Source organism: Falco biarmicus, chromosome 16, assembly GCF_023638135.1.
Source record: "Falco biarmicus isolate bFalBia1 chromosome 16, bFalBia1.pri, whole genome shotgun sequence".
NCBI classification, from domain to species: Eukaryota; Metazoa; Chordata; class Aves; order Falconiformes; family Falconidae; genus Falco; species Falco biarmicus.
In genome coordinates, this window is record NC_079303.1 from 2,358,662 (window position 1) to 2,632,972 (window position 274,311).

A 274,311-nucleotide genomic window follows, 5' to 3' on the forward strand; every position below is an offset into this window, starting at 1 on the left:
ACGTTATCTAATGGAGGAGGAGGAGGAGGGTGGATTAAGCCAAACCCACAGCAGCAGCTTTCAATTAAACCAAACGAATTTACGGCTTCTCCTGACACAGTAAACACACGCTCTGAGCAGCCAACGGGGTCCCGACCCGGAATTTTGCCTCTGTGCCCTGGCAGAAGGGAGCAGCATCCCACGGGGGCTTGCCCTGTGGCAGCAAGAAGCCCTCTGGGCTTTGCATCATTTATTGCCACACAAAGTGATGGGAAATGTGGGTGATGCCGTGGTGGGCACTGCGCCCCAGAGCTGTCCCACCTCGGGGACCTGGGCTGCAGGAACAGGGAAGGGATGGGGGGAGAGATGGAGACCTGGGAGAAGAAATGCCCCAGCAGCATCCACTGGATGGGAGAGATTCAGATGGCACCAGGGCTTCAGGTAATGCAGCAGCACCCTGGGATGGAGGGTGCTGTGGTCCGACGGGTGGGTGATGCTTGGTGCAGGCAGCCCTGGTGCCAGTCTCAGCCCTCCCTGGCTGCCCAATGGCCTCCCCCAGCACCTCCCCTCCCCATCCCTGTATCAGTCCTGCACATCCTGGTGCCTCAGTTTCCCCCTTGGAGCAGGGAAGGGTGCAGACTGTCTGGGTGTGGCTGGAGAAGGGCGAGCCGCATGAGCCAAGACAGCATCTCGCAACCGGGGCTGGGAGCATCCCGCCGGCATTGCGGACCAGGGCTGGGTGTGAGGTGCACCCACACGTGTGCCAGGGCATGCCCAGCACCCGCCGCCAGCAGCCTGGCCCTGCCCACCTGCCTCCTGTGCCCAACATGGGGGAGGCAGCAGCAGCCCCCTGCCCCACAGCAAAGTGGTCCGGCGGGGCCAGGACGATGCATCCTGCCATCCTGGCCCCAGCGCTGCTGGGCAGCCACGGCTCCCCAAGCCCTTTTGGGCATGGCAGAGGTGACCTGGGCATCACGCTAATCCCTGGCTATGGGAGGTGGGGCCACGGTACCCAGGTCGGTGGCACGGAGAGCAGCGCAGCCTGGCCATGCCGCAGCAGCACCCGCACCCCAGATATGGGCACTTGGCCAGGAAGGTGATGGAGGAGCCCAGCAAGGCTGCTGGGGTGACGTCCCAGCACCACTGCTGACGTCCGATGGAAGGGAAAGCCCTCCCTAGAGCAAATAAGCATCCAGGCTGTGCAAACCCGGCTCGGTGGGTGTCTCTGGGCAGGTATCTGGGTCCCATCTGGCCGCTGTTTACCTGCCCGCTGGAATCCACCCTGCAAACTTCCTCCTCGCACAGCCCAGATAAGGCGAAGGAGCCACGCTTGGTGCACCGGCCTCGCAGGGAGGACCCCAGCACCCCTGGCCACCGACCCTCAGCTGGGTGTCCCAGGGAATGGCGATCCCCTGGGGATGCCTTGCTCTTTGCACGGAGCAGGGCTGCGGGCAATGGAGTGGATCCCAACGGGGTTTTGGGTGATCTGACCACCCAGCCCCCAACCCTTGCTGGGTCCTCAAGCCCAAGGGCTGAACCCTGTTAACACCAGCCTGGCTCCAAGCAGCCCCAGGAGCTGCAAACCAGTGCTTAGCGCGCAGCCAGGGCTGCTGGGTCCCCTGCCAGCAGGATTCAGGATCCTCTTGCTGCCTCAGTTTCCCCCTCAGCCAGGCTCGCCTGTCCCTCCCTGACCTGCGGCAGTGGCTTCTGCGGCGTGCAGGGACCTGCCGCCACGCAGGGAGGGGACCGCAGCAGGTACGCACCCGGGCTTTACGCTGCCTGACTCAGGCAGGACCCTGCCTGCCATTTCCCCCGCCGGGATTGCTCAGCCCCTCGGTGCAAACAAGGGCCACCAGCTGCTCTGTCCTGGGCACAAGGGGACCAAGGCGTCCCCGGTCCATTCTGGTGCCATCTTGCACTGAGGTCCTACGTTTGCCTTGTGGGACAGGGGGCCAGTGTGGTTCAGCATCCCTGGCCCCACCAGCCCTTTCTTGGGAGATGCAGGACCCCCGCTTCTCCTTGCTCCTCCGCTCCAGGTTTTGCAAAGGGGAGTTTCCAGCCCAGCCCTCGCTACTGAGGTGGCTGGATGGAGGGGGAGTGAGGCTGAGACCCAACGCACTTTGTTGCACCTCACAGTGAAACATATCCACGCTCTGCTCTCACCCTTCTTGTAAGCAGCTGGGGTTTGCAGCACTTGGGGCTGTGGTTCCACCTCTACGGAGAGGGGAAACTGAGGCAGGGCAAGCAGGTGCCCAGGGAGCGATGCAAGGCAGGCAGGAAGGACAGCGGCGGAGCGGGGAGTGAACCCGGCCCCGCGCTTGCTGGTGTGTTGTGAAAGCAGCCGGTTATCGGAGCACGAGCGTCATGCTTGGAGCAAGTGGCTTCCAGGAAAGGAAGGAAGTGTGGGGTCACCCAGCCCCGCTGCCGCCCTTTTCCAGCAAACAGCCCCGGCGTGCTGATAATGGGGCTGTGCCGCTGGCCGCGCAGGAATTTGGGGCCACCAGCCACACGTGTCACCCAAAACGTGAGATTCCCCCCCTTTTCCTCTCCCATTAAAGCTGGCTGCAGTGCTGGGGCAGCGGCGGCCGGTGCTGACGCCGCCTGGCTCTCGTGCAGGGTGCGGAGTGGCATCACACATTGGCAACTCCCCAGTTCCACCCCAATGCCCTTTACTGGTGGGAACTGGGAGTCACTGGGCTGGGTTTGCTCCTGGGCTTGGGAGGGTGCTCAGGGACGTGTTTCCTGCTGGGTTGCCTGGGCACAAGGCGGGTAACCCCGGTGTGAGGTCAAACCGGGACGCGGCGGAGCAAGGGGGTGCGATGGGGAGCTGCTGCTCCCACACACCGGGGGCCTCTCCCACCACCTCCTGCCAGACACGGTCCTGGAGGCCTGCACACCAGCAGGACACTGGGCAGTCTCTGGAACTAACAGGGCCCCAGAGCAGCATCAGGGCAGGATCCGACCCCCTGCCACCATCCCACATGCAAAGTGGCCCAGGAGGGAGCAGCCTGGAGCCTGCTCCACCCCGATACTGAGAATATTTACATGATTATGCGATTTGGAAGCAAAGTGGAGATTAATCTCTGATCTCGTTAGTCTGTGTTTTACCATCTGCTTTGTACAGGCAGGAGAAGCCCTCACCCCGCAGCGCAGCCAGGGAGAGGTGATGGAAAACCCTGGGGAGAGCCGGAGTCCCATGAAGCAGCAGGACCTGGGCGCATCAGGACCTGGATGCAAGGTTTTTGCAGGAAAAAATGCATGCGTTTTCCTAAAAGGAAATGGGTGCATCAGGACCCAAGCACATTAGGACAAGTGGGTGCCACCCAAGGCACCAGCTGTCACCCACAGCCACCTGCCCCAGCCCCGATTCCTGGAAACCAGGCTGGATCCGGCTCGGCGTGGGGCAGGGTTGCACTGGGACTCCTCCTTTGACCAACAAGCGCAGGCGAGGACAGGCCAGCACTCCTCCGGGGGTGCTGGGAGGGTGATGCTGGGGTTCAAGCACAGGGAGGGGTTTATTATAGTCCAGGTGGGATAACGAGATGGAGGGATCAGATCGAGGGCATACAGGGGGTCTGTGGCAGAGGAGGGGATGGCCCCACATCTCCTGGGCTCCTCAGGGGTTACCCCATCTCCTCCACTCAGGATTTTTTTGCCAAGCAGACAGGGAGGGTGAGATCTGCCTTTATTATGCTCTTGCCAAGAGACCTGTGCCTGTCCTGGCAGCCCAGGTGCAGCATCAGGCCCAGCCTTTGCACCAGGGCTGCTCCGAACCTCTGCACCCAGTGAGGGAAGAGTCCAGTCTGCAGGCTGCTGCCCTCACTGGTACGGGGCTGGGTTTCCACCGGGATTTCTCCAGGCTGTGAGCAGCACTCTGGCCCAGCTCCGTCTGGCAGCCAGAACCCCCTGGGCTGATGATGGGGCAGTGACTGGTACCCAGGAACCATCGCGTCCCCAGTGGGGCTGAGCCACCAGCACCAATAGCCAGTCCCTGCATGCTGTGGCCATCGTGGGGGACAGTGCCCCTTCGTCCCCATCGCCCTGGCATGTGGGAGGTCCCCTGCGCACAGGGATGAAGGCCAAACCTAATTGCCCATCACCTATCCTAGGGGTCACCGCTGTGACCCATCCGTGCCATCTCTGCACTGTCCACCCCACGCGGCGACTCAGCCTCCTCCAGCTTGGAAACAGCATCCAGCTTCCTGGGAGCCTTCCCTTTTCCAGGCGCAGACAAAACCCTCTCCTGCTCGCTCCACGCGCTCCTCGGCCGCGTGTCGGCTAAAGGCCCGGGAAAAGATGAAAGGGATTTCCCGGCTGACCTCCTCACCCCACACTATTTGCACCTCCTTTCCCGCACGCAGACAGACATTTTTCCCATGCTCAGGGGGTCAGCGCCCTCCCTGCACTCCCGGGGCTGGAGCAATGCCAGGAATGTACCTGGGAATAGGCAGGGCTTTGCAGGGCGGAGGGGGAAGAGGAGAGCCAGACACCCTCGGGTCCCCCATCAGCCACCAAAATCATTTTTATAACCTTTAAAAAGTGCTTTTCTCATGCAAACGCTCTGCAGAAAGAAACCTGTGATGCTAGCCCAGGCTGGGGGTGTGCAGTCAGCCTGAGCTTTGCATATAGGTATATTTTGTCTCCCCAAGCGATGCCAGCCCATGGTGCTGGTCCCCAGGCCAGATCCTGTGTCCCCAGGCACGGTCAGGTGCCTGCCTGGGTGCAGTGTCTCCCCCGGCACAGCCAACGGTGCAGGTGCACCCGCTCACGAGCAGCACTTGGGCTGATCCCATCTGCACCTTCCCTGGTTTGCAAACCAGTTTTTGCCTTTTCATCCCCTTTTTGGGGCAGAATAAGCCCACCTCCCCCCTCCAGCCTCACAGGGGCTCCATAGCCTGCTCGTGCCTCAGTTTCCCTGGGCTAAATCAGGGAGGACAGCCTGTCCCTAGCGCACACTCCCTGGAAGTGAAGCCTGGTTGCCCACAGCATGTGCCGGCATCTCTGCCATCCCAGGGTGGGCAGCCAGGTTGGATCCTGCAGCATCCCTTGGCCCAGCCTGGGGGCTGCATTTGCACCCTGTGATGGTCCTTTCCCAGCTGTCCTATCAGAGATGGGGGATAACAGGGAATAACGCAGGAGAAATGCATTTCCTTCCCCACCTCCTCACCTTGACCTTGCATCACCTGAAACAGCAATAAAGGGGAAATGAAAATGAGGTGTTTTGGGGCAGAACCTGGACTTCGGCTCAGGAGGTGGTGGGATGATGCCAGGAGATGCCCAGGTCTGGAGGCCCCCCGCACAGAGCCCTGTCTCTCCGGCTGCCCCCTTCCCGCTGCTTGTGCCCCCTCTCCCTGTCCCTTTCCCAGGGCAGCCCAGCAGGTAGCACAAACGCTCTTGGAAAAGCGGATTTTCCTGCCTATGCACAGGGATGATCCAGGGACCTCACTGCAGAGGGGCTGTCAGGGAGGAAACCAGCCAAGGGCCGGGGGCAGCCGCCCCGCTGCGCCCACCGGGGAAGGGATGCGGGCGATGCGTGGCCCAGGGTCCCCACCGTCACCCCGAGGTATCCCTCTTTCCCCTCTTGCAGAGCAAAAGGGTTTGCTTGTAAACAGCAGCCCCTGGGTAACACTTTTAATCCCTCGCCTCTTGGCTATTATTCAGCCCCGGCTAACCTTAAAGCCTCCCCCTTTTTCTCGGCGAGGCACCCCCAGAGCAGAGGAAATTCCTCAGCCCTGACGTGATGTGAAACACGAGCGGCTCGGCCCCAGCCGCCCCCTTCCCTGCCCCAACCTAGCCGGGCCATTTCCCAACCCAGGTTTCCCTGTAGCATCCCATTCCCCACCCACCCCCCGCCCGCCCTCCTTTTTTTTTTTTTTTTTTTTTTTTTTTTTCCCCGACCACCCTTTTCTGCTTTAGACATTGTAACCCGAGAGGCTGGAAATGCAGCTCCTTTCATCTTCCATTTCCCACATCCTGAGAGTCTGGGGAGAAGGAGCCCACCCAGATGAAGGAATCCCAAATATGTGGCTCCCTCCACCTCCCCGATCCCCTCGGCCGCCCCCCGTGTGGCTCCATTCACAAAGCAGATTAGCCATGCTGCCGCCTCCGCGCACACCTCTCCCAAAAGCCCGCGCTAAAAGCCAGCGTACAACAAAAAAAATAAATAAAATATTCAAATTCATAAGAAGAAATCCCCACATCTGCTCCTCCCAGGGAGCAGGATGGGTCCCTGCATCTCCTGCCCCGTTTGCGGGCCCCATCACCTTCCTGAGCTGGCAGGGATTGGCACCCAAAGGCCAGGGTGCTGGTTTAGAGGGGTTTTGGGGTGCTCCAGCACACCAGCAAGGATCTTTCTCCTCCCTGTCCTCGGGTGACTCCAGCACCAGCGTGGGATGTGCGTTCCCAAGCTGTCACCGCTGCCTTGGGGTCTCACCTGGGTCTGGGGGGACCCCTGGGACCCAGAGGATGGGGCGGGAGGGGAAGCAGCACCCAGCCAGCACCCTGTGGCTGCACTGGCTCTTGGCACCCATGATCCCAACCCACAGCTGCAGGCAGAGCCCAGCCCCTCCGCAGCCCCCCAGGAGCCTCTGTGCACCCCAGAACTGGCTGCATCCTGCAGCGCAATGCCCATCACCTGCACCGCAGTGATGCTGGGGGAGACACAGACATTTATCGCACTTCCAAAGTCACCAGTGAGACACGAGGGCACCTCCTCGCTGGTGTAGAGGTGACTTCGAGCAGGCGATGGCACGTTGGGGGTGTCCCTACCGCAGCACCCACTGCCTGGCCGAGGGCAGCGCCTGCTTCCTCGCCGGTGTGGCTGAGGATTGCTCACTGCGCGTAGGCGGGAGCATCTTTGCTGGCCTGACTGAGGAAGGTTTCACGCTTTCCCCAAGGACCAGCAGGTCTGTGCCACTGCTTCGCCCCACGCCCTGGGCCAGCCGGTTCTGCGGGCAACTGAGCCCAAGCGGAGGGAGCCACGGGCAGACGCAGCCAAGGTCACGCAATGACTCAAAGCTCATGCTAGGAAAACCACGGCCTTTCTGTGTCACGGCTTTAATCGCCCCACAGTCCTCCCCTCCCTCCTCCAGGGATGCTGTCCCCTCCGGAAGGGGGACGCTCGTGGAGCTGATATGGGGTTGCACTCCTGGTTTGGCATTGACCTTGCTATTTTGTCTGCAAGACACCGGTGGAAACCTCAGTTTTAACCCTCCACTGGCTACAAATCTGCTGCCTCTCCACCCCAGGGACCCCTGAGCAGCAAGTCCCCCCTCTCTCCCCCTTGGGTATCAGCTTGGCCCTCCCCATTTTCACCTATTTGCTAATTGTGCTGGCAGGGAAGGCGAGGGGGAGGAAATACAAAAAGTAAACTGCGAAAGCAACACTGCAGCTCCAAGGGCCCAGCACAGCAATCAAGCGATAAAGCAGTAATTAAGCCTGATTATCATGCAAGGCAGCCCCGGTTAGACTGGAATGCCGCTGAAGAGCCCGAAAGCTGCCGGGATTGTTTGCAGGGCTGAGAGCTGATCTTTCGATGTCTGCTGGGAGCTCCTCTCTCACAGACCTGCCACCAGTTCCATGTGCCACCCTGGGGTCCTGCATCTCTCCAGGCATGGTTCTGCTTGGGTTTTTCCTCTTTGCAAGCCCTGTGCAATCTCCTCTGAGCTGCAAACCGCTTCCCCAGGGGCTCACATCAAGCATTGGGTTTGACCCAGGGGTGGAAAGAGGCAGCCTGGGCCAGGGATGTTGCCGCCTGGTTGGGGCAGGACCCGCAGTCCCGCTTGGACATCCATGTGTCCGTGGAAGCGCAAGGTGTGCTAGAAAAGGTGGGCTGCTTTCCTGCCCCTGCCATCCTCGGCGGCTTTCATCCCGCAGGAAGAGGGCTGGGAAAAGCAGTGATGCCTACAGACGAGGGTGAAGTGGGTAGCAAGCAGGATGGGGTTTGTTTCATGTTAGCTTGAATGTCTGACACATGCCAATGGCCTCGCCCGGGCTGGCAGGGGAAAGGTGAGTACGTGGGATGGGCCTGGGGGGAAAAGGTGGCTCCTAGTCCTGGTTTGGGGTCATCTGGGGAACAGGGATGCACCCGGGTGGGTTATTCTGGGAAGAGATGGATACAGCCGGGAAACAGGGTCACATCCCTGCTCTGCACAGCCAGGGCATGGAGAAATGTCTCCCCATCGCCTCCAAGATGGGGGGGTTTCCCCAACCCAGAGGGGATACAACCCCTTCACGCTGGCAGGAAGAGGCAGCCGCTGACTCAGTCCCCTGGGGAAATTAGCAGTTGGACAGGTTTACGCACAAGGATGATTTGGCCCCAGATCATCCGAGTTGCAAGACACGCTGCTCCCTTCGACACTAATTAGCAGGTTTGGGCAGAGTGAGGAAGGAGGCTGCACCTCCCACGGAGGTCAGGGGAAGGCAGCCCCCAGGAAAGCCCTGCCACTCCCGGGGTGAGCTTTGTTTGTCAATAAAGAGCCAGGGTTTCCAGGGCAGCCCCTCCGGTACCTTTCATCATCCCGGCAAAGCATTTGATAATGAGTTTGGGGCCAGATGCTAAGTCACCTCGTCCCACGGCTGAGCACCGACTGGCAGAACCAGTTGTCCCGAATATGCCCAGGCGTCGGGTGGCAATAAGGCAGGAGAAAGGCGCTGCCTGCCCCTCTCCTCCACCCTCAGCTTGCATCACTCCAAATAACAACAATAATATATTAAAAAAAAAAAAAAGGCACAAAAAAAAAAAAGCATGAAGCCTGCTGCGTCAAGTTCTCCACACTTTTCCTCAAATAAAAAATGTCATCTTCTGGGTAAAAATCTGTGTAGGTTTTCCAGGTTTTAGCTGTCTCAGCCCCTGAAAAAGGATGTGCCATGTTCTCCGTAAATATAACAGAGGCAACAGTGGAGGTGAACCCCTTCCCGGTGGTGCTGAACCCTTCCCGGTGATGCTGAACCCTTCCCGGTGGTGCTGAACCCTTCCCGGCCGGCACGACAGCTGAGCCACAACTCTGTAGTCCACTTTGGGGGTTGCATTTTGGGTTATGTTTTATTATTTTTATATATAAAAAAAAAGAAATACTAAAGGAGCCGGGAGCTCACCAGCATTTCCAGTAAGCCCCATTCGATTTCAAGCAATTCATCCCACAAGTATGTGTGGGATGCTGGGAACTCCTCGGTCTCACTCGGGAGCCCAGATGGGCTTCGTCTGGAATAATTCAGCTCCTGGTGGCTGGAGCTCTTTGCTCTAAATGCTAATAGACTGAGTAATCAGAGACCTCCATCCAGTAAATTATTTATCTTATCTCTGGAACTCGGGAAAGCATCTCAGCCAGCGACTTCTGCGGAAAAAAGAAAGAGTCGGGGGGGGTGGGGGTGGATTTTTTTCAAAAAAGGGTTGTTGGTCAAGAGTCCTCAGCTGGAATTGCTGCTTTGACTAGAAAAGGGAAAAGTTCAGACACCGGTTTGGCCGTGATGAAGTAACGGCAGCACGGGGCGAGATGGGGTCTGGGGGGTGCCGAGCACCGCCAGGAAGTTGTGAGGCTGCAGGAAAAATTAAAGTGAAGACGAAGTTTAAGACCGTTGGGGTTTTCGCGGGGCTGCAGGAGGAGGAAGAGCTCCGCCGCTCCCACCCGGCTGGGATGCGCCGGCCCGGCCGCGGGGACGCTGCGGCCGCCCCGGGAGAGCGTTCAGGCGGCCCCGGCCCGGCGAGCCGACCCCGCTGCGGTCGGGCCGAGCCCCACGCAGCCCCTCACAACGCGTTTTCGGGTGGGCGTTACCCCCCGCCATTCTTGCGCGCGCTTAACGAACAAGCGCGAGTTCCACCGATGCCGTGGCAACCGGGGAACGCGGCGGGACGCGCGCTCAGAACCGGGTAACCGGTGGCAGCGCGAGTCGCAGCTGCAGCTCTAGGCGCGCCGCTCGCTCTTCGCGTCCCTGCTCTCGCCGGGGGGATGCCGCCCCACGCCCCCCGGGCGCCTTTGGCGCCTTTTCCTTCCCGCCACGTCGTGGCGCGGCGCGGGCAGCCCCCCGCCCGCCTCTCGTACTATTGGCTGTGGCGGCGCTGGGCGGGCCGGTGCGGCTGGGCCTGCTGCCTCAGCGCCGCCCCCTGGCTCCACCGGACCCGCCTCCGGCTGCTGCTACTCCCGGGGCCGGCGCGGGGCGGCCGCGCCATACGGGAGCCCGGCAGAGCGCGGAGCAGCCGCGCCGCGGCCGCTCCCCACCCGCCCAGCTGCCGGCAAACCGCCGCCTGCTTCCCGGGCTCCCCCGCCCGCCCGCCGCTGCTCGGCAGCCCGGGAGCCGGCCCCGAGCCGCCGGTGCCCGGTCCGGCTCGGGAGGTGCCGGGACCGGCCCCGATACCGGGCGCGGGGGCCGGGATGCTGCTCTCGAAAATTAACTCGTTGGCCCATTTACGTTCGGGGCCCGGCGGGGAGCTGCACGCCGCCAAACTACAGCCAGGTAGGAGAGCTACGGCCCGGTTCGGCTCGGCGCGGTTCGGTTGGGGGACGGTTGGGGCCCCGGGCGGAGCGTTGACGGCCGGGTCTCGTCCGCAGGAAAGGAGAAGGAGCCGTTAGAGAAGCTCTACCAGGTGGGCCCGCTGCTGGGGAGCGGCGGCTTCGGCTCGGTGTACTCGGGTATCCGCCTTTCAGACAGCACCCCGGTAAGTGGCGGGGCTGGCGGCGGGGCGGAGGAGGAGGAGGAGGGGAGCCGGCGCGGCGGGCGGCGTGCTCAGCCCGCCGCTCCCCTTGGCTTGCAGGTGGCCATCAAACACGTGGCCCGGGAACGCATCTCCCAGTGGGGCGAGCTGGTGAGTGACCGGGGCCACCGGGAGAAACCGGGACATCACGGGCGGGGGGGATAAACCGAGGCCCGGGAGGGTGGAAACCGGGACATGGCGCGGGGGCAACGGTTGTGGGGTTATTGGGACGCGGAGCATCACGCGCGGGGGGATGCCCTGGGGCCGGGCGGGGGGCACCGGAGCGTCCCCTGGGCAGGGGGGATGCCCTGGGGCCGGGCGGGGGGCACCGGAGCGTCCCCTGGGCAGGGGGGATGCCCGGGCACCGGTGGGGCCGGGCAGGGGGTTGCCCAGGCACCAGTGGGGCCGGGCAGTGGGGCATAGGAGCATCCCTTGGGCAGGAGGGATGCTCAAGCGCTGGTGGGGCTGGGCAGGGGGCACCGGAGCGTCCCCTGGGCGGAGGGGATGCCCAGGTGCTGGTGGGGCCAAGCAGGGGTGCATCGGAGCATCCCCTGGGCGGGGGGATGCCCAGTACCTGGTGGGGCTGGGCAGGTGGGTTGCCCAGGCACTGGTGGGGCTGGGCAGGGGGGCACCGGAGTATCCCCTGAGCAGGGGGCATGCCCTGTACCGGTGGAGCTGGGCAGGGGGGTTGCCCAGGCTCTGGTGGGGCTGGGCAGTGGGGTACTGGAGCATCCCCTTGGCAGGGGGGATGTCCAGGCACTGGTGGGGCCGGGCAGGGGGACATTGGAACGTCCCCTTGGCAGGGGGGGATGCCCAGGCTCCAGTGGGGCCGGGCAGTGGGTCACTGGAGCACCTCAGGCAGGGGGTACCAGACCCCAGGCGCAGCATCAGCCCCACTGACTGCATTGTGGTCCCTCCACAGCCCAACGGCACTCGTGTGCCACTGGAGATCGTGCTGCTGAACAAGGTGGGCTCCGGGTTCCGCGGCGTCATCCACCTCCTGGACTGGTTTGAGCTGCCCGACAGCTTTGTGCTGGTCCTGGAGCGGCCGGAGGTGTCCCAGGACCTCTTCGATTTCATCACCGAGAGGGGGTCCTTGTCCGAGGAGCTGGCGCGGGGGCTTTTCCGCCAGGTGCTGGAGGCCGTGCGGCACTGCCACAGCTGCGGTGTCCTGCACCGTGACATCAAGGACGAGAACATCATCGTCGACCTCTCCACCGGCGAGCTCAAGCTCATCGACTTTGGTTCCGGCACCTTCCTCAAGGACACGGTCTACACCGAATTTGACGGTGAGCCCACACCCGGGGGGATGCTCCTGGTACCGGGCATTGCACAGCCCAGCCTGGCCAGGCACTTGGAGGATCCCCCCTTTGCTGGGGGTGTGTGTGTGGATTAATTATTGAGCTGCTGCCAAGTTGCTTTTTGGCTGGGGCGGATGTTGTGAAACGGGAGCCGACTCCTGGCCCTGCCACAGCCTCAGCCACCCACCCTGCCCCGGGCTGGGGTGGGGGGGAGCCAGGCAGACAAAAACAAACACCCATGGGGGTAGCGGGATGGGGCGGGGTGGGGGGCTTGCAAAACCCGTGCGCTGGCTGGTTTGGTTGCCGGCACGGAAAGGCTTGGGCTGCTCTGCTCCCCTTGTTTGCCTTGGCTTATTTTTTTAAATTATTATTATTATTATTATTGGGTTTTTTTGGCCAAGACGGGGAGGGGGGTAGGCGTGGTTTTTCCCCACCCGTGGGGTTTTCTTTTTTTTTTTTTTTTTGCATGTAACGGTCGGCCTTTCCCGGCCCCGTGCTGCCCTCTTCCGGCACCGTTGGCTTTATTTCACAACCCAAAGTTTGTAAACAAGAGTCACGTGCTGGCGAGGGGGCGGCGGGTCACACCGTGTGTCCGTCCCCCCCCCCCAGTGCTGCCCCTGCATCCCTGGGGATGCTCAGGCGAGGGTTTGGGAGCAGGCAGCATCTGCCTGATGAGCTCTGCCTGTATCCCATAGGAACACGGGTGTACAGTCCGCCGGAGTGGGTCCGCTACCACCGCTACCACGGCCGCCCGGCGACGATCTGGTCCCTGGGCGTTCTGCTCTACGACATGGTCTGTGGGGACGTCCCCTTTGAGCAGGACGAGGACATCATCCGGGGCCAGCTCTTTTTCCGGCGGCGGATCTCTCTGGGTGAGTACCTTGCTTCGCAGTGCAGGGGCGATAACAGGTTTTGGGAGATGGCACCAGGCACGTGAGCATCCCGCTCTTACGGTATGGGGGAGGTTCGTCTCCATGGTTAGCTGGAGGAGGTGGCGCAAGGAGCTTGATTTTCCCTCCCATGGTTAGCTGGAGGAGGTGGCACATGTCCTGCCATCCTCTGCTCCATAATGGATGACCGATGGGGAGGTTTGGGTGCAGCCCTGAGCACACCCAGCATGGCCTGGGCTCTGCAGACAGCGGTACAAGGTGGACAGGAGCCTTCTGTGACCAGTGGTTTCTGTTTTCTCTTCCCCCAGAGTGCCAACATCTCATCCGGTGGTGCTTGTCCATGCGCCCCTCGGACCGGCCGTCTTTAGAAGACATTTTCAACCATTCCTGGCTGCAAGACATCCACCTGGCCCAGGAGACGGCAGAGATCCACCTGCACAGTTTGATCCAGGAGCCTGGCAAGTAACAGCTCCACGCATCTCCTGGCCACAAGAAGCAAAGAACACCGGGCTTCTCCTCATGACCGCAGCACTGAGCCGGAGAGCATCGAATGGGGACACGCACACCTTGTCCTGGAGTTGGGCTGGAAACCCAGTCTTGCAAGCGCTGGTGGCCACCATCCAACCCAGCTGTCCTGGACTTCCATCTGAATGACCCTGTCTCATTTGATGCTTTGCCAGTAAAGTTTTTTGTTGTTTTGGTTCTGTATTCGGAGGCTTCCAAGTGTCTTTTGGGACTGCGAGAAGATCGGAGACCTTATTGTGAGAAAAGCTTCAACGGGGGAAAACTTACTTGGGGGGAGGGCAGGTGCTGTGGCCAAATGGCTGTGTCTTCTCTGCTGTCACCGTGCTCGAGTGCCTTCAGTTACAATCTGGGCTGTGCTGGAGGAAATACTTGAATTTTCCTACATTGCTGCTTTTCCAAGACTCGCCTGGGTATATAGTTCCCTTTCCCTTTTCAAAAAGAAAACAGGTCAGAAGACACCTGGGAGCCAAGCAGGCGATGCCTTGCCTCCTGTGCCTCCATCTCGCGTGGATTTTCTGGGGTTCTTTGCTTCCTTGTGCCCTCACGAATGCACAAACAATGCAAACCAACAGAGCTGTAAATGTGTACAAAGTTATATAGGAGCAAAGCTTGATGTACAGTTGTTAATAGTTATAACATTTTACCTTTTTTTTTCTTCCAGTTTTTTGTTTTTAATTTATTTTTCATGAATTTGTTCTTGTTTTTTAAAGGAAGAGTTCTAGCCGGTAGGATAACTTATTTATTTATTTATAATAATTCATGTGGGTTTGCAACCCACGCCTTGCTTCTACAGCTGCTGATCCCCCCCCCCGCCCCAGTTTTCTATTCGGGTCTTCCCTCCGTGTCTGTCCTGTGTCCGTCCCTGGGCCCGTAGTGTTTCTGTCGGATGTCTGGCGGAGGTGAGGAGTGGCTGCCTGCTCCCCAGCTGTCTGTGTACATACTTCTGGTTGCTGTTGTTTCCTTGCCACGTGCAGATCTCAGTTTGCAGATGAGTTTTGGTTTTCCTCACGGGTGTCTTGTTTGGGGCTGGGGAGGGGGGAGCTGGCCCAGGCTGTCCGCGCTGTCGTGTCTTTACATGTAACCAAGTGTGTAGCCGGCGGGTTTTTTGTTAATAGTTAATATTGTACAGGGGAATTCAGAAATCTTATTTTTTTTATGCGGTTTTAAATAAAAATGAACTACTTGATGTGATGGAGATGTCCCTTTATTGTGGGGTGGGATGAAGGATGCTCTGAGGGTGCGGGATAGCGGTGACCACACCATGGCTACTGCGGGGATTGCTGGTTTGTCCCCAGCTGAGACTAACTCCAAAGGTGCTACCCAAAGGCTTGCCAAACAGCACTAACCAGGACCAGCCAGCCGAAAGCACCAGAGGGAAGGCTGGACCTGTCCCTCCGTAGGGTGTTTCCAGCACCGACTGCTCCTAGCAGGTCTCCTGGGAGAGATCAAAGGGGTGTGGAGGAGCCCTTTTCTTTTCCATTCATCCGCAGGCTGGTGCCGAGCATGTGCTGGGGATGGCGAGTAAACAAACATCAAAGCAACCTTACAAAACACCGGATGTTGTCAGCCAAATTAAATTTTGGTAAGGCAGATCCTGTTGCTCCAGCTCTTGGTACAGAGTGGGTGTTGCATGCTGGGTGCTAGTGGGTGAAGAAAGCCACCGGTGGGCTGTCCCCACCTCCAGCTCCGCTGCAGCTAACGCGGAGTGAGAGGAAGTCGATCTTCGGATTACGAGAAGTTGGTCGCTATCAGTCAGCAGCGGTAACGCTTTGCTTGAGCTTTTACCCTCCAAACTGTCAAACTCCACTTCCCAGCTCTGCAGTGCTTCGGCTTCGGGGGTGGTGGGTTTGGATTTTTTTGTTTGCTTGGGTTTTTGTTTTTTGTTTTTTTTTAATTAGTGTGATGAATTTTGAAGTCCTGTTCCTGCTTGACCTCACAGAGCACCTGCTGCTGTGTGTACACTAGGACTGTGCCTGCTCTAAGGAAGGGGCATGTTTCCCTCTCCGCAGGTTACTTTGCACGTCCCTCTGTCAGATCTGACACAGCAGGACCATCCTTGCCTTGCCTTGCCCTAGGCTTTTCTTGTTTAAAACCCCCATACCTGGGAAATGTTCCCTTTCCCCAGTTCATCCCGGGCTTGCCAGCACTGCTCTCCGAGCTGTGGGGTTGCTGTCCAAGGGAACAGGGGCCCTGGAGCCATGTCCCAGCCTCGTGTTGTGATCTGGTGTGCTGTGTCACCACAGCTTCTGCCTTCAGCAGAAAGTGTTAACTCTGTTTGTTTTGCTTTTTTCTTTTTTTCTTTTTTTTTTTTTTAACTCAGCTGCATCTTTGGTCTCTTCCTCAGGCTGCTAGAAGCAGGAAGCGCAGCTCCAAACGCCTTCAAAGTTTAGGCCTATTTTGAGATGTGGTTTGTATTTAACCTCCTCTCTCACTTTTTCCCCGGACCATCCGGGAAGCTGCTCTTACACGAAAGCAAACCTCCCCGTCACGCTGCCTGCTAACACAAGAAGCCCGAGCCCCTCAGGCAGCCACCGTAGTGTCCCCCCCCCCGCCCCCAGCACCATCGCAACACTATCGCGGCTGTCCCGGCTGCAGGCTGAGTTTGGCCCACCCTTCCCGTAAACACTTGCAACTGCTGCGGTGTTTCTTAGAAAACTCGCCACAGAAAGGCCGTCCAGGTCCAGCATGGGGGCTGGCTTGCTGATAGTCACTTTGCTTCCGCCTGTTGTTGATGATTTTGTACCCACTGGGCTTGTGCTGCAAGGGGGGAACAGTGCCATTAGTGTCCCCCGGCAAGATCCCGCTGCCCAGGTACCATCTTGCCCTGCCAGGGTAACTGGATGCATCTTAAGTTTGGGTGTTGGAAAAGGATCGGTGCGTGTTTGATCACTGTGCACCAGCCTTCCTGGGCAGTAAAACCTTCACGAGGCCAAGAGCCACCAGATTCATGTCCAAAAGCTCTGTCACAGGGAAAGGACCGCAGTAGACACGATGGGAGACTTGAAGATGAGCAGCCACAGCATCGGCTGCACGTTGCTCCACTCCATGCTATCTCCATTGTGTTGTGGCACAGGGACTGGCGGAAAAGAAAAGGCCTTTTCACTTCTTGTTTCTCCTTAATGGGGGGGGGGGAATGTTCACGGCCCTTTGGGGCTGTCAGCTATGATAGGATGAAGACACAGGAGTTATCCAGTGGAAGCGAATCAGAGCCAGCATTGCTCTCCCACCTCCCTTCCACAACTGTTTGGTGTCAACAGGGGAAGCACCTGCAATTCAGAAAGCAGAAAAAAATGATGAAGCAGGACCAGGTTGAGATTTCAGGCCATTGGACCTCCTGTTCTGGAAGCACTAGAGACTTGCAAAGGGCTGGCACTCATCACGCCTGCTGCTTCCTGTACACATCCATCCCTGACTAAGGTGCTTGGTGATGCAGAAGGGACTGGCCAGGGGAGACCAGAACCACAGCAAAAGGGACATTTATATTTTCCACGGCCCTTTCTGGGAATGGGAGATGAGCAACAGCCAAATGCCTGCCACAGTTGGAAAAACGCAGAGGAGCACCAAGGAGAAAAGCCACCTGGGGAGCAGGGGCCAGGCTCACTGCAGGGACCTGAAGAGCTGGAGACTTGGAGGTGGCATCTTGCCCTGTGTCCCTTCGCAAGGAAAACATCCAGCTGCCCCTGAGGCGGTGCCTGAAACCCTTGGGCCCTTCTCGGCACAGTGAGTCACAGGAGCTATTTTAAACACCTGCCTTAGGACGAGGTGAATTATCAGCAAACCAGGTGTCCCATGGCTCCAGCTCCCCAGTGGAAGTCAGTCTCCAAGCACTTTGCCGACAGCCTGTGTGGCAATAGCATTATCTCCACGGGGCATGTGGGGAAACTGAGGCACAGTGACCCAACTCGCTGGAGATCTTTTGTGGTGGAGCTTAAGCTTGCCTGCCTTTCCCTGCCTCATCCCTCCTTGGGCTGGGACTGGCCACAGAGGAGCTCCTAGCTTCAAACCCCAGATGCCCCCATGTTCCCCAGGCAGGGGATGGGGTTCTCCAGAAACCAAGACCGAAGCCTTACGTCCCTCTCAGAGTGAACTTGGGGTGAAACAAACTTCTGAAATCACACCCCATGCTGCGCTGCAGCAGCAAGGGGGCCAGGTGGTGGTTTCAGGCACCTGGAGACCTGCTCAAGACCAGTCTCATGTTTTGGGGTTTACACCGATCTTCCTGAGGGCAGGATCTGCGCTCACCCTGCCTCCGTGACACATCGAAACTGCATCACTCACCCTGAGAGTTGGTGGGGGTTTTTATGAGGAAAAAACCACTTTATTCACTGTAAAAAAACAACCGCAAAACCTTTCCAGTGTGTAAAGTTGAGTCAAATTTAGCAGCTTCAGCTAAAGAAACATATTTTTAAAAGGGGTAATCAGGGTGTTTCTTTCATCCTTTTCCAAGCTTTTGGTCCTCTTCCTCCAGGGTAATATTTTTGTGTCCTTAATCACAGTGTTTATTACAGTTAGGAGGGGGTTAAGCAACCCCAAAAATGAAACAACAGCTCCTGTTTCAAATTGAAGCAGCCACTTCAGTTAACCTGAAATGACACACAGGCACGCGTGTGCATTTGAAGGGCGAGCAGGTTGCAGGGACGGAGATCTCACCCCACTGCAAAAGCTGTGAGAAAAACAGAAGCGGCAAAATGTCACTTCAGGTCAAGCCTCACTGAAACTTCATCTTCCCTCCCCGAAACGGGCAGGCAGGGCTGGGCCCCCCGGCACACGCGTGGGGCCTCCTCAGCCGTCGGTACCGACCCCAACGGAAACCACCCCCGCGCTGCCAACCGTGCCACGGCAGCCGTAATCTCAGTGCCAGGCTACTACTCGTAGTAGTAGATCGCTCACTGTAGCATCCCTGCATGTGCGCATGGGTGTAGATCCCCCCAAGCACACAGATTTGGTTCAGTTTAGCCCTCTTGGGCTCCTGCTGCTGCCAGCTGAGACCTGAGGGCAATCAGGGTGCCAAGGACTTGGATTTCAGCCCTTTCCCCCATCCTGAGGGGGGGTGTTGGTTCTTTTCTTTTGGGGAGAGGAGCAGGATGTGGGCAGAGCAGAGACAATGAGCCACCCTCCCTTGCCAGGGTGGAGGGGTTACTCTCCTGTTGCTTTAGCAGGGTGTTTCCAAACAAAGTCTTTGATAAAGCCAATAAAATGAAGCATAGGGAGATGATGTGTGAATTGCCATGGAAAAGCGGGAGGAAAAACTCTGAGGAGGATCTATGCCTCAGGCTGAGAGGGAACAGCAAAGCCAGGCCACCCTGCCTAGACGGAGGGGACAGCAGGCATCCAAAGGAGGCTTTGCAGGGATGCTCCGATGCCAAGAGTGGCCAGACGTCCAAGAGTGTCCAAGAGAGGACAGACGGACAGATTCTCTGGTGCGCTCAGCCTCACGCTGACACCCAGGGCTCCCGCTTCGATGTGGGATGCTTTCCATTTCGTGGAGTTTGCAGTCATGTTATGGGATGAAGTGATCTGCGATAACCCTGTTTGTTGCACCTTGTAGCCCACAGGTTTCTAATTCTGGGTGGAAGGAGCGTTTTTTTCACCCTGGATGGACCAGCAACTTTCTGGAAACTTTGCTAGTCCAACACAGTACCTCCTGACCAGGAGGGCTGTGATCTCCCTGCAGCTGGCTACCTCAAAAATACTCTATTTTTCCCAGCTCTTAAGTTTCCTTTCTCCGCTTCAGCTTCAGGGTGGGAAAAGGAACTGATTCTTCTCTCTCGGCTTTCGTTCTCGTTCAGAATTGAAAGCTGTCAGAGATCCTGGGCTCACTGCCAGAGGTACTAGGCGCGCTACCACGGTCCTGGGCTCGCTCTGCCCCCCAAAATATCTCCCTGTACTTGGAGAGCAGCTGCTGGAGAGGGAAGGAGCAGTAACAGGTTGTGTCAAGACAAAGCACCCAGGTGCCAGGCCAGGCCCTGCCGTGAGGCACCAGTGTCGGGCCTGTGCCGCCCTCTGCCGTCAGCCCTGTCCTCCCAAACCAGCCTGGTTTGACAGAAACGTGCCTGCTTTTTATTTTTTCTTCCTTTTTTTTGGAGTGCTCCCAACCCTCCCGCCTCCAGAAAGGCTCTCCAAGCCTCTCCTCAAGTGCTTGGCAGAAGCCATGATCCCGCCAAGCCGGGACCTGACCCTGAGGGGATGGCGAGAGCCGCATGTCCACCCTGGCCGGGAGGCTGAGCTGGGGGTGATAATTATCCCTTTTCCGATGACCCCAATGCCTGAGACACCCCGAGGGACACTTGGCTCCCTCCTGCCATTGCCCTGCCCTTTGCAAACAGGGGAAACTGAGGCGCCGAACTGACTCGTGGGGCACAGCCCTGCCGGCGGCCTGACTCTGAGAGGCGGCTGCTAATTCACCGAGGCCATCGCACGTTACCCCCAGGAGCAGGAGGTCACCATGTCCCCACAGCGCGGGGACGCTGGTGACAGCAGGCCCTGTCCCTCTGTGCCCATTCCCGCCGCCATCGAGGCCCTGTCACTGCTGGCCACCCCTGCGATGGCGTTTCTTCTCAGGGCATGAGAGGAATGGCAGTGCTCTGAGGGCTGGCAGGGTCCCACGTCACCAGGGAAGTTTTTGTTTTTTTGATATTTGTGAAGTTTTTCCTCAGTTTATTCCCGTGGTGACCACCTGCGCCTCACGGTATGCCCCATAACGGCAGCTTCTCCCTCACCCCGGGTGTCGTTATGAGGGGACACCTGGCACCAGGGCTCGGCTGGGAGCTGGAAATGGCCCCAAATGGCTTTACATTCTTGAGGGGACCATGACAGCCATGGGTGCCAGCAGAGCCACCCCGGGGTGCCACGGGGACCCCGCTGGGCCCCGTCACCAGCCAGTGTGTCCCTCCCGCCCCGCGCACGACTCCGTCCACCAGCTCCCCCCCGCGGCCCTGTGGGTGGTTTAACCCCCTTCCCCCCCCGCCCTCTCCCGATGGTTTCACCCAGGTACTTGCTGGGCGTGTCTCCCCCCCGCAGCGTGAATGGTCTCTCCCCTTCCCCAGGGCGGTGTTTAACTCCACCCGCCCTCCCCAATTCAGGGCTCCCCCGGCCCATCCCCCGGCCCACGCAGGCACCGCCGCCTTCGCGCCCCACTCCACGCCCCACGGTGCTAGTGGTTTGCTCCGCCCGGGGCGCGACGGTTAATCCCTTCCTCCCCCCCTCAGATGGTCTCTCCCGCCTCACACAGCCCCGCCTCGAGCCCCGCAAACCCCGCCTCCTCATACGTCACTCCCTCCTCCCGCTCACGATTGGCCGAACCGCAATGCCTTGCCCGAAGCGGCCAATGGCGGCGTTCTCCCTGCCCGGAGCCAAGATGGCGCCGCCGGGGGTTGCGGGCGGGCGGCGGTGAGGCGGCCTGCGGGGGGGCCGCCGCCTTCCTCCGCGTTCCGCCGCTGCGCCGCGGGGCCGGCCGGCCGGTGGGCTCGCTCGCTCGCTGGCTGGCCGGCCGGGCCCACCCCTCCCCTCCGCCATGGCGGCCGAGAGCGGCAGGCAGTTCTGGAAGCGGAGTGCCAAGCTGCCGGGCAGGTGAGCGCGGGCCTGGCCCGGCCGGTACCGGCCCCCCACCGTCCCGCTCCCCGGGGAGGGGGTGCAAGGGCCGCAGCCCCCCCTCCTCAGCTGGGGGCCTTTGGCAGGGGAGCTGGAGCAGCTCCTCTGCCTTGGGAAGGGGTTGTCAGGGGCACCACCCCCCCAACGGGGCTAGGGGGCGCGGGGTTCCCCCCCGCAAAGGTTGGGGGGTGCTAGGGGTGTGCAGGAGAGCTGGCTGGGGCTCCTGGGGTTCCCCCCTGCAAGGCTCGGGGGGTGCCAGTCGTGTCTGTCTCGGCTGTGGGGCAGGAGAGCTGGCTGGGGGCTGGGGTTCCCCCTGCAAGGGTAGGTGGGTGCCAGGGGTATCTACCCTGGCTGGGGGTCCTGGGGTTCCCCCCTGCAAGGGTGGGGGGGTGCCGGGGGTATCTACCCTGGCTGGGGGTCCTGGGGTTCCCCCCTGCAAGGGTGGGGGGGTGCCGGGGGTATCTACCCTGGCTGGGGGTCCTGGGGTTCCCCCCTGCAAGGGTGGGGGGGTGCCGGGGGTATCTACCCTGGCTGGGGGTCCTGGGGTTCCCCCCTGCAAGGGTGGGGGGGTGCCGGGGGTATCTACCCTGGCTGGGGGTCCTGGGGTTCCCCCCTGCAAGGGTGGGGGGGTGCCAGGGGTATCTACCCTGGCTGTGGGGCAGGAGAGCTGGCTGGGGGGTCCTGGGGTTCCCCCCTGCAATAGGGCAGATGCCAGAGGCACCCTGCAGGGGAATCTTGCAGGAGGAAAGCCCCCTGTGTAAGGGACAGGGGTAGTGTCAGGGTTGCCCCCTCACCTATAGGGCAGGGCAAGGCTGTGTGGGGGCTGCGGGGACCCCCTGTGTGCATCCTCTGCCCCGTGGGAAGCAGGGTGGAGGGGATCAGGACCTTGCAGACTCCCCTGGGAGCCAGGGTTGTACCGTCCTCCTTTCCAGAGATACTGAAGAAACCTCATCCCTTCCCAAAGCCCTTAGAGGTGTCACCTTGGGTGGCAGCAGCTCTGTCCCAAATAGGTGCCCCTGCCAGCGCACGTGCCCCCCCATTATCCTTTTCTGTGCTGGGTGTCACCCCTGTTCCACATCTGCTCGGATCAAGGGTCTGTGGGGGCTCTCTGTGTGCACCTCCCCTGCTTTGGTTCCTCTGGCTGGCATGTCCTGGTTCCTGCTGAGGCACTCACACTCACCCAGGGATGGAAGAAGCAAGTAAAATGTCTGAATCGAGCGGGGTTTAGGAAGAAGAGGCTGGTGGTGATGAAGGAGGTGCTCTCTACTTCTCCCATGGGGAGAGGGCACCCACCTCTCTGCGACGAAGGCTTTCACAAGTGCTGTTCCCGTTTGGTGTGCCTCACGTTTGTCTCATTTGCCTTATCTGAACCCTGCCCTTCCCCTCCTGGTGCGTGGACGAAGTCTGAAATGCTTAGTTGGCTTTAAATCCTGCTAGGCCAGTTAAATCTCTTTCTAATGTGCTTTCACTCGGTTCTTTGTTGCCGCGCTGGCTCCCTCAGGTTGGTGGGACAATCCAGGTCTGTGGCAAGCAAAGGGAAAGCAGTGAGCACTATGGGTTCCTCGCCTTCTGCTCATGGGGGAAGAAAGTGCTCTGCTCGCCCTGGGTCATTTTGTCTCCTGCTTGCTCCCATCCCTTACCCGGTGGTCACAGCCACGCTTCCAGCTGGTGGGCTTAAGACAGCATCTCTCTCCTCTGCAGCGGGTGACTTGGAGCTTTGGCTTGGAAAACTCAAACCAGGTGAACCGGTCTGGGAGGCAGCCAGTCCTGCCTAGACAATACACTCCAACGTCAAGTTTTTGGCAAAGTTCTCCCCTGCTCCTAGCTGGCTGCTTGGCAAATATCTTGCTGTCCAGGAGCCTTGTTACGACCTTTAAATACCCTGCGTGCTGGTCCTTTCCAGGGACGGTTACTGACAGGTCTTTGGCAGCACATCCACGAAAGGTGGAGGTGGGACGTGCTGCATCCATGGTCGCTAGATCCCTTTCTTCTTTTTTTGCCTGACCTTTGAGAGATCTTCCCGTACAGATTCTTGGCTCCCTCCTTTCTTTGCCCTGACAAGCTGGCAGAGGGAGGCTTTGTAAAGATTTGGAGACTGTTAGCTTCCTTTTCTGTGACGCTTTGTGCATTTGGTCGCTTAGTTGTATTAGCTTTTAGTTGGTGCTTTTGCCCTGTAGATTTAAGGTGGCACAACGAGTAAATGTTTCGTGTTTCCAATACTATTCTGTGGTTTTTGCATTGCGAATTCTCAACCCAGTAATTTTCTGGGGATGCGTTGGCCGCTTGGTCTAGTATGGTATCCTGTGCGATGGGTTGTTTATTTCCTGCTCTTCAGGGAGGTGGGCAGCCAGGCTCCAGGGGAAGGTAATTTAAATGCTGTTTTAAAAGGAAAGAAACAGAATCTGCTAGGAGTAAATACGTTCTGTGTGGCACTGAGGTTTCACGGATGTGCTTTCTGCTGCAGTGTCAATAACACACCCCCTGCAATGATCTCCTCAGGAGCAGCGTAACGCAGATACTGCAGCCGTTGTCCCAGGCACTGAACATAGGAGTAACAAGAAATGCCTGTCCCAAAGAGCTTAAACTGGGACAGGACAGGCAACTCATCCAGTCAGTTTGGGAGCACAGCATCAGCTTAGTTCTCGGCTCCTGACGCGGTGGTGTGTTTGCTGAGAGGCAGTGCCTGCCCTGAGCTTTCTGTCCCAGTAAAAGTCAGGCAAAGACAGCTTCAGATGGGGAGTTAAGCTTGGAGACAGCAGATTCATCTAGCTAAGCTGCATCAGTGCGTGTGAGTAAGTGCAGTTACTGAACATCACTTGGTGGTATCGCTCCCCTGCCTCGGTTTTCTCAGTGGGATGTGCTAATGCAGCTTCGTGGGGAGCCGTAGGATCTGCTGGGAGTCAGCTGCAGGGACGTGAGCTGGAGGAGCGGGATCACACATCGAGGTTACCACAGACACTACGGCACAAACCTGTCATCTGCAGTTGTGCATATGCTCGTGGATCTTAGAAGTCACCTGTTGCGCTCCTCCTGCCCAGCCTGTTGCACCCTCTGCATGGGTAGATAGGGCAGAGAGTCGGTGAAGATGGGACAGACCTGGGGAGAAGAACCTGCTTCACGCAGCAAACCTTCAAGCTCGCCGATGCAGGATGGTGGTATTCAGCCCTGCCTCTGTAGCCTGCTGGAAAGGAGACTGTCATCTGCATCTGTTTGTGTGGGAGCACAGGCTGATGGGCTGTGCAATTAGATCAGCTCAGGATGCTTTCTTTGGAGCGAGGAGCCTGGGTTCAAATTCTTTAAAAAATGCTGCTTGGGTGGTGGGACCTTCTGCCCTTGTATCAGCCATTAGCCAGTGAAGACCTCGGCTGATTGCTTCAGAGCCCCAGGAAAGGGTTTCCTCACCCGGAGCTGGCTGCCACATCCCCTCCTCTGTGTCTAACACACATCGTCCCTTTGGCTGGTAAAGTTCAGGCCTTTGCATGTGGGTCCCTGTGCAGAGAGGAGCAGCGCTGCGACTGCCGTCACGAGACAGTGCGAGCCCGGTGCTGGCTATCGGAGAGGCTCTGCCGGCTCCTGTGAGGAGCTGCCATGAGTCATTGGGAAGCAGCGATGATCTGGAGGGGTTGTTTTTCTTACTCCTGATAATCTGCTTGCTATGCCCACCCACGGGGGTGCCTCTGCTTAATAGCTGTCCTGACTCCTAGATGCTAATTAGTCAGCAAACTCTTTCCTAGGCTTGATCGCTGGTGGGTAAACACAGTGAGCCTTTTCAGCGCTTCCAGCCACGAGGGACGGCTGCTGCTGCGGCGAGCCCACCCCTCGCCAGGCTTCACCACCAGGATCTCTCTGTGCTGTAGTTGTTTCCAGCCTCTGCCCTGGATCTCTGCATCTCTCCCCTGCCAGCTGGGCCTGTTGCTGCCACCTCCCCAGCATCAACTGGTTCCCAGCGCACTTCCCAGCTGCATCAGGCTGCCATTCCCCTCCTACACGGCTGGGCTCTGCTCGTTTTACTGCTGGGCACCATCTGCAGCTCCTGGAAACCAAGCCAGCTCTGTTGACCCAAGGGGAGCCTGTTCCTTGTGTGACAGCTCTGAATGGGCCCTTGTCTCCGCCGTGGGATGCGGGACTGTGCCACGTACCAGGGGATGGGGAGGACTTGCTTTCTGGCGATGGTTTTTCAGGGTGGGGTGCCTGTGAATGGTTACCCAAGCGGAGATGATAACTCAGGATCCCTGTCTCGCATCCAGAGCCTGTAAAACTAGTGATGAGCACTCATCTAGTAGCTCCTCTCTGAGGTAATGCTTCCCATGTAGTGCCTGCAGCCCTTGGGCTCCCTGTCCCACTCCTGAAACATGGTGACTCATGTCAGGCCACATAGGAAGTAGTTAATTAAACTGGGATTTGGACTTGAGTCAAACTGTGTACCCTACCAGATGCTGCTTCGCCGTGGCATTTGCCACGAGCCTGAGAGCCAGCGTGGGGTTCAAACCCTCAAGTGTGCTGCAGAGGAGCCCCAGTGTCACAGGCTGGAGTCCCCCCGTGTCCCTCAGGGCTCAGAAGGGTGAATTCCCAAACCTGGAAATCCCCTTGGTGGAGAAGAGAATGAACATCAGTGTATGAGGCAGGGGGACTGAGACATGTGGTCGCTTGGAGTAAATCGGTGGTACAGAAAAGAGTGGATCTCAAATCCCAGCTCAGGCTGGAGAGAGCCTAAGAGTTTAAACAAGGCTTCTTTTTGCTTTGCAAAGCGCAAATCTTCAACTGAATGTGGCACTTTGGCTCTAAGGCTTTGAAGACAGAAGGTTATTGAAGTTGCGTTTGGTTTGGATTTAGCTCCTGACAGCAGGCAAGAGGCGTGACCCCAGTCTAGGCTGAGGGGATTATTCGTGGGTGCTCTGTGGCCTTTTGCATCGTCGTCTTTCTTTTCTTTCCCCTTCCTGCAGCATTCAACCTGTCTATGGAGCACAACATCCTCCGCTGGATCCCCGGCTCACCAAAAAGTAAGTGTTTATCTCCTGGAGACGCAGGCCGCGAGGCTTTGCAGGTTTTTGGCTCGGTCCTGCACTGGGTGGAGATCTCCAGCATCCCTCCCCACTGTGATGTTCCAGCAGAGGAGGACAGCAGTGGGGTGCAGCGCTGGCTGGAGCTCTGCGAAAGCTGGCAGGGAAAGCGTATCTGCTGGTGCCCTTTGTGGCCCGAAATCCAGATCGGCCCAGCCACATCAAAGGAGACGGGCACGTTTTTTAGCAGTGACGCCTGAGCCTTCTGCTGCCCTTCAGGGACAGAGGAATTTAAGGAAGGGTCGGTGACCTGCCTGGCAGCTGCGAGGCTGGAGAACCGCAGCACCCTTCCCGGCAGGAAAAAGCAGAGCTGCTCTGAACTGCCTCCTTGTCCCTGTCTCGTGCTGTGTGGCCGTGAAGGCTTTCCCCCTTTTCTGTGACGCTTCAGGTGGTGGACTTTGACTCCTGTAGCTTAAGGGAAAGTGCAAAGGCTCCTCCTGTGCCTGAAAAAAAGAACCGGGCTGATCGGTCTGAGAGCGATCACTGCTGTACCAGGAGTGCCCACGAGCCCGGAGCAGCTCTGTCTACCCTCTGACATGCCTCTCCCCAGGTTGCAGGACTGTTTGGGTGTTGATTTACCTGTTTTCTGTAGGGTAAGGGGAGGTGGAGCCGGAGAAATGGTACATCTCTCCCCCTTTGCCCTTCTGAACCGGGAAGCCTGGCGCCTCTCCAGCTGTCTGTGGCCTCCATGCCCGGCCATCTCACCAGCTCAGGCTCTGCCTCCTGGCAGCCCAGAGAGGCGTAACATATTCCTTGGGTTTGGGAGGAGGAACAGGGAAATTGGAAAAAGGGACTGGCTGATTGGAGTGAGGACATAGGGAAGGAAAGAAAATGGACCCGTCTAACAGCATAACTCCGCCACTGTTTTTTCTCTGGCTTCCAGCTTCATCAAGGACCGCTCCAAGGCCAACGCGCTGCCTATGAAAAGCAAGAAGGCCTCCAGCTTTCATGAGTTTGCGCGCAATACCAGTGATGCCTGGGACATCGGTGATGATGAAGATGAGGACTTCTCTTCCTCCTCTTCTTCTCTGCAAACTCTGAACTCTAAAGTGGCCAAGGCCACGGCAGCCCAGGTTCTGGAGAACCACAGCAAGCTGCGGGCAAAACCTGAGAGAACCCAGTCTGCTCTCAGCGACATGCCCACCAACTGCAAGGTCATCAAGTCCAGCAGCGAGGCCCAGCTCTCCAGGACGTCTGGTAAGAGCTGTCTTCAGGAGCAGCCTCTTGCTCCGCTGCTCTCCTTGTTGACCGCTGAACTCAGCCGCTTGCTGCTACTCACATGTTATGGGCGAGCAGCTATGGCACAGCCCGTAAGCTCAACAGGGGCTTTCACCTCCTTGTAGTATGCTGTACTCCAAGGAGCCATTTTTGGAGGGTTGGCCTTAACGCTTCACTGTCCTCTGCTGCTCAATATACTGCATACAGGCACGTCTGTCCCAGAGGATCCCGTGTTCTGGGTGCTAACAGATTTTGGACATCTGTTAAGCTCTTGCTCAGGGTTGCTCACTGTCTGCGTCCTTGGTGGCCCAGTGTGCTGCTCTTAGTGAAGGTCTGGACAAGGTCCTGTTGGCCCCAGGTGGGTGCAGCTTGGGCAGGGAATTGGGCAGCGTCATTCCCTGCTCACTGTGCCTTGTCGCAGGCTGTGGAAGTAACCCAGCTGGTCCCTGCTGCCAGCGGGTGGCATTGGCAGCTCAGCGCCTCCTCGCTGTGCTCGCAGTTGGCTTGATCACTATTTAGATCAGTGGCGAGCAGAGCAGATCTGAAGGTCAGTTCTGGGATTCCCACAGCTCTTCCTGCCTCATCTCCTGTGTCCTTCTGCCCATGGCCTCCCATGTGAAGAGGGGAGTCTGGATGCAGGAGGAAGGAAGGAGAAATGATGGAAGAGCCGCAGCAGGTGCTGTGAAGCAGCTGATCCATCAGAGTGGGCCAGTGATGCTCTGTTTGCTGGGGAGGAGAGGGGTGAAATCTGCGGTGGCAGGTCTCTTGACAGCAGCCAGAGGAGCGGGGTAGGGTTGGAGAGGTGCGGTGGTCTTCCCCACCTAACTGCAGCATCTGCTCCTTGCAGAGGAGGCCTGTGTGCGGACCCCCCTCCAGAAGCAGCAGTCCCTTCCCCTTCGACCTGTCATTCCGCTTGTCGCCCGAATCTCTGACCAAAATGCTTCGGGTGCTCCCCCCATGACAGTGAGGGAGAAAACCCGCCTGGAGAAGTTTCGGCAGCTCCTTTCCAGCCACAACACAGACCTGGGTGAGTGTGACAAAACGGGGGTGCCTGCGGGTGGGAAGGGGAAGGCAGAGGGGCCTGCTGCCTGCTTCAGGTTGTAAACGGGTCTGCTCCAGGGTGGAAAAAATTACTACCTGCAGTGGCACCAAGTGAGACGGTTGCACAAACCGCTCTGTCGGCAGACGGTAACGTCCTCCACCAGCTCCCTGTTTGTTCCCAGCCTTTCTGCATCTCGCAGATGATGGTTGTCATCACTGGGGGCTGCTGGGCTCTGGATGAGAACTGAGGTTGCAGCACACTGGAGCCCCTGCAGCCACCAGTTCTGTGCCCAGGCTGAGCTGAAATCATCTCTACTCCCCTTGCCGCAGCCCCACATCCCCAGTTATCGCTAATGTGGAGCTTTCCTGGAGGCTCAGTGTCTCCAGAGCCTGCAGGAGCAGACTGGGCTTTCCTCTCCTTCTAGGTGTAGTGGTGCCTGGACGTGCCTAGGATCTAATCCATTGCCACCACTGTCCGTTTGCAGATGAGCTGAGGAAATGCAGCTGGCCTGGCGTGCCCAGGGAGGTCCGGCCTGTGACGTGGCGTCTCCTCTCAGTGAGTACTCGGAGCTGTGACGCAGGAATCGGGGGGGAATGTGCCGAGCCAGGGACGTGCAGCTCTTAGACCTTCATGTTAGCCCGTAACCACGTTTGCTCTCGTTGTACCTGTGCCTAGCCTATGGGTGAGCTGTAGCGGTGGGTTTTTTGTTCTTTGGTTTTTTTTTTTTTTTGGGGGGGGGTTTTGGGGTTTTTTTGATCAGGAAATGTAATTGGAACATCTTTGAGCACAAAGCCCATCCTGGTGCTGGGAACGTGTGGTTCACTCTGTTTTGGGAAACCGGGTCCCCTGAAGTTGGGTCGCTCCAAGATTAGTAAAGGCATCAGGGGCTGGGAAAGCCAAATCCCGGGAAAGCTCTTTCCCCAGCTCCTGTGTCTCTGTGCCTGATGTTTCTGGGTGCACAGCCGACCGGCAGGATTTCAGAGGATGGTTTGTGGTGAGGGAAGAGGGTCTGCCTTGATGTGGGTTTTCCTGCTACAGGGTTATCTCCCCGCAAACATGGAGCGGCGAAAGCTGACTTTGCAACGCAAGCGGGAGGAGTACTTTGGTTTCATCCAGCAGTATTACGATTCCCGGAATGAGGAGCACCATCAAGACACCTACCGACAGGTACAAGCCCTCTGCTTGTCGCCTGGATTCCTCCCTCGGTTACATCCCTTTCCTCCCTCGGTTACATCCCTTTCCTCCCTCGGTTACATCCCTTTCCTCCCTCGGTTACATCCCTTTCCTCCCTCGGTTACATCCCTTTCCTCCCTCGGTTACATCCCTTTCCTCCCTCTTGCTGCTACTTGTCCCTGCAGCTGGGGTCATGCTGGGGCTTCCTCTAGCTGTAACTAGTAGGAGTCTCCTTGGGGACAGGGTACCACGTTTCTGTCCATCTTCTTATGGGTATTAGTTGAAGTCTTCTCTAAATTAATGTCATAACTAGATTTCAGACCCCAAATCTTTCCCAGCTCTGGCCACCTGCCCACACCTGAGCAGAAGAGACTGGAGATGAAACTGTAGATGATTTTCTCGGTGCAGCTGTCATCTGTAGCCCTTGCTTGAGGAGACACTGAGGGGTGGATTCTTCTCTGGTAGCCTGTGATGAGTTATTGTGGCCCCGGAAAGCATGGCTGGTGTATATAACCCACCTTCTCTTCTAGATCCACATTGACATTCCAAGGACCAACCCGCTCATCCCCCTCTTCCAGCAGCCACTCGTCCAGGAGGTAAGGGGGAGCGAAGCTCCTGCCCCACATTTGCCGTGGGGTGTGTGGGGGGGTTAGATCTCACTGCCTAGACATCCCTAGCTTTGCAGGGAAACTTCCCTGGCTGGCAGCTCCAGATGCAAATACCTGCTGAAACTGTCTGGTCTTGTCCCACGTTTCTGAAAGACATCAGATTTGGAGCTCAGGGGTTAGGAGATCAGCTCTTTCGTGGCGAGATGTAGCCAATGGTTGATAAAAGACCTGAAGTTTTTTGTTTGTGTGGGGTTTTTTTTTTTTGTTTGGTTTTTTTTGAGACAAATTCAAGGCATCTGAACCAGAACAGAAGATCAGTTCTGTGTTGCTACGAAATCTCCTTTGTGCAAAGCAGTATGTGAGAAACCCAGGCAGGGATGGGTTTGAGAGGTGGCCAGGAGGCGTGGGCATCTGTCCTCTTTGGAAATAAGCTCAGCATGTGTATGTGATATGTCAGAGCGTTGTGTCCTGGCACTGGGACAGTCTGGAAATAACACATCGATTGCAGGGGGGAGGCTGCTCTGTGGGGAGCTATCCCAATCTGTGATGTGAGTACCCTGCTGATAACAGCCTTGGCTTCCCAGGTGATCGGCCAGGCGTGCTGCTTTGCTGATGGGCAGCCCTGGCCTGGGGGTGGAAGGGGTCTCAAACCACCCGCATCTTGAAAAGTTGGGTCTGCGTTTCTTTGATGAGGAGCCTGGGCTGCCTCGTTCTGTGAAATCTGGCCTGTCTGTGGGATCTGTGGATCGTACGGAGTCTCTCCGAGGACCTGTACGCTTCATATCTTACTCGTATTGCTGCAGAAAAGCCTGTCAGCGCATGATCTCTGCTCCCTGAGCTTAGCAGTTACACTTTTCTGCCTTTCCTTTGTGCACGGCTAACGCAGGTACCTGCTTTCCCTCATTCTTCCCTAGATCTTTGAAAGAATCCTGTTTATCTGGGCCATTCGACACCCGGCCAGCGGCTACGTACAGGGAATCAATGACCTGGTCACTCCGTTCTTTGTTGTGTTCCTCTCGGAGTATGTTGGTAAGTGACATTTGCCGCTCGAAGCACGGTGCTGCCTCTTGACCACGGTGTTTGAAATGGCGTGAAGTGCTGGCAGCAGCAAAGCTTGCCTTGCTGGAGGGGCGATGTGTTCTTCCTTCAGTGCCTGTGCCAGGCTCGAGGTGCGTCTTGACCTCTTCTTGTGTCTTTGCTGCCTGGTTGAATTGACTTCAGTTTCCTCATCTTGCTGAGCTCTGCAGAAGCTGAAGCGCGAAGGGTGGATTTCCATTGGAATGCGTTTCACATCCTTACAGCTTGGAGGAAAGTGGGGTCTTTTGGGTGCTGAGGGAGTTCAGGCAAAGCCCTGATACGCAGCTGGGGAGGGGAGGCTCTCTCAAAGCTTGAGCTTGGAGCTAGTCCTTGCTCTAGGAAGAATGAATGAAGTACAAAGAGACCCTGCTGAGAATGTAAAATAAAACTATTGAAATAAAAATTCCTGTCCCGTGCTGCTAGTACAGGCGTGTTTCTCAAGCTGAGGGTTTGAGAAGGCAAATTGACTTCTCCCTGCTGCTTTTGCCTTTCTTGTCAGGCAGTTGCTTTTAGCTGGAGCTCAAGGCATTTCCACCCGTAGCAGATTTATTCTTTCTCCAGCTCTAGCTGTGGTTTGGGGTTGACGTTAACGCTGGGATGCCGTAATCCCTATGCCTAAAGGCTCTTAACTTTCACTGTAAACAGAAGGACAAAGGAATTTATAAGACGCTACTAGCGACAGAAATCCTGTTGAACAAATATTTTTAAGGTCTGATCCAAAGCTTATTGATGCCACTGGAAGCCTTCCACTATCCAGCTAAGGCTTCCTCTTCTGAGGACGTTACAGAGAAATAAGCCATCTCGCTTTCTACCGTAGCCGCCTGTGTGGTCAGGATTGATCCCTGGGAAGTGCTGTTGCTCCTCACAGCCTGAAGGAGAAGGCACAAGATGTGGCTCTGCTGCCAGCTGGAGTGAATTCCCTTTCCTGGAAGGTCAAGAGCCTGTTGAGTCGGGTCTGAGTAGGTTCCCTTTGAGTGGTTTTTCCTGTGCCTTATCTCCTGAGTAGCACTGGTGGCACTTCGTCTTGGTGCAGGCTGGTTGCTCAGGATTAATTCACTGGGTTGGAAGCACTGCTGTGCACAGGGAGTTACCTGTGCCAGAAGGGAGCTGGCGTGAAGCATCAGAGCTGCCTGTGGGTACCTGGTGTGACTTCTTGCAGTCCTGTACCGTCTTGGTGTTGGGGCTCAGCGCTCTCTGCATGTGGCTGCAGAGGCTGTGCTGCATTGTGCCTGTCCACCTGCTGCTGGTCGTGCTTCTCGCCACCTTCCAGGGCAGTTTTCACCCCACACTGATGCTTCCTCTCCTCCGAATGCCGCCTCCCTGTTTCCAGCTAGCTCTGAAACTTGTGTTGGATGAAAAAAACCCTCCGTGTGAGACACGTTGAGTTGAATTTGGCCAAGCGACATCGTGCGTCCCCTTCTGTCCCCAGAGCCTGGGATTCAAAGCCAGCCTTTAGGTCACGGGCTGGCTCGGTGGCCACCTGCTCCCTGGTCTGTAGCCTTCAGAAGTTCAGGATAAGATCACTAATTGCCTGGAATGTAGGTGGGAAAGGACTAGCTGCGCTCGGTGTGACGTAACCCCTTGTGCAACAGGACTGCGGTCGCTGGTTTGAGCGTTGCCTGTTCTCTACAGCTGCCTTTGCTGACAGGGCCCTGGAGAATGGTGCTGGGCAGGGCAGGTCTGGAGGTTCTCCGTGTTGGATCACCAATTCCCAGGATCCCGGGATTAGCCAAATCTGTGCTGCTCCCCAGCCCGTGCAGCAGGAGAGCTAAAAGAAGCCTTGCACAGTGCGGTAACCCTTGCGCAGCACGTGCCAAGGGGCAACTTGCCGTTCGGTGGCAATTCTCTTGCTCAGAGGAAATCCTGCTGCTGTTTCCCCAGCTGTATCCCCTTGGGAAGGGGGATGATCTGTATGGCTCGGGCAGCCCCTGCGCACGGAGCTGCTGAGGGCCGGCATACCTGTGTGTCAGCTGAGGGTATTTCCACGTTCCACGGTGTGCGTACAACCGGCCTGGAAAAGTTTCCCTTGCCTTTCCTTGAAAGCCAGCTCTGGGAAGTTGGCACCAGCACTGGCTCCATCCTCAAACCTCTTGCGCTTGCTGCCCCTGCTCTCCTTTCAGAGCGGGTGGTTTGTTGACGACAGGATGCTAGAAGGACCCGCTGTGCTGCCAGCTGGCTCCTGCGCTCGCCGCCTTCCCGGGGACGGTTGTGTCGGAGCTTTCGGAGGGCTGTCTCCCGCAGCGGCTGACTCAGCAGGACCCTGCAGCTCTCCAGGGGCTGCGGTGTGGTTCAGAGCTCACGGGGGGAGGCGGGGGGGTTCACAGGCTGTTGGCTTTGGTTAGGTGTTCAGCGCAAGGCCAGGCTGACGCCCTGGTCTCCTACTGCTCAGCCTAGTGGCTTCTTATAAAGCAGTCGCGCCGCCGGTAACAGGGTGATCCCCAGCTCCCAGTTCACTGTAGGCCTCTAACCCATCATCCCATGCTTTGGGCAGGCATTGCATTTGCAGACGACAAATCAATTTTTCCTGCAAATCCAGTTAAAACCTCTCCTTGGTGCTCTTCAGCTGATTAATGTGTCTGGCCGATAGCATCTCCGCTATACATCAGCTACTAGACCAAGGTCTAAAACATCCCTCAGAGGGCTTGTCTGGCTTCCACCAAGGGCTAGAACGTGTCCATGGGGACACCTTTGGGCAGGGGGATGGTTTGTAGCTTATCGAGCACATTCTGTAGCTTTTCAGGCACGTTCGAGGAACAATTTGGCAGCTTCCTTTTGTTGGAGTTGACACGAGCAACAAACCAACAGTCAGCATTAACCCAGCAAACTCCCAAGCCCTTGTGCACGGAGGGAGTAAACACAGCTTGCTTGGGGGAATAGTTAGAGCCGTTCGGCTGGCCGTGCTGCTGTGTCTTTGACTTGATGCCTTTCCGTCCTCACCACAGAAGCTGTGGGGAGGAGGGGTGTACGCCCCTCCGGGTCCTGAAGGAGGTAATGGGACCAGTGAGTGAAAAATGTTTGCAGGAAGCGGTTTCTTCTGCCTGCCCTGGGATGCTTTGGCAACTGGATGACCCCTGCCTCTCCCTAGCCTGACTGAAAGGGTCCTGCTGCTGATGTTTCCCTCTTTCTGGGCAATGCCTGGAGTCCAGCGTCTGTGCCCCTTTGACCAACTTCAGAAAATACCAGCTAGGCTGAAGCAGCAGGGAGAAGCAGCTCTTCCCCAGAGCTCCCAGTCCCCGCTTCTGAGCCTCCCCTGCCTCCTCCTCCAGTGCCAGCTGGACAAGTTGCTTTTTCTGTGCACCCAGTCTGGATGCAAAATTCGTGCTCCTTCCAGGTGCTGGGCAGACTGCTGTGAGCCCTTGGCAGACGGGGTAGCAAAAACTGCTGCGTTTCCCCCTTTCCCCCAGCGCGGCAAGCTGGCTCACCTTCTGTGATGCTCTACCTGCCTCCTGCGCGAAGACGGCTGCCTTCAGCTACTTGGCAGCAAGCACGGGCGCTTTGGGCCCCTGCCACTGCCAGATCCGTAGCTGGAGCGATTCCTCCTCCCGTCTGCTCGGTGGCTTCTGCCCCAGATTGCTGAGCAGCGCTTGTTTTCAGCTGGTGCTGCCATGAGGAAGAGCTCGAGGGAGGTGCTGAGGCTGCAGGGGCAGCTGAGCCTGCTGTTGCTGCCCTCGGGGTAGGACGGGCGCAGGCTGCCAGCGCTGCTGGGGCGGTGAGGATGGAGAGAGGCAGTCTGGCGTGCGAGGAACCGGGGCAGGGATGGCACCTTGGCACCTGCCGGGGAAACCATATGCCCCTTTTTCCAGAGAGGACCCAGCAAGCACAGGGATGCTGAGCTGTTGGTCCTGCCAAAACTGCCTCCCAGCTCGGGTCCGCAGCCTGTCCTGCTGCAGAGTCACTCCCAGCTTTCAGGGCTTGCGTCTGCGTTTCAAATGGCAGTGACAGACCTCAGAAAGGAGCTCAGCATCCCCAGGTAGTGTCCGGGCCGGCCCCTGCACCCTCTCCCAGCGCTCTGTGCCCATCTCGGTGTATGACACCGCCTCCATCCCCCGTTCAAAGCCTTGTATGAGGGGTTGTCCCGGCTTGGGGACCTGTTTGGCATTTCACTGAGTCTGCGGAGGGGAGCAGTGCCATGGGAAGTATTGATCTTGCTCACTCCTAGCTGGCTTTGTTAGAATATATGTATATATAAATACTAATCGTGGTTAAATTAAGACTCTGTTTCCATCTGAGCAGACGTGGAGCTTGGGTGAAGGGACAGGGAGCCTCGTAGTCACACCGCAGCCAGCCCAGCCCAGGCTGCCACATCAGCCTTGTTCTGAACTCCAGTTTTGCCCTGGACGTGTCGCTCGCTGCACGTGGGGCAGACTCGCCCCTGACTCTGCAGAGCTGCGAGCCGAGACCGGGCTGCGCTGTTCTCCGCGTGCCTCGTCCTGCGCTGAGCCCCGGCTGCCAGAATACGGGGAGCCCTCGGAGCTCCCCTGTGGGAAGCCGGGGGGGGGGAGGCTGGAGCCCTGGCTCCTCGGCTCTGCTCCAACCTGTGCCCCGCCTGGCATTTGAGGCAGGGGTTCAAGTGGGACTGTGATGTCCCTCTCCTCTGCCCACCCTGAGCCCTGTCGAAATGTCGCTCGCAGGAACTTTGCTCTCCCCGAGCCCCAGCTGCCCTTGGGCACCCTGTGACGCCGCCAGCAGTGTCCCGACTGCTGTCACCGTGCCGCTGGCTGCCTTTCAGTCCCCGTCAGAGCCATATGTTGAGTATCTCCCTCCTTTCCATGTGGCCTCTTTAATGATGCTGCCGAGCAGATGTTTATGCTGAGCCACGCACTCCAGAGACCTGGGTGTTTTTTTTCCAAAGCTTCTTGCAACGTGTGCGTCGGCTCATGCTGGGGATCTCCTGCCACTCTTCTGCTTTGACATTGGCGTGCTGGCAGTTGCTCCTCTTGTCCCCATGCCAGCGCAAGCAGTGGGGTGTTCCCCGTCACCCGGGCAGGTCACCACGTCCCCTTCTCCATCACTGCCCTCATGCCTGGAGCTCCGTGGGGGAGGCCTTCTGCACGTGGCCCCGTCCTGTTCCTTTGCCTGCCTGTCCTCCTGTCTCTGGGGGGGGGAATTATGTGGGGAAAATGGGTATTAAACAGATTTTGCCTGCCTGTCTCGTTACCTGGAACGTTTGCGAGTGGCTGCAGCGAAGCCAGCAGAAGTGTGCTAGTTTGGGATGATGACCTGCAGCTGGAAAACAGCTTTGCTGCCCTTTCTGCAGTACAAGGTTGCCAGCTTAATGCAGGGTTAAACCCTTGCTTGTCCCTAAAGCTCCTGGTGGCAGTTTGCCGTGGGTCTGAGCTCTGCCCTGGAGGAGGAGCAGAGGTGAGAGCAGCGTCAGCCACTGGCTCTGACCTTCCCATCCTGCAGCCCATCTGTTGGTGCCAGCGTTCACAACGCTGCCAGCCTGCGACAGCTGCCCTGCGGCGTGTCTGAGCCAGGAGGGTGGCCCGGCTCCATCCCCAAGCCCCGTCTTCCTCTCTTGCTCTTTTCCAAAGAAGATCAAAGACACTTGTTAGGATTTCCAAGCCTCTGGGTTTGGAAAGGGGCCAGTTCAGCCCTGGCATCTGTTGATCTGATCTAGTGGCACGACCGCAGCAGGACGGGTGCTTTCCTCCTGAGGAGGAAAGGGAGGGAGCTGGCAGGTCAGGAGGACCAGATCTGTGTCTCCTGCCTGTCCTCCCAACCTTCCACTGCCTTCCCGTGCCTGTTGCCCTCTGCAGCCTCCGGGTTAAGGTGAGCCTGGCCCAGAGCCGGTGATCTCTGCTCCAAGCTCAGCTAGCATCGCTGCTGTCCCACCCTTGAGGCACTTGATCTCTCCCTTGCCCTTCCTGGGGGTGGTTCGTAAGCCCATGTAAAAGCAAGGGCAGCCTTTTGCACTCCGTGAGTACCCTTTGGGGACAGAGCTGCCACTAACCCTTGTCCTGGCAGGCCCTCAGGTCACTGGGTTTGAAAAACAAGCTTGCACAGATCTCAGCAACGGGGCTGCTTCTGCCGGCTGGAGCTCTCCGGTCGGCTGGGCTCGAGGAGGAGGAGGAGGAGGAGGAGGAGGACGAGCAGCTCTCTGAAGCTGAGCACTCTCCCTGCTCTCAGGCTCTGCGCTGGATTTAACTCGGAGCCTTTTTGCTTTCCAGGAAGATGTTCACGTGCTTTTGCGTCCTTGCAACTGTGCCCGAGAGTCCTGCTCTCCTGTAGAGGTTTCTGAGGCTTTGGCAGTTCTTCTTCGTGGGTTCTCAGAGCTGGCAGCCACTTTTTGGGCACCTCTGTTGGGCTGCAGTCCTGGGATGATGCTGAATCTGACTGGGAGGGGGAACCGAGCTCCCTTGTGCTGCCCCAGGCCAAGGGCAGCGTTTCCTTCCCTGGTTTCTGGCTGCAGCCAGGGATTCGCTTCTCCCCGTGGTGCTGCCAGCAGGCAGAGACCTGCCGTCACCCACGGGGGGATGCGCTCCAGCTAGAGGGGTCCCACGTGCTGGGAGCTTGGTGCACGCACAGCCCTCGTCCCAGAGGGACCACAACAGCGGCAGCGCTGTGGGATCCCTCCCACGGGGAGCTGGGCTGGGTTCAGGTCACCGGCGCTGAGATTTTGGGGGTCCTTTAACCCCCTGGGTTAGTTATCCTGCGTCAGTAGGTCAGCGCGTGGGTGCTGTGCGCCAGGCAGGTCGCTCACGTTGCGCAGGGAGCCTTGTAGTTATTCTTGCCCTGCCTTGGCTTGATGAAGCCCCTCAGTGTCCCCCATCCTCCTAATGCTCTTCTCTGTGTTTTGCAGAGGAGGACGTGGAGAACTTTGACGTGACGAACCTGTCACAGGATGTGTTGCGGAGTATCGAAGCTGATAGCTTCTGGTGCATGAGCAAGCTGCTAGACGGGATACAGGTGAGCCTCTGGGGCCAGGGAGGTTTTTCTCCCCTTGCTGGGGTAGCAGTGCAGGCATCTCTCTGTGTCTATTACACATATAAAGCGCCTATCACCATATTGATAAACATTCTTTGGAACCACTCTTGGCGGCAGAGGTAAGAACAGGAGGCAGTCTGTTAGTACCTCAGCACTCCTGTTTCCAACCGATTTAAAAAAACCAAAAAAAAGCCACAAGACTTTGCTGCCAGCTTGCCTGCCTGGTGTTTAATACTGCCGCCCCACCAGGGTTGATGTCCCAGCATCAGGGAGATTTTGCTGGTTTACTGAGGTAAATCTGTGGGTAAAATCCTGGAGGAATAAGATGCTGCGGCTGGTGGGTGGGTGCTGCCCTGACTAGGGATTTCATGGCAGGCAGATGATCCTGGTGCTCAGGAGCCATGTCTCCTTGGCTCATGGTGATCTTGGCTCCCTGTGGAGCTGGGGATCTGATTTTGGTCATTTCTAGCTGTTGTGAGAGCTGCTGCTTCTGACTCCTGGCCTCTCCCTGCAGGATAATTACACCTTTGCACAGCCAGGGATCCAGAAGAAAGTCAAAGCCCTGGAGGAGCTGGTCAGCCGGATCGATGGTAGGTGACAGGGGGATCTGAGGAGGTTGGAGTCACCTTTGCAAGCAGTGTGCTCAGGGCAGGGGTAGACCCTTGGCTGCAAGACGTAAGGAAGCAGGGCAGGGTAGGGTCAGCAGAAACCTCCTGGGGATGGGCTTTGGCTGGCCCGGTGGCCCGGGGTGGCAGGTGGAGGTGTTTGGGAGAGCAAGGTCTCAGCCTGAACGTGCATGAACGCGTGTGTTGAGGGCAGTGCCGTGCGCGGGAGCTGGGGCACCGTGGTCCCCAGGTGTGTAAGTGAAATGTGCTGTTTCAGAGCAGGTACATAACCACTTTAGGAAGTACGAGGTGGAATACCTGCAGTTTGCCTTTCGCTGGATGAACAATCTGCTGATGAGGGAGCTGCCTCTTCGCTGCACCATCCGCCTCTGGGACACCTACCAGGTACGCAGGCTCCCGCTGCCTTCCCTGCCTGGCTGGTGACGGGGGGGCCGGTTCCCTGCACCTGGGGGACGGGGGTCTTGCGGCAGCGCTGCGCAGCTGGGGGGATGAGGGAAGCAGAGCAGTGTGGCCCTGGGACATTCGCAGCCGGTTGGGTGATGGGTGGCCCAGCAGGACATCTGTGTCCAGGGAAGACGTGCTCCAGCTGAGCTGCAGGAGCTGACCCGGCGTTTTGCTGTCCGCAGTCGGAGCCGGAAGGATTCTCCCATTTCCACCTGTACGTCTGCGCCGCCTTCTTGATCAAGTGGCGGAAGGAGATCCTAGATGAGGAAGACTTCCAGGTAAGACCCTGCAGTTGGGGGTAATTCCCTGGGGGGTAGAGGGGAGGGAATTGCTCTGGCTGGGAGCTCAGCATGGACACGTCTCAAGGCTGGCTCCGACATCATCCAGCCCCGGGGGCTTTGTCTAAAATTAACGGCTGAGCCTCAGCGCTCAGGACAGAGCGCTGCTGGAGGTCCGGACATCACATCCCACCTCTTCCCCGGGCTCTGCCCACGGTAAATCCCTTGTGTTTGCCTTCTGCTGTCTGGCTGTACCGCTGGGGTGGCAGCAGCCTTTATCTCAAGCGGTTTGGAGGCATCTGAGGCGCTTCACTGATGCAGCTCCAGACGCGAGCACATCTCAGCGCTGCCTCGGAGCCTTTCAGACCTGTGAGTGTGGGGGGCAAGAGTTAGTGCCGCTGCCTCCGAGCCTGCTCCGGAGCTGGGCTCTGCCTTCAGCCTCCCCAGCCATCGCGCCTTCCCCTCTTTCAGGGCCTCCTGATGTTGTTACAAAACCTGCCCACGATACACTGGGGTAACGAAGAAATCGGGCTCCTGCTGGCCGAAGCCTACAGACTCAAATACATGTTTGCGGATGCCCCCAATCATTACCGCCGATAGGTGCCGGGACTCGACTCCCTCCTCTCCCCCGTGCCCACCCCCTCGTCCTGGCCCGATCTGATCACTGTGGCATTTTTGTCGTCCCAAGTCCTCGGACACTCCGGCCGGGAGCTGCTCCTCGCTGTACAAAGCTCACATCGACTCTTGTCTTAACTTTTAACGTGTGCCTGTCTGCCACTCCATGCGCCTGGATGTGCCACTCCACTGACCGTCAGTATTTCACGCTGTGCCGGTGGCTCGAGCCAGGGAGAGAGGCTCGAAGGGGCTGGGGGAGGACGGGGGGGGGGGGGGGCAGCTTTACAGATGAACTGAGCCGAGGATGAAGCCCTCCTGTCCTCTCCACCCCCGGCCCTGGGCTTGTCCGGCTGGGACCACCTTGGCTTCGCTGCCTCGTGTTAACCTGCCACCGCGCGCACTGCTCCGGCTGCTCCGGCTGACACCGCTCGCTCCAACTCCCAGAGGAAAATGCCTTATCAGAGACCCGCCTGGCCGGAGACGCCTCCCCCCGAGGGCAGCAGGGCAAGAAGTTTCTCTCAGGGGCCGGCTTCGCTCCAGGGGGCCGGAGACCCCAAGCACTTTGTGGGGTCGCGAGGGAGCCCCTCATGCCTGCCCTCTCTCCTCTTCCCCATCCTCCTCGCCTCCCTCTCCCCCAGGGCAGCGGGGTGGGCACGGCGGGGGGGGGGGGACACAACCACTCCTTTGAGGGGACTTTTGGTGACTGATGTGCCGTCGGTACAGCCCCCTCCAGCACGGGGGGAGGCGCGGGGGGCCGGTAGGGGAGCAGCATCTCCTGAAACCCCCTTGCGAAGCCCCCGTTCCTCCGAGGCGTTCTGTGTATATTGTGTTCTTGTGTATATGGGTCAAAGATGTACAATATACGTCTTCTGTTTGTAGCAGATAATGATTTTATATTTATAACGTGCACCCCTTGTTCTCCCCATCCTCTCCTCGCCTGGGAAGGATGCCTGGGTACGGCCTCTGGGGCTTTGGACCCCTCCAGAGGTGGGGGGGGGCACTTTGAGCCGCAGGTAATTTCTGCCCTAACGTGTTTTTTTGCAGTGTTGGGTCTGCCGGGAAGAGGTGGGATAGAAACGTGTATCCCAAGGCTTCCCCTGCAAGGGGGATTTGGGCATTTAGAGGAGAGGGGAGCGCCCAGCGGGAATCAGGGTATCCGGGCTCGGCGGCTCCGAGCGGGGCGAGGGCAGAGCCCTACCAGTGCTGCTGGTGGGACCCTCCAGGGAGGAACGATCCGGGACCCGGCGCTGGCTGCCCCCAGCGCTCCCTGGCCCTGCCGGGGCTTCTCCCTGGGGGAGGTGGCAGGGGCTGGGCTGCCCTCACCGCCGGCTGCTGCGAGATCAAACCAGCGGGGAAGGTTTTATTCCCGTGGGGAGGGAATAGACAACCGGCCGCGTGTGCCAAGGGCTGGGTGCAGGGGACCGATCCGGGCCAGCCCGGGTTTCTCCCGTGGGACCACCTGGGCTATCTCGGTGGGGTGCGGAGGCTCCCGGTCCCTCCGCTTTCCACTGCTGTTCTCGGTGGGAAAAGGCAGCGGGCCACGAGCCGGGACCAAGCATGTGAAAGGCAGAGCCTTGTTGCCAATAAAACTCCGAACAGTGTCTCAAGAAATGGCTTTCCTAACCTGGCGTTGTTTTTCTCAGGCATTTGGACTTTTTCCTTTATTTTTGTGCGTGCCTTTTGTTGTTTTCTCCGAGAGACAGACCTGGTTGCTTGTGATTAATTTAAAAAAAAAAAAAAAAAAAAAAAAGGAAACCCAACAAAATCCAAAGCCAACAACCGAACCTTGTGGTCTGGCAAGGGTTTGCGGTGGGGGTGGGGGCGGCGAGTCCTTGCTTGGCCTCCTGAGGGGCTTCAGGCAAGCCCCCCACCCCTGCGTGTGCCTCAGTTTCCCCACCTGAAACACGAGGGGGGTGGGGGGTGGGTGTTCTCCTCTTGGTGTCTTGCTGGGGGGACTCGGTGGTGTCCGAGTTTGCTGTCGCCCAGAGGAACAAACCTCCCTCTGCTGCTGCGGACAAACCTTTAACCTCCCCCCCCCCAGTCGCTTTCCATCCCCTATTAATTACTTTACAAAGTTCAACCGAGTGGAACAAATATAATTACTTCTGGGTGAGTCTAATTACCTGTGTTTGCTGCCCAGGCTTTGTCGCCGTTGATTGCGCGGGGCTGGCTCTCCAGCTCCGGCCCCTGGGTCCCACTGGGGCCACACAAGCCCTGTCCCCACGCAGGGTTTGGGGACACCTCGGCTGTGTCCCCAGCACGCAGCTGGCCCCGCACGCCCCGCTTCGGGTTGGATTGGGGAGCATTTAGTCCGGGGCGGGGGGAGTCCATCACCGTTGTTTCGGGGCTCAACGCTGGCAAGAGCTGCTCCGGGTGTTGGACTGTCTTCCCTGCCCGGGCCGGATCCTGCTGCAGGCTCAGCACCTTTTTCAGAATGTGCCCCCTGTTGTCCTTTGGAAACGGAGGCTGTCACACCCTGGGGTGACCGTACCCCCGATCCTGCGAGGTGCTGAGCACCCCTGTCCCAGGGCAACCCAGGATGAGACCCCAACCCACCTGAGCGGGATTCCTCCTCCCAGCCTGGAAGCAGCGGCGCGGCCCTGGGTCCCTGCGGCTGGTGGCACTGGAGGGTGGCATCAGCAGCGGCACAGCACCACCTCCAGCCCCGGGGACCAGGCACCCACCAGCAGCCGGGGTTTCATCCTGTCTAGGATGGAGCAAAAGAGGCAGGAGCCCACAACAGGGACTTTATTAACTGCAGGGCTCATTAGTTCTCCTTTAATTATCACCGTTAACGCAGCACCACGGGCTCAGCACCGCAGCTGCGTGTGATCCAGCGATGGAAATACAACTGCCACGGTCGTGGGCTGCAGATGAGCAGAACCAGCATCGCTGGGCCTGGCGGGGAGGGAGCGGGTCCCCGGGGCCACCCACTGCTGCAGTGACAAGGTCCAGGTCGGTGCCCGTGTCCTGGTTTGTCCCTACCAGTGGGGACCTTCCCAGCTCACCTGTGTCCCAGCGTGGTGCAGCCCCTCTCCTGTCACCCGGATTCCAGCCCAGTCTCGTGAAATAAAACACTTCCAAGTGTCAATGGGAGCAAATTCTCCGGTCCCGGGGGTGGCGGCAGCGACTTTTCTCCACAGGGAAGCCGGGATGTTCCAGGGCTGTGGGCACCACCAACCCCAGAGTCAATTTTTGGTGGTTTTTCCTCTCCCAAATGAAATTTTTTATGGAATCCCCAGGGGAAATGACATTACGTACCTGGCTGTCTGTGGCAATAAAAGGTGACGCTATCCGCCAGCGTGTTTCTGTTGGGTGCCACCAGGGTTTTAGTGGAGCGTGGAAGCCTGAGGGGACGGAGGGAGTTGGGGACAGGGATGGGATGGGGACGGAGGGAGCTGGGGAGAGGGATGGGGATGGAGCAAGATGGGGAGAGGGTGGGGATGGGGATAGAGGGAGCTGGGGAGAGGAATGGGCATCAGGATGGGGATGGAGGGAGCTGGGAACAGGGATGGGGATGAGGCCAGTGATGGGGACGCTGGGGACAGAGAGGGGCTGCAGACTGAGCTAGGGACAAGGCAGGACCCTCACCCGGGGCAGCGTGGGACCCCCGGCTCCAGGGGCTGCTGCTTGCGGACACATCCTGCAACGCACAGCGCAGCGAGCCAGGGCTGTTCTGGGAGGCTGCAGCAGGAGAGGATCAATCCTCAGCACGGTGGCACTGTTCGGTTTTGTCACCGGCCATCACCACCTGCCCCTAAGGAGCTGCCCCCACGCCGCTCCTTCCCTCCCCTCGCTTCTCCTCACACAGAAAAGCCGGAGGCCAAACCCGCGCACAGCACCCGCTGCAACCCGCCCTGTCCTCACCAAAGGGGACTTGGACCCCCACCCCCCGGGGTCTGGCTGCGTCACACGCGGAGCAGAAAGCTGCCCCCCTTTTCTCCTGGAGCACGTTCGCATGGCATAGGTACGCTCTGTCTATATAGAAAATGCTGATTACACTTACAATGGTAATGAGGGTGCAGAGAGCTGTCCCCTGGACGTACCTGTGGCTGTGGGGGTGTAAGTCAGTACTTACAATCGGAAAATCACATCCTCTGTGGCTGAGGAAGCAGCACTTGCCCTAAGGAGACCCCTCCCACAAATAAATGCACGTGTGAGCACCCACCTGTGGGTGCCCAGGGCTGGCCGTGGCCCCTGCACCCCCTGCAGCGGCTGGAGGGGCACCGAGCATCCTGCGCTTGCATTTCGGTCTCCTCTTGATGCTTTCTGAAGGGCATGTCCACCAGCAAGACCCTCCTCTGGGTCTGGGACACGACTGGTTCTTGGCCGTTACCTGCCATTGCCGTGCCCAGCACCTTGGCAAACACCCAAAATTCAGTAAATTAGGAATGGCTGCAGAAATCCCACAAAATTCCCTTTCCCTTGATCAAAATCTGCTGGCCTTCAGCATCGCCTCAACGCCGGATAAAGAGCCGTGTCCTTACCCAGCAGAGTGCCACGCCAGGGGATCTTGCCTTCACTGATCCTGTTCCTTCTATTTTGTGACTGAAAAGAAGCAAAAAGAGAAACGAAGAAGCTCTTGCCAACCCCAAGCAACACGCATCACATAATAAAAGGGAAATTAAACTTCTCTGCCAGGAAGTTTTGCTTGCAATGCTGCAAATTAACTACTGGTGTCCGACAACGATGCCATCGGCGGTGGAAATGCTGTTGCACCAGCTCCGGTGGGATGGTGGATCTCAGCAGCTCCTGAGGATGCTGCTGCCAGGGCCGGATCCAGGCAGGACAAACCCAGCTTTGCAAACAGGCAGACTTGCCTTGCCTTCAACTTAAAGGCAGAAGCATCCAAAAGGAAAAACTTATTAAAGGCAGAAGCATCTGAAAGGAAAAACCTGTTAGGAGGAAAACAGGAATTTAATTACTCAGTATTCCGGTATCAGTTGGAGATGAGGGTCAGGGACTACGACAGCGCAGCGGCTGCTGGAGATGGGAGATTATTGGAAAATGGGGCTTTTCGTGGCTCAGGCTGACAATTGCCTGAGCACAGGAGGCAGAGGAGCATGAGCCAGGATGAGGCCTCAAGGCAGGTGACCGCATCAGTCTCCTGCCAAATTTGTGGTGCTGGGGCTGACAATGGGATGCGGGGAAGGGAAAAGCATCCCCTGGCTGCCGCCGGGTTTTGCATCACGGCAGTGGACCTGCACCTCTGGCCCCAGAAGGGCTTCGTGCTCGCGGTGGATGGGAGCGATACCTGCGCCCTCGGGGAGCAGCAGCCTCCAAAACACGGGGTCTGCACAGAGGGGCTTGGGTCCTGACGGTGCACCGCTGCCTGCCGCAACGTGAGCCTGTGCAGGGAGGGAAAACACACCTCAGGGAAGAGAGAGAAGGCAAGAGCCCTGCTGAGAGGAGAAACCCTCCCCAGCCAGGAGCCAGGGACCAGCCCCGCGGCCGCTGCCATCGCCCAGCTCCCACCTCCGTCCAGCTGGCAAGTCCCACTGCCCGTGGCCCGTCACTGCAGGAGCATCACCAGGAGATGGGATTCAAACCCCAAATTCCCAATTCCCATGCCCCGGGGGCTCCTAGCCACCCCCCCGGGCAGAGGGCTGCCATGCAGGGGGCCGGGTGGGACCCCCTCCTGCAGCACCCAGCCCCGCTGCCCACCGCACGGGGAACACTCACCTCCAGGAGATGTTCAAGGCGGCACAAGAAATCCCTCTGCGTGCCCCTTCCTCCCCATCGTTGCTCTTTGCAACAATCTGGGATGACTGGGATGAATAGAAACCATCACGGTAAGCGATGTCCTGAACCCCAGGACAATGCTAGCAAGGAAAGACTCTTTTGGCTTGTTTTGGGGTTTTTTTTATACATTAGAACATTTATTTCTCAGAGAGAAAATATAGTCTCAGACAGTCAGGTTATAGTAGGTAAAATTAGCATTTTTTTTTCTTTACAAGCATAGATTTTCTTATTACCTCTCTTATACCATCTGATATAAACAATTCTAGAAAGCAAATAAACTCACTTTCTACAATAAATAGAGCGATCTGTGCTTTACAGCAGACTGACAGTAACGTTTAGGTCCCGTAGCAACAGCAGGATATTAGCCAATTCAAATTCTAAAATGTCATTTAAAAAACAAACAAAACAAAAACCAAAACCCCAAAAAAACCCCAAAATCCCAAGATCTTAAAACATGTTACACAGGTCACAAGTCCACAGCTGAGCTACCACCTGGAAAAGTGTATGTTCCTTTAAATAAATTACACTGTGTGCATATAAAAGACCCAGCAACACAACTGAGGACTTCAAGAATGGTGACAATAGGTCTAAATAATTTAGAACAATATTTTACAACTATATACACAACATCCTTCCCTAGCCACACTCCATTAGGCATTATTATTATTATTATTATTATTATTATTTTTACAAAATCCTATGCCCCATCTCTATATGTTACAGGAATCTTCCTTAAAGTGTGGTTCCATGTCCCAATGTATAAGAAGTGGTATTTTAAAAAAGTAGACCAAGTAGAAATGGCAGTGATTACTCCCCACTATTCATTATTATTATTATTATTATTATTATGACCCAACATTCTCTTCAGTATGAAAAAGTTAAAATAATAAAAAAATATTGAGTTAAAAAGCGAAATGATGATATTCAATCTACAATCTTGCTCTGCACCTTTGGTTCTTAAAATGGGAAAGCAAAAAGGGATACACAACAGAAGAGATCAGAGAAATCATAAAGTCCTTGGCTAATAGAAAAGGTTTTGTCATCAGGTTTCCAACCATCGGCTGTCCCCGTTTTTTTGCAACGCAACCCCCCCAAAAAACCAGGGATTGTCTGCAGAGCTGGGTTTACTTGGGATTTAATGGATGACAACGCTGGAGACCCCCACACCAGGGCAAGGATATGCGTGTGTGGGAGAAGGCGAAAAGGCAAAATGGTTGTGTGCTCTAGTTAGTGCTGTGTTCCAACCCAAACCGAGTCAGAGGAAAACCTTAGAGAGACAGAAAAAAAGGGAAGAAAGGAAGAGGAGCCGTACACCAAATGTGCATAAACCAACACAAAAGATGTATCTCCCTCCAACCCTGATCAACCTCAGTGCCTGCAAAGCTGCTCCAGCTCATTAGACACCTCCAAAATTAGTTTTGCTTCTAAAAAAAGGAAGTTATCTTTGCTTAGACTCAGTACTGTGCTAAACCATGATATGAGATGTTACTGGAACAAGCACAGTCACGGAAGTAAGAATTTAAATGTCAAACTACCAAATAAATTTCTAGGACGTAATACACACACACAAACAAAAAAATCAGGTAATTTGCTTTTCATATTTAAAGCTCTGTGCATCTGTGCATGTAAGTGTGTGCAGCAGAGGGGAAGGTTACCAAAATATCTCAAGCTTTTCTCAATGCAACGAGAGAAAATTTAACATGAAAACACTATGTGTGTAGGCAGGAAAATCGTAACACCAACTCCCAGCTACGATTTCTTTTTTTTAATGTGATGGGACAACCAATGTCATTTAAAAAAAAAATAAATAAATGAAAAGGCCAATGACGGTTAGGGTAAATTTGGCACAAGAAAGTCCAGTTGAGATTTCCGTAAAGGATCCTGGTTCAGTTACAGTGGTGACGGGTTCCTGGGAATTACTCGGGGCTGGCCGACGACTTCAAAACCCCGGTGGCACGAGGGAAGCAGGGCCGAGGGAGGGTGCACGAGGTCCGAACATCCGAACGCTGCGCTCTGCTCACTGCATCAGCTCACCCTGGCTCCCGTCACCTGGCAGCTTTCCCCAACCACCTTACTCCTGGCCCTGTAGACTAGAGATTTCATCTGCCAGCTCTTCAGCGAGACACATTCAGAAAGAAGCTGGACAGGCTTTTTGGCACGTTTCAGGGTACTTTGAGGAGTGCTGACAGCTGCTGGGAACGGCATCCCTGGCTGGGCAGTGCACGAGAGTCCGCTCTGCCGACGCAGCGAGCGTGGGGTCTGGAGAAAAAGGAGGACCGGCCACCCCGACCCCTTACAGGTAACTGGAGGTCACGAAGGGATGATCTCCCCGCACGCGGCTCATGTGGATCATGGCTCGGTCATACGCCACCTGCACAGACTTGCGGATGCTGGTTTTTCGTCCTTCCATCATCTTTAACTTGTCCACTGTGTCGTCCACGCCGAGGGGATAGACTTTGTCACGCGGAAGCCACTGCCTGCAACAGAGCGCAAAGCCTTGTCACCGAGGGCATCGGCAGGGAGACGGGAAGGAAGAGCAAACGCCCGGAGCCTCCTGCCCTCGCAGAGGCCTGAGCTCTCACAGCAGGCTGACTGCTCCCGTGTGCCTGGCTCTCACACCCACTGCACGGCTGCTCCAGGCCACGGAGTTTGTCCCAGGAATTTCCAAGACACGGGCTAACACAAGCTCCACAAGCGTTCCTCACACACCTCAGCAGCAACTACTCACTGGTTGTCATCTCCTCCCCAGGAGCAGCTACACTCGTGTGATCTATCTGTTTACAATTAACACTCCACCATGATGCTACCGATGTTTAGAGACCTGCATTTGACATAGTGAACCCCCCACCTGTAGCCAAAATACCTTCCTGCACGAGCAGTTTTCTCCTTCCTTGGAGTCCTCCCTCAAGGCTTTCAATGCTCCCTGGAGCTCCAGGGGAAACTTGGAAATTCCTGTGCTCCACAGAGCAGCAAATACAGGGACTTCCATGGTGGAAAGTTAAGTTTTTATCTCCGAGAAAGCTCTGCCTTGTCCCAAGACACTGTAAGCATCAGCGTTTGGGTGGGTATAACTACCCGAGTATCATCCAGAAACAGGCAGCTTCCAGTAGACACGTCCCAAGCCCAGGCTGACTCCAAGTGGTGACTTAAATTGCAAGTGCCTTATCTGTGGCAAGTTTTTATTGGGCAATCATTAGCCCAGGTTAACTAGCACACTCAGGTACATGCCATCCATCTTTCCTAACAAAGCCCAGCCCCTAGGAGTTCAACCTCAGCTGCTGCTTGCACAGGGCAATGCATCTCCCAGCCAGCCAATGTGGGCAACACGGGGCAGCTCAGCTCATCTTCACCACAAAGACGAGGGACCGATTTTCAGCCTTCGTGATCCTTCTGCGGCACCACTGAAGTCAGCAGAATTCGGATCTGGCACCAAGAAGGGGTTTTATGACTTTTCTGAGGCACCTTAGCTTCCCACAAACTGCAAACAAGGCTCTAAGCGGCCACTTGAGAGTGTAAACACCCACCAGAGCTTGTCTTCAACAAGAGCAGGGCAAAGCCGAAATGCTGATTTTTATTGGGAAGGTAGTTTCAATTCCAAGTCTGGATTTAGATTTTTCAAAACCAATGAGTACAGCAACAGCAAGCATAGCACTGCCATTGATTTTCCACTAAAAATCATTAGTACCTCTTTGAAGAACGTGCCCTGTATCAAGTGGTTCTGGTAATCAGGGGCAGTGAAACAATGCCGCGTGCTAATAAAAAGCCTCAGGAGTGTGTCCCTTGGCCCCTCTTTTCCCCAGAGGACACAACCATACTCATCAGGTGATGCAAACGTGATCCCCTTCTCAGTTTCCCAAGAAGACAGCACGTACTTTTCCTTTGCCTCTGTTGCACCTTGCTTCCATCTCTTTGGACTGCATAAAACACCGTAGCAGCCCCAAATGTAGGGGCAACAGTCCCCCTTGCTGCTGTACCCCGCTGGGGGACTGGCTCTGCTTTTTCCCCGTGATGTACCCTCCCTCCAGCTGTGACACAGCCTCCGGGAAACGTTCACCTCCTTCCTCCAGCACCTCGCCCTCCCCTGACCTCATGGTTCCCTGCTCTCCCAGGGATGCCTGCAAAGACCTTCCTCAGAAGACTAAGGAGGAGAAGGGCTGTTGAATACCCCCAGGCTCATTTTAAATGCTTGGAGAAGAGCTGTTGAATACCACCAGGCTCCTTTTTAAATGCTTGGTATGTTATTTCATAGAGGCAGCAGCAGAAGAGGCAAGCTTGTTCTCTCCTCCGCTCCCATGGGCACCCCAATGGCCCAGCATCTGCCTTGTCCACAGTATAAACTCCCTGGATCCCAGGGGATCCCAGCTGCACACAGGTGTCACCTCCTGCCTGACAATTTATTCGCTTGGTTCATGTCCCACATGTGGCATCTGCTGGTTAAATAATCCAGTGGGTTCAGCACGCAGCTGCCTGACATCTTCCAGGATAGTTCTCCAGTTTTCCAAGTTTCCAATTGTTTCATACACGGATTTCAAAGCCTTATTGCTTATTTTTAAGGCATGTCACTGGTTTGTGACATATTATATCTGGCTGGGATATTGTTGACACGTGAGCGTGGTCAGCCAACGATACTAAAATCAGCAGATTCAGTCTGCCTGAGACAGAACAGTAAAAAGCCTTGAGATATTTCACTCGCCCCGATCCAGGTGCTTACACCTACATTTTCCATCTTAAACAAATAACTTGATTTGAAAGCTGCAGGCACTTGTCACCTCTGAAAAAGCAGGCAAGTCTAAATATGGAATAAACCCAGCATTTTGCAAATGTTACCGTGGAGATTTTTGGCAAATCTTTTGCGCAGCAGTGGAACTGGCTGCTCAGTCTGCTGGTGTTTTAGAGTCAAATGCTCTTTCTAATTTGCTGCAGATTTAGACTACTAAATTGGCTCTTCACGTGCCTCAGTATTTTTGTGGTGATGCGACCCCTGGGTGAAGGATGCTGGGCTGCTCACCGTGGAAGTGCAGCAGTAAGGTGTTGTGCTCTTGGGCCAGGAAAAGCAGGCTGGCTTCCTTAGTCAGACTTTTCTTGAGTGCTGCATGTTTAAATTTTGCCCATTTCCATGTAACATGATCAGCATCATCCCTGTATGCTCCCATATATCAAAGATTATGTTAAATCTTCTCTCTCGGCACCCGCCTGTCTGCACACACTCACCAGGTTCTCTTGTTGTCAAAGAAAAGGACAAGGAAGAGCTTCTCTCCTGCCTCTGTCTGCCTCTGCTCCCCCAGCTTCAACACATCCATGGGTGGGACTGGGATGGGGACTCCATTGTGGAGCAAACCCTCACGCGGCATCTCGGGATCGATTATCTAGGGACACAGGGAAAGGATATTTAAGCACAAAACCCTTCAAGTACTGCAGAGAATGCATTTCCCCACCCCTGCCCTGTTCTTTCAGTCTATCCAAGTTAAGAGAATTAAAATCTACTTAGGATGGGTAAGCAAAATTGCTTGTTCTGTCTCAGAGGCTCTTTTAAAAAAATTTTCCTGTCCTCAAGGCTTCCTTTGTGGAAGGGAAGCCAATCCATCCAAAAGCCAAGCACCTGACCTTAAAAAAGAAGGACATGAAGTATGTGGTTCTGTGTGGAGGTAGATGCATTTACATTAACTGGCAATTTCGTACAAACTCAGCATTGTTGTATTCAGCGAAGGATTTCCCTCCCTCCCTCCCTCCCTCCAAACTCACACAATAAATGTAACACCGCTTCCACACTCTGCCAGCACCCTGCGATATCACAACAGCTTCATTCTGCTGCAATCCGGTTGACTTCAGCGGCACTGCTCGGATTTATACTGCTATTAGATCAGAATCAGGCCCGATATTTTGAAAAAGCTGACGAGCAGTGCCAGCTTTATCAGGCTAAGGGAACACAGACTACAGTAATTTTGGAGAGAAGTAACAGATGCCTCGATTCTCCCCACATAAAGCAGAAATGTCAGCATCCAACATTTGTGCTATGTGATCACAGGAGGAGAATGAACAGCAAAGGGTGGATGCAGTACGTGGTCTACTCTTCTTCATCTCCTGATCTCAGCTCCTAAGGGCTTGAAAAAGCAGCTTGGCTTTGATATTGGCCCACTGTAAGAATTTATTAAGACATTTTACCACCACAACAGACTGCTATAAAAAAACCCGCCTTTTTTGGGGGCAATCCCAGTGTTTAAATCCACGCTAAAGCACAGTTTAACTTTGGCTGTAGCCATGCAGAGATCTAAAAATGCTTTGGCTGGCAGATACACAGCTGTTCCCTCCTCTGGGCTCCCACTGAAGAGTAAGCGCAGGGATGAGGGTCACGCTTTTAGCAAAATCTGCCCTTTTTGACGGCATCAGACCTGTGCTCAGCTATGGCCTGGCATACACGCTGCGTCAGCTTACGCCTGGTTTCACAGCTCTGCTGCTTGGATGTAGAGACTCGTGTAATTTCCGTGATGACTACACTTGCTTTCACCCCCTACAATTTCTCATCAGTCGCAAGGCACAGTCTGTCCTAGCGATCCCAACCATAAGGGTACTTCAGGGGATGGCTGCAGCCATGCAGAAATTACACGGAGCAGAGACGGCACAAGAGCCACGGCTCAACGGATATATTTAAAAGTAGTAGAAACAACAAACTGTAGTCAGCCTATCTCACATTCCTACTGATATACCCACTTCAGCAACTTCGGTTGGTAAGTTAACAAGCACTGCAAAGCCTGCAGTGGTACTGGCACTTCCTAGCACGGGCTGCACGTCACGGCTTGCTTTGGAACAGAGTGCGGTGCTCACTGAAGCCAGGTTTATGGATTTCACCTTAATAGTCAAATACCCAAAGATGGATAAATATGAAGGAAATATTGTTTGAAGGACTAGGTGCAAACACGTGCATATATTCTCATATTTAAATCAAACATATGGTTATTGCAAGAGGATATACACATCACAAGGCCAGCTGGGCACCTACATATGGAGTTGTACTCACTACAGATAGGAAAATGTGTGGGCAGTTAAGACACCAGTGGATCCTGGTGCCTGCCTTTATAAAATTTACATCTTCTCATGCCAACAGGACTGATGACTTTCCCCATAACTGCAGAGTGAACAGCAAAGGAGAAGAAAGATCTCCTCCTATCCCTGGCATTGAGAGACCAATGTTTTATGAGTCCTCTGCAATGCTGTGAAACAATGAGCAGAGGGAAAACTAACTGTGCGAAGGGGAAAGGAAAAAAAAGAAAAAAAAGCACATATTGCATGACTTTGGGAAGTTTTCCTTTTCTGTCTGGTTACACTGCATGCTAGCACTGTGTCCTGGGCTGCCTGCGCTGTGGGTACAGGCTGGGAGAGAGCAGCAGGGTACTTACCAAGGCAGGGTAGGAGGGATAGCCACGGCACTTGGCCCACACAAGCTCCAAGGGCTCCAGCTCAGCCTGATTTTCAAAGGACATGAGGAGAGCCCTGCCTAAGGGACAGAAGGAAACATGGTTTAGCAGGGCAATTGCAAGCAAGGGGGTTGGATAACACAAAAAACCACACTGCTGTTTAACCCAGGCATGACAGCTTGCATTGCCTCACCAGCAACCAGCTAGAAAAGATGAGCTACTATTGTGCTTAAAACATACTGACAAGGTTTCTGTTTTAATTTTTCAACCTATTGGCTTCCGCAGCAAGCAGAAAGCTGGAATTTCACCTTTTTTTCATAATAAACCTATCGTTCAGCTATTCGTCACGCAAGAGCACACATTTAATCATCACTGCATGCACATATGCGTAATTCCAAACCATTTCTCTTCATCAAGAACTAGAGGAAAATGGAAAGCCACTTATCATTTGTCCCTATAGGCACTGGGTAGCCAAACCAGAGGTGGTAAGACACACATCTCATCTCCATTAAGTTTAGGATAAAATTTAATGTGCAGTGAGACCCAGCCTGGCCATGGTGAATGTCCAGCCTTCTTTATCCTCTGTCACTACAGTAATGTTCCACGTTAAGACAAAGCCACAGTCTCCTAAATCATGAGTCTAAGTCTGTGCATGCACATAGCTTCACATGAACTCTTCAATATGGAAATAGCAATCAAATTCAGCTCTGGAGTGAATAGCTGCTATATCGCTGAAATCAAATGGGTATACAAGCGATGAATTTGGTCCATTAGGCTCCACCAAGCCAAATCCACCCTCAATGGCGTTGATGAAGCTTTACCTGAGATTAATTTGGACCAGTGTTCAGAGAGCTCCTTTTTATTCCTCCTAAATACAGATATCTAGACTATTCTGATGCCAGATACCTTGGGGCTATTTGATCTCTGCAGGAAGTGCCTGGTTCTAGCTGACAGAAGCCTATTAGCTATGAATTTTTTTTCAAACTGATGTCAGAAGTATTGCAAAAGATCCATTCCAGACATGAATAACTAATCTGCCAGCTCCTGGTCCCCAAAAAGGAGTCGTCTTCGTTAATGTGAATTTTACAGCAAGTAGTGTTTGCTCTGGGGGGGGGGATGGTCAAACACTGCCTTTACCAGAAGTCAAACTGCATCTAGAAAATGCAGAGCACAACCCAAATGAGCACCCTGCCAAGACGACCTGATGTGCTCCTCCACTATTGCATTCCAGATGTATTCCTCCATTAATGAAATTAGGTACAAAACCACAGAATTGTCCCACTGAGTCTAATTCTGCCGGTACTAGCCCCGCTCCGTAAGTTTATTTCCAGAGTGGATTGCTGAGCGCACAGGGTCCAGGATAATAACGGTTCCCAGGGAGCCAGGAGCCGTACAGGGCACAGGCGTGCCAGGGAGTCAAAGCTGAATTCTGATTTCAGTATAAACCTGCAATAACTCTGTCATTGATAGACTGTAAGACAAGAGTCTGGTCGTGTGAGCGCTGGAAGAGTGGCGTAGTGCCTTGGGTGGTATTAGAGGAGCGTGGCGCAGTTTTACAGATGTATAGCACGGTCTGACAACGACAACTTGACAAAAACAAGACACAGACCTTGAAAGCAATGATAGCAACACAAGAAGGAACAGCTACGAAGTCATCTCCAGAGAAACCCCTCCTATAATTATGATTTACTGTTTATATCGCAGCATCATGAAAGAGAACTAGTCCCAAACCAGGAGAAGACAGTGCCAGGCATATTACACACACCAGACCTACGGAAAGCACCCACCTGAGGAGAACACAGAGCACAGGCAATCAGCAAAAGCGAAAGCAGGAAAAACCTTTAATGCACTAACCGAAATTTGTAACAAAGCAAGTTAATAATGCCCAGGTGTCAGCAGCCTGGTTGTACAACCTGGGTAGCTCGTGCAGGACTGGTTCCTGGCACACGTGGAGACCTGCGACCCCCGGTCCAGAGGCTGCCAGCCCTACGGCGCGGTGGGACCGCAGCAGGGCGTGCTGTGCAGCCATTCTCACCTGAGCTGCTGTAATCAGAGTCTCCGTTCACACCTTCCAAGAAGGGCACCCGAGAAAGAGCTGGCTTCCCTCGACTTCGCTTGGGAGGCATCAAACCACTGGTAGAAAGATAGGAGAAAACAGGTGACCCCTGAACACAAAGCCCAGTAAATGGATTCCCCAGCTCTGTTTAAAATACTGGAAAATTACTGTACTGGGGCATCACTGACATGAAAAGAACACCGAATACTTGAGCAAGATGTCACCAACACACCTCTTCTGGTGCAAGTACGCTGGACATCATCCCGGCTTTGCCATGAGTGATGAAAGGGGCCCAACAGAAACGGAGCTATGAACATGAGGAGGAAATTCAGCAAAGGCTTCACACCGCCGAGCTGACGCGGCGACGCCTGGAGCCTGCCTGAGCTCACCCAGTTGTGCACGGACTTCAGAGATGACAGAGCAGCCCCCCAGCACCACTCCAATACATGTACAACTGCACTCTTATCAGCCCACGTCCTGAATGTCCTTTCACCTCACTAGTACAAACATTTCAGAAAATGGACTATCTCCACCTCAAGCAATCGCATTTTTTCACTTACTGTAATTATTTTTTTTTTTCTTTTATGATTTTCTAATAAGCAACCCATTCTGAGTGAATTTGGCGCTCAAAAAGAAAGACTGGGGAAAAAGCAGTAAACAGAGCTGTTCCTAAATAGAATAATTGTACAAGTTATCCATGAGACATCAGCTTGGTTTTAATTCCTTGTTTTGTGGGTGTCACACAGCTCTAATGTAATTTTTGCTCTGTGAATTGCTTGCAATTATTGTAATAAGCACTTAGATCACACTTTTCATCTTCAAAGTACTATACAAACATCAACTAACAAATCCCCACGCTCCCCTGTGAATTCAGATTTGTCTCCCTCACCGACAGGTGGGGAAACAGAGGCAAGCATGGTGGGGCCATACAGACAAGACATGGTTTGAAAGGGAACTTTTGGCTCCTGGTCCTGTTCTGACAGCATCCTCTCCCCACAAAGGATTTCTGCATGACGCAAGGGCCCTCATTTAAATGACACTGCAACTATGCTCGAATTCAGGTCCCTCCTTTTTGTTCCCTTTGACGCAGCTCCTTGCTTTATGAGAGCTGATTGCAAGAGCTTCTTGTGAGATCTGCACGGAGGTCATGGTGGGATCCAGCTTACAGAAGAGGCAATGACTGACCTGAAGATCTGGGCACACAGCCCAGAGGAGAGGGGAGAGATGAAGAGGTGGGTGGGTGTCCCATCCCAGAGAAGAGCTGGAGGTCCTATGCCTCCAAGGGGCTCAGCATGTGCTAAGAGATTAATTTATCGGGGCACCACGTGCTTCTCTCAGGCTGCCCAGCATCTGACTGTGGAGATGGGATCACCCTGCCACAGGGAAAAGCCCTGGCACTAAAATTGCTTCTCTAAATCCAGGGCCTTGCCCCTCATCATGGGCACAAAAGCTTCTGCAAACTGATTTCTAAAGGAAACACTCATCAAACCTTAGCTACAAAACTATACAACTCTTTTGGCAGCTAACATTTACGATCACTCTGCACAGCAGAGTGAAGTTTTCATTCGAAAAATGCTCCTGGGATTCAGCCCCGCTGCAGAATAATTTGTTATGCAGCTGATTAACAGTTTTAAACTGTAGCTTCAGTCCTGAGAACGGGTGTGCATGGGGAGCTTTATAATTTCAAGCGTCCAACTGACATTGCAAGCTTGAAGTCTTACAGGACTAACTGAGCACCTGCATTGGAAGCATTAAATGTCTGAACATATTTCTCAAGTGACAGGTCATCACCCCAAGGGTCACCAAAGACAAGCAGAGGGCAACGACACGTTCAAGGCACTGAAAATATTACTAAGAATATCAACTAAGAAAGCCTTGCTTCTGCCTGTTCTGGATGATCTTACCCATCAAGGTCAAACGTCCCCAGCCTGTCACTCTCAACACACACAAACGTGATTCTGGCATAATACAGGTTTTACTGTGCAGTGAAAGGGCTGTGAAATTACTTGAGTCAGTGTTCAGAGGGCTGGACAGGTAGATAAGACCAGAAAAACGATATGGTACCCACAGGTGCCTACTGCATCGGGCCAAAAGATGACAGATGTTTACTTTAAGTCTGTTCAGTCCTGTTTGAAGTGCCCAGTTCTGCTTTTAAACCTCTGAGAGGAAGAGAGCAGCACTTCAGTAGGTGGCAGAAGTTCAGCTTCACCGGCAGTGATGATCTGGACATTAGAGTTCACGGTTTTTCTAGCTTTGGCTCTCAAGAACCGCAAGGAGGTATGCATCAGCAGGGAGGATGTGTATGCATTGAGGAACAGAAGTGGAACAGATAGCCATTTGCTTGAAAAATCACGCACCGCTTTTGAGACCTATAGCTTAAGAGGACAGAACAGAACCTCAGCAGCTTTTATCTTTTAGGGTGAATGCACAAAAGAACTAACAGTTCGGCTGGGTTTGAAACAAAGAAGTTGAATAAAACTAGGTAGATTAATTCAGACACACAAGGTGTTCTAGGGGACAGTTTCACAGGGGGCACTTACCTGCAGGCTTCAAACACCAGCCCACCGCCCAGGCCAGAGCTGCACTCGGAGTCAGAGCCACTTTCCATGTGCTTTGCAAAGCCGTTAGTCACTCCTGCCCAGGAGACAAACGGGAGTCAGCCCAAAGAATCACAGAATGATGGAATGATTTGAGTTGGACATGACCTTAAAGATCATCTGGCTTCAACAACCCTGCCAGGGGCAGGGACAGCTGCCACCAGCCCAGGTGGCTCCAAGCCCCGTCCAGCCTGGCCTTGAACTGTGCCAGGGCACCCACAGCTGCTCTGGGCACCCTGTGCCAGCGCCTCTCCACCCTCACAGCAAAGAATTTCTTCCCAATATCTCATTTAAATCTCCTCTCTTTCAGTTGACAACCGTTACCCCTTGTCCTGTTGCTACATGCCCCTGTAACAAGTCCCTCTCCAGCTTTCCTACTGGTCCCGTAAGGTCTCCCCGGAGCCTTCTCTTTTCCAGGCTGAACAACCCCAGCTCTCCCAGCCTGTCCCTAAGAAAGGTGTCCCAGCCCTCTTATCATCTTTGTGGCCTCCTCTGGACTTACTCCAACAGATCCTATGTTGGGGGCCTCAGAGCTGAATGCAGAAGCAGCAGCAACACATAAAGATGCTACCAAGGCTCAGGTAGGGTCACTGTCCCACGACTCACAGACACAAAGATGCTGAATACTTCAACCAGAGAGGGGAAATCCTGCACAGAGATCCCCAGACTCAGCTGCAACCAGGCGGGGACTAATAAAAGGTATTTTTACCCCCAGCACACAAAAAATTAGGCTGTCTCTGAAGAAGCAAGTGGTGGAGAAGTGCCCAGGGATGGTAGAAGAAAGCTTTACGCAGCACCTAGCTCGCCAGGGAAGCCTGGAGGCCAGAAAATGAACCACCTGCTCATCTGGCTTCAGCTGTCGTTGGGAAAAGACATGGAGGTTTCACGCCGACGGCCACAGACTTCTCCCTGCCTCTCCCCAGGCCTGGCTGCCGGGCTGGTCCCTCCCTGGGGAGCAGGGATATAAAACCAGAGCTCATTTGGTTACAGGTTCCTTGCTGAAAGAAAACCGCTCTGGGAAAAACTCACTGCTTCGGTTTCTGGAAATGAGATTTTCCAGTGAACGGAGCAGACACTGAGGAAGCAAATTCCCCCTGGGTAGAAGAAGGTTTCCCACCACCTTCCTCTCTGGCTGGCACGAATGTCACTGTAGCTGTAAGCGGAGTATTTCACTTCTTTGCCCCAGATACTGACAGTGCTGGAAACCTTCTCTTCACTGCCAGGTTTACTGCTCCGTGCACTGGAGGGACACCTACACAGAAAGCTGGGCTCACCTCCAAGTTTAGACAAGATCCTACAACCAGGGACAGGCAGAGGTGGACAGGGAACGAGCCCCGAGTGTATCCCCAAGCCCAGAGCAGGCTGAAGAAGCCAGATGACCATGGCCTTCCCCCCCCCAGGGACCCACCACCCCCAAGTTCCCCACCGAAAGCCTGTCAACCATACAATGGGCAAATTCATGCCAAAGCCACTAGTGGTTTTTTCGAGCTGTAAATACGGCACTGCCACAAGAGGCACATTTCTGGGAATCACCCTGTTCCAACAGTCCCGATCACACTGACCTGCTCCTGCAGTAACACAGACTTGGCAGGCCAGAAACTCCCTCCAGTTAGGAGAAATTGTGTTTGAGACAGTGGAAGGAGCTGAATCACAAAAGCAGCGCTGCAACTCATAGGAAAAAGCCAGCAGTGCTGCTTCAGCAGAGGGAAGATGTCACTGCCTAGTCATCAGTGATTTTCCAGCATCCTGCCTTTATTTTCCCTTTTTTAATTGCAGCCTCTCATTCTGACCTGTATCCACTGTGGGCAATTCCTCTCTGCTTTAATTACTGGTAGATGACGATGGTGAGTCCCTCAACTCTTTGGAGAAACTGTCTATGTGTTTCCTTTAACCTGTCCTGGTAAGTCAGTGCCCACATTCATCCGCTTTCCTCCTCCTCTCGATTTGCTAGCAGCCTTCTGACAGCCAAATAACTTTAAGATAATATCTGAGGTGTGGGCTAAGTCAAGTACAGATGGGAACTGTCCCACAACGGCTGTTAACACAACTAAAAAGAAATCACATTGTTGTTACTCGGATGTTCCCGGCATCTTTCTAAATTTCATCTCAGCTGCTTATTCTCATTTGCAGATCTAATCTGAAAAGGAACCTGCTTGGTATTCCCACTAGTTTTGTTTAAACTCCAGAACTGAGGGTACACATGTTTAACACCTCATCTTTCTTACACGGGTGCTGTGTTACTGGTCCACTGCACACTTCCAACCAACTGCACCATTTCTGCTGCAGGGAACTCTTACTCCTAAGAGTGGCCGAGCCAACACAAACCCTTCCACAAGGGCAGGAATGCCAGCACCTCTCAGCCCTTACTGGAGAGTCTGGAGTCTCCAGTCAGGCCATTCAACAGCTCTGGAAGAGGCTGGGCACGTTGGCTTTACGCAACAAAAAATGGCAAACCCTCTCTCACAGCAGCCCTGCGGACTGGCAAAGAGAAGAATTACTTGTGACCCCCTGGGCTTCATCTTGGTACCTTTAAATGTCTAAAACGGAGGCGTCTAGAGCTGAACAAAGTTGCCAGAAACTCATTATGGACATGTTTTGTCTGCCCTATTTTAGAAATGTGTGGAAGAGACAATGCTTTTGTCGCACACGTCTGCTTACGGCGACTGTATTTCCCCCCAAGCATAAAATGAGTTTCAGGTGAGTAGTTTGGATGCAGATGTCTCGGCCCCAGGATTTCCACTCCCTCAGCCCCATCTCGCAGTTTCCAAGTGTTCAGAAGGAAGAGAGATCCCAAGGAATTACCTCTCTGCCCTGCCTGCCTGGGTGACTTCTCTCCATCGCTCTCGCTGCAGGTCCTGCTCTGGGGCCGCTTCCGAGCTTGTCGCTCCCCATCCAGGCGGGAGGGTGACAGCTGCCTGCTCTGCCTGTGGTCCTCCCCGTTCTCCAGGGAGCAGTCCAGGCCTCTCTGCAGCTTCACCCCGTTCTTAGCTTTTTTAAAAAGGACAGATGTCCGCCGGCCCACGCCGCTGAAGGGGGGGCTGGCAGGGGTATCCGCAGGTGGCAAGGCCAGTCCGTTCAGGCCATTGTCGCTGAGCAGGCGCTGGAAGGCTTGGCTCTCCCGCTGCAGAGCCTTCTTGTCAAAGAGCTCCCTGTCCGGCCTCACCCTCTTCTGCAGCTGATTCAAGGACTTGCTGTCACTGATGGGTTTGAGCGTTGGAGGGTCCTGCAGAGAGTCCAGCTCCGAGAGGGAGGGTGCGGGTCCTGTGGGCTCCAGGGTTGGAGGGTGCGGGGGCTTGCCATCATCTGTTAAAGGAATAAAGAATCTGCTCTAACATTTCAGAAAGAGTTATTCCCAAAACCAACAACAGCCGTTCCTGTCTTTCACTAGGGCCACAGACAGGAGAAACAGCAAGCCTTGACTGTCGATATGCACTAGAAAGCTGGAGCTAAAATCCTGCTGAAACCTCTCACCTTTCTCCCCTTCCTCGTCCCCTCCCCTTGATGTTTTATCCGGCCCCTCTTCCCGTGGCACAGGCTCCCCGTTGGGCATGCTCTTGTTCTGCTGCTGGGCCAGCTTCTGCCGAATGGAGTTGATCTCCCGTCTCAGGAGCCGGATGCGTCGCGTCCGGGCACCACTGGACCGCATGGTGCTCACCATGTCCAGCTTCTCCAGCAGCTCCTTCAGCTGGGCCTCCAAGGAAAGGTGAGCCCGGTTCTCCGGCAGGAGGATGTTATCCACTGCATCAAAAGAGATTGAACCAGTGAAGGGAAGGAGTAAGGCTTCCTGAAGAAGTATTTGGGACCACTGCCATGCCTCATTCTCTTTGATGCTATTCAGGAACCAATTGCTTTAGTTTGGGGATTTGGCAACTGCTGACCTTGGAGCTCGGTCTTCCTTCCTTTGGGTAAAGCGCAGTTGAATTAATTTGCACTGCCCTCCAGCTCCTGCTACTGTCCCAGGGGCAACAGTGAAAGGACATGTGTCTGCACCCAAGGCAGCTCACAGTCCAGGTCCATGCCAGAAACCTATTTCACTGCCAGGTTAAATGACAAAAATCATACCACAAACAGAACTGGCCAAAACAAAACACGTTTGCCATTCTCCTGGCTCTGTTGAAGGGCTGGCATCCACAGGAGCATGGCAGACAGCTGAGAGACATGCTATCCTACACCAACACCAATTTTGTTAACAGACTGTCCACGTGCATCCAAGAAGGCTGCAACATTTAGGAACTGGACAGCAGACTGCAGGCTCGGCGTGCTGGATGGCAGCGGTACCCTGTACTAAGTTTAGCCAAGTTATTCAACCAGTGCCTTGGGGCTGCATCTCAAGACGGCTGTGGGAATGGAAGTGGTCATGTTGTGAACGGAAAGCCTCAGCTAGGACTGCCTGGGTCCCAGTACCCGAACCCCACATCACCCGCTCCCAGGCCTCAGGGCTCCACGTAACCCAGTTGCTCTGTACCTTGCCAACTGCCGATGAAATGAATGAGCTTTCCTCAGAGCAAAAGATTCTACAGCCACCTTCGCACTGTTCTTGTAAAATACCAACAAATCAAACAGCACGGGCAGTTACAAGGCTCTTCAGAGCCAGACATGCACTAGGAGAGCTGGAGCTAAGCTGCACCTAGCTCAGAGTGCCCCACTCACCTGAAATCCTGCCCTTTGAGGCTCTAAAGGACTTAGATATGTGCTAATGTAAATACATCGATAGGAAAATTCTTGTATGCTGAACAATGGTTGTGATTTCCATGCAGGCTGAGTGACATGCTCAGAACAAAGAACACAGTTACGACCTGCCTGTAAAAAAAAAAAAGGTTAATAATAAAGACTCACCATCCTCCCAAGAAAAGCGGTAAAAGTCCTCGGTTTTGGGCGACTCAGGCAGGTGAATCCCCACATCAGTGTCAAAGCCGATGTTTTCAGCCTGCCGCCGTGCATGACGCAATATCGCTCCTCCGAGGTCTCTGAGCCGGACAGCTGCTCGGTGGAAAATCGTGTCTTTAGCATTATACCTCATGCAGTTGGTAACTATAAGGTTAAAGTCTTCCTCAAACTCATCCAATGTTCGGTACAGGTGGGACTCCAGCTTCCGCCTCATGGTGGAAAAATCCATTGGGTTGGAAATGAATTCCAGGTAATCTGGAACCTAAACATATAAAACCTGTACAATTACAAAAACCATTTACTAGCCAACTAGAGCGTATCCATCATAAGCACTCTTAATGCCCTTTCCACCAGCAAGGGGCAGCGCCAGCGGGTCATTTTTGTGTCACCCAGTCAAGGCAGACACATCCTGGCTCTGCAAAACATTACTTGTCTGAGACGTGCTGAAGCTTCCAGAAAACAATACCCTTTTTTGGCCCGGAAGGATACCCACATTGGGAGTCCTCTTTGAGACATTCCACCAGCAGCTTGGGACAAGGTGGTTTGTGCTTCCAGGATTATGACAGCACATGAGCTTCTGCCCAGCGATAGCTCATCTACAACCCGTTAAGACACCTCTAGGAAAGAGACTTGCCTCGTTCAGGTTAACAGGCTCTGCGAAGATCTGGGCAGCATCCTTCTCCTGCAGCAGGTCCAGTGTTGTGCGCAGAAGTACGTTGAAAGGGGTCAGCTGTAGCTCCAGAGCAGCCTGCTGAACCTTGACCTGGGAACGGGAATACACAAATGAGCACAGTTATCGAGGACAGGACATAGGAGTGGCGTCTCCCTCCGGTTTCTCCCAAATCATCACCCAAGCTCTACTCAGTGGTGGAAATCTCAGGTCATCACAGCACTAGCCTGGTAGACTCATTGCCGAAGAATTTCTGGGAAACACCTTGTCCCCTCCATGTGCAGGATGCACGTGAGACAGCACTTTGCAGAGTCTAACTGCACAGTCCAGTCCTCTCGTAAGGGGAACTCCTGTTTATCCCATCTCATAAAGCCAAACCAAGAGGAAACCACAGAAAATTAAAAGATAATACAACCGAAAATGAAAACAGGAAGAAGCTATTCATGCCCGGTAAATTATCCTGTAGGACTCCCTCCCTCAAGATATTATTATGCCAATTAGCAACACTATATAAAAGTTAAAAGCATGTAGGCGTTTACATGAACAACACCCATAATTAGGCTAGAGAGCATAAACAAAGTTTAAGATATAAGCTCTCACACTTCAAGGCAGAAGCCAAACAACAGTGGTTAGATGTCTGCAAATTCCTCATACGGTTTCTTACATCCTTTATGAAGTCTCTAACACTGATTTCAAGCAAACAAGTTGTAGCACTGGTTTGATCTCTCACATGAAACTCTATTCAAAGGAGACTGGAAACAGAATAGAAGTATTTATTTCTCCTTTAACGTTTCAATGTCTTTGATCTTATAATCCCTCATTATGTCATTAAAGCAACCACGTCAGTAGGAAAGGAAAGCAAGTCTGTTTACATAAAGCAAACTGTTGCTTAGCACATCAAATACAAGACAGCATCAATAAGACAATGAATGAAGATGGATATAAAGACCACTCTCTCCCCCACAAAACGGGAAAGAAGCCGAACAAGGATTCAGGACTCTAGAGCATCCTTCTCCACTCACCTAAAAGCTGGACTAGGATAGAGCTCCAACTAGATACACTCTTCCGTGATATCTTATCCTTTCATAAAGCACATCATTGTTTTAACAAGCTTTTATGGATTTAGCCAACTGTGATAGGGATATATCAAGATACCAAAAGCAAACAAAGCCCAAGAGTGATTTTTTTTTTTATCCTCCTATCTAAAATATGTCCACACAGCAAGCAGGTCTGAGCAACTGCTGTAAATCAAGGACAACGCAGCAAATGAACCAGTGCTGGCATCAAAAGGACTCCAGAAAAGCTGTGGGCAGTTTCTGGCCACAAAAAACCAGCTTGCACAGAGGAGCTGCGATCACAGAGGATGCCGCTTTCCCTCTGCCTGGCTTCCTGCAGCCAGCCTGAGAACACCCAGGGAATGCCTGAGGCCACATGTACCTGCTCACTCTATGCAGGGCGAGTCTTTCATGAAGCTGGCCTTGAAGATACTCATGCCAGACAGCACAGTTGTGGCTGCAGTGACAAACCAGGTACAGCACGCAAAGACCCTCAAGAGACAAAGCTAGCAAGCAGGGGAAGCAACCTCAGCTGGTGCAACTTTGGAGAACTGCACACAGATCAAAATGGAAATTGGAAAATTTAGTAAATGGTCTCCATCGTAAAGCTTTTTCTTCTAAAAAAAAGTACTTAGAGGGAAAACCAGGAATTTTCAGCTTTAGAAATGAAGAGCAGAACTCCTATTTAGATGTCTTTTTGGAGTAGGTGTTATCAAACTCCTGAAATAATCATTAAAGGAGATCTAATTTCTACTCTGCAAAACACCCAGTCCATGCCCAGAAACAGAAGGGGTGCTGCAGGGCAGGAATCAGTTTTGCTACCAGTTATGCAAATACATCTTCCCAGCACCCTGCAGCCCAATCCTGGTTCTGAGTAATGAAAGGAGAGTCCATCCAACAGTCAGACTCTATGGAAAGGCGACAAAACTCAAGAAAAACTGCTTCTGCCTCCTGCAGCACAGAGAGCTTGCACGGGACCGAAGCCAAGTGCAGCAACTCAAAGCCAGAACTCCCTACCTGCTCCCGTTTGAGTTTTTCCCTCTTACGGATCAGCTCGATGAGCAGCCGTGCCCGCTCCAAGTCATGCCGCAGTTTCTGCCAGTACTTCAGCTCTTCCTTCACGGCACTGGTCTTCTCATCCTGCTCCTTCTGTAAGACACAGCAGTGGGGTGAGATGAAACACACGAGTGGCTTCCCCCCCCGTCTCAGCGTCTCTGGCAAATAGCTCTGATAATCTTCCTCCTGTCTACTTGTCTCTTGCTCAGGCTACTTCCCCTCCTTCCTCAGCACTTAGCTGTCTCACAAACACAACACCAGCCTTTCAGGATTTCACGTTATTTGTGAAGTTAGGACTAAATTGTGCTGTAGCTACACCCTGGGAACACACCTCAGTGCATGCTCCTTCACTCCCTCCCTGCTTTTATATCCAAGTTCATTACAGAGCCTGGAAATTTTTCTGTTGGCTGCTGTGCATTGAAGAGGCGGCCCAAAGCATTTGCAGTATAAAGGCAAGGCGAGCGAAAGCATGGGAGAAAAGCGCTGTTGTTACCCTCTTTGTAACCAATAAGAGTGTCACGGAAAGAGATTTACCAAAACAGAGGAGCAGCCACTGCGGGGAGATGAGCTCACACCTTTCAAGGCACAGTTCAGTGGCTTCGCAATGCAATCATCCTTCCTCTCCTAAATCTGTAGCTTTTTACACGGTTTGGAGGATATACCTGAAGTGTACACACTTTTGCATGATTGCCAAGAGAGGACAATTGCTTCACAAGATCTTGATGGTTTATATTGATAGGACATTGGTTTTCAAGAACTTACTTCTGGTAAATGCCAACTTAGTACGTGAAGGAAATGCTGTGCTTCCCCAAGCTCCAGACCGATGAGCGGGAAGTATTTTTTTTATTAATCACCCAGAGCAGTCTTCACACAAACCGAAAGCCTATAAATTCCTCCAACTACATTAAAAATATACGTGCACGCACACCACCTGCTGACAGGCTATGTTGGAGGGTAGAGTCCGACTGCTTGATTGCTTCACCAACTACTTCTCGTGCCAAAAGCAGTACTGTTTAACAGCATCGAGATCGAGTGACTCTGGATGCCAGCTCAGAGGAGGAAGCAAAGGAGTCCAGAGCTGGTGATTATGTCTAAACTTCCATATGAATCTGCATGGGAGGGTCAGAAATTGAAGCTGCAGGGAGAATGACCCAAACTGGAAGATGGCCAGGACTCTGGAGCTAACACCCATTCTGTTGGGGAGGGGATCTTTAATCACTCGTGAGGAACGTGGGTTTATGATGCATCTAAGAGATCAGTGCACCAAGGGCCCATCACACCCTTGCACAATTTTGGGTCTCCTGACTCAGGGGAAAAACTCTTACCAGCTGCTTCATCCACAGCAATTCTAGCACAAGGGATATCCCACTGATATGCTAACGCAGCTCTTCACGCATGAGCGTACCAAGAGGAGACCAAAAGAGACTTAAATCTGGTCACCCTCTGGTCCTTCCACCCTCATTCCCCTTCCCAGCCATGCATCAAGCGCATCTCCCCCTGGAATACAAGCTCTCCATCCTCCCACACAGGTTCAGCTGGGGACCAGTACCTGCTCCGCGGTCCTCTGGGACTGGAGGTGCGAGTGCAGGCGCCGGATCAGCGGCACCCCGTTCCTCGCCTGCCGCTTCAGCAGCCAGTAGTTGTGGAGCCTCTGCATGAACTGGTTCTTCCTCTGGAGGGGGAGGCCACTGCAGATTTTGTTCAACCTGAAGGAAGCAAAGAGGTGTCAGGGAGCCAACCGCAAAGCAATCGTGACTCTGCGGACCCTGTGATACCATCAGGTTTCCCGACGAAGCTCTGCAGTGTCGTGTCAATGCACCCTCTGAACTACACATGCAACTGGTACAATGTGGGATCTCCCCACCGTGAAGTCACACGTGCCTAATTTTCCCAATATATCCCTACGTTAGTAGCAGCTCAGCTGGAGGTTCTCACCAAGCACTTGGCACAGCACGGTCAAAGTACGCAATCGCCTACTTGCCTCCAAGCCTTAATTTCAAAACTACTTTCAGTGTCAAGAACTTTCCTGGGGGTCAATTAAGCCTGGTGTTAGTAAGCTGGAGCCCGGGAAACTAACTTGGCAGGAGTCCAAGAATAATATCTCACCTATTCCAACCTTTTCGAACCATTCATTAGATTATATGCAGTGCCTTATCAGCAGTTCTCCAGAGCTTTATCTGTTAAAATACCAGCGACGCACCATTACACTTCCTAAGGCACCGAACAAAAATTCAGCACTACCTAGTTCTGCATGAGAGAGAGCTGGGAGAAAAAAAAACCAACCCAGCCAAATTCAAAGCTGCTTGCAATATGGACAGGTTTGACATGCTGCGTAATAAAAGGAGGAATTAAGAAACTATGAAATGAGGAGATTAAAAAAAATATGTAATACTGGGATGACCCCTATCTGTCTGCCAACCTGCAATGCCTGAAGTATTTGAAAAACACCTTCACAGCCATCTGTCTGAATTCAGGTGCTCGGTGGGTGTTTGCTGTTAGGGGTTAGGGACCACCATGGGTTCTGCGTTACACAACAGTTTGGGGTGGCTGCTCGGCAAAGCAGGGAACCACCATGCACCAGCGACACTCCCACGGAAGAACACTGGTCAGGAATGACTCTGAACACAGTTATTGCTAGGTCTTGACTGAAGATTCAGTGTTTCCAAGGGAGGACCTTGGAAGGGTCCCCCAAGAGGGACCGAGTCCTCAGAAAAGACCCTGTCCAGCTCCAGCTGTCCAGCTCCTTCCCCAAACTTGCAACACTCACCTGTAAGAGGGGATTTGTGCAACGGTCACCATGGGCACAGACGAATGCCCGTTGGTCACACCACCAGGCTTCTTTTTGATCTTCTGCTTCAATTTCACTCGGTTCTTTTTCAGAGACCCTTTGGGAGGGCCAGAATCGGCTTCCTCCTCTCCCTGCTCCTTCACAGTGTCCTCCTGCCCCCCGCCGCTAGCAGCTGAAGACCCTTTTTTCACCATCCCAGGCGGGGAATGACTCTCACAATAGGCAGTCTTGCGCACGGTGAACGTCGTGCCGTTGATGCTGGTCTCCCTCATGGGTTCGATCTTCATGAAGAGACCAGCCCGCTGGGCACAGGTGACGTGGAAGGCAGTGTAACAGTTCATCTTGTGGCACTGGATGGCAGCTCCCATGCCCTTCTGCTTGCAGATACAGCATGTGAGCTTCCACCGAGCCGGGGGGATGTTATTTATCCCTTCAATGGGCTCCAGGAACACAGTGTTTGCAAAGCAGACCTCGGGGATCCAGATGGCACAAACCACGTGAGCCCAGCGGCCATCGCTAGTCTGCTTGAAGGCTCCACCTTTGTTTGGGCAAAGGACACAATCCACAGGGCGAGAAGGGGACTGTAAGCAGCAGCGGCAAAGCCACTGCCCCTCGGGGATATAGGGCACGCCATAACACTCCTGGTGCACGGCCAGATTGCAGATATCACAGAACAGGATGACGTTGCTGTTGTGACACTCATCGTCCATGCAGACGCAGCAGAAGGCGTCCTCATCGACGAGGGACTGCTGAGCCCCATTGTTGCGGCTCTCAAGGTACGACTCCTTTTCCAACCGATCCACCAGCAGCTCAAAAGTGTCTGGGGAAACTGTCCCATAACCATCGTCCCTTCTCTTCTCGTTGATCATGTCCAGCCACGCCAGATCCTCCTCATCCATGTCATACTCCACCTCTACATCAAGGTCCTCGGGAGGCTTTTCAATGTACCGGTAGTAGGCAGCAGGGAGAGGAGGGGCGTCTGGCTGGCTGAAGGAGTCCACCACACGGAAGTTGGGCTGGGGTAAGTGTAAAGATGTCCCTGGTGCATGTTTGGAGCAGGACTCCTTCTTCTTGCCTTTGGAAGGTGTTTTCTTAGATTTGGAAGGGAAAAGGGGCTGCTCGCTGTTTTCCTTGTTGCTGTTGCACTCTGTGATGTCCTGGGCTGTCAGCTCGTCCTCCGTGATGATTTTTAAGGGATCGTAGATGCTGATGCGATGAAGCCGCCCATCGATGTCTACCTCCACGATCCGCTGGGCCTGAGCATAAGTCAGTGTCTCCCGAGTCGGTGAGCACTTGAGGCTGTAGGGCGAGGGAGAGCGCCTCCCCTCCAAGTTCTGCCGGGACCTCCTCCGAGGCTTCCTCATCGCTGCAGTTCAGAGACCCTGTACCAAAACAGGACAGAGGATAGCATAAGCCCAGGAGACAAGCAAGGAGCAGCACAGATTCAAAAACTCACTCGGTGTTTCAACAAAGCAACATTTCTACTAGAGACTCCAGCAGTTTCAGGCTTGCTGACACTTTACACCGCCTTAGATACAAGCAGGTAATGGATATATCAACCACTTCTTGTAATGTGTGTCAGAGCAACGCACAGCACCCTCCAACCATCTCCATCTACATGTCAGGACATGTACAGACCCCCATAGCGCCAGATGAGAAGAGCTCAAATTAATTTTACAGCATAGCATCCCAACACTCTGCTGTGCGTTCAGCTCAGCAAACCGTTCAGATCCTCTGAAATTCAAACAGTACTTAACACATCTGCTTGCACCGTTCACATACTAAGTCCACACCACCCAAGGAGTTCTCCTCTGTTCTTTTGCCTCTGTGGCTTTTCTTTTATATCCCCAATAGCACACAAAATGTGCTGGATGTTTTCCAGGTGGAAAGGAAAGCACTGTTCCTGTCCTATGAAAGCAGTTCCCAATTTTCTTTTGTTGCTGAGCTCCATATGAGAAAACTAGCAGTGCTCCCTCAGTCCAGGAGACTGCTTGCTCCTCCAAGTTTCCCACCTCAGGGCTGCCACCATTCTTCCTTTCCCACACTGTGGATGCAGAAGGTCCCATAGTGAAAAATCACCCTCCAGCTTTGCTTTCCCTTCTCTCACAGATGTAGCTGTTCCTTACAGCCCTCTCCAGACAGTGCACTGGATGGACTGTGTCCTTCCCAACACGCAAAATGGGTCACAAAAGCCCAAACAGAACCAGAGGATGAACAGAGCAACGCAGCTAGATGTGCATCCCTTCTGCTCTTTGGTGGGATCCATGAGGAAGTGAAAGGGAATGAGCACAGGAACAAGCAGCACGGATCCAGACAGACTCGATAGCTCTGGCTCAGCGTTAGTCCCTCTGGAGCCACAACCCACGTTCACAGACCTGAGCTGGTTCTGCACGGAGGATCCACAGGGGATTGAGCAGGAAAGCTGCAAGACAGCTCCTAGACCGCACCAGGAACTGTGCAATGGTATTTGCTCCAGCCTTAACAAAAAACCCAAGCCAGCTCTGCCCTCGCAAACTGCTAATCAGCAACCCAGATAATTATTTGAGAGTCAGCTCCTGGCATTAAGGAGGTGCCTGTCAAGGGGGAGCGGAGAAGAAGCCTGGAGCCGGAGAGATGACCTGGGGGAGGATGGAGACATGGCGGCAGGAGCCAGGCGATCTGAGGGTGAAGGAGGGAGGCAGCGAAGAGGGAAAGCAGAGAGGAAGCCAAGTGAGTAATACAAGCGAGAAGGGCAGTGTCGGGATGGGAACATGAGTTATGGGAAGAAATGGGCTGAGGCTGAAACACGCTGGAGAGGAGACAAAGAAAAGCAAATGTAAAATCTCCCCGAGAAGATAAGCCAGCCCAGAGCTTATCTGTTGCTACACAGAGGCCTGAAGCAGCAACTCACCCTTATTTAGAGCAAACCACACTTCCAGCCCCTTTCTGTGGGACCCGCAGACAAGAAAACATAGTACAAACCCATAATTTGTACTTAGCCATTGCATTATTTCTGCTCTGTGAAGGACATGGCTCAGAAACCCTCAATCATGTGAGTCAAAGCAATCAGCACCTCGCAGGACCAGGACCTACAAGAAGCCCCACGCTTATTCCAGAAAGAAGTAACGATTCCAGGAGCAACACTTTTTCCTGAAAAAAGTACCAGTTCTGTGAACCACGAGATTAAGCCGTGACACACGTGTCCTAAGAAACAAAACAGGCTTTAAGAAAAGTTTCCAAACTCTCTTTTGCATCCACAGAAAGAAGCTACAGGTACCACTTTCAGTACACACACCCACATCGATGGAGCCTGCAGGCACAGTTTAATTTCAGATGCAAAATAAGAGATGACAATTTCCACCTGCAAATATAGGTACCACAAATTTCAGGACCTTTGCCTTAAAACTCTCATCAGCCACTTGATCAGCAGACTGCAGACACCCAGCTCCACTTGTCCCAGCTGAGCCCCAAGGGCTTCAATCAGCAGGAAAAAAGGATTTTAAAATAAGGGTATAAAAGCAATTTGATCATCAAATGAAAAACCTAGAAAATCTTGCTGGCAAGCAGCTCTCTTACAACTCAGGCAGGTACGAGCAATGAAGAAACCGGAGGCAAAAAGATATATGAGCAAAAAGATATTGGAGAATAAAGTAATTAGCATGAGCTGACCACACATAATTAGTATTGTGTTCAGGAAAAATGAAGCACTAGCCAACTGCTGGGAGTGCTGAGGGACGAGCCATCTGCAGCAAAACAAGCACCTGAAGGAAGGGTTACTTTACCTGTTGAAAAATGGTGCTGAAACAATCAGTATATTGTCTAAAGAAATTACCCAAAGTGGGTTTTCCATTGCAGCAATCGACTGCCATAAAACAACCCATCTGTAAAACACACAATTACTTAGCGCTATGTAGAAGCATCTAAAAACGGCGTGGAAATTGCTGCCAGCAAGAGCTGAGTGCCTGGGATAAGACATGCACCTGGTTATTAGGAGAGACACAGCTACCCACCTCCAAAATACCTTGAAAGCACCGATGAAATGAACTGGGACACACTGAGCTGAACATTGCAACCTTGTCTGCAACAACAGAAAGTTCTAAGCGGCAATCTAGGAATGTTTTTATCTTCTTGGCACACTTGAAAACACCTCCCAGCCACGGATAACAAAGAATCCCTCTGCAAACAGCACCCACGCATGCTGTAACGCTAAAAAGACTTGACTTCAGTGGGGTTAACTGCTATTTCAGCCCATGCTGATTCTTTGTCCCACCATGGACAAAGGTTGCTGATGTGAAAGCAGAAAGTTCAGTCAGTCACCCTCTCGCCGTCACCACAGCCTGCTCAAGGCTTTCCAAAAACCTCCCATCATCCAGTTCCGCTGGGTATTGCGCCAGGAGCAGGGGGTGAGGTTCCTAGAGAGCACAAATGAGCAAACAACGTGGCTACAATGCACAAAGCCACTGGGGATGAACTTAATTCTACCCCAGGAGTTTGCTCCGGAGTGGTTCAATTCTCCTGAGCAGCAGCTTTCATGTCTGTGGGCCAGAGATGCCTGGGGGGCTGCACAAGGCGACTAAAAAACCAAGCTCGACATCAGGAGACTTAAATTCACTACAAAGGGATCAAAAGTGCCACTGAAAAAAACCTGAGAGATCCACATATTGAACAACATGACAATAGAGGCCCCTATTATGCACGCAACCCAAAAAAAACAGCAGAAGCAGATCCTCTAAGGGGCAGGCTAAACATTTTATTTACACCCATGCAATGCTGCGCTGGCCATTTCCAAGGGTCAGAGGCACCCTCTACACCACCAAAGACCTCAGTCTCCTTCCCACCCCTCCCTCCCATGGCAGTCCTTCTTTCCAGCCTTCCCACGCTGAACAACCAAAGATTTTCCTTCCAGCACCAGGTTTCTTTGCTGACCTGCAGAGGACACAAGGCTGGAGCTCAAGGCTGCTGGGGGAGTTTCCTGGCCCCTTCCAGCATGGCTTGGGGATCCCAGTGAAGAGCTACGTCGCTCAGCGATGAAGAACTTCAGTGATATGCAGCAAGGAGGAGGTCACCTGGACCTTGGTGGGCAGCAGCAGATGGGAACAATGTGGTTCTTGTTCCACCGGAGCGCCGTGATTATTGGCAGTGGCTTCAGCTCATACAGCCCCAAACAGGCTGGGGTTTGATGTTACCAAGCTTTGGAACATCAACCACAAGGTCTGGAGACGTACCCTCACGTCCCTGTCCCACGCTCGCAGCCACCTGTTGCTGTTTGCTGGGATTTAAATCCCATTCCTGCACAGCGAGGAACAGATGCCTACGGAGCTATTTAAGAAACGCATCCATAAAATAAAAGCAATGGATGCCAGAGGAAAGAAACAGCCTGGAACAGTCACAGCCCCCTTTCCACCTTTGTTCTGCCAACCAACAAAACTGCTGCCCTCACCGATGTCCCTCCACGTTCCCACCGCATCTGTGCTTGCCATGGGCCCATATTCCCCTCGTGTGCCCGACGAGGGTTTACACTCCTCACGCCTGCGATGACACCTACAATGAAGCGCGTCTGTGCTCCGAGCTGCCTGTCCCTGCGATGCAGAGATCGATGCGGAGACCCTTACCGACCCCCTGGCACTCCTGTAACCAAGCCGAGCTGACGGGGGATGCCCCAAGCCATGGGAGAGGACCTCCCTCTGGAGCGGGAGGGTCGAGGCGTCATGTCGGGCTGCGGAGGAAGTTTAAGGTAAAGCCTGGGCTCAGCAAGAGGTGGTGTGTGCCATGAGCTGTGCCCGGCCTCAGCAGCGCTCTGAGGGGACCGTGGCACATCATGAGCTGTGCTCAGCCTCAGCAGCGCTCTGAGGGGACCATGGCACGTCATGAGCTGTGCTCAGCCTCAGCAGCGCTCTGAGGGGACCATGGCACGTCATGAGCTGTGCCCGGCCTCAGCAGCGCTCTGAGGGGACCATGGCACGTCATGAGCTGTGCCCGGCCTCAGCAGCGCTCTGAGGGGACCATGGCACGTCATGAGCTGTGCCCGGCCTCAGCAGCGCTCTGAGGGGACCATGGCACGTCATGAGCTGTGCCCGGCCTCAGCAGCGCTCTGAGGGGACCGTGGCACATCATGAGCTGTGCCCGGCCTCAGCAGCGCTCTGAGGGGACCGTGGCACGCCATGAGCTGTGACAGATGCCAGCCGGGAGCTCCTCTCAGGAGCTCCCCTGTGCAGCAAGAGCCACATAGTCCCTGCAGGGACCCCCAGTAGCAGCCAGCGATCTGGGTCAAGACATAGCAGGGACCTGGACAGAAATAAAGCCACCCCCGGGGGCGTGGGGAAGGCACGGCGGCCCTCAGCACCTGGCCCTGCCAGGCGAGCCCACCGCCCCGGGGCGCGAAAAGAGTCCCCAAGGAGAGAGGGACTAGGGCGGCGCAGAGCGAGAGAGCGCGCAGGCAGCGCCACGCGGCTATTGGCTATCGCCGCCGCCCATCCCAGCCCCACCACCAATAGCAACGCGAGGCTTTGCGGGTCTACCGCGGGGTGCTCTCGGCCCCGCCTGGGCCAATAGCGTGGGAGAAGGTGGGCGGGGCCCCCACGGGCGCCGCGGAGGGGGGGCCCCAAGATGGCGGCAAGGGGGGGGCCCGGTTGACACGGCGCTGCCCGTTCCCCCTCCGCAGCCGCTCGCCGCCGCCGCCCCCTCCGCGGCGAGGGGTCGCGGGCCGCTCCCGCCGCACCGGCACCGAGCAGGGCCGCGGGGAAGGCCCGCAGGCTGCGGTGCACCGGGCTGCCCCGGCTCCTTCCCTCCCGCCCGGTCACCTTCCCGCGACCCCGGCGCGGGGGTGTGTGAGGGAGGAGAGACCCCCTGAGGGAAGGGTGTCGCGGCCTCCCGCGCAGCGCTTTACCTGGCCGCCTCAGGCGCCGCCGCCGCGGCGCTCTCCACCGTTGCTGCCGCCTCCTTTTGGGTTGTTTTTTGTTGTTGTTGTTGTTTTTTTGTTGTTGTTGTTTTCAGGGTTTGGGGATTTTTTTTTTCTTTTTTTTTTTTTAAATCCTCTCCGCCTCCCCCTCCCCTCCCCCCTGGGGCGGACGGGCTCACCCAGCCGGCGGCGGGAGGGGAGGGCACAAGATGTCGGCTCCGTCCGCTCCGGCTACCGCCGCCTCCTCAGCGCCGCCTCCTCATGCCGCTGCCGCCGCTGCTCCCGCCGCTGCCGCTCCGGCCCCGGTGCCGCTTCGCCCCCCACCACCCTCACCTCCCCCCGGGCCCCCCCCCCCGCCGCTCTCGGTGCTGTGTGGAGGCGAAGGGGGCGGGGGGGGGGGGGGAGCAGGGGACACACGCACAAGATGGAGGCGGCGGTGGCGGCGGCGGAGCCCGGCCGAGCGGCGAGGAGAGGCGGCAGCCAGCGGGCAGGCGGGGGAGGGGGCTGCCGCGCTTCGCTCCCCCCCGCGGGCAGGGACCGCCCGCCCCTCCCCGGTCCCTTCCCACCCCCGGGCCGAGCCGAGCGGAGCGGGAGGCCCCGGGGGCTGCGGGGTGACGGCGGGGGGGGGGGTGCGGTGTGGGTTGGGGGGTCCCTCGTGGCTGGGGGGGGCGCGCCACGTGCCCGGCGGGGGTCTGCTTCTAGCTGCGGGCCCCCCATTCCGCGGGGTTGGGGTGCACCCGTGGGGGTCCCGTCCTTAGCCCCCCGGCCGCTCGGGGTGAACGGGCTGGCTTCCAGCCCCAGGTGCGTTGGGGTGCCTGCATCCTGCACCCGCTTTATTTGCAGGAGGGCTGGGGTCCTGACCCCCAGGGACCCCTCGGCCTTGTCTCTGCGCCGCTAGCCCAACGGGCAACAACCACCGAGCTATGGGAATGGGAATATCTCATATTTATTCTTTAGCCTGATCCTACAGGTCCAGATGGGCTTCCCAGCGCGCAGAGGTGTGATGGGTGAGGGACAGCGGGCGAGGAGCCAGCGAGGAAGAAGTTACACTTGCAGCTGAGCGAAGTGGTGGGATAGGAACTACAGAGGCTCCTACACTTACTTTTTATAGAGCATACCGCATACTCAGGCATATGCACGCTCCACCTTCCACCGAGATGGTGTTCCGAGATTGTGCAGGGTATTGTGTAATATTACCACCTGAATTTACAGAATTAAATGAATTGTTTTCAAAAGGAAAAAAAAAAAAAAGCATGCTATTTTTCCCTCATTTACTGTCCAACTAGAGATCTTTTGTCTCTTAATGTATATTAACAAGCAGCTGGTCTATGACAAGTCCATTGCAGAGTGCTGGGGTGGGACCTCATCTTCCTGAAGCCTTAAAGCATCGAAAAACACGTTACTGCTGAACAGGCTTACATGCCAACCTCTACCTACTCCTTTCTGCGTATACTTTTTAAAGAACCTACTGTTAATGTATCTGAACTCAAAAATAAGTAATAATATATTCTGTTCTCATCCTGCATAAAAAAAATAACCTATCAAAGATTTTCTGTACCATCTCTCAGGATCTCGCCTCACCCTGAAAGAACAACATGCAACAGCATGGTCCTGTCCATGAAGGATTGAAAAAAAAATATTTATAGGTGTTTGTGCTTCTGAGTTGAGTGTTGGGAAGACAGTTAAACCGTAAAATCATTTAAATAACTGATAAGCGATTTCACTATCTCATTTTCCCTTATGCAAGAACTTAATTTTAACAGTGGGTGTTACATTTTTCTCCTAGCACTTCTGGTGTCCTTTGTTCTTTTTATTACGACACATTTTTGTAAAGTCTTTCATTTTGATCTCAGTTTTGAAACTTTATACTCTTAGATTCACACTGGAAGTGGCTTATTATAATCACGTTAGGTTCCAGTCTTGCAAAGATTTGCATACATGCTTAATGTCAAGCATGTGAATAGCCCTGGTAAGTTCAGTAAGATGACTCGTGCACAAAGCGGTGTACAGACATCTCTGAAGAGCGGGGACCATGTGTTACAACATCAAAACAAGTTATCCATCATTTAGTTTTATAACAGAGCTGTGGAGCTAATGTGTTATTTGAAAAAACATTCTGAACTTATCTCACATCCCAGAGGCACAACTTAATTCAATTTCTTTGCTCTCCTGGTTTTTAAAGGGTGCAAGTTCAAAACCAGCAATGTTGCTTCAAATGAAAGCAGCAGTCTGGACAGCTCAAACAGGGCTGGGCACCTTCAATCATTTTATAATTTTCTTCGTTTTTATTCAAGTGAATCAACCATAATTTTCTCCCCTTTTAAAGTGTAATTTGGAATTGAGAACTGACCTTCTTGTTGTTGATTCATTAAGCCTCAGAAATACGTAATGTTTGTTCTGTGGCCATTTTTTTCAGAATTGTTGAAATTAATGCCATTGCTAAACAGGACCTGTGTGTGTTAAAGGTTAAAAGCCTGGTATCTCAAAGCGATTAGCCTCAGCTGCCATTTATTTCAGCTGGATTTGCAAGTGCTCAGCTGCACTTTCTAAGACTCTAGCATGTTCAGTCTCACTAACTTCAGAGGGGTGACACAAGCACCCAGCACGATTGCCTCAGTGTGTTCTTTTTTTAATCTTAACATGCAAATCATAGTTTTAAAACCTTTTTTTTTTTTCAGGTGAAGTGTTCTGGAGACGGATCTAAAATTATAGTTGATGGTGGCAGTATTTTTATTTTTCCAACCAAACTTGGCTAAAAGGAGTTGACTCGCTTTCATTTAACAGAAAATCAATGAGGGTTGAAGAGATATACTAACCTTTCAGTATCATTTAATAGAGCGCAATCCAACAAAAAAGGAGTTATCAATCAGCCGAAGTGCTGACTGAATCAGTTCTGAAGCAGCACTGGCTGAATGTCACGTTACAAGCTGTATAAACCCGTGTGGCTCAGAAAACAGCCTTGTAGAGAGAAATTGGGGAAAACATCCCATAAACCACATTCACCTGGCAACTCTTGACATTTTCACAGTGTACAGTTGAACTCGATGATCTTAAAATGTCTTTTCCAACCTGAATGATTCTGTGATTACTGCAATTAGTGCGGCGAGTGTTCATCCATTTGGGGAAAAAAATGAGTTACTACTGGCTACTTCGGTCTTCATTAAATCTTTCTCTTTGATGTCTTGTTTCTCTTAGTTGGGAAAAGAAGAGCCATAATCACGTTACCAGCCAACACTCCACTGACCCACGATACGGGAACCGCAGAGGATTAGGAATGCTTTCCCTGGTTGCTCAGGCAAGAGCGAGACATGGAAATATGAAAAGGTATTACCACCCTTTGTACAGTATCTCACTGGAGTTCTTAGATGTGTTTATCATTTTCTATGTTTCTCTTTTCTCCCATTATCACATACTTAAAGCCTGAGAATTGCGTAGTCTGCTACCTAGAATGTGAAAAGGTTATATATGAAAACAGATGCTCTTTCTTTTTCCTGTAGGATGAGTGTACAGTTTTCTAAGAGGCTGTAGATACCTTCAAGGCTCTGCACAGAAAGGTTTCTAGGTGATGTCAAAACACAGTAAGTATTGTGTCGCTGAAAAAAATCCTGATCGTTTTGTGGTGTCTCTTAAGAAAAAAAAATAAAAAATAAAGCCCCACATATTGCTTCATCTGCTTTTTCTTTCCCACTTACATCTGGAAGTACCTAATAAATATGTCCCACAAAGTTGTAACTTCACAGACCTAATTAGCTGTCAAAAACAACTTACACAGAAAGATTGTTTACGACAAAGGCTTCACTTTCCAAATAAAATAAACAGCTTAGATGATAAACTCCGAAAGAAATGTAGGATTAACAAGTAAATAGTACTTCAAGGTAAACATCTGTATGTTATGTGAAAGGCACAAAAATTCTACCCGTATAGATTTTTATCATCCGTAATATAAACAGCAAACTTATTCCTGGCTGGCGTAATTCACAGAATTTTGGATGTTCACTTAATGGCTGGGTGATTTTTATCACTCAATTTTGTGTTTTTAAAGTATGTAAACCACACAAGGGGGAAAAAACAAAAGTAACAAAAGGAATGTAGATCAAATATGTGCCAGCGTGGGTCAGCCACCAGGCACACCTGCGCCTCAGTGCAGGATAATTTCTTCTTTGACTGACAGTGTCTCTCAGGGTCACACACCCCCTCTGCTTTCTGGTGCTGATTTTGAAGTATTTTAAACCTCAGCCTGAGTCACCGGCTCTGCTGAGCAGGTGCTTTTCAAGCTCCTTTCATGAAACGTGACTGATTTTTTTTTTTCTCCTTCAAGTAGCTCGTTGCTGAAGCGTGTCCTCAGATGCCATACGAGCACCAGGATGGTTGGTCTTTACAGACAGACGCTGCCTCTCCACTACCAACCTGCTACATTTCCTGCCATTTAGTTTGAGTTCCTGGCTGGTGCATACCACAAAAACCAAATACAGGTGTAACTGCAGGGCTCCTGGCCTCGCAGAGCACCAGCTCCATGCCTTTGTCAGGACATGGGGAATGGCAGCAGAGGTAGCGTTTGCCTCTCGGGCACTGTGTTGTCACTGGGTGAATGAATGAAACCAGAGCGTGGAGCCCTCACACCAGCTGTCGAGGTTGCTCTCGTGATTTCAGAGTGTTTGGTGTGAGCTCTCACAAGAGAAAACCTATGGAACTTCCCTGAAACACAAAACACTTTCTGGAAGTATATTCAGAGGAACAACTGATACCAAGGAGGCTTTACATGTTATCCATGAAACAAAGGGGATTAACACTTGCTCCAACAGCAAAATGAGTATGTACCCAACACTTGTTCTTACACCCATGAAGTCCCCAGCGCCTCTTCCGTGCTCGTCCTCTGGTCAGACAAACAATTCCCAAAGGGCATCTCAGGTTATTCTTTAGAACTACAGAGGCCTTTTCAACCACCAGCAGACTGCTCGGTAACATTATCCTGACGAGGAAGTTTCTCCCCCAACCATCATCAGAGAGCCGGCAAACTCTAATCCTCCCCAGCTCTGCCTGTCCCGTTTTGCAGAGGGGCCAGATGATTAAATCACACCCTAAATTCCCATTTAAAGTGGTTTATGAGTTCTGTCCGCACAGGTTCTTCACCTTAACAGTTGACTTTCTCAAGGAAAGCTCTATACTCCAAAAGTCTCCATAAATGTACTCTTTTTTTTTTTTTTTTTTTTTCCTCTGTGTTTTTTTTTTGTTGTTTCTTTTTTTGGTTTTCTTTCCCTACAAGACTGAGCTTATAAAACTTTTCTCTGCATCTTTACATCCACAGTTACACGTAGTCAGGACGCCACCCTGCCTCACCCACGCTCCTGAGCCATCTCCCATGGTGTTTGCAGGCACTCACCTGGATGATGACCCTCCACCGCTGACCACCAAGCCTCATCTCACCAGGGCACAGGCAGCTCTAAACGCCCACAGCTCTCCACGATGCTTTCGGCAGCGACAGCGGGCTCCTCTCTCACCTCTGTTAAAGATCACACAGCGGACAAGGCAGCCAAGCCAGATGCCAGGGTCAAGAGGACAGTATTTTAACTGCTGCTTGACTGATGCAGCTGGAACTTCTCCCTTCCACTGCTCAAGGAAAATGCAGGTTGCCTTATGCTTAGGAAGAGGAAAGGATGGTCCCTTACCCTCATCAAACTGGGGTTCTTCAAGGCAGGGGCAGCAGGATACCACTGCATGTCCTCCAGCCCACCTTTTCATAACAAAAACATTGAATTTCAAGGGAATTGAGGGACTGTCACAACGGTTCTGTGCTTGCTGTTGCTACCTAAGTGCGGAGTGACCCAGAGAGACAGGAGCCAAGAGAAACCAGATCTCATCAGTGCAGAGCAGCTGTGCAGCTACAGCGGAATAACATCAACACCGTCATATCAAAAAGCTACAGTCGCTGGAGGGTCATCCCAAGTACTAGATGGCAGGAGCTGCAGCAGAGAGAGCCAAGAAACGCAACGTCTCCTTGTCCAGATCCCGGTGGAGGTGAGAGCTTGGAAAATTCTGGTAATGTTGCAGTTTTCCCTTGTTGGAGGTCTGTGCGGCAAAACTGGGTATCGCTTCAGGCAAAGAAGAAAATTAGAGATACTGAAAATGTACATCCCGGCTAAACCCAACCAAAAATGACTCAGCAGCTACAGAAGCGGGGGAGAGCTGAGAAACGCTGCATGCCTTACTGAGTTCACGTGCCTGCTCAACAAATACTTTTCTATAGCCCTGGGGACTGCGTGCTCTGAGCTCTCGCACAGAGAAGACGCTTGTCTCTTGCCACACATCCCTTGGGATGGACTTAGGAACGACCGGCTGAACCGGACTGGCCATAATAGGGAAGAAGATGCCAACTAAGAAGGTATTTCTGCTGCAGTCCAAAGGTGTTATCACAACCAACAGTCATCCCTGCCTAGCACTGAACTATCTAGCGACTAGATCGCTAAGCCATGGAGCTGAAGACATTCAGCACAGGCTGAGCAGCTTTCTGAAGATCCTGAGCAAATATTCAGACTAACTTGTGCTGAGCTCCTTGCTCCTTTAGACTGTGCTGTTAATACCAAGCTCAGTAGCTTAAAGCTAGTGCAGATAGGCTTGCGCAAGCCACAGTCACACCTCTGGATTGCAGGGTGGGTCTGCCCGTTGCCATCACCGTCCAGGGAAGGATTTGGGATGCGATTGCAGGGTGTATTTCTAGTTTTTGCTGTCAACAGCAGGCAGAATACACTGGCAAGAGATCTTACAGGCTGGGCAGCACCAGAGTCACTGCGTACAGTGCATCTGCAAGCGAGCAGCTCTAGGGATAGTGCCTGCAATCGTAGGGAAAAATTGTAGGTCCAAGCCACAAATACAGATTTGCACACACACTGATTTTGCATCTGATAACCCTGTGTTACTGCTGGTGAGCCTTACGCTTGATAGCTTCGCAGCACACCTCTGCAGCAGGGACCGGCTGCGTAAGTCTGAGCTCCTGTGCAGACTGTCAGACCACAGAAGGGACCGAACCAGAGCAAGTCGTAGCCCCGTTACTGTTCAGGCTTTTCTCTGCACTAATGTTAACATGCAGGGCCATGTAAACTGGCCAGAGGTTTATCAGAGTCAGTTCAAGAAAATTAACAATTTCCATCCATCAGCCAAGCTGCAGGTAGATGCCCAATTACAGAATCGCTCTTTACAGATAGCTGTGCGCTTGTATCCTGCTCAGCAGAAAATTATGCCTTTTTTTTTTTATAAGCACCTCTATAAATTTTGAGTTAGCAATTAGCATTTCCAGGACTGTGATTATTAACCAGAGCAGTGTTTAAGGGAATATGTGACAGGTTGGGGGACGTCCTAATACCTACTTAAAGATTTTTTCTGTGGGAGTGAAGCGTACTCATTTATATATCGAGCAGGAATAAGTAGAGGCCTGTCAGAGGAAAAAAAAATAAATTCTGTAGCACTGCAGAGGGGGGATAAACAGCCCCCAAAGGCCCCATTGTACTTAGTTAATTGCCAAAGTTTCCGGTTTAGCACGTGGATGAGGAGAACTTACAAGCATAGAGGAGGAAGGGAAAAATTCTTCAAAAAATACTATCTGGTCTCCTTGTCTCAGGTGTCAAAGGATCCCGACACCACCTCAGGTACCAGTGGTCAGGACCCAGCAGTTACGCTGCTTTAGCATAAGCCACACAAGCGCATAGGGGCTGTATTTCATCGCGACTAACGAGAGGTATCGTCTACAAGATCATCAAGATGTATTAGAGGGCTGCCGTGGAGAGCCAGGCATTCACACTACAAAGCTATCAAACTTCAAAACTACCTTGGAGTTCCCTTACTCCCCAAAATCCTGCTCTTCCACATCTGCTATCCCGGCATATCCCACCCTGGGGATGAGTTACACTCTGTTTCTGAAGCACGAGCGTTTAGATGCTCGTATGAGACCCAGACTCACCGAGGCAAGAACCCGCAGCCACAGTTATAACACTGCAGTCACTTTCAGATCCCATTTGCTTATTTTGTGCTTGTAATTATTTTTCATCTTGCCTCTGTTCTAATGGTAATAACATTTACAGCAAACACCTATGTGCTTGAGTGGCAGCTTGGGACATACTGATGTGCACACATCAAAAAATGCCAGGCTTCAGATGGTATCAATATACCTCCAGTACATCAAATGACTTTAAAGATCAAAACATACTTTTAAATTTTAATGACTTCACATATTGTAGAACCAAAAGATGGAACAAACTTTCCCTGGAGGGAGGACCCAGATGACTGGCTGTTTGGTCTGTGTTCATAAAACAACCTCCCTCTGTTTATGTATCATGCTCCTCTCACCTCGATGCTATCCGAACACCTTTCCAAAGCAATTACATCCAGGCAAGTTGTCTGGATTTTCTCACATCATCTTATGTTTTTTCTTGTCCACACCCAGGAGCAAAAAAAGAGATTATTGTGTTGGTTTTCCTCTCATATAAAGCTCTATATCTACTAAAGAAACTGTGTCAGAGCAGGGCTGGCTGCAGCTGGCTGGGGACGCGTGCTCTCTTGTATCCACCCCGTCACACTGGGGGACTCGGAGCATCTCAGAGAAGACAATTTCTGGTAGCTATCAAGACTGACTTGCTAAATAACTAAACAAATTAAAGTTTGCAGAGACAAATAAGAAATGCAAAAACTCAGTGGAAGCGCAGTAAAGGAAATCTGTGAAGTTCTTATTCAGAAGGACATCTTCTAGCCTGTAGCAGTTTTTGTCAGATAGTCTATTTAGTAAGATTATCTTAGATGCAATTTATAACGATGCTGACTGAAGGAGTGAATCCAATACCAATAAACTAAGATATCTGAACTTATTTTGAGTTCACAGAGTTGAATTATCACGTTCCTCTTTCTGCCAATGCTAGATTGTTTATACAACATACCTTTCTGCTTTTTTCCCCCCTCAATATGTGATTTTTTAAGATTTTTTTAGTTACTTTGAGAGCTGAGCCTTAGGACTGACAATGACTATTTCCCAAATGATCAGTTTAAGTGTTTCTTCATCTTGAAGGACGAGCAGCCATTAAAGAGAACTGGAGCAGAGGTCCCTGGTTTGACCGATCTTGCAGGGCAGGAGGAACGCCAGCGGAAGGGGTCACATCGCTGGGCTGTGCAAGAAAACACCAGCCCTGCTGAGAGATAAAGGCAGCCTGGAGCAGGCAGGGTGACTCCAGGGAGAGGGTGCCCAGCCAGAGAGAAGCCCAGGAAAGAGAAATCTGTCAGGAAAGCCAGGCTGAGTAGGAAGGGTGGGCAGCAGGAGTGTTGGATTGTAACCCAGCTCCTTGGGATACCCGCTCTGTAAGTGTTGGATGTGGCCTTGAATTCCCAGGATGTGTTTGCAGCTAGCAGGGAGGAGGAGACAGCAGTGATCAAAACCCAGGGAATGAAATAAGCAGAGAAAAAAAAAAACAACCCAACAAAAACACAAACAAAAAAAGAGGAGGCAGCAGGTGTCCAGAGGGGGAAGGACCACAGCAGGGAGGTGTGTGGATAGCAAGAGTCTGGAGCTGCTCTGAACACAGACTGATCCCATGATCAACTGGATTCCCATGGTGTCCTGGAGCCGTCGTCATCCCAGCCACCTCACCGTGCAGGATGTTGTTTTGACTGCTCAGGGAAAGGGGACGCACTCATAGGTTGGATAAAGTCTTGTTATGCTGAACTTCACTATTTCTGATCGTTTTGCTTGGGATTCAATTCCCAGACAATTTTACCTTTTTCTTTGCCTTATCTGTAATTAATGTACTAAAACTCTGTGCTTGGAAAGACTAATGAGAAAGGGAGCATGAAATCCCTGCTCTCTCAAGTGGACAAATATGGAAAAAAAAGGACCACCAGGTAAAATTCTCCCACTTCAAGTTTCAATGAGGATATATTTATCTTTTGTGTTGAAAACTGTTTGGGGTGCTTCCCCCTTTAGTAGAACAAAGTCCAACGCCCACAGCACGGTGGCAGCAGGCAGAGAAGTCCCACAGGCCAAACAATGGCCACCAGCAAGGCAGCGCGCCGTAAATCCAATCCATCATCCAGGAGAAACGAATCCCAGCCATAGCCGCACTGCCTGCTATAATGACATCCCACTTCGCTTCTTTGAGTCCTTTCGCGCAATGGGACTGAAGGACAAGATCTCCTTGTAAATATGCTCTTGAAAAACAGAACAGAATAACCATGAATGCGTGATCTTAGGGGACATAAATGAAAGCTCAAATTTTGTATGTGCAGAGAGGAGGTATTCAGTGGGGAGGGTATGGCAAGTACAAGGTGGAAGAGATAGACAAAGCAGAGAGGTGAGAAAAGTCTGCCTGAAGGGCTGGGGGGATTCTTTGCTGCCTGCATTAAAGCAAGAGCAAGGCAGGGGAGATGTGCCCCAGCAGGCAACCGCAGCCTCCCTCAGCACATGCACAGGAAAGAGAGAGGAGCAGGGAAGTCCTGTGCTGACAAGGAGCTTCAAAGAAGATAAATTTCTTACTTCTCCACTCATTTATCGAAAGCTTTTCGTGTTCCAGAGAATCATCGTAGGACTGTTGCGCTTCCGTTTCCTCTTCGACGTCTCGGAACTGGTCAAAATAGGGGTGAGCCAGCGCCTCCGTCGCTGTAAGACGCTTTTCCACGTCAAGCTGCAACATCTTGTCAAGCAGGTCCACGGCTGCAGAAGAGAGGAACAGGGGTAAGCAAGGCATGCCGGGGAGCAGGCACCCTGTGCACGAACCCTGCAGGTGATGGGACCAGTGTTTCCAGTGCTACATCTCCAGACCTGAAAACAAAAGAGACTCCTCAACCTAGCCAGCCAAGGTAGCTCCTGTCAGCGGGGATGCAACGCCTGCCCAGCAGCAGCCTCAGGGAGCTCTTGCCAACAGAGCTGGAGGTGTAAATTGTGCAGAAAGAACAAATTAGTCTTGAATAAACCTTGCTGCACAGATGGGGCTGCGAGAACATAAAGAGCAAACCAATAACATCAAGATATTTTTCAGTTTTAATCATTTGCTTTCACTGTGACCCCTGCAACTCAAAGTAATCTTAACATGAGTAATCTATACAGAAATCTATACACCCCTGGTAAACAGGAAGGCAGGAAATTCAGCTCCTGACTAGTCTGCCAGCCCCGTTCCCCCTTGGTTTTAATGTCTTAATGCTTTCTTTTAGAAGAGTTTTGCTTGCTCTCACCACTAATCTACTTGGGAAAAGAGCTCCTTGCAAGAGATCAATTTTTACCCTGAAAACTGCACATCTCAGCTGCCTGTTTCATATCAATAGATCCAGGTGTTCAACAAATCATTAGGATCTAAGGTTTACTGTGGAAAAAAAAAAATTACCAGAGAGGACCGTGGGGCTCTCTCAGCACTTTACCAAGACCTATGATGCCTCACATGTGGCGCTGGGAGATAACAATGAACAAAGAAGAGGTGGTTTGTCTATCTAAATGCTACTGATCGTAATATCACCTGCTGGGCTACAAGCAACAGCCTCTGGAAGCCAGTATCAGCCAAAATTCATGCTAACTCTCATACCAAGTGGAGTCAATATGTGCAACTGTCCTAATCCCACAATTTGCATCCCAGAACCTAGACATCCTGTTATATCCAGCGCCCACCATCCTCTGGCTCACTGACACAACAGTCAGAAGTTTCTCTCTTCCTTCAAATATTGTGTGTTATGGGCTGTGCCATTTTAGAATAAAAAGCAAGAAAAAAGAAAGAAGTAAATGGCCAAGAACAGCAGAACGTTGCCATGGTAATGCAAATAAATAATTGTTTTGCTTTTAGTTCACACATATTTGTCCTGGGGAGGGGCAGGGGCACAAGCTGCAAGGGAGAAAGTAGCAAGAAATTAAGAGAAAGAGGAAAAATAAGAATTGAGCTGTCACAGTCAGCCTGACTCCTTTCCAGCTGTGAAAACTCACGAGAAACAGTGGGACATTGACTTACCCTGAGGATTGGCTTTGGGGAAAAGCACAGACAAATCCTTCTTGGGGATTTTAGGAAGGGATTTGATATAGTTCTTTGCCTGAAAGAGAAAGGAAAGCACATTCACTGCACATGAATGAGAGGGCTGTGAATGCAGCTCTTGGGTCTCACAGCTCAGACAAGCAAAGGCAAAAGAAGAGAACAGCGAATCATCCCAGATGTCACGTTTCAGTGGCCAGTATGCAAGGAACTATTTTCATCCACTGAAATACAGAAATATTGCTGCTTTAAGGGCCAAACTGGCCAACGGAGGAGGCTGGTAGTTTGCTGGGGTATCAGACACCTCACCCAGGAGTCCCTGCAATCCACACCAGTTCCCAACGCAACACCAAATCCATCAGACGTGCCACTAGCAAAGAGAAGCATCTTCCTTGCCAAGGGGAAAAGACTGCCGTGGCTGCAAAAGCAGCGCCTCCCCCATCTCAAAGACATGGTTAACATGACCAGGTTAACCTCTCCCTGCCAGCGGGACCTGAAGTTGCAGTGAACTTTCTTACCGCTTTGTCCTCCAGCTTCTCCACGAAGTCTTCTCCAGGATGCCCCATCACTTTCAGGATCTGAGTCAGCTGGTCCAGGTCTGGCAGGCTGCGTTAAGGATCACACATCTAGGAGCGAGCCCTGGACCTACCCCCCGCGCCGGGGTGGCTGGAGAGCCCGAGGACCCGGGGGAGCTACAAGTAGGTTACGATACAAACCTAACAGAGCCACACAAGCAGAGGCTCATTAGACTGGCAAGAATTGCTCCAAGGGTCATTTTCATCAATGGATAATTCTGCTGGCACAACTCTGCCAGGGCATATGCCCGCAGGCTGTGGGGATACACAAGGGTTTGGGGACAGAGCTATGGCCACGGAAGGTTAGACTGCTGACGTAGAGCACCTGTGGCCAGCACAGAGGGGTATTTCTAAGGGGAGCTTAGCCCCCCTCCCATCTTCTCCCCATTTTCCTCACCAAAAAGACTGGTCCCTGCGATTACCTCCTGGAAAACCACACTGACACCTATTTTTCTCCATAGCCTCATTCATAAAAGCCCTTTCACACACACCAAGAATTATTACTCCCTCCCCAGGGAAAAGGTTCAGCTTGAAAGGATACAGTCTTTTCCTTTAAACAGCGTTTTCCCAGTCAGCATTTCTGCCATGATACAGCCAATAGACCAGATATCCACTGTCCAGAGAAAAAAAGGAGGAAATAAAATAAATTTTAAAAGACAGTAAAAAGGCAGCAATGATTGCTGGGGCTGTTGCTTGCTTTGTTGCCTGCAGCAGGCACTGATTTAAGTTTCACTCCCGTTTTCCACCCTCTCCTGTTCTTTCTGCACTGCTAAAAATCCACACGTTCATCATTTCCCACAGGCACTAGCTCGGGGAGCCCTGTGACAGCCCTGGGACTCGCTCTGCTCCAGGGAACACTGATGACAAAGATGAAAAGTGATGACAAAGATGAAAAGCATCTGGAGGATTACGTACGATTTGACCCAGGCGTGACAGCGGGATCCCCACATGCTCGTCACCGGACAGTCACACCACCGAAGCAAGGCAGCTCACCTGTCTGGTTGTAGTGCATCCAGTTGAGAATGACTTCAGGGGCTCTGTACCAGCGCGTAACCACGTAGCCGGTCATTTCAGCATCAGCGTGTCTGGCCAAGCCGAAATCCAAGATCTGCAGTTGACCAAAGGGAGAGGGAGAAGGAAGGGCAGGAAAGAAAAGAAAAATCCTACAGGCAAGTGAGAATCTACTTCTAAGAGGAAACGAAGCGGATCCGATCAGATAATGACAAAGCTCCAACTACACCACAGCCACCCACGGGACAGTTCAACGAACTAACAGGTTTGTCTTAATTCCAACCGTGAATTGCAAGCTGACTGCAAAACCAGTTGTCGTGCGAAGACCCTGCCGAAAGGCTCAGTGCTGCATGCTACCCGGAAGGTCACTTCCTTTCTTGAAGCTTAAGTTTCAACTCCAGCGGCTTTATTTAATGGTGTTGGTCTATAACTTGGCAGCAAAGGCATGCTCCCAGGCCACCACGACTCACCCTTCCCTATAAAAACACCTTGCAGCTGACAGGGCACGGCCTCTCCCTCGGTACGGGAGATGAACATAGCTTGGCCCAACCTTTACAGGCAACAGAGCCATGCCCTGTAATATACATTACAGAAAAGCACTGTACAGAAATGTATATAATGTCATATACATTACTAGAGCACTGCAGCAGGGAGCTGCTAGCAAAACCTTCAGAGCCATACTGAAAATAACGTCTGGAATCACAACCGCCACATCAATGAGAACCAAAGGGCAGCTGTGATTCAGTCCAGTTATCCTTCAGGGATCGTTCACCGAACGCAAGTATTGCTCAGCAGCACTGAATTGATTTAGGAAGTCGTTACGAAGTGCCATGCCACAGGAATTACGGCGACAGGATGTTCATTCCAAGGCTTAGACCCTGAGTCAGCAAGTTACATCAGCAGGTGAGGATTTCTCAGCGCCTGCAATCGCCGAGTAATGAAACACCTCGAATCAAGTCTTGGAAGGCAAGAGGAAACATGAGGGTGCCAAATTCCTGCTGGCAGAGCAGTTCCTCTACAATCTGATATCCTACGTGCTACAAAGTGGTGCTTTTCCACCTACCTTTAGCTGACAGTCCTCATTGACAGCCAGGTTGCCTGGCTTCAGGTCCTACAAAAGACAAGAGCAGAATAATAAGGAAGTTTTGAGTTGCAACACATCAACAGGAGCCTCAGCCAAACCTCTGCTCGCCTTTGATGGGGCCCCATAACATCCCAAGTCCAGTGTCAATACCCCAATGACACCACGCCTGCTAGACTGTACAGCTTTAGGTTATTATTTCTTTTTCCGCAACTGTCTTAATTCAAAAAGCATCATAAAATGCTTCTTAGCTCATCAGAAAATACAGCATTTCCTCAAAATGCTGCATAAATGAGCAAATCCAAACACATCCAGTGTGTAGGAGGGAGAAGAGAGAAGACGCCAGGGAGACTTTAGAGCAGACAAGACTACTAGAGAAACAGTTATTAACTTTACGACCAAGCTGTGTTTCTTCTAAACTGACAAAAATCAGAGTAAAAGTGCACATGAACTTACCCTGTGGACGATGCCAGCGGAATGAATATACTGCAATAAAAAGAGGAGCCACAATGTGATCACCAGCAGACAAGACTTTCTGTTCTCCAGTAGAGAAACAAGAGCTACAAACAAGAACTTGCTGAGAACACAACTGCAGCCTGCTGCAGGTCCCCAGCCCCAGGGCACCGGTTGGAAAAGAAATCTCTACATGGAATTTCTGACAGAATTTGCAAGGATATTGCCAGTCTAAAGAAGAGGCATAGAGCAGAGGAGGAGGTATGGAGCAATCGTTCCTTAGAGCAAGCGCATGAATAGTTTCAAACTCTCAAAAGCATCAGGATTACAGGTAGAAACGTGGCCAGTCAATGACACAAAATCTTTGTCATTTTGGGTGTTAAACATGTGAAAAATCTCTCATCATTAAAACACAAAATGGTAAGAACCGACTACAAGCCTGTTATCACACCAGTCAAACCTTCTGTGTGTTCTTCCTCCTTTATTTAAACTCAAGATAACAGTGATCTGGGAAAAGGTGTTATTAAGGGCAGCTCATTAATGCCTGTAAGTCACTGACTCCAGCTGAAGAATGCCACAGAGGGCAGCATTAAGACATCTCGACATCCCAGGGCTTGCAGGGATTGCTGTCTACTCTCCCAAAGCCAGTTACAGCGTCTTTCCTTGTTCTTTTGTTCTATTTTGTTCTATTGAATAGAACATCATTTCTTCCACCTTCTCCTGAGAGCCTCCCTTAGGAACTCAGCAGAAGCTCCCGTTGCTACCAGCCTCTTACTTTCTACGCAGTTTTGCTGCTAAGGGTTTTGGCAAGTCGAAGAGTGACGTGTCTGCTGCCGTGGAAAAAACACCGCAAGGTCTATGGCTGCCGATTGCTTCCATACCCGACTGACTGATGCCAACAAGCAGTCATTTTATTGATGTGTACTGGAAGAAGGATTTGTTCTCAGGGGATGCCATAAACCACCAAATCTTCCTGCACAGCCTCAGAAGGGGGTTTAGTTATGGTCAACCCAGAGGTGATGTGTAGAGGAGACACGGGGAGTCACTAAACTCCTCCAGACCCACCTACCTTCAGCCCTTTCAGCATTTGGTAGACCAGGTACTGGATCTTTTCATCACTGAATTCATGTCCCATGATCTTTTGTAAATCTGTCCGCATGTATGGCATCACCAGGTAGCTAAAAGGCAGTAAGACAAGGCCCTGAGTCTAGAAGAAAAATACAGGGAAGCAGGCTAGCCTTGTTCTCACTTTGGGCTTGCTTTGGCCTTTTTTGGCTGTGTGCTGTAACGAAGATGAGTAGTTGTGACAGCGTTCCTGACTAACCAGCAGAGCCTGCAGTGATGCTGGGATTTCAACCTGCTCTGAAAGGTGCTCTTTCTCCTCCCCTTAAACTGGCTATCTGACATCAAGGAAGAATAATCTTCCAAACTTTAACAATCCTGAGCTAGTTTACTTTAGACCTCAAGTGATGGTCAGTTCCAGATGGCCTGACACCATCCGGGAGTGGAAACATCTTGCACAGCTTTAAAGAGTCTTGCAGAACTGCTGCGTTGGCTCCCAAATTTAATTTTTGTAACGTTCCCCGGCCCTAAGACGACAACATCTAGCTTCCTTCAGTCTTCAGCCTGCCTGCTGAGAGTGCTAATTAGTTGACGGTCTTCCAGCAGGAATCTGAGAACCTTCAAACACTTTTTCCTGCAGGCTGCTAAATACCCAGCCAGCAGCCAAAAACCCAACCCAGCCGCACGCTGCTCGTGCCCAGGGATGGGGAAGAGAAAACGACTTGTCCAACCTGATCATCAAACACTGAGGGAAATGCCAAAAACAAACAAAAAAGAGCAGCCAGAATCAACAGGAAAAGAAAGGCAGATTTAAAAATTCTCAGTTTTATGACCCTAGGGCCTGTCAAACGATATTTCTCCCATTCTGAGCGCAGCCTCTTAGCTCAGCAGACACACATTGGCACGGATCACGCTACATGTGATATGCCATGGAATACAACGACTCTTTGTTACATACATTGGTCCATATATACTGTGTTCTCCCAGCAGTGAGCACGGCACGGCGTGGGATCTGTTTATGTACCCTGGGTGTTTTAGCCATGGGAACTGACTTGTGCTTTTGACTCTCCTTGGTTTTGGGGATGTCTGGCTTTAGCCTGGCTCTTTTTCAACTCAGTCTGTTGGACTGCACCCCAGCCTGATCTGTTACCCTGCTGCGAAGTCACAGGTGTCTCTGGCCAACGGCTGAGTCTAGGTAGAGGGAATGCAAATTCCAAACTTACAAGTCCTGGAATCCCTGGTAGGAGGTGGCAGAGGTGAAGACATCAAGCAGCCCAATGACCTGGTGAGAAGAGAAGTGCACGTTTAAACCTGGAAAGCATTTGCCGTGCACATGGGACTCAGGTAGCAGCCCTCCCTTCGCACGCGCACACGGGTGAGCACCGAGAACTCCATCTGAGGAATCCGAGGACTCCTCGCTATGCTGCTTTTCCTCTTACTAATACACGGGAGTACCCATTACACATCGGTTTCAACCTGGTGCCAACTGGGTGCAGCAGACAGACAGCAGTTAAACCCCAGGACTGCCTGCACGTGCCAAATGTCAGGGCCTCTCAATTAAAACAAAGGTGATGCCACCAGAAAGGACTTGCTCCCAGGTGGCAGGAAAATCCCCCTTGTTTCAGCAGGAGAGGAAAGAAATGAGTACTTACGTTCTCGTGTTGCATGTGCTTCAACAGCATGAGCTCTCTGTACGCTCGCTTGGCAAAGATCTCTGACTGGAACGGGCGGCAGAGCTTCTTGATAGCCACCTTCTCCCCTGTCTTCTTGTCTACGGCTGAGCTGCGGCAGACAAAAATCAGTTCTGCTGTCAGCAGTATGTTTTAACAAAGTTTGCGATAGCCAAGGTCTTCTAGAAAAGAGCTAATTCCACAGCTCGCAGCGGAACAGCAAAGGGCCCTTGAGAAACCCAGCGGAGCCCTGCACATGCAGATGCCACCCTGTATGACCACTGCATGACCAATGTGTGACAGCGCAGACCACTGCCCGTGCTCTTTGGAGGACTAGGTGGGATACCAAACAACGTATCAGCGGCTCGTTGTTGTTCCCCTTAACCTGCAGAGGTGAGCTGGAGCTAACAGAGCCGTGAGAAGAGGGCAACGCAAATGGTTAAAAGTCAGGGTTAGTTCTAACTCTGCCCTCTCCTTCCCTAACGCAGAGGCAGAAGGGAATAAAGCATTTTCTGCTCTGCCAGCTGCCTGGAGGTTGCTGTCTTTTAAGTCTTCTGGAGTGACAACTAGATGCCACGCAATGAAAATCCAGGCTTCTGGAATTAATTCACCCACATTCCGGATCTTTGATGCTGCACGTATGCTTCCGCGTAAAAGCAGGTTTGGTTGAAAATGAGAGTCTTTCGTAAAGCTAATGAAAAGATGGTACAACAGCCGCTGCTGGAGACGTGACGTGTTATTCCCTCTGGTCACATTTGCTGTTTGTGGCTGGATAGGGTGATCCCGCGACACTTTCTCTGCTTCTAGGAGCTCTTTGATCAGATTGTGAAGGAGGCCCCAGGTTTCACCAGAGAAGAAGGGGGTCAGGGGGGTCCCCAGGCAAAGATCGCTGTAATTCGGGATGCTTGGTGGTGTTTTCCAGGGTGGGATCTCAGTGCACCCCATTACACATTGGTGCCTCAACCCCTCCTTGACCGAGTGGCAAACAGATGAAGAAAGGGTTCTCCTTTCCCAGAGCAGTTCCCACAGCTTTGTAAACCCTCATCTCATCTCCCGAGGAGATGGAAGTGCTATAAATCGGCACGTTCCATCCCACAGCTTTTAGCTGTGCAGGGTAACCGAGCCCACATGAATGCTGCCTTCCTTCTCCAAAGGGATGCACGATTCTCCCTGTCACAGTCCCCAGCCACCACTTCTTCCTTGAGGCTCCCAGGGGACCCGAGACAGGGAAAGGCAGGTACAACAATGCTGCAAAGCAATGTCACCATGACCTCCAGGGCCACCGCTCAGAGGCAAGACTTAATAAACAGGGAAACACCAGCTGTACTAACACGATCAAACGGTGCATTTTGCTGAGTTTAGGGCCAATTGCAACAGGGAAGGTGGGAATATCCCGCTCCGCGTGGCTTTCCCTTTGGCTCAGTGCTGAGGAGGGGCTATCAGTTCCTCGCTGCAAATCTGGGAAGTCTCTTGCCCAGCTTGTTTCGATTGCCAGCCACAAGCCATCAGTTGTGGTGTGTCCTTTGGCAGTCTGGGCTATCAACAGCTCTCACCAACCTCCCCCGTACCGCTGGGCAATCTCCCTGCCCGTGGCCACTAAGGCCCCTTCCAGTTGCTTTAAGTTGCGCATAATGAGAGCAAAAAACATCCTTTGGGAGCTTTGGTATGGCGGTGATTTCATTGATGCATTCAGCCAGGAAAACCAAATTAAGTGCAGGAACAGCTACACGAGGCAGCTTCAGCACTGAAGACGTCTTTAGGAGGACAGTGAAGAGTTGTCTCAGTTTCAGGTCTTCAGCAGGTGTTGGCAGAGCAGACAGCACAGCGTCAAGTTTTCCAAGGAGCCAGGGAAATAAGAGGAAGGTCTGTCGGACCAGATAGTCAAACAGCTTCTGCAGAATTCAAGGCAGATTCCCTAATCGGAGGGTGCATGTTCTTATCTGCCTGCCCAGCTGCTGGTCCCACCACCCATCTGCGCCCCCCCCCCCTCCATCACGGGAGAGGTGGGGGATGAAGCTGCAGCCTGCCCAGCGCCACCAGCGCTACTTCCAGCCCTGCCGTGAGGCACAGCCGAGAGTCAGTTCAGCTGAAGCAACTGGGAGAGCCCACCGCATCCTGCCCGGCACAGGCTTCACGAGCTCTGAAGTTCGGAACCAGACCGGCAGGCAGAGCTGTGGCCCTGCTTTAGCTGGCAGGGATCCCCAGACCAGCGCTGGAGGGGGCAGAAGACACTTTTCCACAACGACATGCAGCTGGAAGCCAAATCGCTACAAGTTTTGACAGAATTAAGAAGGGAGGAAACACGTCTTTGCTGGTTTTCCCGAGTTAGTTTCTCAGCTGCTCAGGGTGGAAAAGCCAGCAGATAGGAAAGCTTCCCAGCAATTCCCAGCAGAGGACAGCAAATCCTAACTCCACATGCTTCCACCTCTGCTGTGCACAGGAGTCAGCACCAAGCCCTTCCTGCTGAGCACAGTCCAGGCCATACCACCAGCACCTCCCTGCATCCCTGGGCTGCTCTAACACGCATCCCTCTCTCCCCCAGACCAGCCAAGACTTTCCCAGGGACCTGTAAAAGATTTGTTGGTGTTTGGTTTTTGCTGGTGGGCAAGGAAGCTTTGGAAGGATTTATCTTTCCCTGTTTTTTTTTTGTTTGTTTTGTTTTGGTTTTTTTGGGGTTTTTTGTCCCGTCTTTATTTTCTTTTAGTCTTCCTGCCTGCCTTTATGATAAAACCCAGAAAAGACTGTACAAATATGGGGGAAAAAAAAAAAGTCAAGTTTAGACTTGCCTGATTTTGCAGGACTCATTTAAGCATCTCAGAAGCTTAAATGCACCTGGACAGCAGAGCAGGGAAAGGCAGCACCGGGTGCCTCTCGGTGAGCCCAGGGGACAAGGGCAGCACCCAAGCCGCAGGGTTTCAGATCTGTGCTGCAACAGCCAGCAGACAGACTTTGCCCAACACCTACACAAGGGGACACACCTTCTTCTTTTTATTTTCTTAGCTCTGTGTGTTATGAAACAAGGGCTCCCTTCAGATCCTATCAAAGTGCTGCTTCGTACTTCACCTTTCAAAAACTCACCCATCTCCTCCAGCTTGCCAACGTAAACCAAGCAAGGTCTGACTTCTACAGACACCTTCGCCCAGCTGATTTAATTATCGACAGCTTGTGCTGCTCTCTCATAGCTTGAGGATTATCATCAGCCGGGAAGGAAGTCCCAGCCTGTTACCGATCCTGGTTTACGATAATGTCTATTTTATGATTTCAAGGAAGCAGCACCCAGGTGGGAGTGGTATCATCCAGCTCCTTTCCCCAGGCAGCCCAGCGTGTGCTGCTTGGGACTAAGCACCAAGGACATGCTGCAGGACACGCTGCAGCCACCCCTGCCCCAGCACCCACCTCTGATACCACCTACAAATTGTTTGCAGGCACCCCGTTATTTTGCCCCCCCCCTGCTTCACTACCAGACAGAAACCTTAACGCAAGCTGCAGACCGAGGCAGCTCAAAAGCTGCCTGACCCCCAGCGCCGCGGTGGCAGCCCACGTTGTCCCACGGCACCCGGAAGCCCTGCCTAGCCGGTCTGCGAGCTGCTGCCCAGGGACGCCCACCGAGGTGAGCTGGGATGGGAGCTTTAACGGGAGCACCCCCCTCTCTGCCCACCCAGGGCGACCACAGGAGGAAACGTCTCAGCTTCTGCGAGTGACCTCTGCGCTGCCCGCGCCAGGAGGCAAACCGCCTTCATCACTCATGCAAATGTCCTTTCCTAATGGAGGGGTGCACCCAAGCACCTCCTCGTTTCCCCCCCAGGCGTGATACTTTAAACACCCCCAGCTCGCCCCACGACCCCACTCACCACACCGATCCGTAGGCTCCAGACCCCACCGGGTGAAGGGAGGTGTATCTCCTGGGCAGCTCCCAGAGGGTTTTGTTCACCTCCTGTCTGTAAAAGCCTCTTCTCCTTGCGATGTTCATCGCCCGGTGGGTGCGGGACTGCCACCCCCCCAGAGTACTGGAGTACGGGAGGGCTTCTGGGGTGAGAGCAGGACAGTGAGGCCTCCTGTGCTGGTGAAAAAGGCTCTAGCGAGTTTCCTTCTCCGTTTTCAGCCGTTGCAAGAAGGGACATGTCTTTTGGCCCTCCTCCCTCCGCCTCCACATTGGCAGAGGCGAGGCATCAGGCTTCCCGACACGCCTCGATCTTGTGCAGGTGCCTCTGGACTCTGCCACTGGAGCCAGCCCCGCGGCAGGCACACCTCCACCAGCGTCACCCACAGCTCTGGCTCCCCTGCTTCCAGCGGGTCACCGGCTGAGAAATGTCCCCGTGGGGCTCGGAGAGGGTCTCGTGAAATCCCCGCTCTGAACAAGCGGATGAGTAAGGGCTTGTCGAGCTGGGGAATCTGGGGGACAAGCCACAGCGCCTCATCAGACAAGCGGGGACATTCTTCTTCCCAGCTGACGGAGGACAGCTCCAGGCTCGTGATGGAGGACACCAGGGGGTCACATCCACAGAAGAGCAAGGAAGCGGTGCATCTCCTGCGCCCGGATTCCCAGCGGAGCAGGGATGTGGCAGAAGCGGACTGAGGCTCTCCAGCTTCATCCAGGCGAGTGCAGCGAGGAGGTTCAGGAGCAGCCGTGAGCTGGGAACACCCCGAGAAGTGTTTGTGCCCCAGGCTTTGGTGGCTCTGGTCTCCTTTCCTGCAGCAGGTCTAACCCCTTCCCGGGTCTTCCTGGCCAGCACCGAGCCCAAGTTCATTCCTGTGCCTGCTGGGACCAGTCCGGGCCAGCACACCCAGCCTGCGAGAAGGTCCGTTCCCAGTAAGCAGAGAACACCTTGACATTTTGCTCCCAGCTGAGGTGGCTCAGGTGAGGCTCCCGCACAGGAGAGCTGCATCCGACACGCTTCCCGAAGGAAGTGACTAAGCTGCGCCTTACCGAGCCAGCCCAGCTGCTTCCACCGTGCTCTACCCTGCCAGCCCCCCCCGCCCGCGGCCTCTGCTCCTTCCAGACGTGGCACCTGCAAGGCTGTCCCCGCTCCGGGCGCGTCTGTGCAGCAGGATCAGAGCCAAAATACCTGATAAATTGGAATTACGGAAAACACCATCAGGGTTTTAGGGAAGATTCATTTTACCAGCTCACAGGGTAAGTATTAACATTGGCCCCTACGTTCTTCAAACAAACAGCTCTGTTCTAGAAAACACAAACCAGGGGCAAGGCGCTACAGCAATTTTTTTAACCTCACTCATGCATGTATGTGTAAAAAAGCCCTGGCTATAGCGACAGCGCAGTCAGGAAATAAACTTTGGTTCTATAAATACACCTGTGAGCAAGACGTGTTACAGCAAAAACTCTGGGTACATAAGCAAACGTGTAACTCATTTGTTATTTTATGAACACAACTCTTGCTCAACTACGCGTGCACACGCCGGTAATCAGCGCACAATTAAGGAGTTCTGAATATCTAGGGCATGTCTCGGCTGTAGAAAGATGAATTAATTCAAGTCACCGATTCAAATCGAGTAGGAAACCTTGAGTCAAGCAATTTGATTTTGTACATGTAGTTTATTTTTCTTCCCAATTCAATTCTCACCGATTTTAATTTTTTGGGGGGTTTTTTGCTCATCAGGATATACCGTAACCAAGCACGTTCTGGAATTGTGTATCTCTGCTATTTTGGATTTTTTTTTTTCTCCCATAAAACAATAAATGCAGGTCCCGTTTGTTTTCCCCTCTCCTCTCAGTTTGTGCCGAGGGGAGCAGAAGGTGAAGGTAAGCAGGAAGGCCGCTTCCATGTAGCTGACGACACCCTTGCACTTCTCTATGTACTTACTCAAAGCAGCTGCTGCACTGCTGCGTGACCAGGGAGTGTGCACGCAGTGGAGATCAGCTGCCTGACCTGGACCGACGCCAACCACCTTGGTTTGTCAAGGCCTGGGAAGTTCAGTTATCGAGGCTTTTTTAGGGTGAAGCACACAGCTTTGGTCAATCATTCTTCTGAGTGAATACAGAAGTCGGAAAATCTCCGCTACAGAGGGGGCACGACGCTCCTGCTCCCCCAAACACCCTTCCACCATCAACTAGATGGCAGCTGAAGAGGAAAAAAAGATCACTTAAATAGCAAACACACACAAACCAGTACTACTGGGGAAGGGTCCCAGGTCTGGGCAAGTAGCAGAACACTGGCCTGTCGCGCTGACTAAGTGCTTCCAGATAGTAAACAGAAAACAGGAGTATTTTTTTCTGTGACCAGTACTCACAGTCAGACTCTAAGCTAGTTCTGTAGCAAAGAATTCACTGGGAACAAATACGGACACAAACCCAGCGTCAGCAGATGGAGTCAGTCAACAAGCCACATGGCCTTGGTCATGACGTGGGGTCAACAAGCCCCCCACCCCAGCGGCCACATGGAGGGTCCCCCACAACACGAAGGAGAGACTCACACTGAGCTAAACCCAACCCTTTAGTGCTAGAAGTACCATCAGCGCAGTAAATCTGAAAAATAGGTTTTATTTTTAACCAGTGGTATTGTGACATCTTATCTGGCATAACCAATTACAGCAAAATTCATGGATAGAAACAAAATAGCAGATCTCTTTTCTTTGAAGCGCGTCCTCCTGCCCAGTCTGCGGGCAGCTGAACAGCATTGCACTGAAGGTAGGGAGTGCATGCCACCTGGGCTCCCGTTAGAGCACGGACTCCGAATGAAACATTCCCACTCACGCACAGACACACACACGCACACACAACATCTATATTTTTAAAAATCTTTAGCAATATTTCCGCATGAAATCACACTGTAGCATCTACACATAAAACGGCTGATAAAAATAATCTTGCTGTAGGTTTACATAGTATATCTACATTTTCATTTGAATACCTGGACTGCTGGTCCAGCAGAAAAGGGAGGTTTTCTGTCTTGACTTTTTCGGGCCGAGGAGAGTTTTATCCCAGAGCACAAAAGAACTGCTCTCTTCATCTCACCCCTGACCTTTATTAAGTGTTTGACCTGAACAGATCACTGGAAAGTAGCCTAGGAAGAATCAATGGCTTTGTCATCCGTGTCCCATCCCTTCGTGCCGCATCTTCAACCACGGGGTAGAAACACTATGAACAGTTCCTCCCCATCCCATAGGTAACAAGAACACAAAATACTGCAAAAGCCTTTCTCCTCACATACACAGGTACGCTGCCCACACAGGATGCCTGCAACAAATAAGCATCTAAAAAAAAAAAAAAGTGTCCTCCACAAGTCCTAAGATGGGCTCCTGAGCTCCCCGGGTGCGTTTCTAGCACACAAACATGCTGCGAAACCTCCCTCCTGCCAGTCTCTAACTCTGGGCATTTCACTCATGCAGAGTCCTAGAAAATACAAAACATCTGAACCATGTTTGTATTCAAACATACTCCCTTTTCACATCTCCTCAGGCAGAGATCAACCTGCTAAAAAAACAGCCAAGAAGCTCTTATCTGAGAGGGTAAAAAAATCCTCTAGTAAATGTTAGTTTCATATATATAAATATTTATATTTATAGATACAGACAGTGAAAGGGAGATTGTGGTTTTATGCATGCTTATTTCTTTGCTTTGGATTCCAATACTTCTAAAAAGATTATTTTCAGGAAATAACTTAAGTTCTGGCACAAGATGCCATGGTTGTTTCTTTCAAGAACTATTTTTTTTTTTTTTTTTTAACATTTGATCTCACAAGAAACCCTCCATCCCACGCTCTCCTCCCTTGAAACCAGAAGGTCAGAACAAAGAAAAAGGTGCATGTTTCTATGCCGTATATTTGATCCTTTCCTCATCAAAGCCTCCAGCATGGCAGTTATTTCACAACGAGCTGCAGCACAAGAGGAAGGATGCTGTGACTTCACGGCACTGGCTGAGGTACTCAGTAAAATAGTTCACTGACAACTGAACTGCCCCAGTGCCATCCCCAAAAAGTAATGACAAAAATCAAGCAGCTCTACATGCACATACAGCTATGACATGCAAAACCACCCCACCTTTTAAGGAACAAAATACACAATGTGTGGCTAGCAAGAACCTCCTCCAGCCTCTGTCTTCTGCAGACTAGTGCTGGGAAGCCTCAGAACGAGAGGAGGGGAAGAGGGAAAGATACAGGAATACTCAATCCAGGGATAGAGGCTGCTGCCTCAGAAAGTTACTTCCCTATTACACAGAGTTCACGCCTGGCTATCTGGGAGCCTTCACCCAGAAAAACAGTGGGTCAGAATTTCCACTCCAGACTTCCTTTCCCCTCTCTCCCCATTCATTTAAGGCACGAACATATTTACAGTTTCAAACAAAACCTTTTCATGTTCCAAGAATCAGACATTAGAAGGCCTGTACATTCTGCTGTACCAGGAAGATCTGGAGGTAAATCAGCCATCTGGCACTGAACAAGGACATCCCTCAAACCCACCTTTAGTCCTGAAGAAAACAGAGGACTCTCTAAGCCTATAAAACAATTTGCATTATTTTGAGGTTACTCAGTTGTAGAAGAATTGATAAATGGCAACGATTGTAACCAAACTTTAAAGGTCAACTTCCCCACCTTGCCCCAGCAGCACAAACTGGCTGAGCACTGTTACTCTGGAAGGACTGAAGAGCAGTCAGCACAGGTCAGAGGCTCGCCCCAGGCTGTACACAGAATACAAGAGAGCATGCAGCATGTTTACATAGACTCAGCTTTCTTCCCTCCCCCCACCCTCCCCAATTCAACACACACAAAACCCCTCCACCAAGGAGAATATTGTTGTGACGAGGCACTTGAACGATAACTGGAGAGTCCCTATGAAAAAGGCCTTCCCCTCACAGTGAAGTGGGACGAACAGAAGAGGGCAGTTTCTCAGGATTCCATCTCCTCTTGGTCAAGCGGTGGTGGCACAAAGCTGATTACTTCATCATAAGTCAGGCCTGGTGGGAAAAGCATGACAGAAACGTAATGGTAGCACTGAAGACATCCCTCATGCAAGAAAACCTGCAACAATCTTAAAGGTTCTAACACTCTTTTAAACGAAAAACATGGTTTGATTAAGAAGAATGGTTACACCACTCTTGGAGATTAACATACGCAGTAAAGGATACTTCCAGAGTGTTGAGATGTTAGTCTGAAAACATAAACACATGAGCAACTATGTCATCTACATATTTATATGCTCATAGTAATTAGTTACCAGGGACTATGCTAATTACCTGCACAGCACACAACATATTTGCTCGGCGTAAGGATCTCAGAAAGAACAGGATGCCCATGTTTTTATCAGTTTCTTTTGTGCCTCTAACTAGCATGGCTTAGTTGAACCGCAGCTGATGGAACCGACAGCAAGGGCAGCAGGTTGGCTCTCCCTCCCGCCCCTCAAACTCACTTTTCCATTCTTCAATCTCAAGTTCTCTGCTTTCAAAAGACTGGTCATAGGGGTCTGCCACTGGTTCATCGTCCGGGTCATGATACTGAGCAAAGTAGGCGTGAGCCAGCGCTTCTGCTGCAGTAATACGTTTGTCTGTATCCAGTACCAACATCTTCTCTAGCAAGTCCACAGCTGCAAAAGCACCGAAACAGAAGAGAAAGGATTTTATATAGTGAGCTGTGTGACACCGTACTCTAAACTGTAAGCTCATAAAAGCCCAATGTATAAGAGGAATCTGTAGTTTCTCAGGACCCACCCATCACCCACAATTTCTTCCTCTTATACCCTCAGCCCACACATCCTTTGTAAACTTTAAAAATGGTATGTAGCTCCGTTCTGAACTACTTCTGCAGTCAAAACAAAACCTTGGGAAAACCTGTGTCCCAGGACATGCTAGCTTCAGCTTCAGAGAGAGCACAACATTTAAAAAGCAAGCCTTACCTAGTGGATTGGCACCAATAAACACATTTTCAAAGTTCATTTTCGGCATGTAAGACAGAGACTGAATGTAGTTCCTTGCCTGTGGAAATAAATGCTTGGTTGAAGTATAATACGAGCCAGTCGCCAAGACAAAGTACATTTCAATCATCCTGAAGCACTGGTTATTATGGTCTGTCTCCTTCCTTTACCTTCTCCTTATTGATTCTGATACTAAGCCCATCAGCATTATCCCTTCCCAACTAAAGGCCACTCAAGACAGCAGAGGAAGAGCTGACATTCCTTGGGGGTTCATGCAAGACTGAAAAGCAAAGAGGTGCTGCAAGAGCTGCCTGCCTCAGAGTCCTGCTAAGGCTGTGTGCCCTGTGGTGTCTGTCGGTAAGCCACGCAACGTGGCGCACAATGCAAAACCAACTCACATCCAGGCTCTCGTGAGCCTCAGAAGCCTGTGGTTGAGTACGCACTGCCCAAACCTCAAGTCTTCATTTAGTACAAAGATCTTGCTCAAGAGCAGATAGTTAATTGCCCACCCCATGCCACATGCGAGCATATCATTTATAGAAGCAGCAAACACTGCAAGTGAAGACCTGCCCTGCAAACCCCCCTCGTCTGCTCAGATCTCACCTCATGGCTGGGCATCCTGTTAATGAGATATGCAGGGGGTGTTCCCGTCAGACGCATGATCTGCTGAAGCTGGTTAATATCTTAAGTGCCACGTCAAGGGCTTTGTTAAAAACAGTGCAAAAATCATTTTAAACAGAAAACAGCTGCATACAAAGCATCTCTTCTGCAAACCACAAGGCAAAAGCCATACAGGCAGGGTCTACTAATTTTTTTCAAATACTTGTGAAAAGTTTAGCAAATGCACTGGTGAACACTTAGAACAATGAAGCATTACTGATCAGTTGGTAACAGTGTCAGTACAGAAAATATTTCTGTCTGCCATAAGCTGCATTACACTCCAACACAGTTGTGTTCACATTTCCCAACAGTTTTAAGCCACCAGAGCAGACGTTTCCTTTGGCCGAAGCTGCTACTTAAAAATTTTCCAAGGCTGCTGCAGCTACATACAGCCTCAGGAAAATGAACAAAAATTAAAACAGAAACAAAAATTGTATCCTCTGCACTGGTTACCAGCTTTTTTCCTTGCTGCATAGAAAGTACTTAAATTCCTTGTGGTGCAAAGTGAAATCGGCTCACAGCTGACACCTCCTCCTAAACAGCTTTGAATGCACTTTGGTATGTGGGCGAGGTGACAGAAGGCAATAAATGCAAAATTAGCAAAACATTAGCATTGCATAAGAAAGAGTTAGTGGATGTCAGTGAACAGAGAAAATAACAGTGTAAAGTAATGCAGCAGAAAACCAGTATTTGTTACAGTGACACACTAAAGGCCCTCAAACACTTAGTACTTTTGCTATCTCCATACAATGGAAAAAAAAAAAAAAAAAGCAGAAACAGTATTTTATTGATTTATTTTTTTTTAAACAGACTCTTGCTTTGGACCTGGCTAAGAGCAATGATTCTTTTTATTGTGCAATGTTAAAAAAAAAAAAAAAAAAAAAGACTCGCTCAATCTTACGTATGCAAACTAATCTTTTGCTTAACCTAGTCAACCTTTAAGCTTATCTCTCTTGCTAATCCCTTGTACTTCAAATAGGGGACTACCCTTCAGGTCAGGTCACAGGCCACTCAAAGCAAACCTGCATTATTCAGTTCTAACCTTTCCAAGGGCAGAACATGCCATGGTTTTTAAACCACTGCAATATTCAGCAAGTTGGCCAACTGATTCCAACTTGCACCACATGTCTACCTTCATCAAATGTAATTCAAGACTAACTTCGCGTTTCGCATTTACCACTGTTACCTGAAAAAGAACATAAGCTGCAGTAGAAAATAATCTTATCATCACTCTCCACCACGCTGATCCTCTATTACGTATCAGAAACAGCAGAGTGACTTGCTAAAGCATGCTGCTAGTTACTCCTACGGAAGCTGATGGCTCACTATGCAATAACTTGTTAATCCGTATTGTTAGGGCAACACTTGCTCTAACTTTTATGCACGTCACCTTCAGAAACAGGTAAAAGGAAATGCCATTTAATACTGTCTTTGCAGAAGTTCACAATTCAAGAATAGAACAATATAGAAAAAGGCAGTGTGGCTGAAAGTAGAGGTCACCCTTTAAAAAAAGGAGACTGTAAAAAGCTTTGTGCTATTACCTTGATAAAAGGGCCCTTTACATACGCAGCACAGTTAGTTACATTCTCAGCAGACTACATTACACTGTGTGCTCTGGAAACAGCTGCCACAAAAGCACCTAAAAGGTATTTTGGATTTTGTGCTACAAAAACAAAGCTGGTAGCAGTAGCGTTACAGAAATTAATCATACTACAGAAGGGACTGAGTGTGTTAAGAGGATAACACACTTGCTCCTGTTAAGAAAGATCCCTGGGTGGGCAATCTGGAGAAATAATAATTGCGACGAGCCTCAAGCTCTTAGCTGTGAAAAATACTTCCCCAGCAGCATCTGATCATACAATATATCACGAAGTATAAACCCACAAACTGAAAGAAAAGTCACGAAGCAGTAAAATGAGAATATGGGAGGAAGAAAATCATACCACAGGCAGAGGTAAGAGGAATAAAGAGCAGATACACACAGCGTAAGAACTCAAAGCCATCCAAGAGTGAAGAATGACAAAGGAAGAAAAATAACAGAAAATAAATCCCAACACGTACTACAGATAGACTAGAGGAGGGCAACATACAAACTTGGGACTTCCGAAAGGGCAGATATTACAATCAAAGTGTAAACTCACAGACTCTGAGGAGATTTTCTTCAAAAGCTCAGGCCCTGGGGTTCCAACGAGTCTCAAAATGAGCTTCAACTGATCAATATCTAATGATGGACCATAAAGGAAAATGCTGGGACACATCAAAATGAAAAGTGCGATATATCAGCCTATTAATGTTTAGAGTTAATGCCTGCCAAGGCCTCGACTGAAAAGCTGTTTTGAGCAAACCATATTCATTCCTCTCGTTTACAATCAAATACCAGCTCTGTCCATATCAGACAGATTGAACAACTTGTCTACAGATACACCACATGCATCCAATCAGTCACTGCATCCTTAACTATCAAGGAGCAGAAGTCAAAGCTTTTGCCCCACTGGCAAAGGATCAGTTCACATGCTCACTTCACCCTCTCAGGCCCCACACCAAAGTAGCAGCAGTCAGCAGGATTAGGTTGCGTTAGTGACAGATGAAGTTAAGCAGAAGGCTGAAAAGTGTAGCACTAATATTAAAAAAGTCAGGCCTTTTGTGAACACCTACCAAGGTAATTCAGGCACTTCTAAAACTTAGAAAGCAAGAAAGTGTCTGGACCCTGCTCACGACCTACAGCATCCCTCCACTTGAGCAGGGGGTGCACGTGTCCCAGGCCCAGAGCAGGTGGGGCGCTGCAGCTGGCAGAGGGTGCTGGCCCTGCCAGCTCCCCTGCAGCCAGCATGAGGGGAGGCCAAAGCACCTGCATCTCCCTTCTGCCTACAGACCTGCTGCAGTGGTGGAGAGAAACATAATACGAGCTCAGAATTAAAATCTCTGTGTAAAAAGCTCACAAGACGTAACATCGCAGATGCAAATAGCGTTATCCAGAACAGAGCTTCCACCAGGCCACGTACCACCCGCAGCTGTCCTCTTTAACAAAGCATAAATGACAAGACATATACTTGAGGACAAAAAATCCACTAATGACAGTTTTATGTCAAAAAACTCAAGATAGTAAAGAGACACAAGCTATCTTTTCAAAACCATTAAAAGAATAATCTCCCTTCTTCTCTGAATTATCCACCATGCTGCCCTTCAAAACCTACTAGGGATTTTAAGACTGTCTGTAAAGTTTATATTTGCTCTTAAAATTATATCGAACTAGTCACACACTTTCCTTCCAATAAAAGTAGCCTACTTACTAGACAATGTTTTTTCAGGGATCAGTGCCTCCCTGATGTTTTAAGATACAGTTACAAATCCTTGACAGAATATCTTTTGAGTACTACACGAACTTCAAAAAGTGTCTCCTGTTTTTTGAAAAATGCCTTGGAGTTCCTGTAATACTGGCACAAACTGCCTATTGAAGGAAGTCACCAGTACTTCACTCAAACATTTATCTTTTGATGTAAACTTTGGTCTTAAGTTTTACATATGAAATGAATTAAAAGCCCTGGAAATAGTACTTTGTCAGAACAGCTGAACTAATTTCTCACTTCTCAAGTTGCTTGGCCAACTCCCACCTAATGTATCTAGTAGAATTTAGCTTAGCTGCTGAATTGCCGACTCCTAATTGTCAACGCTTAAAATGAAATCAGTATATCCACTGGTGTAGGAGAATTAGCAGAAGGTGCTATACTAACCGCAATTAGCTCAATTAAATTGGCTTTTCTTCAGTGCCGTTTAAAACGGCCCTTACATCTTTCACTCATTCTTGTGCAAGAAACAGTGGTGCAAATCAGACTGCTGACACGCTGCCTCAGAAGTCACATGCCATACCTCAGTTTAAATATTTAAATTCTTTTAAAGGTATTTAATATCACGTGCACCAGGTGTGCCAACAATAGCGCTGCCCAGTTTGCTGTCAGTTCTTTTCCCAGGGAAAATTGCTACTGGAAGATAGCTGTGTAATACGCTTCAGTGACTTTTCAGATAAACCAAAGGAAACACAGAACGTGTGACCAGCCCTGCCATAAGCACACCAAACCCCAGCCCTGCCTCCAGTTTTAGGCCTGCCATCTCCAACTTGCTGAATTACACCATTCATTTAACTACAGGGCCTACCACATCCCAGAGAAATGAGCCATAAAGCAATTAAAGAGACAGGAAAAAAAGACTTAGTAAATACAAAGCAAAAGAAAAAAACCCCACATGTGCATGGAGAAGGAGAGCACAGCATGCAAACCCCAAATGCCATCACCGGGTACTTCCAACAGCTGACGAGTCTCACTGATTTCTAACAGTCAGAAAACAACCTGCCATCACTACCAGCAGCAGGCACCACAAGACTGTAAGAGCGTATCCAGGCAAAGCAAAGTTCAGAAGTTGTTTTAGCTGCCACCACAAGCAAGAGTAAGATGTATCAGAAGAATATGTAATTTCAGACTGGTTAGTTACCATAGAAGTCTTTTACTACTGAATAAAAATAGTAATAAACACATTCTTCAGAGTTTAAAGGGAATACAGTCAACTCAAAACATACAGAATCAGAAAATTGGCTAAACTAGTACGAAACATTCAAGATATTCTTATTTGTACTTTATATCATTTTATGCAAGTCAAACTGTCAAACTTAAAGTCAACTTTCCTACTTATTTGTATGTATCATTCACATTACAAGAGCTGTAAAAAAATGAAGAATATACATGTTTAACAGAAACTAATCTTGGCATAAGACAGGGGAATACTAGAAGGAAAGCCTCTAGCTATGCCTCTCATTAAGAGCCCAAGGGACTCCGATTTTCATCACCTCAATTTTTTTGTCTCTGGCTAGTCTTTCCCACAGTCTTGCTCCCTTTCTCTGCCTCCTGGCAGAGGTTTTACCAGCATGAGAAATCCATCTTTCATCCAAATATTTCCATCCATTGATTACAATAGCAACAATTCCATTAGCTTACACTCAGTTTTAAGTTAGGAATACTATAACAATCCTGCAGAGTTAAGCAGATATTAATCGTAGGGTTTTTTCCTAAGAGTACCTACCATTCTTGCTTTATGTCAATGACAGCCATGTTCAGAACCTCTAAAGATTAAGTCCTTCAGAACTTAAAACCAAATCTGGCATTATCAGTGGCATAATTACCATAGGCAGAATTGAAGATTATCTCAGAATACAAATTTATTACTTACCAGATTAAATTAACTGTACAGCTTGCCTGTACTGAAGCCCCTTACAAGTTATATATGCATCTCCAGGCTGTATAAAGAAATATCTGATGGACTGTAAGTAACTTCACACCATTTCTGCTACAACCTGGGTTAAAGGGAATAGCATTTCAAACAAACCATCTGAACGGGAAGATGATAGTCCTGAGAAGGCACTACCTATTCTGTTTCTATCTATTTAATTTTGGAAATGTGAAGCTATAGAGTTAAGAAAAATCAACATCTTGAGCCCAAAATGCAAGAACGACGTCAAATTTTCAGTTGTCAAATGGGAACAGTTTGCAGCTTCCTGAAACACACAGAATACAGTGTCACATTGCCTCCAACTACAAAGGAAATTCCCTAGAACTGCAGTGGATTTAGATATACTGTATCATTGGCTCCTAGAAGCATGGTAAATATACCTTGAATTAAGCATATTAATATTAATTGCGAAGTCACTAGGTCAGCAATTGCATAATGTCACTACAGGAGGAACAGAGGCCTCAGCAAATCTGCAGGTACAAAGAAATTACTAAGAGCCAGAAGCACCCAACAGGATCTACATCTGGAAAATTCCTAAAACTTGCTCCAAAAATCACGCGCATATAATGATTTCAAAGAACCTTCCAAGACAGGAAGAAGCTGGAACCAATTGTTACCTCACTCCTGGCTGCTCTCTTTAGATGTCAGCAAAACTGCAGTGAAAGCTGACAGCTTGGTGCCTTTCCAGAGACTTGGATAAACGTTACATGCACAAACAAGATCACAAACGCTGCTCCCCTTACAGTTCTCACCTCATGATCAATCAGCATATAGGTTACATAAAGCGGGGAATCACACACAAACCATAACTATAATACTACCAAGTTTTAGTTACAAAAGGAAAGGATTTGGCTTAATTTTTCTTAAAATCAAATTTAATTCAAAAGCGTTACTGCCATTTGTGAAAGAAATTGAGCATTTAAGGAAAAGAATCACAAGCATCTGCTGGGAAATAAAAGTTAGTAAAGTATCTTAATATGACAAAGCAAACAATTTCAATCCTAAAAGTAAACCTTATTTTGCATTGTGGATACTATTGGCTGCAATTCACAGCTAAGAACAGTGTTAGAGAAAAAACAACTTCTCAGGCTTGGAAGATAACAACTTCTCAGGCTTTTGTTCAATTCATAAAGAACCCATCACAAAGTATTTCTTACATATTGCAAATCTTATCAGCAACTATTTTATTTGCAAGTATCAAGATTTTTAAAAATCTAAAGTGTCACTGTTACTAGGGTCAAATAATGGCAGCAGCTTAAAGCCTTCTGCTTTGTTTGAATCAACAATTACCAATTTCTCATTTTTTCCTGAAAAGAAATTAAAAAACCTGCCCGAACCAAATTATAAGTGCTAAATCAGCGGACAGAAATATGGCAACTTTTTTCTAGCTTCAAAACCACTTTTGTGTGGCTGTTCTAGTTCTGTTTCTGACAACAGAAAAATATAGCAGAGATGACTAAACAGTAAAGTACAGCAAGTCCAACAAATGTGGAGAGAGATTATGAGATGGAGACAGGCAGAAAAAAAGGGTTAAAGCACACTGAAAAGGCAGGTGAAACTGTCAAAACTGGAATGAGAGCCTCCCCCCCTGCTTAAAGAGTATTGAATCTAGATGCTTTCCAGAAGTAATGCAGTATACAGGCCAACACTTCTAACACTAGTTTTCTTTTCAGCAAATGCTAACATATTTGACTTAACCGATACAAATACTAATAATTTATTAACAAAAGTTATTAAAAGAAATAAACTGCAGTTGAAAGAATAAACTTTGGTAAATGGTGGGCAATGTAATTTCCTCTGGCAAATAAAGCCCAATTTCTAGGCAATGAAAAATCTTTCCAGTAGTAAACTGCTGCTGTACATCGTGCAGCCAAACAAACAAAAGCTGCAAGTAGAACTGACACTTGACACAGATTGTTATAATTTCCTGGGGAAAAATGCAAGCAACTCTCATGAAGTGCACTCTCATAAATTTGGCAGTGTCCTACCTGTCCCACTTCGGTGCAGCAAAAAAATAATTTTGAAAAGATGTTATTCAAGCTTGATTTTTCACATCAGCAGAAGCATACAGCAAAAGAAGGCTCAATCTGTTTACACTCAAGCATGGAAGCGGAACCTAAACATTTCAGAGCTATTTGGAACAAGATCCTTGGCATTAAAGAATCTGCAAACCCACTGCTTTCCCCGCATGCCACCAGGATACAGAAGAGAGGCCAGAAGGGATGCTTCACATTTGCTAGAAACCTGAAGAGTGAGAGAATTCTTAGCAGACAGCCTACTCCATGCAGTTATTTTCCACAAACTCTTAGAGCAATGAATTTAAATAAACTTAAAGGAATGTAACTCCCAGAAACAAACATGTCAGTAATTCCAGTGATGCTAACAGACAATAAAGAGATTTGCCTTCTTGCACACCATAATTGTTTCATGTGCAGTAAAACCAAGAACTCACCTCATCGCACTGTGAGCAAAAAGCCATTCATTTAACAACCAACCAACCCACCCCCACAACCAACCCCAGAACTTCTTTTCTTGTGAAGTATGTGAAAGTGAAGATCTCTAACTCCCATTTCAAAAAATATATTACTTTTAAAGGATACGGTCTGTACCGGGGAACAACGTTCTTCCAGTCAACAGTTCAGCCATAATGCATCCCACTGACCAAATATCAACTAAACAAAATAAAATAAACAAAACAATGTAATGCAGAAGAATACAGTCTTAATAGAATCACCCTATCCAACAAGTAGAAACAACTTTCCCCTTAAATAGCTTTATGGCATTGAAACAATTGACGAAACATTGCAAGCTAACTGATACCGTTCAGTAACTACATAGTCTAAGAACAGTCCAAATAACAGAACACTAGACCATGCAAAATCTCCTTCCAGAGCGTAACATGCACTGAACACCACAGAGCTGGGGAGGAATCTACGCAATCGAAGAGGAAGAAACCTGTTCAAGACAGCTCTAAGGAATGAACTTGCATATGGCCTCATGTAAATTCTACCCAAACAACCACCAACTGTTAATACTACGGATACAGGACAAGTCCATAGACATGCAAGAGCAGAAGAGAAAAGAAGAAGAAGTAGTGAAGTATGAAATCAGAGTAACACATTATTTTCTTTGATCCATATCCTCTCCTGCACAAGAACTATTCTTCGCCTTTGCTTTTCTTCTGTGCCTGATCTGGGAGTATTGTAGGGAAGCACAGTGTGTTGCTGAGAAAATACTGGAAACTGTGAGGAAGATAAAACTGTGAAGAACTGGCTAAGAAGAGAGGACAGGAATGGAGACTTATATACTTTTTAGCATATCTTCACACCGTAACTCCAGACATTCTTCAACGTGTTTCCAGCAGCTGCCTAGAAACACACTTTCTCCTCATCCAGATACATTTCACTCACCTTAAAAACCACTGTGCTAGGAAAAATAAGGGATAAGTGCTGACAGTATTTTGCTGATTGCAGTTTCAAAGATTCAAGCCTAAAGAAGTCTCGTGAATGCTATCACAACGATTCTTAGCTTACATCTGGTTGACTGTGGCTCGAATACTAATTCTATGCCTTCCTTCTTTTAATCACCCTTACTGAAGCGTAGTTACCGTCACTGCCAACTTACACAATCAAATGGAAAGGAGCACCTACAAAGGACAACCTCTCTTTTTCCACAAGTCAGGAACTGAAAAGCACTGTGTTAGTTAAATGCATTACCTGTCTGGTTGTAATGCATCCAGTTCAGCATGATCTCTGGAGCCCTGTACCACCGGGTAGCCACATACCCCGTCATCTCATCATCTGTGTGTCGGGCCAAGCCAAAATCCAGGATCTACAGAATAGAAAAGACATCTAACAACTACTGCAGTGGAATGATGCGAACGAGTTAAGAGCAAACAACTAGGAAGTTATTGGATTGGGTGAAGGAGAAGTGTTGCAGCTGCAAAAGCAGACTATGAAACTGAATTTCACAACCCATTAAAAGAAACTAGCCTAGAACAGCACAGGACTCGACAATCAGAATTATGTCTGGATATCTTGCTTCTAAAGAAATTAACCCGATCTAAACTTGTTAACTCTTCACTTTCATGATGTTTTTTCTGTATTTTTTTCCTGTTTTTTTAATGAATCATCCTTACAGCCTTTACAGCTGGGAAGGATGTTATTACTTTGGGCCACAAAAGTATTGCCATAAGGAATTATTGTCTCTTTAATTCCAAGGGACATCTGCACAGCATTCACTCAAATCACAGTCAAACCAACCAGACCTTGTGATTACGTTACCTTTAGCTCGCAGTCTTCATTTACAGCTAGGTTACTAGGTTTTAAATCCTAAAAAATTAAACATTAGCATTAACACTAGTATATATGTTGTTTCACAAGTCCAAAGTAGATAAAAATGTAAATGCAGATAGAAAATAGATTGTAACTGGCTGTAGATATCAACTTCCCATACTTGGGAAAATTATTTTACCCCAGAGTCAGCTATCTCTTCTGTGGTCCTCACAGGTGTCATGTATAAGCAAAAATGCATAAAAGGCTTATCACAACACCAGCGCCGCAGAGGTATATTTAACAAATAGAGAACGTATTTCACAAAGATACAGTCAAACTTAGGCAGGAACAGAAACTAAGCATCTTGACAACCACCTCCCATGTTTAACCTTTTGACTGTTTAACCAAAATAATTCTCAGAAAATTTCTCCTGGTCTCTATAGGTGCCATGTTGTAAGATTCTGTGCTACATTTTTTTAAAGACATCTGTTCAGTACAGGAAGCAATCTTAGGATAAATACTTACCCTGTGTATTATGTCAGCTGAATGGATGTACTGTAAAGCAAGATGACAAATTTTATATATCAGTCCAAGTACCCTCCTTCTCATTTCTTCACTAGACAATACTGCCCTACCCCATCCCACACAATTCAAATGCTACAGCTCGTCTGCAGAAGGAACTGAGTGCGCGTCTATAGGTTTCAAGCAGGTAGGTGTTTCACTTTGTCTCTCCTTAGGAACACCCAGCACTGCCACTACGAACAGAACAACACAAGTAAACAAAACTGAAGAAATGGAAGATTCATAGTCTGAGCAGATTAGAGAGCAGCATGGTATTCCAGACTCTGCCCACAGAAACACATAAAAATACAGTCTTAAATGATATACAACTTTACTGATACAGAGCTCCAAAGACGTATGATGTGAAAGAACGATAGTAAAAGGTTATCCTATGATACATTAGGAAAGTTACAGAAGCCCCACTATGTACTCATATGAATCTCTGAGGATATGACATTCATCAAGAACTTCCACCTCTGTCTATGAGCCATCAACATTCAGGTAGGACAGGTGCAAGTACCTTCAGTCCCCGAAGAATTTGGTATATGAGGAACTGCACATGGTCATCAGTGAGTTTCTGGCATTTCACAATGTTGTTCAGATCTGCTCCCATAAGGTGTGTCACCAGGTACCTACAAACAAAAGGAAACACATAGGCTATGAAGCAATCCCTTCAGCAGTACTAAGATAAAAATTCCCTACGAAGCTCCAGTAGCAGGGCTGACTGTCCAAAAGCATGTCGCTGAATGAAATATAGTTCACAATGCTTTAAAAAACATAGCAGATTAGTACGCTGATTCCTACAGCACTGGTCAATAAAACACAAATGAACAAGTTTGACGAGTCCAACAGTTTAGGATGTCCTAGTATCTTTTTGTTGGAATTCAGAATTTTTTGGAATGACAGCAGACAAATTAAGGTGGCAAATATTTCTATAATAATCTGGGAGATGTAAGGAAGATACAAAAGATGTTTTGTTCCAGTCTTCAGAGAAGTTACCTACACATCATTGAATTCTTCTAGGGACTTGGCAGGGGTGAACACATCCAACAAGCCAATCACCTAGAAAGAAAACAGTAAAGTGAAAAAGCTGTGAAATACAGTCATAGGTACTAAGATCCTTTGTGGAACAGAAACCACTCATTGCAATAGATGTTTCATTTCCAGCTACATGAATCATTCAGACGTAGACAAATTAGTATTCATGCAAGATCAGCAAAAACCATTCCAATTCTTGTGTAAAAAAAAATAAAACCATTAAGGTTAAAAATGTACAGCTGTCTTTGCACACCAGCCATCCACTGAAAGCATCAAACAGGAACCATAACAAAAAGCAGGTGTAAACACTGGTTTAGAGTATCTTATTTCCAAAATCAACTAAAGTTTGTTCAGGAAGTAAATGGATGAGAAAACCAAAAAAACAACCACCAGGCAAAACTGTTTGCTTCCTGCTCAATTCTTAGTTATACTGTTGACTAGATCCTAAGATCAGAATTGGGAGACTATACTTGTTTCACTTGTGTAATGGCTAGAAAAATTCAAGGATCCATAACACAAGCAATGAATAATGACGATGACACTAGAAAAGTAGTCAGGGAAACAGTGCAATGCAATGAGGACCCAATTTTCACAAACACTTGACAGCTTCACACTGTCATTTGTATTTTCTGCCCAAAGAGTAGCTACTCCACCTTTTGTTTAACAGCTGAACTATTTGAGGGTAAAAGGATATGCATGTGTTTTGTGCAAAAGAAGAGCTACACCTTATTATCCCATAATTATCTTCTAGGTCATTTACAGCATTTAAAAAAAAAATATATTCCATCTGGTCAATAAAGTTTGGTCTCTTTTTCACTGAAACATGCTTTTAAACCTTATTTTCCTTCTCTTAATAGCAAATAATATTTTATGAATGTGAGACAGAGAGAGGTTTTCTTCATCCACCTCCAAAACACTCCCCTTTTCAAGTCAGCAGCTCGCTTGTCTCAGATACACAAGCATCACACACATTTCAGCAACTTCAGTAACGGCTCAAGCATGCAGACAAAATCAAGAGCTGGATCCCCTTGTTCCCCTTCGCACCATCCTTTTTATCCCATTGTTTACACTTGCCAAGGATGTCAGAATCAACTGAGATACTGTCTTTAGTTTTTCTGCCTAAAGGCAGTATCTTTGGGGAACCTAGGCTATGTTTTTGGAAGAGAGCAAGTAGGTAGGAAATAAGTGTCTCTGTCTAATCTATATTATACATTATAGATTACATTTTATTGAAGAAACTGGAAAGAAAAACACTTCCCTGCCTCCCCGATATATACTGTGGCAATTCCATTTCTAGACAGGCATGTTCTTCAAACATTCACACCCATCCTGCATTAATAATTCTCGTGCTTACAGTTTCCTTTTCTGGTGGACTCTTCTGTATTGTTGTTTACAGAAAAATTCAACATTATCCATCCAGTTTAGCATGGAAAGACAAAACTGACTTTGCTATCTAGACTTCAGAAATACAGTGATGTGCTGCAGAATAACTGACTCACTTCTATGGAAGCATGAACACCAGTGAATTCAGAATCCAACTCTTCATCTTTTGCTTTCCCCTCCCAGCATTTTAGCATGTCACAGAACTTATTAATGTCTTCATATGACAACAAACCTGTATCTGCTCAGCATCGTGCTTTATGCACGCTAACAAGACCTCCTGGAACTTGAAAATGTAATGCAGACACGCTCCAGTGCTCTGCAGGTCCATTCATTTGCTCAAGATCATCATGAGCCAGGCTAGATACAGGATATAGAAAACCATTCTGAGTCAAGCCCCTTAAACTACCATACCTTCCAGATTTGCTGGCATGTTCTGTGCCACGTAAAACCGAGCATTTTACCTCCAAACTGAGACCTGAATAGTCAAGATACTGCCTGAACCAGCTCTGAACATCTCTGCATCTGCAGGATTTTTAAACCACAACCTAGATAAACTTCCCACAGATAGATGATGGTACGATGAACTGATAGTAAGTATTTCTATATATAAACAACTTCACTTCCTTTTATCCTTTACTCAAAGCTATATAGGTTCTTCACAATACTAATCCAAAAATACCAATTAATGCCAAACACAGAACTGCCATAGCACCAGTCACAACCTAATTTTCATTGCTTAACTTTATTAGCTTAGACAAAATGGATTGATACACCATTGGTTTTGGTTTGTTTTTTTAATTTGGCAACAGATATTCAAAGCTTTCTTGTTTGGAGAGTATCTCAGCTATGAGAAAAGGTCCAGAAAAAACTCCAGGGGATGGATATTAAGCATGATCAGATGCTACCCCTACTGTTGAGACAATGGTATCGTACAGAGGCATGAAGGAAGAATTGTTGACAATGGTACGTACATGTCTCAAAAGTGCCAATTACACTGGCCACACTAAAAACACCAAGAAGATTTAGAGGATACCAGCCGCTGACCGAGGTAGTTCGAAGCCATCACACACAACCACCACTGCACAACAAAAGAAATTCTGAACAGACCACCCAAGGAGAACCTTACAATGGAATTATGCTTGTTTGGCTTTTAGTGCCAGATAAAGGTCCCAGGTTTTCTCAGCTTGCTTCCAAAGCAAGATTTCCCTTCTGCTAAGTGGGAGCTTGGTTGGACAACAGAAATCAAGAGCCCTCCTCTCCTGCTGACATTCTGACAGCTCTACAGAGGACAGGACTTTTTGCTCCACTGCATGTAGTATTTGCTCCAAACAGCATGGAATATACATATGTTGGTGTGTTAATGCCACAAACACACAGATCTGGTCAACCACCTGTTTTCTATACAAAATGGAGGTTATATCAAAAAAAGCTCAACATAATATTTGTCACATCCTATTTTGTTTCCCTGCTGATGATTTAAGTGGATGGCTTGTATGAAAAGTCATTCAATTTCCACTCCCTTTTTTCCTCCCTGTTTTACCTACAGAAATCTAGTGAACATCTACTCCACACCCTTCTGACGCAGGCAAGCCAAAACAAGTATGAAAAACCCTCTAGGAGACACTAGAAACAAGCTTAGATTTTCTTTTTTAAAACAAATACTTAACATAAAAACTACAGCTTACTACAGCAAGCGTGCAGGAGAATGTACGTGCTATCACCTGTGTCCTAAATCCTTAAGACAGCATGAACCTGCTAAGCAGTAATTTCCACATTACTCTAGGAAATACCAAGATCTTTTAACACAAAATTGGTTATGTATTTCTTGGGGTTTGGTTTTTTAATCTGCATTGTCTTCTACAGCTAGAATCCCTTGGACTACTGCAAGTTTTGTATTTAGTATTAGAAAAAAAGGTATGCAACAAGATCCTTAAATGCAATCATGACGGATGCTCAATGGATAGATCAACTTCAGACCAACTTTTCACACCACCTCCTTCAACTTACATTTTCGTGTTTCATGTGCTTAAGTAGCCGTAGCTCTCGGTAGGTCCTTTTGGCATGGATGATAGACTGAAATGGTCGGGACAGCTTCTTTACAGCCACACGCAATGAAGTTTTTGTGTCAAAGGCAGAACTACAATAAAAAGTAATCAAATTATCAAAACATATTCTTTATCAACACCTTCAAATCCACACTTAGCAACTCCTGATAGCAGCTATCTGGACACAGAGTCACAGTCAACAGTATTTCTCCAGTAAAAATAATTTCTAGGTATCCTGGTTCACAGCCTGCACACCCACTCAAAATCCCCACATATTTACACAACTGCTGGTTTCTACAGAATATGTTTAAAAGATGAGTCTTCTTCACACAGTAAAAGGAAATTTTTTCAAAAAAAAGAGAGAAGGTTATGACTTTTCTGTCTAAAACCAGTGGTGCTCTCAAACATAAATACGGCAATAAAACTCTGGAGAGAAGACGAGTACTTGTAAATATTACCTGTATTCCTAAACATATTTTCATACACCACAGTTCATCACAAATGGCTATGCTCAAAATACTATCCTTTATGTTACATCCATACAAAAACGCAAGGCCTGTGATTAAAAAGTCAACTATAACAGTTGTTAATCACAATTGAAGCTAAAATGAATTTTTTTCAGTAAGTCACATCTAATTGTAAAGTCCTGGTATACAAAAATGCATGCGAATATTTTGCTGTGCATTACCAAAACCTGTCCCTTTAGCAGAAACTTCATACATACAAATATTAGAATCCATAAAGAATAATTCCATCCTATTTGTTAACTTTGTTACGCTTTTTTAATATATTTTGTACTGTAAAAATAAACTCTTGAAGTATGTCTTTATACAACTTATTTATATTAAGAAGCAAAAGCCTGATACTTCTGAAACAACCAAAAATTTAATACATTAATAACTATGTTAAATTTCTGACAAACTGCATAAAAATCTTCCAGGGCTTATACTCAAGGAACTAAAGAAACATAGGTCTTTAACTCTGAACCAAATTACCCCTCTTTTTTCCTCTTTGATGTTCTTATCTAAAACAGCTCTGGCTTGTCAAAAAGGAAGGAGGATGAGAAAGAGGATGTGAAATCAAGGTTACACTTGATTCAAGATAACAAACAGGGGAAAGTATGGAATGGATAAAGTTGGAGAAGGACAGTATTTGTTTATTTTCCTGCTGCATTTTGATTCAGGACGAGCTCCTGATTTCATTTAAAAATGAGTATGCACTAGTTCTTGACAAACTCAAAAACAAAACCAGTGAAAAGGAAAGCTACGCATTTATAAATCTAAAGCGTGAAGCAGCCTAGCTAACAGAAATTTCAAAACCAATCACAAAAGTAGTCCTACAACAAACCCACAACTGCACATACAACCCTCACCCCCCAGCCCTGCCAAAGAAGCTGTTTGAAGTGCATTAGTTGTCACTTATTTTTAAAGCAACTAACTGGAATTAAGTTGATAAGGAGTCTTTTTGCAAAGTTCCTCATTTTCCAAGGAACTTGCTATATGAGGTTTATGAGAAATAGGAAACAAAATACAAGCTCATCCCTACGAACAGCAATCCCTCCCCCAGGTCCTGCAAGAGAATGGAAAAACCCACTGTGCACGATGGAAGAAGAGCATCTCCTCCTCTACAATGGGGCACCTGTATACACAGTGGAAAGAGCTCTCTGGAAAAGATATGAAAACACAGCTAGACAGTTAAGATGACAGGAGCAGCGAACTGCCAGAGCTGAAGTACTCAAGCTGTATACACCATCCTGTCTCAAAGAATGTCCATTATCAACTACTTGCACACGAGTTATCCTTTCTGTACACCTCACTCAGCCTGGGCAGACAAAATAAGCTATTAAGCCTTCATCTTTTAACCTTGATTTCTAATCAGCAAGTTTTCACACACCACTAGGATATCAATATTTAAGCTGTAACACTTCATGAAACACAGAATTCAATTTTATTTTTTTTAAAGCTTCACATACACCATTTCACAATATACAAACATACCTAATTCAGGCTGTGGTTATATGACAATATTTTAATGATACTCAAGGTGTTTTCTAGGACTTTGATCAAAAATAAGATTAGTCATCCTAATTCAACACATTCTGCTGTGAATTAGTCATGAACCTTTACCAGCTTTCAAGCATTTTGGGTACAGAAGGCAGCATATATCAGTATCACTTTCATCTCGAAAAGAAGGGGATCCCCTGCATATTAACCACCTTCACAGCTACTTAGTCGAGACTTCTCACTTGGTTCCCACAAGATTCTCTTTAGAGAAGATTTCTGAGCCACCAGATGATATTAGCTATTTCAGAGTCCAAAGAAAATTTAATTTCACCTTCTTCTTAACAACATTTTTGGGGTTGTATCAAGTCTGCTGTAGTAGATGCACAACCTCCAAGGAGAATTGCAATCAGCAGTACCGAGAAACTGTTTCACCAGCACAAGGACATTATGCACAAGCCCGGGAAAGAACATTTTGTATTACTGCACAGTCGCAATCTAGAGCTACTCTTGAAGTCAGAAGAATTCTAAGCTCAGTCATATTTGAGGCCTAAAGACTATGTGCCTACAGATAAAGGCGTGCTGAGTGATTTTCTGCCAATATAGATAACCACCTAATGGTTTGCATGAGTAGGGAACACAGAGCTACAGAACAGCTGTCATGTTGGAGAATGTTTTAAAGAACATTAAGCTGGCTTTCACCACCGACTTAAAACAGCTGCATTACACTGATCATATTCAGCTAAAAACGCCCAATCGGGAAAAAATTGCATGAGCCACAGTTTTAAATCCCTTTTAAAACAAGATCAGCACAAATTCAGCATTTATCACTCGTTTTTAACCTCTTGCATACTATTGTGCTATGGCAGACGAACTGCATCTACCTCAGCCTAAACGAGCTAGAACTACAGCTCTGAGCTAACCTGAATTGAATCCACAACATAAGAGCTAGAATTAAACAATATTTTAGAGAACCTACCCACTGATTCGACTTACATCTTCTTAGAAGCAATATGTAAAGTAGCCCGAGGAACTGAAGAACACACAAAACTACTTAAGAGTGCAATTTATTTAAACATTAGATGATCAGAATGTTAATTTTTATGCAAAGACTATTTTGCTAAACGGTATGCTGCTCATCGCTAGCACCTATGCAAATACCCAAGCTAACCAAATCTCTTCAGTGGTAACTTTGGAGTTAGTTTATGCACCCCTAGTTATGGGCAGAAAAAACACAGTACCTGACAGTTTTATCAATAACACCAGTCACTTCTGAGTTCAGGCTACACATACATGCCTGTCAATGTTCCCAACACACTGCAGAAAGTTGTAAACCCTATTCTCCTCTGCTACATTGGCTTCTGCTTCTAAGAAAGTGGCAATAAAAAAAAAAAATCTCCCTATAGGACAGATGCGCTCACACTAACTACTAACTTAATTTCTTAATATACAGAATTCCCATGAAGTTCAAACTACTTACCTTCGCTTTCAGAGCTCTGCCCATGGCTTTTCTGTGCATGCCCATCTTTCCTACTCAATTCCCCCTTCCTCACATGTGTTCTGCTAATCCTACCTGTACGGCTGCTTCATCCCATTCAGCTTTATAGTTCTTTTCATATCACTCCTCACATATCTACCACACCTTATTGGAGAAGCAGGCACCTGTCCCTCCAAGTGCATATGTACTCTGGAGGCACCTGCACACTTTGATAAGCTTAAAGACACAGACTGGTTAAAAAAAAAAAACAACAAAAAGAATCCACTGAGAAACTGTTACAGAGGTCGTATTTAGGGTCATTACTTCACTTCCTCTGGAGTCTCATGTTTTAAAATGTCTTAAATCCATAGTGTTTCTCTGTTCATTTAAAAAGAGGGGAATTATCTCAATATCTTCATAACACCCAGGAAATTCAGAGTCTGTGTTGGTACAGCTGTGGGTTGACACAGGAAGAAATCACAGGTTTTGGAAGGGCTATATAACCTGACAGTCTACAAACAAAAAAACCCTAAAAAAATTATTTTGCAGGATTCTGAGGAAGAGCAAATCTTGGCTGTTTGATTCCTCTCCAAATTAAATAAGGCAATACAGATAGCCTGCAAAGCAATAAAACAAAAACCTTCTTTTACAAAAGCTATCGATACAACATACAAAGAAGCACTGCAAAAAATAAAAGAATGAGGTAAACTCCTCTAAGAGCATACCAAGTCTGCCTTCACAGCATTTTGGAAACTGATGACAAAGACTGTCAAAACACCTCTTTGCTTAGCTTAGAGCTGGCTGAACTAATGCCGTTTGCTGAGACTTCCCTCCAGCACACGCCAGAAACGAAGCAATCCTGCAGCTAAACTGAGTCACCGATCAATCCCATCTCCACTCAGCAACTTCCCACTGCAAAACGCTGCATTATCTCAGCCCTCTCCTCCTTAAGACACTGACACTTCAGAAACCTGCATGTGTTTTAGTGTAGACCTGGTTACAAAATCTTTTTCATGCAAAAGACTATGTTGTATGAATATACAAAACTGTTGCAAGAATAAATGAAACAGCATTTCACACAACAGATGTCACAGCAATTGTTAGGTGACTTAGCAACGATCGATCTGATAATACATATCAATGTTTCTCGAAGTTTTGGAAATGAGTTCCTATCTGCATCTCCACATACTTGCAGTTTTTTAAAAACAGATCCTGAAAAATACCAGAGTTGGCCATTTGGATGTCATTCTTCCAATACTGCACACAATACTTCAGAGAACACTGGACTATTTGCTCTAAATTTAAGCACGTGCCTCGGGTGCCTTAGGCTGCCTGCTGTCTCTCTCCATCCACTGACTACAAAATAAAGTCAGGTTCTTATATTAGAGTGTTCCGAGTCATACTCGCGTTAGACATTTAAAGCAGCCTACAGCAGACAGCTCCATAGTCTAAATGATTACTCTGCTTTCTTTCTTTTCTATTATTTTCCCCCCACTTTCTAGAAACTCCTCATTTTTAAATGCCTCATCTTGACAACAAAATAAACAACAGAGCATTTTATTACATTCTAATATAATAATGCAGTAGGCATACACGGAAATATAGTTAACCATTCAGTTTAAGGGTGGTTAAAGCCCTGCAATTCACTATCCCAACAGAGAGGAACACCAAAGTCCCAAATGAAAGTAGGTATCCTTTTACTGGGAAGCAAAATTTCTAAAGGGACAGAGTACAGAACAAGTCATTGCAGGAACAGCCTAAATATTATGCATCATCATTCACAGCTTAATAAAATTACATATAAATGCAAGGGGGGTTGTTTGTAGTTTTGTTGGTGTTTTTTTTTTAATTCTGACATACTTTCCATATCACCAGTCTTTTTGAAGAAGCTATATCACTGAATCTTTTCTGAAACACGTTTTCAGAAGAAGAACACACAGAAAGCCATTAGCACAGACTGTAAAAAGACTCACATGCCACATGGCTGAAATTGTTTCCAATACAAAATTGTTTCATCTGGCCTGAACACAGTTGCACAATCTTTGAAAGTTTTGACACAGCAAAACAGGAAATTCATGATGCAAACTCTAGTTATTGGTTGTGAAAACAAACTCTGGAAGTATTACATGCACAATTGAGATTGTGGGGAGGGGGAAAACATAAGAGGAACGTAGACTGCAAAGGATCAACCTTAAAAATACAATGGACAAGGCACTAAGATTCATTTCCTATTACATCTGGGGAGTTACACAACTCCGTGGCACTTACAGGGGTATTTATCAGCTATGGCAGTGAGGCCCTTCCTTCAACAAACTAAACCCATCTGTTCTAAAAAACCTCTGCAAGTACATTGGTTAATCTTGCTACTAGAATTGACCAGCCTTTGTCTTTTATGAAATACAAGCATTTACATAGTTGAGGCACAGCACTTTTAAGAAATGCATGTTATTTAAGCTGAATTTATTAACAATTTTATAGCAGCAGGTTAAGAACAGCTGAGAACTTTCTTTAAAACTGCAGCACATTCAAAACAACTCCTTTTCTTTACTAGCAGAGTGCAGTATGCATCCCCTCATTATGATTTAACATAAATTATATTTTCTATATAAATTTGCACATTATGTTAATGAAAAAATATGCATGCCTGCTCAAATACAGCCACAGAGCAGCTGTGTAATCATTATGCACCTGTATCTGAAAATTCAGGTCACACCTGGACAGAGTCAAGGAATCACAGAATCATCACTGAACAGCAGGTTGGGAAGGACCTCACTGATCACCTGGTCCAACCTTTTTGGCAAAGGCACAGTCTAGACACTGAACAAAAGAACATGAAATAAAGCCCAGAATGTTTGTGTTGGAGACATTTCTTAGTAGAAGGACACAGTAGTTTGTGAACACTTCTATACAGGTCTACTGCATGACTGCTCAAGTCTAGATGTCAAACCAATTCAAATGCAACCTTGTCTTTAAGATTAAACAATGTATGCAAGCCAGTTAATTTCTGTTTAACAATCCAACATACTTCAGCAGAGAAACTACAAATTAAGGACGTACTGTATTTTGCACATGTAACCTGTCATATGTTTTGCTCCTACCAGGTAAACATTAAAAACTGAACTCTTATCTTCAAGCTCTCTGTATTTCTGCAGGACTTTACTCTCCCATGCAGCGCATACTGCAGTAATTCTGTCATTCTATAGCAATAAAAGAAGTTTTCCTGTGTTGATATACTACTGCCAAGAAAAAAGAAATACTTGTAAACCCACTGTTACAAGTCTGGGATGTAAAAAGAGCCCTGGTAGCCCTCCCTCTACTTTCCCTCCCTATCAACAGATTCCAGTTAAAATATAGTTGCCTCAAATACAATCTACACTTCAGGTCCAGAAGGAAACTGGGACGAGAACTGCCAGGCCCTTAGCTCTGCAAAGCCAGCAAAGGGGGACTTGCCAGCCTCCATCCCTCTCCACCCCCCACCTACTAACTGCGAGAAGGCACCGTGAAATATGTCTATATGAGATCATTCGGGGGGGTGGGGGGGTGGGACATGATTATCTTCCCCTGCAAAAATGTTTTAGTGCCACCTGCCATGTGGTGCAATCCCCGACGCATTCCAAAGACAAGACTGCGGCTTCCCAGCAGTGCCGCTCTTAAACCGGGAGGAAAAACATTCCTTGCAGGAGACGGGTAAAAAGCTAGGGGAGAGGGGCACGGCCGGAGGACAAGCCAGCCCCGCTCTCCTCCCGCCGTGCCCGCCCCGCACGCATCCCACCGCGGGTCCCTGCACGCCGGGGCAGGTCTCCAGGCGGAGAGGGGGCCGAGGGGTGGGCAGCAACCTGACGTGACCCCCACCCTGCACCCACACACACCCCCGGTCCCCTGCCAGCACTCACCAGACGGAGCCATAGGCCCCGGAGCCGACCGGGGAGAGGTTCTGGTACCGCTCGGGCACCTCCCACACCGTCTTGTTCAGCTCCTGCCTGTAGAACTTGGGCCGCTCCTGAGACATCTCGGCTCCGGAGCCCGCCCCGCCCGGCCCGGCGGGAGGGGGAGGCTCTGCCCGCGGCTGCAGCAGCACCACCACCGCCGCCACCACCACCTCCAGCAGCAGCGGCTGCTTCTTCCTTCCTCCTCTCCCCGCCTCGCTTCTCCGGCGGGTGGGGGCGGCCCTGCAGCAGCAGCAGCAACGCCCTCCCCGCCGTCCCCTCACGCCGCCGACCGCCGGGGCCGCCGCCGCCGCTCGCGCGCGCCCCCTCAGGCGGGCGGCTCGCGCGTCCCGCTCCCGCCTTCCCCTCACCTCAGGGCAGGGGGCGGGGGGGGGACGGGGGGGACGGGGGCGCGGTGCCGCGGCCCTGTCACCGCCTTCCCGCCTTGCTTCTCTCCCGCCTACCCCCTCCCCCGGCTCGCTGAGGGGCGGGATAGCCCCGGGAGGTGAGCTGAGGTGAAGCGAGGCGCGGCGGCGGTTCGCTCAGCCGGCAGCGAGCGGGGCGGCGTCGCGGTGAGGGGAGACACTGCCGCTGCAGGTAGGGCGGCTCAGAGCGACGCCCCTACCGCCTGCCCCGCCCCGAGCGGCGCAGCCCAGGCTGGGCCTGGCCGCGGCCCCGCACACGCACACACACACACACACCGCTCCGCCGCCACGGCTGAGCCCAATCGCCTGTCACGACAGCTCTCGCGAGAGCTGAGGCGCTCAGGGCAGAGATGACCCAATATGGAACCAGCGCGGCGGGCTCTCGCGAGAGCGGCGCCGCGGGGCGGGGCCCGGGGGAGGTTGGCGGGTGTTCCCGGGGCTGGGAGAAGGGGGGGGGTGGCCCGGCGTGCACCTGCAGCGCTGCAAATACGCTAAAATTTGGGAATTGCTGCTGTTTTTTCGCCTTTTCGCGAGCCCTGCTTGGCTTTCCTGTGCGGCCCACCTTAGCGTGTGCTTTAGATAAATATTTTAAAAAGGGAAATAGATGAAAAAGCTTTTCTAAGGCAGCATTTCTGCAGGCCCAGGGTATCCTGTTAGGGTGAGTAGCAGCCCGCCATGGAGTACCTTAGGGTAACCGTAGCTCTAGTGCTTCTGAAGTCTTACAAGCCGGTATTAATTGCTCTTAGAAACTTCCTAAGGACACTTTGTTCCCTCCTAGGGGCTTCACGCCAGGAGTGATGAGGAGTGCTAAGCTCTCCCTGCCCAGATTTCCCATTGTCCTGATCTTCCTCTGTGTGTTTGGAGAATAAACTATTTCTTAATACTGTAATAGGCCTTGCAATATCAAAGATCGGTATGTGCTTGCTTTCAAGTACATGCCTAAGACTCAACGAAGGCATGACTTACTGTAACAAGCAGGTTAAGCACGTTTTGGAGTGGAGCCCGTGGTACCTTTACCACATAGTAAGTACAGAATGTCACAGCAAGTAAATAATGTTAAGGATTTGAGTTTAAGGCCACTTAGCTTTTGATCTTAAGCTTGAGGAAGATGCGTCTCGTTAGCAGTGCTGTGCAAGACAGGCACATTTTGAATGGGGTATGGAAGCCTGCCTTTAAAACATTTGGCTTCCCATGTAAAAGCCTTTTTCTTTCCCTGCACAGAGTGGGACCCTGCGCTCTGCTGCTGTGAGTCATCGCTGAAGTCTAAATGCGAACAGCTGAAAGTTACCACTGCTTGCACCTAAAAAGCACACACTTCTGGCGTGCTGGGGGTTTTGTTGCCTTGAATTTGCAAACTCTAGCTTCACGTTAGTTTTGCTTGTTGTATTACCTTGCCTTGAGAAGAGCTGATTGTGCTCAAAGATGTCAGAAACGGCTAAGGCTTCAAAAGCTCGTACTGGGTGTGAGAAGCTAATGAACAAAATTACTCTTGAACTCACCTGTGGAAGACATTGATTTCTCTCTTCTGTCAGAGAGAGAAACTATGCCCTAGGGATGGAGTGTGTTTGAAACTTGCCTACTGCTAGCTCTCTTTGTGATTTAGAACGACCGGGGCATGTGTATGTGTTTGTAGATACGTCTCACAAAACAGTAAGTACTGTGCTGGAGTCCCTGTTGCTGTATTAGCAATAGCAGATCTCAGTGATGCAAAGCACCAGACCTGTACAAACTGATCCTGGTGGTTCAGGAAATGAAATACGAGGAGAAAATGTAAATCCCAATGAATTTTTTTGCAGGTTTTGAGACTTTAAACTTGGATTCAGGATAGATTCACAGCTGCTCACTCACAGCCTTTTTATATTTCCTCTTTTCTTTCTTTGTTCTGCCCATAGCACAAAATTTGTTCCTACATGTCACCACCCTTCTTACATGTACTTTCACTTGGTAGCTCTGGATTTGAATTTTTTTTTTTCTGCCTCAGCTGTTGGTATGACAACTTTGTCACTGGACCTTGACTTACACAGTATTAACTCTGGGAGCTCACATCTTACCTACTCTGAGTGACAGTGACTGAATTCAGATTTCCTTCATGATATTAAAATTCTGAGGAATGTCACTCAGAGATCTTTGGGATTTAAAAACCTGAGTGGTATTAGATACTGATTTTATACAGCAAGCTCTGGCATTTGCAGAGCCTCAGAGTTAGCTGTTCTCTAAGTCTTTTTCCTCCAGGATTGGAAACAAAGAGAATTCAAAATTTTTCCTCAGCTGTGGTAGGTTTATGGAGAAGGACTGTATTTGGTTCCCTAAACATGGGCCTGCTTTTGGGATCACAAAATGGAGGGGATGCACACTGGTCTTTCCTACAGGGTAGGGACAAGGCAAGTTCCAGGAGGACCTGGTGTTCCTGCAACTCATTTGGCAATTGATTTGTTTGCTTTCAATAGCAGCACATCTTTCGTGGATTTCGGTCTCCAGAGGCTTGCTTATCCCTGCTGTAACTACGGGCTTCACAGGAGTTATGTTGGGATGGACTGATCACGTGTCATACTTTTTGGTTTGGTTTTAGTAGGTATTTCAGTCAGTGACTGCTTCTCTCTTGCAGTCTCGCTGCCAAGAAAGAGAGTGTTCACTGTGGTCTCCCACATTTGCTGTTTCTCTGGTTTTAACTGACTGTTCAGAAGGAAAATATGGTGCTTGACAACAATACTGTTGGTACTTACAGGCAACCAAGCAGATTTCAGGGTCCAAAGAGAAATGCAGAGGAGCACTTCCAGGCATACTTTGGAAGAGAACCGTCCTCCACCTTGGGTGGAGTGCTACAAATCCTTCAGGAGAGCAGACAACTACAATGCAGGTGAGTTCTATGCCAGGAATTTATCAGGTGCAAAGGAACTAAGGAGGCTCTTCAAGCCCAAGTGTAAAAAAAAGTTAGTACCACAGCTGGTAATTAAAATGCTGAACTGCACTCATTGATAACCAAAGCAGAACACTCAGTTACAGCAGCTTGCAGCTGAAACGTGCAAGATCACTTTAGCGCTGATCTTTACCCAAGTTGCTATTTGCTATCTGCGAAAGTGTCTGTTCACTTTAGGACTGTGATAGTATGAGGGATACATGCACCGTAAAGAGAAAGTGCCAATAGTTGTAGTTCCCTCCAGTGCTTCCCTCATCCTAGCTGTCAGACACAGGCTCTCATTTGCTTTTTTCTTATTTGTGTATTTTGATACTTTTATTTCATAAATTTCAGGAGCCTTTTCCTGTTCCCTCTTAGCTGAAGACATGGAAAGTTGGATAATGGTACGACTGGGATTGACTGAACTGCTCTGGCATTATTTTGGAGCTATGGTCCTGTGTTCTTTGGGAAGAACGGGTGAGGCTAGGGTACTGATAAAGCATTACTGCTTCCACAGCCTCATTTTCCCATCTGCCAAAATTCTCTTTTGGGTATTATACAAGGAGCAGAAGCATCTCTTCTGCCAAAGGAGCCCTGCAGGCTCACTAGAAGGCGGTCTTTGTTGGCAGCATAGGAGAATTCCTGATGCTCTTCCAGCAAGGCAAATATAATAAAAAATAGGGAGCCTGTTCATCAGCTTCCCTGTTAGTTTTGTTTGACTATGAATATCTCGGTTTTCTTTCTCAATCTTTTTTTGGATTCAGAGTGGACTGTCAGCTGTTATGGCTGTGTAGACTCTATTATAAAGTCCTCCTAAGAAAGTAAATACAAAATCTCTGAATCATCAGTTATATGGGCTTTGTTTCAGCATGTGTGCTGAACATCTACTGAAACTTAAACTGTTGTTTTGAGACCATGGTAGGACTTGAGACTCAAGTCTAGCTATGGGTGAGGTTCCGTAAGGTGTGGTGAGCTAATCTAGCAGCTTGTTGCTGCCAGAAGGGACAGGACCACACAGGGAAAGGGAAGTAGGGGAGCCAGACCTCTCTCATTCTGTGTAACTAGCTCTTACATCAGCTCAGCTGTTTGTGGGACTGCAGCTAAAACGATGGGTCACGTCTGACTTAACACTGCTGTAAAGTAATTTCCTGCTGATAAGTGAAGGCAAGTGGAGCCATAGTTTGAGTTGCTATTGTGTTTTCTCGTTTTCATTCACCATGAAGACTTATCATCAAGATTAATCTCTGTAATAGTGAGATCCTTTAGATTGTGCAATAGCCTTCTGTTCTAGCGCTGTCTTTTTTATATATTAAAAAAAAAATAATGTAAGAAGGAGATTGGATGAAGTTCTGGAGTCAGAGAAACAAAATTACTTGATGGAAAAGGGTGAATTGTGTATAATTATGACATGTGATCTACAGCTAACAGTCTGTCTGTCCAGACACACCTGATGCAATAAAATAAATCTTGCCCAGAGATCAAAGGGAAAATTTTGCTCTAAAGTCATAGCTAATGTTATTGAAAACTTTATCATTGCACTTGATGCTTAATAAGAAAATCTCCGTGTTCCCTCCCCCAGCTCATCATTTAAGAATCATGTCTGCCTTGCTTCCTCATACTCTTTTTTTTTTTTTTTCCCTGTTTCTTTTCCACTTCCGTATCTCATGTGTTTTCTCTGTTCTGCATTTTGTATCCACTTGTCAGCCCAGGGATTTAGCTCTATAGTGTTAACTGGGGTCAGTCCCCACAGCCACTGTTCAAGGCTGCCAGAAGCCTTGGGCAGACACTACATCACTTACATCTGGTTTGTAAGCAGAAAATCACCAACGTTGCCAGGGGATTAAAAAGGGGAAGAAGGAGCCACAGGACTGTGGGGTTAGTTGGAGTTTACCTACTGGAAATTCTGATTCAAAAACATACATGCAAAATAAATCATCTAGGTCCAGTCCTGCTTGCATCTCCTTGTTAAATAATGTAATACAGGAAATTTTGGCTGTGTTTTGGAGGTAGGACAGGTTTGTCTTTTTTTGCCCCCCAGATCTAGTGTTTGCATGGTTTTTTTTCTAGATCAGAACAGGAGGAATCAAAATACCATCTCCTATTTTTCTGTGGTGTTAATGAGGTCAAGTAATTGATGCATTCAGCGCTCTGGGCTCCTGTGCTGACAGACTAGCATATGAATGGCACACAGAGTATTTGCGATTCAGCTGAATGGAATGTAAAGGGAGGGGGGTGCCTATGTAGGATTCATGTTATGTGCCAGCTGGATCTGCGGAAGGCTAATGCCTGTGCGGGCTCACGGTATATGGTGTATGGTGCCTGCAGAGAGCTAACCGTAGCAGTATGGCTCCTGTGCCTGCAGAGCATCAGGCCGTGTGAAAGTGCTGCAGGGAGAAGTGCTTTACAGATTGTAAAAGGCATTGCATATAGCTTAGTTTATCTGATTCTTTTCAGCTTCTCCTGAGGAAGGTGCAGAAAGATCACACTCAAAATGTTCCCTGTCCTGAACTGGCTGTTTTCATATCAGTTCAGAGAATGGATCTTGAGGGATCTACATGCAGGCCTAAGTTCTGGGATGTTTCAGATTCCTCAGGGTAGGCAGAGAGAAAAGAAAAAACCTTCTAGCTTCCTTTGTCTATCATGCTTTTCATAATCTGTCTCCTCTGTGTGTTTCTGTTCTTTCTAATGTTATCAGGTTATGTGGGAACTTGAACTTTGGAAGTTCCTTAAATCGTTAATCTATTTATTTGCATATTTGCAGGAGAACTTCTTTTCTGTAATCAGATGTCACATGGTGTAATTTCAAGGACAGGACACTACTCAAAATATAAACTAATAGCAGCATTTTCCTATATTGCAAACAGAATAACTCGGCCTTTAAAATCCACCTTACAAAACCAGGTCTCTTAGATACTCACCTGCATAGCCACCCCACTAATAGATGGCCTGCAGGAAGAGTTGTTCTGCTTCTTTGTCTAATTTCTAGTTAGCAAGGGCTCGTGTGGTAAAACAACATTGGCTTTTGTCACTAACTGGCCTGTCTTTATCAGGTCCTGAACAACTGGGTTTTTCATAAAGGTGGTCAGGTTTTCATCAGCAAAATTTTACTTAAAAATAGTAACCAAAGACAGAGAGCCTTCCTAATTTGCTTGATTTTAGCAATAGATTTTTTGCTTTTCAGGGCTTTTAGGAATTTGGCTGACCAGGTTGCCTCTGCCAAATACCAATGGCTTCCTTTCTGCTGTCTGCTGCTCGATGATACATGTTATATTTGGGACTTCACATCATATCTCAATTAGTGAGGTTTATTTTGTACTGTGAAATGTTTCTGCAGAACTTAGAGATTAATGTTCAGTGCTGCTTCAAAAAACTGGCACGATGTCCTATCTAACAGGTGGATGTTACTTAGGTGAGAATCCAGACCCCTGGATTCCCAGTTCATTGTTGTTCCACTGCTGCAGCTGACCTGTGGTGAGAATTTCACCAAGTCGGTCAAGTTGCAGCTGCGAGGTGCTTTGTACCCCCGTGATGTGAGCTGACCGAGCTCCTGTATCATCACGGACACCAGTGCAAAGGTGATGGCTGGAGTGTCATGGAGAGTCCTGTGTCTCCTACATGGAGGACCAGTGCAAGCTGCTTCACATTTACCCCTAGGATGTTACTGTGAATCGTGATTTGGCTTCTGGTGTTCCCCACGGTTTTCTATATGCAGTTTCTTGCCATGACTGAACTGTTGATGGGTTTACATTCTTAATTTGTTAAGAAGCTACCTTATTAAAATGCTATTTACATGTGAGAAGGGCCTTCACATTATCATAATAAGTGGGTATGTGGGGCTCTGGCCTCTTACGTAACTTGGCAGTTCCTTCTCTGACTGACTTCATTTTTCAGCCTCTCTGGCAGCTTATTGTCATGCATCCATTTTCTGTGCTTTACATTAAAATCTTTGTGCATGTGACAAACTGAAGACTTTGCTCATAAAATAGGGATCTGAAAATTTCAGGCAGGACTTTGAAAACTTTAGGTACTTACTCAGAAACAGTGAAAATGAATTATATATGTGGATTATATATATGAATGACAATAGACTGTCTCATACTGCAGACTGATGGGGAGGGGAGAGATAGATGTGTGGTTCTAAGGTAAGTCTTTGTTGCAACACCTCAGGCAGTTCTATTTTCTGTTCTCTGTTCTGTTGGTTCCAGGGTCATTCAGCATCCTAAATATGGTGCTGACAAGCATTCTGAAGTCTCATAATTTCAAACAAACATTGTCCTCTAACAGTTCACTGAACAACTTCTCAGACCCGACATTTATGAAAGATTACATGGAGGCCTTCACACTTACCGCATCAGTAACATTTTTGACTGGCATCATTCAGGTAGAAGAAGAATCTATTTTATATCCTCATATATATATGATATATAATGATACATCTTAATGATGTATCCTTATGTGCATTCTTCATACAAATGTAAGGACTGGAACTGCTTGCATATTCTTAGAACAAATACTAAGCTCAGCCCATTTGAATACATATGTTGTGCAAAGTGGAACATGAAGGTCTGTCTCTTCCTGTCATGCTGTCTGAAAAAGATACGATAGGTTAAGATTAATGTGTTCGTGATTAATGTAAAAAGTAAATGGTTATCTGTTATGCTGACCAGTTCTGCATTATGTGGACCCTTAGGTAGTCCTGCATAACTGCACACACTTGATGTAAACTGCTATTTTGGTTTGGCAGTGTCTGACTTTATTGTGCATAATGCAAATAGCATGTTCAAATAGCTATCCATCATGTATGGCAAGGAAGAGTCATGCTCTTCAAATATGAAAACAAGAAGGACAGGTTTAGATAATTATATCGCATCTCACTTCTCGTTTGTTCCATACAGTTGCTGCTAGGCTGCTTTTGCCTGGGGTTTGTAACAACAGATGTGCCGAAGACTCAGTGATGCTTACCTCACTGCAGCAGCGCTGCATGTCATTGTGTCACAGTTTACCTTTATTTTTGACATCATGCTTGACTTCCCTAAGAGGCCCCTGGAGATTTTCTATGTGAGTCAATCCATTATTAGTCGAAGAAATACATGCTTCTTGGAAGGGAAAGAAAAGAACACCTTCAGAAATTGAAGGCAATTTCAATCTAAGTCAGTTGCTAAGGGATATTTGTGCAAGTCTCAGCTGTGGTTTACTTCACCTTCCTGTTGCCTTGAACAGTGTTTGGAGCTTATTGTGTTACATGCAAGAAGAAAAGTCTGTGCATATTTTTAATTACTTATGTAGCTCTATTATATATTTTCAGCATGTCTGTAATTGTAGTAAAGCAAAGGAAGGAGAAATAGGTACTTTTTTTCCTCAATAGGTCGTCATGGGCAAGCTGTTGGGCACACTGTATCTTTGTCATATCTGTCAAAGAGGCAGCAGACTCCAAGCTAAAGACAAGTTAAAGCTAATTCATCCTGATTTACTTTAATAATGTCAACCAGGCAACTTCAGAGAAAAGTAGTGTAAAAGAGAGAAGAAGGATGGTACTAGGTCTGAGCTGTTTGTGGCAGTGTTTTCTCTGCAGATACCAATAGAAAAGTTAGGGTTTTTAAATATTGTTTTGCATCATTGTTCTTCTAACTGAAGATACCACCATAGCAGAAAGGGTGAGTTGCAAATGTCAGGGCAACCTATGTCAGTCTCCTGGAATATAAAAATAGTTGTATCTGACTCTGATCCTGTCTATGATGATTCTTTTTCAGAATCTATTTCATTGCATCCTGGCTCTCCCAAAGGCTAATGCAACCAGCATACTGCTATTTTTGCTCAGCGTGGCCACACTACAACTCAGTACATCTATCGTGATAACTTAGAAACATATTCCTATTGCATTTCCTATGGAACTTCTCTTGGTAAGTGATCTTCAAAATGCCATTGTGATAACTGAAGTAACAGAGAGTATAATATACTTTATTTCAAAAAACATTTCACATATTACTTCAAAATGCTGTTACTTTCACACACTGAATCTGTGCTTAAGTCCTTTAAATACTCCTGCAAGATTAACTGTCTTTAGATGGACTGTGTACAGTTTCAGGAGCAAATGCTGTATAATCTCTGGTATTGCTTCTTGTTTTCTTTCCCAGATTATCAGAGTCACCATTATTTCTAACCGCATTCATCTGCATGCTGAATCTAGTAGTGCTGTGATCAGTATGATTCCTCAGAGGTTAGTTATCTATGCTGTTTACCAAGTCATACTTTTGAGGTACGAAAGAGATGCTTCAGCCTGTTCTTGAAATCTGACATGGGCTGGCTTTTACTGGGAAGCACAGCTAGAGGAGTAAGTGTTCAAGAATTTAAATTGCATCTGTCCAAGCACATGCAGTTTTCTGTATTAGATTCAGGTTTCATTAGTACACAAGAAAAAGGAATTTGGGAATTTGCTTTTTTATTGTCAGGTGGATGTCTTACAGATTGAGAGCATCTCCTGTGGGGTGCTGGATGCCTCTGGTGACAGTCCTGGGCTTGAAGTTAATGTGGAGAGAGCTCAGAACGGGTCTAAACTTATCTGTTCTCTGATCCTGTAGGTTTCTGCCTCCTACACCACCAGATTTATCAAACCTGAGCAAGCTCATACTGCATGCCTTCTCCCTTGCTATTGTAAGCTATTTCCTTCTTGTTTTTGTTGGGGAGAAGTACGCTTCACTTCACAACTACAATATTGCCAGCAATCAGGTAAGAACAAAACTACCGTACTTCCTAGGCCAAGAAGCAAGCTGAACTCAACTTGCAACGCCACTAACTATCTGACAGTGGTAGAAATGTAAGGATGGAGTGAATGTGCCAGATGATGGTTTTGTAGCAACTTGTTATCCTTCCCTATGGAAAGTGGATGTTTTAAGCCAATAATGTGAAGACCAAAACATGGCCACCTTTAGCCAAGAGGCCTTTTTATGTTCCCAGTGATTGGGGTGAACCTCACACACACATAGTGCTGCGGCCGATCGTTGAGGACCATTGCTGCCATGAATCCATGAGACTACAGAAGCATGATAAATTAATAGCTGAAATTGTATATGGCCAGAGCAGCCGTAGTTCTTCTCTATATGTGGCTACTATCCCGCTGTATGGATTCTCTGCCCAGAGTGATTCCTCTGAGAGGCTTTCAAGCTAAAACTGTTTAATTCCCTGTGTGATAGACTTAGTAAGCATTAGGTGTTTTGCACTGCTCCATGTTTAGCTTGTTGTGATGGCTTTGGATCTTTACTGGAATGGAACTAAGCCACTAAGGAAGCTGCCCTGACTTCTTGAAGCCTCTGGGGATAAATACGAAGGGAATGTCTTTTCCACTCAGCTTTTGTCCAGGTCTACTATGCTACACACTGAGATTTGCCACATGTTAGCTTGAAGGTCAGTGCTTCATAGCTTTGGCGTTCTAAGTGGATTTCTTTGAAAGAAGGGACTGAGTTTTTGGGTCCATGAGATCCTCAGCTGTGAAAATTGTATGCCTTTTAAGAGAGCTCATTTAACCATGGGGCACCTTGCTTTCGAGAAGGTTTCCTGAGCTTAGCGACACAGATGAGCAACCAGCAAGTGTGAACAAAAGGAAGGGAATTCCTGATAAACTATTTCTATGAAGGCAAGTAATTCGTTTGGGGTTTTCTCAGCTTCCTTCTGTTTCTGTTTTACAGGAGCTAATAGCTGTGGGGCTATGCAATATTTGCAGCTCATTTTTCAAAAGCTTTGTTGTCAGCTGTGCTATTTCTGAAACCATCATTCGAGAGAAGACGGGTGGAAGAACACAGGTGAGCTGGGCTGGATTGGTTTAAACTTCCAAATCTTCATCTGAAATCACTGTATGCCGAGTATAGGCTGACATTTAATCTAAACAATTTGTGAGAGATAAAAGTTACCCATCTTGCAACGTGAATTCAGATACCCTCTCTGTGTTGTTATATTATGTACTATATTTACATGATATTTACAGCACATGATGTGCCATGAAGGAAGCTGAGGTCCTGTGGGGAGAATAGGGTATGTTCATGCAGTTTAAAACTGTATTTTAGTGAATATACCCAAAAAGCCAAATGGAAGATTGTTCATGCACCCTTCATTCTGCCACTTCTTGCTAACTCTTGAGTACTTAGTGATCTTTTGGGTTTTTAGGGGGAGAGTCTAATATGTAATAATGTTTTTATCATGCCTCTTAACTGAATGTCTGTACATGCTTCACTGCAGCATAGAAATAATTCTATTTAATACAGAGTTGATTCCAAAGTCTGACTTGCAAGAGAAGTATCTTATTACTCAGGAGAAATTTTCAAACCAAAATCCTGCATTGCATTGTTCTGTTGTGCCTAAGAATAGTCTGTTAAGGCCAAATTTATATTTACAGAAAACTCTTTCAGCTTGAGTATTCTAGAACTTGCACCATGCATTGCAGCATACCTGTGGCCTCTGTTAATTGTCTGCTGGTTATTTCTCCCAGGCAGTGGTGGTTCGTGGGCCATGCCTACTGGTTTAGAGCAGACAAGTAAGTAAATGGCTCTGTCAGGCCTCTAATAAAGTGTTCCTGTTCAGTTAGCAGCAGTGATTGGAGCATCTATGATGCTGGTTGTTGCACTGAAACTAGGACACTTTTTCCAGATGATGCCTAATGTAAGTGACCCTGAAATAGTTATGGCAGCAACCTACTTGCTTCCTAAAGATAAAATGAAAATAGAGTTTCTAAGCATAATGTGAAGACTTTTCTGGTATAGTTAAGGATTATATCATGCTCTAGAGTTAATTGTTTTCAGAGATGCACCAAACCAAAACAAGTACTTTAAACTCTCCTAAATTTCAGCAGGATAACATATTAGCTAACGAATATTGCATCTCTCTCCAATCTCCCACTGATCAGTACAAGCTAAAATTCATTGGCTAAAACTGGATTGAAATTTCACTGCCAGCCTCTGTAATTTAAACATTGTATTTCAGTTTTGGTTTCACACCTTCCAAGCTTTTGCACACTTCTATAAAAAAATTCATGAGTTTCTCTCTTGCATCAGTAGAAGTAGCTCCAAGTCAGGTGATTCAAAATCTTTAAAGTAAAAAAAATCTTCCAAATAGAAACTTGGGTTTAGTTTCTGTGATTCTAGCTTGGTCTTTGAGGTTTATTTTAAAGCCATATGGACTCCTAAACTTCCTTCTGTGGATTTTGCATTGCCAGTACAAGAAATATAAACATTTTGTTATTATAGATTATTCAGAGTACTCAGTTTTCTGCTTTTCCCTTAAATTTTTATCTAGACTTTCCTTTTTTTTTCCCTGTTTTTCTTAGGGAATCACTGACAGAGCATTACTTCCTGATTTTTTTCCTGGCCTCTTTGTACAATGGGAGAATTAATCCCTTTCCCAAAACTAGCTGACAAAAGAGAATTTAACTATCTACTTCCCTTTGGTCTCCTTTTCTTTGCCAAAAGGCTGTTTCAACAAATGGTGTCAAACAACTTCCTAAATCTGGCAATGAACTATGCATGCTAATTGAAACCATTCTTTGAAACAGCAACTCATAATTCTGTAGATAGTGTTGGCCTTTCTCGTAGTGCTGCCGGAGGCATGGGGATTCACTAAAGAACACTGTAATGGAAACTACACATAGCATTTCAAGAGGAAGTCCAGTTGTATTGGCAGAAGCGATTGTGAAATCAAACAAGAAGTTATATCCTAGTTTCATGCTCATTTACAGTTCAGAGAACTGTTATACGTATCTATACAAACCATGGAAATAAAGCTATTACAAGGTTTTAATTTCAAGCAGTTTGTTTTTCATGGATGTCTGTTCCTTGGCATGTTTGTGGTTGCAAGCAAAAATTAACCAGATAATAATAGATGCTATTTTTCTGATTTGTACAGGGTATACTAGCTGCTATTGTGGTATTTAACATGCTTCCTTTTCTTGAAAAATTTCAGGACATCCCCATCCTGTGGAGATGGGATAAGTATCATTTTGTAAGTGACAAAAAAAGCCACCTAGGATTTAGAATGTGTTTTAAAGGGAGAAATGGATGTTTTGGGAGGGCAGGGCAAAGCAGGGAAATACAGGGGAAACTGAATATTGTTGTTGCTTCTCAGATTCCCAAAGAAGGAAATTGTCTAGCTGCCATCCAGGGCCACATTCTCATGTCAACTCTTATGCAGGATTTCTCATAAAGAGAAGGAGCCCAATGTGATGTGTTTTTTCCTGATAATTGAAGCTCTGTTAAAAACTCTGGAGATTTGAACAGTGATTTGTGATTGTTCTTTGCAACTGCTTCCAGGACTGGGTTAGTCTAGGTATACCAACAAAGCTTTTCACATGCTACCATTTCTAGTCTTTTCTATTGTCTGCAATTTGCAAATGCTGGGGCTGAGTTGGAGGTCATTTAGCATCTTTTTACTGCTCATGTTCTGTCTCTTGTTCAAAGGTTATTTGGCTTGTAACTTTTGCTGCAGTGGTTTGTTTTGGTCTTGATGTCGGTTTAGTGATCGCCATGGGATTTACCTTCTTCATAATCACCATTAGATCACACAGGTACTTGTAACTTTTAAAACAAAATACTAGTTTTTCTTAGAGTTGATATTTTAGAGATAGTTATACACTTGACAGTGAAAAGGCTGTTTCATGTTTGTCAACACTTCAGTCAGGTTATTCTGGAGCTTCCCTAATGCTATCCCAAACCAGTAATCTGAGTTTATGGGCTCTGGATTGATCCCTTCTGCTGTTGAGGACTGCTTATTGTGGTGTAGGCATCAGCCAGGAGAGACGATCTGTATAAACACTGCTTTAGGGATAAAATGAGATGTTGTGCCTTAATTTCAAATACATTCCTCAGTCTTCACTGCCATTTACCAAGTTGCTTTATCTTTTCCATAAACTCGGTTTGTGATAGGGGAGGGAGGTTACATCAGGCACACATTACTCAGTTTATTAGCTCCTAATCCAAACAGGAAAATAATTCATAAATCCAAGCCACACCTCCTGAGATTTACCATGATAGGGAGGTGTTTGTCTGAGTAGATCGAAGCCTCTAGAATAACATGGACAGAGATCGGAAGTAACAGCTGCTGCAGATATTCAGCTGCTTGTGGTCTGATCCAGAGTGGCTCTGAAGGAATACCTTCAGGAAGAGTTTCAGTTGATGTCTGAAACTCTGCTGTTATGCTCTTGGGTTTACCTTGGGGTTCAATCAGCTTTGTGAAAGGGCATTTCTGCAGCTGCTGTTCTGTTAAGTATCCCTGATGTCCATACTACTTTCAGGATATATAACCACTTGTCATTCTACCAGTGAAAGCATTATGCCAACAACACTCAAAAAAGCATGGGGAGTTATCTGCAAACCGATTGCTTTGAATAGAGTGTGTTTGACAAGTTTTCCATACATCAGAGTCCACTGCCTTCCAGTTCAGCAACCAGCCAGCCACATATTTGTTACACCCATGCCCTGAACTGACCAGAACCTGCCCCAAAACAATGCAGAAAAGCATGGTACCCCAACCAGGATATTCTCCTTCGAGGCAAACCCCTGCATTAATGCTGCTAGACGACCTCTGGATCAAACCTAGCCTGTGTGCAGCCAGCTCTAAGCACAAGTTACAGCTGCTTCAACCTGTCTGTGTGGATGTATCTTTGAGGGCAGTGGGGAGACAGAGAGGGAACACGCTTTCTAGCATAATAACAATAATCCAAGTGTTCCAGCGCTAGAAATGAAACATCATACATTCTTGAGGACACCAGTGTAGCTGGGGGCTGTGCTTGTGTACTGCTCCCCTACTCAAAGAACCCTAATTATGAGTGAATAACTTTTTGTACTCATACTCTCTAAGTTACAGTTGGTGTATCCAGTGATGAGGAGAGAAATACGGAGATCTAGCTTTTGGGAACAGATGGGTTTTCTCTGTTCTCTGTGAAAACCTAATAAACATCTTGTTTCAGAAGGAAGATGATGGTGCTGGGACAGATTCCAAACATGAATATTTATAGAAGTTTATCCGTCTACAGAGCCGTAAGAGGAAACAAAAAACCAAATGTTCAATCTCTCTGTGTAATCCAGCTTCTTCCCTTAAATGCCTGGGAGGTGACCATTCAGACTCAGTCCATTTGATTCAAAACTTAGAAAACTGAAGAATGCTGAAGTGTCTGTAGTGTGAAGGGATTCAGACACCTAGCTTGGCCTGCTTGGGCCCCATGAAGCTCCGTGGGTTGGTCTGTGCTGTCCCCATGGTAGAAGCTGCGCTGCTGTCACTTCCACAGCTCTTTGGCATTTTTTGCTGACCTGCTTTTCTTAGTCTGGTTTTGTCCACTCTGCCTGTGTTTTCACAGTAACAGCTGTGCACGTGCTAGACTGACTCACAGGTTTTCCCGGTGATGGGGAAATAGGTAGGGCACGGGCCTTTTGAACACATTATTTTCAAGACTGCACCATACAGAGTTAAGCAATATAGAAGTAGGGAGCTTTGCCACATGGGTACATTCCCAAAGCTATGCTGATGGATTTGCAAAAATCAGAATAATTTAAGGGCATTACTAAGACAAAGGTATATTGTACGTTTTCTGTAATGAGCATTACAAATAATTTGGCTTGGTTTATATTAAAGCAGCCAACTGTCATCTGTGATAGATCTGCTGGAGGTATGTTTTTAATTGCAAGAGAAGCAGATTAGTTTATGGCAATTAGGTCCATGTTGCCAGTGCCACGGCCAGTGTGTAGTGTAGCCAACAACGTCACCAGACAAAACTGTCCTGAGGGTAGGACCTTGCAGACTGCAACACAGGCAGGAGGGGGAAAAATAGCTTCTGCCAGGTACAACCCTCACAGATAACAACTTCTGTGTTACAGGTAAGGGAGATTGAAGGTATCAAAATCTTCCAATGTTGTTCTTCCATCTCTTTCGCAAACATGAATCACTTCAAAACCTATTTGTTACACAAGGTAAATGCCAGTTTTTCAGTCAGTGGAAGTTTCTAAGAGCCTGCCTTAGGGAGATAAAAACTCTAATAAAACTGCCTTTATTTTTCAGACGGACATGAAAGCAGTGCCTCTAGATGAAAGTGAAGGGAGGGCTGGAGTGGAAAGAAAAGACCTTAAATGCTCTTGCGTCTGTCATCCAGTTCTACCACCACCTAGGATCAGCTTTAAAAGTGTGTTTACCTAGTCTGTTTGATTGAGATGCCTCGTTTTATGTTACTGAGGACAATGTTCTTAACTTGCCAGTACTGAAAAAGCTGTAAATGTTTATATAAAGCATATGTGTATTTGCTGTATGAAAATAGGCAAACATTACCACTGTATTTCTTTACACATACTTTATGTGATAGAGCAATAGTAGCTCAGCTGGCTGGCTGAATTAACTGGCAGTTGAAGTATTCATCATATCCTCTCCTCAGCTGAAAGAATTAATTTTGTCAGGTTCTTCAGTGAGGATTTTCTCCTTTTTCCCATAGAACTGAGAGAGTTCCCTTGCTTATAAGGAATTTGTTCCACTGCCAATACTGCCAAGCGCAAGTGCAAAGTACCTCAAAGGCAGCTACAATTATCATGAGAGCATTTCTCATCTTTACTATAACTGGCCACTGTGCCTCTTCTAGAGTCACTTGTATCCCTCTTTATCTGAATTTTCTGAATTGTCTTAGACAATGGACTGTCTTCAGAAGATATTTTTCAAGCAGTTATATGTGATTTGTAAAAGCCATTGTATGAGAAATGGGTTGAAAGACAGTGGTTTGGGAAACATAAGTGGCACCAAGGTGCTTAGGAAGTGGAAGTGATAGGTAATTTAACATCATCTTCTGAAGTACAAAAATGCAGAGAGTGAATTTTCCTTTCTTGTGTTATAAAAAGGAAAAAAACACATTTGGAACTATGAAGAGAGAGAAAATGTGACCAGCTGCCATACAAGAAAGTAGATGAATCAAAGGCCTGCAGAACTCAGCCAGTAAGGGTCAGCTTACCGTTGCTCAGAAATGCAATGGCCATGAACAGTCTTTTTCTTTTTTGTTCCTGAAAGGTGGAAGTAGCAAGTCCGAGTCCGGTATCACAGGCCATTTCAAAGTGTGGAAGAGTAAGGTACCACTGTACTGTTTGGTGGCTGAAAACACTCTGCTAACCACATCTGAGGCTTGCCTAAGTCACCTGCTACTTTGCATGCTCTTGTGGCTTTGTCCTATGTTTAGTGTTAGCTCAGTTGTGTTTTTTTACCATGAGAGAAGGAAATATCATATTATTTACAGTGCTGTCTTACTTGCAGCAAAAAGTTTTCCACCTCCTGGACCTGTTCTTCCAATCACTTTTCCACCTCCTGGACCTGTTCTTCCAATCACTGGTATACTCTCCCATTTTCCATCTTAGATACCATGTAGAGAGAAGCTGGTGAAGCGACGTCACGCAGACAGCAATTCCTCTTCAGTTAATCTGGTACATTGGTCAAAGTATGGAGACAAACTCAGCTCTAGGACACTGTTGATGGGAGCAGCCAATGCACAGTGTACGTCCCCAGGCTGTAACAGGACACTTAGGACTGAAAAGAACGAGGATGAAAGGCGAAGAGGCGGCCGTTCACCAGGCTCTGCAACAGATAATTCCTCAGTACAGTTACATCAGGCAGAACAGCCAAGGCATTTGCCGTGCCCAGTTCACACCATTATTTTAGACTTCAGCATGGTGCAGTTTGTGGATTTGATAGGTTCCGAGTTACTGCAACAGGTAAGCAACCTAAGAGCACGTAAATGTGAAACCTGGTCTACCTGATGTCTTAGCTTCCCTGTTAGCCTAAAATGTCCTGCTATATAACAGTCTGCACACCTTCCAGGTGACCTTTAAGGGTGCAAGATTTAGCTATCGAGTTTCAGAAATTAATAGATTTCCATAAAACCACTTCTTTTAAAAACAAAAATCCCACTCTTCATACAAAGGACATGCAAAAACGTATCCTCCACTGTGACCAGTTATAGAATCATGTAAACTAAAGCCACATGTATAAAAATGTCTGCTTTTGTTTTTTTTCCATTTTGGCAGTTTACTTTTTCTTCTGGCTGGATGCTTTAAAAAAATGCTCTTCTTTCAAAGTGTTTCAAAGTGTGTCCCAAGTAACAAGCGACAGGACAAGAAGAAATGGCCTCAGGTTGCACCGGGGCAGGTTTAGGTTAGATACTGGGGAAAATTTATTCACTGAAAGGATGGTCAAGCATTGGAACAGGCTGCCCAGGGAAATGGTGGAGTCACCATCCCTGGAGGTATTTAAAAGACTTGTAGATGTGGCACTTGGGGACGCGATTTAGTGGTGGCCTTGGCAGTGGTGGGTTAATGGTTGGACTTGATGATCTTAAAGGTCTTTTCCAACCTAAACGATTCTATGATTCTACAATGTAAAACTACCAGCTGTCTTCTCCTAGAGTGATTTTGTTGTTATTGCTGACTACCTAATTAACCTTTTCTTTGAAGTATGCCTTGAACTTTTAAGTTTTCAAGTGGGGAGCCTAGCCAATGGAGATATATATTTAGCAAAAATAAATTTAATGTAGCTGTGCTTCTCAGAAAGATACAGTTCCAGATGGATTCTTAGTCAGCTTCCTCAGACTCTGCAGCTCAGCTTCAAAAGGTTTTTGTTTAATAACAGGTTAGGCTAACACCTATTGGGAATAATTGTGGACTGAACTGATGTCCCTAAAAGCCTTGAAGATTTATTTGCCACCTATTAAATGACCCTTCCATTGGGAAAGACAGGTAAAATCAGTCCTTCCGGATTCCTTCTGGCCCCATATTTTGAAATTCTGTGATTCTCTGAAATAATGGGTTTCATTGCCTTTTAAAAAACAATTAACTGCTTTGAGATCTTTTCATTACAAAGGGTTAGGCATTGAGAACATGGTGAGAATCTACTCTGAACTCTGATTCCTTTAACACTAAGTTGATATATCTAAAAATGTTGAACATGAGAATTCAGACAACCAGAATTACAGGTCACACTTGCAAATATAGGTTCCTGTTCTTGTTTACACATGGGCCTGGCATCTGCGTACAGAGAGATGTTTCAAGTTTTTCTGTTCCTGTGAGAACTTTTTGTTTAAGTGAAGTAACACAGTGTGCTGTGTAGCGTACTGCAGGAGGGCCAGCATGTGCTGAACTCAAAAACAGGATTTGAGATACCAGAACAAGGGGTTTCTTCAGAGATAAAACACTACGAGGGATGTTTTCCCTGTTTATGTTTTCCCCTCTAGTGCACTTGTATAACACAGAATTGCTCTAATGCCTGTATTGAATTCTTTCCACAGATCATACATATGTTTCACAATATTGGCCTTACAGTCCTTATAGCTGGCTGTCACTGTGAGTATAGTATTTGTTTACTAATTGACTTGTCTCCAAGGATAAGTTTTAAACTTAAGTGGAATGTTTTAGCTGTGCTGCCCAGTGGGATTTTGCTGCTTTATTTATTTTCCCCCATTTTTTTATAGTCTCTGTGATAGCAGACTTTGAGAAGAGTCATTTCTTTGACAGCTGTATCACCAAAGAAAGGTTCTTTCTAACCCTTCATGATGCTGTGCTGGCTGCTTTGGACAAGCATCAAAAGCCAGATGAGCTAGGACCTACTGCAAAAGAGTTTGCTCAAGAAGCACTAGCTGAACAGCAGAAGGTAGAATATTTAGTTTAACATTTAAGCCTCCATGTTGTTAAATTGTCCTGTCAGTAGCTTAAATCTTGTCCTGTGGCTGAGAAAAGGGGGGCAGAGCAGATGCTCTTTTGAATTCTCCAGTTTTTCACAGGTACTTGCCTTTTTACAATGGATCGATAATCCAATTTGTTTCTTTGAATCTTCTGTTCCTGTTTGGGGAAAGGCATCTTTGTGTGCAGGCTGGAAAGGCATCCAGCTGAGTTTTGCGACAGGCAATGACTTTGTTGCATTTAAAATTGTTTCCATTTTTCTGGCAGAGGAAGGACCCTGCCAGGGCAGAGCAAAAGCTCCAGACTTTTTATTTCCAGATATTACCGCGCCAGCTCCCTTGGTGCTGATGAGGAAAGTGAAGGACAGTGCTAGCTTGATTTCTGGAAGAACTGAAGTTTTATGCACATGCTCTTTCTGTCAGTACTCTGCAATTTTTAAGCTCACTGGCTGTCTCAGCCAAGTTTGAATAGGGCAGACTGTTGCAAGTTCCAGGAAAAGCCCTTGTTCTGAGTGGAAGATTCCAGTAATTGCCCCACCTAGGGAAAGAACCTAGCCTTGGCTAATCATCCGATGCATGCTGCCAGGCTGGGGTGCTATAGCTGCAGGAGGTGAGGATTAAGGCAAAAATTTATCCAAATCTGCAGGAAAACAGGGTTCTTGAGTTCTGCCTCTCATGGAACAACTTGTTTAACTCTCTTATCTTGGCATTGTACAGAATAGTCTAACACAAGGGTATTGACCTTTCGGACTCCCTCCCCCATAGAAAAAACTTCAAAGACTGAAGGTGACAGTATATATTCACCCAGTCTCCATTTAATGGACATGGTCAGGAGGGTTGGGAGCAGGCAGGAGGTGACAATGGTTCCCCAAGAGCCCACTTGGAGATGAGGCTGGGCTGGGTGTGTGGATGGGACCCACAGCAGCTCAGTGATGTCAGCTTTGACGGTCCCTGCTAGCTCATTTCCTTGGCAGCTGGGGACTTGGACAACCCTGTGCTCCCATGCCAGCATGACCCTCTCGCTGCTTATGTTGCCTTGGTATGGGAACTACACTTGACTGGCTCAACAGATTGGCCACCCTTGGTCTACAGTAACATTTGTGTCCATTTCAGGAACAAAGTTTGCTCTTAAAGAATAAAGCTTTTTTCTTTGCAAAGAACTCTGACAACAAACTTCTGCTTGAAGAGCCAGTATCAGATATCTCATGTTCAGCCCAGAATAAAGCAGAGCCAAGCTCTCTCCAGCAGTATGATACTCCACCCCTTCAATCGGATTTCCAGGACCCAGGCTGGGGGAAGACATGGAAGTATACAAGGAATCCCTGAACTGCAACTGTTGGGGAACTGGGATTTCAGTAGAGAGGAGAAAGGTACAGTTAAGCAACAGTTCTAGCAATTCTTAATCAGCCTTTGATCCTCTTTTTATTTTTTCTGTTCCAGAGTTCTTAAAATAGCCTGACTAATGCCTCCAGTAATTCTGTTGTTCTAAACAAAAAGCAACATTTATGTTACTGCTTTCAATTCAAACAGATATGCTACCCAGCAATGCCAAAAGCAGGGAAATTTCAATGTGTAATTCCTAGGTTTGTAGCTAATTCTAGCAAATTATTTGCTCTTGTTTTCTGAAATTCTGTAGAAGTTGAAATGTCCTAAATTAGCACTTCTTATTTATTTATTGCTTGCTAGTAAGTAAAATCAATCTGCCATATTTCAAGAGATTGCATGCAGGCAGTTTCATTATTTTTAGATGTATTTAGAATGATGTGAAGCTTCAAAGAAAAATTTTATTATTATTCTTCAACACTGTGCTGAAGTTGATATTATCTGCACTAACATAACATGGTGTCCGTCCACTATTTCTTCCTCGGTCCCCTTCTAATCCACCAGAACTAAATCGCAGTAAACAATAGAATATTTTTTTCTTGGTTTTATAGTCCTTTATTGAAGTAGTGAAGAGTGGAGGAAAGTAATCACTTCGTTCTGAAAAGGCAGGAGAATTGTAGCCTTAGATACAGTTAGCACTTGAGGGGAAAAAAATCAGCTTAGTTATATTTTCTGTAGATCAGCCATAGAGTTCGATGCAGTAATACCAGGACAGAGGTGTGAGCTGGGTTTCCACTGAAAGCAGAAGCATTTCACTATAGCAGCGATGCACATTACAAGGCTTCACCGTGACCTCGTCTGGGGGACGATCCTGTAGCACAAATTCCCTAGTGTGAAGAGCTGCAGGTGAATTGACTTCAGATGAGTGGCCAGCACTGTGTGTACATGCACCATTCCGACCATGTTTTGGGGCAAAGCCTGGATGTGAATGGTGGATCCTTTGTGCACGGATCCTGTGCTCTGGGCTAAATTCGTTAACGTGGAGAGCTCTAACTTTTGCTGCTGGGCATTGTGTGGTTTCTGAATGTGCAGTAACAGCAAGGTGGCTCCTCTGAATTCTGCTGCTCCTGGCTGCTAAATTTAAGCAATGATAAGATGGCTAATAGGAATATTAATATTAAACTATCTGTAATGTATTCCAGTGAGTTCCTCTAAGGTTTTTTTTCAACTTTTCCATTTAAATTCATATTGCTTCCAAGCAGTTTCTAGAGGGAAGCCACAGTACCACGTCTGTAAACTGCAATGGTAAAGGATTTTAGTGAACATTACTGTGTGGAGTTGCTTACTGTAGAGGAAACTGAGTCCTGGAACCCTCATACCTTTTGGATTGGAAGACAGGAAAAACTGAAAGCTGAAATGGTATTGAGTAATTCTCAAACCACATATGCTTCCCTACATTGTTTTGGACAGTGGCTTCACGCCAAGCTCCTCTCAGCTCTGTTCAAAACAGTAATACAAAACCCATGAAAAGCATAGCCCTGATTTCCAGGTTCTGTTGGCTCTCCTACAGCAGCCTTGATTTAAGACGAAATGGCATTCCTAGCTGTTGGCACCATCGAAAGTCTCCATTGCAAACTTAAAAAGTTTTGGTTTTTTCTTTTTGCTTGTTCAGCCAAGTTCCAAATCTTTCCTTCCTACCCCCACGACTCTGCAAAGTTGAGCACCAGGGGACAACTCAGACGTCAGTATGTTAGCATTCAAATTATGGGTATTCATGTTGCAAAACAAATATCTCACTGAGAGGAAGTCCAGAAAATCCTGATCTTTTTCCCTCACAGCTGTGCGGTACCGTAACTCTGCTCCCGCATAAGTACACAAGGCTTCTGTGTTTAGCCGAGCGCAAACCCCTGGACACAAGCTGTGAAGTGACAAAGCACGTACTTTATGGCCAAGGACTCCACCTATACCTCTAAAAAACCACAGAAGTCACAGAGTTCAAAGGCCTGCCTGTAATCATGGGGTTGTAGGCAGCTTGACGTTCTCACCTGACCTAGTTGCAACAACTACAGTTGTTTTGTGCACACAGCAACTTTTTAATGTCCTTCCTGGCTACTGTGATGGCACAGGGTTTTCCTAGCAAGGCACGCATGCTGCAGAAGCCCAGGCAGCTCTCCCACTGCATTAAGAGGACAAAGATGCCCAAACATACATTATCATTGCAGACGGTACAAATTTGTCTTATTAACGTACTTGCCTGGTGCAGAAATGGGTGCAGAAGATATAAAGCAGCTGAGGAACCTCGGGAGTCACACAGAGCGTGGCAGCAGCACTTCTTGGGGCCACGCTCTGCGGTGTGTCACCCTATGCAGGAAGCTGGGAGGAAGGACCAGATAAACCAGTTAGGTGTGGGCATCATCGTTTGGGGGCATTTATTCTGCTTTAAAAAAAAGCCATTAGTGGCAGGCTGGTTGTGGAGAGGTGAGTGTATCACAAACCTCGGGAGAGCCAACTGCACGAGTCATTTTTTACAAATACAGGACGACAGACAGGCTACCTAGGAACAGATTTCAGTAGCTTCTGTGTGTTTATTTTTTGACAGCTTTGAGGTAAGAAGTGGCTGTGTGACGCTAGCAGGGGGGTCTCCATCGTGCTTGAGGTCTTTCAGCTCAGCAGTACCTTGAATGCAGTAGTCATGCAAAGGCTGAAATTTGCGTTATCATCACAAAATCTTGCTAGTTTCTCACGCAGAACTCTGCAAAACAGATGTACTAATCATCTCGTCCTTGTAGTAACAGAGCAACAACTGCAAATTCTGAAAAGGATTTTTCTGTCTTCCAAAATTACACACATACAGACCTGTGTTTCCATGAAAGTATTTCTAATCTGAGCCAACGGGCCCTGCGTGTGGGCACGTTTTAATATTCCACGTCCTAGAAATTAGCAGCAGAGCGACACGCTCACGCCACGGCGGCGGCTGCCAGCTGCAACTCCCTCTGCCGGTATCCCGGCAGGAACGGGGGTGAGAAGCCCTGATGGAAACCCGGTGGAATATATAATGTGCTTGTAACGGAGCTGTGAGGTTTGGGAAGTAAAAAAATTAGTATTAAGCAAAAGTGCAGAGAGGAACAGAACTTGTAAAAGTTCTAAGGTGAATATCTATAACCACCTTAAAACGCGGGAGTTTGTTCCGTGCTTACAGCAAAATGCCTGAATGGCCCAATAGCTAAAGAGTTTAATATTTTTTTTCATGGTAATTATTAAATAATATTAAGAATCTTTGATTCTAATAGGGATTTCGCTCCACTAAAGGCACAGAATTTATGTGTGTTTGTTCCATGCTTACAGCAAAATGCCTGAATGGCTCAACAGCTGTAAAGTTTTCATTATTTTTTTGATGGAAATTATTAAATAATTTGAGAATCTGTGATTCTAACGGGGATTTCGCTCCGCTGAAGGCACACAATTTATGGGTAGTTGTTCAGTGCTTACAGCGAAATGCCCGAATGGCCCAATAGCTGAAAATTTTAATTTTTTTTAATGGTAATTATTAAGTAATTTAAGAATGTTTGATGGGGATTTCACTCGGCTGAAGGCACGTGACTTTAAGATATATTTGGTCACTGCTTATAGCAAAATGCCTGAATGACCCAATAGCTGAAAAGTTGGGGTTTTTTTCATGGTAATTATTAAATAATTTGAGAATCTGTAATTCTAACGGGGATTTCACTCCACTGAAGGAACACGATTTATGGGTATTTGTTCAGTGCTTACTGTGAAATGCCTGAACGGCCCAGTAGCTGAAAAATTTTAAATTTTTTAATGGTAATTATTAATTGAGAATCTGTGATTCTAACGGGGGTTTTACTCTGCTAGAGGCAAGTGATTTACAGGTATTTTGTTCAGTGCTTCAGAGCTGGTACCTGAATGACCCAACAGCTGAAAAGTTTAATTCTTTTTCATGGTAATTATTAAATAAGTAATTTAAGAATCTGTGATTCTGACGGGGATTTCGCTCCACTGAAGGCACACGGTTCGTGGGTAGTTGTTCAGTGCTTACAGCAAAATGCCTGAATGGCCCAGCAGCAGAAAATTTTCATTTTTTTAATGGTAATTATTAAATAATTTAAGAATGTTTGACTCTGATGGAGATTTCACTCAGCTGAAGGCACGTGATTTTAAGATACTTGTTCAGTGCTTACAGCAAAATGCCTGAATGACCCAATAGCTGGAAAGTTGTTTTTTTTTTCATGGTAATTATTAAATAATTTGAGAATCTGTAACTAACGGGGATTTCACTCCACTGAAGGCACACGATTTATGGGTATTTGTTCAGTGCTTACAGCGACATGGTCAAATGGCCTAATAGCAGAAAAGTTTAATTTTTAAAATGTTAATTATTAAATAATTTAAGAATATTTGATTCTGATGGGGATTTCACTCTACTGAAGGCTCATGATTTACAGGTATTTGTTCAGTGCTCCACAGCCAGATACCTGAATGACCTAACAGCTGAAAAGTTTAATTCCTTTTCATGATAATTATTGAATAAATAATTTAAGAGTCTGTGATTCTGCACACGGTTCATGGGTATTTGTTCGGTGCTTACTGCGAAATGTCTGAATAGCCCGGTAGCTGAAAAAATTAATCTTTTTAATAGTAATTAATACATAATTTAATAACATTAAGAATCTGTGATTCTGACAGGGATTTCACTCTGCTGCAGGCACACAGTTCACGGGCAGTTGTTCGGTGCTTACAGCGACATGCCCGAATGGCCCAGTAGCCGAAAAATTTAATTTTTTAATAGTAAGTAATACATAACTTAATAAGATTAAGAGCCTGTAATTGTGACGGGGATGGCAGGCGATGTACCGGCCTTTCCAGCGCAGCGCCCCGCACCCCGAGGCCGCCGCCCCCGTGCGTAACCGGCGGCGCGACCCCGCGGCAGCGCCTGCTCTGACGTCACGGCGCGAGCCCGAGCTCCCCGCAGGCGCTCCCGGATACGCGTCACAGCGCGCGGCGCTGACGTCACGGCCGCGGTGCGCGCCACGGCGGGGCCGGGGCCTCCGCTCCCAGCTCGGCCCCAGCGGCGCGGGGCGGAGCGGCGGCCGCGCGGGGGCGCCCGGAGCCGGGCGGGTTGCGCAGGCGCGGCCCGGCGTGGCGCGGAGGTGGGGGGGGGTGGCGCGCAGGCGCGCGGGGCTCGCGGCGCTGCCGGCTCTGGCGGCCATGGAGCGGAAAGGTGAGCGCCGCGCCGCGCCGGCCCCCCGGCCCGCAACCCCCCCTCCGCCGCCGCTCACGCCTCTCTCCCCTTCTCTCCCGCAGTGCTGGCGCTGCAGGCGCGGAAGAAGCGGACCAAAGCCAAGAAGGACAAGGCCCAGAGGAAGTGAGTGCGGGCCCCGCGCCCCTCAGGCGGCAGCTCCCGCCGCCCCCGGCCCCGCCGCCCCTTTGTTACCCCGGCCCAGGCGGGCGCTGCGGGGCGGAGGAGCCGCCGGCCTCCGGGGCTGGGCGGCTCCGTGACGCGAGTTTAATTGGAGGCGCGTTTGGCGGCGCAGGCAGGCAGCCGGTGGCCCGGGGCGGCGGGTTTTGCTTCACCGCCCCCCCCGGGGGTTCTCTGGCGGGCTGAGGGGAGGGAGAGGCGCTGGGGCGGGGGGGAAGGCTCTCCGCTCCCTGCCTCCCCCCAGAAGACCCTCACGATGGATCTGCAGTCGTGACCACCCGCTTCGTGTCATGCTCTGCCCTTGCAGGCTCCTACCCGGCGGGGGCTGCCGTCCCCTCCCCCCCCCCAGCAGTTCAGTAACGCCTGGTGCTGCTCTCCCCTTTCACACCCCCCCCCAGCAGTTCAGTAACGCCTGGTGCTGCCCCCCCTTCACTCCCCCCCCCCCCCAGCAGTTCAGTAACGCCTGGTGCTGCCCCCCCTTCACTCCCCCCCCCCCAGCAGTTCAGTAACGCCTGGTGCAGCCCCCCCTTCACTCCCCCCCCCCCTCAGCAGTTCAGTAACGCCTGGTGCTGCCCCCCCTTCACTCCCCCCCCCCCCCAGCAGTTCAGTAACGCCTGGTGCTGCCCCCCCTTCACTCCCCCCCCCCCCAGCAGTTCAGTAACGCCTGGTGCAGCCCCCCCCCAGCAGTTCAGTAATGCCTGGTGCAGCCCCCCCCCCCCCCCCAAGCAGTTCAGTAATGCCTGGTGGTGCCCCCCCCACCCCCGTTCACTCCTCCCCCCCCCTCAGCAGTTCAGTAACTCCTGGTGCTGCCCCCTGCCTCACCATCCCCCCACCACCCCCTTTTATTTTCCTTTTAATCTTGCTGTAAAACCTCTGTGATCTCTCATTTACTCCTTTAACTTTGATGCTCTCCTGTGGCTTTTCTCCTACCGCAGGAATTTCCCCAAGTCTTTCTATGTGGTGAACTTTTTTTGGCTGCAGAGATCAAAATGGAAAGATGGCGAGTAAATATTCAACAGCGGCTCCCGCCAGGCTGCGTTAAATACCGCGTTCAGTGCTGCTCGCGGATTCCTTTCTAGGGAAAGGTGATATAGATCCTCGAGCCGGTTCTGTGTGCTCGGTAAAATGCCGCTTATTTGTGCCAAAGCTCTGGCACCTCAGGAGGTTTTACACTCGCCTGGGGCTAGGAACCAGAAGGATTTAGTAAGTAAGGCTTTGGGGTGGGAGCTGGAGGGGTTTTCTTTAGGCCTAGAGTAACGCTTTCTTAGTCACTTCCTCGGACAAATCACGGGGATTTTAAAATTTTTGCCCGTTGTCTCCAGCAAAGATCCAGTTACTTTGAAATGTGGCTTCTGAAGGGTAAAGAGCATTAACTAAACTCTTTGGCAGATGTGCGTTACATTTCCATGCTGTTTTGTACGTATGTATTCCTGGTATTTCTTGAAGATAGCGTTAGGACAGGTTTTGAAATTCTGTTCTCTTTCTTTACTGTTATTTGCATCCTAACTTCTGAATGAATAATCTATTGTTTAATTCTATACCTGTTAGTTACTCTGTTTCTTGTCCAGCTGCAGACAAACAATAGTGGCTCTGCCAGTAGAGCCCACAGTTGGGGCTGGAAAGACTGATTTCTCTGTAAATTCTGAGGGTGCTGAATGGTAACTTTCAGTGCTGGCATGTTAGCTTTTTTTATTTTTTTTTCTAAAATCTTTTCTAACCTTGTAGGCAGAACAGGTTCAACTGCGCTGCTGGTTAGCTGTTGATTTTGCCACTAACCTGGATTTGGGTGGAGAACCATACTACTTGTAAAATGCTATGTTTATCTTCTTAAACTACATGCTTCAACTCTGCCTGGTACCATAGATCCTGCCTCAGAAATTAAAGAACCTTGCATGTACTTTATGCTTTACGTTCTATGACAAAATGAACCCAGTGTCAGCCTCTAATTTCAGGTGCAGTTCCATGACATTTTTGCTATTTAAATACAAAGCTGCTCCAGTTAAATCTTCTAAAATAAGCTTAACTGGGTTGTTGCAAGACTTTTTCCATAAAATCTAATCTTGAAACCATATGGAATGTCCTTTCAACATCTAATGTTCCGTGGTAGTTGGTTAGATCGCACGCGTGTTATTTTTTTCTATAGGAAGAGTAGGAAAAAGCATGAAACAACTGATTTTAAAAGATTAAGGTTGGTAAATATTAGGAATTAGTATGGGTAAGTATAAAAATGCAGAGAATGTTCCGAAGGGATTTAAAGTAACTCAGAATATCTTGCACTTTAGAAGTGAACTACACCTGCTTTATGTTTCCCTATCAACTCAATCCGGTTAAAACCAGAAAAAAAAAAAACCACTTGGAAAGGTTAAAATAATCAGCACGGACTGTGTATAGAACAAAACTGGAAAGTCACTGCTTTTTTTCATCATTCAATAGTTAAAATTGCTGCTATTTAGGTTCAGACAAGACCAGACCAAACTGGTTATTTATAGGAGACCCTTGTAAATACTAATCACAGTTCCATGTATAAAATTTTTTTTTATTCAATGGGAAGGTCAACCAAGTTCTTCATTTTCCCCAAGTTCAGGATGTTCCTATTTCTTCCCATCCTTCCTGCCTTTTTTTTTGTTCTGTTTTATTTGATATCAGTGAAGAAGTGAGTGCATTCATCATAGCCTGCTCCTTCTAGTGAAGAGTATGTTAAGTTTCTTCGTAATACAAAGGTGAGGTACCTGTGTCTTCCCACTCCAGTAAAACTAGCCCAAATCTTTTGGTGATCTGGCACGATCGCTGAACCAGCCATCTCACAGCTTTGCTTAGGAAGTTTCTGCTTGCCTAGCCTGCTTGTCGGTCCCGTGCCTACCGTAGTGGAGTTGGGAGACTGTCGTGGCTGTGTACGTTTGCCCAGCTCCCGTTTCTGTGGGAATTGAGGAGGAGGGAGGACAGGGAGAGTGATAGGCTGAATGCCTTGGAGGGACTGAAAACAAGCCTAGGTGCAGGGAGATCCCGAGTGCTGATGTTGACTATCACTGGGTTGCTTTGTGACCTTGAGTGAAGCACTGATTTCAGTTTCTTCTTAGTCCTTTCCATCAAAAAAGCATGAAATTAAAGAATTAAAATTGCTTGAAAATATTTTTAGAAAATGAGAGGCAAGCTTCTGCTTGGCCTTTTCCTTAATATCAAGAATATGTCAGGAAATAGGCATGTCAAAGCTTTAGTTGCTAATAAAGCATTGGGAGTTTGGTACATAGGTTACTGCAATGTGTGTTGCTGCCAAAAGATAGCTTTGCTGAAAGCTGCCTGGGGATGTATTAATTTTATCATTTCATGAGGTGTGAAGATCTCGGGCGGTAAGAGTCAGCTGATTCCCAAAAGCAGTCAAAAAAGCCTGTCTTTAAAAAAGGAGCTTGTAGGCTTACAAGCTCTTTTTCTTACTAAAACTTACGAATGTTTGAAGAGTGTACAGTCTATGTGGTGAGGTGCTTCCAGTAGTTATTTTTGCTCAGTTGTCAAAAACACAGAAGCTTTGAAGGAGTTACTAGTATCTCTGGAGTTTATCGCCAGTAGACAGATGTGTTAGGTGTAATATTTGCAGTGGCCTTTAGGAAGGTGGGGACCTGTGCGGTGCTTTCCTGGCAACACTTCTTGTGCGAGAGGTCCTCGTACGACTCCTAAGAAACTGAAAACGGAATTCCCGTGTTCTGGTGTTTCATGAGCTGTGTTGGATGGGGATGTCCGTGAGTGCAGCGGGAGGAAGGAGCGGTGGGTGTCCCACCATCTGAGCCTTTCATCAGCCACGAGGTAGCTGCGCCATGGCTTGCAGGTCCCGTAGCACAGACCCAGCCACGTGTGTACTTGTAACGCCCTGGTGCAGTAAAGTAGTGTCTGTTTAGGAAGCGGTGCAGGCAAACAGGAGATTGGTTACAAGCTTGGTTTTTAAGGACCCCAAGTGCTGTTTGGAGGGGAATGTTGCTTTGAGTTAGCCCTTGTGTGAACAGAATGTCCATTCCTGCCTGAAAAGGTGCTGGAGTGTGCTGTCTGCAGGGTTTCGTTTGAAAGAGATTAATTTCCTGTGCTGTGAGACTTGTTGCACTGTGTGAACACAAGCCCAATGTGTAAGAAAGGTCTGGTATTTACTTCAAAACCATGCTTCCATTCAAAAACACAAGCTTCTGTTGGAACTAAAATACAAATATAGACTTACTTGAGCAATGGCTTTGGTAATTTGTAGTGGAATCTGGCACTTGTGACAGTTAGACCATAATTGCCAGTAAAATACTTTGGCTTTTTTCTATCTGCATTGTATGTTGCAAACCCTTAGAAGCTCAAACTGTTCCCTGTGTCCTAGGAAAAAAGGACTCTAGGTTACTACTGAGATTAAGACCTGGAGTTTAAAAACTAGGCTAAAAAGCCCATCCAGATTCAAAGCAGTTAGAGAAGCAGACAAGAAACTGAAAAATAGTTCCATATTACAGGTCATTTCTTCTGAAATTAAGAAAACAAGTGTATTACTAGAACTGGACCACAGGTCTGTGTGATGTGTAGATGGTGAAACAGTGTAATTGTCTGGGCCTGCCAATGACATACCTATCAAGTCCAGTGTCTCGCTTCAGCAGTGTCTTTCATGTTTCAGGAAAAGTTGGCCTACTCGTGCACAAAACCAGCAGCTCTGTGTAAAGGATGTCGAACAGATTGTGTCTCAGAGCAGAACATTTTATTACTGTAAGCATGAATAATCACAAAGGTAGTGGCAGCCATACAGTTACAGTATATGGCTTGTTCTGAAAAATGATTTGAAGTATTAATTCTGCATGCACTGGTGAATTTATTTAATCCTTTCGTACAGGCTTTACTGAGCGGGAGAGATTTTTTCACAGGACTTTGAGTAGTTCCTCTGGCACTTTCTACTCCTGGAGGGAGGGCAGTGGCAGAGCGGAGTTGGTACAGTCTTGCTTCCTCTCCCTCTTCCCAAATGCATGCAATACTTTGTGTTTTCAAGAAGCTGGTTTATAGTTACTTGTAATTTTCTGGACAGACTCTTGACATGCAGTGAAGCCTCACTTTCTTCTTCCTCAACAGAATTTCTATGGAGAGAGAGGAGGAAGTTGGTAATTTTTCCATCTATGCAGTCTGGGGGGCAGAAACTTCTGAGTGGAGTCTGATGCGTTCCCGTTTGTTATTGCATATCTTGCTTGGTAGCACTTTTCCTGCTGTCTTTGTGGAGCTCTGGAGTTCTGACCCTCCTGGGTTCTTCCTCAACCTCCTTACTCAAAACTTTGCCTGGGACCAGGATCAGAGTTTGTGTTTCCTCCCTTGTCTTTCATAATTAATGCCGGGGCTACATAGCTCATAAGTATTTTGAATATAAGTTTAGGGTAGAGTCAGAATGCATCGCCCACAGGATTTTTTTCATTCAAACGCAGAAGCGATTATTAGACTATGACAGGACACAACTGAAGATCTGCTGGTTTCCATGGACATCCCTTGGTTTGTAATAGCTGGGATGGCAGACGGTTCTACAAACAGCTTGTTAAGTGCTTGTGTGGGGGAGTGGGTATGGGGAGCAAGAAACTTGATTGCCTCTGTTCGTGCGTTAGCACCACTCTTACGTGAAATTCATTATTACTTCAAACTGAACTCCCACAGATCCACTAAATGAAAGTATGTCTCGGTGCCTCTGAGCACTGTTCTTTCCAAACTAAATGCTTTGAAAGACCATCTACAGTCCTCTTAAGTTCTTGACAGCAGTATTCCTGTAGGTCGGAGATGGCTGCCCTGCAGCAGCAAGTGTTGTGGATCTGCCCCACTGGCAGAAAGTACCAGTTCTTTATTCAGAAAAATAGGGATGCAAGAGTGAATGAATTGCAGTAATCACAAAATAACGTGGATTACAGGCTCATAAGTCCCCCACAATCTATGATGTATGATCCCCTCAAATACTTAACAATTTCTTGAGCAGAAAGGTAAAGTGCATACAGGCAGCAAAATAATTCTATCATTTCAGACCAGAATTCCTACTGAAAGTTTGAGTCTAAACAGCTGCAGTTACAATATTTATTGAACACTAGGTTTGCCAGCAGATCTGCATGTAAGCATGTTGGAAGCTGGCACCAGAAGCAGTCATTCTGACTAGATGTGCCTTAACATGATCTTGAAATTAAGAGGCGCGCCAAGGAATAGTAATGAGATGCAGTCTGGCAAGCATGCCCTTAAAGAGACATTGTCTGGATGCAGGGATGTGAAAACGGGAGAGAGATGTTGAAATCCTGGCTTTTCACCGTGCCATATGGAGCTGCTTTTTTTTTTTTTTTGCCTCCACTCTTCCCCAAATGAAAACAAGGAATCTTCAACAGCACTTGAAGTGAGATCTTGCTGCGGTGGGTGTACAGCCCTGGAAATGGTCAGCTGGATGGTTAAGGTGGAAAGCAACGCTTCACCAACAGTCCCGGGGTGTGTTACAGTACTCTTACCCCTGTCTCCTGCGCTACAAGCTGGATTCATCATTAGTCAAGTTCACTGAACTGAATTCTGTCAGGGGATGGTGTGCATGTGTGTAATTTGCGCTCACAAATAAGGGATGACAGTGTTTATAACAACTGTGCTGCAGGCGGCTTAAAAATCATTTAGGAAAGCAATTGTCTTTGGTTTCCTACAGATGGATGTCATCTCTGCAAATACCAAGGGAATGGCAAACAAGTGAAGAGGAGTGAGGAGAATATCTTTTTTTGTTAGCACACATATAAGGGTGATAGGTGTGACACAAGTGATTTGGATTAAATGTGTGCTGCCTTCCTTGCTTGAAGGGGGAAGGGATCTGCTTTTGTATCTGTTCAAAGCAGGTAGATGGGTAGCGTGGACAGTATTTCTGCTGGTTTAGGGACAAGGAAAAATACTTGTTTCCTGTACAGAAGAGTTTTGAAGAAGTAGCCCTTAAATAGAAGAACCAAACACTTCTCTTCAAGCATTTTGTTCTGTAAGTTATCGGAGTGGAGAAACGTTCTGAGTTTTGATTGTGAAATTGCATGTGGAGGCTTGGCTGCTGGGATGGCTTGACGTAATTTATTGAGAACAGCGAAGGAGCCCGTGCCGGTGCTGCTCCACAGCATGAAGAACGCTGCTTTTTTGATGCACTCTCTGATGGGTGTGACTGTGGTCTCCCATGGTCTCATCCTCCTGATGCTGTTTGATCTACCTCGGTGCAAGTCTGTAAGAACACACGTTACACGATCAATTTCACCTTAATTTTAGTGTGTGAACCAGATGAGTGATTCTGTGGAAAACTGGCAAGAGAATACAAAAGGGTTTTTTGCAAACTCTTTGAACACCTTTTGTGAGGAAGGAGTGACTGAAATCTTAGTTCCTGCAAATAACTGTTACTGTCCCCACTGCGCATTGCAGAGGTGAGCGGAGTCGTTGGGTGATGTATTCAATGAACATGGAGCAAAATCTTGTCTGCAGTGGGAAATGTTGCATGTTGTTAGCAGGTCTTTGAACATGAAGAGGTTTGGCAATGCTACACTGTTAAAAGGATGTTCAAACCTCAGTAAGCTTTTAAGGTGAAAATATTTCAGATACACAATCAGATGAATCCAATTTTTCTTTAAACCTCTTGATTTAAAACCACGGAGCCAGCTTCAGTGTCTTTCACTAATAAAAGGTCCTCCGTAGCAGAGAAAATAAATTATTACTTGCTATGTCACATTGCTGCTGACTTGTTTCCCCTATTACTTACATAAACCAGCAGGATAAACAGGCGCAGGAAATGGCTGGTAGTTCTTCTGCGTCGTTGAAGGGTGATGTTAAGTGCCTGCTGCTGTGAAAAATACTCAGTTCACCTTTTTAAAGAAGACTTGACTCCTTCTGCTTGTTTTGTTGCTTTTAAGCATAAGGGATCGATTTTTCTCATAACTCTGGATAGGGAAGTTTGGAATTACTTCAGAAAATTCATTTTTCCTTTGAACGCCCTTTCTCTCCTGTGGGATTGTGCTGGCATTTCTGTATCAAAAGGGTTGCACTGTCGGCAATTACCATGATCCTTGTCTTCATCCAAGCTTTGAATCCAGTGGGCTATTGAATAGGCAAATAAAAACCGGCTCGTTCAGGAAGATGAAACGCAGTATCTGACTGAATTCCTACTTGTATTAGAGGGAAGATTGAGACAGGTAAACTTCAAGAGGAGGAGATGCATCTGTTTATGCTCAACCCCTAACACGACTTGAATTTGCAGGAAGATCAGCTGAGAGCAACCCCCAGCCTTGCTGCAAGGCCCTTTACCTGCAATGCAGTGCTGTGCAGCTGCAGCTAGGTGGTGGAGGCAAATCCCTCTTCTCCATCGCTCTTGCACAAAGCTTTGCTGCGTTCGAGAAGAACCAGCCCCTCTGCCTGCCGTGGATGTCCCCCTGCTTCCCAAACAGTGTGGCATCTAATTTTTAATGGCTCTTTCGAAAACTATTGGACTGTCTTCAGGAATATCTTTATCAATGGGAGGCCGTGCTTCATGCAGGTAGGTTACCCTCATTAATTGTTTGGGGTTTTTTTTTTTGTCTTGTGAATTTGTAGTTCTTCAGGTGTTCCTGAGAGAATAAGGACTTTTGGGAGGGTCTCTAGCTGTGGATCCACACGAATTCCATAAAAGATCTAGCATTTTGCCATAGCATTGCATTTTTACATCATTTTCCTTAAGTAAAATAATGCTATATAGTTTTAGATAGACCCTGCAAATCCAGTTAATTCTAATGATTAACTAGCATGTCAAGAGAGCAAAAGTAAAAGGTGGTCGAGGTGTTCTTAAGTAGAACAGAGGTGGCTGTGAAAAAAAGTACCCTAGAACACTTGATTTTTTAATGTGTAAACTATTAGCAATTTCTTATAGACTCATCCTATATTTTATCTGCATTTAGCAGTGTTGCTGACAGCTGTCTCAGCTGTCATCTTAAAGTACTAAGCATGGATTTTTCTGCTGTCTTTAGTAGCCTTTTGTGTTTTAAGAGTACTGTCTGTGTGAGCAAAGCAGACGGATGAGGGTCGTGGTTTTGTGTCTCAGGGTTTTTTGGTGTTAATACACATTCTGCACTGGTTAAGTCTCTGCATCTGCAGTTGACACGATCACTTTGGGAGAAGAAGGTGGTGGGATATAATAACATCTACTGAATTTTTACAGGAAGGCAAATGAGATGTGTTTTGGAGCTGATTTCATAAAGGAAATAGCATTGTAGAAATGTCTGTGACCTGAATACGGCTCACTATCGCATTAGTTGGTATAATAGATTGTAATACAGAAGTAAAATGCTTTTGGATCCCCAGGACAGACTCAGATGCAGACCACAGGGTGTGTCGTGTATGAGGTTGTCAGCAGCATGATTCGTCAGTCCCTTCTTAGGAGGGGCACAGAAAGCTTCCAAGAGAATGGGGTTTAGTGCTTCCAGTAACTTCTTCCTTGATGCATGAAATGACTTATTATTGAGAAGCATTGGGACTGCAGGATGGCATGATGTTTCTGTCTGCATCAGTGGTTCTTAAGATGAATTTTCTTTTGAATCCCTTCTAATCCCCTACATCTTGCACAGTTACAAAAGTGAAAAATCTTGAAACGGCATTGGGGAGAATTACTCTTTAGAGCTTATGCTATGGGTGTGGCTGCTGGGTTTAAATTCTCTTTTCTATTCAGTGCTGCATTCTGCTTCTCTTTACCCAGCCTATAGGATTTGCTATATATGACCATCCAGTCTCCCCTTCAACAGTTCTGGCCGTGGCCCTTTCTTGCCTTTGCTACCTACTTTTAATGTGGGGATAGCCTATGACTTTATTTGTAGCTCTGTTGTCCCCAAGGGAATGCAGCAGTTTCCAAGGAGCTTTTTGACCTCCAAGGCTTCCCACCCCCTACCCTGCTTTCTTCCTACCCCTGACTTGTAAATCTGTGGCTCACAGGGCGGGGAAAGTCTAAATGCTAAGTATCTTGGGGCTGGAACAAGCTATGAGGTTGTTAATAAATGCCTCAGTAGCCTGGCAGCAGTGGAATGGACTGTCTGGCAGTCTTGTTTTATGGTGCTGGGCCACTAATCTGTGTTGCTTATGTGTTCCTGAATTAAAAAATCAGCAGGATTTACTAGCTCTGACAGCAGACTGAAAGTGAACGTCAGGTGGTTTGGTTGCGCCCGGGATGACCTTTTGTAGCTCTTCTTTTCTTTAACGAACTTCAGCTCCAGATTGTAAATGGCTCTAAGTTTAGTCGTGGTCAGGTTGGAACGTGTGGTTTCTTCCTTTTTATGCTCCATAGCTGTTTAAGGTGGCTGTAGTTTTTCACGTATTTTACATATGTATTTAATGGATGAAGTCTCAGCAGAGTGCATGTGTAGTAGGTAAATGCTGAACGTCCATTCTGCCATATAACTGCTCAAAACTGAAATATTAAAAAGATTAGTCAGTGTGGCCATGATATGATGCACAGAGCTCCAACTCAGTTATAAGCTAAAAAAACTGCATCCAAAAGCCCACATGCGTTAACGTATCCACTGGCACAATCAGTGGCTCTCTCAGCAGTTACTCCTTTGAGCAAAATGAGTCGGATTTGAAATAGGGTGGTGTAAGGTATCAGTTATATCTGCTGCTTCACTGGAACAATAGTTTCAATACAAGAAACTTCCGCTAATTCACACGGACGGGGAAGCTCATTGTAAAGAATGTTATCTCGTGCTTGTACGTCACTGCTGTAAAGAAATTTGTTGCCCACCTCTTTGGGCAAGTCCAGCTCTTTTTAATATCTTATACTTCTAAGAAAAGGAGGCTTAATTTTGATACTGTGCAGTGCTTTGCCATTAGCTCTTGGCAGTGCAGATGGGTTGTAGGCATTGTTTTCACTATAAACGCTTGCTTTGTACAAAAGGATATTGAGGATTAAACTTTGTAGACGTTTAACCGTTGCTGTAATGCTTTGTAAAGTAAATAATTTACCTGTTAGTATCATCGTTTCATGAACTGTTTGGCTGCAAGCAGTGTGGTGCCATGGAGGAGGAGCTGGGGCGCAGGGGGGGTAGTGATGTGTTTTAGTTCGGGGAGCTCGAACACAGCTTAAATGCGTGAGAGCAATGAGGTCGCCCTTGCCAACGTGACCTTCACGAGCAGGAGCTTAGAGTAGCAGGTTTGGTGTAAAGTTAAACACAAAATTAATGGTCTTTTTTATGAATGTGGAAGTGGGGGGGGGGGGAAAACCACCACCACCACCTCAGTGCCTGATTTCAAGCCCTCTGCAATCACAAACTCTCAGAAGGGTTTACAGAACATCTGCTCTGCATACTCCTACTCCCCGTAGTTCAGACAACTGTAACAACTTCTAGACCTTCATGGAAGAGACAAACTAGAAATGCAGCATACCACATGAGAACAGGAGAAATCAAGGGCAATCTTAGGGATGTGAGAGTTCTCAAGTTTTGGAAACAGGAGGATTGTTAAATGTTCATTTGATCTCAAAAGGTGAAAGGGACAAAGGGCACCAGTTCTAAAACTGGTTGGTTTTTTTTCCCCAAAAGGCTAAGAATTAGTTGATGTTAGTCTTTAAAATACCATTCATCAACATTTAAATCTTCGGGGTTTGTGTGATGTGACATCTTAAAAATACAACCTCACCTTAGAAAAGTCCTCACCGAGGGAAAGGCTGAGAAGGGGTTCAAAGAGACTAACGTTTTGATGGGATCTCTAAGCTTGTCTGGTCTTTCCTTTGTTCTACTATAAAAGTGAATCTAGGGCATTAAATTCTGTTTTTCACTAGTATATGGAAAATTGTTTCTATCTACTTTTATACTGGCTCAAGAGTAAAAGCATTGAAATGTGAAAAGTTTTTCTGAAGGCTGAATATTGCATCTCCTCCATTATCAGCAATGCTTCATGTGACGTGAAAGCTGCTGGAGTGAAGAGTAACGTGTGTGAGACATGCAGTGTGTTCTCTTTCAGACCCGACACTCAGCATCGGGGCCCTGCTGCTCACTCAGAAAATGACCTTCCCGAGCAAGAGGAAGAAATCTTGGGATCAGATGACGACGAACAAGAGGATCCAAATGATTACTGTAAAGGTGAGAACTTGCCTGGTTTTAAGGTGCAGGATTTTCAATGTAATCAAGAAATTCCCTCAATTTCCATCCACTACGGAGAATGAAAATAGACTCCCTCTTACTTTTAAGTGTTTTTTGAAACTAAACTGCATAACAATAATATTTTTCAACCTAACCTGAAATGGAGAAACTATTCTTCATTTCTCCAAGGTTCCCTCTATTACCATTCAGTATTTGAGTTGAAAAGCTTTTTTAACACGTTTAAAGCTGTTAGCTTTTCCTCTCTGCCAGTGGGCTTTCAAAATTGGTAAAAGCAAGCAGGCATTCGATTCCTTTTTGAACTTCATCAGGAAAAGGACGCTTTTCAGATTCTTCAGGGGTTTTTTTGAAGATCATCATAATATCCATTCCTCAGATAATTTGCTGTCTGCAAATGCAGTCTTCTGCTGTTTCTTTGAGCAGAAACTAAATACAGAGCAAATGGGGGTGCCACAGTATATAATTCAATATCAAAAGGATCAGGCTCTATGTGTAACATAGCAAATACTTAAAAAAAGATAGAACACTGATCATAAAAATCAGCTGGTCAATTAGTTGAAGCTTGAGTCTGTGCCCCCACCTCCAAGTGTTCTGTAAGACTGCTTATATTTATTGTATGTATTGAATAAGACAACTGCCATATATATGTATAAATGTATATATGTATAAAAAAAAGGCAAAGTAGAAATAGCACAGGGAACTTCAGTTGCAGCGTTTCTTACGCTTCAGTGCTTTACTTCAAAGCATGTACATTGCTTTCAGCATGCTGCCAGAGTATTTGTGAGATTTTTTTGTCGGAAAGCTGGTGGAAAGAAGAAAGCCATTGTATGAATTGGCAATTGGTGCAGCTGTCACTGTTGTAACTGAAATCTTTAAGCGAAGAAAAGGGACTATTGCTGCTTGAGCTAATGAAGTAATGGATAGCAATTCTGTGTCTTGTTTGTGAACAACTCAATCAAGAGAGATGAGTTTTCCTCGCAAAGCATGCATTTCATGGGTGATACTTGCTGACCACAATAACAGTAAGTGCCTGGAGTCTAGGGTGTAATTCCAGGTTCTGGCAAAAATTTAGACCTTAACAATCACAGTTTATTCTCCTCATTCTGTTTTCTGCGCTTCCCTTGTGTCTTTGTCTGGCTTTTCGTGTCTTTGCTTCCATCATGGAATCTTCCTGCGTAGTCAGCAGTGTGAGAGATACGAGGGGTGCAGGGAGGAGACTTGCCTCTTTTCAGTGGCCATGTTAAATGGCAGAGTGCCTTTCGGTCAGGAAGGCAGTTGCAAGGGAAACTGCGGGGATCTTGGCTGCAGTACTCTGTTATGGGGATGGAGCATGCAAAAGCACGGCTGGTATTTAGATGTAAGATTCTGTTAATGAACATCATAAGCTGTGTGTTCCAAAGGGGCTCAGCCTAGCAGACTTCAGATGCTTTCGCTGAGGAAATAGTCTTCTGTGATGCTGCAGTGGTGACCTACATTGAAGAGGAGGAAAAGTCGGTCATTCTAGTTCAATTATGTTAAAACTTTTCAATCAGCTAGAGGGCTGTTCACAGCTCTTCCTCTGACATACTGTGTCTATGTTCTAGCAAGATCCAATTAGAGAAACATTTGCATTTGTTTATATGATTAAAAATTTAAACACATCAGGTAAGTCTGCCTCAAGGGGTGATGCTTGTTCCCCATACCTGCTCTTCAGCACTTTCTGAAGATCTCTTGATATATCAACTTCCCGCTGTTTTTCTAGGTGGTTACCACCTTGTGAAAATAGGAGATCTCTTTAATGGACGATACCATGTGATTCGGAAGCTTGGATGGGGCCACTTCTCCACTGTGTGGCTAGCTTGGGACATCCAGTAAGTCTTGCTATTCTAGCTAGAGTTTCTGGCAGGCGTGCGCCGCATTGCACAAACATGATCGGGAAGCATCTTTTCACCTTTGGACAGAAACGCAAAACGTAGGGGTCCACATCCTGGCACAGAAGTTTCTTTTGACATGGCGCATGCAAATGTGTGGGAGGGAATTAACAGGGCAACCCATGTATGTGGTAAGAGTGCTCTTGTGTTCAGTAATCTCTGACTTACTTCATTTGAGAAATGACTTAACATGGGTGTTTTACAAAATGAGACCCAAAGGCAATCTTCATGAGTGCTTGAACCTTATTTTTCCATGATGCCTTCAATAAGTAGCTCTCTTAGGTGCGAAGGAATTAGGATAATCCTGGAGAATAAATTCTTTGTATGAGCATTAACAATCTCCAATTTACTTACCGTGTGTGTGTAGAGGGAGGAGATTTGTGGCCATGAAGGTGGTGAAGAGTGCAGAGCACTACACAGAGACAGCACTGGATGAAATCAAGTTGCTAAAATCGGTGAGTGCCTGAGAGTGGGGTTCAATTTTTATTTTTTTAAATTAATTTTGGGGAGTTCATGTTCATCATGTGCTTGATATTTCTGGATCATCTAGCTGCAAAGAATTTGGACAAGAACCTAACAGCAGTGCAGTAGATCTGACTTCAAAATAAATTCTTGCCTGGTAATTACCTCAAGGAACACAATCCTGTTTTTCTCTGCAGGTTCGCAACAGTGATCCAAATGATCCAAGTAAAGAGAGAGTTGTTCAGTTATTAGATGACTTCAAGATCTCAGGAGTTAATGGTTCTCGTATCCTTTTGTGAAATAAAGGCAAAGAATTAAATAAAGTTGGGAGTTTGCTGGATAGCTGTCATGCCGGGGCTGGTGTGTGATGCCCAGGCAGCCCTTTCACTGTCCAAGAAAACCCGCCATAGAGTTATCTGGTTCCAGACTGCCTGCTAAGCTCAGATCCAGGATGATCATTCAGTAAGATGTGTCAGTTGTGGAGACGGCGCTGCTTAGTCACGCTTTTAACGAGAGAGATGGGTGGCTGAATCTGCTTTGTGAATCAGGACTGCATGTCCGATGTGCCTTTGTGGTAAGAGAGCCCGTCTGGCTCAGCCCTTCAATTCTGCAAGCAGCGTGGTGGTAACCTCTTATTTAAGCAAAGCAGTACAAAATTTTAAGATCGCTAATGAAAAAAAAACATGCAGTCTGTAACTTGATAATAAGAGTGTTTTCTAGTTAGGGAAGCATTTTACCTTGGACTTTTATCAATGTTGTTAGGATGTGTGAAGTGTATTGCTTTGAAAATACGCTGTTGTTCTGTGAACGCCCTTCTAGTAAGCAGCTATTTGTGCAAAGTCCTAGTAATACACCCTTAACATCTGAAATTTATAGAGTTTTGTGCATGTTTCTGCTTTGCAGTACCTTGAATTTTATTTCAGTAAGAATTAAGAGGGTGCTTGAGAGAACTGAGCTGTAGGTTATACACATTTTAACACTTTTAGAACACAATAGCCCCATAATGAGTTTCCTCTATTTTTTCTGATACCTAGCACTGAGTGTTGTCTTGATCTTGTATTTCTTTTGCTGTTGTGAAACACATGCATGCTTTCTGCCAGTGTAGAACAAAAGCAGCCTAATAAACTCCTGGAAGTTTGGCTTCTAAAGCAAACGTGCAATACTAAATATGTCACTAAAGTGACTGTAGCTGTTGAGATCTTACAGACAAAAAGCAGATAATGTAAATATTGTTGAAGTACAGGCTTGTCAAAAGTTTGTTTTGCTGGTAAAGAAGCAAGGAAGGGCAGAGAAAGTAACTTAATTGTTCTGAAATTAATGACTTATGAAATGGAAATTGTATTATCTTTTCAGTTAATGCTGGTACAGAGAGATCTGGCATTGAGTTTTCCTTGGGGCAAGAGCCTACGCTGTTCCAAAATGCGCCTTGTTGGCTTGAAGCTGTTTCAATACTAGCTGGAAATACTGATGCGTGCTTGCTTGTGTAACTGGCTTCCACCCAAAGCAGGAGTTTGCTGTTGTTGCCCTAACCAACTCCATTCCTTTGTATTTTAGGTTTGGGATAATGACACCAATGTGTGGGATAGGATGGTGCTGTTAAGGAAGGCAGCTTCTCTAAGCTGTGTCAGAAGGAAGAGGGTTTTTCACTATAAAGTGCTTAACTGGTATGGATTTCTTTTGATCCTCAGTCTTGGGAATTCAGGGCTCCTTGATTCAGGGTGTCCACCTTTTTCCTTGACTGAGTTACAGATATCTGTATGGTGTTTGAAGTTCTAGGGCATCATCTCCTGAAGTGGATCATCAAGTCAAATTATCAGGGGCTTCCGCTCCCTTGCGTCAAAAAGATCATCAAACAGGTAAACCCTAGTTCTGACTGCACTGTTCCCCTTGACCCAGCGAGAACTCTTTCAATGATCTTTCTCAGATCTCAGAAAACAAAAGTTAGAAGTCAGTGATGTATCTCGTGCAACGAAATCATTCTTGGGTTAATATTGCCTTTCTCTACTGCAAAAACTTTCTGCTACGGATATTTATTTTCTGACACTTAAACCATAATGGGAAGCTGGCTTTGCTTTTAACCTCTTCTTACCCTGGTTATTCCTCATAAGTGCAAGTTTTTTGTTTGTTTTTTTTTTTTTTAAATCAAGTCACAAGTAAGTACAGCGCTCAGTGATGGGAAGAGCAAGAGAAACCTGTTCTTCCTGCTGGATGTTTGCCCAAGAAGAAACATTGTTCTGCGTGTGAGGTGGAGGGGAGGAGGAAAGCAGGATTTTATTGTAGGGTATTAACTTGCCACAGTTGAAAAATCTAACCTTCACTTATGAGGGTAAAGAGACAATATTTTAAATTCATAGGTATAATCTGTATGCAAATCTATATTTTCTGGAACTGAGTAGTAACAACTGATCACATTAACTCTAATTTGTATTCTCAAACACTGAAGTCCTTTAGATTGACTAATTATCCTATGCAATTTTGCATTTTCCCTTCACTCTCAGCTTGCTTATTCTTTGCTTTTTCTAATGATTGATTTCCTTCTGTCCTGTCTGCAGGTTCTTCAGGGTCTGGATTACTTGCACACAAAATGTCGAATCATTCATACAGATATTAAACCTGAGAATATTCTTCTCTGCGTTAACGACCAGTATATCCGCAGGCTGGCTGCAGAAGCAACAGAGTGGCAGAGATCTGGGGCTCCCCCACCATCTGGCTCTGCAGGTGCTTCTTTTCCTGAAAATTGGTGCTATTTCCCCCCACACCCCCCAAATCATCACTAATCTCACTAGGGAAAACCACCTGAGTACAGTGGAACAATAATGCAAGTCAACTCTGAAAAGCCAAGTGTAAATTGTGACATTAGTGATAAGTTGTAACTCAAAGATGATGGGGAAGGCAGTTGTTTATATAAGAAAAATGGAGGATACACACATGCTGGCACCTGCTTTTAAATCGGCTGCACTGGTAAAGTAGGGCGGTCTCATACAGCACACTGCAGAAATGCTAATGCACTCAGTACAGTGCTGGAGTGAAGATGTGGTGAGGCACTTCTCGCATTTTCTTCAGCAGTTAATTTCCTTTTGTTGTGTGGTGCTGGAAATGCGTTTCATGAACCTCTCAACAAGATGATTTACCTGGCATCAGTTTGCAGAAGTTTGAAAGCCTTGTGGCAGAAATAGCTTCCTTCATGTGCTAACTGACCTAAAGATCTGAGAGCAAATTCTCTCTTGTTCCTAGTTCCTCATTTTCGTCCTCAGAATATCCATCTGTACCAGTGCGTAGTTTTCAAGAACTACTGCAGTGTGTATCGGAAGGCTGTCTGTCATCATCTGACAACACCAGCATTTAGCCGAGCCCATCATAGCATAGCAGAGCTTAGGGAAGCTGCCTTAACTTTGGTATTTTAATGCTTTGGTTTGCATTTTCTGTTCTGTAAGATGCATAATACATGCAGTAAATGAAGCTGTACGGCAGGAAGTGTAAGTCTTTGATATCAGTCAAGCAAGTCTGCTATGTGTAATTTTAATTATGTATTTATTTACTCATTTCATGTTTTTCTTGATATTTTTTTTTTTTATTCTGGCTGTGCTTTTGTAGAGAAATAAGCCTTCAAAATAACATTTGCCAATATCTTTAAAATGCTGTTTCCAAACCACACAGGAAAAAGCTTATCTTCAGATAAGAAGGCAGTTGCAGTTTCTTAATATGAACATACTAATTTCCTGATCTTCCTTTCCCTTTCAGTAAGCACTGCACCACAGCCAAAACCAGTAAGTGTAATAGCTTTTGTGCGTAAGTATATATCTACTTATAGTATCTACTGCATCGTAGTGCAGTCAGCATTAAGGGAAAGCAGCCTTATATCAGAAGGAAAATTGTGATTTGTGTTTGTCATACATAGGCATGGGGTTCATGCTGTCTTGGAGATACAAGGAGTATTAGCTCATGTATCTCCAGAGTGCGTAGTCTTTTTGGTGGTCCCGAGATCTGTTGTGAAGGTGACTGTTGTCTGTGGCATCTGAGGTCCTTCATTTGGCGAATGCTGTAGGTTTCTCAGGTCAGGACAGATGTGCACTAGTAAGAGCCATAGACAACTGCTCCAAAAACCTTAATAACTGCTTTTCATTTTGGAGAACAGCTGTCTCTAGAGTTTTCATTCCAGACTGCTTCCTCAGCTCTTAAATAAATTAAAACTAGACATGTCTTGGAGCTACTGAAATACGAGATGCTAAGTCCAATTTCTCTGCTTGTTTATGTGTAGGCTGACAAAATGTCAAAGAATAAGAAAAAGAAGTTGAAAAAGAAGCAGAAACGGCAGGCTGAGTTGTTAGAGAAGCGAATGCAAGAGATAGAGGAAATGGAGAAGGAAGCAAGCCCAGGGCAGACACAGCCTGAAGAGGAAGAGGAAGCTCAGAGCCCTCTGGAAATGCTTATAAAAGTTAGTCCACCGGAGGAAAATGTCAGCAAAAAGACAGGTATGGACCTGAAGTATTGCTGAAGCAGCACAGCGTTGTCCTTTTACTCATGCTGGCATGAGTAGAGTGAAAGAGGCTAGGAAGTTTCTTACTAACAAGCTGAATTAACGAATGATTGTGTTTGGTTACGTTTTGAGAACTGCCTACTTCCGAGGGCTCCCTTGAACAGCTTCAGCTATGACTCTGTTGAGATATATTCTGCTCTCTTCTTCTTTTCCCCCCTTCCAGCTGAAGTCGTTGTACAAGAGCCATCTGTTCTGATGGAAAGCAGCGTAGAAAAATGCGTACCAGAAATAAACTGCAACGGAGTGATACAAATGACGGACTTCCCAGACTCCGGCAATCAAGGGTCTGTGCGACTTGAGGATGACCTTCACAATGCCAATGACTGTGGCGATCACCCTCGTACGCAGAAGGAGAACTTCCATAGTTGTAATTACAGCCAGCGTAACGGTGAAGCGGAGAACAGGCCTCAAGAAGCAATGTCGGACTCGTTCGTGCCCTTAGTTCCGGAAGATTCCATGGTGTGTCAGCCCACCTCCAATGAAGAACGATCTTTCAATGAGCAGGAGATTAACCATTTGCAAGAAAGCATCCGGACAGAGATACCGTCGGAGGACGAGAATGAGAATAATAGCCCGTCAGACAACAAAGGTATAAGAGGAGCCCTGTAAGAAAGGGCTCTGTTCTCCTTTGTGTGGGAGAGTTGTGTTACGACGCTTCGTCAGAGTATTAATAGAAACCTGAATTTTGTAGGCTGGAGTGATCAGAACCACCTGCCTGAGACTCTTCCTGCCAGGAGTAATTAACCTGACAGTCCTACTCTGAGACATACACTGTTTGTAGCTTCCAGTTACAGTTGTACCTGAGTTTTGACTATTGCATAATATCCCGCTTTTTAAAAGTACCTATACATCTGTTTTTCAGTATAGGAACTCCTTTGTATCAAGTGTTGCACATGTGATTTGCATTAACAGTTAGAAATTAAGTCTACAAATTGTCACTGGCTGTTAAATTATGAGTTGAGTACTACTCAGTGTGTTCTGGTAGTTTTATTTTTATCATGGGGCATGGGTAACTCCTCTCAGTTACTTGAGATGAGTAAATGTGTTCCCACAACTGGAAATGCAGCCGTTCTAAAGCAAAGCTTATACTGTGTAGGGAAAAAAAAAAAAAAGATGCCTTTGTTTAAATATGGTTTGTTTCAGGGAGAAAAAACTGGAAGTCTTGTAGTTTGGGAGAATATAAGACAATCAATAGTTTAAACTGCAGTTTAAATGCATTCCAGTGTGTGTGTGTTAAGAACTTGAATCAATTGATAAACTTTCTGCTTGGAGGAGGGAGAAACTAACGTTTGTACTTCTTTTCTAAAAAAATCCTGTAGCATTTTTTGGCAGGGTATTGCTGGGGAGTTACATGCATGAAAAGTAGTGCCAGTGAGATTTAAATATTTTGAAACCTGAACTGCATTTAGTTGAATGCACCTGCTAGATTACTAGGTGTATTTTGCTTCTCACAGCCCTCTCCCAAATTGCTTTAGACCTACAGCTGGATGTAATTTAGTGACTTGGTATTTTTGCTCTCTGCTGTGTCATTAAGGTTTTCTCAATGTATACTTTAGCTCTTGTTAACTGTCTGTGTTGCAGCAGTGAGTGATGGCTCTGTCAAAAGATGCTATAATAGGTGAACTCTCCTTCAAAGATTTAGGAGGACTTGAGGGTTGAGAGAGGGTTGTTTTGTTGCTGGCAATGCCCTTATTTAAAAAGCTTGTTTAGATATAGACAGACTGTTTAAGGCTGGGAAACAGTCGCTAATTGCATATGCTTACTTGTCCTTCTGCTTTGTAACACCAGTCGGGTGTTAATGGTGGTATCTCCGCTGTTGGTAGCGCAGGCTGCTGGGTTTTATACCTAGGTTTCAGGGAGGGAAAAGTTCTGATCCATAAGCAAAGCCCCTTCCTGGGTAGGGAGAGGGTGCTGGGATTTGGATGACAGATGGTGACACTGGCCATGTAGCTTTAATCAGCTGTTGTACATGTTGCCTCTAGGAAAATCAACTGCTGGGAATTTCCTTCTTAATCCTCTTGAGCCCAAGAATGCAGATAAGCTCAAAGTGAAGATTGCTGACCTAGGAAATGCCTGCTGGGTGGTAAGTTTACAGTCTTTTCACATTGACTGTTTAAACCTGCTAATTCGTTCACAGTATGCCAAGATGGGAAAGGATCTGCAAAATAAATTCTTGGGCCTGCTTGGGAAAGTAGTGACAGTTTGAAGCTGTGTTTGGGGGGGGAAGAGAGGGGAGTGGAGACTCGAACGTGGGATTTCAGCCTGTGTTCTGGGTGCCTCTCGCTGGTCATGACATCACTTCTAATAGGCCTGTGAATGGTATCACATATAATGTGTAGAAATCTGCATATGTGAAACTTCTGAAGGAGTCTGGCTCTCCTGGAGAGAGTGAGTTGCAAACAACCGCTCTGATGTGCTAGTTTTGTGGTTCGTTAGCTTGTCAAACCATTTCAGTGGATTCATGAGCACATGAAAGAGACTCAGAGTTTTATGCTTTGATGGCTGTGCTGCTTTTAAAGGTTTGACGTTTCAAATAGAACAAGTGTCTGGTTTACTTGGCTTCTTAAATGGCAAAATACTTCCGATCTCATGGGAGAGATGAGGCTCAGGCTCAGAATTGCACACCAGGCTTGCAGCACCTGGCAGGGTGGTCTCTCTTACATTGGTCTTGCTTATCCGCTTGAAGGTAGCTGTGTCGTGGCCTGTCTGTCGTGATCGGAGAGGGTGCAGCTTCTGAAACAGTCCTTCCTTACTCTATTTTTGTGGCTTGCTTTTCTCTAAATTGCTGGACTGTTTTACTTAAGTAGGAGCGTCTCACGTAGAGCAGTTAAACAGTACTTGTAGGAATATAAGGATATATTTAATGAGGATGTAAAATTCAGATTAAATGTAACAGGAATGGCTTTGGATCTACTCTGGCCTTCCAGGCTGTTGATTCTCCTCTTAGAAGCAGTCTCATAACTGTTCAGTAAAACATTTCTTCTGTTTAGCACAAGCACTTCACTGAAGACATCCAGACAAGACAGTATCGATCCTTGGAGGTGTTGATAGGGTCAGGGTATAACACCCCTGCTGACATCTGGAGCACAGCGTGCATGGTGAGTGTGATCATCTGGGGGATTTTAAACTGTTTCTGTAGGGCTTTCGGGGCAGCTCAGGTGCTGCACACTCTGGACTGCCAGGTTACTAGCCTGGCCTGGCAAAAAAACCTCGCAGGTGTTCAGCCGACTTACAGACTTGCTGAATACCATGCTTCCATACCAAAATTTTTGGGGAGTTTTGGGGTTTTTTTAGTTGGTAGGGGTTTTTTTGGTTGGTGGAGTTTGGGTTTTTGGGGGGTTTTTGGTTTTTGGGTTTTTTTTTTTTCTGTTTGCCACATGTGGCTTTCCTTTTGAAAGTTTTGTTGTACAGCACTGGCAGATTTCAAATATGATTGTACATTGTCGTCATGCTTTCTGGAAAAACAAGACAACTATGCAATTCTGAAGACAAAAATCTTTCTATATAAAGAGCCTTTCTGCTGCATTCAGCACTGTTTCACAGATACCTTCAGTATATTTTGATATTTTAATTGTATGCATGCTCTGCATGTTTGGAATCCTTTTATAATCTGAGTAATGCTGAGATGAGGCTGTAGCTGTTCCCGTAATAGCTGGCAAATGTAGAATATGAGGATTAAAAAAAAATAATCAGTCTAGTCAGTTACTCAGTGTACCTCTTTGGTGTCTCCATTCTCTGTTTTCTACAAATCAGAGCTTGAGGTTTGTATTTTAAACTTGGGAAATAGTGAGTAAAATAATTTCCGCTGTCTGGGAGAACAAGCTGAGATTTTGATGAATGTGGTGAAAGAGAATGTGGTAGGGTCATGCTGTCTCTGCAGAACGTGGGGCCAAAATGATACAGTGGTTACTCACGAGTCCTAATTTACTAGTTTGTCAACAGCAGTCCCTAAAAAAACCTAAGAATACAGAAAGTCAGAGGTACTGTTTTGAGTAAAAGTGAATATGTAATGGGTAAATGTCGTGGAATTTAGGAGCGGTGAGTTGAAATGAATGAAATGTTTTTCTCATTTAAAACATTTTTGTATCTACAGACAAATGTTCAGGGATTAACTGTTTGAAAAATGTCTCATCTGAAATCTGGGGAGAGGGGAGAATCTTTCTGAAAAAAACCAAACAAACCCTAGAGTTTGGACATGACACCATTTTGCAAAATGCTGTTGAGGCAGAAGAGAGGCGAAGCGCATGAAATGCCTTAAGTTTTTACAGTTTCACACAAGCATACTGCATTACCCCGCGTTCCAGAATTCATCATAAGTATGTCTATGGTGTTGTTTAATGCAGTTGTTAAAATGTTGCAAAGTAATTGCGCATCTTCAGATGGTAATGATGTACTGGAGTTTTGCAGGTTAATCTTCCAGCAGCTTTGCTTCTTGCCCACAGAGATATGCAAAAATCAATCTGCAGCACATCTGACGGTGTGCGAGATGTATTAAAGTGATTTAATGTGCTCATTTCTCTTTGTTTAGGCCTTTGAGTTAGCAACAGGAGATTATCTCTTTGAGCCTCATTCTGGGGAAGATTACTCACGGGATGAAGGTATGTTTGTCTAAGTCTCTTCCTTTTTTAAATGGGCCATGAAATACAGGTTGCTTCTTCAGGATGAGCCTTCTCTTACGAGTTAGCAATGCAAAGGCTCCTTGCAAACAGATTATTTACCCAACTTGGCACCAACTGTGCTCAAGCCTCTGCAGTAAAACACTGCAATAAAGTCCATGTTCTTGTTCTGGTGTTTCCCATTCCTCTTACCGCTGGAGTCTGTCTTGCTTCTCAGACTGATCGTGCCTCAAATTGCCTTTACCTCTTTCCCCTTCCCCCTTGACTGGGGTCCCCAGCGTAGGAAGGACATGGACCTGTCGGAATGGGTCCAGGAGAAGCCCCAAAAATTATGAGAGGGCTGGGACCACCTCTGTTGGGAGGACAGGCTGAGGAGCTGGGGTTGTTCCACCTGGGAAGAGAAGGCTCTGGGGAGACCTTACTGTGGCCTGGCAGTACTGAAAGGGGGCTTATAAGAAAGACGGGGACAGGCAGTTGTCTTGTGAGGATGTGTCTCATTGTCTTTTTCTTTTGAAAAAAATGCAGATCACATTGCATTGATCATAGAACTTCTGGGGAAAATACCTCGCAAGCTCATTTTGGCAGGAAAATATTCCAAGGAGTTTTTCACCAAAAAAGGTAAAAGGAGACAAAGCAAATGTCACTTATCCCCTCATCCCCTGCCCCAAATACACAAGAGTGCCTTGCTGGAAATACTAATTAACAATAGATGCTGGCAAAGATGCCTCTTAAAGCCTTTCATAAAACAAAGGAAAGACTTAATCAGTAAAACAGCAGCTAAATATAAGACGTTCTTGTCTAACTGCTAAAAGTATCCTACATCCTAGTACTTGGCATCCCGGTGTAGATCAAATACACCAGGTAGAAAAACAAGTCTGAAGAAATACCCGCAGTACTGATTTGGCTTTATTTAGCTGATCTTTGTCAACTAGAGGTGTTGACTCACCTTTGAAGTTGTCTCTAGACAACTTTGTTCCATTTCTAGCATGCCAGTCACCTAAATAGTGCTTTGTATCCTGAGCCGTGTTGCTCAGGACACGTTATACCATTATCATAAAGCCCTGAATACCTCAGAAATGTACTGAGTCTCGAGAAGTTTTTGACCTAGTTTAATACTTCTTTATAAGACAAACGCGTTTTTGTTAGCAGTGTATTGCTTCCTCAAACATTGCTTCGTGTATTCCAAAGTCAACGGCACAGTGTTTATCTGCCATGTCAACTTGCATGATTTGCTGGTATTGGATCAGAAATAGCAGGAGGGGGAAAAAAAGCCTTCAAGGAAGTACATTTCTAGAACAGTCCTCAAAAGCAGATAGAAAAGGGGTTTTAGTTTAATTTTATTTCTTCCTTCAGCATGCCCTACCATTTTATGCTCCCTGCAGCCAGCTACTCCGAACAGTTTCTGAATTCAGTCTGTCTTGTGTAGCTCTTCAGCCTATTTTATTCAGCTGCTCTGGTCCCGTGTCTTGCACTTAACCTGTCTGTCTTGGTTTCCAGGTGATCTGAAGCACATCACCAAACTGAAGCCGTGGGGCCTTTTTGAAGTCTTGGTGGAAAAATACGAGTGGTCCCAAGATGAGGCAGCTGCATTCACAGACTTCTTATTACCTATGTTGGAGCTGATCCCGGAGAAACGAGCTACAGCAGCAGAGTGTCTCAGGCACCCCTGGCTTAACTCCTAGAGGCTTCAGCCCGATGCCACAGCACTACACTCTGGTTTACAGCATAGCGTACACGCACCCAGCTGCCCCTTCCCAGATCTGTTTTTTCCCTTGTTCATTTTCCGTGTGAAGTTCTTCCTTCACGGCTTCCAAGATTTTAGATAAATCTAATCTGTTCTGCTGAGTTTGCTTGTGTGACTCGATGGGGACTCTCCTCAGCCAGTGGGCATCATCTGTGTTTTGCCTTGATTGGGCTTCGCCAAAGACTTAATTGACTAGAATATGAAGTTTTCCCTGAGTCTGCTCACTGTTACGCACCGTGTGTTACAGATGTGAGCTCGCCCTGTGCCCGCATAAGCTCTCTTAGCTAACCTTCAGCTCTCCTTTCTTCGTGGGGGGGGATGTGAAGATCTGAACGCCTCCTTATCTCCCTGACTCAGGAGTCGATTCCCTGCTGTTGATCCGGTAGCTAGCAATGGGGTGAGAAGTAACAGATGGCACCACGGTGGTGTTAGTTCCTTGTAGAGCAAAGACCTCAAAATCCTCCATCATTTTCTAGACGTCTACTGTATTCTTTGCTTTCCGGTCACATAACTTTTCTTTAGTTCTAGTTGCTTAAATCTTTTGTAAAGAGCTATTTAAACCTAGGGTTTAGTATCCTTAATTTCTTTCTCCGAAGTGCCCTGCCTTTACTTTTTCCTTCCCTGTGCCCAGATAGTCAGAATAGTTTCTGGACTCGGTGACATTTTCTACTTTAATGCCTGCAACTAAAAGGTGATAAGCAAAAGCTGGAACTGACGGGATGCACGGTCTTCAGCAGACTGACGGGTGCACCCTTTGGCTGCAGAGGCAGCCTTGTTACAGGCAACTCTTTTAACGTTTTAGCGAGCTGTTAAGGTTTTTGGTTCTTACCCCTTACTGGCACTTTTTTGCCTTGCTTGAAGCAGTTGCTGTGTCTGTGAGAGCCTGGCTTTCACTGATGCAGTCTACTCTGGCTCTTAATTTTTGACCATTCACTTTCTTCCCAGGAAGAGGGCGGCAGGGGCTGTATCACAGCCATGCTATAGCCCGTGACTTTCAAAATCAACACTTGAAGGCCCAGTGTACAGATTTCTTTTCCCTTAACTTGCTTCAGGTGCTGGCCTTCAGAAATAACTTCCCTGGAAGGGACTGCCTTTTATTTTCTGGGCCATTAGCACAAGGAGAGCTAGCAGAAGTGGAAGAGAACTGACTTTTCCATGTAGATACTGGATTAGAAGCTGTTTCTAGAGTTACCCCAAATGAAAATGTTCTGTGGGGTTTCTACTACTTCTCAGAGGGGGTTGGATATAATGAGTAGATGGGTTAATTTTTAATTAAAAGTTAAATCACTGTGGCATTTGATAGTTTTATGATGGCTTCTTCTAGACTTGCACATCCTGTTACAGATGCAGTGCATCCTACTCTACTCTAAAGCGAGATTTGGCAGCGCTGAGACTTCAGAGGCACTTCCTTACCCCGGACCAAACAGGCCTTTTGGATTCCTGGTGGCTCTCAGAGGACAGAAGTCGCTGCAGGAGCGTGCTGGAGGCCACGCAGATGCTATCTGAGACGATGACGTTGCCAAAGCTGCCAAGACCGCTGTTAACATGTCACTCCTGTATGTGTGTTTGGAAATCCTGGTTCGTAAGGGTCGTTCCTTCATAACCCTTGGTGTCATTTAATCCACTTGAAAAGAGTTTCTCTGGTCCAGTGCCTGATTGGGCTTATTAATGCAAATCCTGCTGCATGTTCTTTTAGGGGTAGATCAGGTTCTCTCTGCATATAATCTAAAATTAAAGGAAGGTAACATACCAAGAGTTTTAAACTGCTGATTTGACTTTTTTTTTCCCCCTTTCATCTGGAGTTTTCCAGTTGCGTGTCACTTCCATCCCTGCAGACAGGACTGGGTTCCAAAATACCTACTGTCTACATACTGTGAAGATACATTAGCAGGGCAAAACCAATTTCTGTTGTCTTGAAAGCTCACCCGGTCCTGTGCGCTTGAGGCTGGTTGATGAAAACTTTTCCTAGAAGGGGTCTGTCTGCACGCTTCGACTCTGAGAGCTCCTTCCCTTCCCTCTGCCTCCCGAGTGGAGGAGGAGGTTGTGACCATGATGGCCAAGGCTAGAGTCAGCTTGTCAGTTGAAGACCTGGAGAAGGAGCTGTCAGGATTCAGTCTTGTACCGTGTGCTCATCCACTTGGGGTTTGTTAAAATTTCCAAATTGCCGTAAAGTGCTCACACTAAAGGATTTGTACTTGCTGTGTCAGTCTAAAACCTGAAGGAAAATACATTTTTATTCTTTCTACTTGGGTGCTTTGTCTTTTTTTCTTTGTGAAAGCCGTACAATAAACAGATTATTTAATAACTGAGCCCTATTCCTTATATATTCCCTCTGTAAGTCTGTTCTTTCTGAGCTAGTGGCCCATTGATTCCATTTTCTTTGCTAGTGAGCACTGGGATCTCCAGAATGAGACACAGGGAGATGGTGCAGCTGAAGATTTTGCTGTTGGTATTGTGATGTATTTTAAAAAGGGGAGAAGAGTAGTCAATAGTAGGACAAATCTGCTGGAATTTTTCTGTTCTAAAAGATGTTCTCAAAGTCTGTTGTGCGTCTGCTGTGTTAACAACCTCGCAAAAAGTGTTTGGGGAGCGTAAAACTGGACGGTGCTTGTTAGAACTGAATTGAATGTGCTGCGGGAACCCAGAAAATTAGAGCCAGTAGAGATGAAAAATGGTAACACAGGCTAATTTGGGGGTTTTGTGACCAGGTAAGAGCCGGACAGGATGACGTGCTGCTGTGTCTTCTGCAGAAGTGTGCCAAAGGCTGCTGCAGATGGGTGTTGGATGTGATGAGGAATGATGGCTCCGGGGGATTAATTGGGTGGTGGAGCGTGCTGCTGCCTGGCCCCATCTGCTGCAGTCTGCGGGTGCCGGTACAGGGCTGCTGTGGCCCTGCTTCTGTTCCTCCCCCTGAAAAATGCCCTTTTTCCAAGGTTGTGTTTGGTTATTGTTGCCCGGAGTGGAAAGCTGAGTCATGGCTTTGCTGGGAATTGGCTGTGTCACGGTGTCTTAAAGGACAAGGGCAGTCAGGGATGTGGCAGAGGACGTCCCCTGCCCCAAGGAGACTAGCACAAAATCCAAAACACTTAACGCTTTTTTTTTTTTATTATTCAGAAGTAATTTCCTTGAAAGAAGATGTACAAACCCAAGAAGCAGCAAATCGCTATCCCTCCCCTTCCCCTCCCCCCAAAAAAATCCTGTGTCCACTTTGGGCTATTTCTATCCAATAAACTCGGTGTGAGCTGACGGTGGCCCCTTTGGTGAACGGTTGTAGAAAATCCACAGAAGTTGGTAAGTGTAAAGTTCCTGGAAAAGTCACTTTAAAGTGAAGGGCTGATGGAGGAAGAGTGCTCAGTGACCCTGGGAACAGAAAGAATAGGTCAGATGTTACCAAATAGAGTGTGACTTCCAATTTTAAGCTTTTTTTTTTTTTTTTTGGTCACTTGGCAAGGATTTGTTTCTCTATTTTCTGGAGGCAAAGTGAAGTATTTCCCCTTTAATCACAAAAAAAAAGGGGGGGGACTATAGCACCAAAATTTATAGTCAGTCCTTCAGTAATTAAAATCTAACGTGTGCTGGGAAGAATCACCATGGGCATCACTTACGTGGTGATCAGCTCTGTCAGTCCTCACCCTCTTCTGTAAAACAAAAAGATAATTGCAGTGTTAATAGCGTATGGTGGAAAACTGAGGATGCAGGTGTGTTTTCTAGGTTTATTTTCAAAAAGGGGTAAAAAAATAAATAAATTAAAAACAGGATGGGGAGAAAGCCCCAGGTGTGTGAGATGCAGCCCGGCTCAGTTTGGCATCTGTGGCCAACGCCAGCTCTGGAGGAAGCCACCGTCTTCCCAAATAACACGAATCCGTTGCCGGGTCGAGAGGCCCTGCAGCAGCCCTAGGTGCTTTTACCTGTATTTTCCACTTTAAAATCAGATGGGAGGAGGTTGTCCTGCCGGTTCCCCAACACGAAGGCCAGGAAGGAGAGGATGAGGGCGTCGAGGATGCCGATGATGCAGAGGATGTATGCCCAGCGCACAGTGCAGGCGCCCAGCGTGTACTTGTCCGTCTTGTCCCCGCACATGCGTTTCACCTCGCTCGAGTCCCAGCCGTCGGGGTAGATCAGGCAGCCGATCATCAGCCCAGTAGCTGCGGGGAGAGGGAGATGTTACAGCGGCTGCGAGCTACCGAGCCCGGCTGGCGTGCGGAGATGGGGAGCGGAGGAGCACGGCCACACCGTGCTGCAAAGGGATAAACCACCACGGGCCGGCTAACCAGGCTTGGAGCAGCCCTGTGGTTGCCCATCACGCGTGGGCTCAGCTCCGCTCCCATGGCAGAGCAGGATGCGGCACGCTGCCTGCCCACCGGCTCAGGGCAAGGCTCCCAGTCAAGGACATGCTGCGGCAGCATCTCCATCCTTGCGTTGCCCAGGCAACCTCTCTCCTGCCTCCGCATCCCGGGCCACGTGGCTCCAAAGAAATATTTTCTCCAAGCAAAACCCGAATGGGTGCAGCCTGCGCGAGGTGGAGACCCTCACCGGCACCCCGCGCGTAGCTGGATTTCGGCACGTGGTAGAGCTGCCATCGGCCGCAGCTTTGCCAACAGATTTTTCTGCTTGTTCAGCTGTGGTGGTTCCAGCCCAGCCGGCAGCCACCAGCTCCTCCCGCAGTATTCCAGCCCCGGCACACGCAGCCAGGTCCCCGGCACAGCGCCTGTGCGGCTTTGCTGCGGGAGCTGCACCAGGCTCAGCACCAGCTGCCCAAGGGCTGAAGCTGCCAAGCAGCTCCCGTCCCAAAATCTCCAAAGTGCTTTTCCTTCCACACACACCCAGAGAAACCGCTGCGTTTGCTGGATGAGAAGAATGACGGGGCTGGGGAGGGAGAAGAGCCCAGCTCATCCACGAGGCTTTGGGATGTGACTCACGGAGGCTCTTCGCATCCTCCGCTGTTACGGGAGTCACTGGTCCTTCACGTGTTCTCGTGCGGGTGTGAAGCCCTGAAACACCCCCGTGGTGGGAGCCCTGGACAAGCACACGCATGTCCCTGCCCATCTTGGACGTCGCAGCCTCCTGCAGCAGCAGCAAGATGCTCCCTGCCTTTTCTCCATCTCTGGGTGCTCGGTCGACCAGAAAACACTCTGGGGCAGCTGCCTTGTGCTTTGTCCATGTTTTTTTCCCCTTGGCTTGGGGATGGGAGAGCAGCAAGGCCAGCGGGCAGCCTCCTACGTCTGCAGGGAGCATTTCTCTTCGTTGAGGAGCAGCTGGTTTCTCCTGTATTTAATTACTCTTCGCTGTAGCTAAGGGAGAGGAGGGGCGCACAGGAATGGGGGAAGCCGGGAAGGAATCACTTCTCCCGTGAAAACACACCCTGGTGCAAAGGCCAGAAGATGGATCCTCTCGTCGCCTGCCCCCTCTGTACAATAACTCCCAGAAATGCAGCAGCACCTGCCCAGTGGCAGCTCAAAAGCTCCCGAGAGCCCGTTTGAGGTGGAGAAAGTGGGCTGCTGGGGATGGGTCAGGCTCATCCGTGGGGCTGGAGCTGCCGGCGCTGGGTTTCTCTCCCCCATCCAGCACAAAATCGTACGTACAAGCCCCAGATACGACAGCAAAGCCTTTCCCTGCTCTGCTCCCCGGGGAGGCTGAGCTGCCCCAAGCCTCTTATCTAAATCTTTGCTTGAGCCCCGCTGCTTTAGCTGGGAACTGGAGCAACCCCGATGCCGTAGCTGTCCTCCCGGGGGGTGTCAGCCGGGGGGTCCCTGCCGGGGGGGCACCCAGGGGCTGCGGCTGGTGCCAGCATGAATGATTCAGGAGCAGCAAAGGGCTGGGTTGGGTTTCAGCTGAGGCTTCGACTGCAGGAGCTGGGTTACCGGGTATCTCGGGTGTCTCGCAGTGTTGGGGGAGGGATGGGGAAGGCTGGAGGTGTGCAGGGATGAGCAGAGAAACGGGAGAATGTGGGTGATGGTACCAAGTGCTACGGTCAGTCCCGTCCTCCTGTTCTACCTCCCCAGTACATCATCCGCTGGGCTCAGGGAGTTACCAAAATCACCCAGCAATTGTAATCACTGTCTCCCTGCCTCATTCCCACAGGATCCCGAACGCGGCAGGGAGCCCCGTGCCCCAGCCCTGCGGCATGCGGTGCTCTTGGACCGATGCTCTGAAGCTGCACCGTGGGGCTGAGCAGGAGCGATGGCCAGAGGAAACCTCCCCCAGGTAAGCGGGGACGGGCCGTGGCTGGGCTGTTGGTGCCGCGTGGTGCAGCAGCAGTAGCAGCAGCAGCAGCAGTGCACGGGGGAGAGCGTCGCCAACGTGCAGCGAGTCCGCTGGGTCTCAGCTGCTCCAACAAGGCTTTGCTTACTGCCAGCTCCCCACTGGTAACCAGTAAGGGGGAGCAAATGGGACACAGAGGTTATGCTGGTGCCCCTCGCCTGGCCAGCCCCCGCACGGTGGAGTCAACAGGGGGGCAGAGAGGGGGAAGCAGCCCCTGGGCCCCGCTCACCTGCTGCCAGCTGCATCCAGGCACAGACTTTATAGACGGTGGCTGCGTTGCAGAAGAAGAAGAGGCTGAAGCAGAGGATGGTGCCGATGATGAGGAAGGTGGAGACGCCTACGAAGAACATGGCGGTTTTGAAGGCGCTGGAGGGGATGGTGCCGAAGTCGAGGGGGCTGCCCTTGCAGATGAGCTCGCCGGTGAGCGCGTTGCCGATGCAGTAGGAGAAGAGGCCGAAGTAGCCGGCCTGCGGCGTGTCGATGCTGTCGCCGATCCAGTAGGGCTGGATGAAGGTCACCACCATCAGGATGGAGAAGCAGAGGGTGAAGAGGGCCCAGAGCACCCCCATGGCCCGCGCGTTCCGCACGTAGTTGGTGTGGTAGATCCGCGCCGCCTCCTGCGCCGGCAGCAGCTTGGGCATGGCGGGGGCACCGGCCCGGGACCCCCGGACCCCCGACCCCCGGTACCGGCCCCGCGCCTCGCCCCGCCCCGCCCCGCCCCGGAGCGGCGGCCCCGCCCGCCCCGGTAACGAAGGAGCCGGGGAGGGACCCGGGAGGAGCCGGCGCGACCCCCCCGCCGCTGGGGTGGGAGCGGGAGGAGCCGGGCGGAGCGGCTCGGGGTGGGACCTGGAATCCCGGGATGTGCCCCCGGGATGGGACCTGCCCGCCTCGGGATGGGACCCCGAGACGTACCCCCGGGGTGGGACCTGTGTCCTCGGGATGGGACCCCGGGATGTGCCGCCGGGGTGGGACCTGTGTCCTCGGGATGGGACCCCGGGATGTGCCGCCGGGGTGGGACCTGTGACCTCGGGATGGGACCCCGAGATGTACCCCCGGGGTGGGACCTGTGTCCTCGGGATGGGACCCCGGGATGTGCCGCCGGGGTGGGACCTGTGACCTCGGGATGGGACCCCGAGATGTACCCCCGGGGTGGGACCTGTGACCTCGGGATGGGACCCCAGGACGGGACCTGCGCCCGCGGGATGGGATCCCGGGATGTGCCGCCAGGATGGGACCTGCCCGCCCCGGGATGAGACCTGTATCCTCGGGATGGGGTCCCGGGATGGGACATGGGCCCCCGGGATGTGCCCCCGGGATGGGACCTGCCCGCCTCGGGATGGGACCCCGAGATGTACCCCCGGGGTGGGACCTGTGTCCTCGGGATGGGACCCCCGGGATGTGCCGCCGGGATGGGACTTGCCCCCCTGGAATGGGACCTGTATCCTCGGGATGGGACCTGCACCCCCGGTATGTGCCTCTGAGTTGTGCCTCCAGGATGGGACCTATGCTCCCGGGATGTGCCTCTGGGATGGGACCTGTACCCCCGGGACACACCCCTGGGATGCACCCTGTGTCCCCAGGATGCACCTCTGGGATGGACCCTCTGTCTCCGGAATGTGCCCCAGGGATGCACCCATGGTATGTGTCCCAAGGGTATGCCCTCTATCCCGGGGATGCTCCCTGGGGATGCACCCTGTGTCCCCACCGCCAGCCCTAGGACGCACCCTGGGGCGTGCCCAGTGCCTGTGGGATGAGGCCCGTGTGGGATCTGCCCTGGGATGTGCCCTGTGCCCCTGAGCTGTGCTCCGGGATGCACCCTGTGCCCTCTGGGCATCGCTGTGTGCCCCGGGATGTGCCGTGCACCCCCAGGACATGTGTCAGGATGTGCCTGCGCTGCACCGTGCACTGGATGTGTCCCAGGATGTCCCCAGGGTGCACCTTGGGATGCTCCCCAGGATGTCATGTGCCTCAGGATGTGTCCCAGATGCTGTGCCACCTCAGCTGTGCCCCTCCGCGCTCCCAGCTGGTATCACCAGGGTCTTCCCCCCCTGGAGTAGGGTGCATGGGGTACAGCATCATTGGCGTGGGGGGCTGCGTGCCCCTGGACCCCCCTGTCAGCTCTAGGGCTGGCTGGGGCTGCAGGCAGGGAGGGGACTGTCCCCACAGCCCCGCTGCAGAAAGGGACGTGGCTCATCCTGCTGCCAGCAGAGCCTGGGCAGCCCCAGAGGGACCCAACGTGCTGTGGGCGCTCACAGCCACCTCGGGGCTGTTCTCCAGGAGCCACATCTGCCCCACATCCCGGGGGACCGCAGCGGCTCCGCTCCCGCCGACGGGCCTGGGCGCCATGTGCCAGCATGACGGTCACCCCGCAGCCAGCGCCAGCCTCAGCGTCACCCCCGCGGGCGCCGAAGGCCAGGGCTGCCGGGGCGTTAATCATTGCCAAGGGCAGCCGGGCCGCCGCGGGTGCGAGAAGCCAGGCCGTTCCCAGGGCTGCTCTCCTTTCATCCCCCGCATCCCCCGAGCACCGAGACACAGAGGGAATAGGTGGCAGGGCAGGGTGAGGTGGTGGCCCATGGGCTGGGGACATCAGCAGGCTCCGGAGTGCCGAGCGAGGCTGGCGGGATGCTGGCAGGGGGGTGGGCTTGCTCCTGCCACACTTCGGGCTTTCTCAAGTGGGTTTCTTGGTGTCTGTGGTCATGAGGTTGGAGCGATGGAGGATTGTGGGGGTGGGCGCTTTCCCGCAGAGCACAGCTCCCGTGCCACCGGCTCTTGCTTTGCCCGTGAAGCTGTCAGCAATGCCCAGCAAGGAGGGTGTCTCGGGGACCCCCAGCTCCATGGCTGCCCACAGCCAGGGTGAAGGAGAGGAGGGAGGAGGGAAAAGCACAGGAGCACCATCGCTTTGTGTTCGCTTCAGCCGAAGGAGCCGCCAAAGGGCAGGTTGACATCGCTGGCGCGGGGCGGACGGGGCCTGGCAGGGTGGGCATTGCTGTTTCCCTGCCCCACGCGGGGCGTCGAGGCGCTGCCCCAGTGCCACGGGTTGGGCTGTGATAGGAGCAGCCACATCAGCTGATGGAGACACCTGCTATAAAGCACCCGCCGGCCCGTGGCCGAGACACGAGCGAGCCCACCGTGGCCATGGCGCTGCCCCCCCGCCTGCTCCTGGCCCTGCTGCTGCTGGCCCCGGCTCTGCCCGCGCCCCACAAGCGGGGGCTCATCTTCAACTTGGTAAGGGGGACGCTCGCCCCGTCTTTGCCACAGCCGGGGGATGCCCCAAGTGGTGCGATGGGGGGTGCAGCGCATCGGGGGGTTGCAGGGGTCTGCGGCAGCAGCTCCGTGGGGCAGCCCCAAGGGGGTGCAAAATTTACGGGGGCTGCAGAAACGGAGGCAGGCGGGGATGGTGTGCTGGGTTTTCTGGGGCTGAGGGGTCTCGGAGCCAGGGAGAGCAGCTGCGTAAAGGCATGGAAAAGCCTGGAAGCGGGATGAGACTGAAGGGCTCAGCTGCCTGTGCCAGCCAGGACCCTCTCCCTGGGGGGGTCGCAGGGAATGGGGCAGGGGGGGATGCTATCCCTGCGGTGTCTCAGCCCTATTCCCATGAGCCCAGCAGAAAACAGCGCTTCGGCGGGCGGTATTTTGGGCCAAACCGAGGAAACGCTGCAGGGTGGGAGGCTCAAGCGTGCCCGCAGCGGTGCTAAGCCCCAGCCGAAAGGCACAGCTGGTGCCCCACACCCACCCAAGCCCCCCGGGCCCAGGGCTGGGTGGGGGGAGGGTAAGGGGGGATGGAGAGGGACCGCTGACACCCACCTCGTGGCGCAGGACACCGGGGAGCTGTGCTTGCAGAGCGCCCAGTGCAAGAGCGGCTGCTGCCACCGGACCGGTGGCCTGAGCCTGGCCCGATGCGCACCGAAGGCGGCCGAGTTCCAGGAGTGCTCCCCGAAGGTACGTGCTCCCCTACTCCTGGGGGGGGCCGGGGGCACGTCCCCCATGCTGCACCCTGCCTTGGTTCCCCACAGAGCCTCTATGGCGTCTACTACAAGTGTCCCTGCGAGAGCGGCTTGACCTGCGACACCGATAGGACCATCGTGGGTTCCATCACCAACAGTGACTTCGGCACCTGCAAGGACCCCCGGGCCTTCTACCAGCTGTGGTGAAGAGACCCCCCCCGGTGCCCCCCCCTGCTGCTCCTGCCTCCCTGCCTTTCCCCCTCCCCAGGGATGCCTGGACTGCCTGCACTGCCCTGGATGCAGGAAGGTCAAGTAAAGAGCATCTGCCGAGCCGCAAGCCGGCGTTTTCACTCGATGCATCATCCCTCCGTGCCAGGATGGGGCAGCAGGGCCAGAAGGTCCCAGAAAAAGCTGCAGGGACGCGATGGCTTTACCTATATGTGTGTGTGCGTCATATGCAATTGTACAGTAAGCTGGGCCAGGCCAGCAGCCAGCCACGGGGGGAGCTCTGTGTGTGGGGAGTGTTAGCAAAGGGGGTGCAGGGGAGGGGAAGATGCAGCAGCCCCAGAATCTGAGGGAGGGGAGGGAATCGCAGGGGCCCCTTATGTGGCACCTCCACCAGCATCCCCTAGAGCAGCTTCTCCAGCTGCGCGAGGCGGGAGCTTTGGGATTTGGGATGGACCTGGGGCGAGGGGATGCTGGGAGCCCCCAGCAAGGGGGCAAATCCCCTTAACCCTGCCCCTAGGCTGCGGGGGGTGGGGGGTGATGCCCAGCTTGGAGCCAGGGTTTTGGGCATGGGGAGGGGGTGCAGCCATGCTGCGGGGGGGGGTGAGGAAGAGGAGGCAGCCGCCTGGCAGAGCTGGGGGGGCAGCAGGAGCCAAGTGGGTCGCTGGAGGGGGGATTCTATGTGTTCCTATCCCTGGGGGTAGGACGAGCACCAGGAACCCACAGTGCTGCTCCCCACCACCCCAAGCACCCCACGGTACCTCTGCACTGGGGGGGGCCGTGAGGGGGCCATGGGGGGCCAGAGGCCATACCTGGCTGCTGAGGATGCCCTGCAGGAAATTTTCTTTCCTGGACAAGGGTGACCAGCAGCTTGAGGACCTGTACCTGCAGAAACACCGGGGACATGGCTAGGAGGGTGGCACAGCCGGGGGGTCCCCATCAAGGGGGTGACACGGGGGGCAGTGTGGGGACAGAGCACCCCTGCAAGCTGGGCTTGGCAGAGCTGCAAGAGGGGGAAACGCTGACTTGGATTTTAATTTTAGATTTGTGGTGGGTGGCGAAGCCTTGAGTGTCTTGGTCTCCTTGGGGTGGTCCTGGCAGGAGGCCACCAGGTCCATGTCCCCATGGCTGCAGGATGAGGCCTGGGTGAAGGAGGAGATGGGGGTGGGGACAGGGACAGCAGCCCCTCTGCTGCAGCAGACAGGACCCCCCAGGCAGAGGGGGAGGGCACGGGGCAAGGGACACAGGGCAGGGGACACGGGGTCTCAACCTGGCCTCACTGTCTGCACGGCATCCTCAGCCCCACACGCCAGTGGGGAGCACCCTGGAGAGTCTGGCATCACCCAGGTCGTATACTGGGGATACTGGGAGCCCTGCCTGCCCAGGGCCAGCCCCACCCAGGGCTTTGTGTCCTTGGCGTGGGCAGGATGCGGCCGAGGCCCTGGCTCCAGCTGTGCCAGCACCAGCAGAGGGCAGGCATGCCGTGCCCGCAGCCTGGGACCCCCCCAGCCCTGGGGACCCCCAGCCTCGCAGGGACCCCCCAACCTCAGGGGCAGCTCAGCCTTGGGGGGGGGAGGTGTGTGTGTGAAATGCACTTTGCCCCTCAGCCCTGACACCCCTTGAGCCCTGCTTTGGGGGTCACCCCCTCACCGGAGGAGGGGGATATGGGGGGGGGGTGGCAGTGTGGCCCAACTGTTGGTGTATACGATGGGCATTTTGGGGCGTCCCCATTTTTAGGGTGTCCTTACGTTGGTAGGAGGAGGATGGGAGCACTGGAGGGTGGGATGGAGGTGGCTGTGCTGGGGAGGCGGGGGGCACACATGAATGCTCCCCCCCCCATCTCAGCCCTATATTTACTGGTGAAGCGGCAGCTTTATTTTGGCAGCTCTGGGCTGGTAAATATTGGCTTAAACCGAAAACCAGACGCCTGACTCACGGCGCCTTAACAAACACAGGAAGGGGCCCCCGGCGTGTGTGGGGTGCTGCCAGCCCCGGGGACGGGGCCCCTACCCCAGGGGGGGCACCCTGAGCTGGGAGGGGGGCCTGTGCGCAGAGCATCCTTGTGCCGGCAGATTTTGATGCAGCGAGGACCCCTGGGGCGGGGGCCGGGGGGGGTGGGTGGCACACACAGGGATGCACCCCCCTCGCTGGGGACATTACTTCACCCTGGGCAATGGAGAGGTGCAAGGATTGGGGTGCCCCTTGCACCCCCCCCCCCCCCCCGTTTTCCTCCAGGTCCCCCCCGCCTTGGTTAAAAAGCAATGAGGACTATGAGGCTGAAGGGGCATTGCGGGGGGGGGGCACCCCAAGCGTGCCCCCCCCCCCCCCAGTCTCACCCCATCCCCAGGGTTGCACCCCACTTGGCACGGCAGCAGTGTAACCCCATCCCTGGCTGCTGGGGTGACCCTGGTGTCCCCCTCTGCGCCCTGTTTGGAGCTGGGGGGGGGACACAAGGGGTATGCCCCCCCCGGGAGACCTTGCCTTGCTCTGGGGAGTAGAGGGGGTGCAAGCATTGGGGTGCCCCTTCCTCCCCCCAGCTTCGCACACGGCCCCCCCCTCACTTAGAAAGCAACAACGAGGAGTACGAAGCTGGGGGGGGGGGGAGGCGCTCCAGCCCCCCCCCAGTCTCACCCCATCACCAGGCTCGCACCCCACTTTGCACCCCCCTCCCCACCTGCTCACCCACCGGGTGCCCCCAGCGTGTCCCCCGTACCCCGGGCTGGGGGGGGGCAGATGGTTGTTCCCCCCCCCCCCCCCCCCCCGCCGGGGCTGTTTTTGCCAGGAGGGTACAGGATGTTCTCGAACAGCCGCGCTCCCTCTCCCCAGCCCCCCCTCCCCCCCCCCCGCTCCCCCCCCCTTTCCGCCAGCCCTCGGCCTTCACCTCTTCTCCTCCGCGCTGCTTTAACCCTTTTTTCTGCCAAACGCCGCCTGTTCCGCTCATTAATTAATTTCCAATTTCACCAAAGATGCGGTGATGCTCCAGCGCCCATCCCGGGGAGCCCCCGCACCCCCAACTCACCACGCTCCCCTTCGGACCATCACAAGCTGGGGCTGCAGGGGGGGTCTCCAGTGGGGTGCCCCCCAGTGCAGACACCCCCTCCCACAGCAAAGACACCCAGACACCCCCCCAGCACCCTGCCAAAACCCCCAAGGTGATGGGGGTCCCAGGGAGGGGAGGGGGGGGGGTCTCCTGCAGCCTTCGCCCTGTGGGCAGGGGGGTCCGCCAGCCCAGGGGGTGCAAATATTTTGGGGTGGGGGGGATAAGCTGCCCTGGCCCCACAGAGGGGGGCAGACACACGCAGCTTGGGGTAGCGATTTTGAGGGGCAGACCCCAGATACAGCCTGACACCCCCCCCCCCGCCCAGTCTGCTGCAGGCTAGTGTCATGCAGAGGCCTGATCCTGCAGTGGGGTTGGGGGGGTCCTGTGGGGTTTGGGTTGGAGGGTGCTGGGGGGGCCTGTGCTTGGTGCTGTGGCAATGAACCCGAGGGGCTGCCTGGAGGTGTCTGGGGGCACCCAGAGGTATTTGGGGGTGCCCAGAGGCATGGGGGGGGGGCTGCCCGCTTGGTTTTGGGGCAGTGTTTTATTTTTCTCCCTCCGGATAACTTTGCCCCCCCCCCCAGGTGTTGGGGTATGGCAGGGTGGGAGCAGCAGGGATGAGGCACGGGGTGACACCCCAGCCAGCACCGGGGGGCTTGGGGACCCCAAATCCCCAGGGAGACACCCCAGTCCGCTCCCAGCGTCCCAGCCTGGCGTGGGATGCGCAGCCTGTGCCTGCAGCAGCGACCCCCCCCCCCCCGGCAGGTCCAAGTTGGGGGCACAACAGGGTGCAGACCCCCCCCCTCACCCCCCAGGGATGCGGGGGCCTGATCCTGTGACTCCCCTGTGGGTTTCCCTACTTCTGGGCCAGGTCTGCCCCATCCTGGGGAGCTGATTTCGGGATGGAGCTGGCCAGAAGCCGTTCTCCAAGCTCTCGCTGGAGGAAAAGCAACCTTTCTAGCAACAACAACCAAAAAAAAAAAAAAAAAAAAAAAAAAAAAAAATCATGAAAAGCTCTGGTTTGCCTCTTCTTGCCAAAACCAATTGTTGAAGATTTTTCCCGGCCTCGCTGGCTTTGCCGGGGGGAACAATGTCAGACGCTCCTGTTTTTCCGCTCTGATGTTTTTCCCCAGGGTTGGAAGCTGGGAAGGACCCGGGGGCAAAGCAAAACCTGGGGGGAGGGTGTCCCCATCCCGGGGGGGGTGTCCCCATCCTAGGGGGTGTCCCCATCCCTCCTCCATCCTCGGGGCTGGCTTTGCGCTGAAAGCATGGCCGGGGGGGGGGGGTCCCTCGAGGATGCTCCCCCCCCCCCCCCCCCCCCCCAGCGCTGAGGACTGGCCCAGCTCAGGGCAGTAGTGGAGGTTGCAAGGGGGATATGGGGACACAGAGGTGACCCGGGGCGGGGGGGGGGGGGGGCGGCACATCCAGACACCCCAGGCTTCTCCGTGACCCTCTCCTGGTGCTTTCCAGTACGGCACAAGTGGAAAAATCCTCGGGATGAATTATTTGCGCTGGTGGAGGAATTAATTAGCCCAAGGCGGGAGATGGGGGGGGCTGGGGGGGGCTGGGGGTGGTGTCAGCCCAAGGGACAGCTCGGGGCGGGGTGCTTGGGGATGGTGCGGTTTGCGGGGGGGGGGGCTCGCCCCGGCTGAGTATTTTTAGTATTAATTTCCCCGAAATGGTGGTGAGCTGGGCTGGGGGAGTGGGCCAGCCCCGGGGGGGGGGGGGGGGATGCTGGGAGGGGGATGCTGGAGTGGTGCTGGGGGTACGGTATGGGGATGCTGGAAGGGGTGTTGGGGGGATGCTGGGGGGGTGTGATGGGGGGATGCCAGGGTGGTACTGGGGGGGATGCCAGGGGTGGTACTAGGGGGATGCTGGGGGGGATGCTGGGGGGGATGCCAGGGGTGGTACTGGGGGGTGCTGGGGGGATGCCAGGGGTGGTACTGGGGGGTGCTGGGGGGGATGCTGGGGGGGATGCCAGGGGTGGTACTGGGGGTGCTGGGGGGATGATGGGGGGGATGCTGGGGGGGATGCCAGGGGTGGTACTGGGGGGTGCTGGGGGGCAATGATGCCGGTGGCCACACTGTTCTGCCCCAGCCAGTGGGACTGAGCAGGGGGCACCCCATTCTGCGGGTCTTGCCAGCAGCGGGGAGGGGGTTTCCTGCCTTCATGCCCGGAGGCAGCGGGCAGCCCCCCACCTCCCCAAACAGCCCCTCGCCAGCAGCTCCCCCAAGCAGCCCCCCGGAACAGTCCAGTCCCCCCCCAGGCACCCCTCTGGCAGCCCCCCCGGCAGCTCCCCCTCAGGCAGCCCCCCCAGACACCCTCTAGTCCCCTCCTCAGGCAGCCCCCACCCACCCCATCCCCCCAAGGAAGCCCCTCCCCAGATGCCCCCCAGGCAGCCCCCCCAACCACTGTCCCCTTAGCACAGACACCCCCTAGCCCCCTCCCAGGCAACCCCTCCCAGGCAGTCCTCCCAGCCCCCCCCCCCCCAAGCTGTGTCCCCCCGGCAACGCCTCCCCCCAGACACCCCCTAGTCCACCCCCCAAGGCAGCCCCCCCCAGACACCCCGTAGTCGTCCTTCCCAGTGTCCCCCCAAGCAGTGTCCCCCCGCAGCCCCCCGAGGCAGTCCCCCCAGCGCCCCCCGACAGCCCGCCGAGGCAGCCCCCCCCGCCCCCCCCAAGGCAGTCCCCCCAGACACCCCCCAGTCCCCCCATCAAGGCGATCCCCCCAGCCCCCCCCCCGCGGCCCCCCCCGCAGCCTCCCGCGGCAGCTCCCCCCGCCCCCCTCAAGGCATTCCCCCCAGACACCTCCGGCAGCCCCCCGAGGCAGCCCCCCCGGCCCCCCGCAGCCCCCCGAGACAGTCCCCCAGCCCCCCCCGCAGCCCCCCGAGGCGTTCCCCCCAGACACCTCCCAGTCCCCCCTCCCGGGGCATCCCCCCCGCCCCCCCGCAGCCCCCGAGGCAGTGCCCCCAGCCCCCTCCCAAGACACCCCGCCCTGCCAGCCCCGGCCCCGCGCCCCCAGCCCCCCCAGGCAGCTCCCCCCCCGCCCGGCCGCGCTGTCCCGGCCCCCCCCGCCCCGGTGCTGAGTCAGGCTGTTCCCTGCGCGGCGGCGGCCGGGACATCGCGTCCCCACGCCGGGCCCTGGCACCGCGCCCGCCCGCCGGGTCGGGGCTGCGCCGGGCTGCGGCTCCCTGCCCTGCCGGGGCTCGGCCGGGACCGGGGGGGTGTCCTGGGACCGGGATTGGGGAGGGGGGGCTGCATCCTTAGCCCTGTCCTCAGCCACGTGTTGCGCGTCTCCCTGCCGGGATCCCCCCCCCGGGGCTCCCCGGGCACCCGCCAAGCATCGGGACACCCTGACAGATGTGGGTCCCCCCCGGGGGCGCCCCTCCCCCCCGGGGGTCCCCCCCCCAGGGTGTTTTTGGGGTGCAGACCCCTCCCAGCAGAAGCATCCCGATCGCCTGGCACGGCATCCCTGGGGGTTCTGCACCCCTGCACCAAACGCAAGGGTGCCAGCTCGCACCCTGACAGCCCATCGCAGCCGGGTGGGGGGTCCCTGCCGCCCCTTGCCACCCACCCGCCCCGGCGGAGGCTGGTACACTGCGTTACGTCCAGGCCGGAATGTACTTTGTGTTAGAAGTGGCCCCTGGCCAGGACGGCGAAGCCGGACTTTATTTATCCACCCCACTCCGGCCCCGCTGCATCCTGCCCTCGCTTGTGGGGGGCTGGATTGCTGGCAGGGCTTGGGGGGACCCTCAGCACTGCCCACCCACCCCCCCCCTCATATTCAGCCAGAGGGGGCAGGGGTTTTCCCCCCTTTTCCCCTGGGAGGGAATAATGTGGAAAAATATTTCCACCCTTTCAGCTGGTAAAAGCCATCCCTGGGGTGCGGGGGGGAAGTGGCGTGGGGGGGGGGTGGGGACCCCAGGATGGACCCAGCTGCTCCGGCAGGAGCTTCCCTGCCTGCTTCCAGGAGGATTTTTGTAAAGGGGGCCAGTGTTCGGAGTACAACCCGGAAATTTATGGATTGGAAATGCGTGGGGAAAGGGCCAGCCCCAGGCACGCTGGGGGACGGGCAGGATCAGGCCGGGGATGGAGCTGGGGGGATGCTTTGGCTCCTTGGCTGGGAAAAAATCCTTGCAGGAGCAGTGGATCCCAGCACAGAGCGGGGATCGAAGCCAGAGGAGGGACCACCCTGGGCTGGATCCGGCTGCTTGACAGCCAGCATCCCTCCTGTGGCCTCTCCAGTAGGAAGATTTGGGAGGGGGGAAGATTTCAAAGCCTGCTGGCTGCTTTGCACCCCCTGGATCAACCATCCCCACATCAAGCGGGTGCTCCTGCCCCACAGCCCCCCCGTGTCCCCCAGACCACATCCCTGTGTCCCCATGAGGCCCACGGTGTCCTCCTGTCCTCCCCGCCTGTTGTGCAACAGCCGCCGCACCTCCCGTAAACACCCAGCTTCCCACAACCCCCCCACACCCCTGCACCGGTGACAGACCAGGTCCTGGGAGTGGTGCTGTGCCGAGGGGGGGTCACCCACCACATCCCCCAGCTGCAAAAAGCTGCTTTGCTCCCCAACCCGGGCAGCCGGCAGGGCTCTGGGTACCAGGGGGAAGGATGGATTCCAGCCCCCCCAGGGTGGGAACATCCCACTTGGGTCACCTGCCCAGGGCCACGGATTTGCACCCAGGGCCAGTGGATTTGTGCCGTGGCACATGGAAGAACCAGGAGAAATCCCATTTCCTCCGAGCTCCAATGCGCTCGAGAGATGCACTGATGTGGCTTTGGGATGGGAAGCCGAGGCGGAGGGACGCCTCTCCTCCCCGCGCTCTCAAGGCAGATTAACGCCGGTTATTTTTAGCAGAAGACAAGGATGAATAAAAATATCTTCTATTTTATTTTAAATTTTTTTTTTCTCCCAGGAACTGCAGCTTTCACGTCGCACAAGGTGCTCAGGGGCTGGCATGAGGAAGGGCATTGCAGGCAAATGGGGGGGCTCTGGCTTTTGCTCCCCACTTCTGGGGGGGGGGCGAGGCTTTCCCCCAGACCCCCCCACCCTTTCGGAGCCGGGTGACGACCCTGGGGCAGGACATGTGCGGCCAGCTGGATAGTGAGGGGGAACAAGCAGTGCCCCTGGCAGCCACCCCGAAGCCATCCGGGATTATTTATGGAGCAGATTTCCTCCAGGTTGTGTTACAGGGATGGGGGGGGACGGGGAAGGGGGTGGGGTGGGGGCTGTTTCAGGCATCCCACCACCCAAGAAAGCAGAACAAGCTGTGGGTCGGGCGCTGGTGTCACGGTGATTTGCAAGATGTCTTCTAAAAAAAACAACTCTGGTGCTTTTGCCCCCGTGTATTTTGCTTTTATTTTTCTCGTGCAAACAACAAAAATTCCCATTTTTGTGGTGCAAAAGCAAACCAGGCTGGACCCTCTGGTGCAAAAGCAAACCAGGCTGGACCCTCCCGACCCCCCCCCCCCTGCTGCTGCCGTTGATCCGGTAGGATTTTTCAGGGCCTGCACGAAATGAAGCTGCAGGGTTTCCTGCTATTTGCAACCTGTAATATTTCTTTGATAAATGGAAATGTAAAAGCTCTCGGAGGCCAGGCAGGAAATGTTTAAAACCAAAATGCAAGATTCAACTGGGTTATTTGAGAGAGGGGAAAAATGAAACGTCATGAAAATATTTCCTTTTTTTTTTTCTAAATTTTTAACGGAGTTGAATTTTAACTCTGTATTTCCAGGGAGTGCCATCCGTGTCTAAATTACAGCTGGGAAAATTGAACCGGGCATCAAAGAGCAGAGCTGCGAGTGAGCATCTGTGGGGTTATTGGGATCAACACGTGGGAATTGGGGCGCAGGTTGGGAACTGCGGGCACCAGCTCTGACATAAGCCTTATAAAAATGAACTCTTTATCATTAAAAAGACTGAAATCCCACAATTTCAATGCCCACTGATCACCCCCCCACCCCCCCAAGCTTTTTTTGCCCCTCTCAGCTCGGGTGCTGCAATTAGCTGAACGTGTGTGAGCAGGAATGGGATGTTTAATTGGAAATTACGTTATTTCTAATCTGGGGTGGATTTTGAGGCAGATCTTAACATTCTCTCCTTCATACTGAACAGGAACATTTCTGCATGTCCCAGCAGCTGGGTGTGTCCTCCATCCCCTGCCCCTCTCTGTCCCCAGCTGTGGGACACTGTTGTTTGCTTTCTAGGGTGATGCTGCCCTTAGCAAACCCCAGGGGGGTTGCGTGGGGTTCGGGGTACCCATGGGATGTTGCGTGGGGTTGGGGTACCCATGGGGCATTGCAAGGGGTTGGGGTACCTGTGGGGTGTTGCATGGAACTGGGGGGTACTCGTGGGGCATTGAGTGGTGTTAGGGTACCTGTGGGGTGTTGCGTGGGGTTGGGGTACTGTACTGGTGGGGTGTTGCATGGGGTTGGGGTTGCCTGTGGGGTGTTGCATGGGGTTGGAGGTGCCTGTGGGGCATTGTGTGGGGGTTGGGGGGGTACCTGTGGGGTGTTGCACGGGGTTGGGGTACCTATGGGGGGATTGTGTGGGGCTGGGGTACCCGTGGGGCGTTGCAGGGGGCTGGCTGGTTCTCTAGGGCTGGGGTGTCCTTGAGAGGGTTGCACAGAGCTGCCCCCCCGCCTCAGCGGCACCGCTCAAGGCTGGGGGAACCTTGGAGCACCGCGCGGGGCCGTGGTGTCCTTGCAGCACCGCACGGAGCTGTCCCCCACCCCCCCCGGGGCACCGCACGGGGGCCGGGGACCCCCGGGGGTCACCGCACAGGGCCGCCCCCCCCGCCCCCGCCCGGCTCTGCCGCCGCTGCCCCCGGCAAGTGCGCGGGGCGGGGCGGTCTGGCCCACCAGGGGCGGGGCGAACGTTCTGATTTGCATATCTCGGCCACTCGAGCCAATGAGGAGGCGCAGCGGGCGCCGCGCCGAGACGGGCAGGCGGAGCGGCCAATGGGGGGCGGGCAGGAAGGCGGGGCGCGGCGGCCGGGGAGACTCGGCCGGCGCGGGCGCGCGGTGCCACTCGGAGCCGGGCGGCGGCGGAGCGCGGGGCGGCGGCAGGTGGGGGCCGGCGGGGCCGGGGGCGGCGGGGCGGGGAGGGGAGCTGGGGGGTCCTTGCGTGGGGCCGGGGAGCTGGGGGCTCCCTGTGTGGGGCCGGGGGGTCCCTGCTGGGGTCCCTGCTGGGGTCGGAGGGTCCCTGTGTGGTGTGGGCCGGGGCTCTGAGGGGCCCCTCCGTGGAGCGGGGGGTCCCTGCCTGGGGCCAGGGATGTGAGGGTCGCCACGTGGGGCCGGGGGTTCCGGTGTTGGGCCAGGGGTCTGAGGGGTTCCGGCCTGCGGCCGGGGGTCTGAGGGACCCCTGCGTGGGGCTGGGGGTGTTTGGGTCTCTGCGTGGGGCTGGAGGGTCTCTTTGCAGGGCCAGGGGTCCCGTCGTGGGGCCGGGGGTCCGAGGGGCTCTCCGAGGGGCTGGAGGGTTCCAGAGTGCGGACGGGGGTCTGAGGGGGTCCCTGTCTGGGGCTGGGGGGACCCTGACGCAGGCTGTGTGGGGGCACCGAGGTCCTGCGGTGGGGCCGGGGGTCTGGGGAGCCAGGGGTCTGCGGGGCCAGGGGTGTGGGGATCCCTGCGTGGGTCCAGGGTGTGGGAGTCCCAGTGTGGGGCTGTGGGAAGACTCAGCAATGCCTTGTGTGGGGCTGGGGGCCGGGGGCAGCCCTGCGTGGCCCTGTGGGGCTGGGGGGGCACTGGGGGTGGTGTCCGTGGGGGGCTGGAGAGACGCCGTAGGTCTGGGGGGGGATAGTGTGGGGGCTGGGGAGAGGCACGCGTGGGGCTGATGGACCCCGCTGGGGGCTGGGTGGGGGGTGCTGGGGTCCTGCGTGGGGCTGAGAAGTCCTGTGGGGACAGGGATGCTGCCCCCAGTGAGGGGGGTGAGGATAAGATGGGGGGCCCCACCCTGTAGACCCCCTCCCCAGTGCAGGGAGCACCTGTTAATACAGAGGAGCACGAGTGTTGCTGGGGGCACTGGGACACGCTGGGAGGGGGACAAGGTGGCATTGATGGGACAGGGTCGCATGGGCAGGGGCCGGCATCCCAGCGGGACGGTGCTCGAGGGAGGGGGTTTCTCTTTTTCCCACTTTTTCACACCAAACAAGGCTCCTGTGCTCGCTGTGGCACTTCCCCATGAGCCGCTGGCCCTATAGGGGTGGACACGAATATATAGAATATATAGAATATGTAGGCTCAGTGGCAGTAGCTAGCGATTGCACAAGGTAAATGTGATTTTTTTTTTTAATTTTGTGGTATTTTTCCCTCCTCTCTGGGCACAAAATCTCTTTCAGAGCTTCTGTTTTTAAAAATTTTACAATGAGCCTATAAGGGCTCCGGGGTTTACGTCCATCACCAGCAGCAGTTCCCAGCCAAGGCCTCCGATGCAGCAGTTTCTGTCCTTGCTGGGCTAAGCAAATGGACCACGCTGCTGCCAGTGAAAAAAAAATAATACCCAACCCCCTTGAAAAATAATAATAACTAAACCAAAAAAAGCAAACAACAACAAAAAAACCTGATACTTTCGGGTTTTAAAGGTACTGTTTAAATGGTGTTTGTCCTGTAATGAGCTGTTAATTGTTGAGGTGGATTTGGGATGGCACCAGGGCATCGAACCCAGCCTGGAAACTGGGATGACAAGTTAAAAAAGGAAAAGTTGAGAGCGCAAATCGCTCCTTCTTTTAAAATGTGGGGAAGCTGCGTCCCTCCTGCCTCCTTCTCTGCCCCGCAAAGGGCTGGGGGGGGAAGAAAATTATTAAATGTGTCCAGCAGAGCCTGTCTCTGGCTTTTTCCCTGGAGGTCTGGGGTTGGGTGTTGATGCTGCGACTTGGGGATGCTCCGGTTTTAATTTGCATCCTGGTACCCTGGAGATGGGACAAAACTGCTTGGGGGACGCACACACACAGAAACAGCGCCGGAACGGTGGGAATGACGGCAAAGGGTTAACTGGGAGCGTGGGGCTGAGAATTTATTTTGTAGCCCAAAGGTGGTGGTGCTGGCGTCCCCTTGATGGGGACGCTGGGGTCCCCTCGGTGTGATGGAGCTGGGTGCTCCCAGGAGCCGGGGTGATGGGTTGCTGGGGGGGGGGGGGTGGGGGGTTGGGGGTGATGAAGCGGGCAGGGCTTGTGCTGCAGGCAGTGGGTGACAGCGTGGAAAAAAGGAGGGCAAAAGAAAAAGGGGAAAAAAAAAAAAAAGCAGATTTCTGGGGAATTAGTGGAGAAGTGATCACTTCTGCTGAAAGTCGCTGGGAGGGATGGGTGACATGGGGCCTCTCTTGTGGTTTTGGGCTGGGAGGATGGAGCAGGACCCGTGCTGGAGGGGGTCTGGGGGGGAAGGCTGGCATGGTGCGAGCTGCTCGCGATGCCCGTCCTGCCCGGAGCAGAGGTGGCTGCTGGGATGATGGCTTGTGCAACTATTTTCTTTTTTAAAAAAATAACAGCAAATAATCATAGCTTCCCAAGGCTGTATTTGCCCAGCACACGCTTGAATTTTGTTGAGGTCCTTCCCCAGCAGTCTTAGAGCATCTTCCTGCTGGGACGAAGCAGAAAATAAGGACAATTCTCAAGTAAAAATCAAATTGTGTCCTTCAGGAACATCCGGTTGTGTAATTAGGTGTGTTTTAATTATGGCTTGCAGAAGGAGAAAGTTTGCCGTAAGGCTCGAGATGCTCAGCACCCAGGCCTGCCTCTGCGTGGCCACGCTGGCTCAGAGGGGAAAATATTCTGTGAAATATTTAGAGACTAATTTGTTCTTAGTTATTTATACTTGTGTGCTATTTATTTTTTTTTTTAATATTTGCTCGCAGTTGTATATGTTTATATAAAGTTGTTACAGCCCCTTGAGGGAGCTGCAGAGCTCGTACCGATCTCGTGCGTATCATGGGGGAAATAATAAATTATTTGGCAAGGTTGTTTTTTTTTAATTTATTTCATGGTGTATGTTTGTGGACACAAAGCAATGGTCACGAGTGCTCTTAACGTACGAGTTGTTCATGGAACCTGTTTGTCATGGGCCAATGAGCTTTTTCCATAATCAATTAATTGGGATTGAAATAAGGATTTCTGATCGTGCGAGTGAAATGTATTGGAAAATCTGGAAAATTAGTAGTAAATAGCAGTCAGAAGGGAAGCGGTGGGACGAGGGGACTGCAATTAAATAGTCTTCTGCCAGCAATGTCCCGTCTTCATCCGTAGTAGTATCGCTCTTAGAAAATTACCCTCATTAAACGTATTCCCACATCAAATGCTTTTGGATTTATGTTAAATTTAATCACTGAATTCAATAAAACGCGCTCTAGGAGGCACCGCCTGGCAAATACATCATCTCTGGGCTGTGACCCCCGTCCCGGTGCAGGTGTGGGCTCCCTCCCCATCCTCAAGCGATGCACACGTCTGTGTGCCTGCACACGTATGTGTGTGTGGACACGTGTGCTCATGTGCACTTTGCCGCTGCTCTGGGCTGGCGGGGTGGGGTGACCCCATGGTGATGCCACGTTGTCCCCAAAGCCGTGGCATCCTCGGTGGCTTCTGGCTGCCCCGGGGCTGAGCCCCTGCACCGTGGCAGCATCCTGAGCGATGGTGGCGGTGGTCCCGGTCCCCCTCCGGCAGCTTGGCTGCTCGTGGCGTTTCCTTGTCGCCTCCAAGCAATCCCCGTTTGGCACGGGAACAGGCTGCTGTTTCACAACATGCCAAGAATTGCCATTTGCCCGATATAATTTGGCATTTATAGACCGTGGGGGCACACGGAGCATCAAAAAAAAGGGGTGCTGGGTTATTCCTGGGTGCGTGGCAATGCCAAGTTGGGGATCCCCCCCCCCCCCCCCAGGATTTGACACCGGGGCTCTCAGGATGCTGCCCAGCCCTTGTGCGTGGGGGTAAGTGATTAAATACAGCAGATTTGTGTCTTAGAGGGGTAAGCGATGAAATACAGCAGAGCTGCGGTTCAGGGTCACGTGGCTGAAAGTTTTGTTGGAGAAACCCCTAAATCTGTTGGTGAGGACCGAGATGCTTTTAGAAATTAAAAAGAATTAAATAAACCCAAGTTTAATCGTCAGATTTATTCTGGAGAAAAGGCTAAATTAGAACAGAATTTGCAAACGAGGCCTTTCTTTATTCCCATTTCGTATTTATTTTAGTTACACCCCCCCCCCCCCCAAGCTGTCTCTTAAATTTGGATTTCCTCGGTGTTGGTATAGCTGCTGCCAGGAGGATGCTCCGAGCCCCCCATGGCAGGGTCCGGCTTTCCCGGGATGTGCGGTACGGCCAGGGGAGCCTCACATTTAGTAGCCAGAGGTGAAATATTTCTTTCCAGTGTCCCAAAAAAACCTGGCTGGCTCTGTTCTCCCTGCTTGTTTTGACCAGGGGAGAAGACACGATGAAAAGGAGCCTGCTCGTTTTTGATGGCAAAAAAAACAGTTAGAGGGTGCCAAGGAGTGGGTAGTGGGATGTCAAGTACTTTTTCACTTTTTAAAGATGGCTTATATAACCTGCTTGGCTATATTATTATTATTTTTTTTCCCCCCTCCAGTTACATAATCCTAATTTACGAAAGCATTAGGAAATTGTGTTCCCTGCTGTTATGTGAGTGTCTGTATATAACGGCCTCTGAGCTCGTTAGGGTGCTCAGCCCCTTGGCCCAGCCATCTCCCAAGAAGCCTGGGCAGGTGTGGAACAGCTATTTATGCGCTTATTAATATTTTTTGATTTCTTTTTTACCATCATCTGAGGCTGTGTCAGCCTGCCCAGCAGCGGGATGGGTGCAGGCTGGTGCCTCTCCCTGCTGGTGGAGAGCAGAGGCTTTGCTGCTGGCTCTGGCATTCCCATTTTTCCCACTTATTTCTGGGATGTGCCGCATGTGGCAGAGACTTGTCGTGATTTTCGTGGTGGGAGTAGCTGAAATCCTCGCTGGGGCTGGGGCTGGCTTTGGAGGCAGCCGGGGTGGGAGCTGCAGAGCATCGGTGTGTAAAACCCTCCATCACATCCCATCCCTGGCACCTTCTCCCCTTGGAAGAGCAACAACCCATAAATGTTTATGGCTTTTGCTTTCCCCAGTGTGCGTTTGTCTTTTGGAATAAAGGAAGGGGAAAAAAAAAATATATTGCTTGTTTTTTTTTCCATTTCACATGAAAGCAAAGGGCGTTGTGTCTCTGGTACCCACGCTGGAGGGGATGGACCACAGGCTGCTGGTGGGATGCTCGCAGGAGGGTCGAGTCCAAAGGAGCTTGATCCCTGCGATTTCTTATTTTCAAGCAACCTGGAAAAACCACCGAGCAAGCATTTCCTTGCTGGATAACAAGGCAAAAAAAAAAATAAAAAGGCAAAAAAAAAAAAAAAAAAGCAACCAGATTCTTTTTAATGGGTTTATATATTGTAAACTGGGAGAAAAACAACTCCTTGCTGAAAGTCTTTTTTGCATGTGGTTGGTGTGGGTGCGCTTGCCTCGCTCCTGGGGGATGCAGACAGGCTGAACCCACGTTGCTTTCTGTTGAAATATTTATTCTGGCAGGGAGCAGCGAGCCGTCCTGCTCACTTGTTCCTCTCGCTGCAGCTGAAACTTGAGGGCAGGCCTCTTATTCAACATATTTAAAAAAAAAAAAAAATCAGTTATGACTTGGATCTGAACTAAAACCACTTCAGAAACTTAAAAATATTAGCTAGGCAAAATGATTAAGCAAGTGTGACGGGAACACATACCGTTGTATTTAAGTTAGCCGCATGCAGTAGTTTCCTTTTCTCCCTTCGTTATTCTTTTAATTGCTTAAAAACCTTCCCTTGCTTCCGCTCGTCGGTTAATAGCACCTATACCTTCTGGAGCTTGGGGGGTGATTGGGTGACCGCATCCCTCCCTGGGGTGTCCCCACTGGGTGGCCTTGGGATGCTGGAGGGATGCTCAGGGCGGGGGTACCGGGGTCTGGGTGGGCAGGAGTCAACGCCGGGGCAGAGACCAGGGGGGTTCGCTCGGGTTCACCCCGATGGAGGATGGAGGCTCTAAAGCAGCTCTGTTTGCGTTTTGTTTTTCTGTTTGAATAAAAGTTGCCATGACTGGCCCGCCGGGATGTTAGCCGCTTGCACAACGTGCATGCTAGGAAGTCAATCAAGCCATGTGAGTCTTATTCAGCTAGAGATACTTGAAATTTTATGGCTGGCTTTTTTTTTTTTTTTTTTTCTAAATTTATTGGAAAGGCAAGTGGCCAGGATTTTTTTAGGGGTGGGGGGGTGGGAAAAAAAAAAGTTAATTTTTAATTCAAGTTGTGCTATATGGGTGTGAGAAATGGCACGTGGTGCCTGGGGGCATCCGTATGGGTCGGGGTGGAGGTGCCTTGTCGGGTTTGAGAAGGTCTTAGAAATCCCAATTTTAATTTATTGGTGGCTCAAGCGTCTCCCTGGGTCTCTGCCCTGCAGGCATCTTAAAACGCCCTTGTCCGGGGAAAATTGCTGCTCTGGTCATCCCTCGCCCGCTCCACGGGGACGGTTTGCTCAGTAAGCAGGTATAGTATTAGAAAAAAATTAGATTGTTATTAGGAAAAAAAAAATATTGAAAAAATAGTTTTTCTAATCAAGGGGGAAGCGAAACCACGGTGGGACAGTGGAGAGAGCCCAGCTGCTACGCTAATTGCGGCGGTGTTCGTTACCTGCCGGGGATGAAGGCTAGGGGTGCATCGGGGCTGTGCCGTGGGGTGATGCCCCCCAGCTTCGGGGCCCCACGTCTTCCCCCGGGGAGATTTGCTCTCGATTTGCTGGTTTTTAGCCGACCTTTGCATTTAAAAAAAAAAAAAAAAAAATGTCCATCCTGTGTTGCAATCCCAAGCTTCGAGGGCTGGTGTGGCGCCGTGCGAGCGCCTGGTGCTGAGTGGGGCTCAAGGAAGGAACCCCAGAGCAGCCAGCGCTGGTTTTTCCATCCTGTTAATTTTCATCTTGACTTTCAGCAGTGGTCAATAAAAAGTTGGACAGAATATGGCCCTTTTTTCCCTTTTTTTCCCTTTTTTCTTTTTTCCCTTTTTCTTTTCCCCTTTTTTTCCCCTTTTTTCTTTTTTCCTGTTTTCTTTTTCCCCCCCCTTTTTCCCCCCTTTTGCTTTTTTCCCCTTTCCCCCCCTTTTGCTTTTTTCCCCTTTCCCCCCCTTTTGCTTTTTTCCCCTTTCCCCCCCTTTTGCTTTTTTCCCCTTTCCCCCCCTTTTGCTTTTTTTCCCCTTTTTCCCCCCCTTTTGCTTTTTTTCCCCTTTTTCCCCCCCTTTTGCTTTTTTCCCCTTTTTCCCCCCCTTTTGCTTTTTTCCCCTTTTTCCCCCCCTTTTGCTTTTTTCCCCTTTTTCCCCCCCTTTTGCTTTTTTCCCCTTTTTCCCCCCCCTTTTGCTTTTTTCCCCTTTTTCCCCCCCTTTTGCTTTTTTCCCCTTTTTCCCCCCCTTTTTGCTTTTTTTCCCCTTTTTCCCCCCCTTTTGCTTTTTTCCCCTTTTTCCCCCCCTTTTGCTTTTTTCCCCTTTTTCCCCCCCTTTTGCTTTTTTCCCCTTTTTCCCCCCCTTTTGCTTTTTTCCCCTTTTTCCCCCCCTTTTGCTTTTTTCCCCTTTTTCCCCCCCTTTTGCTTTTTTTCCCCTTTTTCCCCCCCTTTTGCTTTTTTCCCCTTTTTCCCCCCCTTTTTGCTTTTTCCCCTTTTTCCCCCCCTTTTGCTTTTTTCCCCTTTTTTCCCCCCCTTTTGCTTTTTTCCCCTTTTTCCCCCCCTTTTGCTTTTTTCCCCTTTTTCCCCCCCTTTTGCTTTTTTCCCCTTTCCCCCCCTTTTGCTTTTTTCCCCTTTTTCCCCCCCTTTTGCTTTTTTCCCCCTTTTTCCCCCCCTTTTGCTTTTTTCCCCCTTTTTCCCCCCCTTTTGCTTTTTTCCCCTTTTTCCCCCCCTTTTGCTTTTTCCCCTTTTTCCCCCCCTTTTGCTTTTTTCCCCTTTTTCCCCCCCTTTTGCTTTTTTCCCCTTTTTCCCCCCCTTTTGCTTTTTTCCCCTTTTTCCCCCCCTTTTGCTTTTTTCCCCTTTTTCCCCCCCTTTCGCTTTTTTCCCCTTTTTCCCCCCCTTTCGCTTTTTTTCCCCCTTTTTCCCCCCCTTTCGCTTTTTTCCCCTTTTTTCCCCCCCTTTCGCTTTTTTCCCCTTTTTCCCCCCCTTTCGCTTTTTTCCCCTTTTTCTCCCCCCCTTTCGCTTTTTTCCCCTTTTTTCCCCCCCTTTCGCTTTTTTCCCCTTTTTCCCCCCCTTTTCGCTTTTTTCCCCTTTTTCCCCCCCTTTCGCTTTTTTCCCCTTTTTCCCCCCTTTCGCTTTTTTCCCCTTTTTCCCCCCCTTTCGCTTTTTTCCCCTTTTTCCCCCCCTTTTGCTTTTTTCCCCTTTTTCCCCCCCTTTTGCTTTTTTCCCCTTTTTCCCCCCCTTTTGCTTTTTTCCCCTTTTTCCCCCCCTTTCGCTTTTTTTCCCCTTTTCCCCCCCCTTTCGCTTTTTTCCCCTTTTCCCCCCCCTTTCGCTTTTTTCCCCTTTTCCCCCCCCTTTCGCTTTTTTCCCCTTTTCCCCCCCTTTCGCTTTTTTCCCCTTTTTCCCCCCCTTTCGCTTTTTTCCCCTTTTTCCCCCCCTTTCGCTTTTTTCCCCTTTTTCCCCCCCTTTCGCTTTTTTCCCCTTTTTCCCCCCCTTTCGCTTTTTTCCCCTTTTTCCCCCCCTTTCGCTTTTTTCCCCTTTTTTCCCCCCCTTTCGCTTTTTTCCCCTTTTTCCCCCCCTTTCGCTTTTTTCCCCTTTTTCCCCCCCTTTCGCTTTTTTCCCCCTTTTCCCCCCCTTTCGCTTTTTTCCCCTTTTCCCCCCCCTTTCGCTTTTTTCCCCTTTTCCCCCCTTTCGCTTTTTTCCCCCTTTTCCCCCCCCTTTCGCTTTTTTCCCCCTTTTCCCCCCCTTTCGCTTTTTCCCCCTTTTCCCCCCCTTTCGCTTTTTTCCCCCTTTTCCCCCCCTTTCGCTTTTTTCCCCCTTTTCCCCCCCGTTTCGCTTTTTTCCCCCTTTTCCCCCCCCGTTTCGCTTTTTTCCCCCTTTTCCCCCCCCCGTTTTGCTTTTTTCCCCCTTTTCCCCCCCCGTTTTGCTTTTTTCCCCCTTTTCCCCCCCCTTTCGCTTTTTCCCCCTTTTCCCCCCCCTTTCGCTTTTTTCCCCCTTTTCCCCCCCCCTTTCGCTTTTTTCCCCCTTTTCCCCCCCCTTTCGCTTTTTTCCCCCTTTCCCCCCCCTTTCGCTTTTTTCCCCCTTTCCCCCCCCCCTTTCGCTTTTTTCCCCCTTTCCCCCCCCCTTTCGCTTTTTTCCCCCTTTCCCCCCCCCTTTCGCTTTTTTCCCCCTTTTCCCCCCCCCTTTCGCTTTTTTCCCCTTTTCCCCCCCCCTTTCGCTTTTTTCCCCCTTTCCCCCCCCCTTTCGCTTTTTTTCCCCCTTTTTCCCCCCCCGTTTCGCTTTTTTCCCCCTTTTCCCCCCCCGTTTCGCTTTTTTCCCCCTTTTCCCCCCCGTTTCGCTTTTTTCCCCCCTTTTCCCCCCCCGTTTCGCTTTTTTCCCCCTTTTCCCCCCCCGTTTCGCTTTTTTCCCCCTTTTCCCCCCCCGTTTCGCTTTTTTCCCCCTTTTCCCCCCCCGTTTCGCTTTTTTCCCCCTTTTCCCCCCCCGTTTCGCTTTTTTCCCCCTTTTCCCCCCCCCGTTTCGCTTTTTTCCCCCTTTTCCCCCCCCGTTTCGCTTTTTTCCCCCTTTTCCCCCCCCGTTTCGCTTTTTTCCCCCTTTTCCCCCCCCGTTTCGCTTTTTTCCCCCTTTTCCCCCCCCGTTTCGCTTTTTTCCCCCCTTTTCCCCCCCGTTTCGCTTTTTTCCCCCTTTCCCCCCCCGTTTCGCTTTTTTCCCCCTTTCCCCCCCCGTTTCGCTTTTTTTCCCCCTTTCCCCCCCCCTTTCGCTTTTTTCCCCCTTTCCCCCCCCCCTTTCGCTTTTTTCCCCCTTTCCCCCCCCCTTTCGCTTTTTTCCCCCTTTTCCCCCCCCCTTTCGCTTTTTTCCCCCTTTTCCCCCCCCCTTTCGCTTTTTTCCCCCTTTCCCCCCCCCTTTCGCTTTTTTCCCCCTTTTCCCCCCCCGTTTCGCTTTTTTCCCCCTTTTCCCCCCCCGTTTCGCTTTTTTCCCCCTTTTCCCCCCCCGTTTCGCTTTTTTCCCCCTTTTCCCCCCCCGTTTCGCTTTTTTTCCCCCTTTTCCCCCCCCGTTTCGCTTTTTTTCCCCCTTTTCCCCCCCCGTTTCGCTTTTTTCCCCCTTTTCCCCCCCCGTTTCGCTTTTTTCCCCCTTTTCCCCCCCCGTTTCGCTTTTTTCCCCCTTTTCCCCCCCCGTTTCGCTTTTTTCCCCCTTTTCCCCCCCGTTTCGCTTTTTTCCCCCTTTTCCCCCCCCGTTTCGCTTTTTTCCCCCTTTTCCCCCCCCGTTTCGCTTTTTTTCCCCCTTTTCCCCCCCCGTTTCGCTTTTTTCCCCCTTTTCCCCCCCCGTTTCGCTTTTTTCCCCCTTTCCCCCCCCGTTTCGCTTTTTTCCCCCTTTCCCCCCCCGTTTCGCTTTTTTCCCCCTTTTCCCCCCCCGTTTCGCTTTTTTCCCCCTTTTCCCCCCCCGTTTCGCTTTTTTCCCCTTTTTCCCCCCCCGTTTTGCTTTTTTCCCCTTTTTCCCCCCCCGTTTTGCTTTTTTCCCCTTTTTCCCCCCCCGTTTTGCTTTTTTCCCCTTTTCCCCCCCCGTTTTGCTTTCTCCCCCTCCCCCCCCCCCCGTTTTGCTTTCTTCCCCCCCCTCCATTTTTTCACGCTGGCAATAAGATGCTGAACGGTTTTTTATGGAGACACGTCGAAGCATCGCCCTGTGGCTGCCGGGAGCGGACGAGCTGCCCTGGGTGGCTTTGCCCCTGGTCTCATCGCTCCTTTCTGACCGTGGTGGAGCATCATCTGCACCTTCAAACCGCTCTCCCAGTCCTCCCTTGTTCTCTAAATCCTGCTCTAGAACAAGGCGGGTTTTAATTTAAAAATTTTATTATTTTATTTTTAATTTCCGCCCTGCCCTTCTCTTACCAGGTATTTGTGTGAAATCCCCACTGGGCATCTCCCCCCCCGGCCCTTCAGACCTTCTCCACTGATTGCACGGTGGCAAGGTGAGACCCCTCGAAGCCCCCCCCCAGCCTTTCTCTCTCCCCACTCCCTTTTCCCCTCCCGCGAGCCTCCGGGAGGGATCTGCGACATGAAGTTTCCATTTGGAGCTGGCACATTCCCAGTATGCCGATTTCTAGGAAACGTGGCTTGGGATGGGAGCCTGTGGGATACCTGTTCTGCATCCCCTACTCTGCTTGGAATTCTCTTGCATTTTTCTGGGCTGGAAGATAGCAACACCTGCACCAGGAGGGAATTGCAAAAAGAAATGGCTTGGGTTTGTGGCGTGGATTTCTGCACAGCGTGTGCCGCTGGCGGTGGCCGTGCGTCCTCCTGGAGCAGTGTTTTCATCGTTTGACAAGCACCCTGCTTTTAAAAGAAAAAAAAAAAAAAAAAAAAGCGCAGGATCTATTTTTCCGAGGCAGCAACTGAATTGATGACTGATCGTACGGGAGTGCTAAAATCAGGGATGGAGCCGCAGCACTGCCCGGCTGTATTGGGGCACGCAGGAGGGTGCTCTCCCTGGGCAGCCTATACCTGTTGCAGGCAGCTTAATTGCTCTTGGGCATTGATTGCCGCTTAATTGCTCGTGGGCATCCATCGTGGCTTAATTGCACAGGGGCGTTGCTTGCTCGTGAGCATCAGTTGCAGTGATGCCGCTCTCCCATCCTGGGGGAGGGAAGAATATTGCAACTGCTCGTGCTGGTGTGCAGGATTTGCGACTGCTCAGGATGGCGTTTGGGGAAACGGCAAGGTTTGCAAGAGGGAGGGATGCAGCCGTTGTTGCTTTCGAGCAATTCAAGGCATTTATTATATTCATTTAGCGGGGCTGAGGGCAGGCGTGTGCCGGCGCCGTGGGTCGGCGTGTGCTGGTCCGAGGGGAACACGCCTCGTGCATGTGTGGGAGTCTCCTGAGCTTGTGAGCCTCCTTGTTTGCTCAGCCAGAGGCTCTTTAATGTATTTCATACTAATTAACGCTGGGATAACTGCACTTGAAGGAAAGCTTGCGTCCAGGTGTCGAAACCTCTGCATTTTAAAGTTTGTTTTAGTATAGCTCTTAAATTACAGATTAAACAGCTATGCTGGATTTTCAGATCGACCGGTAGAGCAGAGACTGAACAAAAGCAAACCAGTGCAAACCCCAAAGCCCTTCCTCTAGCGATGAGGAACAACTTTGCCCTTCCACAGGGCCTGGGGGGCTGGAGTTGGGGGCTCTGGGTCCCTATGGCTGCGTTTGTGCCCAGCCACGAGCACCTGGATGGTGCCTGGAGGGACAGACCATACCCCACCATTGGGCTCGGAGCTCAAGCAGGGGCATTTTGTGGGGTTTACAGGCTCCTGCAAGGGACTTTGCTTCAGAATGGGGAGAATTGAGCTGTGCAAAACTGCCCCAAGGTGTGCAAAACTGCCCCCGTCACCCACATGCCCCTTTCCTGGGGCGTGCTCGGGATTTCTGTCCTCACCTTCCCATCACTTTTGTTCTCTGTGCATGGAAATCCCTTCCTTCTTGGTGGCCTTTCATCAGTGCCCTTATGCATTTCTCAATTGCTGCACCTCTTGGAGAAGAAGGACCCCCAGACTGAAGGGGGGGGGGGGTGTTTAACCCTTCCCCACCCTCTCTCCTCCTCCCATCCCAGGGAAAGGAGGCAGCACGGGTGTTCAGGGCAGGGAGGGTGCTTTAGCCTGGCTTTGTTCGCAGACTTAACAGCGCTTGTGGGTAACAGCAGCAGGAGAGTGGGATTGGCTTGGGGTGTCAGGAACACCCCGAGGCTTTTGCACAGGGTAATTAATTAATCCATCCCCTCCCCGTATCCAGAGCACACGTGGTCCCACAACGGGAAGATTCAGGCTCTGACACCTCTCAGCGACGGGTCCTGGCTCCCTGGTCTTGAAACCTTGGGGACATGCAGATATTTTTGTTTTCCCTACCACCGTTTGTTTCAAATTAATTGGGATTTTGGACCCCAGCCAGCCTCCTTCTGTCGCTCCAGACCGGAGGTAAGCAAGAGCCGCTCAGCCTTTTCTCTAACCTAGTTGGAGCCGTTTTCGCTGGACGGAGAAGTCTGGAGCTCTTTCATAACATGGACCACATCTTAATAGCTGGTCTTGTGGGCTCCATCCCTCCCACTGCTTCTGACGCAGAGCGTGTCCCCTCCCGCTCGCCTTGGCCAGCTTCCCTGGATGACTCCACTAATTGCTTACGTAGAAAAATAATGAGAAGGATGCGTATGATGTATTTTTAGATGTCTCTTAGTGGGATTTAGCAACCAGCGAGCCGGGAGCCAGCACCTCCCCAGCCGTCTCCTGCATCCCAGCGGTGCCTGCTTGGTGGACCTTGTGGAGGTTCTGCCATGGGATGTGGCACTTCTTTTACAAGCTGCTCCCCTTTTTGGGCTCCTCCTGCTCCTTAATTAATGGGTTGTGGATGCTGTGTCCCCGGTGCTGCGCAGCATCTGTGCGGGGAAGCCCTGAGCCAGTGCCAGTGGCGTGTCCGTACCGTGATGGGCATTGCCACCTCCTCACTCGCCTCCAAGAGGATGACCGCAGTGGTGGCAAGGCAGTGTGGACCATGGTGGCTTGGAGGCCGTCTTGGTGCCTGATTCGTGGAATAGTTTGGGTTGGAAGGGACCTTTAAAGGTCTAGTCCAGCTCATCCAACCCCCCACCACGGGCAGGGACATCTTCCACTGGATCAGGATGCTCAGAGCCCCATCCAGCCTGACCTCGGATGGTGGCAGGGATGGGGCATCTACCACCTCTGGGCAACCTGCTCCACTGTTTCGCCACCCTCATCATAAAAAATTTCTTCCAAAGTAGCCAATCGATGGCATGTTTTCCAACGTATAAATACCCATGAGATGACGAGTCTCACCACCACCAAAGTTGCTTTTTTAGTGCTTTTGTAGGTGTTCCCATCTGAAACCTTAGCAGGGCAGGGGGAAAGGGAGCAGATGCAAAATCTCATTAAATACTACCCCAAAGACTGTGGTAATTGAGTATTGCAGCAAGTAGTTCTCTTATTTTTCTATTTGCTTCTTCCATTGCAGGGCTCTTTGTGTCTCGGTGGCTTCCTGTGTCGGGGGGGGGGCCGGGCTCCAGCTCTTCCCTTTCCACCCGGGTGCGAGGAGCACAATTCTTCTTGCAGCACGACTTATCTGCCCTCGGAGCTGAAAACATCCTTTCTTTGCTCTTTTTGAATCCCCCGAATGAATGATTTCTCCTGCTGGTTAACATCAGCTTCCACACCAAAGACTGTGGGAAAATGTCGCAATTAGGACTTTAATAGATCTGGTTTATGTCTTAAAAAACCCATCGCTTTCTAATTCTCCGTCACATGTTTCCTTGATTACGTGTCGCACAGCAGTGTGGCTACCAAAATAGCCTTACAGTCTGAAGGAAATCATCAGGAAATATGTTTTTTAAACTGTAGGCAATTCTCTTTTCACTAGGCACTACTGGGAAAAAGTCTGCCTTGGATGAAAAACGTGGCTTTTCTGGCACCTCGGCTGCTCGCGTGGTGACATTGGGAGCACGGGGCTCCAGCAGCTTGCCCCAACCCCCCCAAGTTCTTCAGAGTCTTGCTGTGAATTTTCTCTTCGTCCACCCAAATACTTGGGATTCTTTTGGTGGAGGCTTTGCTTTAGGTTTTGGAGAAGATCCTTGCTGTGCCTTCAGGTCTCTCTACGCTTTGCTTGCCCAAGGCTTGGAGCCAGCCCTCTTTTTGGGCTGTTCTTGGTGGGCAAGACGAAGCGAGGTTTGCCTGGGGTAGAGATGCTGCTGTCTGATGAGCAGAGGCTCTGAGAAATAGGTAATTCCTTGTGGAAAATAACCTTGACCTGTATAAAATAACTCAAAAGGCAAGTGCTAGCCTGGTGCACCTATTTCTAGCACTTGTACCCAAGGGGTGCCCACCTCTACATGAGCCAGAAGGGATGGATGGGTGAAGCCTGGTGGCCACCAGCCCTTTGCTCCTTGCCCGTGAGCGCTTTGGTCTCTCCTGACTCTGCCACTGCCCTCGGTGTCTGCAACGTAGGTGCTTCAGTGCCCGTCCTGCTCCGAGTGGGGGCTCGGTAGAGCATCACCATGGAAGGTCCCCGTGGTCGGGGTGCAGCCCCCTGGGATGAGTTCCCACCTTTTGTCTGCTCGCAGGAGTCAGTGGGCTGCTCCGTGTGTTACCTGCTGGTGCTTTTGGGGGTAAAACTCTTGCTGGGGGAGCCTGCTCGGGTGGTGCCAGGAGTGCGGTGTTGACCTAGGGAGGCTGAAGATGAAGCCTGAGGACCTCCGCCAGCGTCCCCGCCACAGCGGCCAGATGAAGCTGTGGGGCTGTCCCGTGTCCCCAAGCAGCGAGGATGGCTGGCGTCACACTTTGGGGTTTCCTGCGCCCTGTGGGTTGGTGGAGCCCCTGGGAAGGGATTTTTCCGCTCTGCACACTTGAGATGTGCTTGAAGCTTCCTGCCCCAGCCCCGAAGCAGAGCAAGCTGCTTATTTTCTTTAACCCTTTCCTCTTCCACCACCTCCTGTGGCCCCGCTGGGCTGATGGAGTGCATGCCGTGTCTCTCCAGGTCCGGGGCTTATGCAAGGAGACAATGACCACTGATGAGGCCACCAAGAGCGAAGGGGAGGTGCAGGCGGCGGCTCTCGCTGAGCGTGGGGAGGACATCACACCAGCTCGAGACCGAGGGGTCCTGAAGGTGAGGGCGTGCTGCTGGGAGGGTCCTGCCTTCCTTTCAGCGTTGTGGGGTGCACAGTCATGTTGGTGGGCTGCATCCCCAGCTCTTGAGGTCATGGAGTACTTCCAGGGCTGTAGGACTGATGTATTCGAAAGGCAAAGGAGATGAGCATCGCTTGGAATAAAGAAGGATAGAGTGGTGTTTGAGATGGACGGGTTCAGGCTACTCAATGAGTTTCACAGCTATTGTGTTCCTAATCAGATTATTAACTGTAAATCTACAAAGCATTTTTATGTGTGACTCACAGACGTTAGAAAGAGCACATTACTGAGGTCATCCAGTCTGCTCCACAACCCCCTTTTCATATTTCAGGGCCCTTTCTGGATAGTTCTGCTCCCCAGCGCTTGCTCTTCTCCAGTTGAATAGGACCTTTCCTCTAAGAATAGCATCCTCCCCTGCTCCATCCTCAGCTCGAGAACTGCTTGTTCCAGGCTGTAGCATTCAAAAAAAAAAAAAAGAAGTGTTGACAAGAAGCGAGTAGTGAAATGACACACCCCTGCGAGTAAAACGCGGACGGACAGAAAGCGAGTGTAATTGCATTCGCTTCAGGTTTCGAACCGCAGTGTTTATCCAGACACCTCCACAAAGCCCAGGCAGGTCTCTGCTCCCAGCCCTGTCCCACTCGTCCCCGTGGCTCTGGGGCGGGGGATAATTTTAGGGGCTGAGGGAAAGACAAATCGAACCGCTCCCCCTCAAGCCTTCGTTCGGTTTGGAGCAGCGCTGGGGTGTATATGTATGTGTGTATATGTATTTTTATATATATGCATGCGTGCGTGTGTGTATTTTTATATATATTCATGCATGTGTTTGTATAAAAATGCATATGTGTGTGTATATATATATAAATGCATATGCGGGTGTGTATATATATAAAAATGCATATGCGGGTGTGTATATATATAAAAATGCATGCGCGCGTGTGTATATATATAAAAATGCATGCGCGCGTGTGTGTATATATATAAATGCATGCGCGCGTGTGTATTTGTCTGCACATTTCTCTCTCTCTGTCACTCTCTCTCCATACGCACCCTTAGCTGTCCCATGGTGTCCCTTCTCACGGGTGGTTTCTCTCTCTCTCAGATCATTAAACGACCCGGGAGCGAAGATGAGTCCCCCATGATCGGGGACAAGGTTTATGTCCACTACAAAGGCAAACTGGCCAATGGTAAAAAATTCGACTCCAGCCGCGATCGGAACGAGCCCTTCGTCTTCAGCCTGGGCAAGGGTGAGCTGGGCTGGGGGCAGGGGGGGCTGTCCGGGGGATGCTTGGGGGTGGGATGATCCCAGGAGGGGGTGGGATGGTTCTGGTGGGGTGGGACCCTGCTGCAGGGCAGATGGACAGTGTCAGCCCTGCTGTAAGTGACTTGTGAGGGGGGCGGATTTTTTTTGGGTGCCATCCTTGCAGCACCCAGGCTGATGTTTTGTTGCTTTTTTTGCTGGGCTGCTGGTTGCTCCATCCTTGCAGCACCCAGGCTGATGTTTTGTTGCTTTTTTTGCTGGGCTGCTGGTTGCTCCATCCTTGCAGCACCCAGGCTGATGTTTTGTTGCTTTTTTTGCTGGGCTGCTGGTTGCTCCCTCGTTCCTGACATCTGCCTGTCTCCTAGGTCAGGTAATCAAGGCGTGGGACATCGGGGTGGCTACCATGAAGAAGGGAGAGATCTGCTACTTGCTCTGCAAACCTGAGTACGCGTACGGCTCTGCTGGCAGCGCCCCCAAAATCCCCTCCAATGCCACCCTCTTTTTCGAGGCAAGTAGTGCTGGTGAAGCCAGCGCGTGGATGAGCTCGTCTGCTCCCTTTCTGCCTTGCCAGCCAGCTCAGAAATAAATAAAAAACCAAAAAACAAAAAACGCCACACCACCCAAAAAACAACCCAACAAAAAAAACCCAGCTTGGATTCCTGAAATGTGTCCCTCTGCTCCAGGAACCGCTGCCAGGGTTTTCTCAGAAATGTGTGTCTGAGCTGGGAGGCTGGGACTGAAACGCTGACTGGGGAGAGCCCCAGTGCCGGGTGGGGAGCGGGCAGATTCCTGGTTTAAACATGTAGATGGGAAGGGGGAAGCAACTGGGAGATGCCTCCAGGTGCTACAAACCGGTCAGTGCTGTGGGGCGGTGGGAAAGCCAAGGTTTTGGCACGGTGTGCTCGCTGGGCAGGGCTCGTCGGGACAAGGCAGTGGGGCGGGAGGAATGGGTCTGCCCTAAATTAAGGCTTAGTCCTTCCAAATCAAGCGGGGACTGAGCCGTGGGTCGGAGCTGGAACAAAGGGGAAACTCCTGCCCACGCTGCTCCCGGGCAGCTTTCACGGCATCTTCCAGCACCGGCCGTGTTGTACCCTTACAAGCTTAATAAACTTATTTTTACTGTTACTTTGTGCTACACTTCAGGTACTGGATGTGTCCCAATTTCTAATAAATCGGGTGTATTATGCTGTGGCTTGGAGCTGGCTTTTATGGGCGACTTCTCATCGGCTGAACGGAGAATTAGCTGGCTTGGCTTTCCAGCCAGACGATCAACTGCTGCTTTGTGACTTTTCCGTTGTTTTTCTCTTCTCCTTCCCCCCCTTCCCGAGCTCTGCCCACCTTTATTATTTTATTTTTTTAGGTCGAGCTGCTTGACTTCAAAGGCGAGGACTTGTTTGAGGATGGAGGAATAATCCGGAGGATCAAGAGGAAGGGAGAAGGTTACTCCAACCCTAATGAAGGTGCTACAGTGGAAAGTGAGTGCTGGTCCCTCCGGGACAAGGGGGCTGGGGGGGTATGCTGCCCCAGAGCACCCCGCTTTCTTCTCCCTGCTAAGGAGCTGCTGGCGCTGTACAGAACGTAGGTGGCTGTGCATCGTGGTGGGATGCAGTTACATCCTTCCGGAGGCCGGATGGGATGGAGAGGGGCTGGGAGAGCAGCGGGTCAGTGTCCGCCCGGGGATGCTCCTCCGAGCTCTCCCTGGCGCAGCCCCAGCGGTGGCTTCTGCCAGAGCCGCTGGCCGGGAGGTTGATTGGAAAACCTCAAGGCGCGGGAGCAGCCGGCCGGCGATGGAGTGACCGCTCGAATGTAAACCTGCGCTCCAGTTTCTCGGTCGCGTTGACAAACATCCCTGCGAGCCCCAGCGCTGCTCAGCTGGCGGCTGCGGGGAGGGTGGAAGAAGCAAACCCCCAGGGGGTTTTGGGGCTCTGCCATCTCCCCCAACCCTTTTGCATCCGTTGCAGTGTCCAAGCTGCCCCGGGATGCGCTGGCTGCCAAAAGCCCCGGCTTTGCCTCGAAAGCATCAGTAGCTGGGACGTCCTCCCTCGATGGCATCCTTTGCTAAGTGTTTTGGGCACCGCCGCCAGTGCTCAGTGGCTTCTTTGATCTCCTTGTTCCAACACTGATTGTAGTTCTGGTGGGTTTTATCGCATCTCTTGCAGAACGGAGCCTTTTCTTTCCCTTCCCCTGTTGCCAGAGAGCTGCTGCTGCTTGAGGCAGGAAGGAAACGAATACAGGGGGTTTGCTGAGGCTGGGGTGGTCTCAGCTGACGTGGGAGGATGAGGAGCTCGGGTCCCATCGGGCTTTCCCTGTTCTGATCCCGTTTCTGGAGCAGGAATTTTGCAGGGCTGGACAGGGGAAGCCAGGCTTTATTTTTCTGGTGGTTTTTTTCCCCCTTTCCAAGAACCACTCCACCACAGCCACCGAGCTCGCTCCATACGGGCGACATTTACTCTCTTCTCTCTTTCAGAGCTCCCGTACACAAAGATTAACTCTCTTTAGCAAAGGAGAAATTGGATCTGAGCTGTGACAGCTCATAATGCTGGCTGCGTTAAATGGCTGGCTCTTCTAACGAGGCTCTCTTCTAAGCAAAAATGAGTTTTTGACTAAGATTTGACTGTCTGCCTCTCCTGCGGTGAGCATCCTAGCTGGGGACCAGCTGCGAGCTGAGCTTCAAGCTGGCTCCACTACCCCAAAGATTAAACTAAAAGACTAAATATAATCAAAATCATCACAGATCCAGCGTTCCTCTCTAGTTTGATTAGGTCTGAGTGCTCTACAGGCAGCGCCGTGCCCAGTGCAGAGGATGGGGAGAGCCCTGGTCCCTCTCTGCTTGTTCCCTTTGCAGCGTGAGGTTTTCTGGAACGTGACGATGCTTTAATGGCTCAGGAGGGGACTGAGGCAGGGAAGGGGGAGCAGCAGGCAGAAATCATCTCTCTGAAAGGACCTAAGAAGCCAAATAACGAGGCTTTTCATACGCCTGATGCCCCACTGCCTATTATCCCTGCTTTACCTATTTCAAATGAATGCGTCCATCGGAGCAAACGCTGTGAGCTGGAGCACGCGCGTGGTCAGAATCCTGGAGATGGATGCTCCGCAGGACGGCCTGCCGTGCCGTGCCGCTCCACTTGCAGCTCATGTGGCCCGTAATTCATTTGGACCTATACATCCCTATACATCCCTATACATCCAGGGGCCAGAGACCCTTAAATACATCCCCGTGAGAGAGGACGAGGAGAAGCAGCAGCAGGCAGCCTTGGAGTGAGCGGTTGGGTGCAAACGACTTTTTTTTTTTTTTTTTTTTTTTTTTTTCCCTTTTAAAATAAGTGCAGTGCTTTTTATGGTGGGCACTCTGCCGGGGACGGCACGGCAGCTGTGGGGACGGCACAGCAGCCCACCCTGGGCTGTGACCCAGGGGAGCAGTGATGGTTTATCTCAGCCATGTATAACGTTCATCGCTGCTGAATTCGGCTGGAAGAAACCACGCTTCCAGGAGCAGGCATCTCCAGGCTGGAGTTTTGAAAGTGTTTTTGTAGGTTTGAAGTTTTGCAGACCCTAATTTGCAGTTCCGGTCCCTAAAACCTGGGTTGCAGTTGAAATCTGGCATTCCAGTTTTTGTTACAACCTTTCCCCCCCACCCCTCCTCCTTCTCCGTTTTTAATCTGAGTACAAATTGCTGTCAGCACATCAAGTTCGTGTGCCAGCCGCACTCGGTACACTCTGTTCTCAGCTCTTCAAAAACAAAATCGCTGCAGGCACCGAGAGAACAATAAGTCAGAGCTGCAACCAGAGTGATGTTCCTTCGGCAGCTTTTTTTTCCCCCTGTAATCCAAGAGCAACTGCAGCTAGCTGACCCGCTCCTGGAAACTTGAGCGGAGATTTCCCCCCCTTTGCCCAGTGTATTTTACTTGCAATTAAAATAGAGTGAAACTCTCCTTGCAGGGAAGGATCGCAGCATCCTCCTCTGCATCCTGTTTTAAAGCGTGATCATCCCGTCACTGCCGCATCCTGCTGGGGACAAGGGACCTGGGAGGGCTGTAGTGCTGCTTTTGGGGTTCGGGGGATCTGTGCTTGCTGGGAACAGGCAGGGAGATGGCACAGTGCTGTGGGGTTGCTGGGTTACCTCTATTTTAGGTTGAATTTTCCACTTTTCCTATGCCTAAGAATATAGCCGGCTTGGTTATGGGTAAAGCAAAAGCAGAGTCAGCCCCGGAGGAGCTGGATGTGCTTTTCGTGCTCGTCCCAAGCCGGGTGCTGAGCCCCATGGTCACTGTGCACCCGCGAGGGATGCAGGATGCATCCCAGGATGCCGGCAAGCGTATCGGCATCCTCTGCTCCACCGCATTTGAGTCCCATCATGGCTTTGGTGGCAGGAGGGGGGTGACGAGGCGGAGCTTGGTGTCCTGTCCCCGCGGTGGGGAGAGCATCCTGGGGTAACACCCCAGGGCTGGACCTGCCCTCGGGAAGGGGCTCTGCCTGCTGCGCCCATGCACCTCATCCCAGGGACATCCCGGACATCCCGGGGCAGGGACGTGTCCGTGGGGCAGGGACAGGCACCCTTCCTTCAGCCTGGGCTGCAGCTCACCCGTACGGAGCCCAGACCCTTGGCTACATCTGGCACTGTGTCTGCTTTGGCTCATCCTTGCGCTCGCCTCCTGCCACCCCTGCCACCGGGGTGAGGTGTTGGGGGCCCCCCAGTACCTCGGGTCACATCCTGCTCTCTCCGCTCTGCAGCGAGCAAAGGTGAAGCTCACATCCTTCCAGGCTGCAAAACCTTTAAGCACAGTTGTGACAACATTAATGCGCACTGTGAATTTTTCCTCTTAAAAAGCTTTTTTTCATTTGTTTCTGACTTTTTTTTTTTTAATGGTACGTAGGAATTCCTTAGGAAATTCCTTTTATTTTTACCTGCCCGCACGCATATGCCTTGTGTACCCTGCAAGCAGAGTGCAAAGAACTAAAACTGTCCCCAAAGCCTGGAACGTCTTCAGGATTGAATAAATAAAGAATCATCTTGCTGTGGAAACGCAGCCAGGAATACCAGGTGGCGAATGTGCCAGGTACCCGGTGTCCGCTCCGTCTGCACTTCTGCCAATGTCTGGGGCTGGAACAGCATGGTTAGTGGTTGAAGATTAAAAAAAAAAAAAAAAAAAAGGGAAAACCAAAAAGTTTTATCTTGTACTTTGAGTTCTTAGAGGGAGAACATAGCCTTGTTTTCGAGGTAGAAGGCAAAGCTGTATAGCGCCGTATGGAAGATTTGTAATCGCCGTGATAAACTCTGCATGGCAGCGTGCCAGGAGCAATACCCAGTTCCAGTAAGACTTGACTCGTGCAGTTGAGTACGAGGGGAACATATTAGTCATGATGTTTATCTGTTGTCTCGTCCTTGGTTAGATGAGATATGCCTGCCTTGCTTTTCAGCAATGCTCCCGAGCCCTCCCCATCCCTGTGCGCTCACCAAGGGCTCCTTGGCTGCCCCAGCCCCCTTCCAGGGCTGGAGCTTTGCTGGAGTTGGGGAGATAACACTTTATAAGATGCTTTCTTTGGAGCCCACCTTGCCTTGGTTTGGGGGGCTCCGGGTGCGATCCTGCCCTCTCACCTCTCTGCAGTTCACCTGGAGGGATTCTGCGGCGGCACCAGGTTCGATTGTAAAGATGTGAAGTTCATCGTGGGCGAAGGGGAGGACCACGACATCCCCATCGGCATCGACAAAGCCCTGGAGAAGATGCAGAGGGGAGAGCACTGCATCCTCTACCTTGGGCCACGGTGAGGATCATCCCTGCAAGGATGCTGTCTGGTTTATGCTTCTGACAGCCGAGGTTGTTTCGGCACTCCTGGAAGACAGCGATCCTGAAAGTCAGACTCTCCAGGGGAGCCTCGGGTTAGCAGTGCCAGCAGGGTGGCAAGGGTGACCGGTGGCGTGTAGGCAGGAATCTCAAGATGCTTTAAAAAAATCAGGTAAAAGGGGTTTACCCAAGTCCTGTGGCTGAAAGGAAAACATCTCCATGGAAATCGCTGGGGCTGGCTCCTTCCACTGGAGAGAAACCCGTAGAAAAAAATGGATTTAATGCAGCCAGAAAGGATGATTCCCAAGATATAACGCATTGTATATTGTCAGATAGCTCTGCTTCTGGAGAATAATATCACCCTGGCCCCAAAATGTTAGAAAGCTGTGGGCATGGAGCTGGGTGTGAAATCAGAATTAGCAACCTGGGTCTGTGTTTGTGGCCCAACGCTGCTGAAATGAAGATTTTTTGCCCTGCTCTGACACCTCTTCTGCCCTTCCAGGTACGGCTTTGGCGAGGCGGGGAAGCCGAAATACGGCATCCAGGCGAATGCAGAGCTGGTGTACGAGGTCACACTGAAAAGCTTTGAAAAGGTGAGGGTGCTGGTCCCTCCCCAGGTTCCGGGAACGCTGGTCCCTGTGCAGCGTCCACCCTTTGTCCCTGGCGTGGCTGCAGCCCAGCCCCTGCTGAAGTGGATACGTCACCAAGGATCTCTGTGTTCTTAATTTGTTCTTCTCTGTTGGTTTGTTTTATTTTTCTGGCTGGGGTCCAAGGCTGGTTCTCTTACGTGTTCCTAGCCTTGTTCCTTTTGTCCTTTCTTTCCCCCCCCACTTTTTTTTCTCTCTTTTATTTATTTTTTGTCCTTTTATTTATTTTTTGTCCTTTTATTCTCTCCCCCTCCCCCCCTGTTTGGTTGTTGGTTTTTTTTTTCCCTTGGGCTGCATGGGTAAAAGTTGGTGTGTCTAGCCAGCTGGCCCTGAGGAGCTCGGCTGGCACACTGAGCTGCCTGTGCCCATGGGGAGGCTGGGGCTGGGATGCAGGAGGTGGCCATGGGATGGGGGCTGGGATGCAGGAGGTGGCCATGGGATGGGGGCTGGGATGCAGGAGGTGGCCATGGGATGGGGGCTGGGATGCAGGAGGTGGCCATGGGATGGGGGCTGGGATGCAGGAGGTGGCCATGGGATGGGGGACGGGATGCAGGAGATGCCCATGGGATGGGGGACAGGATGCAGGAGGTGGCCATGGGATGGGGCAGGTGCTGCATCCCTGGCTGGGTCCCCTCCCCACCCCATCACCCTGGCCAGAGTGGGAGCGAGACCTGTCACATCCCCTCTCTGCTGGGGGATGTCTCTCCCCACCTTCCTCTTCCCTGTTTTTGGGGGTTTATTTGGTGTCAGGTTTTTCCTTCTGTGGGGTTGTGGTGCATGAACCACCTGGCTCAGCGTGAAGTCCTCAACCTGGAGGGGATTTCTCTATTGTAAAGGGCTCCAGGTCTGCACCCCCACCTCGTCCCCAGCCCCTCAAATTAAAAAAGCTGCTGGATTCACCCTCTGTAATACTTCCCTGACGAGCCCAGCTTGTTAGGAGCAATCCTAGGAAGCCAGGTGGTCCTGCTGGCTGCGGTGGGCTGCCATGCTCCGCTGGGATTGCTCCAAATATTTCTTTGCAGGCCAAGGAGTCGTGGGAGATGGACACCAAAGAGAAGCTGGAGCAGGCCGCCATCGTCAAGGAGAAAGGCACGATGTACTTCAAGGTTTGTAAACTGGGGGATGGGGGAGGTGGGGCTGGAAAAGACCCCGGGGGTGACTGTTGGATACGTGACTTAGTCGTTGATGTCAGAGAAGCCGTGTGTTCCCCCAGCAGTGCTGGGGAAAGCGGGTCCTGCCCTTCCTCTGCCGCCTTCTCACTCCCTGATGCTCCCTGAGATATGTCCTCCTTCCCCAGCATTGCCTTGGGAAGCAGGATGGCAGGTCGGACTCTTCCCAGGCCAGGACTAGTGCCGAGGGGCTTTGCAGTTCCCCTTGCCGGGCTGGGGCATCCTGGTGCCCCGCTCTGCTCTGACGTGGCTTTTCCCGGGGGCAGCACACCAGCCGCTCCAGCCGTGCCCTGGTGTGGTTGTAGGTATCCAGCATCCTCCTTCCTCCGTGGATTTATTTAACACACCACAGGAAACTCAGAACCTGTTCGCAGGATGTTTCGGGAGCAGGCTGAGCCTTCTCGGCGCGGGTCCCTCTAGCCTTTTATTTGTTCCATCCCAGGAAGGCAAATACCTGCAGGCGGTGATTCAGTATGGGAAGATAGTGTCCTGGCTGGAGATGGAGTATGGCTTGTCTGAAAAAGAGTCGAAAGCCTCCGACTCCTTCCTCCTGGCTGCCTTCCTCAACCTGGCCATGTGCTACCTGAAGCTGCGGGAGTACGCCAAAGCCGTCGAGTGCTGCGATAAGGTAGAGGCGCACGAGCCTGGGGGCTGGAGCATCTCTCCTCCTGCAATTTTTCTTTTTTTTTTTTTTTTTTTTTTTTAATTTCTTCTCATATAAGAAGCAATTTCCAAATGGCAGAGTGATGGTGGCATCCCTTCTGCGCCTCGAGGTCTCTGTGGATGCTGCGTGCTCGGAGACTGCAGGAGCAAAAGTGCCTTTTGGGGTTCAAAATCCCCCTGGGCATGGCCTTAAACCAGCTTTTCTTCTAAGGCCAGCTCCGTGTCAATGGGTGCTGCGTGGGCCGACAGCCTTGGGGTGCTGTTTGGGTCTGCCCAGGCTGGATCTGGGTGCTGGGTGCTGGTCTGGGTCTCTGCTGGAGCTGCTGCAGATCTCCAAGTCGCTTGAGGGGTGGGATGCGGCTTTGCCAGTCCCTAAAAGAGCTGCAACCTTGTCTTTGTCAGGAAACTGTTAATTCTTTTATAAAAGGCTTAAATCTCAGCATCTTGCCTACAGGAAAGATAGTAAAGCTGGTTGTCTTAATCTAAAAGGTGAATCATTGCTGAGTGATGTGTTCTTTTTACAAAAAAAGTATGTAAAAAAATTTTTTTACTAAAAAAATCAGTATTTTTTTACAAAAAAAGTACATTTATTTTACAAAAAAATTTACTAAAGCATATGTAGCTTTTGCTAAAGGAAAATAATGTCACTGCTAAAGCAGGGAGACCAAAGCGTGTTTGATCCGTCAGCTCCCTTGGCTCTGAGCTCCCCACGCTCCTCTGGGCTTTAACATTTACACCTGAGTTCTTGTCTGTGGGTTTGTCTCCCCCCAACTCTGCCACACTCAGGGGGATTTTAAGCAAGGAGAATTAACTAAACTATATTAATGACCTGCCATCTGCTGATGGAGACGGGTCAATTTTTGTTGAGCAAGATGCAAGTGGTCTGGAGACTTGGAGCCACCTTGTCCTAATTTCAGCAGATTTAACAAGGCTTTGACCACAGGGGGATCTTTTCTGGAAGCCCCAGGTTGCTAACGGGGGGACCGGTGTGTTTCCAGGCGCTGGGACTGGACCAGGACAACGAGAAGGGCTTGTACCGGAGAGGCGAAGCCAGGTTATTGATGAACGAGTTTGAGCTGGCAAAATGTGACTTTCAAAAAGTGCTGGAAGTGAATCCACAGAACAAAGCGGCAAAATCACAGATCTCCGTCTGCCAGAAGAAAACGAAGGAGCACAACGAGCGGGACCGGAGGATCTACGCCAACATGTTCACAAAGTTTGCGGAGAGGGATGCAAAGGTGCGTGTTGCCTGGGTTTGGCCATTTGGCAGGCTGCGCTGAGGGATGCTTGGCAGGTTTGTGATGAGAGGAGCTGGGTTAAATGGAACGTATTTAAATTCATGAAGTTATTAAATTATAGGTCAGGTTGAGGATGGAGGGACAGAGCCTGCTGCAGTGGGAAGAAGTGGTTTCTTTCTTGGCCCCTCTTACGCAGAGGCTGCCGTCAGATGCTCAGCCATCAACTCAGAGTATTTGCGGTGCGAGCTCCTGAGGGCTGATAACAGTGTTGGCATTTGTACTGCATTTTGCTGTTCCCAGCTAGTGACTCTGGATGACCTCCTGGTCACGGGCAAAATGAAATGTCATCCTGTCTCTGGCAAGGCCAAGGGTATTTTGAGACACGATAGTATGGATTTCCTGCAGCTGGTAAGGCAATAGCCTGCTGCTCTGCTGGTACGGGGGGATCGCTGTCTCGTAACAGGCTCGCGTCCAGAATTCCTCTGAACAAAACCCAGTGTACTGTAACGGGAGAGGACATGGCTTTGCAAGCCGCCTGCCTGGGTCATTTTTAGTATAATCCCTCCTGAACCCCTGCCTGGAGGTTGGGGCTATGGACTAAGTGAGCGGTGCAGACCCTGGGGAGCAGCGTGCCGGGGTAACCGGCCCGGGGCAGGGAGCGGAGCCGCGCCGGCTGCTGGCACCGCGGGTGTGATGGGGAGAGTCGCTGCTGGAGCAGGTTAAAGGCTTTCAGGTGCCTCAGCACTCCTCCTGCACCCGCCAGACTGCATGTACGGGCTGCACCTATGGCTTGGTGCTGTGCCTCTATCCGATGCTGGTCCCTCACCTCCTGGTCCCTCTCTGTGCCCCTGCATCCATCCATCCATCCATCCTTCCATCCATCCATCCAGGCTCACTCTGTCCCCTCGAGGTGGTCGCATCCTTCCTGTACCTTCCCCCAGAGCTCGCTGAGCCAAGCAAACGGGAGCCTGCGGTGTGAGCTGCAGCGGTTGATAGGCAGCGGGGGAGCCAAGGGGGGGGGAATTCTGCCCACCCGTACCCATCCCCGGCATCGCTGCCGCCTGCCTGCTCCTTCCTCCTCCTGTTTCCATGTGCTTTATCTGCTGTTTTGCAGGAAGCAGCTAGCAAAACTGGGGTCGAAAAAGCAGTGGAGAAAGCAGCTTGTGAAAAGGGACCGAAAACTCACGATGCTGAAGGACACGTATGACGGAGGAGGAGGGGAAGGGAGAGCCTCCTGCCCTTGGCCCGTGCAGAAAAAGGTTGCTGCCAGACCTCGGGACTCGCCAGTGTTTTCTTGTAAAGCTTGTTACAGTTTGTGTGATTGTGGAAGCAAAAAGCGCCTCGCGAAGAAAAACGAACCCTGTCTCACTGCCCTGGGCACGCTCGGGGGCAGAGTGGGAGCGGCGGGACGCCGTGGGACCACCGCACGTGGAACAAATAGCTTTTAAGTGGAGAGAAAGAGAGAGAGAGAGAAAAAAAAAAATAATAAAAATTGAAACTCTTGGCTCTTGGGAGGTTTCCGTAGACAGCTCGTCCCAGCTCCCTCGGCTTTGTGCCAGCTGGCGGCGCAGCATCCCGGGTCCTCCGAGATGAGCTGGGATGTGGGAGATGCTCCTGGTACGCTGCGGTGCTGCCTGCGGTTGTATCTGGCACACGGCCACACTGCACCGCACCAGTGCCAGCACCGGCACCAGCACGGTGGGCTGCCGGAGCACAGAGCTGGCTCACGGGGACCCAGCACCCTGGAGCGCTCGGTGGCTTTCTCACCCGTGGGTGTCCACTGGGGTGGGGGGGAAATTGGTTTTCTCTCCTGGTGGGTCCTCGCCTGCGGCCGAAGGGGTTGTGATGCGGAGCCAGGCGTGAGGGTGAGGACCTGCATCGCCTCCGCTGCACCCGTCAGCGCAGGGGTGAAATTCACCGTTCAAGCGCTGTTTTTGGGGGGGTGGGGGGTTGGACTTTATCTTTTGGAGAAGCTGGTCTCTGTTTCCTTGGAGAGCCAAAGCCTGTCCAGCTCCGCTCTCGCAGGCACTGGGTCCGCAGGCTGCGTGCCAGCCCTCAGCTCCCGTCTTGAACTGGGAGTTTTATTGCTTATTTGGAGTCAGTACTGGGGGGAAAAAAGGTTGGCGTGGTGGTTCATAAAGCAAGCGATGGTTTGAGCTGGTACAGTGGGTTTACAGCTCGTGGCGAGGGGGGACCCGGGTGTGCTGGGGGTGCATCGTGTCCCCATGCTGGTGCTGCTGCCACCTCGGCCATCCTTCTCCTCCATCCTAAAGGGATGCCGTCACTACCGTGTGAGAACAGCTTTCCGGTTGTTATTTTTCCTGTCTGTTCTTTGTAATACTCCGTTTGGAGCTTGGAAATAAACAACTGAAAGAAAAAAAAAAAAAAGAAAGAAAAAAAAAAAGTGCTTTTTCTCTGGGTCCTGCTCAGCAAAGGGGGTGGCCGGGGGGACACGCAGGTGTGCTCTCCTCTGGGTGGAGATGCCCCAGCTCCAGCGAGGGGTTCGTTAAGGAATTATTGCCATCCTCAAGGCCTGATGCTGTCCATTTTTATCAGCACCGTCGTTCCCTGGAGAGCCAGGGCTTCGGAGATGCCTGGCTGGGGGATGCTACTTGGGCGTCTCAGCTGTTCCTCCAGCCTGGGGGGGGTTATCCTGGTGGTTTGGGTGGGGTTTTTTTGCTAGCATGTCCCCTTGGGAGGGGGCTTCCTGGGGGGCACCCGGATGGGGGGAGGAGGTACCTGTGCCCCTTGGCTGAGGATGTAGAGAGCAGAGAGCCGTGCCAGCGGGGACTGCGGGTCTGCCCGTCCCTCTCTTAACACCCTCCCCCTCCCCCGGCCATCTGGGGAGGATAAACCAGATTTGGTTCAAATTCCTCTTCACTGGTCCATCAGGTGGTACCTGAAGCACCATTTCTGCAGCCTGTCTGATCTCCCACCTGCAGCAGATCATTCCTGGCACGGTGGCCGTGTGGCTGCTCATCCGTGTCCCCGGTTTTAACACCACCCCCGGGGTGTCTCGTGGCCAGCAAAGCATCCCTGTGGGTGCTGCCTGGGGAGGGTGCTGGGAGACAGGGGCTCTGCAAAAAAATCGTCTTTTTTTTTTTCTTGCAGGCAGGGCAAAAAAATCATTTGGGGGCAGCCCAAACCGCATTTTCCATAGGAAACAACCCTCTGCAGAAAAAAAACCACCAACTTGCTTCGCAATTTCTGGCCTTTCCACCCCCCCCCCCCCCCCCCCCGTTTTTAAGCAGATTTTGGGCTTATTTTGGCTCGGTGCTTTTCTCACCCTTGGAAAAGAAATTAAATTCGGGCAGGTGATGAGATGCGGTTTAGAGATTAAAGGGAAACTGGGAGAATTTTGTGCCGAAGGCGTCGAAACTTTGGCGCTGCTGGTGGGTCCCGGGTGTGCAGTGTTCAAATGCCATCTAGTGGCACTGGGCACGGGTGGGACGTGGGGTGGCGGGGGGCTTTGGGGTGTCGACGGCTGGGCAGGGCTGGGGGGCTGGTGGGGACACTTGGCTTGTCCGGCGTTGCAGCTGGAGAGCACCCATGGGTGGCCTTTGCGGGGGAATATTAACGGCTAAATATTAAGTGCTGTTAACGAGGCGAGAGCAATGATGTTCAGGGTGCAAAACGTGTCACCCGAGGGGACCTGGGGACGTGGATCGGGCTCGGAGCAGAGCAGTGGTCCATAGGGAAGCCCTTAGCACCTGGAGCTGGGGATGCTGCTTTCCCCATGCACAACTCACACAAACCAGCCCAAATCCTGCTTTTCTGTCACCAAGACGACATTTTTGGGTGGAAAAAGGCACATCCAGGGAGAGTAACCCTAAATGAGGTCAGGCAGCTCCTCAGCCTGGGGTGGGCTGGAGCGAGTGGCCCTGCCATGTCAGGGATCCCACCCAGTGTGGAGGGAGCCAGACACCCCTCAAAAGGCACCTGGGGTCTGACTGACCCCCTGTGCCCCCCGGTGCTCCCACAGAGCCCCCTTTTCCTCGGATTACCGCCCTGCCAGCTGCTCTCCCAGCAGGCCTGGCTGGCAGCTCCTGAAATCCTATTACCGAGTTTCAGGAGAAATAAAAAGTTAATCATCTCCTTCGCCTGCTCTTCCTCCTCCTCCTCCTCACACCGCAGGAGCTCACGGAGGCGGCCGAGCCGATGCTGGGAGGCTGCGGCTGAGCCCCTGGATCCAGCCCCAGGCTGGCAGGGGCTGCAGTGCCGGGGGTCGGTGCCCGGTGACCGGGAGGAGGGAAGGAGGTCCGGAGAGGCCAGAGGGAACCATCCTGCTCGACGCTGGGCTGGGAGCCATGCCGCTGCAGACTGAGATCCTGCGCGAGGTCTGGGCTGCCGACAGGTGGGTGCTGGGGGGCAGGATGCGACCTGCGGGGTGGGCGATGTGCTGGGCATCCCCATCGGGTTCCCGTCTCCTCCAGCTCCTTTTCCTCCTGTTTTCAGTTTAGATGGGATTTAATGAGCTGTTTTATCAGCTTTTTGGCTCCGGGGTTCAGTGTGATGATGCTCATGGGTTTACAGAGGGCAGATGCGTTCGGTGGCGGGGGGTGTCCCCAGATTAACCTCGTTGCTGTCACCCTTGGCCAAAGCAGAGCCCTGGGCTCCCTGCTAGGAAGGATGCTGTTGGCTGAGCTTGACCCAGCCGAGATGGGGAGCTGCTTCTGGAGGCAAATGAAATGAAATGAAATGAAATGAATGACCTTTCCCCCCGGCCAAATATTGGGGTCGTGCTCAGCTGGAGGGTCTCAGCCCTACCAGGAGCTGCGGGGGGCTGAAAGCCCCTCACCCCTTTGCTTTCTGTGCCCCACAGCCCCAGCGAGGAGCCAGGGACCCCCCATCACAAGCCCAAGCAGGTGAGAAAAAATCCTTCCCCCCCCCAGCCCCAGTGCCACCATCCCCTGCTGCAGGCAGCCCCCAAGGGCTGGGGACATCCGAGATCCCCAAACCCTGGGGCCCCACACGAGACCAACCTGGGGCTGGACAGGCTCCTCCATCGGGGTGCTGCAGCCCAGAGGGGGGCATGAGCTTTTGGGGACCACCCCCCTCCAGAGCAGGTGGGTAGAGGGAATCCCACAAAGCCCCCCCTGCTCCTTTGTGCATCCTTCCAAACCCTCTTTCCAATGCTCTGAAGCACCCCATGAGGTGGGCTCTCAGTTCCTAATTAACACTTTAATTAAGCCTCTTAGTTAAGCCGTGACTCACTTTCCCCCAGCCGTGACCCCAAAGGCCAGACCCCTCTCCCTGCGTTTCAGCACAGCCCTTGGGTACCACCCAGCCTTCCAGGGGTCTCAGCAGTGATTTCATCAACCACCCAATTTAATTAGCAGCCCCTCCTCAAAAGGCTTCGTTAAGTAATGAACCAAGGGACTGTCTTCCCCCCCAGCTGCTTAAGGGATTAAAGGATGTGAAGGAGCTTTTCAGTGTGAGCTGATGACATGGAAGAAACCAGCCAGTTCCTGGTTCTGCTGTGGGACCCCCAGTTTCCCCCTTGGCCAAATCTGCCATGCTGGGATCCTGCTGGGATCCAGCCGGATCCCCTCTTGCAAAACACCTTCCCCCGCCACGCTGGGGCATCCGGGAGGGATGGCACCCCTGCGAGGGGCAAGGTGCTTTGTCGGGTGGTGGGTGCCTTGGTGCAACTGGATATGCTTAAATCCCTTTCTGATGGTCCCAAGCTGCCACCCCCTCCCCAAATACCTCCTGGGCAGAGCCCACTGCTGCCCCACATTCTCCGCATTTGGTAAATCGGGGTTATTTATAGCCCCAGCTCACCGGGATTAGGTGTGCTGTGCCTAATCCCCCTGCTTTACCGCTCCCACTGACCTCCATCCCGCACGGCCCCGCAGCTCCTGGCCTCCGGCGGGGACCTTTTGCGGGGACAAGTGGAGATGGAGGTGCGGAGCTGGGCTGCCTGCCCATCCCCATGTCCCCTGTCCCAGCTCGGGTCCCCTCGGATGCCCCTCGGTGCCCAGGGTGACTCCTGGCCGGGGTCCCTATGGCACAGCGTGGCTTGTCTCCATACCGGCACGGTCCATGGTGTTGTGGCAGCGCCAGCACCATGTCCCTTGTCCCCGGGGCTGGCGTGGGGCTGGCTGTCCCAGCAATGATGCTCTCCCACCTGTCTAACAGCCCTTTCTCTTTTCCTCCCTCTGCCTTCGCTGGGCGGCTGCCCCATGGTAAGTCACTCGTCTGAAGATGCCAGCATATCCCTGTCCCCGCAGCAGGTCCCAGTTCCCTCGCGGGGCTGGGGAAAAGCCCGGCTGTTCTGGAAAAGCAGCTGGTGCTGTCTGAGCAGGGGTTGCCCTGCCCAGGGAAAAGGGGTTGAAGGCTGGCACTGCTCCGCAGCACCGGCCGCGGGGGCAGAAGGTGAAGAAGAAGCGGCAGGAGCCGATGCTGGAGGCCGAGGCCAAGCCCCGGCGGCTGCGGGTGAAGAAGCTGAGCGAGGCGGGGGCTGCGGAGGAGCCCCGTGCCCCAGCACAGGGTAAGCACAGACCTTCCCCCTGATCCCATGGGAATGGGGGGAGATGCTGGTCCCCCCACAATCCTGCAGCCGCCGCGCTCAACATCACTGGCATCCCTCGAAACGTGCAGGGGTGAAGAAGCTGAAGAAGAAGAAGGAGGAGAAGGGGGAGGAGGAGGGTGACAAGGACCCCAAACTCACCAGGGAGCCTCGGAAGAAGAAGGAGAGCCCAGCCACCCGCTCCCGTGTGGCCAAGGCCCCCAAGAAGCAGCAAGGTGGGGGGGCAGCACCCACACCTCTGTGGGCATCTCGTGTCCCCATGCACCATGTCCCACCGGTGCCACCGATGCTCCCGGTGTCTCAGGGGCTCTGCACATGCCGGGGGGTGGGGTGGGGGGATTTTGGCCAAAGCCCATCCCCACACCGGGGAGCAAAGGGGATGTGGTGGGGGACCTGCACGCGTGGCGCTGGCTGGGAGTCGGGATCGGGGCTGGGGACATGCTCCCTGGGAACGTGGCAGTGGCTGGCTGGCTGGTGCCACCAGCTCCCCAGACATCTTTCCGGAGGAAAAAGATGGGGTGGGCAAAATGATGGGGCTCATCCCCCACCCCCCACCCCCCCTCCCCCCAGCTCATCCCCCCAGGGCTGCAGCCACGAGATGGCAGTGTGACTTTGCACGCTGTGTCCGGCGCTGGACGTGGCCAACAAGCCACTGGCCACCACCGCTGGCCCGGGCACCCATGGCCCAGCACCCATGGCCCAGCACCCCCGCGGTGGGGTGGGGGGTGGGTGCCTGCGCTGCCGAGGGACGTTCCCTGCTCCCGGAGCACAAGGCGGTGGGTCCCCGATGCGAAAGGCCATCGCGCTGCTGATGCCGTGGTGTCACCTCCGGGCAGAGCCGGCTGAGGACTCGGAGGAGGAAGAAGAGGAGGAAGAGGTGGAGAATAAAGACCCTCCAAAAAAGCTGAAGAAGAAGGTTCCCAAAGACCCCACCTCGGGCGAGGGCAGGGAGAAGAAGCTGAAGCCGAAGGGTGAGCACCAGGGGTGTCCTGGCTGCATCTGTCCTGGCTGGGATGAGGGGACAGCCCCTGGGCCCTCGTTGTCCTGGGAGGCTCACAGGGCTTCAGAGGATTCGCCCCCTCACCTTTCCCGCTGCCCTCATCCTGCCACCTCCCTGTCCCCATCCCCGCCTGTCCCCATCCCCCTGTTCAGCCGCTCATCGGCTCCTCTGTCCCCCCAGGAGACAAGAGCGACCCTGATGGCAAAGCCAAATCTGCCAAAAGCACCAAGAAGGAGCAGATGTCCATGTTCCAGGTGAACGGGGAGAAAAAGGAGAAGAAAAGCAAGAAGAAAGGTACTGGGTGAGCAGGGGGGGTGGCAGCCCGTCCCACTGCCCCACAGCATCTTCCTGAGCCAACAGCACCCGGTGCTGCGTGACGGTGCTCCCCATGTCCCCCCCGCCAGCCACCACCAGCAGCGACGAGGAGGATGATTCCGACTCCAGCACAAAACCCATCAGGTCGGAGAAGAAGAAAAACCCGGCGTCCCTCTTCCAGACAGGCGGGGACCCCCCGAGGGAGAAGAAATCAAAAAAAAAAGGTGGGAGCCTGGCATTGGCAATGCGTTGGAGGGTGGTGGGTGCTGGAGGGGCTCGTGGGGGTGCGGCTGAGCCTGGCCATGGAGAAGGGGGTTATGATCAATGGTGTTGGTGTGGGTCTGTGCCGAGCTCGGTTTTGGGGTTTGGTGGGGTCAGGCTCTTCCCTCCACTGTCCCCCTGCCCGTTCCTGCCCGCAGCTCCTCCCAAAGTGGCCGAGAGCGAGGAGGAGAGCCCGGAGACCCCGCAGAAAAACTCCAACAAGAAAGGGAAAGGGAAGAAGTCAAAGAAGGTACAAAAAAAACCCAACCAAAAAACCCTCAGACCCATGGGGGTCCCCTCAGGGGGTGGGGGCAGCAGCTCTTCCCCCCAGGGCAGGTTGGGGGGGCTGGAGCATCCCCCAGGGAGACTCACTGCAGCACTGTCCCCAAAGCCACCAGCTGCAGAGCCACAGCCTGGGGGGGAACCGGGAGCAAGGAGCCATCAGCTGGGAGGGGAGGAGAGCTTTTGGCAGGTTTGGCTTTGGGGTCACCATCCCCTCCCGTGTGGCAGCTGAAGGAGGAGAGGCCCCTGTCACCTGTCATCGAGGTGGACAACCTGGAGGAGTTTGTGCTGCGGCCGGCGCCCCAGGGAGTGACTGTCAAGTGCCGGGTAACGCGGGACAAGAAGGGGATGGACCGGGGGCTTTACCCCACCTATTACCTCCACTTGGATAACGACAAGAAGGTGAGCAGGAGTGGGGGCGTGGAGACCCCTGGGGCTCTACACTCACCCCAAGGAGCACCCTCGGGGTTTTTGGGGATGCCTGTCTGCATCCCACCATGGCGGTGGGTCCTGGACAGGGCTGCCCCCCTCCCCTGCAATTCCTCTTGGGAAATGCCCTGTGTTGATGGTACCTGGGATGATGAGCAAGCGTCGGCCAGAGAGCCGCGCTGACGCCGGGCTGGGCTCAGACCCTCCTGTCCCATCGCTCAGCCAGTATCTTCAGGATCATCTTCACTCCGCGCGTCACTTGTGCAAGGTCATGGCAGTGACCCGTTGGCCCGAGCCTTGTGCAGAGAGTATTTCGGGGTGGCGAGCTGGGGACAGCTGTGGCAATGGCAATGCCCCCTCCCCACGTGGTCCCACTGCCCTCCCAGGTGTTCCTCCTCGCCGGGAGGAAGCGTAAGAAAAGCAAAACCTCCAACTACCTCATCTCCATCGACCCCACCGACCTGTCACGGGGGGGAGAGAACTTCATCGGGAAACTGAGGTAGGTGCGGAGGTGGCACCCTGTTTTGGTGGCACCCCATTCCTGCAGCACCCTCCTCCTGCTCCATGGGTTGCCCTGAGCAATGGCTGGATCAGGCAGGAGGCTCAATTTGGCGTTCCCCACTGCTGGGTTGACCCGAGGAGTGTCGGGGGGTCGGGAGGGGAAAACAGGCTCATCTGGTTCCTCCTGGTAGGCAGGTCACAGCTAGAAACGGCACCTGGCAAGTCTTGGCCTGCTGCACCGCTGGCAGCTGTGCCGCGATGCTGGGGGTCCCCATGGCGGCAGCACCCTATAGCACCCCGATTTTGGGGTGCCCTGAACCCGAACAAACAGCGAAAGGGTGGGACGGACAGTGCTAGCCAGGGGCTGCACGTAGGTTTTGCGGCTGGAGCAAAGCTGAGGCTGTGCCTGGAGGGTGGGGGGGACAGGGCAGGTGGGAGGGGTCCCGGTGGCACTGGCTGTGGTCAGCTCCCACCCTCGTCTGCAGATCCAACCTGATGGGCACAAAGTTTACGGTGTTCGACAACGGTGCGAACCCCGACAGGGCCAACGCCGACTGGTCCAACGTGCGGCAGGAGCTCTCGGCCGTGGTCTACGTAAGTAGAGATGTGGGCCCCCCCGGGACCCCCCAGGCAGGTGGTGAGGGGGTCCTGACCTGCACCCCTTTTGCTGGGCCAATGCTCCAGGGTGCTGCAGAGGTGCAGGATGGGCTGGTTCCATCCCCAAGCCCTTGCTCAGCCGCTGTCGAGGGGCTGCAGCCCATGGGGGTCACTGGGTTCAGGGACGGGGTTTCTCCTGCAGGAAACCAACGTTTTAGGGTTCAAAGGACCCCGGAAAATGACGGTCATCATCCCGGGGATGAACGCCGACAATGAGAGGGTGCCCATCCGGCCCCGTAATGTAAGTCGGGGCCAGACTGGGAGAAACTCCTCGGGGACTGGATTTGCTGGGATTCACCCGGAATTTTACCCATTTTGGGGCACTGAAAACCTGTCAGGTGTCCCTGGAATTCAAGTCACCTCCCTGAGAGGTGGGAGTTGCGCTGTCTGTATTTTTTTCTCGGTGCTGGATCCTGCCCCCCAGATGGGTACTGCTACCGAAGCATCCCCCCGGGCACGCCACAGGGGTGGCAGGGCTGCAGATGGGATCACCCCAACCCCACTGTCCCCCCTCTTGCCCTCCCCAGGACAACGACGGCCTCCTGATGCGATGGCAGAACAGAAACATGGACAACGTGATCGAACTGCACAACAAGGCGCCGGTGTGGAATGATGAGACCCAGTCCTACGTCCTCAACTTCCACGGCCGGGTCACTCACGCCTCCGTCAAAAACTTCCAGATTGTTCACGGCAGCGACCGTAAGCTGGGAAGGGGATGGGATGGGGATGGGATGGGGGGGATGGGATGGGATGGGGGGGATGGGATGGGATGGGATGGGGGGGTGGGATGGGATGGGATGGGATGGGATGGGATGGGATGGGATGGGATGGGATGGGATGGGATGGGGGGGATGGGATGGGATGGGATGGGGGGGATGGGATGGGATGGGGATGGGATGGGATGGGGTGGGATGGGATGGGATGGGATGGGGGGGTGGGATGGGATGGGATGGGATGGGATGGGGGGGATGGGATGGGATGGGATGGGGGGGATGGGATGGGATGGGGGGGATGGGATGGGGGGGGATGGGAGGATGGGATGGGGGGCAATGGTGGGGGAGCACTGGCTGGCCCCAGCACCCCCTTATTTTTGCTGAGGCTTCGTTTTTTCATGCATGGGGGCTTTGGGGTCTCGCTGGAGCTGGGCTGAAGCCAGGCAGGGCATGTGGCACCCTGCAGGCAGCTGCCTGCTGGCCCTGGGTGCCGGCAGAGGGAGCGCGCGGGTCACCTGTTGCCAGGCAGATTAGGGCAAGGACAAATCCTGTGGGGTGCTGAGCCCCCTCCCCATCACGCTACAGCCACCCACTCAGCCCAGGCCACCCCAGAGCATCACCCCCAGCACACACCCCACATGTGCACCCTGGGGCGCACCGTGCCTTGGGGACAGTCCCTTGGGGGTGGCGGTGGCTCTGTCCCCACCGGACGCGGCCGTTTGTCACCTGTCCGGCGCAGTCAGAAGCCCTTGGCCTCCGGGGTGTTGGGTTACGGGACAGAAAAAACCTCTCGGGGGCCCCTGGTTATTTTTACAGATTTCCTGTCACCCGCCCTCTGGTAGCAGCGGTCCCATGGGGGGGGCGAGTGGGGTCCTTGTCCCTCGGGGGGCTGCGGCTCCCGGGGAGGGCGTGCTGGGGGGGCCGAGGTGGTTCCATGCAATGGGAAAATGATGCTTTTTGGTAACAGGCATAGCAGCGTGGCCAGCCGGGGGTGGGGGGGGGCGGTTTGGGATGCTGCTGCGTGTGTGGGCACCCTGGGCACGGGGTGGGCTGGGGGTGGGGGTGCCACCCCAGCCGCTCGCCCTCTCTCCCCCAGCCGACTACATCGTGATGCAGTTCGGGCGCGTGGCGGACGATGCCTTCACCATGGACTACAACTACCCGCTGTGCGCCGTGCAGGCCTTCGCCATCGCCCTCTCCAGCTTCGACGGGAAGCTGGCCTGCGAGTAGCGCCCGCGCCGGGGCCGCTGGGGCCGTGTGCCGGTGCCCGGTGGGTGCTCCTGCATCCCCGTCCGGCTCCGCTGCCTCCAATTCCACCTTCTGCCCGGTGAATGCCGCGGTTGCTGCTTCTCCTGCAGCGGCTCGAGGTGCACGGTGCCTGCGGAGCGCCGTGGGACACTCCTCTGGCTGTGGCCACCTTCTCCGGGCAAACTGGGGACAGATAACTGGTCTGGGGCAGATGGCAGAGTCAGGTCCGGGGTATATTTAGCAAATGAGGCTGACTGCAATCCCAAGCTCATCCCTTTGAGACGTTTCTTGGACTCAGATCCTGGAAACTCATCCCCCACCCTCCCTCCCCTTTTTTTTTTTTTTTTTTTTTTTTTTAGGTTCTGGTTTGTATTTTGTAGCTCAATCTCTCAGTGAGAGGACGGTTGGTGGTCTCAGTTCGTGTTTGCTCATCCCCCCCCATGAGTGTGCACAGGACCCACACATGGCAAGGCTCTGCCCGGGCCCCTGGTGAGGGACCCCGTGCCTGGCTCGATGCCCACTGGGCACCAAACCCCCCTCCCACCCCATTTTGCCCTGGCACAAGTGGCTGGGCGATGCCCGCAGTGTCTTTGCATGCCCTGAGTTCTCCACCCGTTGGGTCTCATCCTGCTGCCTGGAAGCCTTTGGGGCTTTGGGTCCCCGAGGAGCAGCCCAGCACCCAGAGCACCAGCGGCACACGGGCACGTGCCGAGGGAAGCAGGTGCTGGCAGGGGAGGGCTGGCAGCCACGTGAGGCAGAGCTGGCATCACCGGCACGGGGCCGGGCTGGGTTGGTGCCACCAGGAGAGACCTGGAAGGGAAAACTCTGGGTGCACCAGGAAGCCCTGGGGTGACTCACAAGGTGTGGTGCGGTGCTGAGTCACGCTCAGTGCCTGGATGGGCTCCACCGAGCCCCCCCGTGCCCCGGCTGCTCGCCACCCCGCTGCTCTGTGGCATCTACAGATGGTGGTCCCATGCACCCCGGGTATCCCCACTGCCAGGATGGGTCCCACTGGTGCTCCCTGCTCATGGGGCGGTGCCACCCCATGGCACAGACCTGTGGGGTGTCACGGGGGGCTGGCGGGGAGTCACTGGGAAGGGGAGAGGCTGGAGAGGGTCAGCGTGGGGGGAGCAGGGCAGCCCGTGCCCCCGTTTCCAGCACAAACCCACCTTTGTGGGGTGAGGATTTGGCTGCACAGACAGTCCCAACGGATTAATTCAGTGGTGAGAAACACCGGGACGTGTCAAGGTGCCCTGAGACGTGGTCCTCGACCCCCCGGTAATGCTTCTCTCGCCTGCTCAGCTCATGCACTGACCCCAGGGGGGGCTGATAGAAATTGGGGTCCCCTTCCTGAGACACATATAGGTCTTTTCCCCGTTCTGGGGGTGACCTGACTCCCCACATTAATGTGGTGAGAGGTAGCCGGGCAGAAAGGCCAAGGAGCAGGACAGGGATGAGACAGATGCGGTCGCGCAAGAAGGATGCTCATCCTTGCTGGGCAGTGTCGCAACGCCGCCGCGGCCCAAGCCCGTCCCTGCACGGGCCTGGGGACAGATGACGGTGGCAGTGGGACCACGAGCTGCAGCCGGACCGCTGGCGAACATCTGCCCCAGGGGCTTTGCAGGCCCGAGCCGAGGTTTTCCCACCAGCTGCACGAATCCAGGCTCTGTGATTCACTGGCGGATGCTGGCGGCCGGGGCAGATGGAGGCGGCCAGCTCAGGGACAAGGGGCCAGCGTGGGCCATAGTCCCTCACCCGTGCGGCGAGATCAGAGACCTTCTTGTGAGCCAAAGGGAGAACCAGCGTCCCCTGGTTAGGTATGGCCAGCAAATGTGGGGAAAGCAAGAGCTTTCTGCCCAAATCCAGCCACGATCCCAACATCTGTTTGAAATCGGGAAAAGCTCAGCTAACGGTTGAGCTAACACTTGTCCCCGTTTCCTCTGGTGGAAGCAGAAAAGTTGGAGCGGGGTGAGAGAGAGGGGTTTGGGCTTCCCAAGCTCTCGCTGGAGTGTGAGCTGCTGTTATCCCAGCTGCTCCACAGGGAGTTTCTCTCTCTCCTCACCCAAAAAATCTCCGTGTTGCTTGCAAACCCCTTGGGATTCCCAGCCTGCAGCCTAAGCGAAGCAAAAGGCATCTGCCGTGGGTCTCCAAGGCAATGCCACCCCATCCCAGCACGCAGATCCCACATCAGCCGCCCGCCCCGAACCACTTACACAAACCCTCTAACCCAAACCAACTGCGGCACAAGAAACAAATGAAAAAAAATTTTAATAGGGCGATGGATATTTGGGCCCTTTGTTTGCGCTGGCTGTTCACACCAGAGGAGACGCGGGATGGAAGCAGTTGCAATGTGTATCTGCTTTGGCCGACGGAAAGTGTGACGGATGCGCCGGCAGACCAATGGCTGAGGATGCTGGGGTGTGCGTGGGTGTGAAAGGAATGCTCGCTGCAAGAAAAGATCAAAAAAAAAAAAAAAAGAGAGAGAGAGAAGGAGCCTTATCAACAGCATTTGAGCCCTAAGTGTGTGTCTTCCTTGGAGAAAGGGTTTTCTCCATCCCCAGGGATGATGTTTTCCTGGCAGCACCAGACTTGGAGGCTTCTGGAGTTTCAGTTCAGGGAGCTGGTGTCGGGGATGGATTTAAACGCACTGAGCGCTCAGGCAGGGGCACAAGCCCAGCCAGCGGCCAGAGGAGAGACTGTCAACAGCTCCTCAAGGGAACCTCCTGGGAAATGTATTTTAGTTTTGCAAAGGAGGTTAAAAGGCGAAGGGGAGGGAAAAAGATAAGGTCCCACCTCGATGCTGGGCGCTGCATCCTAGCCCAGAGCATTGCCACTGCCGCGCCGGTGGCTCTCACAGGTGGTGGTGGCTGGCATCCCCATCCCGCGATCTGGGATGCTGCTGCTGCTGCGGAGCGGAGCAGGAGGATGGAGGAAGAGGCTCTTCTCCTACCACTCACTCCCCCCAGACTGGGGGGGCTCCGCACACCCAGCCCCGAGCACAGGCTCAGTGCTTGCACTCTCCGGGGGGCTGTGGGGTATTTCCATGGGGGTCTCAAGGGCAAACGGCCCATCAGGTGGGCAACCTGCAGCAGGAGAGGGCTGGCCACATCCCGGCAGGTGCGGGAAGGGATACAGGGATACAGGATACAGGGATACAGGATACAGGGACACAGGGATACAGGGATACAGGATACAGGGATACGGGGATACAGGGATACAGGGATACAGGGATACAGGCACAGGGAAGCTCCTCGCCAGGCAATGGAAGGGCCGGAGCTGTTTGGTTCCCCATGAGCGCCCTGCCCAGTGGAGAGCATCGCCTCAGCCTCGGGGGGCTCTCGCCCCATACTTTGAAGTGATGATACGTTAATTAATTAAAGAAGTGATTGTGACAGATGTTTTTCTCTCCCCTTCCCTTCCCTGTGTATTTATTTTGGTGACTTTTTTTAGAGGGAAAGGCGGGCTGGTGGCCGGTAAGCTGGGCTGTGGGTTTGCAGGATGGGCTTTTTCTCGGTGCAGCGAGCGACAGGCAGTGATGGGAAAGCCAATATTTTTCAACCACTTTTAAAAAAGAATCATTTTTTAATTAGTGAATCCATTCTGGAGAAGTGTTGGAGTTTTACAATGTTGTAGCTGTTCTTGGTGTCTTGCCTAGACTTGGATGTTCTGGCCATAAGAAAATATTATTTATGGCGTTGCTGCTCGCAGCTCTTTTATATTATAATTTGGGAAAGGAAGTTGCTGTTCCCACCAGTGGACGAAGAATAGCAGAAACGAGGATTACGGACTTCTGAAGGAGGGGAAAAAAGGAAAAAAAAAAAAAAAAAAAAAAAAAAAAAAGGAGGCAGGATTGAAACAAATCACTGAGCAGGGCTGGCATAGCCACGCTCCAGAAGCAGCTCATCCCAGCATCACCGGCGGTTGGGTCGGATGCTGAGCGGCGCTGGAGCCTGACCCCTGCCCAGCCGGCAGGCTCAGCGCAGCGGTGACCCCCTCGGTACTCCCCTGCGAGGCATTACATGTGTTCCTAAACATTTGCAGATCAGGCTTTTATTCATGGGCTAATGCACGCTTGTTTGCTCATGCCTTACTCAGCCTAAACTCCTATTGAACTCAATTAAGCCTGTCATCTCCAGGAGCAGTCAATGTCATTTTTGCCCAAGTAAGGGATGAGTAACGAGCGCTCCGAAGGGCCCTTGGAGAATAGCAGCCATTTTGTTGCAGTTTTTGGTCCAGATTTCTTACAAGTTAGCACCAGGCCGAGGGTGGAAGAATGCGATAGGGCTTTATTAATCACCCACGATTGCTGAATGTGCTGGATGCTTCGGAGCCTGTCGCTTTACGGGCTGAAGCGTTGGCTGGCGTGTCCCAAAATGCTTGAATACAACCAAGCTCAGCACGAAAATTAGAAAAATATGTTTCTAGAAGGGATGGGATGCAAAGAGCATCCCTTCTCCAAGCAGGGCAGTGGGGAGGGTCCCGCTCCCTGATTTACCTCTGTGGGTTTCGGGTACCGTGGCGCAGGTCCTCAGCGTGTGCCGGCCCCCACGGCCGGTGGGATGGGGGGTTTTGCCGCGTGTTGCCCATCTCGTGGCCGCGGTTCCCGACAGTCAGGCTGGGTCGTGGCCAGGGACTCGCATGCGATCAGCTGGCTGCGGCTTAGCGCGTTACCACCCATCGGCTCGCTCGGAGGAAATGATTGCGGGCTGGCTCCTGGCTGGGTTCCCTCGGGAAACCGCAACGGCGTGGGCTGAGATCCCCATCCTGGGTACCGGGAGGTGTGGAGGGTGTCCGGGTGGGATGGGGAATCTGCATGCTGGTGGGGGGTGAGGGGCTGAGGAGGGTGGTAAAGGTGTTTGGGGATGAGGATGTGAGATGGGCATGAAGGTGTTTGGAGGGGGATGAGGGTGTGAGGGTGGGTGAGAAGGGGGATGAAGGTGTTTGGAGGGAGGCGAGGAAAAGATTGAAAGGGTTTGGAGGAGGGCGAGGCTGTGAAGATGGGGATGAGGAGAGGGATGAAGGTGATTGGAAGCAGACGAGGAGGGGATTGAAGGGGCTTGGAGGAGGATGAGGGTGTGAAGGTGGGGATGAGGAGAGGGATGAAGGGGTTTGGTGGTGGATGAGGAAGAGATTGAAGGGGTTTGGAGGAGGGTGAGGGTGTGAGGATGGGGATGAGGAGGAGGATGAAGGGGTTTGGAGGCGGATGAGGAGGGGATTGAAGGGGTTTGGAGGAGGATGAGGGTGTGAAGGTGGGGATGAGGAGGGGGATGAAGGGGTTTGGTGGTGGATGAGGAAGAGATTGAAGGGGTTTGGAGGAGGGTGAGGGTGTGAGGATGGGGATGAGGAGGAGGATGAAGGGGTTTGGTGGTGGATGGAGGGGACTGAAGGGGTTTGGAGGAGGATGAGGGTGTGAAGATGGGGATGAGGAGGGGGATGAAGGTGTTTGGAGGCGGATGAGGAGGGGATTGAAGGGGTTTGGAGGAGGATGAGGGTGCGAAGATGGGGATGAGGAGGGGGATGAAGGTGTTTGGAGGAGGATGAGGAGGGGATTGAAGGGGTTTGGAGGAGGATGAGGGTGTGAAGATGGGGGTGAGGAGAGGGATGAAGGGGTTTGGTGGTGGATGGAGGGGATTGAAGGGGTTTGGAGGAGGGTGAGGGTGTGAGGATGGGGATGAGGAGGAGGATGAAGGTGTTTGGAAGGGAATGAGGGTGTGAGGATGGGGGCCAGGAGGGGATTGAAGGGGCTTGGAGGAGCATGAGGGTGTGAAGATGGGATGAGGAGGGGGGTGAAACTGTTGGGCAGGGCACAAGGCTGTGCAGAGGACGGTGAAGGTGCGTGGAAGGGGATGAAGGTGAGCGCAGAGGGCTGAGGATGGGGCGGGGGGCTGAAGGCGTGCAGGGGGCGGCAGAGGGGGCTGAAGGCACACACGGGGGACCCCGGCTGCCCGGCGGTGGGACGGGCCAGCAGCACCCTCCTACCCCGGCTCGGCGCTGCGGGCCGCAGGAGGAGGAGGAGGATGAGGAAGGCTCCCAGAGGGCGCTGCCAGAGCCCGGGCCGGGCCGCAGCGCTGCCCCCTCCCCGCAGCCCCCCCGGCGGAGGGGAAGCCCCGCCGCCCCGTCGGGGGCGCCGGGGCGGGGGGGGGGGCGGCCGGGGGGAGGGTCGGCCGGGAGGAAGGAGGGGGGAAGGCGGGAGGAGGGCGGGAGGAAGGCCGGGGGGGAGGGCGGAGGGTCGGCCCGGCCCCGCCGCCTCCTGATTGACTCCCAACTTTCTGCTCCTCCCTCGCATAAACTTTCCCGTCGCTGCGCTGGCTCCGTGCGCGGACCCGGCACCCGCCGCGCTCCCGCATTCCTGCCGCCCCCCGCCCGGCCCCCGGCCCGGCCCCGGCGCCCCCGGCCCAGCCCCTCCGGAGCACGGAGCAGGTAAGGCCCGCCGAGAGGAGACCCCCGGCCCCCCTTCCTCCTCCTCCTCCTCCTCCTCCTCCTCCTGCGGCGCCTCCTCCCTCCCGGCCCGCAGCCCTCCGCCTGCACCCAGCCCGCCGGGGGGGGACACACACACACGGCGGGGTCGCCCCAGCCCTCGCTGCCCCCCGCGCCCCCAGTGCCTCCCCCCGACGGCCGCGCGTGGGGGGAAGGTGTATGTAAGCCCGTGTGGCGGGGGGCACAGCCCAGCCGTCCCCAAGGTGTCCCCAGGGTGTCCCCAATCCCCCCGGCAATGGCTCCTCAGGCTCCCGCCCCGTCGGGGCTGCCCGCCCCCCCCCTCTCTCCACCGCCGCCCCCCTCCCATCCTCCCATCCCCGGGGTGCGCGGCGGGCTATAGGGTTACAAAGGGGCCTTGTGTACCCTATAGCCCATACGTCGGGAGCGAGCGGGGCGCCGGGCGTTATAGTGAGGGATCAACCGCCCCGTCTGCCCCTCGGCCCAACCAGTGCCCCTCGGGGGGGGTCCCGGGGGGGTGTGTGGGGGCCACACGCGTGTCACGTTACATGTGTGTCACACGCATGTAGGGGATGACCATACGCTGACTGTATGCTAAACACTTTGTGCCTCGTCATAGGGGCGCATTGCTAACGAGGCAGCAATTAGATGTATAATTTTCAGCAGTGTGTCATCTTTATTATTATTATTATTTTATTTTTACACCCTCCTTGGGGTTGGGGTTGTTGGGTCTTTTCCCCCCCCCCACAATCCCCTTGGAAGGAAAATAAGGCCAAGCCCTCCCAGTGCCACCCCCCCAAAACCGCTCAGGCCCTATGCAATGCGTTTGGCCTGTGCCGGCTGGGAAAAAAAAACATATTTTGGGGAGAAACCAGCTGGAAATGGTACCGGGACCCCCGACAGGGCGGCAGGGAGCCCGCAGCCCCATTGCTCTTCGAGGTTTGGCAGGGGCGAAGGTGAAGGCAGAGTTTTGGGGTGTTTTGGTGCTTTGTGGGGAGCCAGGGCGAGCCGTGCCGGGCGCCCGTCCCACCGGCAAAGCGATAATCTCCGGTGTCAGGCACGCCGGGGTATTTTGGGCTCCAGCGTCGTCTCTCCCCTCCTATCGCTTTACCCCGCGCGGGTACGTGCACGCCGTGAGTCAGGGCTTTGGCACTGCCCGGCCACCCTGGGGGGCCCTGCCAGCAAGGGCTTGCTACCCCCCCACCCAGTTTTGGGGTGCTTGTGATGATGGGTGGAGAACCGGGGATGTACCAGGTTGGTGACCCCCCTCCCCATGCACCCCTTGGACCTCCACAGCCCCAAAGCCCTTCACCGCACCCGGCTTTCGGGGTGGGTCATTGGGGCGGGCTGGTCCTGGGGATGGGAGGAAGGGGGTCCCCAAACTGGATGGGAGGGTCAGGGCTTGCCAAGGTCACCCAGCGGTGAAGTTGGGGGAGAAATGGGTGAGGGGTGGCGGGGCTGGGACCCCGCTGTGAGGCAGGTGACGCTCACCGCAGCGCTGCCCGAGCAGCGTTCCCGGCACTGACCCACCGGAGAGGATGGGCACGAGTGTTGCGTTGGGAGACGATTTGGCCCTGTTGGGTTTGCAGAGCCAGTGTTCCGATGGGAAGGGGCTGTGGATGGCTGTGGGGTGAGCAGCCGCCCCCTCCCTGCCGGGTGACACGGGGGACGTTCCCGTCCCCAGGGGACCTCGGGCACCCAGCTCCCTCCCTGGGGCGGGCAGGCAGCTGGCACCACACTGGCTTTTCTAACAAAAATAACCCTTCCAAAGCGGCGGGCTCGGCGGCGGGCTCCAGCTGCCTTGTATAAGCGGTACCCAGGTATCTCAAGGACCCTCGTCCCGACCGGGGTGACTACGGTGTCAGGGCTCGGCTGGGAGCAGGGGGATGCTTCAACTGTGGCATTTTGGGGGGCAAAGGGGTACAGAGACGAACCCTCCGCCAGCCATCCCACCTCTAACATCCCCCTCCAGCAAAGCAAACCCCCTTCCAGCCTCCACGTCCATCCGTAACAGGGACTTGCATCCATTTCCCATGACGTATGGTCACTGTTTATCATGATACCAGGAACAGCATCTCCTTTTAATTGCCATTTAACCCCCATCTTGCCACCACCGAGCAGGTCGGGAGGTGAGTCCCGGCGGCCCCAGCATTGTGCCGAAGGAAGGAGCCTTTTCCCAGTGGTGCGTGAACAAGCCGTGGCTCTGGGGAGGTGGGGGTGACAGTGGTAATCAGCTATAATTAATGTATTAAAAAGTAAGTAACCGCGCAGCTCCTGTCAAACACACAGCAAGCGCCGAGGCCGGTGGCAGGTGAGGTCGGTGGTGGGAGCGATGCGGGCACACAGCGGCTGGAAAGGGGGGAAATGGGCAATTTTAGGTTGTTTTCAGGGGGAAAATGGGTTTTCCTGCCTTAGTTGCTCTTCTGTCTGTGCGAGTGAAGGATGGAGGGGAAGAGGAGGACGAGCTGCAAAGCCCTAACCAAGGGTGCTGCTGGGATTTGCGTGGCAAGAGCCATCCTGGCGCTCTTCCTGGGGCTGGGATCCCTCTGGCCATCGCCAGACGGGATGGATGCTGTCCAAAAACTGGCCCATCTCTTGGAGCTTCTCTTATTAAATCCTTGACAGCAATTGCAAGGGGCTTGGTGGGGCTGCCACGGTGTTTGCACCACCTTGGGCGCTGCTGGTGGATGGGATATAACCAAATACATTTGATTTTGGGAGCTGCCATCCCCGGGGGGGTTGGCTGGGTGGCCAGGCCACGCTCTGAGCGTCTCAGCTGCGTGTCTGAGGTGTTATTTGGGGTCAGTGCCCAGGCTGGGAGCGTGCCGGGGCGGCGCGGCGGCTGAGCCCAGGCACCTGCGTGTTGTGGTCGGGGCAGGCACCTGAAGCGCATGGGCGTTCGCTATTGCCACCGTCACGTGGCGGCTTATGAAATGTTTTTTTGGAGGGAGGGAGGGAGGGAAGGTAATGATGGGGTGAGCCAGCGGGGCCGTGCCCCGTGCCAGCCTGCAGCGGGCATGTGGCAGGATCGGGCCCCCCCTCCCCCTGTGATAACACACGGCCGTATCCTGCTGCGGGTCTGGACATGCCGCTACAACTCCCGGTGCTTCGGTTTTCCCCGCCTGTGAAATGGGAGCGAGGGGCCCTGGGAAAAGCTCCTGGCGGTGCTGGATGGCCGCTCGCCTGCCTGGGTGTGTGTGGGGAGCAGGGGATCATCCAGCGCCGGGTGCTGTTGCAGGGCTTCGTGGTGAGCACACGTGTCTGAGCCCTTCGGAGGTGTCAGGCCATGAACCCCAGGGGTGGCAGCTGGTGGCCCCGTGGGGACAGCATTCACGTAGGGCTCTAAATTGGCACAACTGATGGCATCCTGCAGGTGGAGGGTCCAGAGAAATACGAGTGTCCAATTGTGCAAAGCACGTCCTGTCCTGGTGGTGCAAATCCCACTGGAGCGTGTCCCCTCACCTGGTCGTGAATGGATGCAACGCTCCGGTGTCCCCAGCATCCTCCGTTGCATGCCATGAGACAGCAGCGGTACAGAAACCCGCCGTGCCCCCTAGCACATACCCCTGCCACCTTCCCTGGTGTGTCACGAGATGTGCCAGGTCTCAGCTGGCCAAAGCCAACCCGGAGCTCACCCTCGGCCGGCCGGCCCTCACTAGCCAGAGGCACAGGAGGTGACTTCAGCCCGCTTCAGGGCTGCGCTTCACCCTGTAAGAAATAACACCGGGAAAAGCTTGCTCGCTTGTGGCTTGTGGCTGGCAGGTGAGATGCGAGCGATGGAGGAGGCTGGTTTATCCCCTTCCCCTTCACCGCCGGTGGGATCGGTAGGGACCCGGAGCGTGTGTTGGCAGAGCTCCCCTGGCTGCGGGGGGCGGCCAGGGGGGGCGGCCAGGGATGGGACGGCAGAGCTGGAGCTAATTTTAGGAGGTGGGCAGAGCCTCGGGGGAAGCAGCCGGCTGGAGGGATGTGTCACGCCACGGTGCCCCTGAGCACGGAGCGTGCTGGGGGTCCCTGCGTCTGAAGGTGCTGCCCTGGCCTGGGAGGGTGGCCCGCGGTGGCAGCCCAGCTTTCCACGTCAGGGAAGAGCCGTGCCACTGCCGATGCCCCGGCTGCTGGAGCGGTGATGGGTCTGGGACACACGGAGGAGCAATGCCCCGGACGCTGGGACTCCTGGTTTGCATTACCCAGCGTGCGGTTGAGCCCTGCTCTGCTCCGTGCCTCAGTTTCCCCGTGGCCGTCTTGCCGGCGCTCCCCCCCGGCGGGGTGCGGTGGAGGCAGGAGGGCTGGCCGGGCTCGGGGATCCTCGCCTGGGAGCGCCAAGCCTTATTATTTCCCCACGACTGTCTCCTCCTCGCTCCTCGTAAAATTAGATCCAGCTGTTCACAATAGCCACTAACTTCTCTCCGGAAGATGTTCAAAGTTTACAGACGCGGAGCGGAGTGCGTGGAGGATGGGCTGCCGTTCCCATGCCAGCTCCTCGCCGCCCGCCCTTCCCCCAGAGGCAGCCAGCTCCTGCCTTTCCCCCCCTCTTTGGCTTAGGCAATTCGGGTTTGGGAAAAAGCACACCCGCACGCAGGCACGCGAGCCCCCAGCCCAAGCGAGCGTCGGGTTTTTATTAGCGGGGTGATCTGGGCGCTCGGCAGTCCAGGAGCAAAGGTCTGGTGCAAGAGCCTGCTTTTTTCCCTGCCCGGCTTCTTGCCCACATGTTGGGGGATGAGTTGGGCAGGGTGCTCGCTTGATGCTCCTCACCAGTGCCTGTGGTCATCTGTGGCACGGGGTGACCGCTGTGCTCAGTGCCAAGGCAGCATCATGGAGCGGAGGGTCGGGGTCCGGCTCCGCTGTTTGGGTACCAGTGTGCCAGGCAGGGGGCTAGCGCATCGTGCCAGGCTCTCCGGCACTCTTGGGCCATGCTTCTTGCTGGAGCTCCTTCTTTTACCAAGAATACTGCCTTCGTGTATTTTTAGCAACTTTCCTCCCCGAGGATTCCAGAGCAATTTTTCAATCTGCGGGAGCAGGAGTCGCTGTGCCCGTTTCCAGCTCTCGGCGCAGGCGAGAGGGGCTGGAGAAGGCGATGCTCCACCGCGGGCACCCGGCACGCTCCTGGTGTGCACAAGGGTTTGCTCGCTGGGCCGGTCAGGGCTGATGTCACACATTAAAATGCTGCTAAACCAAAATATCCCTTTCTGGGAACAAATCACCCGTGCGGTTTGCGTGGGGCAGTGCCCACCTGCCAGTGCAGCTCCTGCGTTAAGCGCAGGACCTTGGTTTGGCGCTGCCCCGAGCTTTGCGAGCTCGTCGCAGGAGGGCAGGGGAATGTGCCTCCTCGCAGGGGTGACAGTGGCCAGGTGACATTGCTGTGTCGTGTTTTGCCCCGGCCTCCGGCAGCTGGGGCATCTCCATGTCTCAGCTGGGATGGCAAAACCTGGCAGGCCCCCACAGCCTCTTGTCTTGGGTGCTTGGGGGGGATCAGCTCTCACGACCCCCTGCCCTGCTGGGTTTCTCCTCCCGGTCGCTCAGCTGGGAGCGCGGTGATGCTGGCTGGGCTCTGGCGGGTGCCACGGCGCGGGCAGCAGGTGCAGCTGCTCCCCGGGCAGGGTTGGGTTTCGCAGGGGTGGAGGCGGCCGGGGGCGGGTGTGAAATGCATTGCAGCCTTCCTCCTCCTCCTCCTCCTCGCCTGGCAGCCAGCAATTCCCCAGAAGACTTTTTTCCCTAGCCCTGCCGCAATGGCATAAAATGGGGTCAGCAGCACCCAAAACTCCTCCGTGGAGGCATTTCTCCTCCCAGGAGCTGGTCCGAGGGCTGGCAGGGTACCCGGGACACCGTCCCACTGCAGGCATGGGGCTGCCTGGCCCTGGGGCTTCCCTGACCCCAGAGACCCTTGGGACAAGCGGTGCTGGGGGAGTCCCTGGGGACTTGGGACACGGATGCCCCGTGCTCGTCTGCCGGGGATGTTCGCTGGGAGACATCCCGGGATGGGTGTATTTTGGCCCAGGAGCAAGGCGAATCCAACGGTCCCCAGTGGGTGTCATGCCTGGCATTGGCCATGCCACGGGTCACCGACGCTGGGGGTGTCACGGGACGGCCGTGGCTGTGGCCTGTCCCTGGCAGGCGACACCAACCCTGTTGTTTCCATCCAGCTCGTTTCATAACGCAGAGAGCAATTAATGCTGCAAAAGCTTTCTATTTATGCGCTGCTGGGTGAAACGCCCCGTCCTGGCTGGGCAGGGCGGCCGTAATTGGGCCAGGGAGGGAAGCCGGGATACGGTGTCCGTCAGTCCCCTGCCCTCAGGTCCTGAGCCTGGAGGCTTGAGCAAAACCAGCTCAGGTCCTCCAGCAGCCGAAACCCAGCTCCACCACCCTACTGGGACTGGAGGAAGAGTTGACAGAGGGCTTGGTTTGGGCGCCCGTGGTTCTGCCGTTAGGAGGGCTGTGCCCTGGGGGGCACCTGACCCCCTCCCTCATCCCTTCCCAGATGTTTTCAGGGCCAATCACTCTGGTTTCCTCCTTGTTCCCCCACCGCTCTTCGGGATGAGGGGTCTGAGCATCCCTCGTGCTGTTGAGTGAGGATCGGCTGCATCCCTGTGGGTCCCCGGGGCTTCGCTGGGAGCTGAGGGACCCTTTGGCTGCAGGGGTCTGGCCGGAGCTGGGGGGCACGTGCCCAGGGCGGCCCTGGCAGCACTGAGGACCCTGGTGGGATGCTGCCACGTGGCCTCCTGCGGTTTCCCCGCTCCGATTGCTTCCTGAGCCGCCCGCCAAGCCGGAAGGGACAGGAAGCGATAGAGGGGAGGAAATTAGTCGGGCTGTCTCGTGGGGAGCCGGCCTGGCGCATGGGGGGCTCTGCCACTGCCTGGGTCCCCAACCCACGCCGGGGGTCCCTTTGGGGAGAAGGTGGCTGGTCCTCCCGTCAAGGAGGTGCAAACCTGGGTGGGAGGGAGCAGGGCGACCGCCCTTCGCAAGCCGGGGAATCCCTCACCGCAGCCCCAGAGCTGTTTGGAAGAGGAGTGCGATGTAAACAAACCTTCCACCGCCCGCCCCGCCGAGCCGGGTCTTGCTCAGCCGCTGCCGCTCGCTTCGATGGGTGCTGGGCGTCCCCGGGACGGCCACATGCCAACCGGGATGGTGCCCCTTGTGGGATCGGGGCAGGGCATGGGGTAGGGCATTCCCGAAGGGTCCCTGGGCGAGCTGCCAGGGATATGGGCTTCCTGCGAAAAATGCTTGGCTACGGCAAGAAAAGCGCGGTAGGGTCGTGCTGGGCTCAGCCCAGGGTGGCCGGGCTCTGTGCGTGGCATGTCGGGGTCTTACTGGGGTCCCCCGGGACCCCCAAGGCTTTTGGGTTTGCTTCGAAGGGCTCTCTGGAGCTGGTGTGTCGGTGCTGTGAGCAGTGTTTCTCCCGGCCTGTTCCCAGCCGTATTATGGGATGGGCAGGGGTGGCAGCAGGGACACTGCCACCGGCCAGCGCTGCCCTTGCCGAGCCAAGGAGCACACTGATGTCCCCTGCCCACAACAGGGGCACGTTAACAAAGGTCTCTGCCTGCTGGTGGACCCCCAGCCACCTTCTTGCTGAGCCCTGATGTGCCGGGGGGCGCAGGGAGGAGCCGGGGTGCCCGGGAGCCTCACCTTTGGGATTTGCTTATATGGGATCATCCAGAACCTGTTGTGTGACGGAGCAGCCCCTCTCCACGTCCCCACAGGCGGGCTGTCCCCAGGGACCTCGTCGCAGTGGGACTCCCCAGCCCCCCTCCCAAGCCAGCCCTGGCGGGGGGCTGCATACTCAGCACCAGAGAGGATGGGGGCTCCTTTCCCCCTTCACCCCTGGGATCACGGTGATGGGAAGGGGGTGACGGTGGCCTCACACGTCCCCCCACTGGGGCTGGTGCAGGCGGCAGCGCTCTGCCTGTGCCGGTGCGAGGCTGAGCACCGCGCTGTGCCGCGCCTGCCCGGGCTTGCCGGTGAACTTTTATCCTTTCGCCGTGGGGTCTGGGTGCAGGGGTGGAGGGAGGAGGGCTGGATCGCCCTGGGCCCCCTGCATGGGAAGGCGGGATGGAGCTGGGATGCAGCTGGACCCCCGTACCAGAGTCTGTTGGCCCACCCAGTGTCCCCAGCATCGCGGGGGATCGTCCCATGGGGTCCTGGTGCTGCTCCGCTGTGGGTCAGGGGAGCCCTAGGTAAGGAGGGGACCTTGGGGCTGGATGGTGTCAGCTGGGGCCATGCTGTGCTGCAGGACCCCTCCTGCAGCAGATGGTGGTGGCCATGCCCTGCATCCCCGGCACTGCGGGGGGATGCTGTGGCAATAACCACCCCAGTTTGCAAAGAGTGGCAGCTGGGGGGCTGCACCCAAGGAGGGGTGATGCTGGCACTGGCACCAGCCGGGAGGACAGGGATGGCCGGGGCCAGCAAGGAGTGTGTCACGGGGTGTTTATCGCTGTGCCGTGACACTGGCCAAGGTAGGGCTGGGTGGCATCACCCCGTTGCTTGGGCAGCCCCCGGTTCTTTGCTGGGTGCCCAGTGCAGCCGGGATGCAGAGGCTTGGGGCAGGGCGGGGGCTGCCAGGGCTGTGCCTGAGGTGGGGCGTGAGTTGGGGCAACGCTTGTGGGGCTCAGCGTGCAAGGGAAGAGGAACACACCGTTCCCCCCAGCTCAAGAGCATGGGACAGGGATGGGGACAGGGTGCTGTCCTGCACCTGGGGGCTTTGCAGGGGCAACAGGCCCCACAGCCCCTGGCTCCGAGCAGCGATGTCCCCATGCTCCCAGGCCCAAGTGCTCTTCCTCGTGCCATCCCGCATGCCCCCGACCCGATCCCTATCGTGGCTGGTTGTGCTGGTCCCAACAGCACCCTGCTCCTGACCTCAGCACCCGCGCCCAGCCCCAGCAGGATGCCCACTGCACCGCTCCAACCACAGCCGCTGCCTCCAGAATATTTCCTTCCCCCGACTCACCAGAAAACACCCATCGCCTGAGCATCCCTCCCTCTTTGCAACCACCCTTGTTGCTTTCCCAGGGTGTAGAGAAGCTTCTTGTTGCTTTTCCAAGCTCTCCAGCCCCAAGCAGCTCTCCCAACCCTGGGTTTCCCTCGCATCCCCTACCACGAGGTGCCGGAGCCGAGCTCTGTGAGCCTGTGGGAATGCTGTCCCCATTGTCCCCATCGTGGGAATGCTGTCCCCGTCATCCCCATCGTGGGAATGCCGTCCCCATCTCCTGGCACAGCCTTGGCCTTGCAGGGAGATAAGGGCTGCCTCGGCAGCATCCTCCCCTGCCCGCTGCGGGCACCCGTCTCACCCATGCGGGGGGACCTCGTGGGTGTGCAGCCCTCCTCCAGCACCCTCTAAACCCTGGGGCTGGAGTGTGGCACCCCACAAAGGCAGGGTGCAGAGGGGTGGGTGAGTGAGCACGGGTACCAGCGAGCATCCCTCCTCCCGGGGGCAAGCATCCCCACTGCGCATCAGTGGTCCACAGAGATGCCTGTGCCCTGGGAGGGGGCTTCTCCCCCTGGTCCCTGGGGAGCAGCTGGGAGGCAGGAGCTGGTGACATGTTTTCTGGCAGGTCCGGTCCCCTCCCTGCCCAGAGCAGGTCTGGCCAGCGGTCCCTCCGCAGGCTGTCCAGCCATGCCGGTTTCCTAATTGCTCCTGTTGTTGGTGTTTTGTAAGGGCTGGGTGGAGCGCAGAGCTCGGCCATGCCTTGCGTCAGCGCGGTGCCTTGCACCCTCCCTCCAGGAAATCCAGTGTCTCGGCCTGGCCAAAAGCAGGTTCCATGGAGGAGGAGGAGGAGGAGGAGGAGGAGTTGTTGCTTCCTCTCACCTTGGCCGTGGCCCCAGCATCACCCTCCCTTTTCTCCCGGCTTCCCTGAAAAGGCTGGGCTGGGGTTTCCCTGCTGGGGGGGCAGTGGGGTGGGAGGGGGCTGGGGGTGCTGGGGGAGTGTTGGGGAGCTCCTGGGGAGGGGGGGATGTGTGCCACAGGCAAGGTGTGTGGGCAGCTGGCACCCCGCCTGTGCACGTGATGCCCGGTGTGGGGACAGTGACCCAGGGCACTGGTCACGCTGCTTGTTCCAGGATCCTGCCTGCAGTGGTGAATCCAGCCCTATAGATTTGCTTTCAGCCCTATAGATTTGCTTTTGGCCCTATAGCTTTGCCTTTGGCCCTATAGCTTCGCTCTTGGCCCCAAAAGCACCCATCAGTCAAGGTGGGCAGGGGCTCTGGTGGGTCCCTGCAAAGCCACCCCCCAGCACCAGCTTTTGGGGTGACTGATGGCAGCCCCGTGGGGTCCCGGGATGCTGCCAACTCCCAGCCTGGCGCAGGGCTGCGGGGTCCCAGGCCACGGTGGGATCTTGAGGCTGGGGGCTCCTGAGCTGCCATGGTGCAGCTGGGGGGGTCTTGGGCTGCTGGGGGGTTCCAGGCCACTGTGGGCTCAGGTGTCACTGTAGGACCATGGGGTCTGGGGACTGTGGGGTCTCAGGCTGCTGTGGGGCATCTGGGGGGTCTGTGGTTTCCCCCTGTCTGGGGATCCTGGGCTGCTGTGGGGCAGCTGGGGCTCAGTGCCTGGCCGAGACAGCTGCACCCCACACTGGGACAGAGCTGAGCTGTTGGGGGGGGGGGGCAGTTGGGGGGTCCCGCTGTGGCCACCCTCCCCATCCCTGCCCAGTGCCTTGCCCCGGTGTCCCCCTACCCTCCCACCCCCACCACCCCGCTGGGTTTGGATGACATCTCCCTCCTGGGGGCTGCCCCACGGAGCACCCCAGCAGCAGGCACAGCTGCCATGCCGTGGGACTCGGGGTGTTGCAGGAGTCAGGGTGCAGGGGCTCGGGGTGCCGTGGGACTCGGGGTGTCACAGGAGTCAGGGTGCAGGGGCTCGGGGTGCCGTGGGGCTCGGGGTGTCGCAGGAGTCAGGGTGCAGGGGCTCGGGGTGCCGTGGGGCTCGGGGTGTCGCAGGAGTCAGGGTGCAGGGGCTCGGGGTGCCGTGGGGCTCGGGGTGTCGCAGGAGTCAGGGTGCAGGGGCTCGGGGTGCCGTGGGGCTCGGGGTGTCGCAGGAGTCAGGGTGCAGGGGCTCGGGGTGCCGTGGGGCTCGGGGTGTCGCAGGAGTCAGGGTGCAGGGGCTCGGGGTGCCGTGGGGCTCGGGGTGTCGCAGGAGTCAGGGTGCAGGGGCTCGGGGTGCCGTGGGGCTCGGGGTGTCGCAGGAGTCGGGGTGCAGGGGCTGGGGGTGCCATGGGGCTCGGGATGGCGTGGGACTCGGCGTGCCACGGGACTCGGGGTGCCACAGGCCTGTCCAGCACCGCCGCCGCCATCCCGCTCTTGGCCGGCCGGCTCGATCCTACAATCCAGTTCTCCTTATTTGGCCACAGCGCTCGGCAAGAGGGGGAGCAGCAAGCGGGGGGGACAGCGGGCAGGGGCGGGTGGCGGGGACCGGAGGGGCTGACATCACGTCACGGCGAGGGAGAGAGATGGGGAGAGTGGGGCGGGGGGGGGGGAGAAGTTTCTTTTTTTATAAAAGGAAAAAAAAAAAAAAAAAGAAGGCCTCGCAGCACGCTTGAGCCAGCAGGGCTGCTTGCAGTTCCTTTAAAAGGAGATGTCTGCGCCGAAGACCTTTGTACACTCCCAGCCGTCCGGGAAGCGCAGCAGCGCAGGAGACACCTCTCCGCTCCCACCGCCGGCAGCTGCCGCCAAACATGTTATTGCAAAACACTGCGCCGGGAGCCGGGCAAAAGGAGGAGGAGGAGGAGTGTTGAAGGCTCCCCGGCATCACCCGCCACTTGGGGAGCACCCAGCGCCCCGGCTGAGCATCCTCGGGGTGGGGGGCCTCTGCCGGTGCCAGGGGTAGGGCTGCCGGAGGGTTCTGGCCGCCTGGTTTCCATTAGCGGGGTCTGGCTTGGAGCCGCCCAGCATCTCCCTTCAAATCCCAACTCTGTCTTTGCCAGAATTTTTGGGGCTGGGGGTGATTTTGGGCACGGCTCGCCCAAGGAGGCGGTGGGGTGGCAGTGGGTGCTGGTGCGGGGTCAGGGCTCGCAGGCTGCGGGGCTGCTGCCGCCCCGTCCCGGGGTGTCACCCATGGGTGCCGAGTGCCCGAGCTCCTCGTACGGATAATGCGGTATCTGGGCTGTTTCCTTCCCAACCTTTATTTGGGGGGACCCTGGATGGTTGCTCGTGGCTTGGATTTGGGGGTACTCGTGGAAATCATGGCTCTGCGCCCCAGGAAAGCCTGTGTGTGCCTCTGATGCCCCACACCGGGATGCTGCTCCCAGCCCTGGCTGTGAGTGGGGACAGGGCCAGCACTGGGGACAGACCTGGGGCCGTGCTGTCACTGCAGCCCCATACCACCAGCAAGGGGTCTCAGGGGCTGATGGGTGTCCCCTGTGTCCCAGCAGGTTGTCGCGTGTCCGTGGGGGCTCAGGGTCGGAGCCCAGAGCAGCCAGCACCATAGCGTCCAACAGCTGGAACGCCAGCGGCAGCCCCGGGGAGGGGCGGGAAGATGGCCAGGACGGCATGGACAAGAGTCTGGACAATGATGCCGAGGGCGTGTGGAGTCCGGACATCGAGCAGAGCTTCCAGGAGGCGTTGGCGATCTACCCCCCCTGCGGCCGGCGGAAAATCATCCTCTCGGATGAGGGCAAGATGTACGGTGAGTGGTGGGGACAGGACGGAGCGGCTGGGGGTGAAGCAAAACCTCCTGCCCCAAACCCACACCGGGGCATCGCCTTCGAGCACCCCCCCAACCCCAAAAGCAGCTTCCCCAGGTGCATCCCGGAGCTGGACCGGGGAGGTGGCAGTGACCCACGTCCCCTCCCTCTGCGCTGGCTCTCCCTCCCGCTCCCTCCCTCTCTCGGCCCTGCCGGACCGACTGGTTTGGTGAAGCCGTCAGGCAGGGAGCGGGTGCGGGCAGGGAGCGGGTGCAGGCAGGGAGCGGGCGCAGGGCTGCGGGGCCAGCGCCAACCCTCCCGCTCCCATGCGCCTCCGCATCGCTCCCCAAACCTCCCCCAACCGGACCTGGTGGCGGGCAGCACCCGGTGACGAGGGCCACCCACCCGCCCCCGGCCACCACCAGCACCCTGCTCAGCTGTGGGTGACTTTGTTGGCAGCAGTGGGGCTGGCGGGCCCCACTGGTGCAATGAGTTTGGGGGAGGGGGTCTCAGCCCAGTTTCCGGTGGCATAAAACACCCGTCTTGGTGGCTCTGCAACGGGAAGAGGATGAGGATGGGTGATGGAGGCAGGGGTTGATACTGGCGCAGGGTGCGTGGTGCCACCAAAGAGCAGCGGAAGGTGCCATGGTGTCCCCATGCCTGCTTGGGGGCGGGCTGGTCCATCCTCCCCATCACCTCCCATCATGTCACCCCTAGGGCTAGTGACCTGAGAGCCGGGGACAGGTTGCCATGTTACTGTCACCCTGCGGTGATGAAGGCACCAGGGCCGGCGCCTTCATCCCCAGCCTCCAAAATACACCCGTCCGCCCGGGATGCTGCTGTCACCGGCGATGGCTCACCCGCTGCCGGTGGGCAGAGGGGATGGGGCTTTGGGTGCCACTGTCCCCGTCCCCATGCCAGCTCCCCGGGCCCCCAGCGCAGGGCGTCGGGGCTGGGGGGAGCACAGGGCTTCCCAAGCGGGTGCATTTTTTGGATTTCTCCGGGAATAGCTGAAGTGCCGCCGGGAGCCTGGCCCTGTGCAGCACGCCGAGCCCCGACCGGTTTTTCCAGCCTTTCGGAGACATCTGGCAGCTGCTTAAAGAGGCAGCAGCCCCCGCCGGCTGCCTTTCATCTCCCCCCCCATCCCCCCCCCTTCCTCACCGAGACCCCCAGGACCCCCAGCTGGTGGTGCTGAGCTTACTGGGACCCCCAGGGCCACCAGTGGCACAGGCGATGCTGGCATCCGACACAAAGGTGTGCCAGTGCCACTGCTCTCCACCACTCCCCCTTTTTTGGGGGGGTCCCTTGGGGTGCCCATGGTCACGGCAGCCCGTGCCCCACTGATGCCAGCGGTGCGGGGGTGGCGGAGCAGGTGGGAGCTGGGGGGCCAGGCTGGGCACGCTGGCCCCCCGCTGCTCTCACTCGCTGCCCGCCGGGTTATTTTTAACCCAGCCTGTCCAACTGGTTCACGTGGTGGTGTCAGGGGAGAGGAATTTGGGGAATGTGGTAATTTGGAGGAGGACGTGCCCTCTCGGAGGGAATGGCACGGGCCTGGGTGAATCACGGGGGACAGGGACAGGGTGCGCGGGCACAGGGTGCGAGGGCGCAGCCCAGGGTGGTGGCTGGGACGTCATGCGAGGCAGGATGGGTGCAGGAGACGCTTGGCGCTGGGTGCTGGGCACTGGGTTGATTGCCCCGCTGGGGTGCACGAAGGCACCCACTTTTCTTTCCCAGATTTCTTTCCCAGGGGCTGGCTATGGGGAAGGAGAGGATGCGACTCGGGAGCGGGGTGTGCGAAGGGGGATGCTGCGGTGCTCAGTGAAGGTGCACCCCCAAACTGGGGCTCAGCACCAGGGTGCCCACAGCCCTTGGCAGCACCCTGCTGCAGGCATCAGCTCACCTGGCCCTAAAGGGCACCCTTGGGGACCTGGCCCTAATTAGGCACTAACGAGGCTGGGAGTGGCGGGCAGGATGGGAGCTGTGCTCAGGGCTGTGGGGTGGCTTGGGGGTGCCACGCTGGCCGTGCAGGGGGCACCCTCATTTCCAGGACCCCCACCCACCCACCAGCTCCTGCCCAGCACGGACACCCCACAGCCATCCCAGCACAGCACCTGGCCCTGTCTGTCCCCATGTGTCCCCCCCTCCAGGAGGGCCCAGTTGCTCTGGGGCTGGGAGGGGGCTGGTTGGGGTAGAAGAGTGTGGGGGGGGTGGGGGGTGTATTATTTTTTTTTTAAGAGATTTTTTTTTTTTTTTTTTAAAGCCGAAACCCTCTCCAAGGGCATTTCGACAAGTTCCAACCGCGACCATCTGGTCCATTAAAATAAATCTGGCGTGCCTGGCCGCCCCCGTGCGCGGGGGGCGCGGCGGCGGGGGGGCCGGGGCCGGGGCTGGGAGAAGAAAGCTCCCAGCTGCTCTGACGTTTGAACATAGATTGGCCACAGCTGGCCTCTAAAATGTGGCGCAAAAGCAACTTCTGCTTCGAATTAGACCCAGGACGTTAGGAAATAGTGGTGGAAAGGCCAGCATGGCTCGCAAACGGGAAGTGGGGTGCCAGGGGGACACCCCAGGACCCTCGTGGGAAGGGCTGCATGGAGCCGGGTGGGTGGCTGCCCTAGGGATGGCTTTTGGGGGGTGTCCGTGGTTGCCTGTGTTTGGGGACCCTGCTGTGGTGGGGGTCTCCGGTGGCTGGCATCCCCACTCTGAGCCCCCTGCATCTAGGGGCTGGCAAACCCGGTGGGGTGGGGGCCACCAGGTGGGTCTCACTGGCCTGGTAGGGGGGTGGCCACCCTGATGTCCCCTTGGGCCACCCCGCTGTCCCCTTGGGCTGGACAGTTGTCATGGCAGCGCCATCTCCTGGCAGTGCCTCCCTCATTAAGGACCGGCCTCATTAAGGACCAGCATCATCAGGCTGGGCTGGGCTGGGCAGGACAGGGGGGCAGAGGTGCCTTTGGGGGCTGATGCCCCCCCGCTACCCCGGGGCTGACCCCCTGGCTCTGCCGGCAGGTCGTAATGAACTGATAGCCCGGTACATCAAGCTGCGGACGGGGAAGACACGGACGAGGAAGCAGGTGAGGGCATCGCTCTGCTTTGTCTCTGGAGGGGGGGTCGGGAGGGGGGTGCCAGGTAAGCCCCGGGGGGGAGTGGGTGTCTGGCTGAGTTGCCCATCCTCTGTGTCCTCTCCTGGAGCCACCGTTGCTGCCAGCAGGACCCTCATCCTCTGCGTGGAGCTTCGTCTGCGAGCACAAACACCCTCGGGCTGGTCTGTCCCAGCCCCATCTGGGGATGCCCTGAAATTTGGGGGGCCGGGGCAGGCAGCTCCCAGCCCCCCCGCCTGGCTGGGGTCACCCCGCGGGTGACAGGAGCCCTTGGAATCTCCAGCCGAGCAGTGTGTGCGTCTGGTGCATCTCTTCCCTGCTCCACCCGGATCCGGAGACCGGTCCCACTTCTGCCCCTTGCCAGACTTTATGGCACTTGTGCCAGGCACCACGGTGAGGGCACCCCCAAAGCCCCCGGCCTGAGAGCAAGGCACCCCCATCCTGGCCAGGGGACGGGCTGTGTGGTGGTGCTGGTCCTGGGGGGCCCGGAGCTACGGCAGAGCCCTTGCCCCAGCCTCGCTGCCCTGGTGCTGGGCAGGCAGCGTGCGGGCAGGATGCTGGCAGGGCAGGGGGCACGCGGTGGTCCTTCGCCTCACAGCGTGTAGGCAGGGTCGCATCCATCCCGGCTGCAAGCCCTCGCTGCACCCTCGTGCCAGAGACCCCACCAGTGGGGTGCTGTGGCCCTCAGTGGGACATGTCCATGTGTCACGTGTCTGGTGGCCTCTTCCTTCCATCTTTGTCCCCAACCAGCAGCCGTGCTGCCTGTCCGGCAGAGCCAGGGTGCGTCTCCCCCCGTGGGGGGATGGATGTGTTTGGGGCATGGGGACACTTACATTGGGACTGTCCCCTGCCACGAGTCCCCACCAGGGCAGGGTGCTGGTCCCCAGGCACTGGGAGGGACATCCCTCCAGAACTGGTGCTGGAGGGAGAGAGACCAGTGTCCAGCCACCATCCTTGTGTTCAGACCAGTGTTGAGCAGCTTAAAGCCTTAACAGGACCCCCCCCCCCGCTCCAACCTCTGCAGGGGGAAGGATGCAGCACTGGGCGAAAGCGATGCTCTGGGGGCACTTGGGGAAGTCACAGCAGAGAGCGCATGTGGCATTGTCCCCTCTGCGTGGTCATGTCATGGACAGCCTGGTGTCCCTTCTTGGACCGCCTGGTGCTGGTGGGAGAAAAATCTTGCCAAAATCAGCCCTGGTGCCCCCCACCCTGCCCGGGGCTCAGGGCAGGCACCCCATCCACGCTGCGCCTTTCCTGCCCCGTTTCTTTGGATCCTGCTCTTACAGGTGTCTGGACACACAAACCACCCCCACCCCCCGCGACCCTCTTCTCACCTTCCCCACCTGCAAACTCAGCAGGAGTGCAGGGGGAATGAGCCTGTCCCTCCTGGCAGCCCCCCTGCAGCCCACCCAGGGGCACCCCAAATGAGCCGGGCCAGGTGTTGGGCGCTGGGTGCAGGCAGCACCCCATTGCGCTCGCAGGGGCCGGGGGGGCTGTCCGGCCGGGAAGCCCAGAGAGATGGTAAACGTGGATGCTCCAACTGCGGCAGCTTCACTCTGAGGAGCTTCACCCCACCCGGGGGGGGGGCACAAACCAGCGTCCATCAGCACAGCACCGAGTACCCCTCCCCCCAGTTTTCCTCCCTTCAGCTCGCAGCAGGCGCAGGACCCTCAGCATCTCCAGGAGCATCAAGCCCCGCGCGCTCCCCCCGGTCTCCCCGCTCCCTTCCCCGGGAAGAGCATCCCACCTTGCTGGGGGAACATATCTTCACACTGTCTGTATTTTCCTTTCCGAACGGCGTGGCGGGCGCTAGGTGTCCAGCCACATACAGGTTCTAGCTCGGAAGAAGGTGCGGGAGTACCAGGTTGGCATCAAGGTACGTTGGCGCCCTTGCCCAGGTGTCCGCGGCGGTGTCTCTGTGAGCATGGGCAGCCCCTCTCCTTCCTTCTCCTTTCCTCTGGTTGACGGCTCTGCTGTTCCCCCTCTCCTTCTGCTCTCTCTCTGCAGGTCTCTAGCCACTTGCAGGTTCTTGCCCGACGGAAATCTCGGGAGATTCAGTCCAAGCTGAAGGTACGCGTGTCCCCCCCCACCGCCCCGCCTGGCCCCCCCGCCTGCTGACAACTAACGCGCTCGGCTCTGCCATGTGCCGCTTGCTTTCCTTCGTTACCTCTCCTTTTTGGTGGTTTTTTTTCTTCCCCCTCCCTTGGCTCCTGGGACTGGAAGGTTTGTAGAAGCATCGTTGCAGGATACCCAGAGAAAAGTGCAAAGGATGGGGTGGCAGACCCCTTCCCTCTCCCCCAGGAGGGTGACTTTGGGTGCCAGATCCCCTCCTTTCACCCAGGCAAGGGCTCCGCCATGGGAAAATGGGGGTTTAAACCCTCCTCGGGTGATGCACAAGGGCTTCCCCCTCTTTTGGGTCATCAGAGGTTTTCCCAGGAGGGGAAAGACCCCCCTGAGCAGCCAGCGAGGCAAAGTGGGGTTCAAGCAAGGGGTGCAAAAACCCTCCCCCAGCCCCAGCGGGGACCTGGCCCTGCTCACAGCGGGTGCCAGCAGGATCTGGGCAGAAGCGGGGGGTCCCGGGGGTCCCTGCAGGCTGCCAGCCCGGTGGCTTGTGATGCACCAGGGTCTGAGTATGGCCCAGGTGGCACCTGGGGGATGCGGGTGGCAGCAGGTCCGGATGGGGCCGTGGTGCTGGGGAGGGAGCACAGCGGTCCTGGGGCAGCCCGTGGTCCCAGGGGCCAAGGGAGCCGAGCGAGGAAAAACTGGATCATCCTCTCTTCTCTGGTTGGCTTTTCTTTCCTTCCTTCCTCCTCATGGAGCCCGACTAACCCTTCCGTAACCGTTCCCACCGAGCTTCGTGGCGGTGATGGGGAGCGTGATGATGCGGGGGGATGAGCATGGGCAGGACTGGTGGCATCACCGAAGGACCGAGCCCTGCTCGGGTTGGACCCACACGGTGCAAGGTTGGGGACAGAGGGGTCCCCACTGCACAGCCACCCAGTGGGGACAGCCAGCTCCAGGCTGGGCTGCATAGCCTGGGATGCTCCAGGGTTGCTCCCTGCATCGTCACACCGGAGGGCATCTCCTTGGGCAGGATCTGGGGGGAACCTGCTGCCTTCCCGAGGGTGGGGGAGCTTAGAAAACCTTTCAGCCCCTTGCCACCACCTCAGGGTCCCAAAAGCATCGCCAGCTCCCTGTCCCGGGCACTGTCCCCAAGTCTCCAGCACTGAGGCTGGCGGGGGGGGGGGGGCACTGTCAGAGCTGATGCTGGCATTCTGGTCCCCGAAGCTTTAACGCTGCCCGGGAGCCGCCCAAGCCATGCCCTCCAAAGCCCTTCAGCAGGAGCAGGGTGCCAGGAAGGGTCCCCCTGACCAGGGGGGTCAGTTGGGAGATGGCAGGAGAAGGCAGCCAGAGCTGTCCTGGGAGGCTCCTCTGGGCTTGTCTGTCTTAAACCTGACCCCACCCCGAGGGGCAGTTGGGGACAGGGGGCAGCAACAGCAGAAGCCTATAAAATAGAATAAACCAGAATAAAATAGGCTTTCCTTGCTGCACAGCACAGGGCATGGGGGAGCTGGAGGCAGGAGTGACCTCATGGGCTGGGGCGATGGAGACCGGCATCCGTGGCTGCGCTCTCCATCCCTGGCTTCGCTGCCTGCAGGGATCTGGCAGGGTACAGGCAGGGCAGAGATCCCCCTGAGCAATATATAAATAAATAAAAATTAAAAAAAAATCATAAAAATACACTGTGGATGCGAAACATCCCTTGCCAGCCATACCTGGGGGCAAAGCACTTGTCCTGCTGAACGGAGAGTCCCTCCCGTGAGCAATACCTATATATCTTTAAGTTGCAGTCACGTGCGTCTTAGTGCTACCCGGCGTGTGGCTGCATGCCCGCACTCCTGCCCTGCTCCAGGTGAAAAATAAATGGAGCCATTGATCCCTGAGGAGGGTTCGGAGGGAAAACAGAGGGTGGGCGATGGGACCGGCACGCGCGTGTCCTTGCGATGCGGCTGGAGGAGCAACCCTGTCCCCTGGGCAAGACCTCGGTGCCCTCCGCCCCTGTCCAGTGGTGCTGCGACCTCCAGAGCAAAAAAGGAAAAAGATAAAAAGGATTGGTCTGCTATATAAATGCCCACAGGCGTAGCGGGGTTGTGCCCAGGGTCCTCCTTGCGGTGCCTGCGGTGGAATTGGTGCTGGCGTCCCGGGGCAGCCGGGTGCCGGTGCCCATTGCCGGGCAGGGCAGGAGCTGGGCAGCTCTTCCTCTCCGTGCCAGAGCTGGGAGCTGCTGAGGAGGTTGTAAGTGGTATGAAAAGCTGTAAAGGATATTTAAGAGCCAACAACGGTGGAGCCTGGTTCGCCACAGCAGCCCTCTGAAATAGTGAGGGTCATCGGCACCCCGTTCCCGGTGGGATTAAGGCTGGGCATCGTTGCCCACCGTATGCATCCCCTGGTGACCAGCTGGGTCGAGGGGTTTGCTTCCCGAATCAGACTGCGGTGATGAGCTGGGGTGGGGGATGCACAGCTCAGGGGGTGCACACAGTGCCTGCAGGCTCCCACCATGCTCTAACCTTTATCTTTTTTTTTTCTTTTGCGGACAGGCCATGAACTTGGTAAGTTGAGCTCGAGTTTGTGATGCCTTTTGTTCTCCGTTGCTTTTTGTCCCCTCCCACAAAGGGGCCAAACCCTTGCAGGGGGAGTGGGGACACCTTCCAGACTTGGCAGCTCTTGCCCACGGGACACTTGGAAGCTTCAAGCCTTAATTAATGTGGGTGAATTTAGGGGGGGGGGGGGCATCCACCTGCCCTGGTCCCTCGGCCAGTCTGCACGACCGGCTCCAAGCTTTGCAAAACCTGCCAGGCACACTCAGATTGGGGGGGGTGGGGTGTGTGTGTGTGTCTCAGTCTGCCCCGGTAACCCCCGTCTTCCTCCTGTGCCCCCCGCAGGACCAGGTCTCGAAGGATAAGGCTCTGCAGAGCATGGCTTCCATGTCCTCCGCGCAGATCGTGTCAGCCAGCGTCCTGCAGAACAAGCTCAGCCCCCCCCCTCCTCTTCCTCAGGCCGTCTTCTCTGCTGCCCCCAGGGTGAGGACAGCCCCGCACCCCCCCATACAGAGACACCCTGAGGTGGGGGGGACACAGGGATCCCCGTGTATGAGCTGCACAGGGGACGGGGGTGGGGGGTGACATTTGATGGCCACCCTCAGCCCTGGTGGCAGTGCAGGGGGGGGCTTTGGGGGCAGTTTGCAGCAGGTGTGGAGGGGAATTTGGGGGGGGTGTCAGAAGCTGCCTGACTCTTCCTTGTGCTCTTCCCGCAGTTTTGGAGTGGGCCTATCCCAGGACAGCCTGGACCCTCTCAGGAGTGAGTACAAAACCCCTCCACTGCCTGGTGCTGGGCAGGACCCCCCCCTCGCCCTTGGCAAGGGGCTGGGGTGACCTGGGCTTCGTTAACCTAATGATGCTCTTTGCTTTCCAGCATTAAACCGTTTGCACAACCAGCTTACCCCATCCAGCCACCCATGCCTCCATCACTAGCCAGTAAGTGCTGTCCTTGCCCCTGTGCAGGACCCCTGCTAGGTTCTATGTCCCCTGTCCCGGTCCAACCCTCCCACCCACAGTGCCACCCACCTGTGGTCCCCTCCCCAGCCTTGCAGGGGGAAAAACCTGGCTTTAAGCCTGACAAAAAGCCCCCTGGTGAGCAGGACCCTGCTGCTCCCAGCTGTGTCCCCCCCTCCCCAGTCCCTTTCCACCCAGGAGAGGGACCGGCACATCCCATGTTTTGGCCACCCTGTGGGAAAACCCCCGTTGCTGGGAGATACAGGGCGGGGGGGATGTGGTTAAGGACAGCATTGCTGTCCCGGTCCTGGTCCCAGCTCATGGTTGCCCCCTCCCCCTCCCCATGCTCCCCCTTCCCAGGTTATGAGCCCTTGGCTCCGCTCCCACCAGCCGCCTCGGCCGTGCCCGTCTGGCAGGACCGCACCATCGCCTCTGCCAAGCTCCGGCTCCTCGAGTACTCCGCCTTCATGGAGGTGCCACGGGATGCTGAAACGGTAACGGTCCCCTCTGTGTCCCCACCAGCCGGGTGGGATGGTGCCCATCACTGCGCTTGGTGGCATCTCGCTTCCATCTGACCTCTGGTTTTTCCTTTCCCCGCCCCGTCCCTTACAGTACAGCAAACACCTCTTCGTGCACATCGGCCAGACGAACCCCTCGTACAGCGATCCGCTGCTGGAGGCCGTGGACATCCGCCAGATCTATGACAAGTTCCCTGAGAAGAAAGGTGGCCTCAAGGAGCTCTATGAGCGTGGGCCCCAGAACTCCTTCTTCCTCGTCAAATTTTGGGTACGATGCTGGGAGGACGAGGATGGAGGGGGGGGTTGTCCTCCAGCCACGGGCTCGTTGCAGGTTGGGCACCCTTCTGGCAGAGTGGGAGCATCCTGGGCAGCTCTGTAAGCTGGTGTGCCCTGTCCCCATGGAGAGCTGGGTGTGATGGCACCTAATGGGACCTTCTCTCCACTCTCATCTCTCCAGGCGGATCTAAACAGCACGATCCAGGATGGGCCGGGGACTTTCTATGGTGTCAGCAGCCAGTACAGCAGTGCAGAGAACATGACCATCACGGTCTCCACCAAGGTGTGCTCCTTTGGGAAGCAGGTCGTGGAGAAGGTGGAGGTGAGTCCTGAGTCCTGCTGCACGGGGAAGAGGTGGGAATCGGGTCCACGGCGGGTCCTGGGATGGAGAAGGCCCCAGGGCTGGGTGTAGGACACATGGGTGCATGCCTGTCCCTGGGTGGAGCGGAGAGGTCATCTCCGCCCTGTCCCAGTTGGCTGCCACCCACCCATGCCCGTGTCCCCCCGCTGTGTTTCGGCTCCCAGGGGGTGGCTGCTCACCCCGGCTCTTCCCCGCAGACGGAGTACGCGCGGCTGGAGAACGGCCGGTTCGTCTACCGCATCCACCGGTCTCCCATGTGCGAGTACATGATCAACTTCATCCACAAACTCAAGCACCTCCCAGAGAAGTACATGATGAACAGCGTCCTGGAGAATTTCACCATCCTGCAGGTATCCTCCTTTTCCAGGGAGCATTTCCCACCCGGAGCACGGAGCCCACACTTGCATCCACCTCACCATCCCTGCTGTGTGCTGCCCAGCCCCGAGCACCCAGCCTTGGCAGTGCAAATACACTGGCTGTGCCAGACCCCGTGGTGCAACCCCCCCAAAAACTGGGTAGCAAATTTTTGATGGTGCAATGAAAGTGCCTGTGCCTGACCCCCCGCAAGTCTCTCAGATAATGGGGAGCAAATTTTTGGTGGTACAGCTAAATTGGCTGTGCCCAAGTGCATGCAACCCCTCAAAAATTGGGTAGCAAATTTCTGGTGGTACAATTAAATTAGCTGTGCCTGAGCCCATGCAACCGCTCCAAAACTGGGTAATGAATTTTTGGTGATGCAGTTAAAGTGCCTGTGCCCGAGCCCTTGCAAGTCTCCCAAATAATGGGTAACAATTTTTTAATGATGCAATTAAACTGCCTGTGCCTGAGCCCATGCTACCCCTCAAAAATTGGGTAGCAAATTTTTGATGGTGCAATGAAAGTGCCTGTGCCTGAGCCCTTGCAAATCTCCCAGATAATGGCTGGTGGTACAATTAAATCGACTGTGCCTGAGCCCATGCAGCCCCTCCAAAATTGGGCAGCATATTTTTGGTGGAGCAGTTAAACTGCTTGTGCCTGAGCCCTTGCAAGTCTCCCAAATGATGGGTAGCAAATTTATAATGGTGCAATTAAAGTGGCTGCGCCCAAGCCTGTGCTACCCCTCCAAAATTGGGTAGCAAATTTTTCATGGTGCAATTAAAGCGCCTGTGCCAGAGCCTGTGCAGCCCCCTGAATTACAGGGAGTAAATGTTGATGGTGCAAATAAAGTGTCAGTGCATGAGCCTGTCCAACTCCCCCAGATAACAGGTACCAAATTTTTGTGGTGCAATTAAATTGGCTGTGCCTCTACCCATGCAACCCCCAGATAATGGGCAGCAAATTTTTGATGGTGCAATGAAAGTGCCTGTGCCTGAGCCTGTGCAACCCCCCAGTAAGAGATAGCAAATTTGTAATGGTGCAATTAAAGTGGCTGTGCCCGAGCCTATGCTAACCCTCAAAAACTGGGTAGCAAATTTTTGGTGGTGCAATGAAAGTGCCTGTGCCTGAGCCCATGCAAGTCTCCCAGATAATGGGTAACAAATTTCTGGTGGTACGATTAAATTGGCTGTGCCTGAGCCCATGCAACCCCTCTGAAACTGGGTAATAAATTTTTGGTGGTGCAGTTAAAGTGCCTGTGCCCGAGCTTTTGCAAGTCTCCCAAATAATGGGCAGCAAATTTTTCATGGTGCAATTAAAGTGCCTGTGCCCAAGCCCATGCTACCTCTCAAAAATCGGGCAGCATATTTTTGGTGGTGCAATTAAACTGCCTGTGCCTGAGCCCTTGCAAATCTCCCAAATGATGGGTAGCAAGTTTCTAATAGTGGGATTAAAGTGGCTGTGCCCAAGCCCATGCTACCCCTCCAAAACTGCGTCGCAAATTTTTGGTGGTGCAATGGAAGTGCCTGTGCCTGAGCTCGTGCAACCCCCTGTGTAACAGCATCTCCCCATGGGTGCAGCCCCCTCCTAACACGCTCTCTGCTCTGCCGCAGGTTGTTACGAACAGGGATACCCAGGAAACCTTGCTCTGCATAGCCTTCGTTTTTGAGGTCTCCACCAGCGAGCACGGCGCCCAGCACCATGTGTACAAGTTGGTCAAGGACTAGGGGCCCTCGGGGACGGGCAGGGGCACGAGGGGTGCGCAGGGGAGGGAGAGGGCCGTGCAGAAGAGCCGCCCGTGCCCGTTGCCTCATGAGAAGTCATTTGAAGAGAGGAGGAGGAGGAGGAAGGAAACCAATAGCCAAAAAAGACTGACTTGTGATCGCAGATGTTTTCTACTTAGGAACAGTTTCTTTTTTTTTTTTTTTTTAAATAAATAAATAAAAAAAAAAAAAAGAAGAATGGGAAAGGAAGCGTAGGGAGAAAGGAAACCTGCGTCCGGCGCTGGATGGGGAGAGACCGGCCCTCGGTGTCGCCGATGAAGGCCGGGAGCCTGCTGTGCCACTGCCAGCAGCGGGATGTCGGAGCGGAGGACGACCCCTCCTTTTGCCCCCTGCCCGGCTCAGGAGCGGTCCTGGCGCTGAGCAGAGAAGAGCGAGCACGGACAGGCTGGAGGCCGTGGCGTCACGCCAGGTCTGATCCGAAACCGGTGGGCATGGCAGTGGCCGCGGCGTCGGTGCTGCCTGGCAGAGCCCGGGTGGCAGCGGGGACATGGGGACGGACGTGCCGAGGTGGTGGCAGGTAGGAGCAGGGCAGGGCAGGGCGGTGGAGGGGGATGCTGCTGCCTCCCCAGGGACCAGCACCCGGGATGCTCGGTCTCTGTGCCCAGCTGGGGCACTGGGAGCTGGCAGTGCTGAAGGTGGGAGGGCATCGACGATGCAAACCGTTTTTTTATGGCTCATTTTATTTTTTCCTTTTTTTTTTTTTTAAATTAAAGTGCTTTTTAATACCTTTTAAAGAGACACCATGCTTGTAATCAGGATTAGGACCCTCTGCCGTGTCCAGGACCGGCTCCCCTGCCACCCACCCATGCTGGTGACTGGAGGAGGGGATGCAGCTGAGTTTGCGGGGTCGGAGCCGTGCAGGAAAAGCCGGGCACGGGGAGCTGGCTTGTGTAGGGAAGTCTTGGGGATGTCTCCACCTCTGGAATGGCTGCAGACCAGAGGCTGGTTTGTACGTGGCAGTGGGATCCCTGAGCTGTGCGGGTGCTTTCAGGGATTGCACTTGGGGGGGTTTAGCCCAGGCTAAACGCACCCCCCCGCCCCCTGTGCTCGCTTGCTGAGGAGGAATGAGGAGAGAGCAGTGAGGGCAGATTTGCCTGATTTACTTTGCATATGTACATTTGCCATCTTTTTTTTTTTTTTTTTTTCCCCTCACCTTTTTTGCCTTTTTTCTGTGTTGCCTGTTCTGGTTTTAGCTGCTCCCTGCAGCCGCTCCAAACAGCTCACCTGCATCCCGCGGGAAGCAGCTGGAGAGGCGGCTCATGCAGGGAGAAGCACCTTGTGCAATGCAGGGCCAGGCTGTGAGTGGGCAGAGTTTGGGACAGGGAGGACAGAGAGGGGACAGAGGACAGGAGGGACGCCAGGACGGGGAACTGGGTCTGCCTGGAGATATTTTTGTGGCTGCAGCCCAAAACGAGCCAAGGCAGCATGCCCAGGCTGCGGCTGCAAGGGGAGAGCATCCCCAGGGTGCAGGAGGGACGCAGAGGGACAGAGGTCTGGTGTTGCAGCGGTGGCACGGAGCAGGGTGGCAGGGGGCTGGCAGGGTGACGGGGAGCCTGAGATGGGCAGCACTGGCCAGGTTTCTCGTGCTAGCAGGGTAGCAGAGGCAGGGTGCCAGGGGAGGGCAGGGGTGGTTTGAGGGGTGCTGGAGCCTGGGACAGGGGGGCAAGGCGGGGGTTTGGGATCAATGCTGCCTGGTGCAGAGCAGGAACAGCCCCAGAGCTCAGGAAAGGGCCTTGGCTGCCGTCACGGTGGCACGTGTCCCACGAGGTGTGGGGACTTCAACCTCTTGCTGCTGGGAGAAGCCACCCATCCCTGTGCCTGGGCAGGGACTGGGTGCTGGGTGGAGGCAGCGAGCAGGGGCAGCTGGAGCAGGGGGGAAAGAGGGAAAAACCCAGGGAAAGGCGCCAGCATCCCATCCCAGGGCTGTGCTGGGGCTACCCGGCTGACTTCTCATATGTAGCATGGGGTTTTTTTGTTGTTGTTCCGTGGTTCTTTTGCTTTCTTCCATTTCACTCACTGATTGAAAACTCTGGGAATGAAAACTCCAAACTTCCCTGCCATAAAACACAGGCGTGCCCTGCTCCCGGCCCTGCCGGGGGACGACGCTCTTTGTTAACTGGACCGGTTTGTGCCTCCAGCATCCCTCCCTGCATCCCTCCTGCATCCAGCCCCCGGGGCGCCCACCCGCACCCCACACACACACTGCCTGGTGCCCCCACAGCCCTGGCCGGGGTTTAGCCACGATCCCAGAGACACTTTCTCAACCCCACCCCCCCCAACCCCTCCATTCTCCTCCAGTGTATTTATGAATTTCACATGAAGTACTGTTTTATTTTTTTAAAGACTTTGTAAAGCTTACCAGGGTTACAATCACCATTTTTAGAGCTGTGTCAGTCCACAATGTTAAAAATCCATTTTTTTATGTATTATATTTTTTGTGTATTTTTTTTTAATCCAGCTGTGATGGGTTGTATCATATATTTGTTGTGTTTACTGTATCTGTCCAACTTCAAAGAGAGGAGACTGTGGAGCTCCGAGAAAACTACGGTCTGCTGAAAAAAAAACAACCAAAAAAACATTAAAATTATTTGTTCATGGGTTGGCTCAAGTGGTTCTGAAGTTCATACTTTTTGATTTCCTGTGGTTTTCTTTGACAGCCAGGACTATGAGGGTGACTATGGCCCGCAAAACCCCTTGGCGGGGTGATGTTTCCCCAGCGCCAGGCGTTTGGATGCCACGTCCCGTGGTGCTTTGCTGTGGTTTGTGCCACCGGTGATGGATTTGCTTGGGAAAGGTGACGGGTGGCTTAGCTCACCCCGTGGCAAATGTGTCCCCGCGGTATCGCTGGCTTCAGGGACACGTATTTCAGGGGGTTGCATCCTTGCGCATGGCAGGACCGAGTGATGGAGGGCTGTGTCTGTCCTACCAGTGGGAAACAGTCCTCAAAGCCTTGCTCATGGCACCTGGGCTGGTGGGTACCGTACACCCCATCCCAGGGCCAGGGCACCCAGAGACAGGTTTTAACACCCTTTTCCCCCTTTCTGCAAGTCAGACCGCCGTATTTAGGTGCCCGTTCCCATGGCCCCGAGGGCAGAGCCGGTGGCCAAACCCCGATGCCATTAGGGCCAACGGCTCTGCACATCCCAGCACCTCCAGGCTCAGCTGCTTTATCAGTGATGCACAAATCCTGCTCCCACGGCTATCCAGCCCGGCAAACCTCCGTCCTGCTGCTGTCCCTCCGAATGGGATGATGTCCCCAAAGGCAGTGGAGGGACCTGCAGCCCCACTCCTCCTGCTGCCACCCCCTCCCCTGCTCCACGACATGGCTGGGGAGATCCCGCATGGCACTAAGGGGATCCCGCATGGCATTAAGGGGATCCCGCATGGCATTAAGGCAGCCGACAGACTTGTTTCTACTCAGGCTCCCTGTGGAGCTAATCCAGCCTGGATCATGCGCTGGGAAAGGCAACAAAACACGCGCAGGATCCAAAAAGGGAACTCGGCGCCGTGAGCATCACTGCTGTCCCTGGGTACCAGTCACTGCCGAGGCCACCGCTGCCCCCGGAGCGGGATGCGGGACGTGTGGGGGCTGGGCCGGGAAGGAGGCGGCCTTGGAGCGGGAGAGCTGGTCCCAGTATCGTCAACTGCCGCCCTTCCCAGTCCGGGCCCGACCGGGATGGGGAAGCAGCAGGAGCGGGGAGCAGGCAGTGTCCGCGGGCCGCGGCATGCTCCGGGGTGACCGGGAGGGTGTCCCGGGGGGGTGGGCTCCGGGGGCGGGTGCCACAGGCCTCCGAGGTGCTGGGGGGAGCCTGGAGGGGGGGGAGCTGCTGGGGTGTCCCGCGGGGGGGGTGTGGGGGGAGTGGGGGGGTGTGAATGGGCACCCCCAGCCCCAGGGAAAGAGCCGAGTGAGGCCCCCCCGCCCGCCGCTATCCCCGTGCAACGCCCGCGGGACCCCGCCCCGCCCGGCCCGCCCGACACCCCCCCGCCCCGCCATCCGGGCCCCCGCCCCCCGCGCCCCGCGCTCCTGCCCCGCCTCCCGGGCCCAATCTCCCCGCCCCACCGCATGGGCCCCGCCCCCCGCCCCCGCCTCGCCACGCCTCCCGGGCCCGGCGCCCCCCCATCTGCCCCAGTCCCCCCGCCCCGCCTCCCAGGCCCGGCCGCCCCGCCCCGTCCCCCGCCCCGCCCCCCGGCACCCCCCGCCCCTCCTCCCGGGCCCGACGCCCCCCCCCCCATCTGCCCCGTCCCCGTCCGCCCCGCCCCCCGGCACCCCCCCGCCCCGCCCCCCGCCCCGCCCCCCGCCCCGCCGCCCCGCCTCCCGCGCCGGCCCCTTCCCGTCCCGTCCCGTCCGTCCCGCCCCGGCCCCTTCCGCGCCGCTCCGCTGCCTGCCGGGACGCGTAGTCCCGCGGCCCCGCGCTGCTCCGGCCCGCGCCAGGTCCGCTCCGCTCCCCGTCCCGTCCCGGTCCCGTCCCGGTCCCAATCCGCTCCCGCTCCGCTGCCGGCCCCGCCGATGGCTCCGCGCCCCCCGCCTGTTGCCCGCTCCCTCCCCCGGTTCCGCCTGTTGCTCCGCGCTCCCGGCCCGGCCCCGCGCCCGCTGCGCTCCCGGTCCCGCGGGGAGCTGGGAGGGGGCGCGCCCGGGGTGGGCAACGGGCCCCGGCGGGACACGGGGGGACACGCGGGTGTTAGCGCGGCGCAGGGACGGGATGAGCCGCTCGGTAACCCCGCCCGGGCAGAGCCCGGCTGCCTGTGCCGGCTGCCTGTACCCCGCTGCGGGACCCCGCTGCCTGCTCCCCCCGCTGCCTGCTTCCCTCTCCGCCCTGCTCCCCTGCTGCCTACCCCCACCTGCTGCCCGTACCTGCTGCCTGCCCGTACCTGCTGCCTGCCCCCTTCTGCCTGCCCTCCGCTGCCCGCACCCCTCTGCCCTGCTCTGGAACCCGGGTTAAAGTCCACCCAGGATCACAACTCGCTGACAGAGGCTGTGAGCCCTGCACCCCATCCCTGCCTGTCCGCGGGGTGCAGGGCCCACCCGTGGGGCTGGGGTCCGTGGGTCCCTGAGGGCAAACTGGGGTTTGGGATGGGGGTCTTGTGGGTGGGAGAGGAGGGGACGGTGTGAGCTCCTCCAGCGCTCCTCCCTGCCGGCCTTTGCCTCGCCGGGGCTGCCTGGCTCCCCGGGGCTGTCACCCCCACCTGCTCCCTGCAGGACCCCCCCTGCCCGGCGCTGCCCCCCGGCCCCCTGTGAGCGATGGAGGCAGATCCCACCCTGCGGCTCCGCGTCTTCGACCTCAACTGCTGGTGAGTCCCGAGTTCGCCGGTGCTGCATGGGTGGGTATGGGGGCACCTGCCCCGGGAGAGGGGTCCCACCTTGGGGTCACCTTTGTGTCCCCTTCGTTTCGGGGTCACACCACTCTCCCAGCACCAGAGGGTCCCGAGGTGCCTGGCTGGGTGGTGCCCCCCCTCCTCTCTGTGCCTGCTCCCCCCGGAGACGGGTCCCCCATTTGCACCCCCACCAGGGATGAGCTGCCTGGGTTCTGCAGGCAGGACGAGCTGTCCCCAAACAGCCTCCCTGCATGTCCCCATGTCCCCACATGGCCCTTTCCCCTTCCCATCTCCCCCAGTCTGCATCCCGGCTGTACCAGTACTGGGGCCCACTCTCCCCCATTTTGGGTCCTGGCGTGCGCTGACATCACCCTGTCCCCCCAAGCTGTGACCCCCACCCCTCTTGGGCAGGGCCATCCGCTACCTGAGCAAACGGCGGCAGGAGCGTGTCCGGCTCATCGGGGACACGCTGCGCCAGGAGGGCTTCGACCTGGTGCTTCTCCAGGAGGTGAGAGCAGCCGCGAGCCGAGCGCGCCGGTTCCCAGCCCGGGAGATGAGCCGAGCGTGCCCGTTCTCAGCCCGGGAGATGAGCCGAGCGTGCCCCGTTCTCAGCCCGGGAGATGAGCCGAGCGTGCCCGTTCTCAGCCCGGGAGATGAGTCGAGCGCACCGGTTCCCAGCCCGGGAGATGAGCCGAGCGCGCCCGTTCTCAGCCCGGGAGATGAGCCGAGCGCGCCCGTTCCCAGCCCGGGAGATGAGCCGAGCGCACCGGTTCCCAGCCCGGGAGATGAGCCGAGCGCGCCCGTTCTCAGCCCGGGAGATGAGCCGAGCGCACCGGTTCCCAGCCCGGGAGATGAGCCGAGCGCGCCCGTTCTCAGCCCGGGAGATGAGCCGAGCGCGCCCGTTCTCAGCCCGGGAGATGAGTCGAGCGCACCGGTTCCCAGCCCGGGAGATGAGCCGAGCGCGCCCGTTCTCAGCCCATCCCACTGTTCTCCAGGTGTGGAGCGAGCGGGACTACAGTGACCTGAAGGCGAAGCTGGGAGGCTGCTACCCCCTTCTCCCACTACTTCCGCAGGTGAGAGGGGCCAGGCCAGCCCCCCCGGGGATGCCCGTGGGGCAGTAGCAGGGCTGTGCCCCATCCTCGGTGTTTGTCCCATGGGGAGATGAGTGCGGGTGCTGTAGGTCACCTCTGTCACCGTGCCTGGAGGGTGGGATGCTCATGGGAGCACAGCGGGACACGGGGCTGGGGGGCGGCAGAGGTTGGGGGCACCATGCGTCCTCACTGTGCTTTCCGCCTCCCGCAGCGGGGGTGATCGGTAGCGGCCTCTGCGTCTTCTCCAAGTTCCCCATCCTGGACACCCTCCTCTACCAGTACTCGCTGA

The 274,311-nt window shown here is 52.3% G+C and overlaps 13 protein-coding genes and 1 long non-coding RNA gene across 48 annotated transcripts in view; 10 read left to right on the forward strand and 4 right to left on the reverse strand.

Moving 5' to 3' along the window:
- Positions 1 to 10,124: 10,124 nt before the first annotated feature.
- PIM1 (Pim-1 proto-oncogene, serine/threonine kinase) lies at positions 10,125 to 14,571 on the forward strand. 2 transcript variants are annotated; one of them, XR_008825891.1, is made up of 6 exons: positions 10,125 to 10,431; positions 10,527 to 10,633; positions 10,730 to 10,780; positions 11,592 to 11,958; positions 12,666 to 12,961; positions 13,008 to 13,152. XR_008825891.1 is itself a non-coding variant. In XM_056362047.1 (6 exons), the coding sequence occupies exons 1-6, from the start codon at positions 10,350 to 10,352 to the stop codon at positions 13,324 to 13,326; spliced, it is 942 nt and encodes a 313-aa protein (XP_056218022.1). In that variant the 5' UTR covers positions 10,129 to 10,349; the 3' UTR covers positions 13,327 to 14,571. The 2 variants fall into 2 exon arrangements, 1 of the variants encoding a protein (XP_056218022.1); XM_056362047.1 differs by lacking the exon at positions 13,008 to 13,152 and adding an exon at positions 13,169 to 14,571 and having other exon boundaries at positions 10,129 to 10,431; positions 12,666 to 12,842.
- Positions 14,572 to 20,711: 6,140 nt separating this feature from the next.
- Positions 20,712 to 40,950, forward strand: TBC1D22B (TBC1 domain family member 22B). Of its 2 annotated transcripts, none has more exons than XM_056362010.1 (13): positions 20,712 to 20,954; positions 25,919 to 25,975; positions 26,919 to 27,232; positions 28,101 to 28,280; positions 28,780 to 28,850; positions 29,334 to 29,462; positions 29,999 to 30,064; positions 30,991 to 31,105; positions 37,956 to 38,062; positions 38,595 to 38,670; positions 38,963 to 39,090; positions 39,277 to 39,428; positions 39,900 to 40,037. In XM_056362010.1, exons 1-12 carry the CDS (start codon positions 20,899 to 20,901, stop codon positions 39,385 to 39,387), a joined length of 1,410 nt encoding a protein of 469 aa, XP_056217985.1. In that variant the 5' UTR covers positions 20,712 to 20,898; the 3' UTR covers positions 39,388 to 39,428; positions 39,900 to 40,037. The 2 variants fall into 2 exon arrangements, with proteins under 2 accessions (XP_056217985.1, XP_056217984.1); XM_056362009.1 differs by having other exon boundaries at positions 20,714 to 20,954; positions 39,333 to 39,428; positions 39,900 to 40,950.
- A 4,913-nt stretch (positions 40,951 to 45,863) lies between these two features.
- On the reverse strand, positions 45,864 to 75,806 carry BRPF3 (bromodomain and PHD finger containing 3). 5 transcript variants are annotated; one of them, XM_056361991.1, is made up of 13 exons: positions 75,363 to 75,806; positions 68,286 to 69,688; positions 67,068 to 67,224; positions 65,480 to 65,611; positions 63,372 to 63,500; positions 62,687 to 62,999; positions 61,322 to 61,588; positions 60,653 to 61,153; positions 57,794 to 57,887; positions 55,233 to 55,330; positions 53,180 to 53,277; positions 50,997 to 51,151; positions 45,864 to 48,262 (listed from the first exon to the last, which is right to left on the reverse strand). In XM_056361991.1, exons 2-13 carry the CDS (start codon positions 69,668 to 69,670, stop codon positions 48,079 to 48,081), a joined length of 3,513 nt encoding a protein of 1,170 aa, XP_056217966.1. In that variant the 5' UTR covers positions 69,671 to 69,688; positions 75,363 to 75,806; the 3' UTR covers positions 45,864 to 48,078. The 5 variants fall into 5 exon arrangements, with proteins under 5 accessions (XP_056217966.1, XP_056217962.1, XP_056217963.1 ...); XM_056361987.1 differs by having other exon boundaries at positions 75,172 to 75,806; XM_056361988.1 differs by lacking the exon at positions 75,363 to 75,806 and adding an exon at positions 72,296 to 73,004.
- Positions 75,807 to 78,248: 2,442 nt separating this feature from the next.
- MAPK13 (mitogen-activated protein kinase 13) lies at positions 78,249 to 99,354 on the reverse strand. Of its 9 annotated transcripts, none has more exons than XR_008825889.1 (13): positions 96,868 to 99,354; positions 92,999 to 93,128; positions 92,570 to 92,628; positions 91,354 to 91,462; positions 90,288 to 90,317; positions 89,814 to 89,861; positions 88,733 to 88,847; positions 88,281 to 88,352; positions 87,683 to 87,762; positions 87,147 to 87,225; positions 85,691 to 85,867; positions 80,564 to 81,272; positions 78,249 to 78,626 (listed from the first exon to the last, which is right to left on the reverse strand). XR_008825889.1 is itself a non-coding variant. In XM_056362034.1 (13 exons), exons 2-13 carry the CDS (start codon positions 96,984 to 96,986, stop codon positions 81,130 to 81,132), a joined length of 1,161 nt encoding a protein of 386 aa, XP_056218009.1. In that variant the 5' UTR covers positions 96,987 to 97,805; positions 98,839 to 99,354; the 3' UTR covers positions 79,990 to 81,129. The 9 variants fall into 9 exon arrangements, 5 of the variants coding, with proteins under 5 accessions (XP_056218009.1, XP_056218007.1, XP_056218008.1 ...); XR_008825888.1 differs by having other exon boundaries at positions 78,249 to 78,808; XR_008825887.1 differs by having other exon boundaries at positions 78,249 to 79,878.
- A 141-nt stretch (positions 99,355 to 99,495) lies between these two features.
- On the reverse strand, positions 99,496 to 125,751 carry MAPK14 (mitogen-activated protein kinase 14). 2 transcript variants are annotated; one of them, XM_056362044.1, is made up of 12 exons: positions 125,489 to 125,751; positions 118,081 to 118,210; positions 114,656 to 114,714; positions 114,173 to 114,284; positions 113,617 to 113,646; positions 113,101 to 113,148; positions 112,534 to 112,648; positions 111,418 to 111,489; positions 103,484 to 103,563; positions 102,863 to 102,941; positions 102,380 to 102,553; positions 99,496 to 101,927 (listed from the first exon to the last, which is right to left on the reverse strand). In XM_056362044.1, the coding sequence occupies exons 1-12, from the start codon at positions 125,602 to 125,604 to the stop codon at positions 101,860 to 101,862; spliced, it is 1,083 nt and encodes a 360-aa protein (XP_056218019.1). In that variant the 5' UTR covers positions 125,605 to 125,751; the 3' UTR covers positions 99,496 to 101,859. The 2 variants fall into 2 exon arrangements, with proteins under 2 accessions (XP_056218019.1, XP_056218018.1); XM_056362043.1 differs by lacking the exon at positions 103,484 to 103,563 and adding an exon at positions 105,682 to 105,761.
- Positions 125,752 to 126,041: 290 nt separating this feature from the next.
- Positions 126,042 to 146,421, forward strand: SLC26A8 (solute carrier family 26 member 8). Its single transcript, XM_056362003.1, is given in 15 exon segments — positions 126,042 to 126,118; positions 128,672 to 128,803; positions 133,048 to 133,223; positions 134,593 to 134,742; positions 134,977 to 135,059; positions 135,421 to 135,568; positions 136,525 to 136,638; positions 139,282 to 139,388; positions 140,790 to 140,859; positions 141,694 to 141,786; positions 141,875 to 141,995; positions 142,862 to 142,920; positions 143,203 to 143,556; positions 145,125 to 145,179; positions 145,308 to 146,421. Coding segments are annotated over 14 exon segments (1,827 nt in total). The 5' UTR covers positions 126,042 to 126,118; positions 128,672 to 128,703; the 3' UTR covers positions 145,505 to 146,421.
- A 201-nt stretch (positions 146,422 to 146,622) lies between these two features.
- Positions 146,623 to 179,868, forward strand: SRPK1 (SRSF protein kinase 1). 3 transcript variants are annotated; one of them, XM_056362000.1, is made up of 16 exons: positions 146,623 to 146,884; positions 152,160 to 152,220; positions 164,218 to 164,336; positions 166,096 to 166,204; positions 166,632 to 166,719; positions 166,924 to 167,011; positions 168,476 to 168,582; positions 169,279 to 169,444; positions 170,468 to 170,493; positions 170,985 to 171,198; positions 171,427 to 171,852; positions 173,246 to 173,346; positions 174,254 to 174,361; positions 175,792 to 175,861; positions 176,405 to 176,497; positions 177,377 to 179,868. In XM_056362000.1, the coding sequence occupies exons 1-16, from the start codon at positions 146,764 to 146,766 to the stop codon at positions 177,559 to 177,561; spliced, it is 2,082 nt and encodes a 693-aa protein (XP_056217975.1). In that variant the 5' UTR covers positions 146,623 to 146,763; the 3' UTR covers positions 177,562 to 179,868. The 3 variants fall into 3 exon arrangements, with proteins under 3 accessions (XP_056217975.1, XP_056217977.1, XP_056217976.1); XM_056362002.1 differs by lacking the exon at positions 146,623 to 146,884 and adding an exon at positions 151,621 to 151,643; XM_056362001.1 differs by lacking the exons at positions 146,623 to 146,884; positions 152,160 to 152,220 and adding an exon at positions 160,204 to 160,774.
- Positions 179,869 to 180,750: 882 nt separating this feature from the next.
- LHFPL5 (LHFPL tetraspan subfamily member 5) lies at positions 180,751 to 184,525 on the reverse strand. Its single transcript, XM_056362049.1, has 4 exons — positions 184,114 to 184,525; positions 181,532 to 181,768; positions 181,229 to 181,261; positions 180,751 to 180,983 (listed from the first exon to the last, which is right to left on the reverse strand). Exons 1-3 carry the CDS (start codon positions 184,523 to 184,525, stop codon positions 181,245 to 181,247), a joined length of 666 nt encoding a protein of 221 aa, XP_056218024.1. The 3' UTR covers positions 180,751 to 180,983; positions 181,229 to 181,244.
- On the forward strand, positions 183,218 to 184,278 carry LOC130159954 (uncharacterized). 2 transcript variants are annotated; one of them, XR_008825895.1, is made up of 3 exons: positions 183,218 to 183,593; positions 183,705 to 183,827; positions 184,167 to 184,278. It is a non-coding gene; the product is annotated as an uncharacterized LOC130159954 (long non-coding RNA). The 2 variants fall into 2 exon arrangements; XR_008825894.1 differs by having other exon boundaries at positions 183,222 to 183,487.
- Positions 184,526 to 185,441: 916 nt separating the features above from the next.
- On the forward strand, positions 185,442 to 188,292 carry CLPS (colipase). Of its 6 annotated transcripts, none has more exons than XM_056362038.1 (5): positions 185,442 to 185,522; positions 186,629 to 186,817; positions 186,936 to 187,109; positions 187,698 to 187,820; positions 187,895 to 188,292. In XM_056362038.1, exons 1-5 carry the CDS (start codon positions 185,466 to 185,468, stop codon positions 188,030 to 188,032), a joined length of 681 nt encoding a protein of 226 aa, XP_056218013.1. In that variant the 5' UTR covers positions 185,442 to 185,465; the 3' UTR covers positions 188,033 to 188,292. The 6 variants fall into 6 exon arrangements, 5 of the variants coding, with proteins under 5 accessions (XP_056218013.1, XP_056218015.1, XP_056218014.1 ...); XM_056362040.1 differs by having other exon boundaries at positions 186,671 to 186,817; XM_056362039.1 differs by having other exon boundaries at positions 186,671 to 186,860; positions 186,975 to 187,109; positions 187,895 to 188,288.
- Positions 188,293 to 198,078: 9,786 nt separating this feature from the next.
- FKBP5 (FKBP prolyl isomerase 5) lies at positions 198,079 to 226,207 on the forward strand. 4 transcript variants are annotated; one of them, XM_056362016.1, is made up of 12 exons: positions 198,140 to 198,157; positions 209,161 to 209,237; positions 213,794 to 213,922; positions 215,045 to 215,189; positions 215,569 to 215,711; positions 216,564 to 216,678; positions 220,810 to 220,966; positions 221,489 to 221,579; positions 222,656 to 222,739; positions 223,245 to 223,430; positions 224,464 to 224,703; positions 225,818 to 226,207. In XM_056362016.1, the coding sequence occupies exons 3-12, from the start codon at positions 213,818 to 213,820 to the stop codon at positions 225,908 to 225,910; spliced, it is 1,359 nt and encodes a 452-aa protein (XP_056217991.1). In that variant the 5' UTR covers positions 198,140 to 198,157; positions 209,161 to 209,237; positions 213,794 to 213,817; the 3' UTR covers positions 225,911 to 226,207. The 4 variants fall into 4 exon arrangements, with proteins under 4 accessions (XP_056217990.1, XP_056217991.1, XP_056217988.1 ...); XM_056362013.1 differs by lacking the exon at positions 198,140 to 198,157 and adding an exon at positions 204,532 to 204,617; XM_056362015.1 differs by lacking the exon at positions 209,161 to 209,237 and having other exon boundaries at positions 198,079 to 198,157.
- Positions 226,208 to 228,809: 2,602 nt separating this feature from the next.
- TULP1 (TUB like protein 1) lies at positions 228,810 to 236,968 on the forward strand. 4 transcript variants are annotated; one of them, XM_056362005.1, is made up of 14 exons: positions 228,810 to 229,057; positions 229,526 to 229,568; positions 231,079 to 231,196; positions 231,307 to 231,450; positions 232,072 to 232,206; positions 232,416 to 232,529; positions 232,640 to 232,774; positions 232,970 to 233,061; positions 233,322 to 233,495; positions 233,909 to 234,021; positions 234,509 to 234,617; positions 234,823 to 234,921; positions 235,208 to 235,379; positions 236,490 to 236,968. In XM_056362005.1, exons 1-14 carry the CDS (start codon positions 229,011 to 229,013, stop codon positions 236,621 to 236,623), a joined length of 1,629 nt encoding a protein of 542 aa, XP_056217980.1. In that variant the 5' UTR covers positions 228,810 to 229,010; the 3' UTR covers positions 236,624 to 236,968. The 4 variants fall into 4 exon arrangements, with proteins under 4 accessions (XP_056217980.1, XP_056217983.1, XP_056217982.1 ...); XM_056362008.1 differs by lacking the exon at positions 229,526 to 229,568; XM_056362007.1 differs by lacking the exons at positions 228,810 to 229,057; positions 229,526 to 229,568 and adding an exon at positions 229,597 to 230,609.
- A 5,958-nt stretch (positions 236,969 to 242,926) lies between these two features.
- Positions 242,927 to 270,226, forward strand: TEAD3 (TEA domain transcription factor 3). Of its 6 annotated transcripts, none has more exons than XM_056362026.1 (14): positions 242,927 to 243,061; positions 255,424 to 255,680; positions 258,682 to 258,746; positions 260,587 to 260,649; positions 260,781 to 260,843; positions 263,372 to 263,383; positions 263,717 to 263,854; positions 264,088 to 264,131; positions 264,246 to 264,307; positions 264,686 to 264,819; positions 264,938 to 265,111; positions 265,301 to 265,441; positions 265,678 to 265,830; positions 267,448 to 270,226. In XM_056362026.1, the coding sequence occupies exons 2-14, from the start codon at positions 255,545 to 255,547 to the stop codon at positions 267,559 to 267,561; spliced, it is 1,299 nt and encodes a 432-aa protein (XP_056218001.1). In that variant the 5' UTR covers positions 242,927 to 243,061; positions 255,424 to 255,544; the 3' UTR covers positions 267,562 to 270,226. The 6 variants fall into 6 exon arrangements, with proteins under 6 accessions (XP_056218001.1, XP_056218002.1, XP_056218003.1 ...); XM_056362023.1 differs by having other exon boundaries at positions 242,943 to 243,061; positions 255,427 to 255,680; XM_056362027.1 differs by lacking the exon at positions 260,781 to 260,843.
- A 2,306-nt stretch (positions 270,227 to 272,532) lies between these two features.
- Positions 272,533 to 274,311, forward strand: part of SMPD2 (sphingomyelin phosphodiesterase 2) — a 4,179-nt gene continuing 2,400 nt past the window's right edge. The window contains 5 exon segments of the mRNA XM_056362055.1: positions 272,533 to 272,907; positions 273,343 to 273,439; positions 273,927 to 273,980; positions 273,982 to 274,001; positions 274,232 to 274,311. The exon segment at positions 274,232 to 274,311 is cut by the window's right edge and continues 17 nt beyond it. Coding sequence (XP_056218030.1) covers positions 272,858 to 272,907; positions 273,343 to 273,439; positions 273,927 to 273,980; positions 273,982 to 274,001; positions 274,232 to 274,311 — 301 coding nt within the window. The 5' untranslated portion in view covers positions 272,533 to 272,857.

Excerpts from the sequence above, each read along its gene's own strand:
- PIM1 (XM_056362047.1), top strand. The coding sequence starts at position 10,350 with ATGCTGCTCTCGAAAATTAACTCGTTGGCCCATTTACGTTCGGGGCCC. Across the intron at positions 10,781-11,591 it reads TCTCCCAGTGGGGCGAGCTG|CCCAACGGCACTCGTGTGCC; the intron begins GTGAGTGACCGG and ends GTCCCTCCACAG. Across the intron at positions 12,843-13,168 it reads CCGGCGGCGGATCTCTCTGG|AGTGCCAACATCTCATCCGG; the intron begins GTGAGTACCTTG and ends CTCTTCCCCCAG.
- TBC1D22B (XM_056362009.1), top strand. The coding sequence starts at position 20,899 with ATGGCGGCCGAGAGCGGCAGGCAGTTCTGGAAGCGGAGTGCCAAGCTG. Across the intron at positions 27,233-28,100 it reads CCAGCTCTCCAGGACGTCTG|AGGAGGCCTGTGTGCGGACC; the intron begins GTAAGAGCTGTC and ends TGCTCCTTGCAG. Across the intron at positions 28,851-29,333 it reads TGACGTGGCGTCTCCTCTCA|GGTTATCTCCCCGCAAACAT; the intron begins GTGAGTACTCGG and ends TTCCTGCTACAG.
- BRPF3 (XM_056361991.1), bottom strand. The coding sequence starts at position 69,670 with ATGAGGAAGCCTCGGAGGAGGTCCCGGCAGAACTTGGAGGGGAGGCGC. Across the intron at positions 57,888-60,652 it reads CAGGCAGGCAGGGCAGAGAG|GAGTGACTAACGGCTTTGCA; the intron begins GTAATTCCTTGG and ends TCTCCTGGGCAG. Across the intron at positions 48,263-50,996 it reads TTTGACAACAAGAGAACCTG|GCAGTGGCTTCCGCGTGACA; the intron begins GTGAGTGTGTGC and ends GCTCTGTTGCAG.
- MAPK13 (XM_056362034.1), bottom strand. The coding sequence starts at position 96,986 with ATGAACATCGCAAGGAGAAGAGGCTTTTACAGACAGGAGGTGAACAAA. Across the intron at positions 87,226-87,682 it reads AGAAGCTGGAGGACAAAGCG|GCAAAGAACTATATCAAATC; the intron begins GTAAGAAAGTTC and ends TTTCTCTTTCAG. Across the intron at positions 81,273-85,690 it reads TTCGATAAATGAGTGGAGAA|CGATACCCAGTTTTGCCGCA; the intron begins GTAAGAAATTTA and ends CTTTGCCTGAAG.
- MAPK14 (XM_056362044.1), bottom strand. The coding sequence starts at position 125,604 with ATGTCTCAGGAGCGGCCCAAGTTCTACAGGCAGGAGCTGAACAAGACG. Across the intron at positions 113,647-114,172 it reads AAATTCTTCGGGGACTGAAG|TACATCCATTCAGCTGACAT; the intron begins GTACTTGCACCT and ends CTTGCTTTACAG. Across the intron at positions 101,928-102,379 it reads TGAGATTGAAGAATGGAAAA|GCCTGACTTATGATGAAGTA; the intron begins GTGAGTTTGAGG and ends TTTTCCCACCAG.
- SRPK1 (XM_056362000.1), top strand. The coding sequence starts at position 146,764 with ATGATACTCCACCCCTTCAATCGGATTTCCAGGACCCAGGCTGGGGGA. Across the intron at positions 170,494-170,984 it reads CTGCACCACAGCCAAAACCA|GCTGACAAAATGTCAAAGAA; the intron begins GTAAGTGTAATA and ends GTTTATGTGTAG. Across the intron at positions 176,498-177,376 it reads GGAGTTTTTCACCAAAAAAG|GTGATCTGAAGCACATCACC; the intron begins GTAAAAGGAGAC and ends CTTGGTTTCCAG.
- LHFPL5 (XM_056362049.1), bottom strand. The coding sequence starts at position 184,525 with ATGCCCAAGCTGCTGCCGGCGCAGGAGGCGGCGCGGATCTACCACACC. Across the intron at positions 181,769-184,113 it reads CTGGATGCAGCTGGCAGCAG|CTACTGGGCTGATGATCGGC; the intron begins GTGAGCGGGGCC and ends CTCTCCCCGCAG.
- CLPS (XM_056362038.1), top strand. The coding sequence starts at position 185,466 with ATGCACCTCTGGGATGGACCCTCTGTCTCCGGAATGTGCCCCAGGGAT. Across the intron at positions 186,818-186,935 it reads GCCGAAGGAGCCGCCAAAGG|GAGCAGCCACATCAGCTGAT; the intron begins GCAGGTTGACAT and ends GGGCTGTGATAG. Across the intron at positions 187,110-187,697 it reads GGGGGCTCATCTTCAACTTG|GACACCGGGGAGCTGTGCTT; the intron begins GTAAGGGGGACG and ends CTCGTGGCGCAG.
- FKBP5 (XM_056362015.1), top strand. The coding sequence starts at position 213,818 with ATGACCACTGATGAGGCCACCAAGAGCGAAGGGGAGGTGCAGGCGGCG. Across the intron at positions 216,679-220,809 it reads TGAAGGTGCTACAGTGGAAA|TTCACCTGGAGGGATTCTGC; the intron begins GTGAGTGCTGGT and ends ACCTCTCTGCAG. Across the intron at positions 222,740-223,244 it reads AAGGCACGATGTACTTCAAG|GAAGGCAAATACCTGCAGGC; the intron begins GTTTGTAAACTG and ends GTTCCATCCCAG.
- TULP1 (XM_056362005.1), top strand. The coding sequence starts at position 229,011 with ATGCCGCTGCAGACTGAGATCCTGCGCGAGGTCTGGGCTGCCGACAG. Across the intron at positions 232,775-232,969 it reads GAAGAAATCAAAAAAAAAAG|CTCCTCCCAAAGTGGCCGAG; the intron begins GTGGGAGCCTGG and ends TCCTGCCCGCAG. Across the intron at positions 234,922-235,207 it reads TGCCCATCCGGCCCCGTAAT|GACAACGACGGCCTCCTGAT; the intron begins GTAAGTCGGGGC and ends TGCCCTCCCCAG.
- TEAD3 (XM_056362026.1), top strand. The coding sequence starts at position 255,545 with ATGGACAAGAGTCTGGACAATGATGCCGAGGGCGTGTGGAGTCCGGAC. Across the intron at positions 258,747-260,586 it reads AGACACGGACGAGGAAGCAG|GTGTCCAGCCACATACAGGT; the intron begins GTGAGGGCATCG and ends GGCGGGCGCTAG. Across the intron at positions 265,831-267,447 it reads AGAATTTCACCATCCTGCAG|GTTGTTACGAACAGGGATAC; the intron begins GTATCCTCCTTT and ends GCTCTGCCGCAG.